Below are 279,113 nucleotides of genomic sequence, written 5' to 3' on the forward strand. Positions count from 1 at the left end.
AAGGGGGATCACACAGAGCTTTTTCATGGCAATAAACTTGTATTTTCTGAAAGCATAAGGAGAAATCTATCGGAGTATTAGGTGGGAGATGACATGATCTAATCTGAATTTTTCAAAGATGACCCTGGCTGTTCCATGGTGGGAGAAAATCCAGAGTAACAAGGAGGAAGATTTGTTTGGAGGCGATTGAAGTAATTCAAGTGAGAGATGGATTTTGGACAAGGGTCATAACAATGGAGATGAAGAATGAATATATTTAGGAAATATTCTGGAGGCAAAGCCAGCAGGACTTGCTGATGGGTTAGATGTGAAGAGCGAGGGAAGAGGACAAATCTGGGATGAGTCCTAGATTTTAGGTGTGAGCAACTGGGTGGATCGTGATGTTATTAACCGAGATGGGCAATCTGAGGGAGAAACAGGTTAGGAGTTAGGAATAGAGTTCTACTTTGATTTTCTGAGTTATTAATAGTTGTGTGATTACATACTATCCCAGGGCAAACTTCTCAAGTAAAAATTGGGTTAGAGTATGGCAGAGCTAAAGGCCTACATGGGTGTCCTCTCCTTGAACCTAGCACCAAAATTTACCAGGTACAACTCATCTCCCTCTGGCTAGGATAAGCTACATGGTAGGAGGAAATGCAATTCAAGAATGTAATGAGTGCCGAAACCGGTTTGGCTCAGTGGATAGAGCGTCGGCCTGCGGACTGAAGGGTCCCGGGTTCGATTCCGGTCAAGGGCACGTACCTTGGTTGCGGGCATATCCCCAGTAGGGGGTGTGCAGGAGGCAGCTGATCGATATTTCTCTCTCATCGATGTTTCTAGCTCTCTATCCCTCTCCCTTCCTCTCTGTAAAATATCAATAAAAATATATTTAAAAAAAAAAAAAAAAGAATGTAATGAGTGTCAGTGCACAACCTCTTCACAGTCATCCACTCACTACTGACTGTGGTACAACTGATGCCTTTGAACAAGAGACGAAACAGAGAGCAAAAGCCTCCACTTTCCTCAGAAGCCATTCCCTTTTCTTTCCTGTGGTCAACCAGAGGCATGGCTGTTCCTCCAGGAAAGAAGATTAGCAGAATATTGAAGAAGTCCTTTTGGATAAATGAACTCTACCCATGTTTACCATCACTACTATTTACCCTCCAGTGGGAGCAGGGAGTGATGAGGTACCTGTAAAACCATCTGAAAGTGGTACAGAACATTTTCTACAAATCCACACCATTCTCTGGACTGAAGTTCATTCTTGAATTATGCCAACCCAGTTATTAAACTGAGTCAATTAGAGGTTATTAGTATAGTCCAAATACAATGACTACTGCATAAACATGTCCCAGATTTGACAATTTCAGTCTGCTAGATAAATTAAAATCCCATTAAGAAATTCAAGTCCCAAACAATGAAAGGAAGTAGGAAGTGAGACACAGAACAAAGGGGAGAAATATGTGCGTCCTGTCCCAGTGGATGGGGGTAGATGGAGTAGAGGCAAGAGGAGTGGGACAAAATTAACATGACCGGGGACTTTGGGACAGGGCAGTAAAATGACATACTAGGACTAAAGAGGCTTTTGCTTTTTCCCTCCTGGGGCTTTAGAAGGGAACTGCTTTGCAGCCCAGACTTAGTGAGGCCCCAAGAGCATTACGAGGGCAGAGCAGCATGGTCTGGAAAAGGTCTTTATTCCTATATGGTGTGGATGCTGAGTAGAGATCCTTTAAGGCTCAATGGAGTATGAGGCAGAAAATCACTGTGATGGAACAGTATTGTTGCAAAGAGGCCAAAATAGCAGGGTGGGGGCGGGGCACAGGCCCTGACTGCTGAAAAAGACAAGACGATTCATCAGCTTTAGAAGCAAATGTTGGCAGAATGCCCAGGTATGATACTGGGCCAACTGTATCCAGAAGATTCCAGCTTGTGCACACCCAAGAACCAGTATTAGGCCAGGGAACCCCTTCCTTCTGATACCAAAATGCCCTTCCCTTTATACCCAGATGTCTCTTTGGAGAAAAGCAGAGGTAGAATGGAGGAATTTGTTTTTGAGCATTTATTTCAAAGAGGATAGATAAAACCGAGACTGGATTATTTCTAGCTTCTTCCACTCTTTGGTGGAGTGCAGGAAGGGAGTGAGACTTACGAAGAAAATCAGTAATTGAGAAAGGAGCTGAATTTTATTTGCATATCCAAATTGATAAGGAAATTTGTGCCTGGCTCTGTACACTATATGCACTAATGATTCAAAGACCAAAAATGCTATTGACTGAGGTGCTGTAGCTCACCTGAAACTAATTTATTTCTGCTGTAGCTTCCTCTTAACAGGGTCTTTCATAGAGCAAAGGTTTTTCATTTTGATGCAGTCCAATTTATTCATTTCCTTTTATAGATCACTAGAGGCCTGGTGCACAAATTCGTGCACAGGTGGGGTCTGATCAGGGCGATTGCGCAGGACTGGCCGGGGAGAGGGGATGCGGGAGGTTGGCCAGCTGGCCTGCCCCGGGGCCCCACTCCCTGGTCAAACTCCTGGTCAAGGGGACATATTAGGCTTTTATTATATAGAAGATAATGCTTTCAATGTCAAGTTTAAAGCTCGTTGCCTAACCATAGATACCAAAGATTTTCTCCTGTTTCTTTTTCTTTTTTTATTTCAGAGAGGAAGGGAGAGTGAGAGAGATAGAAACATCAATGATGAGAAAGAATCATTGATTGGCTGCCCCCTGCACACCACCTACTGGGGATCGAGCCCACAACCCAGGCATGTGCCCTGACAGGGAATGGAACCATGACCTTTGTCTCAGCTATGTCATAGGGAATAATGGAACATACTTACACCAGAGTATTAACAAGGTAGAAGGCTAAAAAGACTGAGGCAATCAGTGAGATTCCCAAGAGGTATATTAGTAAATAGTAAGCTGGGTGTCCCCACTTAATCAAGAACATAACATCTTGTGAATATGAGAATCAAAAGACCAAGAGAATGACAGAGGATGTAATTGCTAACATCCTCAAGTTCCAGAACCAATGCCCACAGCCACCAACCTTCAGGTTTCTACAGATATAGGAAGAAAATTCTAATATAAGACATTCTTTAGTGGCATTTTTTTCTTGTCACAAAATGTAACTGGTAAAATAAGCATCTCAACTTCCTGATGTGAACATCACCCCCTCCCCTAATTAAGATTAAAATTAATGGCACAGGTGGAAAGTACTGACTAGCATTTGCTAAGGTAATTAAATGTTTGAAGCACCCAAAGGAAACAAAAAAGGTTTTGTGATCAAGAGTAAGGGGATAGAATGATTAGAGAAGATCTATTAGCCAGGATATATAATGCTAACTGCCCTAAATCTCCCAAAATTCACTAATTTATTGCAGTAGAGGTTTACTCCTTGTTCAAAGTTCAATGTGGATGTTCTTAAGTCAAGCAGCTTTCCTCCCAAATAGTAACTCAGGTATCCAGACCTCTTCTATGCTGTTACTCAATCACCTTCAAACATGTGCTACAAGGTCACCCTGGAAGGTGGAGGAAGGGGTGGCACAATATGGAGAAGGCTCATCTGCTCTTTAACTGCCTTGGCCCAGTAGTGAAACATCTCTCCTACTTCCCTTCCATTGATGAGGACTCCTCTCATTGTCCCACCTTCATGCAAGGAGCTGGGAAATGGAGTTTAACTGTCCAGGGAAAGGACATTCTGGTGAGCACCTAGCCAGGTTCTTCCACGGAAGAAAAGGTGATGTTGGTGTGAAGATCTAGAAGATGAAAATGAGCTCATCAGGGAGAGCTCTCTAGAAAGATGGAGCAGCATGTACAAAGACCCAGAAGCAGAAAAGGCTTAGCATGTTGGAGGAATGAAAAGAAACCCTGTGTGGCTGGAGTTTCGTGAGGAAGGAGTGGGTTAAGATGCAGTTGGAGAGGAAGGCCTGGGCAAGATCACACAGGGCCTGGGAATGAAGTTGTCTTTTGTTTTCAGAGCAATGAGCATCCATTGAAGAATTTTAAGCAGAGAAGTGACAAATCTGATTTACATTAAAAAAAGATCACTTGGCTGTGTGCAAAATGAATTGCTTTGGAGGGGTGGGAGGGAGACCAGTAAGGTGGTTATTGAGTTTTGTCATATATCCTAGAACCAGGTGACCAGTCTGAGAAGTCACCTGGGAAAGAGGGCAACATGGGGATAAAAAGGTCTAATTACAAGTTTCTAAAAAGCCCTAAGGGCTTTGTGCGATTACAGAAATAGTTGAGTGTTTGGAGCTGAGTTGTGTCTCTGCCAAGATCATGTTTCTTTTGGAACTGTATTCTCTTAGGACTATGTTACAGGAACAAAAGCTGGAGCTCACCAATATCTGCAGAAGCAATAAGCCTCTAAAGGGGATGCTAACAAGCCTAGCATCCAAATCCAACTTTATTATTGTCTCTCACCACCCCTCCAAACTTCTTTCATTTGGGGGTACTCTTGCCCTGTGCTGGAAAAGAGCTGTAGCAAGCCTGTGACTTTTCAGCTCATTCTTAGTTAATAGTCTTGTGCTCATTTTAAGATACAAACACAAATCCAAGTGATTAGTATGTTTAATCCTATGCAACAATAAATAATCTACACCTGTTGTAGCTTTAACTATTTTCCCTTCCCAACTCTGTTCTACTTAAGTACAAGAGCTTGCTATGGGGAAGGGCAGAATAATCTCTGCTCTTTTCCACCTAATAGTTGCTGACTGCTTTGGGCCCAAGTGCAGAGAAGTCGGGGAATAAAACAGTTCTTGATTTGACTGGTGGTTCTGTGCCCTATAGACTACGCGGATATTTAAAGGGGGCACATCGCTGTCTCCTTGACCCTGGTGATACAGTTTTATTTTGGGTGGTCTCCTGCAACTTCCTCCTCAGTCACATGGCACACTCCTAGCTTCTTTGTGTTGAGGTCTCCTTGCCTCTTCCAATGGTCCTATTGGACAGGACCCAAGACCACCCATGCGTCCCTCTCTCCTGCAAGGCGTCTAGGATACACTCATACATCAGGTGCCCCGGCAAATTCTGGGAATGCAGGCCAATGCAAAAGCAGCAGCACTCCTCTGGCTCCACACTGAAGCAGTCAGTGAGCCTCTGCTAGCCTTCTACATTTCCAGGGCAGGAGTCAGACTCCAGGCTCATCATTCCTTGGCTATAGGATTAAATACCTCAGGCATCCCAAATGGTCCCAGTGGAATCCCCAATTAGATTGGGGTAAAAGGGCAGAAACCAGCCTGCCCCTCAGTAAATGGGTGGGTTCTGACAGTCCAGGTGTACTCTGTCTCACAGTAACAAGCTCTCCAGAAAGCAATCTTACACAGGTCTCCTCCCATCCTATCCTCTTTCTGACCTTGTACCTTATGTGTGCTATTAATACTACTAGCCATCATGTTGTATTTTCCTAATTCATTCATTCCCTCTCTTGGAAACAATATTCATGTTCTCCTCTCCTCAAAACTCCAACCCCCTTTCCCCTATTCTCATTCTCAACTCAAAGCCTACTTCCTGCTTCACTGAGAAAAATCAAAGCAACCAGAAAAAACTTCTCAAGCCCTATCCTGACCTCCTGAATCAGAAACTGGGGGAGGGCTTAGCGATCTGCATTATAACAAGCCTTCCAGATAATTCTACTGCACTCTAAAGTTTGAGAACTACTGCCTTTCACAACGGGGCAGCCCCTCCCATTCTCATTTGCCTCTTACTACTCTTGCCACTCCTTCCCTCTGTTCTCAAAGTATCCCTTAAACTGGTCTCATAGTTCTTTAAACAGCTGGCATGCTGCTATTTCTTAAAGAAACATATATTGTTGCCCTATCTGGTTTGGCTCAGTGGATAGAGCGTTGGCTTGCGGACTGAAGGGTCCCAGGTTCGATTCCGGTCAAGGGCATGTACCTTGGTTGCAGGCACATCCCCAGTAGGGGGTGTGCAGGAGGCAGCTGATCGATGTTTCTCTCTCATCGATGTTTCTAACTCTCTATCCCTCTCTCTTTCTCTCTGTAAAAAAATCAATAAATATATTAAAAAAAAAAAAAGAAACATATATTGTTCTCTCTTCATTCTAGAATCTCAACATTAGACACTGAAATCCAGGCACAGACTTGAACAAAAGCTTGTCCTGAAATTGATGATGGAGCAGGGGGGACCCAGGTCAGGCTCAGAGAGTGCTGCTTTCATAATCAGGGTGATTGATGGGCCACTACTGGGGTCTGGGCTGAGTTAGAGTGAACCTGGGGTCTGAGTCAGACCAAGAGAGATATTTACTCAGGTGGCCGGTGCCAGAATAGGCCAAGGGAGAAGTATAAGGGGGGAAAGCAAAAGAGGGAGGAGGGCAGACTCTAGCTGTTCTGTTGAGCATGCCAAGAAAACAGGGAAGATTAGTCAAGATCTAGGAATACAAATAACACTTGGGAAAGAACACTGATATGGAGCTATAAAAGGTGATGTGTCCTACAATGAGATGCCCTACTACCACAACACATCCCTTGGACATTGTGGCTTACCTCCCATTATTCCAGGAGGCTCCTGGCTGTGGAGCTGCCACAATACTCACTCCCCAGCAATCCCCAGTGAGTCCTGACAAACTGGAGATGACTGTCAGGGTATTTTATCTTAGCTGTCCGGCAGCCAGCTCCACTCCCAAATGAGTCTCTAATAGGCTGTGTGAACCCTCAGCACTTTTGAAATTTATGCCATTATTCTCTCCTTCCCTTTGTCTGCAGATCTCCTGGATTGGTTTCCTCCCTCAAGAGGTTGGCACCTGTTCCATGCCAACTTCTACCACCATCCTAGACAACTACAAAGTCCATATAGACAACAGCCCACCCCCCACAAAAATACCTGAGCCCTCAGTCCATTAACCAATCTTCAGGCAGCCTCCCTTGAATATCTCTCAGGCACTCAGCATTGTCGCTGCATTCTGGACTCTGCCATCACCTGGAGCTGATCTGCTTCCAAAAATTATAATTTAAGTATTCCAATTTCTGACCACAGCCTCCCATCCTCCCAGGTCACTTGTTCAGTTACTACCAGGGTAACAACCTACTCCTGTTTTCACTCTCCTACCTGTTCTACAAAATTCCATGGCCCAGTATAGCAATCACTTACTTTCAATTAGTATGAAACTCCTTTGCTCGCTTTCCCTTCATTTCTTTTGCATGGCAAGGTTCCAACTCTGGACGATCTTAGTGCCGTTTCTACAGCTACACCTAGATTCCTGAGTAGGCAGACAGCCACACCATTGGGCTGACTGGAATAACTATAAATTCATGAATAATACCTATATATGTTCAAAAAGGCCCTCAACATTACTCAGCAGTCCTCAACCCACCACAATCTGATTTCTCATCTTAATAGACCTCTCAACAGCAATTGACAACTGACAACCTTCCCATTCCTTCCATATTTAAAAAAAAAAAAAAAAAATCCACTCTCTTGCCCTGGCCAATGTAACTCGTTGGTTGAGTTTAGTTCCATGCACCAACAGGTCGCCAGGCACATGCCCGGGTTGGTTGTGGGCTTGATCCCTGGTAAAGGGTGTGCAGAAGGCAACTAATCAATGTTTCTATCTCCCTCTCCCTCTCTCTAAAATTAATTTTTAAAAGCATATTAAAAACAATCCACTCTCCTGGTTTTACTCCTCCATCTCTGGCCCAATCTTTTCATCTTGTCACTTTTACTGGTTCATTTTCATTTACCCATCCACTAAACGCTCCTCAGTTCTATTCTGAGCCATTTTCTCTTCTCATTATCTTACTCTGGATACCTTATCTATTCCTAAGACTTTAATTCTTTTTTTTTTTTTAATATATTTCTTTATTGATTTCAGAGAGTAGTAAGGGAGAAGGAGAGAAACATCAATGATGAGAGAGAATCATTGATTGGCTGCCTCCTGCACGCCCCCTACTGGGGATCGAGCTTGCAACCCAGGCATGTGCCCTTGGCCGGAATCGAACCCGGGACCCTTCAGTCCGCAGGCTGACGCTCTATCCACTGAGCCACACCGGCCAGGGCAAGACTTTAATTCTTACCTCTGGGCTGCCAATTCCCAAATCCCTAGCACAGATCTTCCCTGAGACTTTTGTTTGTTAATCCTCACCTGAGGATATTTTTTCCATTGGTCTTCAGAGAGAGTGGGAGGGAGGGAGGTAGAAACAGTGAGGAGAGAGAGACACATCAAGTGGTTGCCTCCTACAGCTGCAGCCCAGGTACATGGCCTTGACCAGGAATCAAACCCACGACCCTATGATGCACTCGGGCCAACACTCCAAACACTGAGCAACACCAGCTAGGGATCTCCTGAGATTTTTATGTCCCACTTCCAAATGAACATCAGAGGTACTTAAAACCCAACATTTTGAATGGCCCACAACAATCCATGAGACAGGAATTCTACCGTTTTCCAAATGAGGAATGTGACATTCAAAAATCAAATGACTCTCAGCCAGGCCCACCTGATTCTAAAATCTGTGCTCTCAGCCAGACACACACCAGGGCCCCACAGGACAACATCAGATGCTGGGCGTGTTTGGAGATGAGACTAGAGGGGAAAGAAGTATTTAGTGCAGAGACAATCCAACAGTCCTGACTCAGAAACTGTTTGTTGTACTGAGCCAGGATGTTGGTGGGCTACTAGTTGTCCAGAGCCAAGAAGCAGACCAAAGCTGAAGAGGCAGCAGTTATGAGTAAGCAGAGGAAGCTGGTCTGCAGACAGAAGATCAGAAGAGAGAATGGAGACACCAGGACAGAAAACCCATGTGGCTCCTAAGAGACAGAAAAAAAGAGTCAAATAATTCCAAATAATCTAGTTTCCATGACACCTAGGGGATCCATAATTCCCAGATATCCCTGTGTTCTCACAATAAATTCCGTATTCTTTAGCCAGCCGAGTGATTTTATGCTTCTTGCAACCAAGAATCCTTTAGTAGAGCAGGGCTGAACCAGGGGTTTCACCACACTTTGTTCTTGGGATAGAAGGTGGTACCCGGTCCTGGGTCACAGCCTGGCTGGTTATGGAGTTCAAGACTTGCATCCCCCTTCAAGGGGGGTCCAGAGGTCACCTGCGCTTATAGAGACATGGCTGAAGCTTCAGGCCTAGGAGTTGAGCCTTGGGCCCCACTCGAGGGGGCCCAGTCTTTTCAAAATCAAACAAGAAGAAGTGGCTGTTGGTCAGGTCCTAGGGGCAGAAAAGACCCAGTGAGTTCCAATTCCTCACCCCATTCTTTAAAAACACCTCCGTCTATGTCCCACCCTTGCTCAGAAAGCTTCCCAGGGCTCTCCCATGAGTCGTGCCTTCAAGAAGCAAATGTCTGTGCTTATGGCCTTCTTCCTGAACACCATTACCCTGAAAAGGGCCACACAGAGACAAAAATAGGGACAGACTTCTTGGGCCCTCACCTTGGAGGTGATCTTGAAGCCCAGTTTGGTCACAGCTCCCAAAAAGGCCCGAACATCTTCAAAGCGGCTGCTAACTTCAGCCACTTTCAGGAGACCCCTGAGAAGAATGGAAAGTTCTGTGTAAGTGCAGACACACACATGTGCACATATACATGCACCTGTGTCCTGGAGGCTCTTACCCGGGCTTCAGCACTCGATTTGCCTCCTCCAGGAAGTCCCTGATGTTGGTTCCCATCAGCGAAAGGCAGAACACAGCCACGTCTACAGACTCATCCTCCAGAGGCACCTGTGGGTAGTGGGGGTGGTGTATGAAGCACACAATTTGGGGAGGAGAAGGCCAGCAGCGAGTGGTAGGTTGGACACCAGGATGGGGGTGTGGGCAGGGAGGAAGAAGGGAGTGTTAGAGATTAGCACATGCAGGCTGGACTTGGAACACAGACCAGACACATAGAAGGATAAAGGGGTTTACCTGGGCCATGTCACATACAGTGACCCTGGGGTCCATGGAGGCCAAGTCAAAGCAGTGCACCGGGTTCCGGATACTTGAAGCCAGGCGGCAGTCCCCACAGCCAAAGTCAGCTACCACCAGGGACGCAGGCCTGGGAGTGGAGGGGAGGGATCACTCACTGGTCTAGTCTGAGCCCATGATTGACCAACATTGGTTTCACAGTGCCCAACCCCATTCACCGCTGGCGAAGATCCCTGGCGATGCGGTCCACTGGCTGTAGTGGCCACTTCTTGACTTGGCTCTGGAAGCCGCGGTGGTAAAGGAGAAAGGCCTCAGGGTCTTCCTGGAAGAGGCGTTGTGCAGCACTGCTGGGCCCCGAGTACAGCTGTTCATTGAGGTAGCGAAATCGAGCACCATCCAGCCGCTGTGCCATCCGGGCTCGCAGAGCTCCTGCCCGAGCCTCGTGGTTATCTTGAGTGGGTGCAGGAGGCACCTCTGTCTCCTCTGTGGGGGCTGTGGCTTTGGCTGGGTCTGGCGGCTGAAGTGGCCGAAACTTGTTCTTGTGTCTACGCTTGTTCTTCTGCCGGTTCCGCCACTGCTTGCGACTCAAGGCATGGGGAGTTTGGGGGGAAGTGGTCACAGAGCTTGACTTGGATGGGTCATCTGTAGCACGACTCTTCCAAGCTTTGGGACCTGTCAGGGGAAGACGGAAAGGCATATTTGGGGCAAGATCCACTGAACTCAGAGGCTTGGCAAATTCATCTTGGCCAAGACAGCGACTGTGGCCTGGATGAAAAGTACTTCTAACTGTCTAACCTCACACCTGATGATGGGAAGTAACCTCGGTCATATGTAAGATCAGATGATCCCCCTCCCTGTCCCACACACACATGCATCCACTAATACCTGTTTGGTCAACACTGTCCAGGTGCTGGGCAGGGTTTGAAGGGGCCTGTTTCTGGCATTTCCCCTTTCTTTTTTCTTCTGCAGCAGAATCACTTTCAAGAGCCCTTTTACGGCACTTCTTCTTTTTTACTTCCTTTTCCTCAGAGTCACTGCCAGGTAGGCCTTGTTTTTGATGCTGCTTCTTCCTTTTCTCCTCTACTTTAGTAGGAACACTGGCCAATGAGGCCTTTTTTGGGCGTTTCTTTTTCCTTTCCACCACTTCCTCCTCCTCAGAATCACTGCCAGGTAGGCTGGGGAGTTGTTGGGAAAAAGATGCTGCCTCCAGGACCCGTAGTGTGGCCAAGAGCTGTCGGCGCTTGGAGCCCTGGAGGGGAAAGAAGGGATGAAAGCTAGTTTGGCTTAGTAGGTAGAGCGTCAGAGGGTCCTGGGTTCTATTCCAGTCCAGGGCACATGCCCGGGTTGCAGGCTCAATCTCCAGTAGGGGGTGTGCAGGAGGCAGACAATCAATGATTCTCTCTAATCATTGATGTTTCTATTTCTCTCTCTCTCTCTCCATTCCTCTCTGAAATCAATAAAAATATACATATGTAAAAAAGAAGGGAGGAAAGGAGGGGCGAGGAGAATGGATGTGACCTGGGGAACGAGAAGAGAGAGATAGGGACCTGATTCAAACACTGGCCACAGTATCTGGATTATTCCGAGTTAACTAGCTTGTCACGAAGCATGTCAGACCCTGAAGAACTTTCAAGTTGCCACCCCAACCTTTGGGAGGCTGGAAGATAGAGAAACCACCCATCCCACTTTCTTCAATGTTCAGAAAAGGTACTGGGGTTCCCTGGAGAAATGTGTTAAAGCCACAAGCAACAGGACCAAGGCCAGAGACCAGGAGTCCCAACCCTCCATCTCAGGTGTTTGCCTCCAGCTGATAATAAGTAGGTTACTGAAAAGAGTGACACCTATTTAAAATGACTCCAACTGCAGTATAGAGTACTGAAGGAGACAAGCGGCATACAACGGGACCAATGGCCTGGATTATAGCAATGGGTTGAGGGAATGAAGAGGAGGCGTAAAGCAGACAGATTCTATGTTGGAAGCTCACGGAGAGTAGGAAGAGCCTGAAAAGGACTGCTGCCTTCACATCAGCAAGAGCTTAAAGGAGAAGGTCTATTGTCTGGGAGGCCTTCGGGACTGAAGTCCAACTGGGCAGTCTTAGCGCAGGCACTTAACTGGGAGGTTCTTAGTACCTCCTCCACACCACTTTTGAAATGGTGGTACAGACAACCCTTCACTATCATTCCCTCTCCCTCTCTCAAGTCCAAACTCCACACTGCAATTCTGAAGGAATCCTTGTCCTACTAAAACCGCTTCATGGACTTCTGTCTATCCTTAAAATATGCAAAACCACTAATTTACCTCTCCAACGTCAATGGCTTCCCCTCTCATTCTCTGTGCTCCAAGGACACGGATTATTTGTGTGTGTGTGACTCTCTTTGCTTCTCTAAGTTCTACTTAACAACTCTCAGTTCCAACGTCATTTTCTTGTGGAAGATCTCAGATCTTCGATCTCACACTTACTCGCGGAGTGCGCGCACGGCGTGGCCAGCGCTGTGATCCACGAGAATCCGCTTCAGGGCCTTAAACAGCTCCCAGGGACATTGGGGGCCACTCACCTTGATTTGACAGGCTGCCGCAGGCCGAGGCCGTGAGGCTACAGGCCGGAGGCCCTCGGCTAATGAGGCCTCCTCGGCCCACTCCGGCTCCTCAAACATCTGGGTGGTGCGGAGTGAGGTCGCGGGATGCCCGCACCTCTCCACGTGCAGAGAGCGTCTCCAGGAATCCAAGCGCACGGAGCCGGAAACCAAGCAGTGAAAGCTAGGGTGGCTAGAGCGGCCGGCGCGGTGCCGAAAACCATCGAGTTTAAACCCTGGTGGGCTAGAAAGGCAAGGAGGCGGGAGGAAGGGAGGTCCGCGCGGGCTGCAGAGGGCCAGGGGCGGGGCCGGGCAGCGGGCGCGGCCGGACGGGAGTTCCCTGAAGAAGGCTCCTCCAGCCCGAGTCCCGGTGAGTGCGGGAACACCCGTGCCCCCTCCCCAAGGCGCCCTCACCCCTCCCTTCGCCTAAGTTCGGAATCGGGAACGAGGGCCACCCCCAGGAAAGACCCCCGATCTCCTCCCCCAGGGAATAGGGAGTCCGAACTCCCCCCCCCCTCCAGCTGTTAGCGGATTGGGTCCCTGTGCGTGCTCTCTGACATCCCTTCTGGAGATATACTACCTCCCACTCTCCTATCTCGCCGGACTCGCCTCTCTCTCTCACGTCCGGGGACACACAGTTGGGGATCCTCCCGTTTCCCCGAACTCCTTCCCAAACCTTCACTAACTGGGGACGCAGCACCCAGACCCCCATCCCCAACACAAACACTTCTGCACTTCAGGGGATAAAGTTCGAGGCTCACCCCCGTTCCCTGGATCTCTCCACAGGCTTCCCCAACCCAGGGGACTCAGCGCCGGGACGCTGCTATGGACGACATTTTCACTCAGTGCCGGGAAGGCAACGCGGTAGCCGTTCGCCTGTGGCTGGACAACACGGAGAACGACCTCAACCAGGGGTGAGCTGAGGTGTCTGGTGGGTGAGAGGAAGGGCAGATGTTCTCCTCTCGGTGATGTGGGGTGCTCATCTGGAGCGGCTGACTTTCCTATCCAGTGTGATGAGTGCCAAGCACAGCCTGTATGGGGGGCGGGGAGGGCAGAGGGTCTCCACAGAGGAAGCTGTGTTTGAGCTGAACCTTGACTGCTAAGTAAGAGTTTTATTGGCAGAGGCTGCAGAGAGCTTTCCAGCCTCAGGGAACTTCTTGGGCGAGGAGGCAAGACAGAGTGGGGAGTGCCCAGAGATTGTCAAGTTTCATATGGCTGGAGGATAAGAAGCAATGGGTGCAAGTGGAGAACTACAGGAGACTGGAGAGGTCTGCAAGGGTCAGCCAGACCATGCAAGGGTATTTGGGCTATAATAAGATCTTTGTTCTAAGAACAAGGGTTTAAAGCTATGTAGTGACAGGAGATTGTCCATTTGTAAAGGATCATCTTGGATGCTTTGTGAAGGCGGTGGCAAAGTGAAGAGAAGCAATTGCCTAGTTCATCCCAGACGTGGTGGTGGCGGCTTAGACTAGAGTGGATAGGTGAAAAAGAAAGATCAGATTCCTGAAATCTTTATGATAAAGAATTGGTGAAAGCGTCAGGGGGAACACTTTGTAAAATATATGATTGTCTAACCACTATGCTGATACACCTGAAACTAATACAAAATAATATTGACTGTAATTGGAAAGACATTTAAAAAAATAGTAAACAAATAAATACATAAATAAAAAAGAATTGGTGAGACTTGGTGTGGGAAGTAAGGTCAAAGACAATGACAAGGGTTCTAGCTTGGGCACTTGGGTAGATGGTAGTTCCTTTAACTGAGATGGACAAGCTTGAAGGATGATAAGCTCCACTCTAGACGTGTTTAAGTGACAGTAAGGGAAGTAGAAATGTTGAGCAAGTTGTTGGTCATGCAGATCTGGATTTCAGAAGATGTGTCTGACTTGGAGACACAGACCTGAGAGATATTAGCATATAGATGATACATGAAGACATGGGTATGAAGGAGAGGGGATGAGAAGCCTGTAAGACTTAAAAGGAACAACCGGAGGTTGAAGGAGAAACAGGAAAATTTGGTTAAGCATAGAGAAGTGAATGTTTCAATGAAGGGGGTGTGGTCAACATTGTATAGGCTCCTGAGAGATCAAAGAATTTAAACACTTTACAGCACCCATTGAATTTACAATTAATGATATATCTGATGATCTCTGTGAGGGCTGTTGCAGAGGAAAACAGGTGAAGAATCCAGATTACACAGGGTTCCTTCATTTAAGGTACTGTACTAAATACAACCCCTCTGCTGGGCACTAGAGGTGGGGATTCAGACTCAATACCTCAAGGAGGGGCCTTGTGCCAGCTGGGTTGAATGAGAGATGTGGTTGGATAAGACTGGAAGATAAGAAAAGCAATAGTGATGTTGACTCAGGATGATGGATTTTACTTTCATTTTAAAATTTAATTTTTTAATGTTGGCAGAGTTTAGTTTTTATGTTTGAGAGGCAAGAATCACCTGTCATCTTCATCCAGGCTCCCACTAGGCTCATTGGTTCCCATTAGGCTCTATACTACTTCTCCATAATTCAAGTCACTTGTTCCGTCATTCATATAATTCCTTAAAGGGTGCTCTAATAAAGTCAGTGGGCACTGTTACTATTTTGTTGGTGGGATTACAAAGGCTTAGGCGAAGTTGTCCAGTGGGTGTGGCACCCAGCTAGACTCTGCTGCCCAAAAGTGAAGGGGTGGCAGTGAAACTGGAAGGCTTTGTTGGTTTGAGGGGATAGGTTTTGAGGGCCCAAGCTGGCCATATGATGGCTATGAGGTTGGGATGAATTCCCTGCAGACCCCTCTGGGATTCAAGTCTTGGCCCCGAGGTCACTGTCCCTCTTGACAGTGGGCAGAATCCTACCCATACTTTTGCTCTCAGGATCTGGCCTGTTTTGGGGCCATAATCTGGGGGTTGGGGGGATGATAAGCCAAGGCATAAATTAAAGTGCTGGGAAGTAAAACTGACGATAAGCAGGGCGTGGTAATGGCTTTGGGGAGGGGGAGGAACCCCACCTCCCAGGAAAACTTTTGGCTGAGAGCTGATGAAGGCAGCTGCGGAAGGAAATCATTACGTTTAAGGCCACGCCCCCTCCCTCCCGTGAGCTATTGGGGGCTTCTGGTTGGCCTGCGGTGGCCAGACCCCTGATCAGCTCCAGGCCGGGCCCAGAGCCCCCACACGGAAGTGACCACAGCACTAAGGCATCCGGAGGCAGTCGGCCCAAACCTCAGACCAACCCCAGCTCCGCCCCTTGGATCTGCCTCCTGGACTGGAGGGAATTTCCTTTTATGGCCCCAGGCTGTCAGGCAGGCCCTGCTCCCACCCAATTGTTTTGGTGTTTTTTTGTACAGTTCTTTTACTTTATAAAATATAGGTCCATGGGAAAAGAAAAAAAGTCAAGCAGTTTTCTTTCTACAAGAAGCCACTCTGATTTTCTTCTGTTTTCTGGGCCCACGATTGTTTGCGTAAAAGAATCCTGTTTTATGTGGTAGTTTGATAGCTGCTTCAATAGTAATGGCTTATCAAAAGCATTTCTCATTTTCATTATAAACCCTCCCAAAACTTTTTAAATTCCATTCCATTTTTAAATCTTAGTTTCAACCAGAGCCAATCAGTAAGTTTGCCCCCTCTCCCATGAATTGTGGCATTCTTTCTCCATGTCTCTGCACCCGCAACATGCACTGAACCCATTGTCAATCCATTCTCTCGAGAAGCTTACAATCTGACAAGACAGCCCATTCATGGATTTTTACAATCCAGTGTTATAAGTATTATAGTAGGGGGTGTACAAGATGCAGTGGGAAACAGAAAGGACCAACAGATCTTGCAAAAGGGATGCAGAGGACACCAGATAAAGAATGCTACCACTTAATGAGATAAGGCATGCCAGAGAAGAAGGGCTGGTGGGAGATGTTGATGAAAACAATGAATTTTAGGGACTTGTTGAGGGTTGGGTTTGAAGCTCGGGGACAAGTCTGAATTGGACAGCTTTGGGAGCTGCTGACATGAGAATTGGAGTCCTAGAGAGGTAAGGTTGCCCAGGGTGAGTACACAGAGGGACTATATAAGGCCATTGCCCCATTCCACCTCCAGATAAATGACCATTGCCCCTTCCTTCAAAGGGACGATCATGGCTTCTCCCCCTTGCACTGGGCCTGCCGAGAGGGCCGCTCTGCTGTGGTTGAGATGCTGATCATGCGGGGGGCACGAATCAATGTGATGAACCGTGGGGATGACACACCCTTGCACCTGGCAGCCAGCCACGGGCACCGTGATATTGTACAGAAGGTATGTATGATCCCTCCGTTCCCTACGTCAGTCACAGGCACTATAACATACTGGGGAAAGTATGTGTACTCTTCTCCCTCACCTGCCTCAACACCCCAGCCTCATTTGGGACTGACTGCGCTTTCTGCCTCTTCTTTCTGTTGTCTGGCCCTGGGAACCAGCTGCTGCAGTACAAAGCTGATATCAATGCAGTCAATGAGCATGGGAATGTGCCCCTGCACTATGCCTGCTTTTGGGGTCAAGATCAGGTGGCAGAGGTAAGTACTCAGGCCCTCAGCCCTGGGATGGGTGGGAAGTCTGAGTCCCAGTGGGAGATCTGGAGTCCTCATCCTATCCTGTGAGCACTGCAGAGTACAGGACGCTCATAGGATTTGTACTGCATCTGAGTTCGTGGTTGTTGTGACTGCCAGGGAGGTAGCAGGGGCCGTCATCACAGCCACCTTTTCATTTCCAGGACCTGGTGGCCAATGGGGCCCTTGTGAGCATCTGCAACAAATATGGAGAAATGCCTGTGGACAAAGCCAAGGCACCCCTGAGAGAGCTGCTTCGAGGTCCGTCCCTCAACCCCCAGCTGTGTCCTCTTGTCTTGTCCCTGCCTGTCTCCTCAGCTGAGGCCAAGACCGTTTGTCTTTCTTCCCCAGAGCGGGCAGAGAAGATGGGCCAGAATCTCAACCGTATTCCATACAAGGACACATTCTGGAAGGGGACCACCCGCACTCGGCCCAGTGAGTCAATTGTGAGGGAAGGGGTGGTAATAGGGAATAATCCTGGGTTTCTCCAGCTGGGTTGGGGGAAGTTGGGTACCTGACCTGCTCACACTCTCAGGAAATGGGACTCTGAACAAACACTCCGGCATTGACTTCAAACAACTCCACTTCATGACAAAGATCAACGAGAATCACTCTGGAGAGGTGACCCCTGCCTTTCTTGCCCCTCCCTCCCCAATTACATGATCTGCACCTCCTTTTAAGTTTCTTCTCGTTAGTGGCTTGAAAGTTAAAGCCTCCTAACCCTTACCTGTCCCTCAGCTGTGGAAGGGCCGCTGGCAGGGCAATGACATTGTCATGAAGGTGCTGAAGGTTCGAGACTGGAGTACAAGGAAGAGCAGGGACTTCAACGAGGAGTGTCCCCGGCTCAGGTGGGGCAAGGCCTAAACTGGAAGCTAGTGCTTCCAAGGAACCTGACTTAAGACCCAAGATGTTTTACTCTTGTTCTCAGCCAGGGACACTCTCTTCCTCTCCCAGGATTTTCTCGCATCCGAATGTGCTCCCAGTGCTAGGTTTCTGTCATGCTCCACCTGCTCCTCACCCGATTCTCATCACACACTGGATGCCATATGGATCCTTGTACAACGTACTACATGAAGGCACCAGTGAGTAGGGGATGCCAGATCTCACTGAAGTGGGGAGAGGTATGTGAGCCTCTCCAAGCTATTTGACTCTTGCCTCCTCTCCTAGATTTTGTTGTGGACCAGAGTCAGGCTGTGAAGTTTGCATTGGACATGGCAAGGGGCATGGCCTTCCTACACACACTAGAGCCCCTCATTCCACGACATGCACTCAATAGCCGAAGTGTAATGGTGAGGTTACAACTTCACTCCTGGCTCAGTCCCCCAGACCTTTCCCTATCTAGTAATCTTCTCTTCCTCAGATTGATGAGGACATGACTGCCCGCATCAGCATGGCTGACGTCAAGTTCTCTTTCCAATGCCCTGGGCGCATGTATGCACCTGCCTGGGTGGCCCCTGAAGGTGAGGTTATTTGGGAGGCAGAGAAGGGCAGCTCAGTAGCAGTGGAGGGGGGCAGACAGGACAGGATAGGCTGCCGGAACAGATAAGTGTTATCGCTCCAGCTCTGCAGAAGAAGCCTGAAGACACAAACAGACGCTCAGCAGACATGTGGAGTTTTGCAGTGCTTCTATGGGAACTGGTGACACGGGAAGTACCCTTTGCTGACCTCTCCAACATGGAGATTGGAATGAAGGTGAGAGCACGTGTTGGGGCAATGACGGTAGTAGTGACAATTGTAGAGGGCTGGGCTTTTCCCAGTTGTTCAAATATACAGTCATCCTGTCCCGATGGCTGGAGGCCTCTCGCTATGTAAGACTCATGTTCTGAGACCCACCTTGTTTTTCCCTTCATTTACAGGTGGCACTGGAAGGCCTTCGGCCTACCATCCCACCAGGCATTTCTCCCCATGTGTGTAAGCTCATGAAGATCTGCATGAATGAAGACCCTGCTAAGCGGCCCAAGTTTGACATGATTGTGCCTATTCTGGAGAAGATGCAGGACAAATAGGGCTGGAAAGTCCTTACCTAAACTTAAGAGGTGTGGGACACAGGGGAATGCACCTCCCAAAGCAGCAGGCCTCTGGTTGCCTCCCCTGCCTCCAGTCATGGTACTACCCCAGCCATGGGGCCCATCCCTGCCCCCATTCCTAGCACTGTGGCCCCAAAAGGGGCTGGGCTCAGAGCTTTGTCACTTGCCACACGGTGTCTCCCAGCATGGGAGGGATCAGCCCTACCTGTCACAATAAAGTTTATTATGAAAACAGGCTGGTGTGGGGATAAGGAGGCAGACAAGTACATATAGGTTGGGTGGCTCAGGTGAAATAGTGCGGCTTCTTCACATTGATGCCATACTCGCTGAGGGCAGGGGTCAAGTCCTCCATGGTTAGAGTGTACTTGCGGTCCTGGGGGGAAAGGGAAGAGTACCTGCTGAACACAGGAATTGTGATTTCAATCCCAGGTAGGTGACCCTGAGTAAGTTTTTCACTTCCCCTAAGGTTGAGTTTCCCCAAAAGGGGTTTCAGGATAAATTAAGCCTCCGCTGCTGTGGGAGGTAATTACTGATTCAATGAGTCTCCCCTCACACCTTGCTCTTGCTTCGGGAGCTGCCAGAGGCTGTGCCCTTCATTTTGCAGTGCTGTAGTGCATCGTTGGCAATATCTGAGATGAATTTCTGGGCAGCTAGGGAGATGAGCCGAATTCTAGAGAGAAAAAACTGGCATAAGAAGATGGACAGCAAACACCACACAAGCACCCAAAGCTCTAACCTGTCCAGAATTTACTCACATGCGAGGGTCTGAGGCCTCAAAGCCAGCACGGTTCAGATAGTAACCAGTCACTGCATCTGGGATCTGAGAAACCAATGAGACATCTGTCAGTGCTTGCCCTGTGCACTGCTGGGCTAAGGTGAGGGCAGGACAGGCCTGGCTATGGGAAGCTCACAGTTTGTGTGGGCAGAGGGGGTAAATCACAAGAGCTAGTAGAAGGGTAATACAAGAAGAGGACGTCGGGAATCCAGATGGTGTGGCAGAAAGCCCACCGTAGGCGTGTAATCCTCCAGCTGCATCAGGAAGTCCACCAGAGGCGTGCTGGACACCACCGGCTTCACGTCTCCGTTGGCCGCGCTCGGCAGCACATAAACCCCGTTAGACATGGCCCCATCCGGGGGCGCCGCGCCGCCCGCCGACACCGGAGCTGGAGGAGAAGCAGCGCTGTGACCAGTGGAGGGCCCAGGGCACGGCTGGGTCTGCCTTCCCCGCCGACGGGTCCAGCCCGGGGCGCTCCCGCCCCCTCACCCGCCCCGGCCCTCACCCGGCCCGCGCCGCTCGGCCGGCTCCCCGGCCCGCGCCGCCACGGGTCCCGCGCCCCCGGCCGCGGCTCCAGCCCCAGGCCCCCCTGCTGTCCCCGCGGGGCTGGCCTTGTTCTCCGCAGCGGTGCCGGCGGGCAGCGCGGCGGGGGCCGAGACCGCGGGGGCCGGGCCCGGGGCCGAGGCAGCGCAGGCCGGGGCCGCCTCGGGGTCCGCGCCGGAGCCGCTGCAGCTCATCGGGCCGGTGGGAGAGGCGGCGAACAGAGCCGCTTCCGCTTCCGCTCACGCTACGCACACACCAGGATGACGTCGGACGCCTCGCGTTCGCCCCGCCCACGCCGTGACCGCGGGGCTCCCGCCAACTGGTTGCCTAAATGCCCGCTAGCTGACACAGACCGGGGCGGAGCCCAAACCTCCCGCTGCCTGTACTAGGCGGTTCCACCGGTTTGGGAACCCTGGAATGTCGAGGTCTGTCTCCCACGAGGTGGGACCTTCATTCAGCCGGACTCCTAAAGACCTTGCTTTGGACTCAGAGGCCCGCCCGACACCCCTCGACCACCGGTTCCCTGCCAGTGGGCATCCTTTCTAGTTCCCTTATTCTGCCTTTTAGGGTTCGTAGTGGAGGAGGAAAGCCCCCTCCCCGCCAGCTGCCCGAAGAAATGAGGGCTGCAGGAGAGTGCACACAGGGCAGCTGTAGACAGGAAAGTATTCAGCCTGAGTAAACAACATATGCAAAAATCACAGTGAGTGCAAGAGTGAGGTTTTTGATGTAGCAAACATTTATTTAATTCCTATTTGCCAATCCTGAGCTAGGGGCCTGGGAATACAAAGTTAAGTAAAACAAGATTCTAGTCCTCTAGGCACTACTGGTCTTGGAAAGGGAGGCAAACAGGTCAACTGGCAATTTCAATACTATGTGGCAGTTACAACACTAGAGGTAGACACAGAGTGTGCAGTGCAAAACACGAAGGGAATTAACATCTGCTGCCGACTTTTGTACCAGGCACTCTATCACCTTTATTCCATTCAATTATTCACTGATAGTTATGAGAGACAGGTATAGATATCCCCACTTACCACGTGAGGACAAGGCTCGGGGAGATGAACTTAGTTGCCCAAGGCTCTGCACTAGTCTGTATTAGAAACAAGAATCAAACAGGTTTGGCTTCAAGTTCTAGGACTTTTGTACTATACCAAAATCAACCAGCTTCAGGGAGCCAACAGGTTCACAAGAGAAAGTGGCTTCTGAACTGAGTCTGGAAAGAATCCTTGACATCAATCAAGCAAAGGGGAGTCAGGGGTAGTGTTAAGGGCACAGAATATCTTGAGCAAAAGTGAAAGAATATATTTGAGGGAAGAGCAGGGGAGGATAAAAAATTTGTTACTCAGGAACAAATATCAAGGAAGGGGTCAGGTTTGTGAGTCATGATAAAAAGCCTAAACTTTATCCAATAATCTTTGAAGGGTCTTAATCAAGTAAATGGCTTGATGTGATTTTCATTTTATCTCTGGAAGATGGTTTAGGAAAGGGCAGGAAGAAAGGTCACTTTTTGCAAGAGCCTACAATTCAAAGGAGAGAGAATGTGGCTTTAAGCTAATGTAGTAGCCGTGGAGGTGGAGTGAAGTAGGTGAGTTCTAGATATACATAGGAAATATAACTGGCAGGACTTGTGGATTGATAAAGATAAAGTCAGAGGTAAAGTCAGCAGGACTTGTTAATTGAAGTGGGGGAGGTGATGGAAATAGGAGTCTAGAATGACATTTAGCTCTCTAGCTTGGTTAGAAAAAGCATAGTATATTTACCAAGAAGAAATAAAAGGATTGGGAAGGAGGAAGAGAGATGAAGTGTTGAGAACTGCACATCTTGCATTTGAGGTATCAATCACTGTTGAATAGAAAGTCTGATTTAGTAAGATGGTGATGGCTGTGGATGCCAGTCATTGATTTGTTCCAGGGGACAACAGATAGAGTGAGGAGAGCAAAAGACTAAATAAGGACGCAGTAGTGAAGTACATCATTAGAAGCAGAGAAAGAGAAGGAGGAAGAGGGAATGGTCAGAAAAGAAGTTAAGCCCTAGAAGCTAAGGAAAGAGAGGGAGTGGGCAACTGTGACAGAGGGCCATAAAGTAAAGATTGGGAGGAGTGCACTTGATGAAGCAGCCATTGTTTCTGTGTCAGCGGAGGAAAGAGTAAAAAAGTGAGAACAGAGGTCTCATTGAAATGAATTGAGATGCAAACACAAAGTAAAATCGTGTACACAGACAGTGTAGACAACCCTTGGGAAAAACCTGGTTGCCAAGAGAAAGAAGGAATGGGGGGAGGGGTGGGAAGGTGCTCCCAAACTGTACTGGTTATAGCATATGTAGAGGAACCTGAGGCAGGAGTAGGGAGACCTGAGATGATAGAGCAGGGTAGGGTTGGGAGTCAAGTCACGCTCACAGCACTTCAGGGTTAGGGATATAAGCTGTCTGCAGCAGTCAACAGGCGAGGGGTCAGCAGGGCTTCCAATAGTGCAGAATAAGGAAACAAGCTACCAGCTGTGGGGCAGGGGATAGGCCCTCTCTCCCATCAGGAAAGGGTCAAGGGTTGATTAATGTCTTCAGCAAAGCTGGGAAGTTGGGTGTTCCCCAGCCTGTCACAGGATCCCAGCCAGGGCCAGAGCAGAAACCCTGACCCTGCACCTCTTCATTCAGACACGACTCATGGCAGCCACGGGTTACCTAGGAATAAGGTGGGCATCAGATCTGGGCCTGCTGGTACCAACACTAACAGATTATACCCCCTCGTCCTGTATTCAGATCCCAGAGACTATCCTACCCCATCAGAACTGCTCTAAGGTTTATCTTAGCATTCCCCATACTCTTATGAAAAGGTTCACACACCTCCCGTCCACACTCACATCAAAGAGTCCTGCCCCATGCTGCTGGTAGAGCCTTGGGTTGAGAAAGCCAAGAGGGGGGCGGCCATTGAGGATTCTGTGTTCATTTATCAAGGATAGGATCCCTCCAAACACTGGAGTAGAAGCCTGCAAGGGTGAGGGTGCAAGTAATTGGATTTTGGGGAAGGGATGTTTGAAAGGATCAGAGGTCTCTGAGAAGTCAGGGGTTCTGGGCGCAAGGTCTTGGGGGTACAGGCTGAGGGTAGTTCCTGAAGGTTTGAGGCCAGGCTGATTCTCACCGAGGTGCCAGACACCCATGGAATAGGCACGCGGTTGCTGACCACCCAATAGCCATCGGAGAGTGCAGCCACATCGGGGTAGGCACGTCCACTGGCATTGAAGTAACTGGATGGTGGCAATTTGGGGCTGGAGCTCAGGAACTTGGCTACAGCTTCCTCCTGAAAAGCATCGTTGAGTATGTCTTCTGAACTGAGGATTCCTGACCTCCCCCACTCCATTCCCATCCACCCACATAAACATACACGTACCTGGTACGGAGGTCGTGGGAACACATTGCTGAAGCCGCCGCCACTGATATAGTCAACAACCTCACTTGTGACTCGGAAAGGATTCTGGAAGGATGTGCCTCCCACTGTGGTGACATAAGGGCTGAGGGCAGAAGACAGCACTCAGATTTTAGGGGTCCTAAGGGTACCTCCAAAATGGGTGGTGATGGCCTGGGTGTTGCTGGAGGGGCTGGACTCTGTGGGGAAGCATGTACATAGCGATGACTAAGGTTTTGAGCCCCGAAGGCTTGGCTGAGGTGACTGCATACTTTTCCTAACAGAACACCCAGCATATCTTCCACTAAATGCCTGGGACCTGAGAAAGAGAAACACTGGGAGCTGTGTTCTACTCAGGAGACTTGGGGCCTGCGACCTACCGCAAGAGGGGAGTGCAGCAACCAGGGCATGTAAAGCTGAGGTTGAGCCGTAGGAGCACCCGGTGGGGTCAAGGCAAAGGTTCCAGATCATAAGGTCACAGATGAAAGGTTGGTGGTCACAGATAAGTGGTGAGCTGGGCTGCTTACCTGGAGGCAGGAAAGCTGGGACGAAACTGGTGTCTTCCAGAGGTAGACCAACACCCAGCCCCACTGTCACCTGAGAGAGACCAAGTTTAGCACTCAGATTAATTGGTCAGAGCTTGGTATCTAGGTTTGGCTGTCGGAGAGGAATTTAAGAGTTAGTCATTAGTGCAAGAGGTCAGAGTTTAGAGGTCAGGTCAGTGGTCCCTGTTAAATTCAGAGTATGAGTCAGAGATCAGGATCAGGGGTCACTGTGGGGTCAGAGCTCTCAGTTTGGGTGGGTGGGTGGGTGGGTGGGTATCTAAGTTTTCAGTAGGAGGTCACCTGAGGCAAAGAGCAGGGTAAGACCCCGAGCAGCAGCCTTCATGAACTCAGTGTTGACCCTCTGGAGGTAGGCGCTGCTGAGGGAGTCCTCGTCATCTCCGTAGCTCGCGGTGTGCACATGTGGCAGGGCTGACTCATTACTGAGCAGCAGGAGCCACTGCAGGAAGGGTTCCTGTGACTCATGCCGGCCTGGATGTTTTGTGGGAAGGGGAGCACAAGGCAGTCATTTGGAAGGGGGGGTGGGTTCCAGGATCTCCCTCTAGTTCACGGGATTCTCTTGGAGGAGCAAAGATCAACACTCATTCCTATCCCTCTTCCCACCAACCAATCCCCTTGACAGTACCAGGGTTACTGTAGACCCAGGTGGAGATGTTGGCGCCAGCACTCATCAGGTACTCCACATCTAGACTGGCCTCGAGCCCAGCCCGGCCCCGGCCCTGTTGTCCAACCACCTGGGCTACTGATGCCTGGTGTGCAAAGTTCCCGCCAAAGAGATGCATGAATTCAGCCAGGTCTGAGTCATGGAAATACTGCTCCAGGAACTACGGAGGGAGCCAGAGCAGATACATGGGTCAGAGGACATAGCCCCACGGGACATGGCCCCAAGAGATGCCATCCTAGATCACACTAGCCCCCCAATGTGGTAAGATCAGATTTGAGGATATCTTTTAGACTCCAACCCCCACTTTACTGAGGATCTCCCCAACCTTCCCCTTGGATAGGGGATAAGAGCGGGCCCTTGGCTGGTCAGGCTCCGTGGGGAGGCTTCAAGGACCCTGAGGCTCCTGCCTGGCTCACCTGGGCACAGGCTTGGCTGTTGTTGGTTGTGCCAGAGCCCACGTCTTGTGCTGTCAAGTTGTATCGCTCACGGATCACGGATGGGGTCACCCCCAGGTGTAGGCCAACAGTCCCTGCCACCTGTGGCTCAGGGCGTTGCCTCAAGGATGATGTGGGGGGAAAGCGGTGCAGCCCCCCAACTGTAGAAAGGAGATTAGGTTTGAGGAGATCTTTTAGACTCCAACCTCCACTTTACTGCCCATCTCCCCAATCTCCCCCATGGCATCTAAACTTCTCCAGCCCCTGGCCCTGCCTGCCCCAACCCCACCAACCCCACTGGGTGTTACCAAAGTCCACATGAGAGGCCAAGGCCTTCGGGAGCTGGTAGGGATGTAGGGACCTTACAACATGGGTCTCTGCAGGTCCCCCCACATAGCGGTGAAACTCAGACCCAGAGAGCAGCAGCTCTGCCTGTCTGGAGGTCAGAGAGCAGAGAACAGAGGTCAGAAAGAATGGAACAGAGTGGATGGCTGTGTGAGCATCACCAGGCAGTTAGTTGTCTCCCCATGCGTTAGCTCTTACCCATAGGCCCCAGCAAGCTCTCAGCTCCCTCCCATTGGGGTGGCTAGTCTCCCTGGTGGCACAATTGGTACCCTCCGTGGGGCAATGATTCTCTCTCACCGAACACTCATCCAGCAGGTCAGAAAGTCCTGTGTGATCACTGATTGGCAGTTCCGGGCTCCAGCCGCCAAGAGCCATTTTTGGACCGTGTGGAGGGTCAGTGGTGATGGCCGGACCAGTTCAGCCACATCCTCCAGGGTCAGGTATTTTCCTGCAGGGATTCAGTAGAGGCTCTTGCCTTTATTCATTGCTTTTCCCAGTTTCCCTTTTTGGACCTCAACCAGGAGACATCGGAAGCCCAGAGAAGGGTCTTGAGGGACTTTATAGCAACATGGTAGTCTGTGCAGGTGCAGCTTATACTTGGGGGCCCAGGGGAAGAAAAGCTGGAGAGAATTGGAATGCCAGGGCCAGGAATATGGATTTATCCTAAAGGCTACTAGGTTGCAAATGCTGCACCACAGCCTGCACTGCCATGATCATGAAAAACAAGTGAGGTTCATAAATTAAAACTCCATTTTAAGCTTATTTCCAATAACAGTTTTTGAGACTTTCAGAGCCAATTATAAGATGATATCTAATTTAGCTCAAATTTTCATACATGTTGACTTTAAGCAGGCGTCCTCAAACTACAGCCCGCGGGCCACATGCGACTCGCCGAGGACATTTATCCGGCCCGCCGGGTGCCGCTGCCTGTCCTGCTTAGCAGCCGACTCGTCCCAGGCCCGCAGTGCGCATAGGAATTTGTTCATAGTTTTTTTTTAAACTATAGTCCGGCCCTCCCACGGTCTGAGGGACAGTGAACTGGCCCCGTTTAAAAAGTTTGAGGACCCCTGATTAAGTTTAACATGATGGCAAGTCACCGTTTTCCTGTATGGAGTCATGCACACTAGAACTCGCCTCCTGGGTGCATCTGAGACCGCCCCTCCCCCATTCCTCTACCCACCATGAAGGGCTGCAAGCAGGGGAGGGACACAATCCAGCCTGACCATTGGAGCAAAACATCGACTGTTTTAGAGCAGAGAGTGGAGGAGAGTGGGGAGGGGGGTGGAGGGGAAGAGTCACGGGGCTGGCAGCAGCCACGTGAGAGAATAAACTAAGTTGGTGGCAACAAGTGGAGGTGAGAAGTGGACTACACCAAAGGCTATTTTAGAGTTAGAAGTGGCAGCCTCAGCATCTGAGTGGAGGAGGAAAGGGAAGTGGATTTGGGGAACTTGAGTTGGTGAGCACCTAGATGTTCAACAGTCCCCAACTTACGATTTTCTGACTTTACGATGGTTGCAGACCAATGCACATTCTGTAGAAACCATACTTTGGATTTTTATCTTTTCTGGGGCTAGTAGTGTGGTACGATACTCTCTGCTGATGCTGGGCGGTGGCAGGAAGCCACAGTTCCCAGTCAGGCACATGATCATGAGGGCAAGCAACTGGTACTCTACCAATTCCTTGGATCTTGTGTTCTGAACATATTTAAGACAGGCTAGGCTAAGCTATGATGTATTAAAAGCATTTTTGACTTAATATTTTCAACTTGTGGTAGGTTTATTGGGATGTAACCCCCATTGTAAGTCAAGAAGCATCTGTACTAGATGCTACTTCTCCATTTGTGGTCATAATTTGAATCCAGATCTGAACATAAAGCCTGTGCCTTTTTTCTTTTTAAATTAAGCCCTTGCTAGTTTGCTCAGTGGTTAGAGCATCGGCCTGTGGACCAAAGAGTCACGGGTTCAAGTGAATGTACCTGGGCCCCGGCCTGTGTGGCTCAGTGGTTGAGCATCGACCCAGGAACCAGGAGGTCAGGGTTTGATTTCCAGTCAGGGCATATGCCTGAGTTGTAGGCTCGATCCCCAGTGAGGGGAGTGTGCAAGAGGCTGCAGATCAATGATTCTATCTCATAATTGATGTTTCTATCTCTCTCTCCCTTCCTCTCTGAAATCCATAAAAAATATATATTTTTAAAAAGTGGATGTACCTGGGTTGCAGGTTTGATCCCCGGCTCCAGTCAGTCGGTGTGTGTGTGTGTGTGTTTGTGTGCACGGGCCAATCAATATGTCTCTCTCACATCTATGTCTCTCTCTCTCTCTCTCTCTCCCTCCACTCTCTCTAAAAATCAATGGAAAAAAATATTCTGGGGTGAAGATTAAAAGAAATAAAATAATTTATTTTAGAGAGGAAGAAAGGGAGAGACAAAGGGAGAGGGAGAGAGAAAAAGAGAGCGAGAAAGAGAGAAGCGGTTGGCTCCCATACACACCTTGCACTTCCACCAGAGATTGAAAAGTAACCTGGGTAGGTGCCCTGACCAGGAATCAAACCTGTGACGGTTCTCAGTTGGTTGGGAGGATGCTCCAACTGAGCCACACCAGCCAGGGGAAAGCCTGTGCTCTTAACCACATCTGCTTTTAGGTTTCTAGCCTGACAAACACAGATGGAAAAGGTTTTGGAGAAAGAATGAGTTTTTGACAGTTTAGCTTCAGTTCACTTTTCATTCAGAAACTTTTCAATGAGAGCCACTGCCATTCATCTGCCCTATATCACCCCCTGACAGGCACCAAGAGCATGACCTTGACATGCTCTGCACTGTCCCAGGCTCAGCCCAGCCCTGCACTGCATCCCACATCCCATCCCTAGTCCCGACAGGCACCGTAGTGAGGAGAGCCGGGATCCGACACAGCCTGAACCAGCTTGGGCAGTCTTTCCAGGTTCTGCTGTCTTAGAGCAAAGGTGAGACTCAGCTCTTCCTCAGGGTCCACGCGGCCCAGGGACACCCAGCCTGGGGGCAGCCTGTGGGGTCAGGAACATGGCCTTTGTTAGGGTGGCGATGGGAAATAGTCTCAGAAGGTTCAGGATTAGGGGCTGAGAGCGTGGGAAGGACCCCAGCAGCGGATATGGCTCATGAAGGTGGATGATAGGTGACTGAGCCTGGGAACCTGGGGATGAGACTCTGGAGTGAATACCAGGAGCTGGTGAGGGGGTGAGCGAGGCTAGGAACAGGGCAGTGGGTGTAGGACAGGGCATACAGGGAAGGGGAGGTCGTGCTGAATCAACTCACGTCCGCTGCTGGTCGGGTTCCGGGGTGTAACTGCATTTGCCCACGACGAAGAGGGCTAAGAGCCCTAGGAGGCTGCAGGGATGGCAGGTGGGTTTCAACGGCAACTGGGTCATGATGGTCTCCCCACCCTCCAACATGTATTCCCTCCAACATGATCCCCTTCTCCCAGGCCCTCTTAATTTCTTACCAGGATCCGAGTCTCATTCCGTCTCTCAGCAGATCTGCTGTCATGTGACAGATCACATGAACCCTACAGTCTACCACTACCACCCTTCAGCCTAGAAACTAGTGACGTGCTGGTTCCTCCCCCAAGTGGGCGGTCCTGAATGCTGGGGGAATGGGAGGGGCTGCCACTTGGATTCTCCCGCTGTGGCCCATCCGGCCCTGGCTTTGGCCCAGAGTTTCCTCCTACTGCGAGTCCACCAGGACACACCAGAGGGTACAGGGGAGCTTAAGAAAGGAGCCCTAGGCCCACAGACCCAGAGACCCAAGTTCTTCCTAGCTGTGTATTAGGAAAGTCACCCACCTAACCTCTCAGAGATGAGCTTTCTTCATTTAGAATGTAAACTGTTATATTAAAAGTGGTCTGTCTCATAGGGTTGCTATAAAATTTACAGATAAAACAGGCACATCGCTCAGAAGTCTGATGGCAAAGGCTCAACACATTTGAGTCCTATTACAAGTGACTATATAGTGGCCCCAAGAAAAACACATAAACCACTTGGTTGCTCCTGTATCCACCCTACCTCCTTGAAGACCCTAAGGCCTAGAGCTGGTCATCCCTAAGATCTCTCCTCACCCATCCAGTCTCTCTCAGGGGCACCGTCTGCCTTCTTCCCGGCCTCCTGCCTGTTAGAGGGAAAGATAGACTGCAGAGAGATGGCTCCCAGTGCCACCCCCACCCCCAGGCTGTGGCCACCCCCACCCTGGATGCCCCTGTGTCTACCACCCCTCTGTGCCTCTGGAGGTGTCCGGTGTGCTAGGTGCCTTCCAATCCCTCTGGCCCCACAGAACTGAGTCGGACGCTGAGTACAAACTGCAGTTTATTAAGGCTCCAGAGTGAGAATTGGCACTTGGTTCTGGGCAGGGGAAGGGGTGTCAGTGGAACCCAAAGGAGCTGGGCCCAAACAGGTTGGAGGACCTCCCCCATCTCCCTACCCCCCAATAAATAAAGTCTCAGCTCCATCTCAGGGTGCTGGCACAGGCAGGAAGCCCTCACTGAGGAGAACCAGGGCTGCTGCCTCCTTCATGTGTCTCCCCACACTGGACCTGGCCACAGGTTAGTGCCCACAGGGCCTCTGTGGTGGTAGTACTCTGATGGGGCAGGGGCGAGACGTGCGACCTGCTCCCACTGGAAAGTTTGGGACAGGGAGCTGGTCTCCCCTGTGGCCAATCATGGTCCGAGGCTGCCCAGGGCAGGCTCAGATGGGGCCTGCATTGGGGACACTGTGCGTGTCCCAGGTCGGGGCCCAGCCTGGGCCACAGCTAGATGTGCAGCTCCGTGTCATCAGGTGGCTCCAGGCCGGACTCTGCGCTAAGTGCTGAGGCTGAGGGGCCCTGGGCCACCCCAAATGGCGAGACAACAGGTGAGCGAGCAGCCAGAGGAGACAGTGAAGGTGAGAAGCTGGGGGACATGGCAGCTGAGGACAGGGAGCCTTCGTGGCTGATGGGGGAGCGGTGAGAGGCCGGCGGGAAGATGGCCCGGGTTGCAGCTGTGCTGGCTGGCTTTGGAGGCACAGATTTGGCTCCTGGGTGGGCCACGGCAGTGATGAGGGGTGGTGGGTCAATACGGGGAGCTGGGGGACATGGCCGAGCTTCATCCTTGAGCCGGGCGATCTCTGTGAACACACTGGCCAATGGCTGGAACTGAGGGCACCAGCTCAGCAGGTAGTCCCAGTTATAGCTGCCACGGAGCTCTTCCTCGCCAGCCACAATGGCCGTCAGTGCACCTGCCACACATGGCTTGCCATCTGCTGGGAAGCCATAGTCCCCAGTGGGTGCAGGGCTCAGGCCACATCCCCCCAGGAAGGCCGTGGCAGTGGCTGGGGGGCCCTCTTCCCGGTACAGAGTGGCTCCTGCACCTGGCAGCAGCAGCCCTGCCTTTCGGCCCTTATACCAGGTGTCGGGGGCAGGTGGCTCACAGGATGTGTCACTCAGTCCATCTGCATCCTGCTGAATGCCCGAGTCGGGGCCACGGGCAGCGAGTGAGGAGGCCACACTGGCCACACGGGGGAACTCGTTGATCATGCGGATCTCGTCATCCTCCGCAGCCTCTGCTGAGCCTCGGCCGCTTGAATGGGAAGGGTCCAGGGAGCCACCCCGCGGGTAGGGACCTCCAGCTCCTGGCCCACCATAGCTGGGGAGAGTCTGGTGATACAGGTGCTCTGAGGGTGGTGGGCTGGGTGGCTCCCGGCCCAGCTTCTGCAGGGAGCCACTGGCTAGGGGTGCTGCCTGGGACATTGGGCCAGGCGCTGCCTCTGCCTTGCGGTTACGGGCCCGCACCAGCCCAAGGACCAGGGCTGCCAGTGCAAGCACCACCACCACTCCCAGGGAGGCTGCCACAGCCCCCACCAATAGCAGGTTGAGGTCAGGTGCCAGGCCCAGCGCCGTGTGGGTGATATCCACGGTCACCGGCACTGTGGCACTCCTCGAACCAGGCAGAGGCCCCCGTGCCACCACTTCCAGCCTCAGCTCTCGTGGTGCCTCACGCCGGGTTCGGCCCCCACCCCCAGAGGGGCCTGTTCCGCTGCCTGGTGCTCGGCTGTCCACCCGCAGGTACAGGGCACCTGTAGTCTGGTTGATACCAAAGTAGGGAGAAGAGGTGGCAAGGGAATAGAGCACTAGGCCATCGGCACCTCCATCCTCATCGGTGGCCTGCACGTGACCCAGGCTGTGGCCACGCCGGGCACCTTCTGGCACTTGGAAGTGGAAAGCTGGAGCCAGGAACACCGGGTCATACTCATCCTCGCCAGTCACCAGCACGGACACAGTGACCGAGGCGGAGAGATTCCCAGCGTCGGCAGCACCCACCAGCAGCTGGAAGCTTCCTGTGTGCTCGTAGTCAAAGGCCACTCGTGCCCGCAGCTCCCCTGTTGAGCTGTTCAGTGCAAATGCCTCACGTCCCTCAGGCCCTGGTCCAGCCTCCAACAGGGTGTAGCGGAGCCTCCCGAAAGCCCCGGCATCCCCATCAATCGCATGCAGAGTGGTCACAAGGGTGCCTGGAGGCTGGTTCTCCGCCAGGCTGGTGCTGAGCAAGCTCAGTGGGAAGGCTGGGCCATGGTCATTCACATCCTGGACCTCAATGGTCACTGGTGCCAGAGCAAAGTGTGCCCCCACAGGGTCTGCAGCCTGCACGACAAGCTGATGTCGAGCCTGGGTCTCACAGTCCAAGGGCCGGGCCAGTCGCAAGGCACCTGAGCTCTCATCCAGTTCAAAGAGCCCTGCAGGGTCACCCGAGCTGAGGGTGAAACGCACGAGGCCGTGAGGGCCAGGATCAGCGTCAGAGGCCTCCACATGCAGCAGTTCGGCTCCAACAGGGGTGTCCTCGGATACTGCCACGCGGTAGGATGCTCGGGTGAAGACGGGTGGGTTATCGTTGACGTCCAGCACGGTGACGGTGACCGGCACGGCTGAGCTGCGAGGTGGCTGACCCCGGTCAGCTGCAGCCACAGTTAGATTATACTGGGTTAAGCTTTCAAAGTCTAGAGGCTCAAGCAACACCAGGCATCCCAGTGCCTGGGGGCCTAGTCCACCACTCTCCCCAGCTTCAGCAAGACGGGGTTCCAGCTGGAAGACTCGGCCCCGGTTGCCACTGACAATGCTGTAGTCCACAGTGGCATGGGTGCGGCTTCCGTCAGCATCTGTGGCCTCCAGGGTGAGCAGGGTGGAGCCAGGGGGCAGATCCTCGGTCACAGCCACACGGTAGTGTGGCAATGTGAAGCTCGGGGCGTGGTCGTTCTGGTCCTGCAGCTGTACATGCACTGTGGCTCGGGCTGCCCGGCCTGGCATCCCATGATCTCGAGCTTCCAGCACCACATCCACCACTCCTAGCCCCTCATGGCCCAAAGCCACTGTTCCCGCTGTCGTGAACAAGGTCCCTGAGGTGAGAAGGGAATGGAGAGAAACATGAATTCAGCAGAGGCTATGGGTGAACAGAGCAAGTGACCCTTCAGGGCCTAGGATATGGCCTCAGAAGTCAGGCTCCAGGGACTAGCCCGTGTGCTGGGAGATTATGGGATGGCCTCCAGGATTCAGGGAACGGCTTCTAGACATGCAGCCAGGACAGGGCTTAAAATAGAGACAAAGGAGGGAAAATGTCCTCCTTGGGTAAGAGATCTAGGTGTTGAGTTCGGACAAGAAATTCTAGGAAGGAGGTCAGAATATGGCCCAACACAGTCAAAGATACAGGCTCAGACCGGGGCAGGACGCACCGTTGTTGGGGTCAACACTGAAGCCCTCAGCAGGGGAAGCCAGGTGGTAGGAGATGTGACCATTGGCACCTGAGTCCCGGTCAGTGGCAGAGACGGAGAGAATGGCACTGCCTGGGGGCGTGTGTTCCAGCAGCGTCACCTGAGGTATGAGGACAAACGTTTATGGCCATGCTGCCCTGCTGTCCATTCGGCCTGTGTTCTGGAGGTTGGTCCCAGGAGCCGTACTTGGTATCCATTCCAGCTTGGAGCCCATACTCCTTAGTATTTGAACTGTCCACCTTTCCCCATTTTGGGGCATGGGGCAAAGAACCTGGATACAGTTCCCAGGCCTTGCAAGGCTGGTTTGAGATGGGACCTTTCCCCCTCCCTCCTAGAGCTCCATCCCCAGGTCAATTCTAAGGTCCAGCCAACTCAGACACTTCTAGCCTCCTCACTTCTCTCCAACATGAACCAACCTGGGTCTGGGTGTGGGGACATCCAGGGACATTGGTACCTGGTAGAGGCTCTGTGAGAAGACAGGTGCATTGTCATTGACGTCCTCCACGAGCACCGTGAGGTTGGCACGGCCCTCGTGAGGCCCATCATGCGCCAGCAGCTGCAGGTGGTAGCGGTCACACTGCTCAAAGTCCAGGGGGCCTGTGAGGGAGACACGGCCTCCATAGCGGCCTACGCTGAAAGGATCCTGGGGTCCAGATGAGCTCAGCACATACCAGAGCACCGGGCCGGAGTCCACGTCATTCCCTGTGACCTGTGCAATCTCTGAGCCCAATAGTGCATCTGCAATACGTGGGACAAATGTGTTTGGCATGGTCCAAGATACCTCTGGAGCCCCAGAGTGGGGAACAGTGCCACCCTACCACCCTTTGTACCTCTTACTTTACCCAGCCCTCACCTTCAGATACTTGGAGCTCCCAGGGCTGGGGGATGGTGGGTCGATTGTCATTGGTGTCGATGACCATCACGGTCAGGGTAGCTGAGCCCACCAGGGCTGGGCTTCCTCTGTCTGTGGCCATCAGTACCAGCCTGGACATAGTCAGGTGGAGCACAATTGGGGGAGGGGTCTGGGGATAAGGGAGAACACTGGGCAGGGCTAGGGATACTCAGAATGTGGCCTAGGAATTGAAGGGGATTCAAGGAGGGACTTGAAGTTGGATGGACCCAGGGTGGGGTCATGGAGTCTATAGAGCCAGGGCTCACCGTGTTTCCGCCCAGATCTCACGGTCCAGGATGGCTGTGGTAGTGATAGCGCCTGAGGCTGGGTCTACATGAAACAGTCCCCGCGCTGGCTGGGATGCAGCCAGACTGTAGGAGATCTGTCCACTGGGGCCTTGATCCAGGTCATCTGCCTCCACCTGGTGGAAGTAGGAGGCTGCTGGCACTGGCCTGGGCACAGACAAGTCTGACCAGCCTTTCCCCCATTTTCCCATCATATCCCATACCTGCAGCAGGGGCCCCTCCAAGGGCCTGGATTCAGGCAGAAAGGCCACGTAGTGGGGCTGCAGGAAGCGGGGGGCATTGTCATTGGCATCTTGCAGGGTTAGGGTCAGCACAGAGAAGGCAAAGGCTCCTCCGCTCTCTGCCTGCAGCACTAGTCTCAGCCGTGGATTTGCCTCAAAGTCCAGCCCCTCTGCTGAGCGAACTGTGATGGCTCCTGGGAGAAGGCAGAATGCATCACTGAATGCCCCTTCCTTGCCCTGGAGCCTTCCTCTCTGAGGCCTCTTACTCAAGGGCAGTCCCTCCCCCACCAGAGTCTCCTTGGGCCCAAAGGGGAGCTCCTCCAGGAGCCTGTCCCTTCACAGAGCCCCCTGCTCCTGCCCCTTACCTGTGTTAGGCTGGATGGAGAATGTCCCTTTCTCATTCCCACTGAGAATGCTGTAGGTGATTGGTCCATTTGAGCCCCCTGTGTGGATAGCCTTAGGGGAGGCAATGGGAGTCCCTGCAGAGAGGATGGTATTGGCAGGACTGTAAGCACTAGACTGAGGGAGTGTGGGGGCCATTTTTAGTAACTCCAGCCCATGCAGAGATATATGGCTGGGAGACACGGTTGGGACCCACCTGGGGGTGCATTCTCACGGAGCACAGCTTCGCCACTAGCACGGGGAAAGCGGGGTCCACGTTCAGACTCCCCCTGTAGCCCCACAATGACCACACCGGTGGCAGAGCGAGCAGGACGGCCAAGGTCAGTGGCCACGATGAAGAGGACACGATCCCGGGGGCCCAAGCCTACAGGGGAGCGGGTCACACGGATTTCACCAGTGTAGGAGTCCACAGTGGTGCCAGGAGGTGGTGTGCCTGCCAGCCTATAGAGGATGGAGGCATTCGCACCAGCGTCACGGTCTTCAGCTCGCAGAGTGGCCAGAGCCAGGGTCGGGGTGCTGAGGCTGGGGCCTGGGCGGGGCAGGCGCAGCCTCAGGGGACTAGTGGGGAAGGTGGGTGCATGGTCATTGACATCACGCACTGTGATGGTGACAGGCACCGTGGTGCTCAGGGGCCCAGCAGCTGCACCATCCACCGCACTCACGGAGAAGGAATAGCTGGAACACTGCTCTCTATCTAGGGCTGTGGCTGTACGCAGTTCCCCGGAGCTGGGCTCCAGCAGGAAGGCTCCTGCTGCACCTGCACCCAGGTAGTAGGTCACATGGCCATTGGCCCCAGCATCAGGATCATGAGCCTGTAGCTGCAACAGGAGAGTTCCTGTAGGGGCATCCTCAGGCACCTCCACAGAGTAGGCAGGTACAGGAAAGGCTGGGGCATGGTCATTGGCATCCAGCACTGTCACTGTCACAAGCAGAGTGGCACTGAGAGCTGGCTGGCCTCCATCCCGGGCCTCTATCCGCAGCTGGAATGCTGGTTCCACCTCTCGGTCTAGTGGTCTCATGGTACCAAACTCCCCAGAGGTTAGATCTAGGACAAAGGCTCCTGATGGATCCCCATCTGCAGAGAAGGGCATACACACATAAACATACACGTATCAGCCCATGGGAGTGGGACTGATTTATAGGCAACAGCAAAGAATGAGATAGAGAGGATGGAAGGAAGAGGAAGGAGAGGGAGAGAGGAGGAGAAGGAGAAAGAGAAAGAGACAAAGAGAAAAAGAAAGAGAAAGAGAAAGAAATTGGGAGAAAGGCAGAGAAACAAAGATGAACACAGAAGGCGAAGAAATACCTTACTATAAAGCAGCTGATCTTAAGAGTGTGGTCTGGGAACCTCTAGGAGTCTCTTAAGACCCTTTCACGAGAGTACGTAAGATCAGAACTATTTTCATAGCAATACTAAGACACTAAATGCCTTTTTCATTCTCATTATCTCACACTGTACAGTGGAGTCCAGATGGTATATGTGATGACATCATCACTTGGATGGTTAATGGAATGTGTGCTGATATATTCTTGTGTTTTCTAGAATATTCTAGATAGACAGTTTAGGATATAAACATGTTCAAAGATTCATTCAGTTTTTGCTGGCTTACCTTCATTTATACCTGTTATAATCTTTGCAACCTCATTACTATCCAACAAACTGTTATTTGAAACATGTGCCTATGCAGAAATATGTTAAGTAGTATACTTCACTGGCTTGCTTTGCAATATTTTGTGTCTTCTTAGCTTTAATATCTAATATACTATTGATAAACGTATATATTTATATTACATATTTATTATAATGTTATATCACACTATTTTATTATATAAATAAAGCTTTTCAGGGATCTCAAAAATTAAGCAAGTTGCCCAGCCGGTGTGGCTCAGCAGTTAAGTGTTGACCCAGGAACCAAGAGGTCTTGGGTAGATTCTGGTCAGGGCACATGCCTGGGTTGCAGCTGGATCCCCAGTAGGGGGCGTACAGGAAGCAGCCAATTAATGATGTTTCTCTCTCCTCGATGTTTCTGTTTCTATCCATCTTTCTATCCCTCACCTTTCATCTCTCTCTAAAAAACAACAGCAAAAAATAAAAACATATTTTAAAAAAGCACCAATTTCGTTTTAAAAAATTAAGCATGTTAAGGGTTCCCAAGACCAAAACGTTTGAGAACAACTGTTGCTCTACAGGGACAGACAAGAAAGAAAAAGAAGCAAAGTTAAAAATAGAGTCATAGAGGGAGATAGAGCTGAAGCAGCACAGGAGACACCCAGAGACAAAGATATATGCATGGGAAAGAAAAAAGAGGAATACATAAGGAGAATAAAAAGGAGACCCTGACACATTGAGTGTGACATAGGCCAACATGGAGGATGTGGTTCTCACCCAGGATGCGGTACTGCAACTGCCCATTTGCTCCCACATCTGGGTCAGAAGCCCGCAGCGTGGTAAGGGTCTGGGGGTCCTGGCCCTCGGGTACTTCCAGGGAGAGATGGGCACTCCCAAAGGTTGGGGCATGGTCATTCTCATCCTCTACAGCCACTCGTACTGTGACATGGGTCAACAGCGGAGGTGACCCCCTGTCTCGGGCATACACTATGAGGAAGGAAAATCAATGAGCTCTAGTCTGCTCCCATCCCATGGAGAAATCCATACCACACAGTGTTCACACGCATTTACCAGGTGCACACACAAAACAGAAAATGTCCATCTCTCTACACCCCACAAGCACATAGGTGCCTACATGTGGACATGCACACATAAATATACAGGTTTCAGAGCTGTTACTTTCTTCTCACCTCCCATGCTTGGTGCATGCAAGATGTAGCGGTGGTGTGATATTAAATGAGGTATCAAAAGATTTGGGTTCAAGTTCCAGCTTTGCCCCTTTCAAGCCGTGTTAGCTTGAGCAAGTCAGTTCACCTCTTAGGTACTCAAATATGCTCCTCTGTCAAATGACTGCAGTATAATCTGAGAGAATCCTAGAGGGCATAGCTGTGACATGCATTTGAGAGTTTGTGTCACACTGGTGACGGCCTAAAAATCAGTTGACCTTGCACTCTGCCAAATTGCTGACTCCCCAAAAGGATAAAAAAATGTAACAGAAGATGTGCTGTAATGGGTGGAAGCTTCTAGAAGGTAATTGGGGGTTTTGCTTATGTAACACTGGGGATTACAACACCTCTCAGGTTTTCAGGGTCCTCTTAATGTGTACCTGTCAGGTTGATCTCCTCCTGTTCCTCCCGATCCAGGGCCCGAAGAGTTGTGAGAACTCCAGTGTCTGGGTCCAGGGAGAAGCTCTCGCCAGAGATGCCTCCATAGGTCACCTGCCCATTGGCCCCTGAGGAGGGGCAGCATGGAGGATGATTATATATATATATATCCTATCCTATCCTTCCTATCTAATAAAAGAGTAATATGCAAATTGACCATCACTCCAACACACAAGATGGCTGCCCCCATGTGGACACAAGATGGCCACCACAAGATGGCCAGCAGGGGAGGGCAATTGGGAGGGACCACACCTGCAAGGGAGGGCAGTTGTGGGCAATCAGGCCAGCAAAGGAGGGCAGTTGGGGGTGATCAAGCCTGAAGGGGAGGGCAGTTAGGGGGTGACCAGGCTGGCAGGGGAGGGAAGTTGGGGGCAAGCAGGCCTGCAGGGGGGAGCAGTTGGTGGGGGGGACCAGGCCTGCAGGGGAGGGCAGTTGGGGGGGAACTAAGCCTGCAGGGGAGGGCAGTTAGGGGTGACCAGGCCTGCAGGGGAGAGCAGTTAGGGGCAATTGGGCTGGCAGAGGAGTGGTTAGGGGGTGATCAGGCGGGCAGGCAGAAGCGGTTAGGGGCAATCAGGAAGGCAGGCAGGCAGGCAGGCAGGCAGGCGAGCAGTTGGGAGCCAGCAGTCCTGGATTGTGAGAGGGATGTCCGACTGCCCGTTTAGGCCCAATCCTACCGGGTTCGGGCCTAAACGAGCAGTCGGACATCCCTGGAGGGGTCCCAGATTGGAGAGGGTGCAGGCTGGGCTGAGGGACACACACCCCCCGTGCACGAATTTCGTGCACTGGGCCTTTAGTATATATATATTCCTTTCTTGCCCTAGTCCATCCCTCTCTCAAATCCCCCACCCTGCAAGGTCTTACCCAGGTCTGGGTCGGTTGCCCGCAGAGTGAGCAGAGATGTGCCAGGCGGGCTGTTCTCCCGCAAGAGTACGCTGTATTCCTGCTGCTGGAAAGCCGGTGCCTCGTCGTTGACATCAGCGACACTGACAGTTAGGAGCTGCGTGGCTGAGCGCGGTGGGGAGCCGTGGTCGGAGGCCACCACAGTCAGGAGGTGCTCAGCTCTATGTTCACGGTCCAAGGGCCGCACCAGGGACAGCGCTCCTAGGTGATCAGTAGAGCAGGTTGGAAGGAAACCTCCGCATTCCCTTCGCATCACACCCTCCTCGCACCTGGCCACCGGGCACAACTCACCAGTGCTTGAGTGTAGCCGGAAGTAGCCGTCCCCGCCAGCAGCCAGGCGATAGGTCACGCGTGCGGCTTCGCCCAGGTCCGGGTCCCGGGCCACCACGTGCAGCGCCACGGGCCCAGGCGGCTGATCTTCGGGGAGGCGCACACGTGAGGGCGAGGCGAAGACTGGAGCGTTGTCATTCTCGTCAGTGACAAAGACACGCGCGGAGACGCGCGCCGTGCGGCGGCGGCTGGCATTGGCGGGCCGGTCGGTGGCTTCCACCAGCAGTAGCATTGCGGGCGTGGTCTCGCGGTCCAGGCCCAGCGGCGCGCTCAGTGCCCCGGTGCGCGCGTCCAGGCGCAGCGCGGGCGCGGGAGGCTCTTGGCGCAGCAGGCGGTAGCGCACGTCGCTGTTGGGGCCCGGACCGTCGGCGTCCGAAGCACGAAAAGTGTACAGCGCAGCGCCGGGCTCTGGGTTCTCCGGCAGCGCCAGCGCCAGAGGGTCGCGGGCGAAGGCCGGCGCGTGCTCGTTCTCGTCTTGCACGCGCACCTGTACGCGCAACAGTCGCGCGCCCGCGCCGCCCGGGCCCTCGGCGCGCACCGTGAGCGCGCGCCACGCTGGGCCTGCCTCAAAGTCCAGCGGCCGCGCCAAGTACAGGCGCCCCGAAGCCGCCTCCAGCGCGAAAGTACCCTCTGGGTCCGCGCCGCCCACCAGGGTGTAGGTTAGTGCTCCCACACCCGCCGGCTCAGGCGGCGCCACGGAGCCCAACAGGGAGCCAGGCTGCAGCCCCTCGGCTGCTGTCACCGTCAGCACTACAGGCACGGGTGCCGCTGGGTCTGGCTCTGAAGGATCTGGTGGAGGCTCAGCCGAGTGAGCTGAAGGAAGCACCTGTTGTGGATGGAGGCAGGAGGAAGAAAGCAGGGGGACCAGTGTAAAAAGGGGTCTGGGTTTGCCCATGGGTAGCAGGAAGGGTGCTCAGAGTAGCCTTAGGAGAAGAGAAAAGGACCCAATGAAGGTGGGGCTATTGGAGGTGGGTCCACAGCAGGGGCCAAGTGGACAGATTGGAGGCGGGGCAGCCATACCTGCACCAGCAGCTGGAGGCTGGAACTCCGAGGAGGGCTGCCTTGGTCATGAGCACTCAGCGTCAGCACATAGTGGGGCCGCTCTGCTCGGACCAGGGGTGCTGCAGTGAGCAGCTCCCCTGAGTGAGGGTGCAGAGAGAAGAGCTCTGAGCCAGGACCTGGGGATAGGCAGTGGAAGTGTGAGGGCCTGGGTCCCAGAGCTGGGCAGGTCATGAGGGTGTGTCACACCCATCAACTCCCTTCTCTCCACCCCCATACCAGTCAGCGTGTACAGGATGGTCCCATTCTCCCCTTCATCTGGATCCTTGGCCTGCAGAGTCGTCACCAGTGTCCCTGGAGGCACTCGATCTGGTACCTGTGGGGATACACAACTTGCATACAGTTGTCTCTTTCCTGTTCTTGAGACAACCCAGGATGGAGTTCCCCTCACCTGTGTGCAGACAGAGCCCCTTTTTTGCTCTCACACCTGTTCCAAAAAACATCTCTCTTACCTACACCTACAGCTTTATGGGGAGACGCCCATTCCCTCTCACTTCTTCAGGATAGAGTCCTTCCCCGCTCACATACCTGTATAGGGAGGCCCCCGCCAGCAACCCCTGAGGCCTGCAGGAAGCTGGGACTGTTGTCGTTGAGGTCGAGCACTGCGATGTGCACGGTGCCTGTGGTACTGCGGGGTGGGCTCCCCCCATCCTGCACCCACACCAGGAGCTGGTAGCTGCTCTGCCGCTCTCGGTCCAGGGTTTGGAGGGTGGTCACTTCTCCTGGGAGTGCAGGAGAGGGGTCATGTATGGAATAGCTAGGGATGCAGAGCCAGAGGCCTGTTAACTGAGAAGCTGGGGTTTGGGGATGTGTGGGAGGGAAACCCAGGGTGAAACTCCAAGCTTAGTGCTGGTCTTCATGACCAGGCTCTGGGGATCCTGTCTGATGCTTTACCAATCTGATGAGGCTATGGGGTCTCAGAATTTGGGTGGCAGTACTCACCAGTCTGGGGGTGGATGCGGAAGGCCTTGCTGTCTTCTGACATCTGTCGTAGGCTGTAGGTCAGGCGTCCATTGGGTCCCGAGTCTCGGTCACTGGCATAGACCCGGCCCACACTGGTCCCTGGGGGCTGGTTCTCTGCCACAGCCAGGAAGGTGGGCTCCTCAGACAAGCGGGGACTGTGGTCATTCTGATTGAGGATGCTGACCCTTACAGTGGCCGTGCCTGTCTGCTGCCCCAACTCAGCTTTGGACCCAGACACTGCCATTACCTTTAGTGTGTACAACTCCTGGGACTCACGGTCCAGTGCTGCCCGCACCCATAGCCACCCACTCTGTGGCTCTAGACCAAAAGGGCTGCTTGGCCCATCTCCTGCAAGGTGGTAGGTGACAGAGCCCCCATCAGGTGCTCGAGCCTTCACTTGCAGAACCTGAGTTCCAGGGGTGGTGCCTGAGGGCAGGTCCACACGGTAGGTAGGGCTGTCGAAGTGGGGAGCCAGCCCACGGGTCACCAAGTCCTGTACCACCACCCGCAGGCGAAAGTGGCTGGTGCGGGGTGGGGAGCCTCCATCCCGGGCTTCCAGGTCTAGTTCATGCGCTGGCCCCCCTGGGGCCCCCAGAGGTCCTATAAGTCGTACGTGGCCTGTGGTGGGGTCCACAGTGAAGACCCCGCCACCTCCAGCAAGAAGGTTAAAGGTGACTCGACTGTTAACGCCTGAGTCTGGGTCCAGAGCACGCAGTGTATAGATGAGGGTCCCTGGGGCAGTGCTTGGTGGCAGCAATACTGTGTCTTCAGGTGCAGGGAAAGCAGGGGAATTGTCATTCACATCATCCAGCAGCACACGCACCCGAGCTACAGCGAAAGCTGGGGGCACTCCACTGCTTGCCCGCACCTCCAGCTCCAGCACTGGCCCCAGCAGCTCCCGATCCAGAGGGCGAAGTGTCTGTAACAGCCCCGAGGCCCCATCTAGGGAGAAGAGTCCTCGGGGATCCCCACCTGATAGGACGAGTGTCACTGGCCCCAAGCGACCTAGGGAAAAGAGAGTGGTCAGAAAAGAGATGGAGGGGCACCTATTGAGTTGGGACCAGACTCTGATCCCAAGAGGGGTTACACAATGCTCACTCCTGTGCCTTTCAAAGGAATAGGGGGGGGGGCAGGTGTTGGCAGAGAAACTGGATGGCACTAGGGTCATATTCACATGGCTGAGGATAAAGCAGAGTGCCTGCTCATGCCCAAGAAGGTGTTGGGAATTGGAACCAGAGTGTTTTGTATTGGGGCTATCTGGGGTACCCTGAGATGGAGACCGAGGGTTATAACGGGGTGTCTGGGTATGGCGCTAAGTGGGAATAATGATAAATGATACCTGGTGGGTTGTGTGCCTGGACTATGCCCACACTGGTGCCTGGTGCCACATCCTCTGGCACAGAAAAGACATACTGTAGTTGTTCAAATATGGGTGGTATGGGGGTTCCAGGCACAATGCTGATGTTGACTCGGGCACTGGGCTCTGCCTTCAGGCCACCTCCATCCTGAGCCCCAATCTCCAGCTGCACCACAGAGCTGACCTGCCTGGCCAAGGGCCAGGCTACTGTCAACAGCCCTGGGAAGAGAGATAGAGCAGAGATGTATAAGGAAACAACAGAGTTGAAAGGGGGGCAGTGCTTCATTTAGGCAGGTGGGAAAGGGGTGTGGGATAAACCCTGGGTATAGAAGGATCCTCACCTGAGTGCTCATCCAAGGCAAAGAGTGGGGGGCTATTGCCAGCCAGGATGTGGTAGGAGAGTCGCCCATGGGGCCCCTGGTCAGGGTCATGAGCATGCACCCTCAGCACGGCTGTGCCTGGTGGACTCTGGGCGCTCAGACTGGTAGCATACTCCCGTGGATAGAACTGAGGTGGGTTATCATTCTCGTCTGACACAAACACCTTCACATACACTATGGACTTGAGGCCTCCCTGGTGAGATATGTAGCCATAAGTCAGGTGGGCTTTATCTGGCCCTGGTGAATGCTCTATCCCAATGTCCCACCCTGCCCACGGTCTGCCCACTCACCCCATCCACAGCCGTCACCGTGAAGTCGAAGCTTGAGGGCCCCTGGTCACGGTCCAGGGTCTGAGTCGTGCACACATCACCACTGTGGGCATCAATGCGGAAAGGGGGAGACCCCAAGGCCCCAAGTCCAGCACCCAAGGAATAGGAGAGGAGGCCAAATGGGCCACTGTCTGCATCTGTGGCTGTCACCTGCGGGAGAGGCTGGGGTGAGTGTTGCCACATCTTTTTGGCCAGAAGAGCCAGAGATACATGGCAATTAGGAGGAGCAGGCCCTGAGCCACCTGGGGCTCAGAGTCTCTAGATCAGCCTTGGGCAAACTATGGCCCGTGGGCTGGATCCGGCTGTTCTATCTGGTTCTCTTGCTCTCCCCTCCGCTCCTTTACTTTGAATTTATATTAGTTCACACAAACACTCCATCCATGCTTTTGTTCCGGCCCTCCGGTCCAGTTTAAGAACCCATTGTGGCCCTCGAGTCAAAAAGTTTGCCCACCCCTGCTCTAGATGGTGGACACACAGAGGGAATTAGTAGGACATACACCAAAACACATTGCCTGTGTGAGGTTCCTGTGAGCCTCTTGTCACAATATTTTTGTCAACTTGTCAATAGATAACCTTGTTTTACGTGTGTTTCTGTTTAAAGACACCTAACTTAATATATATTACTAGAGGCCCAGTGCACAAATTCATGCACAGGTGGGGTCCGGCTGGCCTGCCCCAATGTGGCCTATCATGCTGGGCCAGCGGAGGGAGGGGAGAGGTTGGAGGAGGGTGGAAAGGGGATGCGGGAGGTTGGCCAGCCGGCCTCACCCCTGATCAATCGGGCTGCTTGGCCGGGCGCAGTAGGCATCATAGTGACTAGTCATTCAAGTCATTTGGTCGTTCAGGTGTTCTGGTCACTGGCTTTTTATATATATATAGATTGATTTGTTAACATTGAACACATGGCCAATGACACTATAACTCTTATCTGAACAAAGTTAATCTGAACACACATACTGTTTTCTCCATAAGGCACATCACAGCCTTCTTGTGCTTAGGAACACTAGACAGCACTTCAGCACCACACCTGGGGACCACTTTAAACAGCAAAATCACCAACAAAAAGCACAAAAATGCAAAAAACCTGGCACTAAACAGACTGCATGAAGGACTCTTGTTTACAGTATAAGAACTGAAACGTGAAGGCAGAGCCTGGCCATGTTCAGTCTCAGCTGAAACTGTGTGCGTTAGGTAATTTGAATTTTTCATCACTCTGCCCATGTCCGAGAATGACTGCAAAAGTTCCACAAGTATTGATTTTAGGGTCACACCTAAATTTTAGAGAGTCAGCAAACTGAGATATAAAATCTGCAGAGAATGAGGACCAATTTCACTTACGAAGAGGAGTGCTAAAGGGCTCTGACTGCAAATTCCTGGTGGATCACAGGGAGTGAATAACATCACCAAATCTCATCATCACTCCCAGCAGAGAACTGGCTGACTGGTAAAACTATAGAGGCTGATGTCATAGGGTTACTCTTTATTGAGTTTGGTCATTACAGAATGAGATCTGATTGATACTGGACTTTGATGACTGAAGTGATCAGGGTCTGCTCTATGGATTTATGGATGTGGCTCATGCAACTTTAGCTTCCCTTTCACCTCTCAAGCAAACTTCATTGGAAGTGGGAGCCGGAGAATTGCAGGTCTATATTGCAAGTCCAATATTGAAGTCATTCAGTTGTAGGGGCTCTCCAAAACTAAGAAATAGGGAAAGGCTTTCCTGGTTAATTCTTGATAATCTCCCAGACTGGGTCAGAAAAAGTTGAATGATTGGACACCAATATCAGGAGCCTCTGAACATTTCAGAGCTGGATCAGCAGGAGACACCATTCTGGGAGCTCCAAGGCCAGGATAGGGCCGGGCATACCCTAGGTCCTCTATGTGTATTTGTTCATTGAGTAAACGGACGTTCTGATTGCCTTGCCTTACAACAAAAACTTCTTTCAAACTGACTTTTATATCATGGGTGCACATTAGGGCCTCAATAGTGGGCTAGCTGGTGCCGACTGCGGTAGCCTGTGACAAAGTGCTCTTTGTGGATCCAAGGGCCTCAGGGTCATGATATGCTGTAAAAGGAAGTTGGAGAGTTCCCCTTTCTGAGCCAGAAAATGTTGCTCAGGGAGAAGGCTGGCCAAGGACTTCTAATGGTTGCCCGGGCCCTTGACAGAAATGATTTGTGCCATTGTTTACCCTCCTGAGAGACACTAAGACCCTGCCATGGCTGGACCCTGGAAACAGCTCCCGCTCCAACTCGTTACTGTGGCCGTGGGCCCGAAATCCCAGGAGACAAACTTCCCCTGCATCAAGCCTGCAGGCTGCAGGACAGCTGCGGCACCATCTCCAGAAGCTGTTAAAGACCTTTGCCCTCTGACTCGCTGCAGGAAGAAAGCAATAAATAGTGGTCAGGGGAAGTTGTCAGGAACTGACCCCAGAAGGCACAGCAGCCATTGACTGGAAATGACCAAGGCAGAAGTGAATTTCCCAGCCTCTGCAGCCCCTGCTCAGAGGTTCCACTGCAAATGCACAATCTCCATTTCAACAGGCTCTCCGCCCTGCTATCCAGCAATCTCTCCCCAAAGCTGTAACTCTTATCCCCACCCCACCCAAACCTCTCATCAAATGCACTATTTCAAGGACAATATAAAGACCCTTATCTGTGAACTCTCTAAAACTCCTCACAGACTACAAACTTACTGCGCCAGCCCATCCTGACCTCCTTCCCAGGTATTTCTCCCACTTTGACTTCTTGACACTACGCTCTCCAGTTTCCCCCCCAGTTTCCCCACCCCCCAGTCTTCCTTTGACCTCCCCTTACTCTGCCCATTGTTACAAGTTTTTGTTCCCTGGAATCTCGCCCTGGCCTTTTCTCACGCTACACACTTGCTTAGGGTCTTCTCTTCCACTTCTGTGGCTCTGACCATTGTCTATACTTTGACCCAGATCACTTCTCTGAGTTCCAAACTTGTAAGGTGCCTGCTCAACATCTCCACTTGGATGTCCTCACAGGCACCTTAAATCCAACCTGTCCAAAACTAAAGTCATGATCATTCCAAACCCCTCTCTAATGACTCTTCCATCCACACAGTCGCTCAAGCCAGAAATGTGTTCTTCCCTTTTCTTCTCCCGGTATATCAATCAACCAGGGACTAAGTAAATCCTCATTATCTCTCCTATTTGTCTATTTCTTTCCATCACCATTATCACTCTCCTGACCTAGGCTTGGGTTGTCTCTCCCCTGAACTGTTAAGTTCACAACTCATAGCTGTCTGATCCCCCATCCTTCCTCTACACCAGGGTTTCTCAACTCAGCAAGATTGACATTTTGGACCAGACAGCTCTTTGTCGTGGTGCATTATAGGATCCCTGGCCTATATCCACTAGGTACCAGTGGCACCCCACCTGTTGTGACAATAAAAAAATGTCTCTGGACATTGCCAAATGTCCCCTCCAGAGGTCAAAATCACCTCAAGCTGTGAACCACTGCTCTACACTGATCGTCAAAAGTACTTTTGAGAAAACAAATATCATCAGATTACTCAGAAAGCTTCAATGTTCCCAAAAAGCTCACACCTCGTGGCTTGGCTGGACTTTTCACTGTCTGGCCTCCCTGCAGTCTCATCTTCCACTCTCCCATCTCACACCCTCAAACAAGTCAGCCTCTCCCACTCTGTGCATGTCACCTCTGCTTGGTACCTTACTGTTCCATCCCCTCATAAACTCCTGCTTACCCTTTAAGTCCGAGCTCAAGGATCCTCACCTTCGGGAAGACATTTATATTGCCTTTCTGTACCTCACATGTATCCCCATCATGGATGTTTTCTTATTGCAGTAAAATTGTTTCTTTGCACATGAATCTCCCCTCTACATTATAAACTCCATGAAGTGTGTGTGTGGTGGTGTTGGGGGAGGGGAGTTGAATGATTCATTCATTACTGTATTCTGTGTCCCTAACACAACGACTGGAACCTGGTAGATACTCTAAATGTATGCTGAGTGAATCGAATATTAAGACTTCTTGTAACCATTATGAATACCCACTGGTTATTTTTATGCCTGCTTCCCTATGGTTACTAACAGTAAAAACTCCAGGAAACCACCTGGAGAGTTGCCCTCTTGCTTCAGGCACTAGTGAGGAGAAAGAAGTTTGGAAGCCATAGCCCATTGGTCCTGGGCCAGGAGGGACAGTAAACGCATGCGAGTGTGGGTGGGAGCTGGACAGCAGCAGGCAGGCAAATAACCTAAGTCTGGCCAGAAGGGAGAGGGTCAGCCAGGCCCAGGCACTGGCCTGGAAGTCTAGGCTGACAGGGAGCCCTTGAGATGTTCAGGGGTCTGGTGGACTTCTGAGACATAAAGACTTCAAGCATTGGTCTCCTAAGAGACCTCCCTACCTCCAGTCTCCCCTCTGGCATCCATGCTCCATGGTGCAGCCAAAGCAATCTTTCCAAAATACATGTCAGATTTGCCTAGAGCCCTTCATTGGCTCCCTATGGTTTTTAAAAATATATATTTTTAATTGATTTTTTTAGAAAGAGAGGAAGGGAGAGGGAAAGAGGAACATTGATGTAAGAGTACTAGTAAACATTGTTCAGCTGCCTCCTGCAAGCTCCCTACTGGGGAATGAGCCGCAACTCGGGTATGTGCCCTGATCAGGAATTGAACCCGCAACCTTTGGGTCCACAGGCTAACACCCATCCCACTGAGCCACACTGGCCAGGGCTCCCTATGGTTTTTAAGATAAAGTCAAAGCTTATAATCTGGTTTCTGTCTACAATTTTGTCTCATCTTTCTCCAACGCTTTCTCATCAGCACAACTTCATCTGAACAATGAAGTCCCCTGAACACATCATGGTGTTCTGCAGCTCTTTCTGTAGGCCTGGAGCCCCTATTCACACACCCTGTATTATCCATTTGACAAACTCTCATTGGTTCTTCAAAGGCTGTCCTCTGGGTTTCCACAGTAGCGCATATGCAGCCTGTTACAGCACTAGTTACTGGTGCGTCTCTCCACCAAGACAGTCACCTTTCTTTGTTCCCAGGGCTCAGCCGTGCTAGACTTATAGTGGGTAAGTTAATTCTTGACATCACAAGACACTTTTTCTCTAGACCCAATCTTAATTCCAACTACCAAGATTGCCTGACCCAGCTCTTGCACCCTGCTCTCTCATCTTTTCACTAACCCTTACCCTCTGCACAGACTTTGGAGCTCACAGGATAGAACCAGACCCTCTGGCATAAGTCACCATCAACAGATGCACCTGAAAGGCTTAGTTCTTGTTCTGAGCTCCCCTGTGGCCCTCTGATCCTCTCCTGCCCATAGCAGCACCCCACTGTGTACCTGTAGGAAGCAGGTTCCAGGCTGGGTGCCCTCGGGCAGTGAGGCATTGTAGAAAGTCTTCTGGAACTGAGGCTCGTTATCATTCACATCTTGCAGGGCCACACTAACTGTGGCGGAGGAGGCGAGAGGGGGCAAGCCCCCATCCGTGGCCACCACAATCAGCTGTGGCTGGGGTTCCAACTCATAGTCCAGTGAAGCAGCCGTGGTGATGATGCCTGAGGTGGGGTCGATGGAGAACCAGCGGGTGTGGCTGCCTGGGGCCAGGCTATAGGTGACCTGACCGTTGGTGCCCTGGTCAGGATCCCGGGCCATCACCCGCACCACGAAGCTGCCAGGCAGTGCAACCTCGGGCAGGGGCTCAGGTCGGTAGAGCTGGCGGTCAAAGGCAGGCACATTGTCATTGACATCAGTGACATGCAACACAAAGGCGGCCTCAGCCCGCAGTGGGGGTGAGCCTGAGTCGGTGGCGGTAACCCGCAAGTTATAGGCATCCCGCTCCTCCCGATCCAGCTGCCGAGCCACGCACACCAGGTAGATGACGCTGTCCTGGGTGCTTAAGGCAAAGTGGCCCTCTCCACCCTCCAGGGACACGTTGACGTGGGCAAAATCACCATCATCTGGGTCTGACACAGAGATGCGAGCAACAAGCTGGCCTGGTGGGGCGGCCTCGGACACTCGGGGGGAGCCATCTGCACTGAGGAAGATGACAGTCATGGAGGGCTGATTGTCATTGGCATCTCGCACGTGCACAGTCACAAAAGCCGAGCCCAGCTCAGGGTGAGCCCCACCATCCCGTGCCTGCACCACCAATTCATGGACCCGCCGTTGCTCGAAGTCCAATGGCCGCTCCAGCCGCAGCAGCCCCGTGTGTGCATCGATGGAGAAGGGTCCATCACCCTCGCTCTGTCTCCGGTTGATCTCATACGTCACAGCCCCATTGGCATCGGCATCGGCATCAGATGCATACACCTGCAAGACTGGACTGCCGGGGGCCAGGCTCTCAGACACCACAGCATGGTAGCGACTCTGATTGAAGGCTGGGGCATGGTCGTTGATGTCCAGCAGTGTCACATCCAGCAGGGCCTGGGCCCTCCGAGGGGGTGAACCACCATCGTAGGCTTCCAGTTGCAGCATATAGTGTGAGCGGTTCTCTCGGTCCAGGTCCCCAGTAATTACCAGCTCAGGCACGGGAGCCCCATCCGGACCAGGACGTGTCTCCAGCCGGAAGGTCTCTCCAGCCCCATCACCAGACAACGCATAGCCCTGGGTTCCTAGGCGGCCAGCGTCTGCATCACGAGCCGGCTCCAGCGGGTAGCGAGTGCCAAGAGCTGTGTGCTCAGGTATCTGCAGGGCAGCACGAGCCTGTGGGAAGGCTGGAGCATGGTCATTGATGTCAGCCACTCGTACAGTAACTTCCACAGTGGCACCGTCAGGAGTGACTGCAGTGAAGCGGTAGCGATCCCGCCGCTCACGGTCTAAGACACGGGCTGTACGGACGACCCCACTGTGCTCGTCGATGGCCAGGTCTGTGCCCACGCCGCTGCCCTCCTGCGCAGAGATGAAGTACATGGGAGGTGCTGCCGTGCCTGCCGGAAGCCCTGCACTGATGTCCCCGATCAGCGTGCCTGCTGGCTGCTCCTCATCAATCTGCAGGTCCAAGCTCCCAGCCTGACCCCAGGCTCCTGGCACCCTGGTCCCCAGCAGCAGTAGCAGCAGTGGGATCAGGGGGAGGGGCCTGGGGCCCTGCATGCCAGTGCAGGAAGGCACAGTGCCCAGCTCCTTCTGCATGACAGGCGCAAGACCAGATGTGACTTGGGCTCTGGCTCCAGGCCAGGCTCTGGGCCCAGCTTGATCTCAGGCTTTGGATCAGGTCCAATTCGAGCACTGGCTCCAGTGCAGGCTCTCTGACCTGGGAGAAAATCAGAAGGGAAAAGGCCATGAGGAGGAAGGAATCAGTTCAGGGAGACTGAGGTTTGGGCCTTGTGCTGCCTCACACCCAGGAAACCTCTGCTTCAGGATTCCTCAGGACCCACTCATCTTTCCCTGGCAGGTTCCCATCCCAACCTGACCCTGCTCTCAGCAGATTGTTTTGTTCCTATTGTTCAGGTCTGAATGCCCTCAGATTCCCAAATGGGGCAGGGACTCATAAGCCATATTGATGGTTTTGACTTTATCCTAGAAGCAAACGGAAGCCACAAAAGTATTTTGAGAAGGGATGTGCCAAGATCTGACTTACATGTTGTGAAGATGGTTATCTTAGGACAGCCCTTGTAACACAATTGTGGGAGTCCAGGAGCTGGCATTGCTTTGATGGTGACTTGGATGAGTGTTAGCAATGAAAATGACAGTAGGGGAAAGGTCTGCAGAAGTGGCTAGGTCTGCAGGAGGTAGAATAGACAGGGCTTGATGACTGTTTGAAGACAAAGGAGGAGGTAGTGGGAGAAGTCAAGTATGATGGGCAAATTGCTGGCCTGAACCATGAGCTGGACAAAGAAATCTTTAACTGGCCAGAGAGAAAGACAGACAGCAAACCAGAGAGGGGAGGTACTCTGAAGCTAAGGAGAGCCAGGGTTTCAAATGCTGTTGAAGTTCAAGAAGGAGGAGACCTAAAGCCTCAAGATGGCATTTAGTGACTAAGTGAGAGCAACCCTCTCTGAAAGGTTGATTCATTTATTCCAATTTCTCACTTCTCACACCCTCCACCCTCTATGAAGTGAGGTTTCCTCTCCTATGACATTGCTTTCACTAAGCTTCCACTCATGTCTATGTCCTGCGTCTAATGGGCACTTTTTTAATCCTCCTCTTACTGTATCCTTCTGGAACACTGGATTAGTGGTCATTGGCTTCTTGGAGCCTACTAGTCTTGGCTTCACATGGTGACCCCACCTCTTCCTTCCATTCTCTGTCCACTCCTCCATCTCCTGTGCAAGTTCTTCCTCTACCCATCCTTTAAAAACTGGTGCTCTTTAGTTGGGTGGGTGGCTCAGTTAATTGGAGTGTCGTCCCGTGCAAGGACACATACCTAGGTTGTGGATTCGATTCCCAGTTGGGACACATATGGGAGGCAAGTGATAGATGTTTCTCTTTCTCCTCTCTCTCTCTCTTTCTCAAATAAATGAAAAACATATCCTTGGGTGAAGATTAAAAAAATTGGTTCTCTTCAGGACTCAATCCTGGTCACATCATTCCCCCTCTCCACTCTCTGCCTGGGAGGTCTTATCCTTTCCCATGCCTTCAATTCAAATGTATCAATCATTTTTTTTAAATATTTTTTTTATTGCTTTCAGAGAGGAAGGGAGAGGGAGAGAGAGCTAGAAATATCAATGATGTGAAAGAATCCATTGATTAACTGCCTCCTGCATGCCCCCCACTGGGAATCGAGCCTGCAACTCAGGCATGTGCCCTCTACTGGAATCAAACCCGAGACCCTTCAGTCCGCAGGCCGACTCTTTATTCACTGAGCCAAACCAGCTAGGGCATATCAATCATTTTTTTATATACCACCTATTTGCTAATAACTTTCTGATCTCCATTTCTAGCTCTGGAGACACATGTCCAGCCATATTCTGGACTTCCTTCACAGCGGATCCCCAGCCTTCACCTCAAGCTGATTTTCTTCTTCCAGTCCCTTTCCTGGGAACAGCACCACCACTCATCCAGGTGTCCAAGCCAGAAATCTGGAAGCTCTCCTGGCTTCCTTACTTTTCTTTAGTCTTATTTCCAATTAGTTATCCAAACCTAACCATCTCCATTAGACATGTCTCAAGGGTGCCCTTTCCTCTCTTTCCCCCTGCTGCTGTCCCAGTGCCAGTTTTGTCATCTCTCCTTTCAATTCAGCTCCTTACTGGTCCCCCAACCTCCTGGCTTGGATCATCTGATCCATTTCCACCTGACCAGAGCTCTCAAAAAACCACTCCTGACAAAAGGCTTCCACTGGTTCCCCATTACTTAGAGCAGAAACTACTGCCTTTCCAGGGGAAAAAAATTCAGATACACATACTCACAAACTGTGTCTGTAGTTTCAAGGGTTCATGGACACTAGGTATAGAATTTCTGGCCAAAAATATAAAGTCCAACCTCCTTCATATATCTTCCTGATCTGAGTCCTGCCAACTTCTCCAGTGTGCCCGCCCTTTCCTTTTCCCACCATACCCTGCATTCCAACATTAAACCATTATCATGTTCCTTCCCAATTCCTTGCCTTGTATGAAGTATTCTCTCGGTCTGAGATTTCCCCTATAAATCCTCTCCAAGTGGCCATCTCCTACTCAAACTTCAAGATACAATTCAAATATCCTATCTTCTGTGGAATCTTCTACATCTCCATCACCCCCTACAGAGCCAGCTGGACCCTCTACTGGGCTCCCACTGCTTTTGGTGCACACTGACATTAGTTGCATAGCAGCCCTGATTTGTTTACATGTCTGCCTCCCTTCAGAATTGGAGGCTCCCTGAAGACAGCAACCTGATGGTCCTATTTAGTCTCTGATTCTTCAGCGTTTAGTAGAGGTATAGTGTCAGCAGGCAATCAGTGCTGAATGAATGGTTGGAGCCTCAGAATTGCACACCACCACACTCACCTACTGACACAGAGAGAAATAGTCATGGACATGCCAACTAAGATGACAAACACATGTAAGCCTGTGCCCTTGAGACATCATGGTCAGTCCTGTGGCTACAAAAGTGTGTCCTTGGGTCTATACAGATTTGCTCTGCTCTAGGACTTCCTATCTTGCTAAGGAAGGAGAGTTTCTGGCCCCTCTCTTACACTCCCAGCCCCCACACTCTCCCATCTGTGTGAGGCTATAAAAAGAGCAGGGTCTCCAGAGTTTGAGACCGGTCCCTGTTATTTTCCTAATCTCTAAAATGGCTCTGGTAAGACCTACTCTGTGGGGTCTTGTGAGAATTAGAGGCAATGGAAGCAAGGAGCACAGAGCTGGGCATTTGGTAGATGCTCTCTCATGGGTCTCCTCATCCCAGCTTCAGAGTTCTGGGGTTCTTATGTGTGCACTAAGACCCCTTTCCCCGGGGCTCAAGACTGAGGAGCCCATGGAGCTGCCCTAAGGAACAACAGGTCAGAGAAGTTCAGAACAAGGAGGTCAGAGTGAACATTGGCCTGATTCAAAGAGGGGAGAGACTGAAAGTACAAGGATGGCCCAAGCCTAGAGACTGGGTTCCATATAAGGGTTAAAAGTTGGTTCTATTCATTTAATCGGTCAGTAGAGAGAAAGCAGTTATGGTTGGTGGGGAGAGGAGAGAATGGACAGTAAGGTCAATGTACTTATTATACTGTGTTATAACTCTCTGCCTCCCCACCCAGAGACAGAATGTCAGCTATTTGAAGGCCAGGATTGTATCTTATTCACTTTTGTGTACAGCACAGAGAATGGCACATAGGACATGATCAATACATTTTTTGAATGAAAGGATGTATGAAAGGTATGCGATAAAAGCTCAGGTGAAAGATCGACTTTGAAAAGGAGGGATTCAGACTCAGGCAGATGCCCTTCTTCCAAACTGTGTAGACTCTGGGGCCCTCCTCATCACCCAGCATAGATCCCTTTCCAGTGCCAACTGTCCCAATACACTCTTACAGCGGACACACAAAGGTGCATACTCATGAAGCCACAGGTCCACACATGCACTAATTTACTTGCAGACAAGCACATTCAACACACATTCACTCACACGTGGACAGGCTACAACAGACACAACCAGGGCACATACACAGATACCCTCCTCACAAATACAGAGAAACATGTTTTCACACACACACAGATGTGCAAATTCATTCACATGGACTCCCCCACCCCCAAACACTCACATGCAGGCATACATATAGACACACACAAAAAGGTGCTTTCTCATAGGCCTCACATGGACAGGCACATTCACATGGGGAAGCAGATACCCCACCCCTCCCATGTATACGCACAGGCACACTCCCACGCACTACCTTCCCATACGCACAGACAGACCCACCTTCACACATGCACAGTCTCACACAGACAGGCACGCGCGCACACACTTGCAGACCCACCCACACGCAGGCATGCTCTCACACATGCTGCCGGGGCACTCGTGGTCAGCTCTGTGGCTGCAGCTGTGACCTCTAGGTCCCTGGGGCCTCTGTCTGGACTCTGCCTCACCACTTCCTGCTCCAGGGCTTCCAGTTCCAAACTCGAACTCCAGACTCTCTCCCGAGACTGTCTCATCCTCTCTCCAACTCTCTTCTCAGCACCATCTCCCCCATCTGTCCAGTGTTTCTCACTGCCTCTTCCCCAAGATTTGCTCCTCCTCCCTGTTCCTCTTTCCCTCTCCAGGTCTGTCCCATCCCTTCCTCCAGATCAACCATCCATCTTGTCTTTCCCCAATCTGTCTGTCCTGCCTCCTGCCCAGATCTACCTTTTCTTTCCCCAGATCTGTCACACCTCTTCTCCCACCCAGTTTTGCCTTGCTGCATGCCCTCACTCTGTCCCCGTCCTGTTACTCTGTCCTCTGGCTCCATCCTGCTCTCCTCCTCTACCCCCACATCTGGGCCTCTGGAATCACAGCTGGTTCTCATTAGGAGGGGGAGGGGCGAGACTGTTCATTGGGGCCTGCAATGTGATGTCAATCCTCCCCCCACCCCGCTGCCTGTGTGTCTATAGCGCCTGGGAGCAGGGGTACATGGGAGAGGAAGGAAAAGTGGGTTGGGGAAGGAATAGGGGGACCATGAGGGAAGGGGATACTCCAGGAGGAAGTAGAGGAGTGGCCCGAGGTACAGAAGGGGAAGCAGGCTGGGGGAGCTGGCACCACTCAGGCCTCCTCCCTCAACTTCCTGTCCCAGCGCCAGGGAGGGGCAGGGACCAGAAAGACAACAGGGTGAGGAGGAGAGCTACTAAAGCGAGAGTGGCACAGAAGTGGAGGAAGAAGAGGGTAGCTCAGGTGAGCAAAGGGAGGTGGAGGTAGAGGGCCAGGCCTAAGGGAGAGAGGAAAGAGTTCTGGTGGGTGGATGACAGGGAGCTAGACTGAGGGAGAGTGAGTGTACATGGCCAAGGAAAGCGAGTGGAGTTAAGGCAGAAAGGGGAGGAAGTCAGAGACAGGAACAGTGGGCCTGGAGAGATGGGATGGGGAGGTAGATAGAAGCAGAAGGCAGAGCTGGAAGGGTAGGGGGCAGAGGGGAGAATAAGGAAAAGAGAAGGAGGAAAAGGATGACAAACTGGCTTCCCAAGGGACAAGTGACCAGTGGCCAGGGCAGCACCTGGAGCCTGGCTCTCCTGAGGGCTGGCTCCCAGAAGGCACCTCAGGGAGAGGCTGGGACGGATGTGAGCAGAGGAAGCAGAAAGAAAGTCTATTTTCTGAGCTTTTATGGTGTGCTGGGCCCTATGCCAGGCAATTCACAGACAGTATCTTGTTTAATCATCATAACAACCCTGTGAGGAAGGTGTCCCGCCTTCCATTGAAGAAATTGAAGCACCGAGTGAAACAATTTCCCCGAGTTAACACAGCCTCAATTTGAAACCAGGACTATGCACTCCACACTGCTTGGGATTCAGGGAGCAGGGAAAGATGGAGAGAGGAAGAAATTACAAGCGAGTTGAGGGGAGAGAGTCCCTAGCAAGCTAAGGGAGACCTGAAGAAAAGAACTTACAGGAGGGAGACAGGTATGAGGTTTCTGTAACAGCCCAGGTCAGGTGCAGTGGGTTAGGGACACAGAGAAGTAAGATGCAAGGAACTGAAACTGACAAGACTTGGCCACTGACTCTTCAGGAAGGATGAGGGAATAGAAGGGCTCCAGACCGACGCTCAGGCTTCTGGCCTGGTTACTAAAGTGGTGCCATTAGGGTACCACAGAGGAGAAGCCATTTTGGGGTGCTTGTTGGGATCCCCATGTGGAATTGTTCCAGGCACAGGTGGATTGGAGCCTAGGAGAGAGGTCTGGACTTGGACAAATCAAGGAGTAATGGAAAGCCATGGGTGTGGGGACCATCAGGAAATTTGAGTGGGAAGAGAGTCTAGGACAGAATCCTGGGGAACAGTCACATTTAAAGTGCAGACTGAGAAGACTTTATTCTTCTTGAAGAAGGAGACAGTATCACAGAGGGAGGAAACATTTCAACAAGGAGAGAAAGATCAACAGCGCCCAATGCTGCTGAGAGTTAAGTAAGATGAGGGCTGAGAAGTGGCTGCTGACTTTAGCAATGAGGAGTTCACTAGCGACCTTGGGGAGAACAGTAAGGAGAGCCATAAGGGCGCAACCCTGCTGCAGTGGGAAATGAGAGAGAATGAATTGATTAATAAGTAGCCATAGAAAAGATGTCAGCAGCCCTAACTGGTTTGGCTTGGTGGATAGAGCGTTGGCCTGCGGACTCAAGGGTCCCAGGTTTGATTCCGGTCAGGGGCATGTACCTTGGTTGTGGGCACCTACCCAGTAGGGAATGTGCAGGAGGCAGCTGATCAGTGTTTCTCTCTCATCGATGTTTCTAGCTCTCTATCCCTTTCCCTTCCTCTCTGTAAAAAATCAATAAAATATATTTAAAAAAAAAGATGTCAGCATAGATTCATTCATCAATGCATACTTATTGAACTCCCAGAATAGGAAGGCAATATATCACAGTGAAGCAGGACAGGATAGTGGTGAAGATGTGGAATCTGGGACCAGACCAACTGGATTTTTGCTCAGCTTCACACTAACTAGCTGTGTGACTTGGGAAAGCCACTTAATTTCTCAGTGCTTCCATTTCCTTATTTATAAAATAAGGGCAATACTAATACTTACCGCACTAGGTTCGCAGTATGAACAGTGTCTGGCACTCAGTAAATGTCTTATAAGTGTGCAAGCATGAACTAGTATTACAGTGGTTAAGAAGATGGGCACCCTGGCCGGGTAGCTCAGTTGGTTAGACTGTCATCCTGTACACCAAAAAATGGTTGTGGGTTAGATCCCCAGTCAGGGTGTGTGTGGGAAGCAACCGATCGATGTTTCTCTCTCTCTTCCTCCGTTCTAAACCCAATAAACATATCCTTGGGTAAGGATTAAAAAGAAGAAGATGGGTTGTTGTCAGACAGACTTGAGTTCAAATTCTGACTCTATCACTTACAGCATAACCCTCGGAATGTTGTTTAACCTTTCTAACTCTTAGTTTCATCTTCTGTAAAATGGAGATTAAAGGCTACTTTATCATTGTACAGAGTTAAATGAACGAATGCTACAAAAATTTAGCACAATGTCTGGCATACAGAGAAGCCTCGATAAATATCAGCTGCTATTGTGTTCTAGACACACAAATAACCCTGGGATACTAGTAAGTGCTATCTCACAGATGAGGAAACTGAGGCTCAGAGCAAGTAGCAGAGAGACAGCTGGAACACAGCCCTGATAGACTCCAAAACTACTGCTTCTCTGCCGGAGGGCTTGGAAATACCTTAAAATAGGTCATGGCCAGGTGGCAGAACAGGGGAGAATGAGCAAAGTTCTGTTTTAGGAGAGAAAAATCAATGATGAGGTAGTTGCCAGTCCAGGTGGGCATGGAGTCAGGTGGTGATATAGGGGATGGGACTAGAGCAGTGATTCTCAACCTTTCTAATGCCGCGACCCTTTAATACAGTTCCTCATGTTGTGGTGACCCCCGACCATAATATTATTTTAATTGCTACTTCATAACTGTAATTTTGCTACTGTTCTAAATCGTAATGTAAATATCTGCGTTTTCCGATGGTCTTAGGCAACCGTGCTAGCGGTTCTCAACCGCTGCTGTAGAGCCTAAGACCATCGGAAAACGCAGATATTTACATTACGATTCATAACAGTAGAAAAATTACAGTTATGAAGTAGCAACGAAAATAATATTATGGTTGGGGGTCACCACAACATGAGGAACTGTATTAAAGGGTCACGGCATTAGAAAGGTTGAGAACCACTGGACTAGAGGATGCTTGGAGGACTGCAGAAAACAAAGAAAAAAAAAAGCGGGGAGAGGCAGGCCTAGGGCATGCTTGAGAAATGATTCATCAGTAGATTTATTCAACAAATATCTACTGAAGACCTACCATCTGCCAAACACCATATTAAGCAGTAGGGAAATAGAAGGGACTTGGAGAGATCGAGTCCCTGCTGCCTTTGTGGTGTCCACAGGTAGGGAGACCTGGAAATGGTGAGGGATCTAGGGGTGGGTGGTGATGGGCAGCAAGGGCCTGGTCCTAAGTTCTGACCCTGACCAGCAGATTCCGATCTGCAGAGGAGGCCAGTGAGGCTGGAGCTAGCAGAGAAGTTGAAGATGTAGCAACCCAGAGATGTTGAGAGGAAAGAACAAGTTTGGGGAAGTGAGAGGTAGGAAGTTGAGGGGCAGGTAAGCACAGTAGAGGGACTGAGATGTTGGAAATAAAATTAACTAAGTTAAATTTGAGCACTTATTAGCTGTTTTCTTTCTGAATCCTCAAAGCCACTCTCTTAATGTTACCTCTGTTTTCACCTGAGGAAAGGGGACTTCAGAGAAGCTAGGGTCAATCAGGTGGAAATGGTGTGGCTGGAAGGTCCGATGTGTACCTCTGCTCCCTCCTTCCCTCCCTCCCCTCCTCCTTCCTCACCAACCTTATGGGAATTCTAGGCCCTGAAAGACAACAGCTCCTTCCTTTGAGTAGCTTAGAGAGAGAAACATAAATAAAGAGATTCTAGTATGCTAAGCAGAACACAGTGGGGCATCCTGACTCAGGCCTGGGGGTTCCAGGCGGACTTCTTGGAGGAAGTACCCTCTCACCAGGGGACACAAGAACTAAGAAGTCCTTCCCATGTGGCATTGATTGAAAATGCCTGGACGTCAGAGGGTTTACCCAGGAAATACTGACACTGGAGATGAAGGAAGGGGCAGGCAGTGGGAAGTCAGGAAAAAGAAGGATACAACAGCACAAACCCCTGGGAGGGACTTTTGCTTTGCAGGTACCAGGGCACTAGAGAGTCCAGTCTTGCTCCCATCACTACTGATAGACAGGAGAGGGAAGAGGCAAGAGCACAAGTATCTGGGAACTTGATATGAGGAGGAGAAGGGGGCTAGGGTGCCAGGAGCTGGAGGGTGTGGAGTGGATGTATGTGAAGGGGGCATTAGAGGAAGGGGCTGCCTATGGCACCTCCAGGGAATGGGGCCTGGTGGAGTGGAGAGAATGGCAAGGCCTTGTGGCCTGATGGCAGGTCACAGCTTCCTCGTTGTTCACTCCCTCCAAGAACCCCAGCAGGCACCTGGCCCAACAGATTTGGATCTCTCAACAGGCTCCAATGACTTTCTGAGTTATGAGACATGTGGAGAAGGGAGTGGCTATAGTTAATTTCTGGGTTTGTAGCTTGATAACTGAGTGGGGATGGCTTGGGGAGGAAGGAATGATATGAGTTCAGTTTTGGACATTTTAAGGGGCTTATGAGCTATATAGATCAGGTAGGAAGCAGATATGAAGGTCTGGAAGTCAGAAGAGAGGTCTGAAAGAGGTAGATATTTGGGAGTCATCAGCTTAAATAAATAATTAAAGCCCTGGAAATGAATGAGATGGGTCACCCAGAGGAGTGTATATAGTAAAGTGATAAGAAGGTCCAAGCCAGAACCCTAAGGAACAGTAACATTTAGGGGCCACCCAACAGACCCCGTAAAGCAGACTGAGAAGGAACAGCCAGGAGAGGGATGCACATACTAGTATTCCCACCATACTATACTAGTAATCATTTGCTTATTTGCCTGTTTCTCCTATTGAGGTCTAAGCTTTTTGAGGGTAGGAATAGTATCTTCCATCATACTATTCCCATTACCTAGCAGTGTGGTTGGCACACGAGAGCTCATTAAGTGTTGACAGAATAAAATAATGACTCAGAAGCCATCAGACAAAAATGATTGAAATAGAAGAGAATGGTCATCAAGAGGCCAAGCAGTTAAGGACTTTTGAAAAGAATCCCTAGATTTGGCAGGTGAGAGGCCACTTTCTCATAGGGCAAGCAGTTACATGGGAAGGGCAGAAGTAAATGGGAATGAAGAAGTGGGAGCATCTCTGTGCAGAAGACACTCACAAAATGTGGTAGCGAAGCAACGCGGGTTTCTAGGATAATGAGATATCACAGGGTTAAGGAAGGTAGGAGAGACTGGAGGCTATTCACATGCTCAAAGGACAACTGGGTATATGGAGAGAAACTGGAGACCTGGGCAAGACACAGAATAATTACTTGAGTCATGTCCCTGTGGAGGTGGAGGAGATGGGATCCACAGCACAGGCGGAGGACAGGTCTTAAATAGAAGAGCCGCCTCCTCATTCTTACAGGAAAGCAGAAGAGGTTGAGGAGGATGCAGATAAAATTTGAGGGAGGAGGCAGAAATTTGAGGAATTTAAGCGGGATGGCCTCCGTCTTCTCAGTGTTCAAGTAGAACAGGTTAGGTGCTCCTACCTCCTCCCTCCTCAACCTTCACATCCATTCTATCCCTGAGCCTTGTTGCCCTCACTGCCTAAAGAGCTCCTGAAACCATCTACTTCCTCTCTCTGTACTGCCACTACCAGTTCAGGTCAGCGAGATCTCCTCCCGGGTTCCTGCAGCAGCCAACTATCCCCCTTTTCAGACTCTTCCCTCCAGTCTCCACACTGCTGACAGAGTGGTATTTCTAAAACAGATCTGGTCATATCGCACCACAACTTTAACTGATTTGGTGATGTTCCATTATTCTTGGGCTAGATACGTATTTTTCATATGAACTATAAGAACGCATGATAAAACTAACCCTCCATCGACCTCTCTCTCCCAGACTCTCACCTCTCCTGACACAGTGCTATTAGTGCCAGGCGCACTGGATTGCTTTATACCTCAACATATATCACTTTCTTCACGTGGGCTTTCTCATGCTGCTCCCTTGGCTTGGAATATTCTCCACCCATCCACCTCACCTCCATCTCTCCCACCTCGCCTTTGTTTGGATGACTCCCTATTTATCCATCAAACTGAAGCTTAAATGTCACTTCCTCCAGAAAGCCTTTTCTGACCTCACTACACTGGCTATGTGCTGCCATGTTATAGCACTCACTTCATAGCCTGTAAGCTTCATAAAGGTAAGGACCATGTCCATTTTGTTCATCCTTGTCATGCTAGCACCTATCACACTGCCTGGCACAGAGTAAATGCTTAACGTGTTTGCTAAATGAATGAGCCAGCAAGTGACTAATGAATCTGCTGAAAACAATGGGTGAGGGATATGAGGTTAAGGGGTGTGACAAAAACATAAAAAATCATCTATTTATTTATTTATGGAGGGCCTAGTTGAGGGTGGAATTTATAGAAGCATGTATTTATAGAAGCATCACTTGGTGTAGTTGAAAGTTCATTCCAGCTAGGGTTATTTTGTGGGATGGGTGGGCTCAAGGACAATGTAATCAAGAGTGACAAGGAGTGCTTGAAGACAGGATCCTACATGTACAGTATAAATTGGAAGAAGAGCACAAAACCAGCAAGGGACAGATTAGGAGAAAGCAAAGAGGTCAAGGGCAAAAGATGAGTTGAAGACTAAGTATAATGGAAGTGAGGGCATTTGAGAGCTGGAAAGACACAGGAGGTTTTGGGCAGAGAGTGGAATGCAGAAGTTTAGAATTTTAGAGATGGACCAGTTCTATAGAGTAGTTCTGGGAAGGGAGAAGAAGGTAACAGGAGCTAAGGAACTGTGAGGCTGAAGTTTTGGAGGGACACTTAGAACTTCGGCAGGATATAGGGCATGGGGAAGACTGATCCAGGCCGTCAAATTTTCAGGCCTGAAGAGGGTAAGCCTGGCAGTCTATAGATGAGGAGTCATGGTGTGAGCATCATAAGTTAATGGGAGTTTATTTAGCAGCTGGGACAGCTCACTCTGTGGTGTGTTGTGTGCATGTCTCCTATGGTTTGTACAAGTGGGTGTGTGGTAAGGGTGACTGATTGCAATACAGCTCCCTGTTAGTGTCAGGGCTCTGGGATACCTGTTTTGTATGCAGCTCTGATGAAGGGTAACCTAGATGATGGGTTGTCTGTGACAATGATTCCAGTAGATATGTATTGCTGTGACAGTGCCCCCCACAGTATGTGTTGGTCTTGACAGTGACCTTGTGGGAATGTATTGGCTGTATCATTCTTACTGTAGGTGTGTGTTGTCCTGAGAGCAGCTTCCGTAGGTGTGTGTTGGCTCTGACAGTGCTTTCTGGGTGTGTGTGATGGCTTTGAAGGCATTTCTTCTAAATATGCGTGTTGCCTGGGACTGGGTCCCCTGTGGGTTGAGTAGGGCTATGACTGTGTCCCCTGTGGGTATTTGAGGAGTTGACATAAGCAACAATATTTTTCTGGCCTATAACCCCATGGCTGCGGGCCCAGCCCACGCCACACTGAGTTCATTGTGCTTCTAGATCTCCCTCTCCCCACCCCCTCCACGTGGAACCAGGCCTGTGGTGACCTCCCTCTGTCCCCTGCACAGGACTCTGATCCAGGTGTCCTGGACACAAACTCAGAACATCCACCTGAGGTGACCAGCCTCCTCTTGAGGCTTTGCCTGTCTCTCCTCTGCTTCTCTTTACTTCTTCCCCCTCAGTTTCTTTGTCTCTGTCTCAGTTTGTCTCTGTCACACACACAATCCTCCACATTCTGACACATGGCTCCCACAGAGGCAGCAACACACACACACACACACACACACACACACACACACACACACACTCCCTCACAGGAACTCACTCACCATGACACACACTCATTCTAACCCACACACCCTCGGAGTGACACGCACATACACACGCAGCCAGCAGACACACAGGCACACAACCTCCTAGTGACACGCACTCACACAACCCATGCACTCACACTCGGAGTAGAACACACACACCCTGCCCGCACCCCCGGCACTCTCACTCCAACACACACCCTGACTCGAGGACACACGCACACAAAGACCCCCCAGGCCCTGCCCCCGCGCACACGTTCATGCTCCCCCTCGTCCCGCAGGCCCAGGCCCCCCCACCTCCCCCATTGTCTCCGGCTCAGAACAAAGCCCCCGGCTGCACCGCCGCTGCCGCCGCCCCGGAGAGGCCGGCCGGGCCTGGCGACTGCGGCCGAAAGGGCCAGACAGCAGCGGGCACTGACCTCCGCGCGGCGCGGGCTCTCTCGCCCGGTCCAGGGGTGCCGTCCGGCCGTGGTCAGCCCCCCGGGCAGCGCCCGCCCGCCCGGGGCCTGGGGCTGCGCATCGTCCGTCGCTGTTGTCTCCGGGCTCGCGATGAGCTCCGGGAAGACCGCCGTCGGTCCTCGCGCCCCTGGCCGTCGGTGTGTCCGTCCGCCGCCGTCACCACCACCGCAGGGGCGCCGCCTCCTCCACAGCCGCCCCGCGGAGGATGCGAGCTTCGCCGCCGCGGCCCCGCGCCCCCTCCCCTCCCCTCCCCCGCCCTCCGCGCGGTAACCCGAGCCCCCGCCCCTCTGCCCGCGGAGCCCCCGCCCCCGCTCCCACCCGCGCCCCGCGAGGCGGCCCCCCCAGCACCCGCCCGGCCTCCTCCGCCCCTCGACTTCCCGGCCCCTGTCCCGGGCGCCGGATCCGGCCCCTGCTCTGCGCCCTCCCAGTTCCCTTCCCTTCTCCAGGTCACTGCGCCCCGTCCCCTCCTCCCATCCCGTTCTTTACGTCCTCTCTCCTCGCCCCCTTCTCCTCGTCCTCCCCTTCCATCTTCTCTCCCGCCCCCCACTCCCCCTTCGTCCCCTCTTCTCCCTCACTGTCCTATTCTCTCTCTCGCCCAACCCTTCTCCCTCTCAATTCTTTTTTTCTCTATTCTCCCTTCGTTCTCCTCCATCCGCTTCTTCTCCCCATCCCTTCTCTTCGGTCTTCTCTCCCCAACTCTTCTCCTATGCCCCTCTCCCTTCCCTAGCTCCCCACCTCATTTCCCCCATCTCTTCGCTTCATCTTTCTCCCCGTCTCTTCCTCATCACCCGCTTCTCCTCCTGCCTTCTCCCCATTCCCTTCTGTCATTCCTCCTGTCCTTGTTCTCCTCTTTCCCACCTTTTTCCTCCTTAATCTCTCATTTCCCTCTCCTAGTCACTTCTATTTATCTTTATCTTCTTTCCCTCTTCATTGCTCAGCTCTCTTTCCCTAACTTCTTTCTTACTAAATTTGAGGCTAGAGATTGGAGGGTATTGCAACAAAGAGATTTGGGGATGGTGGTCTACCTCACATATGCCCCAGAAAAAGGAAAGTGAGATGGAAACTGGGCAGGGAGGTGGGAAGGAGCTTGAGGTGCCAACTTGGTGGAGAAAATGGGGAGAAGTGAGATAAAACAGAGGCAGAGAGTATTAAAGTACTCGAAGAGTTTTGACTCCTCCCCTTCTGTCCTTATGGCTGTGAGTAGGTGTGAGTCGAAAGGTATTCTGGACTTGAGACTTATTCAAAGAGAGCAGGAACTTCTGGGGAGAGAGCACAAAGTTTCAGTTAAAGGAGAAGGGAATGCGATTTTGAACGAGAGGCTGGAGTCCTTGGTTTCTGGCTTGGGCAACTGGGTGGATGGTGGTGACAGTGACTGTGCTAGACAAAGGGAGGAGGAGTAGCTTGTAGGGAGATGATACAGAAGGATGGTGACTTTCCATTTGGACTGCTGACTTTGAAGTGCCTGTTGGGTAGGTAGGTCTGCAGCTTAGAAGAGCGGTCTGAGATGGACATAAATATTTGGAAGTCATCTGCAAATACCGTATAAACTTGAATATAGGGTGAGGTTTTTCCTTTTTTGTTTTTCCAAAATCAACCCTCAGGAAAGAGGGAGTAACCTTATATTTGAGTTCTTACAAAGTCTCTTATATTACAGGGTTTGCTCTCATTTACTTTTTATTTTGAACAACAAACCACTGGATAGGGTAGTATGGTATGGTGACTAAGCTTGTGGACTCTGGAACCAGACTGTCTGGCTTGGGTCCAGACTCTGCCATTTTCGAGCTGTGTGGCTTTTGAAAAGTTACTTAACCTGTCTCTGCTTCAGTTTTCTCATCTATAAAGTGGGGCTAAGGATTAAATGATTTAATATATGTAAACTATGAACCTGGCACATTGTAAGTGCACAATAAATGCTATTTTTACTGTTTGGGCAAGACCCATTAACCTGAAATATCCTGAACAATACTATTTCAGATGCTTGTATAGGTCATGTGCCACAGAATCCATAGTCAAAGTAATTTAGCACAGCTTTGGTAACTATTCCTGGTAGTATGACCTCACTACTGCATGTGTTGTATGTTTCTATATACACTTTTAAAAGATTGCTTTAAAAAGCCATACAGTAGTATCTAGGAGGGGCTTCTGGGATGCTAGAAATATTCTATTTCTTGACCTGAGTGATGTTATATGGGTGACAATTCATTGAGCCGAACACTGGTGACTTATGCCCTTTTCTGTATGAGTAAAAATATTGATAATTAATTATTTTAAAAAAGGCAATACATTAAGTAGTTTTTAGAGGTCATGAGTATAATCTTGCAGGACTCATGCCAAAAACCACTGCCCTAGTGTGATGCAGATGGGACTTGTGACTTGGGATAAAGTTTCCAGTGACTGCATCATGTGTGGGTTCAAATTGTGCTGTGCTCTCTCCCACATTCTTCAGTTAACTGAAGGGAAGGTCATCCATTCTGGAAAATGTGTAAGGTGGCTGAAATAGTCCACCAAGTAATAGAAGTAAACTTTTGATCCTCATTCTTAAAGGTATACATTTTCAGATTGGAAAAATGAGGAATCACCTTAGGTTGGGGTAGCCTTATATGGTAAATGTGGCAAATGGTAAGTGAAGCTAAGAGAGTGAATAAGGTTGCCCAGGGACAGAAAGTACATTGGAGAGAGAAGGACGTCTAAAACCTGAGGAGCTCCAACATTTAAAGGTTGAGGAGAGGAGGAGCAGCCTTCCAAGGAAAGTGAGAAGGAATGGCCAGAAAGGGAGAAGAAAGGAAGGGAGCTGCATGGTGCCGCTGAAGCCAAGGGAAAGGCCAAAAAAGAAGCCATGGACGCCCGGCTGGCATGGCTCAGGGGTTGAGCATTGACCTATGAACCAGGGAGGTCCTGGTTTGATTCCCGGTTGGGGCACAAGCCCGGATTGTGGACTCGATCCCCAGTGTGGGATGTACAGGAGGCAGACGATCAATGATTCTCTCTCATCATTGATGTTTCTATCTCTCTTTCCCTCTCCATTCCTCTCTGAAATTAATAAAAATATATTTTAAAAAATAAGCCATGAAGGTATGGCTCAGTGGTTGAGCATCGACCCATGAACCAAGAGGTCATGAGTTCGATTCCTGGTCAGAGCACATGCCCAGGTTGTGGGCTCAATCCCCAGTAGGGAGTGTGCAGGAGGCAACAGATTGATGTTTCTATCTAACCCTCTCCCTTCCTCTCTCTCTCTAAAATAAATAAAAACATGTTTTTAAAAAATTAAAAAAGAAGCCATGAAGCTATCTATCTATCCCTCTCCCTTCCTCACTCTCTAAAATAAATAAAAACATATTTTTAAAAATTTTTAATAGAGGCTATAAAGCAGGGAGTGGTTATCAGGACCAAATGACACAGAGGAGGCCAACGAGATAAGGGCTGGAAGATATCCATTGGGTTTGGTGAGAGGGCAGCCACTGGTGACCTTGTGGACAATGGGGGTAGGTGGAGTGGTAGGGGTGGAACTAGTGAGGTGAAGGGAACTGAAGACTTAGAGTAGAGACCATTCTTTAAAGAGGCTTGACTACAGGGTAGGAGAGAGATCTGTGTCGGGAAAGGGATCAGGTATTTAGGGGGCCAGAGAGTTTTTAAAATAGAAGAAACTAAATGTTTTTCTTTTTTCTTTTATTGAGATACTAGAGGCCTGATGCACAAAATTCATGCAAGAGTAGGCCTTTGCAGCCCTGGCTACCTCGGCCCTCGCAGCCCCGGCTTCATCTGGAAGGTCGTCCAGAAGGTTGTTCGAGTGGTCGTTCCGCTGTTCAGCCGTTCAGTCGATTTCCATATTATGTTTTTATTATTATAGATAATTGACCTAAAGGTATTTTATTGCTTTATTCATTTATTGAACACACATGTAAGTGTCTACTGTGTGCCAGCTTTATACTTAAAATACATAGTTAAGATATGACTGAGGAATTCAGTAAACTGTGAAGACAGATTTGCAAATTAGCACTGGGAAGTGTATGATAGAGGAAAGACTGGGATTGTGGGCATAGAGGGGATTCCTAACTAGTCCAGGGGTGGGACATCAGCAAATGGTGTCACAAAGATGACACTGGAACTTGATCTTGAAGGATGAGTAGAAGCATAGCAGAGGGAGGAGTTGGATAAAGGACATTCAGGCAGGATAAACAGCACCATGTTCAAAACCTAAGGCATGAAAGAAAGTAGCTTCTGGCCATGGAGGTTGGTGTGTAGGTGATAGTGGTGGTAGTCTTGCGTAGGTTGACTTGCCTGGAGTGTAGGGCATATGGGCTAGTGTGAAAGGAGGAAGCAGAAATGTTAAATAGGGTCAAATAATGGAGGATATTGTATGTCATGCAAAGGGCCCAGGCTCTGAGGAACCATTGAAAATTTTATTTAACAAGGGAAGCACAATGATCAGGTTATGTGATATTGATGTCATTTTGGCTGCAATATTGAAAATCAAAGGGATTCAGGTAGGAGTCAGTTTTAATTACCCAACTTATAATGAGGATCTAAACTAAATTAGTGATAGTAGGATTAGAAGAGAGAGTAATAGATAAAATGACAATACTTGGTGGCTGACTAAAGTGAAGAGTGGTGGCATAGGAGGACTCTAAGATGTCCTCTTTCTTCCTGGGTCATACCTTAGCGATGTTACTCGTGAGGTTGGGGAAACAAAGAAGGAGCAAGTTTGCAAGGAGATAGAGAAGATAATGAATTTGTTTTTAGACTTGATGAGTTTAAGATGTACATGACATATCCAAATTAAGATGTCTGGTAGGTGTTTGAGTATAAAATTTGGAAATGAGAAGACAGAGTTGAGCTGAGGATAGCTATTCTAGAGCCATCAGTCTATAGGTGGTTAAGTGGAGCTCTGAGAATGGATGTGGTCATCTATGGAGAACATGTAGTGAGAAGATGAGCAGCCTTTAAGGGGTGGTATCAAAAGAAGAGTCTTGAAGAAGATTGGGAAGAAACAGCCAACAAGGTAAAAATTGAAGAAAATAGTAGAGTCCAAAATGTTACCATAGAAGCCACCAAAAGAAATATCTACTAGAATGAGAGTTGCTAACAGAGTAAAAAAATACCACAGTAAGATGAGGTCAGACAGATCTCCATTAGATTTTGGAATTAAGATATAGCTGATGATCTTAGGGACCAACAGAAAGGAGGAGGAGAAGAGCAAAGCTGGAGTTATCACAGTTCCTGGTTTCAGACTATATTATAAAGTTACTAGAGGCCCAGCGCATGAAATAGTGCATGAGTAGCTTGCCTCCGCTTGCTGCCCTGCCAGTTGCCACTTGTGGGTTGGCGGGGGAGAGGGACCGAGAGGTGGTCAATGCACCTCATGGTGACTGGTCAAGCAGTCGTTCCGGTCATTACGCTTATGGTCCCTGGCCTTTTATTATATAGGATAGTAATAAAAAAAAGTATGGTTATGGCATAAAAACAGATACATAGATCAATAAAACAGAACATAGAGTCCAGAAATAAACCCATGCATATGAATTAACTTTTAGCAAAGGAGCTAAGAGTACACAAAGAGGAAATGATAGTTTCTTCAATAAATGGGGTTGGGAAAACTGGATATTCACATGCAAAAGATTGAAACTGTACCACTATCTTACACCATACACAAAAATCAGCTCAAAATAGACGAAAGACTTGAACGGAAGTTCTGAAAGTAAAATGGGAAGAACTTCAGTGTAGGGGTAAGCTCCTGGACATTGGTCTTGGCAATGACTTTGTATTTGACACCAAAAGCAAAGGAAACAAAAGCAAAATTAAACAAAAGCGAGTATATCAAAGAAAGAGTTTCTGTACAACTAAGGAAACAATAAAAAAAAGAAAAGAGAACCTATAGAATGGGAATAAATGTTTGTAAATCACAAATATGATAAGGGTTTAATATTCAAAATATACAAGGAACTCATACAATTCAATAGCAAACACACACACACACACACACACACACACACACACACACACACACAAAACAAAAAAGCAACCTAGTAACCCAATGAAAAAAATGGGAACAGGACTTGAATACATATTTTTCCAAAGAAGATACACAAATGACCAACAGGTACATGAAAAGTTATTCAAAATCACTATCAGGAAAATAAAAATCAAAACCACAATGAGCTATCACCTCACACTTATTAGGATATATATTATTTTTAAAAAGCACAAGATGTTGGCAAGGATGTAGAGAAACAGTGAACCCTTGTACATTGTTGTTGGAAATGTAAACTGGTATAGCCACTATGGAAAACAGTATGGAGATTCCTGAAGAAATTAAAAATAAAACTACCATATGATCCAGCAATCCCACTTTGGGTATATATAAGAAAGAAATGAAATCACTATCTCGAAGAGATAATCTGCACCCTCATTGTAGCATTATTCACAAAAGCCAAGACATGGTAACAACCTGTAATTGTCAAAAGATGAATAGATACAGAAAATATGATATATATGAATATTATTCACCCTTCAAAAATAAGAAAACCTCCCATTTGTGACAGCATGGATGAATCTGGAGTGCATTGTGCTAAGTGAAATAGCCAGATAGAGAAAGACAAATACTGCCCTAACCGGTTTGGCTCAGTGGATAGAGCGTTGGCCTGGGGACTGAAGGGTCCCGGGTTCGATTCCAGTCAAGGGCATGTACCTTGGTTGTGGGCACATCCCCAGTAGGGGGCGTGCAGGAGGCAGCTGATCGATGTTTCTCTCTCATCGATGTTTCTAACTCTCTCTCCCTCTCCCTTCCTCTCTGCAAAAAATCAATAATATATATGTATAGAAAGACAAATACTGCATGGTATCACTTATATGTGAAAACTTAAAAAAAAAAGTCAAACTCATAGAAACAGAAAATAGAATGGCAGTTGCCAAGGGCAGGGGTTGGAGGAAAAGAGATTGGTAAAAAAAAAAAAAAAAAAAAAAAAAAAAAAAAGTCCAACTTTCAAGGTGAATAAGGTTTGAGGATCGAATGTATAACCTGGTAACTATAGTTGACAATACTGTATTGTATAAGCGAAATTTGCTAAGAAAACAAAAAAAGAAAGAGAAGAGGGGAAAGAAACCAGGCCACAGTGAGATAAGGAGAAAAGTGATAGTAAAACAGTAGTGACAGTGTGTAAGAGTGCTAACTTATTGCATGTGAAAGAAACCTAGTTGAATTCATTTGAGAAAGAAGGGTACATTTGTTGGTCTAGATAATCAAACCTGGGAGATGACTGTCAAATGGAACCAGAAATTCAAATACTGTCAAGACTTTCTAAGTGTCTCTGGTTTCTGTTTTTATTGTAATTTATTTTGCTTCATTTTCTCCTGCTGATGTTTTAAATTTTTACTTTGGAGTAATTTTAGATTTATAGACAATTTGCAAAGATGATATGAGGGTTCCCATATATCATTCACCTAGTTTCCTCTAATGATAACATCTTAAATAATTATAATGTATCTTTCAAAAATAAGAGGTTAACTTTGGTACATTACTATTAGGTAAACTTTATTCTGATTTCTCCGTTTTTTCACCAATGTCCTTTTTCTATCCCAGGATTCAATCTAGGATACCACATTGCATTTAGTCATCACGTTTAATCAGTCTCCTCTGGTCTGTGACAGTTTCTCTGCCTTTCCTTATTTTTTTTTTCATGACCTTGATAGTTTTGAAGAGCACTGGCCAGGCATTTGTAGAATGTTCCTTAGACTGGGAGGAAAGAGAGCCACAGAGGTGAAGTGCCCTTCTCATCACATCATATCAGGAGGTATATTATATCAACATGGATTATCACTGGTAATGTTAACTTTGATCACTTGTTTAAGGTTGTGTCTGACAGGTAAGTCCACTGTAAAGCTACATATTTTATTTTTCTCTTTTCATATTCTGTTCTTTGGAAGTAAGTCACCAAGTTTGGTGTAGGGCTAAGCTCCAGCTCCTGGAAGGGGAACGTATGATGTATATCATAGCATAATATGTGTTATATTACTTGGAATACTTCTATTTGGAAGACTTGTCTCTTTTCCCTCCTGATGGTTCTTAAAAATATTTTTATTGATTTCAGGGAGGAAGGGAGACGGAGGGAGGGAGGGAGGGAGAGAGAGAGAGAGAGAGAGAGAGAGAGAGAGGGAGGATGATGAGAGAGACTCATTGATCGGCTGCCTCCTGCTTGCCCCCTAATGGGGATCGAGCTCACAATCTGGGCATGTGTCCTGAGCCAGAATCTAACTGTGACCTCTTAGTTCATAGGTCAATGCTCAACCATTGAGCCACACCAACCAAGCCCTCCTGATGTTTTTAACTAATTTTAAAATTAATATTATATATGTACTTAGTTTTAAAAATAGTTAACTAAGCCTTATAACAATACCAACACATCCAGAAATCCTGAGGAAAGCTTTCAGATGGCCTGGGCTGACTCCTGTGCCCTTCCAGATCAATCTTGGGAGCAGAGGGCACGACCATTTAAGAAGATGGCAGCTTCCATTCACACTGATTCTTAAAAATGCTATCACATAAACTTGTCCTCTTCCCCAGGGCATGCTTTGGTTCTTTCCTCTTTTAAGTGGCCTCTCGTTTACCCTTCAGGTCTCAGCTGAAGCACCACTCCACCAAAGACATCTTCCCTGACCTCTCTGACTAGGTCAATCCCCACGTGATGGGTTGTCATGGTGCCTAGTACTTCTCCTTTGTGGCACTTATCACAGTTGCAAGTTTCTGGTGTGTGAGTATTTGATTAAATGTCTTTGTACTTCTCTAAACAGTAAGCTTGTTTTGTTCACCAATGTAGCACATACAAGCAGTGCCTGCTCATAGGTAACGTTCAATCAATATTTGTTAAGTGAATGACTGACATGAAGGGGCTATTCCAGAATTAAGAAAGAATGCTAGTGTGACAACCGAAGGATCACTACCAAGTGAGTGTAGTAAGAAAAGATAGAGAAGATAGGTAGCGGCTTGGATGGAGGAGTGGGGAGTGGAAGGATTAGGGGAGAGTTGCTTGGAAGAAAGCAGCAGGACCAGGTTTAACACCGTAGATAAGAAAGTAATGGACAAGCAATGGCTAGTGGAGCAAGGTCCCAGAGGAGAGAGGAGGGACTGAAGACTTTACCATGACTATAAGGAATTGGCCTTTAACAGGAGAGAGGCACTACCTCCTTTAAGACTGATAGGGAAGATGGGTGAGAGTGCAGGTATGTGTGAGGAGGGTATGAGGGCAATGCGGGGGGAAGGTGGACAGGGCAGGAATTTGATGCCTCCATACCTGGTGATTTATTCTCTCTGGGGAGGAGTTGAAACTTTGTGAAAAAATGGGGCAGATGGAGGAGATATGTTAGGGATCTTGGGGAAAGTGTTAAATAATAGGAGACACTGTTGAGAGAAATAATGGTTGGTGGGCTCATTGGCCTAAGAGACCATGGAGTTGAGGATGCTGGTGAGAGAACAAAGGATGTAGGCACAGCTACACTGAATTAATTAATGAAAAAGAGGGGAGGTCATTTTATGACAGCAGAGTGGGAAATGAAGGCTTGGAGGCATATAAAAAAGCTGAGAGTTTTAGGCAGGGGTGGGCAAACTTTTTGACTCGAGGGCCACAATGGGTTCTTAAACTGGACTGGAGGGCCGGAACAAAAGCATGGATGAAGTGTTTGTGTGAACTAATATAAATTCAAAGTAAAGGAGCGGAGGGGAGAGCAAGAGAACCCTCCGCTCTTTCGGCTCCGCGGGCCGGATAGAACAGCCGAACCGGCCGGATCCAGCCCGCGGGCCGTAGTTTGCCCACGGCTGGTTTAGGGTTTTTTCACCATGAAAAACAGGTTTCAGAACAGAAAAGACTGGGAGGTGGGTCCACAATGGGAAGAGCTGAAACAGGGAAGCAGTGGAAGAGTGAATTAACTAGGTGTAAGGAAGGACAGAGCAGTGTGACGATGGACCAAATGGGAAAGGAATGGTGACCCAAACGGCTGCCTTGTGACAATGATCTGAATGACAGGATGGGAGGCTGATAATTCTCTCTGGCTCTGTGTTTTATTTGTTCCTTCTTACTGCAGGAAGCAGCACTGGAAGCAGCAGAGCCTGGTTTCAGACTGCTCCAAGCCTTAGTCCCCCTTTCAAATGCTCATGAGAAGCCACAAGTCATTAGAGCTCTGCAGTACAGCCCAGCCCCGGAGAAAGTGAGCAGGACTATTAAGAAATGGCCAGAGTCCAGCACTATTTGAGTTGGGATCTTCCAAGAGCTAGTATGTTTTCCAGGCTCTGAAGGACTTCCGTTCCCTGTGGAGAATCTAGGAAAGTAAAAAGGACACTCCAGATTGTCTCCAACAGGGCAAGAGCCAGAGTAAGCAGAAGGGGATGGAACCTAGAACAGATGGAGGGGCTACATTTGAAGATGAAGGACTCCCATCATCTGGGATGGGAAGTAAGGAAAGCCAATTCTCTGAATTTCAGTTCACAGTGATCAATTTGCTGAAATTTACCAATTCTCTCAATTTACCAAAATTTTGTTTCTTTTAATTATGTGTAAAGTTTACAACAATTTGCATGGTTGGGTGGATTTTAGCTACTTGTGAAGATTTCTACAAAGTATCAGTTGACTAAGTTTAGTTTAGCTTAGTTTTAATTTATTTGCAGCTGTTTCAGTGAAGTTATTTTGCCATGGTTGGCCAAAGTTCAGTGTATTCTAAGTTTTTCCTTGCTTTGAATCTATGACTTTTGGGAATGAGAATTTCTTGTGTATTTTGCTCCACAGTGTTGTGCAATGACTCAAATGTCAAAAATTTTATAAACAACCATTGGAAAGGGGAATTTTTCTTTCCCAAAACATTTTCAATCCAATAATTTGCCTTTATAATTTCTTTTGCACTTGTAATTGTGATAGATGTATAGATAGAGACTGAAATATGGCCATACTCTATTTCCATGCTGGTTGGCATATGCTATTAACAGATACTACAATAAATGATAGAATTAATTATATAAATTCTATTATAAATTCATTAATTCAAGATAATTGTTCTTAGATGTCATGAAGACTGATAAATAGGCCCCCGCCATAGTGACATCTCCGCCATAGTGACATCTAAGAAACATTTGTAGAATTTCTACTGGTGCTATTCATATCACAATTGGAAGAATACTTATTCTGTTTACTTATTCTTAAATAAGCTCTGTTAACTTATTCTTATCCTTGATTATATAGTTGTTACTACTTCTATAGATACTTTGATTTTATTTTTATTTCTTTAAATAACAGTTTTATTGAGATACAATTTATCTACCATAAAGTCCATTCTTTTTTTTTTTTCTTAAAAAAATATTTTTTTAAATCTTTATGGTTGGACAAGAACCAAGATGGCGGCATAGGTAATCACCTATTCTTTTTCTTTTTCTTTCTTTCTTTTTTTTTTTTTTTGACATTTGCTCTTTTTTATTTGTTAGTTACAAAATCTCATTTTTGACTGGACTCAGACTTAGAGGTAGAAGCTCTCAGAGAGGACAGTCTACGTCTCTTCGCAATGTGCTCCTGGCGTTTTTCTTTGGCCTCTTTCATTCTCTTAGCCAAAAGTTTAGCATATTCTGTGGCCTCTTCATTGTTCTTCTTAGTATGTTGCTTTTTCAGAGCAATACGCCTGCGTTTGTACTGCAGGACACGCGGAGTAACAAGACGCTGAATCTTGGGTGGTTTAGTGCTAGGTTTCTTCTTTGTTTAGAGGCTTTCTCACAACATATTTTCGGACATCATCTTCTTTAGAGAGATTGAAAAGTTTGCGGATTCTGCTGGCTCTTTTGGGCCCCAGGTGACGAGGCACAGTGGTATCAGTGAGACCAGGAATATCTTTCTCCCCTTTTTTTACAATGACCAAGTTGAGAACACTGAGATTAGCATCCACAATGCAACCCCGAACAGATTTGCGTTTTCTCTCTCCAGTCCTCCTCGTCTGTAACAGGAGTGCCCCTTACTCAGCAGCAGGTGGACTCGGCCATGGGTCAAGACACCCTGCTTCATGGGGAAACCTTGTTTGTCGTTCCCACCACTGATCTGAACCACATAACCCTTCCATTCTTCACCCAGAGCGTCGGCAGCAACTTCTGTGGCCATACACTTCTCATAAAAGGAACGAAGTTTGTGTTCATTGTCCACTTCAATGAGTTTCTGGCAGCCAGTGGCTGGGAAAGAGATGTTGAGCTTTATCCTGAAGCTGCCAACAGCCTCCGAGGTGCCACGAAAAAGAGCAGGTAATCACCTATTCTTGCTGCCTCTCACAACCACATCAAAACCACAACTAAACAGCAGAACGACTACCACCCAGATCCACGGGAAAGCTGGCTGAGTGGAAGTTCCACAACTAGAGAGGTGAAGAAAACGCATTGAGTCTGGTAAGAGGTGTGGAGGCACGGAAAGTGTTGGCACCTGGATGTTCTGCTCTTTTAACCGGGACAGAGATACAAGCTCCTGCTTGCTCTGAACTCCAGTTCCGGGTGAGACTCTGGGGGACCCAGACACATACGGGGAGAAACTGGACTGTCTGGCATTGGGACAGGAATGTGAGGGAGGCTTTCTCTCAGAGGTGCTCGCAGCGATCATTGTTCCTGCACGGGGGCATGGGACGGAGAACCAGGGACTTCTCCGGTTCAGGGCTGACTGGCAGCCATTGCTGTTTGCTCCACCCTGGTGATTCCCAAAGACCCCACCCCACCCAAGCTGTGCACATCAGCTTTTGCATATGAATGTCCTGTCCTTTAGCCTAAAACCTATAAATCTGTAGCTGGGTCAGAGAGCCCCAGAGCTTCCAAAAGAAGGCCCAAGGCAGTAGCAGCCTTGCTTCACAGCTGGGCCTTGTCTGGGCACTTCCAAACCCCATACAAAGAGGAGGAATCTGCATATGTCTCTATAGCTCCTGCTGGGCGGCCCCAGACAGTGGCTGACCTTGCACCTCCTTGGAGATCCAAGAGCCAGTGTACCCAGTGGTCAGAGTGAGACCATACCATATTACAACTCTTCACATCCATACGAGACACACTCAAGGGGCAGACTCAGTGAGCACCAAAGCCCCACTGAAGCAAGTCCTGCCCCATAAGGGTGTCTCTTGTGCAGCAGTTTTTCCAGTGTAGATACAGCTGGTCATCACAGCCAATTGGCCTGGAGGTCAATTCCTCCCAGTGATACCAACAGCAATCAAGGGTTAACTACAACAAGACTGTGCAAACAGCCCACAAAAGGTTGTACCAAGAACGTCCACCTCAGGTGACTGGGGAGGCTGAGCCACCGGGCCCTATAGGACACTAACCACACAAGGCCACTCTATCAACTCAAGGAGACTTAGCAGCTACCCGGTACATAGAAACAAACACAGGGAAGCAACCAAAATGCGGAGACAAAGAAACAAGTCACAAATGAAAGAAATGGATGAAAGCAAAATACTGGATATAGAGTTCAAAACCACGCTTATAAGGTTACTCAAGAATCTTCTAGAAACCTCCGAGAAATTTAGTAAGACCCTCAAGGACATGAAAAAGGACCAATCAGAAATTAAGCATACACTGGCTGAAATAAAAAATAATATACAGAGATTCAACAGCAGACTAGAGGATCCCAAGAATCAAGTCAAAGATTTGAAATATGAAGAAGCAAAAAACATCCAACTGGAAAAGCAAAATGAAAAAGAACCCAAAAGTATGAAGATAGTGTAAGGAGCCTCTAGGACAACTTCAAGTGTACCAACATTCGAATTATGGGGGTGCCAGAAGAAGAGCGAGAGCAAGATATTGAAAACCTATTTGAAGAAATAATGACAGAAAACTTGCTCTCTTGCTCTTGAAAGAAATAGAAAAAGCCCAGGAAGCACAGAGAACCCCAAACAAGAGGAATCTAAAAAGGACCACACCAAGACACATCATAATTAAAATGCTAAGGGCAAAAGACAAAGAATATTAAAAGCAGCAAGAGAAAGACAGTTAGTTACCTACAAGGGAGTACCCATACAACTGTCAGCTGATTTCTCAACAGAAACTATGCAGGCCAGAAGGGAGTGGCAAGAAATATTCAAAGTGATGAAAAGCAAGAACCTACAACCAAGATTACTCTACCTAGCAAAGCTATCATTTAGAATTGAAGGTCAGATAAAGAGCTTCACAGATAAGAAAAAGCTAAAGGAGTTCATCACCACCAAACCAGTATTATATGAAATGCTGAAGGGTATTCTCTAAGAAGAGGAAGACAAAGGTAAAGATAAAAATTATGAACAACAAAGTGACAACAAATACATATCTATGAACAAGTGAATCTAAAAATCAAGTGAATAAAAAATCTGATGAACAGAATAAACTGGTGAATTTAATAGAATCAGGGGCATATAAAGGGAGTGGACTGACAATTCTTGGGGGGAAGGGTGTGTGGGGGGTGCGGGAAGAGATTGGACAAAAATCTTACACCTATGGATGAGGACAGTGCGGGGGCGGGTAAGGGCATGGGATGGGGTGGGAACTAGGTGGAGGGGAGCTATGGGGGGAAAAAAGAGGAACAACTATAACAATCTGAACAATAAAGATTTATTTAAAAATATATCCCCCCTTTTCCCCCATCACCCCCCTCCAGCCTGCCCCTACCTCGCCGCCCCCCCATCCCAGGCCCTCACCACCCCACTGTCTGCATCCATGGGTTATGCATATATGTATACAAGGTCTTTGGTTGATTACCTCCCACCCACCCCCCTCCCCGACCTTCCCTCCGAGATTCCACACTCTGTTCCATGCTTCCATGTCTCTGGATTCACTCCGTTTATCAGTTTATTTTGTTCATTAGATTCCACATATGAGTGAGATCATGTGATACTTGTCTTCCTCTGACTGACTTATTTCACTTAGGATGATACTCTCCGGGTCCCTCCAGGCTGTCTCAAAGGGTAACAGATTATATTTTTTTTGCTGCTGCATAGTATTCCATGGTATAAATGTACTACAGATTTTTTATCCACTCATCTACTGATGGACACTTGGGCTGTTTCCAGATCTTAGCTATTGTAAATTTTGCTGCTATGAACATAGGAGTGCATACATTTTTTCTTATTGGTGTTTTGGGTTTCTTAGGACATAGTCCTAGAAGTGGGATCACTGGGTCAAATGGCAGATCCATACATAAAGTCCATCCTTTAAAATAGAGAATTTAGAGTGGTTTTTAGTACATTCACAAAGTTATATATCCATTAGCACAATCAAATTTCAGAATATCTTCATTGCCCATAAAGAAACTCCACACCTAGTAGCAGTTACTCCCCATTCCCTCCTTTTCTCAGTCCCTGGCAACCAATAACCTACTTTCTGTCTTCATGGATTTTCCTATTCTGAACATTTTATATGTGATCTTTTATGTCTGGCTTTTTTCACTTAGCATGCTTTTGAGATTCATCTATGTTGTAGCATATATCAGTACTTTATTTCTTTTTAATGATGGATAATATTCCATTATATGGCTATATCATGTTTTGTTTACTCATTCATCAGTTAATGGGACACTTGAATTTTTTCCATTTTTTGGCTATTATGAATAATGCTGCTGTGAATATTTGTATATAAGTTTCTGTGTGGGCATATTTTTTCCATTCTCTTGAGTACTAGTATATGCTTAGGAGTGGAATTGCTAGTATGGTATATAGTGTAGCTATATGTTTAACTTTTTGAGAAAATATTTTGGGAGATGTTGCCAAACTTTTCTACAGCAGCTGCACCAATTTACATTGCCACCACGAGTGTATGAAGGCTCCAATTTCTTCACATCCTTACTAACATTAGTGTTTGTTTATTTATGTTTAAGTTAACAGTTTATGTACAATATTAAATTAGTTTCAGGCATTAAACCCCCATGATTAGACATTTATATAACTTATAACATGATCACCTGGATAAATCTAGTATCCATTTGATACCATATCGAGTTATTACCATCTTATTGACTATATTCCCTATGCTGTAGTTTTATTTCTGTGATTATTGTGTAACTACCAATTTGTAGTTCTAAATCCCTTTACCTTTTTTTTAAAAAAAACTCATTCCCCCTAATCTCTCTTCCCTCTGGCAACCAGCAAAATGTTCTCTGTATGTGTGGGTCTGTGTCTGTTCTACTTGTTCCAGGGGTGGGCAAACTTTTTGACTCGAGGGCCACAATAGGTTCTTAAACTGGACCGGAGGGCCGGAACAAAAGCATGGATGGAGTGTTTGTGTGAACTAATATAAATTCAAAGTAAACATCATTACATAAAAGGGTACGGTCTTTTTTTTTTAAATTTCGATAGTTTTATTCATTTCAAACTGTGCTCTGATACTGTGCTCTCCAGGGGCGTGTCTCCCTACATCACCACGATAAGGTGTCTACGCATTCCCAGGGTGATGTCGGGAGACTCGTCCGCGGGCATTACAAGGAGCCTCTGGAAGATTGAGAGGTTGTTCCTTCTACTGAATGGGCGGATATAAATCCGCCCACTCAGTAGAAGGAGCTTCGGCCGTGTTTCCCGACATTGCCATGTTAACACTGCTGCTGGTGAAGGAGCGGAGGGGAGAGCAAGAGAACCCTCTGCTCTTTCGGCTCCTCAGGCCGGACAGAACAGCCGAACGGGCCGGATCCGACCCGCGGGCCGTAGTTTGCCCACGGCTGGCTTGTTCATTTATCTGGTTTTTGAGATTCCACACAATTGAAATAAATTGGAATTTGTATTTTTCTGAGTTATTTCACTCAGCATAATGCCCTCTAAGTCCATTCATGTTGTTGCAGATGGCAAGATTTCATTCTTTTTCATGGCAGAGTCATATTCTATTGTGTATATGCACCTGTTCTTTATCCATTTATCTATTGATGGACACTTAGGTTGATTCCATATCTTGGCTATTATAAATAACTAGAGGCCCGGTGCATGAAATTCGTGCAGGGGAGGGGGGTGTCCCTCAGCCCAGCCTGCACCCTCTCCAATCTGGGATCCCTCTCACAATCCAGGACTGCTGGCTCCCAACTGCTTGCCTGCCTGCCTTCCTGATTGCCCCTAACAGCTCCTGCCTGCCAGCCTGATCACCCCCTAACCACTCCCCTGCCAGCCTGATTCATGCCTAACTGCTCCCCTGCCAGCCAGTTTGCCCCTAACTGCCCTCCCCTGCAGGCCTGGTCACCCCTAACTGCCCTTCCCTGCAGGCCTGGTCCCCCCCAACTGCTCTCCCCTGCAGGCCTGGGTCCCTCCCAACTGCCTTTCCCTGTAGGCCTGGTCGCCCCCAACTTCCCTCCTCTGCCAGCTTGGTCACCCCTAACTGCCCTCCCCTGCAGGCTTGATCGCCCCCAACTGCCCTCCCTTGCAGGCCTGGTCCCTCCCAACTGCCCTCCCTTGCTGGCCATCTTGTGATGGCCATCTTGTGTTCACATGGGGGCAGGATCTTTGACCAATGGGGGCAGCCATCTGGTGTGTTGGAGTGATGGTCAATCTGCATATTACTCTTTTATTAGATAGGATAGAGGCCTGGTGCACAGGTGGGGGACAGCTTGTTTGCCCTGAAGGATGTTCCGGATCAGGGTGGGGGTTCCCTTGGGGAGTGAGGTGGCCTGGGTGAGGGGTCTGTGGTGGTTTGCAGGCCAGCCACGCCCCCTGGTGACCCAAGCGGAGGCCCTGGTATCTGGGGTTTATTTATCTTCTACAATTGAAACTTTGTAGCCTGGAGTGGAGCCAAGCCTTCTGCTTGCTCCGTGGTGGCAGCCTTTTTTGGGGGGATTTATGTATCTTCTATAATTGAAACTTTGTAGCCTTAAGAGGAGGCCTGGGCCAGCCAGGGTGTGTGGAAAGCTTGGCTTCCTCCATCACTGGGGGCAACCCTAGCCTCCTGCTCTTTCCAGCTCCGTGGCTGTCTCCATTTCTGTTTGGGTTTATGTATCTTCTATCATTGAAACTTTGTAGCCTTGAGTGGAGGCCTAGGCCAGCCAGGGCAGGTGGAAAGCTTGGCTTCCTCCATCGCCAGGGAAACCCAAGCCTCCCTCCTGCTCTCTGTGGCCGTAGCCATCTTGGTTGGGTTTATTTGCATATTTGCTCCTGATTGGCTGGTGGGCGTGGCTTGTGGGTGTAGCAGAGTGATGGTTAATTTGCATATTACTCTTTTATTATATAGGATGCTGCAATAAACATATGGATGTATATGCCTTTTTTATTTAGTGTTTTCGGTTTCTTCTGATAAATACTCAGACCTGGAGTCACTGGGTCCTTCTTTGTCTCTTGTTATAGCCTTTGTTTTAAACTCTATTTCGTCTGATATAGGTATTGCTTTTTGTTTGTTTCCATTTTCATGAATACATTTTTCATCTATTTACTTTCAGTCTGTGTGTGTCTTTCAATCTGAAGTGGTTGTCTTTAGACCATATATTTTTTTTTAGTTGATTTCAGAGAGGAAGGGAGAGGGAGAGATAGAAACACCAATGAAGAGAAAGAATCATTGATCAGCTGCCTCCTGCACCCCCCTTCTGGGAATTGAACCCACAACCTGGCATGTACCCTGACTGGGAATAGAACTATGATCTCCTGATTTATAGGTCAATGCTCAGCCACTGAGCCACATCGGCTGGGTGTAGACAGCATATAATGGTCTAGTTTTGTTATCTGTTCAGTTAATGTATGTCTTTTGATTAGATCATTTAATCCATTTGCATTCAATGTAATTGTTGGTAGATATGTATTTATTGCCATTTTACTATTCATATTTTTGACCTTTTAAAAATTCTTATTAAGAAGACCCTTTAGCATTTTTTGTAATACTGGTTTAGTGGTGATGAACTTCTTTACCTTTTTTATGTCTAGAAAGTGCGTTATCTGTCCTTTGATTATTTCATTTTTAATTTTTTGTTAATCCTCACCTGAGGATATTTTCCCACTGATTTTTAGAGAGAGTAGAAGGGAGGAGGAGAGACAGAGAAAAACATCAATGTGAGAGAGACACATTGATTGGTTGCCTCCCGCATGCGCCCCATCCAGGTCTGGGGATCAAGCCTGCAACTGAGGTATGGTGCCCTTGACCAGAATTAAACCTGGGACCCTCAGTCCTCAGGCCAACTCTCTATCCACTGATCCAAACTGGCCAGGGCTGTCCTTTGATTTTATGATAGCTTTGCTGGGTAGAGCAGTCTTGGTTGTAGCTCCTTGCTTTTCTTGCCAGTTCGTTCGGGCTTTCAAAGTTTTTGTTGAGAAATCAGCTGACAGCCTTATGGGAGCTTTTTCTTGTAGGTAAATAACTGCTTTTCTCCCATTCTATGGATTGTCTTTTTAATTTTCTTGATGATGCGCTTGAATCATGAAAGTTTTTCATTTTGATGAAGTCTAACTATCTAGTATTTCTTTCGTTGCTTGTGCTTTTAGCATCATCTTTAAGAAACCATTTTCTAATTCAAGGTCAAGATTTACTGCTATGTTTTCTTTAGAGAGTTTCATAATTTTAGTTCTTACATTTAGAACTATGATACATTTTACTTAATTTTTGTATGTGATATGAGGTAGAGGTCCAATCCTATTCTTTTACATGTGGATATCTAGTCCTCATATCATTTGTTGAAAAGACTGGTATTTCTCCATTTAACTTTTTTGCATATTGTAAAAAAAATCAATTGACCATAAACATTACGGTTTAGTTCTGAACTCTCAATAATATTCTATTGTTCTATATGTCTATCCTTATTTATGACAATACCACACAATCTTGATTACTTTGTAGAAGATTTAAATTTGGGAAGTATGAGTTTTCCAACTTTGTTCTCATTTTTTAAAGATTATTTTGGCAATTCTGGATCCCTGTAATTTCCATATGAATTTTAGTTTTTGGTTTGGTAATTTTTGAAGAAAAAAAAAAGGCAGCCATTATTTTAATACATAATGTTTAATTTGTAAGACACTTTGGGGAACACTTCCATCTTAACAATACTAAGTTTTCCAATCCTTGAACATGTGATATTTTTACATTTAGGCATCTAAATATTTCTCTCAATAATGTTGAGTAGTTTTCAGCATATAAAATCGGCAGTTTTTGTTCAATTTATTCCTATGCATTTTATGCTTTTTGCTATTGTAAATGGAATTTTGTTCATTTCCTTTTTGAATTTTCTTTGCTAGTGTGTATAAATGCGATTGGTTTTTGTATAAAATTAATTTTGGATATTGATCTTGTGTCCTATAACCTTGCTGAAATCCTTTTTAGTTTTAATAGTTTTTTGGTGGATTCTTTTAGATTTTCAATACACAAAATCATGTCATCTATGAATAGAGACAGTTTTACTTTCTCCTGTCCAATACAACTGTCTTTTCTTTCTTTTTCTTGTCTAATTGCCCTGATGGAACCTCAAATACAATGTTGAACGAAGTAGCAAGAATGGACATCCTGTTCCTGTTCCTGATTTTAGAGAGAAAGAACACAGTCTTTTAATATTAAGTATCATCCTAGCTGTGGGCTTTATAATACATGCCTTTTATTATGTTCAGAAATTCTCATTATTCCTAGTTTATTAAGTGTTTTTATGATGAAAAGGTGTCAGATTTTGTCAAATTACTTTTGTGTGTCTACTGAGATAATTATACTCTTGTTTTTTACTCTATTGATATGGTATGATGTATTATGATGTAAATCTACTGTTTTTTAGGAGAAACCAAGATGGCGGCACAGGTAAACACCTAAACTGCTGCCTTGTACAACAACTTCAAAACTACAACTAAAAGACAAAATGTCTATCACCCAGAACCACGGGAAAGCTGGCTGAGTGGAAGTTCTATAACTAGAAGGAAAGAGAAAAGAGCAATGAGACGTGCACAAGCGCTGAAAAGCTGAGGTACGGAGACGCGCGAATCAGGCTGGCGGCAGGCGACTGGGTGCACTGCTTTTTCAACCCGAAGGGAGACAAGCTCCTGATTACTCTGAACTCCAGTTTCTGGGGAGATGCTGGGGACCCAAACTCCTATGGGGAGAAGCTGGACTGTCTGCCATCAGGTCGGAAAGTGAGGGTGGCTTTCTTGTAGAGGTGTGTGCAGCAATCATTGTTTACTGTGCGGGGGCACGGGATGTGGGGACTTGGAAAAGTGGAAATGCAGAGACGGCTGACTGGCAGCCATCGCTGTTTGCCACGCCCTAGCCTAGTGACTCCCTGAGACCCCACCCCGCACAATCTACAAACCCACCCAAGCTCCACACAGCGGCTTTTGCATATAAATGGCCTGCCCTATTGCAGCTTAACCTAACAAACTGCAGCTCTGGTCAGACAGCTCCAAAACCTCCAAACCCCAAGCAAAGAGGAGAAAACTGTAGTTCTCACTGTAGCTCCTGCTGGGTGGCCTCAGACAGTAGCTGACCTGCACCCCATTGGAGATCCAGAAGCTAGTGTATCTAGTTGTCAGTGTGAGACGACACCAGATTTCAACTCCTCACATGCATAAGTGACACATTCAAGAGGCAGACTCAGTGAGCACCAAAGCCCCACTGAAGCAAGTCCTGCCCCATAAGCATGTCTCCAGCACAGCAGTTCTTCCATTATAGATACAGCAGGTCCTCACAGCCAATTGGCCTGGAGGTCAATTCCTCCCAGTGACACCAACAACAATCAAGACTTAACTACAACAAGGCTGTACACACAGTCCACAAAGTGGTGCACCAAAAGTGTCCACCTCAGGTAACTGGGGAGGCTGACCCACTGGGCCATATAGGACACCTAGCACACAAAGCCACCCTACCAACTCAGGGAAGCAGCAAAAATGCGGAGACAAAGAAACAGATCACAAATGAAAGAAATGGAGGAAAACAAATGACTGGATATAGAGTTCAAAACCACGGTTATAAGGTTTTTCAAGAATTTCCTAGAAAAGGCCAATAAATTTAACGAGACCCTTGAGGATATGAAAAAGGACCAACTAGAAATTAAACATACACTGACTGAAATAAAAAATATTATACAGAGACCCAACAACAGACGAGAGGAACGCAAGAATCAAGTCAAAGATTTGAAATACAAAGAAGCAAAAAACACTCAACTGGGAAAGCAAAAAGAAAAAAGAATCCAAAAAGTTGAAGATAGTATAAGAAGCCTCTGGGACAACTTCAAGTGTACCAACATCAGAATTATGGGGGTGCCAGAAGAAGAGAGAGAGCAAGATACTGAAAACCTATTTGAAGAAATAATGACCGAAAACTTCACCCATCTGGTTAAAGAAATAGACTTACAAGTCCACGAAGCGCACAGAAGCCCAAACAAAAGGAATCCAAAGAGGACCACACCAAGACACATCATAATTAAAATGCCAAGAGCAAAAGACAAAGAGAGAATATTAAAAGCAGCAAGAGAAAAACAGTTAATTACCTACAAGGGAGCACCCATACGATTGTCAGCTGCTTTCTCAACAGAAACTATGCAGGCCAGACGGGAATGGCAAGAAATATTCAAAGTGATGAATAGCAAGAACCTACAACCAAGATTACTCTACCCAGCAAAGCTATCATTTAGAATTGAAGGTCAGATAAAGAGCTTCACAGATAAGAAAAAGCTAAAGGAGTTCATCACCACCAAACCAGTATTATATGAAATGCTGAAAGGTATTCTTTAAGAAGAGGAAGAAGAAGAAAAAAGTAAAGATAAAAATTGTGAACAACAAATAAATACCTATCAACAAGTGAATCTAAAAATCAAGTGAATTAAAAATCTGATGAAAAGAATAAACTGGTGAATATAATAGAATCAGGGGAATAGAATGGGAGTGGATTGATAATTCTCAGGGGGAAAGGGGTGTGGGGGTATGGGAAGAGACTGGACAAAAATCGTACACCTATGGATAAGGACAATGGGAGAGAGGTAAGGGCAGAGGATGGGGTGGGAACTGGGTGGAGGGGAGCTGTGGGGGGAAAAAGGAGAAACAATTGTAATAATCTGAACAATAAAGATTTATTAAATTAAAAAAATCTACTGGTTTTTAGAATGATAAACCAAGCTGGGATAAATTCATTTGGTCACAGTATAATAATTCTTCTGTTGTTGGATACAGTTTGCTTGTATTTTGTTGAGGAATTTTGCATAGAGTACATTGATCTCTATTTTCTTTGCCTGTGATATTTATTTATTTATTTGTTTGTTTGTTTATTTGGTTTTTACTAGTAGTATCAGAGTAAGATTGGCCTCATAGAATGAGTTAGAAAGTGTTGTTTTTAATTCATAGATTTATCAGCTAGACCAAATGGGTATTATCTGTTTGTTGTAGGCACCTGAATTCTTGTCTGAAATGAATATTCCACACAAACGTGACATTTAACAGAGTTTTATTGAAATCTGGTACACAACAGATATCCTAAAAAGACATTGGTAGAACTAATTAAGTCAAGCTGAAAGTAATTGAAAACTGAAAAAAGAAGAGCTATGAAAAAAAGTTTCACAAAGCTATGAAACTTTTCATGCAACACAATTTCTATAAATATTGATAGAAACACATTTTTGGTAAATTGGTAATTTCACCAAATTGGATTTTGATGTTCAAAAGCAAATGTTTTAAAAGTTGATAAATTTGGAAATTTTGCTGAATTGACCTTTAGTAGCTTGATCATTGGTGTCATGTCTTCATTAAGTAGATGTCCAACTAATTGCCTAGTTTCTGGATGCAGATAAAGGTCAGAAGGGTATAAAATTAAGAAGAATATGTCACAGCCACTTTTCCCTCCCTTTTTTGAGAAGTAGGAAGTGAGGTTAAGTGCTGATAGTAAGAGATAAAAATCCAAAGACTTTAAGTGGAAAAGTTTGTAGGGGTCAAAGAGATGACAGGATTGAGCAAGTCAGGCTTACAGAGTTGTGCTCAGTGTCCAGCTCTGTTGATTCCAATTCCAATGTTTTGTGATATTTTTTGTTTCTCAGAGCTCTCATTGATGAGGGCACAGGAGTAGAGAAATCAGATAATTAGTAAGTGGGTGGGAGAGAAAGGCATGGGGTTGAATAGGGGCTGCCCTGAGAATGGATGAAATGTTGGATCATAACGTTCAGGCTGGGTTGAAAGGAAGAAAGGCCTGGTACACACAGGGAGACAAGAGGGAATTAAAAGGCCTGGAGTTGCAAGAGGTTGAAAGTGTAATATGTACACAGGGGCATGAGAGAGCCAGAGGCAAGAAGGTGGGTTTATAGAATGAGATTCTGGAAGGTAAAAATTCAGGGGTAAAGTAGAGTTGGTCATGAAAGGGTCAATGGCCTGTTAAAGAGAGTGAGCTGCATGGATGGTTTCCAGGAGGAGAGAACAATAAAGAACTATGGAGCCAGAGTCTTGAAGGGGGCATGCACTTGGATAGGGTAAGTGAGCAAATGGGATGGTAGCAGGTCTTAGGATGATGAATAAGACTCTGGGCCTAAGACTTCACTAAATGAGTAACCAGAAGCTGTTTCTTCCCACATCCACCTCCAATCAGACCAGCATGAATTACCCAGTGTGTTATAAAAAAGGGGGTAGCTGGTTCTCAGTATTTGTAAGATTCCTCCAGAGAGGCCTTTGATCTTTCAGTACTTGTTTCTATCTTTGCTAGCTCCACATTGACTTCTCAGTTGTATTTTGAAGTAATGATATTCTGCTTGTTGCGATTGAATTTAATGGTTCATTATGTGACTAGCTCTAGGCTGTTTTCTCCCCAAAGGCAGACAGGTTAGAACTGCAATCTTGCCAACTTACTTCTGAGTTGTGCCAGCAGGTGGTCTAGGCCTTAGTAGTTAAGGCCAACACCATCAGAAAGAGGTGGTACAACCAATGTCAAGTCTCAAAAGAGAAGGGCTTCACATAAAGATGGAGAAGCCATGGATGCCAAAATGGGGAATAAGAAAGCTCTCTTCCCTCCACCTTTTGCCCTTGATGTATGATTTTGAATTTTTCCTTTAACCTATAATGTCTAAGGACTGGCAGAAGTACTCATTATAAAATGGCCATAGTCTGCTCACACTACTCTAATAAAATACCATAGACAGCTTAGAAACAACAAAATTTTATTTTTAATTGCTCTGAAGGCTGGGATGTCCAAGACCAAGATGCCAGGATGGTTGAGTTCTGGTAAGGGCCATCTTTCTGGTTCATAGCTGTGTCTTCTTGTAGTGTCCCTAAGTGGTAGATGGAGTAAGGGATCTCTGAGGGGTTTCTCTTATAAGGACACTAATAATTGTTCATGAGGACTCCACCCAAAGGCCCCACCTCTTAACACCCTCATGTCAAGCATTAGAATTTTTTAAAAAATGTATCTTTATTGTTGAAAGTATTATAGATGTCTCCTCCCAACCCCATTAACCGCCCCCCCCAACCCCGCACCTGCCCCTCCCAAGCATTAGGATTTCAACATATGAATTTGCGGGGCGGGGAAGACACAAACATTCAGACCATGACAAAAACAAATACATTAGTTTTCAAAATTCATGTTTTAAGTGTCTTCCTCTCAAGGTGCTCTCTGCCCTGTCTCTTCTCTTTTCATTGTCACCTAACTTCTTCAATTGTCTTTATGGTTGTTTATTTCCCCTCTCAAGAGACTGCTCTATCAGAGGTCAACAGTGAACACCCTAATTCCCAAGTCCAGTGGCCACAGATACTCATTAAAGCACCACTCCAGAGGCTGGCCAACATTAGGGTCTGACAATACAAAAATTATCTAGTGTCTGCCCTCAAGAATTCACAATCTACACAAATAGATGTTTTGACATCCTCTTCCTCTGGACTTTGAGACACCAGTGTTCTAGTTGTCCTTTTACCATCCTCAGAGGGCTTCTCTTTCTCTCTCTGGTCTTTGCATGTTTGCTGGATCATAAGCCTTTTTAAAAATTTTTTACTCTGTATTTTTTGTTGGAAATCTCATCTAGTCCAATTGCTTCCATTCTCATGTATGTGTATGTGTGACATTCACATCTATATTGCTAGTTTACATATAGCCTCTGAGCTCACACAACTGTTATATATATCCTTTGTCCACATGATAGCTCCTTAAGGGGATTAGTATGTTTTCAACAGAGTTCATCATGGCAATCTCAGATCTGCTTTTCCTTTGTTATTCTGTTAGTAGAAAGATTCTCTGTGAATGGAACTCAACTTCTTCCTCTACCTCATGTAATCCCACACAAGGTCTGATCTAATGTCTCTGTCAGCTTCTACCTCCCTTGCCTGTGGCTTAGTCTAGTCTTCAGTCTACTCCCCTTGAATTCCTAAAATAGGCTCCTATTTGGTTTCTTTGCGTTTAGTCTGTCTATCCCATCTTCCAGTCTGATGCAAGAATGATCTTTCTGAAATGTAAATCTGATGCCTTTTCTCTCCACTTAAAAATCCTTCAGTGGCTTCCCCTGAAGCACTTTATCATGTCTTACGTGGCCCTTTGTAACCTGATCTTCCTTGGCTTTCCTGCTTCATTTCCTCCACTTCTTCCTCAAATACTAAATCCCAGATGTACCAAATTACTTCCTTGGAATTTTTCAATCACTACATACTGCTTCATAATTCAGTGCACTTATACCTGCAGCTCTTGCTGCCTAGAATGCCCTCACAGCTGACTTCTCTCCCCCATGCCCTATGAATACCTATTTTCTTCAAGATTCAGCCGTTTCCTCCGAAGTTCTTCATTGACCTCTTCCTTTATTGATACTCCAGTAAGCCTTGTGTGCATCACTTTCTTACTACCTGTCTACTGTGCTGTATTTCTTTGTTTATTATCTGTCCCTCCAATTGGCCTTTGGGCCCTTGAAAAGTCATCCCTGTATTTTCTATACTAGCACAGTGCTTTGAATGGAGGAATATACTTGCTGAATGTATGTGATTATTTTTGAGTGCCTTCTATGCACAAGGAAGACACAGCACTAGGTACTGTGATGAATTTTGCAGGTTCTCTTTCCTCTTAAAAGGCAATTTCTCAGACTTCTTCATAGATTCTGTATCCTGTCTGATGTCAGCCTCCTTCCCCTCCACATATACACTCTGAGTCACTCCATTAATTTCCTTAGCTTTAATTGCTGACAACTCCCAAATCTGTTCTCGCAGTAAAGAACTCTTTTGCAAACTCCAGATGCTCCCAAGCATCTTAAACTCAGCACATACAAAAGTGAACTATTTTATTTCTTTTATCCTCTGCATAAAAAGATGACTGTGGTAACGTTTCTGTGACAATTAAAAAAAAAAGCAATTAGAAATTATGTCAGGATAATAACATTAAGTTTTCTGTGACATCCCTAGAAATAGCTTTTGTATTTTTTTTTTTTTTTTTTTGCCTTGAAGTGAACAGCAGAAAAGCTTTAATACTGTGCTTCCTATGCTGGACTACATGGTGGTCTGCCAAGGTATCTGTGAAGTCACAGTGTAAGCGAGGCTCACCTCCTAGAGCATCAATTTTAACAGAAGTTTGTGTGTGTGTGTGCAATGTAAACTATTTGAGTTTTAAGAATGGAAAATACTATTTTCATATTGTGAACATAATGCAAAATACCAGAAGAGTTTAAACTCCTTTCCTCAAAATATAGGCACACAGACCACTTCTATTATTAGAGAATCCCAAGTGTAACTACCAAATTCATGTCCCAGAGACAGAGATATGAATTAGAAAATGCCCATGTATTTTAGGGCACAGAGAGGAAAGCCTTCGGGGTACAGACGTTATCCAGTAGTGAACAATGGGAAATCAGCACTGCAGGAAGTTCCTTTTCAGATGAAGTAAGAGGAAACTGGGGAAGGGAGGAGTTAGTGAGCTTTAAATACCAAGCTAGGCTGAGAACTTTGTTCAATGCATTGATTCAGTCAATAGGTATTTTCAGAAGCCTATTTTGTCCCATGTTCTCTACTGGGTGCCACAAGAGTGAACTGGATATGTCGTCTCACCTCAAGAAGTTCACTATCTAGTGAAGGTTGCTAAACAATGTAATTGTGCCTTTGCCAAAATAAAGGACAGTGTGAAATTGGGCCACTGGAGAAATGCCTAGCTTTGCTTGGGGAATTCAGTGATTGTTTCACATAAGATACATCATTTTAGCTTTTGGCTAAATCTTGGAAAATGTATAGGTATTTTCTGCCTGTGGGTTTGTGAGAAAGTTTTCAGAAAACAGGAATATGAAATGTGTGGGATATTAATTAGATACTTGCTTACATCCTTGACAGTCATTACCAGCACTTAAGTCCCTGGAGAGGAAGCCCATTTCTTCAGCCTTGGACTACTCAGCAGTGTAGCTTAACACTGTCCCTGCACACAGCACCGTGTTTATTGTTTTGTAAAAGCTCAGCCTGAGAGCTCAGTATGTCAAAGACAAACATGTGGCTTTCTCTTCATCATTTAATAAGCTCCTATTGAGCAGCTATTTTGAATTGGGTCCTTTGGTAGAAATAGGCATCCAGAAGAATGAGTCCCAGTTTCTGGCTTCAGGAGCTCAGTTGAGTGAAGGATATTAGTCAAGTAGACAGACATTGGTGATCTAGTATGATGAAAACTTTGGTAGGTGTATGCCCTGAGGACCATAACTGCACACAGGGGCCTCGCCACATTTGGAGGGTGAAGTGGAAGTTGGAAGCCTCAAAAAGGCGACTTCTGAGTAGAGGTTTGAACAAGGTCTTCTATGGTTGGGTCTCAGCCTCATCTCCTACCATTATCTGCTTCCACTCTTCATAGGAAACTACTTGATATTTTCTGACTATCAGACCTTTGTGTCCTAACAGTCTTGATTTTATCCGCAAAGGCAACAATGAGTCACTATAATTAGTGCTGGTTGAGATCAGTATTTTTCAGGAAAGGCTGTAATTCATTAGTGAGATGTAAAAATCAATTTAGTGAACTGGGACCAATATTTTTAAGAACTGAACTAGGAAAGAGTAGAAATATTACTATCCAGTAGTTAATTACTATGCTATTTGTAAAGGCAAATATTTTGTGATGCCTTTGCTTCAATTATACAGTATATATATGTGACCACTGTGTTGAGGTAAAATGCTCTTTGATCTGTGGATCACAGTAAAGAAAAAAAACCTTAGGAAACACTAAAGGTTCAGCAGAAATAAAGATGCATCACTGAACCATCAATAGCAAGGGATGGAAATACTATGACTGCTTTAGAGTGTTCTGGGATGGATGTTTGGGAATCAACCCAGGGAAGTGTAATACAGTTAGGTAAATTCAGTGGATTATAGAAACACTAGAGGCCTGGTGCATGAATTAGTGCACCAGTGGGGTCCCTCAGCCTGGCCTGCGGGATGGGGCCGAAACGGGCTCTCCAACATCCAGAGGTGGTCTCGAATTGCAAGAGGGAGTAGGTCTGGCCGAGGGACCTCACCAGTGCACGACCTGGGCTGGGGAAGGATGCGGGAGGTTGGCCAGCCAGGAAGGAACTGTGGGGAGGGCTCCAGGGCATGTCGGGTCCATCTTCCTCAGTCCCAGTCCTGATCGGCTGGACCCCAGCAGCAAGCTAACCTTCCAGAGTGTCTGCCCCCTGGTGGTCAGTGCACATCATAGCAACTGGTTGACCAGTCAACTGTCCGGTCCTCCCCCCCATCCAGTGCACATCATAGTGAACAGTTGAGTGGGCTTAGCATATCATTAGCATATTACACTTTGATTGGTTGAATGGATGACCAGATACTTAGCATATTAGGCTTTTATTATATAGGATAGTAATGCACCTTGGTTCACTAAGTAATGAACTTGTGTGTGTCCATGGTCAGAGGAGCCACCCAGGAGATGCCAAGTTGTGTACAGTTAGGTATGTAAAAGGGGGCAGAGGGCTTTCTGGTTGGTAGAGACTACATCAACTAAAGGTAGTAAGGGGAGCTGTGCAAAAAAAAGTCAAAATAAGGACTTCCATGCTTTTGGAACATAAGATTAGCGGCAGTAGGAAGTAGCTGAAATAGTGAATGGATGCCTAATCACTGAGGGGAGTCATGGTAAGGAATCTGGATTCTTTTCCTATATGAATGGAGGAGCCACTGAATACTATCAAGCAGAGAATTAAGATATTAGAATCTTATCACTCTGGCTGCAGTGTGGAGGGAAGCAAGTCAGGAGACTGTTGTAGTAATCCAGGAAAGATGTCTTAAATTTCAGACTAGGGAGAGTGACTGCAGATTTCAGAAACATTATGGAAATGAACTCAACATGACTAGTTAATTTGACTATAGATGAGTGCAAGGAAGCAGTCCCTAGCTTTTATAGCCGTCTCCTCTGGATATTGGGGTGATACCGTGTCACTGATCTGTTGAGGCTAGAGTTCATTATTATGATTTTTTAAAATATATTTTTATTGATTTCAGAGAGTAAGGGAGAGGGAGAGATAGAAACATCAATGATGAGAATCATTGATTGGCTGCCTCCTGCATGCCCTCTACTGGGCATGTGTCCTGACTGGGAATCAAACTATGAATTCCAGGTTCATAGGTTGATGCTCAACTACTGAGACATGCCAGCTGGGCTAGAGTCCATTATTTTTTGAAGGGAGTGGGCATAGCTGATGACCTTGCAGTAAAAAACTGGAGCCTGAGAACCTCTGAAAAGTAGAGACATTTGCAATACATCGGGTCCACTCTCTTGGGGGTCTGAAATTTTTTAAAGAGGTGTCTAGATGGCATAGTCCAACAACTGGAATGAAAAGTTATCATTTTCAGACCAGATTAGGAAAACAGTGTTATTTCCCTTATATTGTCCCTGAGCCTTCAGTAAATGTTCTAGAATTCATGCACTCTTATTTGGCCAAAATATGTAAGTGTCCCTTGAGGCCACTGTGGTGGTCCATTAGATTGTGAGCTTCTTGAAGGGGGAGGTTGTTTCTTCTCATCTCTGCATCCCTAGTATCGATCCCAGGGCCCAACACATGGCAAACACTTGATAAAGACTGTATCCCTATTTCCTAAATTGATGATGGGTACTAGCAGATGTTTAATAAGCATTTATGGCACTGCTGAAAATTCCAAAGGGGCATATATTTCTGGGGCTAAGAGGAAAAACTATGAGAGTCAGCCACAATCTACCTATTACCAATAAGATGTAAAGATGTGGTTTTAATAGTAAGTGCTTTCTCTAGGAATCAGGGATGACTCCAACTTATCTGAGGTGAATGTTCATGCCAAGAAGACAGGAAGGGGACGAATTTTTGGGCAGAAGCACTCAGAGTTGTAGGTTTATTTAATAAATGCTTTGAGTGTCTAGTATGTCACTCAAAATATAATGTCAGAAAGAGCTTTCTGGTAATAATGTGAAAGGCAGATTGGAGCAGAGGGAGGCGTGGAGAACCCTGCTAGGAGTAGATGTGACTAGGGAAGCTGCAGTGAAACAGCACAAGAATAGCAGTCACTGAAGCTACTATCTATTTGCTAGACCAGTGACCTCTTCACCTTCACCCTTATCATCTGAGACAATGGGTGGGTTTGGTGGGCCCAATACACTCTGAAAGTCCAGCCCAAGATAAAAATCTCTTCTTTCCACCATATTGGGGATATGGAAATTGTCAGGCCCTGTTCTGATGCATTTAGCATGGGATGACAAAATTGAGTCTTCCCATGACTATCACCCTAGTCAAGCCTCTGAGCTTTGAGAGATGGGCAGCCTGGCCGGGCCATGTTTGGTTTCACACTAATTAGTACTAGTATATATAAAGGAGCTTCCTACTTCTCATATGCCCAGACCATTGTGAAGCCGGATTTCCCCTTTCTCAGTTCCAAGAGAGGCCCAGATTTGACAATAAAAAATTTCCAGGAAATTCCCAGCAGGTTTAACTTCCTGATCCTCCTCCCATTTCAACCCTGTCCTTCACTTCACTCTCCCCTCCTGCCCTCCCTTCCACTCCAGGAGGAGAGTTTATGCTCGAGTCCAGTATCCTCTCTCAATGCTTGCACTCCCTTGGCCAGGATAGTAGTACATCAGAGTCCTGAGGTCCTCTCCTTTGAGGCCCATTCAAGGCTTGAGAGGAGCACATGAGGGTATTATGTGATCCTGCCTAGAAACAGAGGATGGTTATAGTGCTCCTTGAAGGTTCTTAGGGTACCAGATTCTTATGGAAGGTTCACTTCTAGATGCGCACTCTCCAACCCTTGTTAGGAAGTAATTTTTCTCTAAGAAGTCCCAGGGGCTCAGTCTTTATGCTAGATGTCATAACTCAATCCCTTTTGGGGCCAGTTTGGAATTATAGGTACACCAGAGGCCCAATGCACGAAATTCATTCAAGAGTAGGCCTTCCTTCCCCTGGCTGCTGGCACCCGCTCCCCTCTGGCACCTGGGACCCAGGCTTCCCTCGTAGCCCCAGCTTCGTCTGTAAGGACGTCCAGTCTAATTAGCATATTACACTTTTATTATTATAGATGCCCCATATAAACCAGCATTAAGAACAAAACTGTTGTAACCCAATAAAACATGGATTTAAGAGCCAGAAACATATGCTGTGAATTTACTATCCCATGAAGACAGAGCATTTGGATAGTTCTCATTCTCAGAAATCCCAAGGTGAGAGAAAAAAAATCAGTTTACATATATTCATACAAAGAATTTTACCTATTGTGCAAAGAGAAGGTTATATGGCTACCCAACAGGTCTGGGCTCCATTAAGACTGTCCACTTCACAACTCTCGCTCCAGTTCTTAGAGATGAAGAGATCCAAAGGCCTATGATCATGGGCACTGATCAGGCTACACACGCTTTGGCTCCAGTTAAATCCCTGGTGTTTGAGGTGTGTGGGAGCTGTGGATGCTTGCTTCCCGGTCCTGCCGCAGCCCACGAAGCAGCTGGTTTAGAAGTGTAAGGTTGCTATCTCTGCGAGGCACGGGCAGGGGTGGGAGGCAGTTCCCTTTATACTCGATCACTGCCATCTTAGCCCGATCCTGCTTATTCCGATTTGGGATCTGCAGCATTCTCGTGTAGCCCCCATTCTGACCTTGGTACCGAGGGGCCAGCACTTGAAACAGCTTTGGGATCAAGTCCTTCTCCTAGAGGGGGAGAGTTACCCATAAGAGAGCAGTCAGGCACCATTACAGAGCATTTAGCTTTCAGCACTCCCAAAGGTAGGATCTCCAAACGCACACACCCAGATTCCAACCCACTAAACGCTCACCCCAATGTGGTTGAGTCAAAGTTACACAGAGGGGTTAGTTACAGGCAGATGAGCAGATTAAGATTCTCACCGAATTGTATCTACTTAAGTCACGAGTTTCCAATTTAGTTGACAGCATTTGTCCCTAAGGGAGTGTTTTTGCTTAATTCTGCCCAGCCCCCCCTTTCTCTAACAACCCCCTCCCAACTCAGGAAACAAAAGAATGCGATGTAGGTGAAAGAATGGATGCACTTACTGTGAGCCAGAAGTCAGCCATGCGCATGGCTCTTTCGTTGGTGTCTCCCAGCTTTCCATAATCGATGAGCTGTGAGGGCATAACATCACTGATCCCACCCGAGCAAGAAACGAGGCGACAATCTTACTTCTCTAATGTTGGACTGCAGCCCATTCATTCCACTAGCCAAGCTTCTCTCTAAATCAGGGCACTCCTAACCCCACAGCCCTAACCGTCTTCCATTTGAGGGGCCAGAGGAGTGGGCTCCGCTAATGTTACTGAAGGATTCAGACTTCGGGGGCAGGGCTTACCATGGAGGTCCCACTCCTTCCCCAAGGCCAGCACGACCCCGCCCCCTCAGGCCAGATCCGCGCTGTGGACCAGAGCGTCCTGCCTCTGACCTTCTCAGCGTAACCCCTCATCTCGTCCACGCGCGCCCAGGACGCCTCGATGCGTTCGTGTCGCACTAGTCCCGTAAGCAAATTCCGCAACAGGTGGATGCGGGACTCGGGACCAAGGCCCAGGCGGCGATAAACGCGGCCATGGGAGATGGCGGCGGCGACCGACAACCGCATGTTAGCCGCAACTCCCCAAACCCCAGGAGCCGGAACTGGAAACACTTGGAAAACTGCGTGGAGGGGCGGGTTTGAGAGGACGCATGCGCCGTAGCTAAGTGCGTGGTGGACGTGTTTGCGCATGCGCACCAGAGCCTGCCGGGTTGGCAACCTCGGGGAGGGCGAGAAGGGGTGTTGACCTCTTCCAGGGCTGCCGAGCAGGGCGGGAATCAGGCACCGCGTGCGCTCCCTGTCGGTGGGTGAACCAGGCGCCCCCTAGTGAGGGAGGAGCTGGCTGTCGGGTTCTTTTGCGCTGCCGGAGGCTTTTTGAGGCTCTTAGAGCGACGGAAGCTCCACCGCGGAGCCTGCTGGGAAAGTGAGTATCTGAGGCACCCTGTACTGGCGGCCCAGCCCCGCCCTGGACTGTGCGAGCAGGCGTGTCTGACACAGGGAGGGCATCATTTTTTGTTTGTTTTGTTAATCCTCACCCTAGGATATTTTTCCATTGATTTTTAGAGAGTGGAAGGGAGAGGGAGAGACAGAAACATCTATGTGAGAGAGACACATCCATTGGTTACCTCCTGTACACACCCCAACCAGGGGGAAGGGGTGGGAGTGGGAGGGTGAGGTGGGGGACCTGCAAGCAGGGTACATGCTCTAGACCGGGATGGAACCCAGGACCCTTAAGTCTGTGGGCTGATGCTCTATCCATTGAGCCAAACTGGCCAGGGCGGGAGGGCGTCATTTTTGACACAATTATTTTCAGCAGTCATGGTGAAATGAAAGGAGTAGCAATGATGTTCAGTTAAGAAACACAGTGAAAACTTTGCTTTTCGGTACATATAATTATCCGAAAGCACTCAAAGGAAAAATAATGGATTTATACTTATAAATTACATCAGTGCATTTTTTTTAAAGGGGGAAAAATACACCTTTACGTGTTAAAGTAACATACAATAACATTATAGTTTCTGCTTTGGAGCCTTAATGACTACAAGTTTACAACGAATATGAAAAAATTGTTCTTTGTTATGAATTGAATTGTGGTTCCCCCCACATAGGGCAAAGGATATGTTAAGTCCTTACGTCCCCTAACCTCCTCCACCTCCCCTCCAGTCCCTAAGAATATGGCTTCACTTGGAAGGAGGGTCATTGCAGATGCAATTAGTTAAGATGAGGTCATATTGGAGTAGGGTGGGCATCTAATCCAAGTGACTGGTGTCCTTATAAAAAGAACTGAGGTGAAGAGACGGAGAGGGACACACTGAGTAAAGATAACCTCATGAAGACAGACACACACTGGGAGAACCCATGTGACCAAGAAGGCAGAGATCTGCATTAGGCAGTTGCAAGCCAAAGATCCTAAAGGATTTCTGGCAAACACTGGAACCTAAGACAAAGGCATGGAACAGATTCTTCTCTAGATCCCTCAAAGAATGTATGACCCAGCTGACACATTGGAGCCAATCCATTTCATTTGTCTTAAGGTGCCCAGTTGTGGCACTTTGTTACAGAAGCACTAGGAAAGTGATATACTTGTCTCCACATATTCATGTTCACTAGACAGCATACTTAGAATGTGTCACTTGTCTTTGCTCATAGATGACCAGAGAACACTTCTTGTTAATTTCAATTCTGAAAGGTTTATTTAGTTTGAAGCAACAGGTAACAAATGATTAGGAAACATGGACATTTTGGGAGAAATTTATACAAATCACACTTCACAATAAATTCCAGAAACTATAATACCGTCTTGTTTCTTTCGGATGAAATCCTATAGCTTTCTACACAATTGAATACTCACCATAAATATCTATTGGTAAACATTTCTGAAGCTCTTTTGCAAAAGTTGCAGAAAATAAACACTGCCACTGACATTATTTGATCTATTGCTTCATAAGGAATGTCCTCTTGGTGAAAATGTACAGGATTATAGATTATCCTTATTTATTTATTCATCTTTGGTAATATAAGACCATCATCTCTTGTCTCTTCTGATAGTCTTCAAAATTTGATTCTTTTTTTCTATGTCAATTTTTTTACATTTAGCATAGTTAATATATTTCTCCAGAATTTTTTTTTTGTGTGTTCAAGGAACAATTTTAAACCTTTTTTTTTTTTTACTTTATGTTGTTCAAGGTTTATTTTAGCTGATTGCCAATATTTTTGAATCAGATTGACCTCATCTGAAACTTCACCTTAGTGAAAAAAGATATCAGAAAAGTCTCATACAGCTAAGATTGTTTATTTTAAATTTACTACTATAATAGCCAGGCTATATTCTTTCATAGGGGTTGTAGCCAGAAAATGCACCTGAAGTGAGTTTGAAAGATCATAAATTTTTATGAGTTTACTGTGAAAGTTATGTCTGTGGCTCAATTTAACTGTGTAAATGATAATCCTGCAAATTAATTTCCATGTAGAATGAAGTATTTTTAGTGGATTAGTTTTAAAAAGTGATCATTTGAGCCTACATTTGTAGGTTACTCAACACTAACCATAGTAATTGTTTAGAACTTAGACCAACAGAAGATTTTTGTGTAAAGGTTATTGTATCTCTAACACTGTTAGTATTATCGTGCAAGGAGATAAGAATCATTCTTGATATATATTTTTTTTACTCTCTGGTCAAGGTCTTGAAACCTTTATGGACAGAATGTTCTGGGAAGGACTAGACAGAGAGAAAGCTGTCTCTGGTATCAGATGGAATTGTGATCATATTACATTCAGTGAAAATGAATTTCCCACAATTAGAATCATCACTAGGACATTGAAGATAACAATAAATCAAACATATCCCAAATGGAGACAAGAAACCTTGTAAGCAGTTGAATTTAGTAAAAGAAGTTACTGATCTATATGCAAATAAAGTTGAGGTGGTCCAGAGATCTTGAGGGACATGGAGTTTGGATAGATGTCAGCATAACCCATTATGGTGATGTTTCCCTCTAGAAATGATGACTAGCTATTTCCATCTTGGCTTGCATTCTTCATGTGGTGTTCTCCGCCCCCCCCCCCCCCCCCCCGCCATTTTCATTTCCTAGTATTATTAGTGAGGTGAGCTGCCTGCTACTGAGATTATAAGGTCTTTCAAGGTCAGAGAAGGACCGACTCAAGTATCCCATCTCTTCTTCCTCTCCTTCACCTCTAACCTAGTGCTGTGTTCTGTTTTGTTTTGTTTTTTAAACATTTCACTATAGGTTAGTAACAAGATAAGTTTGATTTATTTTTTGTTTGTGTGTCCCTTGATGATTTCACTTTTACTTACAACAATTGTTTATTCTCCCCTTTGGGAGGAAAAGGCAAAGAAACAAATTTCCTTTCTCCTAGAGCCTCCAGAAGGAATATAGCCCTGAGAATAATTTGTGTTTCGCCCCGTAAGACCTAGTATTGGACTTTACACTTCCAGAAATGTAAGGTCATAATCTGTTGTTTTAAACCACCAAGTCTGTGATAAATTATCCCAGCAGCAATAGGACTCTAACAGTGGGTTTCACATTGTACCTGTCAGGGTATATTGCACATAATAGGTGCTCTTTGAATGTGTATTAAATGAATGGTCAAGCTTACAAAATGTCTGATTCTTAATTATGATGAAGGGATTTTAGAAATAAATAAGGATGTTTCTGTGAGGATTCCAGACCAGTATGATATACTTGTGACCAGGAAATTTTCTTCCAGTTACTCTCTCTCTAGTATTCAAACCTGCTAACTTTCAGGCTAAAGGACTGGAGTTAAGTGGAAAGAGCACAGTCTTTGTAGTCATCAGACTGCACCAAAGTTGAGTCTGAAGATGTGGATGAAGATGACATGGTTAGGGCTTTTCCTTAGTCCATGAGATGCATTTATTTGTCAACAGAAGACTAAAATTCTTTATAAAGGAAATGTATACTGTTGAACCTCAGAGGTATGACAGGGGAGAGTGGGTGGGAAGAGATCAACCAATGAACTTGAGTGCATATAAGCATAACCTGTGGACACGGACAATGGGGTGGTGAGAGCCTGAGGCAGGGAGCAGGCTGGAAGAGGAAAAAAGGAGGAACTATGTAATACTTTCAATAATAAAGATTTTTTAAAAATAAAGGAAATGTCTAAAGAAATAAGGCTGGCCCGGCTGATGTGGCTCATTGGTTGAGCTTTGACCCAAGAACTAGGAAGTCACGGTTAGATTCCCAGTCAGGGCACATGCCCAGGTTATGGGCTCGATCCTCAGTTGGGGGTGTGCAGGAGGCAGCCGATCAATGATTCTCTCTCATCATTGATGTTTCTATCTCTCTCTCCCTTTCCCTTCCTTTCTGTGAAATCAGTAAAAACATATTAAAAAAATAAGGTTGAGGTAATGTTAGTCTTTGATATTCAAAATGGATTTGGCTATGTTTCAAGTTGGGGGACTCAGTCACAGAAATGTAGCACATCTAGGTCAGGTTGAGGGAGGCTCTGGGGTTTAAAGATGCCCTGAGTGTTGGTGGGTGCACAATTGAAACACATTGGGCCCTGGCTGGTGTTGCAAGTTGTTTAGAGCATCAACTCCTGCACTAAAGGGTTGTGAGTTAGATTTTCAGTCAAGGGTGAATGCAGAAGGCAACCAATCGATGTGGCTCTCTCACATCTCTCTCTCTCTCTCTCTCTCTCTCTCTCTCTCTCTCTCTCTCTCTCTCTCTCTCCTGACTCCCTTCCATTCTGTAAACAAATCAGTGGGAAAAATAACCTGGTGTGAGGATTAACAACAACAATAAAAGAAACCCCTTGGGTTTCCATAGGCCTACCATAGCAGAGTGAGTTGACTCAGGCTTCAAGTAGTGTGGACTGCTGGGCCAACTTTCAGAATGGTGGAGGTGGCAGTAAACTCAGGGGTTCTGCAGCCAGCAAAATCCTTGGTATAGCATCAGCAGCTCAGAAACATTGTCCCTGCCAAAAGTCTAGATCTCAAGTTAACTAGTTAATTCAGCAGTGATGTCCTGCAGAATGTTTAGCAATTAGGTGTATGAAGGAGAATGCTCAGGAGACCAGCAGGTGGCAGCCACCACAACAGGAAAAGCCTTTCTCAAGGGGAGGCTCTCTGAGTGATTAAGCATTATTTTTTCCAATAGAGACTACACACTTTCTAAAAGGATGTTTAAATTGTCAGATTGAATAAAGTTTAAACTGAATTGAGACTAATTTTTTTCTCCTGGTGACCATGAATGGAAGTGGGGGGAGGGAATATTACATTCTAGACTAAAATAAGGAGAGTAAAACATTTCTCTATATTACCTGATTTTTACTGTGCCCTTCTGCAAGGTCATTCAGATTTCATCTTGGGTGAGCTTTTCAGGAGAGGAAAGAGAGGACCAGAAAGTATATACTAACTTACCTTTTTTCTCTTCCTCTCTCTCTTTCCCATCCCTGTTTCCTTGTCTGTCTTTGAGTGTAGAAAGTTGAGAGGGAATTTAAATTTGTATCCATAGCCTATTTGTTTCTATATGATTCTCCTTTCTCTCCTTTCAGGAGAATGCTCCCCTGACAAAGAGGTGTATAATAAATACCCCCATTCAGCAACCCTTTACTGAAGATTCTGAAGGGGGATATAAGACATTTTTTTTGGGGGGGGTGGGAGGGCTAGCATTCTGAATCTAACCTGCCTTCTAATGCACAATTAACTCCAGTGATGCCTGTCCTGCCTTGTAGAACCTGTGTCCCAGAATACTCCCATTTTACAAAGGCTATAAACCATGAACCATACACAACCCCCCGGAAGGGGTTAGCACTGGCACCAGGCCAGGCCTTTGGGTGTAATCTCACATCCCCCATCCCAACACACAGGGCTTTTTCGCAAAGCCCGCAAAAGGTCCGGAAGCCTGCCATATTTGGGGGACAAAGAAACCAAAGGTATAAAGGGAAAGCTTCGTCCATATTCATTACTCAGGCTTTGGAGAAACAGACTCTCCCGAGTCACTGTACTAGTACATCTGAAAATGAAGGGTTCTTCCTGAATCACTGAGAACTCCCTGTCTTTTTTTCCGGTCACCTGGTAAATTCTGTAACAATTCAGTTCATATGAGGCCCTATGATAAATACAGGGCATATGAAGAAGGAAAGGCTGGCCTTCACCTACACACAGAGTGCAGGAGAAATAGGCACTTAAATAAATGGTCGTTATAAAATGACCATTAAAAAAAAAAGGGAGCAGGGACTAACTTTTATACTTCCAAGGCCTATGTCTGTGAAGCCATCCTGACCCCCAATCAGTTATATTCTCTTTATCTTTGGCTAACAGTCTACTTTGTATTTCTATGCCACTCACCATACTTTTATTTTGGTCCTGTGTTCATTTTTCCTACCAGCCTGTGTACATCTTGGGAACAGGATCTATCTCTAATTCACTTCATAAAGCTCTGGGTCCTGGCAAAATTCTAGATACACAGAAATGTTGAGTGTGAAACGGTGTCAATCTCAGCCTGTGCAAAGATATATGTCCAAAGATGTTAATTGCAATGCAGTTTATAATAGTGGACATTTAGGAACCTGGTTGCCACCTGGCGGAGATCTGTTTAGGTACAAATAAGTGTACATTATTCAGGCATTACAATTATTCAATAGACCAATATTGTTGATATCAAAAGATGTCCTTAGGAAATTTTGAGTGGAAAGGAGATTATAGGATAGTAGATTATTACATATGCATAATTATACATATTTAACTATGTGTCCATATGCCTAGGATTGTCATTAAACTACTCACAGAAGTTTATCTGAGGAGTGGGATTTTGTGTGTTTTTAATTTCTTTTTGTATGTTTTTCCACATTAAAATTTTTTTAATGAATAAATGTTATTAAGAGCAATGGGCACACCATGCAGTGTGCAGATGATATTTTACTGAGTTGTACACTTGAAACCTGTACCCCAATAAATTCAATAAAAAATAAAACAACAACAAAGATTTTTAAAAATTCCATCAACATCTGATTGCACAGACATTCCTGTAGATGGCCAGGCCTTAGTTTTGGCAGCGCTCATTGATAGGCAGGTCTGCAGAAGGGGACAGCCACGCCCCATGTTGGAACCACGTTTTGCAACCAGTGTGACAATGATGTCAATGTTTGGAGCCCTCAGGGCAGGATTCATCAAATTGAATATGCATTGGAAGCTGTCAATCAAGGTTTAGCCACAGTTGGTCTGAAATAAGAAACCCCATGCAGTGTTGGTTACACTGAAGAAAGCACACTCAGAACTTGCAGCTCACCAGAAAAAAATTCTCCATGTTGACATATAGGTATCTCAATTGTGAGACTTACTGCTAGTGCTAGACTGTTATGTAATTTTATGCACCAGGAGTGTTTGGATTCCAGATTTGTATTTGACAGACCTCTTCCTGTGTCTCCTCTTGTATCTATAATTGGAAGCAAGACCCAGATACCAACACAAAGATATGGCTAAAGACCGTATGCTGTTGGGCTGCTTATTCCTGGTTATGATGATATGGGCCCTCTTGTATTCCACATCTGTCTATCTGCTAACTATTTTGACAGCAGATTTGTGTCCATTGGAGCTCATTTTCAACCAGCTCATACTTATTTGGACAGACATATGTCTGAGTTTATGGAATGCAATTTGAATGAACTGGTTAAGCATGGTCTGCGTGCTTTAAGAGAGACACTTCCTACAGAACAGGACCTAACTATGAAGAATGTTTCCATTGGAATTGTTGGTAAAGACTTGGAGTTTATGATTTATAATGATGATGATAATGTGTCTCCATTCCTGGAAGGCCTTGAAGAAAGGCCACAGAGAAAGGCACAGCCTGCTCAACCTGCTGATGAACCTGCAGAAAAGGCTGATGAACCAATAGAGCATTAAGTGATAATCCTCCATTCTGTATGTGTATTATCAATGTGTAAGAACACAGGAACATGTACTGATGATAATAATCTTTACTTTGAACCAAAAGATGCAGTGGTGAAATGATACGTTTTAGAAATCAGACCAGATGTGAATTCTTTCCAAACACCTTCACTGAAACCATATTAATGGTATCATTTTTTTCTGAGAGAGTCTATATAACAATTTTCTAGAAAATATAGTTATATGTACTTATGTTTTCATATGAAGAACATAGTGTCTTTGTGGTTTTAAAGACAACGGTGAAATAAAATTGTTTCATCTGCTGGGAAATTATATGGATGGCCTTTTCTTATTATGCATTGGACAGTCTCCCACAAAAAAGAATGATCTGGCTTCAAGTGTCAACAGTGAATGAAAACATCTATCAGAATTAACCTCATATGGTTCTTTACTACCATCTGGTGGTTAGAGAAGGGCCTGCAAGTTCCATGTAGCTCCAGAGGAATTTCAGATGATTGAAGTAGGGCCTCAGAAATAAGATGGAAGGCCATAAGATGGATAGCTGTAGTTCGAATGGGAGGCAGGGGAAGAGCAAGGGAAATTTGTGGTTGACAGTGTCTGTGGTGATATTACGAAGACCAGTATTTATTAGTTGTGAGGCTCGCATTCTGTATTTGTAAACCCTACAGTATGATTTCCAGTTTCATTGTGACTCTAGAGACCAGAATAACTACGTGCTGAGGCAAGAAGGGCATCATTTGCAGGGCCTAGGCATTCTTTTTGACCCCACCCTTCTTACTCTCACCCTGAAGGCCATGCAGAAACAAGTTTATTTTTGTTCTGCTCATCAGTTTTACCTATCTTTTTTACCATCCAGTTTTCTTTTTCTAATTATCTCTTACTACTGAGTTACCCATCTGGCAGCCATGTCTCATGCTCCTCTTCACTGCTCTCAACTGAGTGTGGGCCACTGCTTACTTTCTTACCTGCTGGTCACCTCTAGAAGGCCTATGTTCTCTCACCTCTCAAAAAAAAAAATGCATCTCTTTTCCAATAAGTGGAGGAATCTTATGCAACCCTTATTTAGTTTTTGCACTTTCTTTTTTAAAAAGATGTTTTTATTGATTTTAGAGAGAGATGAAGGGATAGGGAGAGAGAAACATTGATTGGTTGCCTCCTGCACCCACTTTGACCTGCGATCAAACCTGAAACCTGAGTATGTGCCCTGACCTGAAATGAAATTGGTGACTTTTCAGTGCATGGGGCAATGTTCAACCAACTGAACCAAACTGGCCAGAGCATGATGCCGTTTATTCTCTTAGATCCCATTGTTCAAATCCATTTAGATGATAGGAATCTTTACCAAGGCCATGAACTACTGACCATCTTCACAACCCCTATAGGCAGTGAACTTTTGTTTGTCTATCTGTTTCTCTTGTTAGGGTAATTGCATCCTCCTGGTTTCTAGTAGTTAAGTGCTTGCACATTATTTTAATTACTTCTGAGCTCCATCATCACCATAGGTGTTAATGAGTGAGAGCTGCCACTGAACATTCCTAATGCCTTGGTGAATATTGTTTCCTTTGGGCTTTCCCATGAAAGGTAACGGTCCTGTGCATCTTCTGACTTTACCTCATTTAACCATTCCAGCATGCCCATCACACTGTTATCTTTTTTTATATTTTTTTATTCCACAAACTCAACTATTTCTGTTGTTCCCAGTGTAGGCTTTTGATCTAAGTTTCTAAGAGCCTCCCTACTTTTAGTGAGTTTCTTTAGACAGGGAACTTTTCCAATGCTCTGAGGTCCTAGACGATACATTAAATTTTATAATCCAAGAATGTGTCCCCAAATCAATGAATTCGTGCATATCCAGTCTTATGTTCTAGCTTCCTTTCCCCTCAGCCCCCGGACAAGGGATAAGGTGTCTTTCTGGGAGGGTCAGGCAGCCAAAATCACTCATCCCTACCAGCTCTGCGATGCACAGGCTAAGTTGCAGGAGAGTGTTGCAGAGAGGTTGGGGCTCATTCTTTCCTCCCATTCCTACTTCTTGGGGTGGAAATCCTAGCACAGCAATGGCAGGATGAAAACACTGGGACCTCAATTGTCCTTGCCTTGGCTCCCTTGTAGGGCAGAGGTTCCATGCTCCGAAAGGCAAGCCAAGAAGGCTAGAGGCCACTGCTCTCCCCCTTGGCTATAGCACTGGCTCAGAGACTTTTTTTCTGGGAGAAAAGGAGGTTCACAATAACAGAGAGCCCTGAATATCTACCCTAAAGGAACTGACTTTATTTGAAACAATGTGGGGAAGTTCAAGCCTAAGTATGTAATTGAAAATAATGGAGATTTTGGTGGTAAGCATTTAAGTCTTATAGGGGTGAGGAACCTTTTTCTGCCAAGGTCCATTTGATATTTGTAACATCATTGGCGGACCATACAAAATTCTCCGGCCTTGTAAGGCCCGCAGGTCAGACAGGTCCTACATTCCCCTCCCCTGATTTAAGAGGAGACCAATAACTCCATAAGAGCCACACAATGAATTGAAACAATGATTTAGTTTTACCTTAGATGAGGAAGGCTGTCAGTAGAGCAGGCTTTGTGTAATGGTATGTTTGGGATCCAGTTTTGAGCATGTCAAGCTTGATGTTTTTAAGACCTCCAAATAATGGAGGTGTTAAGTAGGCATGTGTTTGATAGTTGGACAGAAGTGTGGGTGAGACATATGTATTAGGAGTCATCAGTATGGAGGTGGTGTTTAATGCCATGGGGACTGATGACACATTAAGAGAGAGAATCTAGATATAGAAGGAAGATGGAAGATTGAGCCCTTGAAGTATGCTTGCGTTATGAAAGAGTTCTAACAGAGAGCAAGAACCAGTAAAGCAGAGTGATATAGGAAGTAAAACAAGAGTATAATATTCTCAGGTCCAAGTGACGAAAGTGTTTCAAGGAGGAGAGAGTGATAAAATGATGCTGGTAAGGCAAGGAAGATGATTGAGAAGAAAAAATTGGATTTAGTAGAGGCCATTGGTAAATTCTATTTAGTTAACATCAGCTGCATTATCTATTTGAAATATCAGAACCAGCTTTGATTTATTTCTTTCCCACCTCCAATATCTAGTAAACCTGTCCTGTCAATTGTATTCTATAACCATTACTCATCACCTAGACTGGGGTAAATACCATTTTAGATGGTTGCATATGGAAATGAACAAGACTCAGACCCTCTTCTTCAAGAGCTTACAGTTGAGAATGTGGTGCAGGCATAACTACCTTTCATATAGTAGCAATGATAATGTTAATAATTATTAGAATTTCTTCTATTAAGACTTTTTCTGTTCTTGCTGCTGCTGCTGCTACTACTCCTAGCACTCTCTAAGATATTAGGACACATACTTTATGCCCAGGAGATAGATATATATATAGATATATATATATATCTATATATATATATATATCTATATCTATATCTATCTCCTGGGCATATATATATAATCAAGTAATGCCCACATTTTTATGAGGTAACATCATTTTATAGAGAAAAAAATGAAGGAGAGATTGAGTAACCCATCCCAGGTCATACAGCAGGTAAATGGTGGAAGCTCTATACTTGCCCTAAATTACAAAACTTGACTTATATCTACTAATTTATTCTCTCACTTTAAATTACTTTTCCCTTCTTGCTTCCCCTTTTTAATGTTTACTGGAATAACTTTTCTAATAAATCCCTTGTGAATCTATGACTTAGACCTGCTTCTGAGGAACCTAAGACATATTATCTTCCATATTGCTAAAGAATTATAATAGTGCCCTAGCTGGTTTGGCTCAGTGGGTAGAGTGTAGGCCTGTGGATTGGAGGGTACCGGGTTTGATTCTGGTCAAGGGCACATGCCAGGGTTTTGGGCTTGATCCCCAATAGGGGGTGTGCAGGAGGCAGCTAATCAGTGATTCTCTATTCCTCATTGGGGTTTTCATCTCTCTATCCCTCCCCCTTCCTTTCTGAAATCAATAAAAATATATATTTTTTAAAAAAAGAATGTGGTAGTGACATCTCTACGTCTTTGATTGATTAATTAGTGTTTGAAATAGTTGTAACTACAGATGAAGTGCCAAGGGCCTGAATATCTTGAGATGCATTTTGAGCTATAAGTTAAAATCACATTTATTTTGTTCTTAACTGTGATTTGCCAAAAGGTCCTTGTTGAATATTTCTGCCAGTGAAGCCCAGATGAGAGTATCTCAGCCTATCAATGTGGTTATAATGAAATGTTACTAAAAAACAAAGGAATAAGCAAGTTGGGAAAGGCACTATCTATCTATCCATATATATAAAAAGCCAGGGGCCATCACAACCGAAACAACCAGACAGATGAACAAACAGGCTGCTTGGGGCGACTAGGTCTACAAGGGGGTTAGTGAGGGACAACCAAACGACCAATCAGCAGGCTACATGGGACGACCAGGTCGGCAGGGGCAGGCAGTGAGGGGCAACCAGGCTGGCGGGGGTGGGGTAATTGGGGGTGACCAGGCTGGCGAGGGTGGGGTAGTTGGGGGTGACCAGGCCAGCAGGGTGGGCAGTGAGGGCTGACCAAACTACCAAACAGCAGGCTGTGTGGGGTGACCAGGCTGCAGGGGTGGTAGTGAGGGGCAACCAGGCCAGTGGGTGGGGCCAGTTGGGGGCAACCAAACTGGCAAGGGGTTGCAGTTGGGAGTGACCAGGCCGGCAGGCAGAGGCAGTTAGGGGTGTTTAGGCTGGCAGGGGGGGCAGTTAGGCAGGCAGGTGAGCAATTAGGAGCCAGCTGTCCAGGATTGCGAGAGGGATGTCCAACTGCCAGTTTAGGCCCACAGGGATTGGGCCCAAACTGGCAGTAGGATATCTCCCAAGGGGCCCCCAATTGGAGTGGGTGCAGGCTGGGCTAAGGGACTCCCCCCATGCACGAACTTTGTGCTCGGGCCACTAATTATATATATATATATATATATATATATATATATATATATATATATATATATATAAAGAGCCAGGGTCCGTAACATCAAAAACGACTGAAGGGACGACCGAACGCCAGGCTGCACGCTCAGCAGGCTCGGGTGGGCGGGGACTGGTGAGTGGGCTGAACTGCTGACCTCTCGGTCCCACCGCCCTGGCTCCCGCAGGTGCTGCAGCGACCCAGCACTGACTGCCGCTGCTGTGGGTGCTGCAGTGACCCATCACTGACTGCTCTACCACGGGCACCGCAGCAACCCAGCACTGACTGCTGAGGGGGCTGTGGGCCTCGGGATGCCATTGTGCCATGGTGGGAGGGGGCTGTGGGCCCTGGGACACCGAGGTGCTGTGGCAGGAGGGGGCTGTGGTCCCCGACTGGCCAGGGTACAGTGAAACTCTGGGTCTCGTGCAATTGAGGACATGGCAGTCCTTCAAACCAGACCCTGACAGGAGGGAGGAGGGAGCCCCATTCCATGCAGAATTGACCATTAGTTAACTTGCTGTCAGCCGTCTGCCAGCCAGGAATCCGATTCACTTGCACCCAGGACCCCAGTGATCAGGCAGGCAGAAGCAGTTAAGACAAGATCAAGCCGGCAGGGGTGGGCAGTTAGGGACGATCAGCAGGCAGGCAGAGGCAGTTAAGGGCGATCAGGCAGGCAGGCAGGCAGGCAGGTGAGCGATTAGAAGCCAGCCGTCCCAGGTTGCGAGAGGGATGTCCCACAGGGATCGGCCTAAACCGGCAGTCAGATGTCCCCCAAGGGATCCCCAATTGGAAAGGGTGCAGGCTGGGATAAGAGACCCCTCACCCCCCGTGCACGAATGTCATGCACTAGGCCACTAGTAACATTATAATAACTTAGAGTATACTTACTCAGTATGTGGCACTAAATGCTTCTATATAGCAATTAATTTATTTTCCCGAACTATTTGAGAGATAGGGCACTTGAGTAGAGAGAGATTAAATTGTATGCCCAAGGTTTCACAGGCACTACTACTCCTGCAAAGACAGCAGATTAGTAATTATCATGACAGTGTCAGTGATAGTATGAAAGCTTTTCTTCGCTCCTTGTCCAATTATGTAGCATAGCACTACTCTAAATGGCTGAATGGCTTTCTGAGACCTTAGTGAAGGGCTAACATGATTAAGGAGAATTACAATTTTGAGGCAATAGGAAAAATGGTATGTTCATTATGGCTTTCCACATAGTCCAATTGAAGAGCATGCCAAAGCTTAAGGGGGTCATCTTTAAACACACCTTGTTGTAGTCAGCTCAGGCTACTATAACATAATACCATAGACTGGGTGTCTTAGACAATAGGCTCTTATTTCTCATAATTTTAGAGCATCTAAGCTCAAGATGCTGGCTGATTCAGTTCCTGGTGCGGGCTTTCTTCTTGGCTTGCAGATGGCTAGCTTCTTGCTGTGTGTTTGCATGTTCTTTCCTTGGCTTATGCATGTTTATGTAGGGTGGGGGGAGAGGGAGAGAGAGGGGAGGAGGGGGAGAAAGAGAGAGAGATCTGGTGTCTCTTCTTATAAGGGTACTGATCACTGATCCCACTGGGGACACAAAGATTTAATCCATAGCACACCCATTCCCTGGACTTTCTCATATTTTTATCCTCTGGGAAAGAGAGAGAAACATCTACTTCAAAACTTCTCAGTGCAAGCAGACCACTTCCAGTGTTGCCATGGTGGCTAAGGCTACCTCTTACCCAATGCAGCTGCTGCCTCTAATGAAATCGCACCAGAAGGAAGAAGGATTACTAAATTAGACCAGATTGTGCTGAATGGAAATAATATAACAATGCTGGTTCCTGGAGGAGAAGAATCTGAATCTGAATGGATTCCCTTAATTTATGCTAGTTTCTGTTTTGTCTTATAATGACAACAAAGTATAAATTTATTTTTTTAAACATTTCAAGCCCAGCCAGGGTGGCTCAGTGATTACGCATTGACCCATGAGCCAAGAGGTTGCCTGTTGGATTATCGGTCAGGGCACATGCCAGGGTTGTGGGCTGAATCACCAGTAGTGGATGTGCAGGAGGCAGCTGATAGATGATGTTTATCTCTCATCCATGTTCTATTCCTCTATCCCTCTCCCTTCCTCTCTCTAGAAAAAAACACACAACAATAACACACCTTTCCATGTCTGGATTATATGAAACTAAATTTCTCTTTAAAGGGGAATGCTTTGAATAGGCAATAAATAGGCCATCTTTGTAAATTAATCATGTTTATCATGGAAAAAAAGAACAGTTCTTTGAAGATGGAAATAAAGGTGTTTTTTGTTAAAATAAATACATTGCAGTGCAAGTTTTCATCTTCATTTAAGAATCTTACATCTTATTCGTGAGGTTTGATTTTGTCTTAAAATCCATCACCCTTCTTGCCCCATATCTAAAGGCCTTCTGACTCCTTCTTTCCCTCTGCACTTGGGATCTTTTGCTTAACGTACTCTGGAAATCCCCAAAATCTATGGATGTGGTAACCCCAATTCCTGTTTTTATGTCCCCCACTTTCAATGATTTTTTAGAGTCCTAATCCATTGACCTTGTCTCTACTGACCTGCAAGTCTGAGCGCCTCTAATCCTGTGAGCTACGCCTGGACCCAGTGCCTCCTACTCATGGTGATCCTGTGATTCTCCTTCCTACTAACCCCTACCCCTACTCCTACTCCACTGGTTTTGAGGGCTTCTCCCTCAGTGACCCCAACCCAATGATATTGTAATCTCCTTAATTTTGATCCCTCCTTGATGGCAGAAAACCCAGTTCCTACCTAGTCTTTCCTCTGTTTCCATTTATTTCGTGTCAGTTAAAAAAAAAAAAATCTCTTCAGCACAGCAGCACAGCCTCTGAATCTCGTGTGTGTGTGTGTGTGTGTGTGTGTGTGTGTGTGTGTGTGTAAAAGACATTTAACTATAAATTCGAGGTGGCAGGAAGAGTTGGGTGGGAGCCAAGTGGTCACATTTTGGGGCCTCTTCTCCATCTCTTTGTCCTCCTGGGCCTAACCTCCTCTTGGAGGTGCACCTTTGCTGGGACCTCTTTCAATTACAGGTAAAGGAGCTGCCCACAGATTTAGTGTTCACCTTGGATAGGTGCTTCTAGTTATTTTGGATCTCCTCAGGGTTCAGCTTGAGGACATTGACAATCTGCTGTGCATCCTGGAGGCTGTCTGGAGAGGTTAGAGGGGCTGCAGACTGGGGTCAGGCATGTCCCGGGGCATCAGCTGCTGCCCAGCTGGCTGCTCACTTTGGCTTCAGGATTCTACAAAGGCCCTGCTTACCACCTGTGCCCCCATCACAGTGGTCTGGGTCAAGTATGTGGCTGATCCTTACAGGGAAATCCTCGATGGCAGCACCACCCAGCATTTTTCCCCCTGAAGACCACATAGTTCATGCACAACAGAGGCAAGGTGGGCATCTCCTTAAGTGTGTGTGACCAGAGGTTTTGAGAGGTGATGGAGAGAAACCCAGGAATGAGTTGGAGACATATGGTGACCACTCTGTCTCAGAGGCACAGGCTCTGGTCTAAATCTGATTTAATAATCACACTGCTTAAATGTCTGAGGAATTTATCTAAGGTGATTTTTATTTATAGACAACAACTGTAGATTGAAAATCAAAGTTAATATATGGCACATGATCCCTCTTAACGGCCATTCTAGATTCATTAAACAAATAACAAAAGAATTCATCAGATGTTAATTGAACATTGCAGCTTGTAGAGGTGCCGTCATGTGAGAGCCATGCACCATACTACGCAAGAGGTTCTGTTTTTGTCACCATTTGAATATGATCATATGAGGAGGTCCTTCCAACTCTTACTGAGACTATTTTCCAGAGAACGAAAGGGAAACTATACTGCTCCAGAACACCTGTTTCCTTTATAATTTTTCTGTTCAAGGATTTCTTTTGGAGACTGGGTCATTTGACCTCGAACTGAGAGTATGCTTGAAGTTCTTTGGGGATTCAAAGCAGAATCAGAACTATCCCCCAGCTCTGAAGATGCAAGTTTTTGACTGCTGTTCACAGTCTGTTTACACTGGCTATGGAGGGATAGAGAGTGTCTGTAAAGGGAAGACATGGAAGCTCTTATGTCCAACATGAAGACATTTTCTTTGTATCAAGATTACTTTAAGTCATTAGCTTTGAGAACATAGCATAAGTCATTGTTTCAGAAGGTGTGGGTTTGCAGATTGGTGATTTCTTTCCCCTCTCAGATTCTTGGTTACCATCAGAGTTTTTCATTTGTATTCTGATCATGATCCTGTGACTCATACAGTGTGAAAAGACACAAAGGTGCCTATTTTGGAGGTCAGCATTTCCTTACATTTTAGTATATAAAAGAGTATCTTATTGAAATAATCAGAATCTAAAAACTATATATTCTTTGCTATTTTATTCTTAAAGGAATAGTTTTTAAAATTATGAATGGCATAATGAAATCTGACCCTTGTTGACAGCCATGATTAAAGTGGCCCTTCTTGCCTGCTCATAAGCCTTGTTCCAAAAGCCAGGTCTTCTTAAGCTTTTACAAATACCAGGCTTTGAATACCTAAACTCTTATGAACCTTTTTTTTTTTTTTAATTTAAGCGTGGTATGGGGAACTGCCAAGATGCCAGAGAAGATGAGGGTGATACTTACATGAGAAAAACAATAATTCAATTTCTATTTTCTATATTTGCTTCATAGTGTTTCCTGAATTGATACAGGCCCTGGTCAAGTCAAGTGTGTGTTATTATTTCCTGGAACAGAATATGTTTAAATACCAGTATGCTTGGAAATCATCTTTCCATTAATATTTTTCCACTCAAGGGTTAGTAACTTTTTCTGAAGATTTCAGAGGCAATTTTAGCATCCAGCCAAGAACTGTATATGCATTTGAAATGTTCATATAGTTAATCTATAGAAATTTGTAACTATGTATAAAGTTTTTGATTTCCCTCTATGAGGACAACTTTGTCTGGAACTTGATAAAACATTATACATTTTAAAATAAAAAGCATTCTGAATAATAGCGTAAATATGAAGTAGGAATTTTTTTATCTATTTTTTTTAAAATATATTTTATTGATTTTTTTACAGAGAGGAAGGGAGAGGGAGAGAGAGTCAGAAACATTGATGAGAGAGAAACATCGATCAGCTGCACCTGCACACCTCCCACTGGGGATGTGCCCGCAACCAAGTTACGTGCCCTTGACCGGAATCGAACCTGGGACCTTTCAGTCCGCAGGCTGACGCTCTATCCACTGAGCCAAACCAGTTTTGGCTGAAGTAGGAATTTTAGATAGATATTAGATTTTCATTATATGTTCATATATTTTAGCAATTTGTTTTTCAACCAGAAGGAACTGAGATAAAGAAAAAGGAAGTCCTTTTAACAGCAAATCTTAAATTCTTTTTTTAATTCTTTATTGTTTAAAATATTACATATAGTATTACATATGTCTCCTTTTTCCCCTCATTGACCAATCCCTGACCTCCCGCATCCCCAAGCACATTCCCTCATCCCTCTCCCCTAGTGTCTGTGTCCATTGGTTATGCTTATGCATGCATACAAGTCCTTTGGTTGATCTCTTATCCGACCTCCACCTCCCCCCTGCCTCCGCCTGCCTTTCCTCTGAAGTTTGACGGTCTGTTCTATGCTTCTGTGTCTTTTTTTTTAATTTAACAAATCTTTATTGTTCAGATTATTACAATTGTTTCTCTTTTCCCCCACATAGCTCCCCTCCACCCAGTTCCCACCCCACCCTCTGCCCTTACCTTTCCCCCACTGTCCTCATCCATAGGTGTACGATTTTTGTCCAAACTCTTCCTGCATCCCCCATACTTTTCCCCCTGAGAATTGTCAGTCCACTCCGTTTCTAAGCCCCTAATTCTATTATATTCACCAGTTTATTTTGTTCCTCAGATTTGTAATTCACTTGATTTTTAGGTTCACTTGTTGATAGATATGTATTTGTTGTTCATAATTTTTATCTTTACTTTTTTCTTCTTTCTCCTCTTCTTAAAGAATACCTTTCAGCATTTCATATAATACTGGTTTGGTGGTGATGAACTCCTTTAGCTTTTTCTTATCTGTGAAGCTCTTTATCTGATCTTCCATTCTGAATGATAACTTTGCTGGGTAGAGTAATCTTGGTTGTAGGTTCTTGCTATTCATCACTTTGAATATTTCTTGCCACTCCTATCTGGCCTGCATAGTTTCTGTTGAGAAATCAGCTGACAGTAATATGGGTGCTCCCTTGTAGGTAATTAACTGTTTTTCTCTTGCTGCTTTTAATATTCTCTCTTTGTCTTTTGCCCTTGGCATTTTATTTTTTATTTTTATTTATTTATTTATTTATTTATTTATTTATTTATTTATTTATTTATTTATTTTTAAATTTTATTGATTTTTTACAGAGAGGAAGGGAGAGCGATAGAGAGCTAGAAACATCGATGAGAGAGAAACATCGATCAGCTGCCTCCTGCACACCCGTCACTGGGGATGTGCCCGCAACCAAGGTACATGCCCTTGACCGGAATCGAACCCGGGACCCTTCAGTCCGCAGGCCGACACTCTATCCACTGAGCCAAACAGGTTAGGGCTGCCCTTGGCATTTTAATTATGATGTGTCTTGGTGTGGTCCTCTTTGGATTCCTTGTTTGGGGTTCTGTGCACTTCGTGGACTTGTAAGTCTATTTCTTTCACCAGGTAGGGGAAGTTTTCAGTCATTATTTCCTCAAATAGGTTTTCAGTATCTTGCTCTCTCTCTTCTTCTGGCACCCCCATTCTGATGTTGGTACGCTTGAAGTTGTCCCAGAGGCTTCTTACACTATCTTCAAATTTTTGGATTCTTTTTTCTTTTTGCTTTTCTGGTAGGGTGTTTTTTGCTTCTTTGTTTTTCAAATCTTTGACTTGATTCTTGCGTTCCTCTAGTCTGATGTTGGGTCTCTGTATAATATTTTTTATTTCAGTCAGTGTATGTTTAATTTCTAGTTGGTCCTTTTTCATATCCTCGAGGGTCTCGCTAAATTTATCGGACTTTTCTAGGATATTCTTGAAAAGCCTTATAACCGTGGTTTTGAATTCTATATCCAGTCATTTGTTTTCCTCCATTTCTTTCATTTTTGATCTTTTTCTTTGCCTCCACATTTTTGCTGCTTCCCTGAGTTGGTAGGGTAGCTTTGTGTGCTAGGTTTCCTTTATGGCCCAGTGGGTCAGCCTCCCCAGTTACCTGAGGTGGACACTCCTGGTGCACCCCTTTGTGGACTGTGTGTACAGCCTTGTTGTAGTTAAGTCTTTTTTTTTTTCAGTTTTTAAATAAATATTTATTCAGATTATTACAATTATTTCTCCTTTTTCCCCCCATAGCTCCCCTCCACCCATTTCCCACCCCACCTTCTGCCCTTACCTCCCCCCCACTGTCCTCATCCATAGGTGTATGATTTTTGTCCAGTCTCTTCATGAACCCCCCATACCCCTTTCCCCCTGAGAATTATCAGTCCACTCCCTTTCTATGCCCCTGATTCTATTATATTCACCAGATTATTCTGTCCCTCAGGTTTTTAATTCACTTGATTTTTAGGTTCACTTGTTGATAGATATGTATTTGTTGTTCATAATTTTTATCTTTACTTTTTTCTTCTTCCTCTTCTTTAACAATACCTTTCAGCATTTCATATAATACTGGTTTGGTGGTGATGAACTCCTTTAGCTTTTTCTTGTCTGTAAAACTCTTTATCTGCCCTTCAATTCTGAATGATAGCTTTGCTGGGTAGAGTAATCTTGGTTGTAGGTTCTTGCTATTCATCACATTGAAAATTTCTTGCCACTCCCGTCTGGCCTGCATAGTTTCTGTTGAGAAGTCAGCTGACAGTTGTATGGGTGCTCCCTTGTAGGTAACTAACTGTTTTTCTCTTGCTGCTTTTAATATTCTCTCTTTGTCTTTTGCTCTTGGCATTTAAATTATGATGTGTCTTGGTGTAGTCCTCTTTGGATTCCTTTTGTTTGGGGTTCTGTGGGCTTCCTGGACTTGTAAGTCTATTTCTTTCACCAGGTGGGGGAAGTTTTCGGTCATTATTTCTTCAAATAGGTTTTCAGTATCTTGCTCTCTCTCTTCTTCTGGCACCCCCATAATTCTGATGTTGGTACGCTTGAAGTTGTCCCAGAGTCTTCTTACATTATCTTCAACTTTTTGGATTTTTTTTTTGCTTTTTGCTTTTTCGGTTGAGTGTTTTTTGCTTCTTTGTTTTTCAAATCTTTGACTTGATTTTTGTGTTCCTCTTGTCTGTTTTTGGGTCTCTGTATAATATTTTTTATTTCAGTCAGTGTATGTTTAATTTCTAGTTGGTCCTTTTTCATATCTTCGAGGGTCTCGTTATATTTATCAGCCTTTTCTAGGATATTCTTAAAAAGCCTTATAACCGTGGTTTTGAATTCTATGTCCAGTCGTTTGTTTTCTTCCATTTCTTTCGTTTGTGATCTGATTCTTTGACGACGCATTTTCACTGCTTCCCTGAGTTGGTAAGGTAGATTTGTGTGCTAGGTTTCCAATATGGCCCAGTGGGTCGGCCTCCCCAGTTAACCTGAGGTGGACACTCTTGGTGCACCCCTTTGTGGACTGTGTGTACAGCCTTGTTGTAATTAAGTCTTTATTGTTGTTGGTATCACTGGGAAGAATTGACCTCCAGGCCAGTTGGCTGTAAGGATCAGCTGTGTCTATGCTGGGAGAAGTTCGGTGCTGGAGACAGCCTTATAGGATTAGACTTGCCAAATTGCAATAGCCTCTGTGCTCAGCTTGGATGGGGTGGAGTCTCAGTCTTGGCTTCCCGTCAGCCTTGCCCTTGCACGCACGTGCGTACCTTCAGACCTCTGCCTTCCCGGGCTCCCGAGTCTCCGCCCGAGAGTCCAGACTCCCCCCACAAGAGCGTGGGTCCCCAAGGGCTCGCCTGGAACTGGGGTTCACTGCAGTCAGAACTGGGGCTCAGTGCAGGCAGGAGCCTCTGACTCCCTTTCACTAGTGAAAGCCTGTGGCAACCTCCGCAGCCTTTGTGCGCACTGGCGCGCGTGCGCTTTCAGTCCTCCGCCTTCCCCGGCTCCCGAGTCTCCGCCCGAGAGTCCAGACTCCCCCCCGTAAGAGCGTGGGTCCCCAGGGGCTCACCCGGAACTGGGGTTCAGTGCAGTCAGAACTGGGGTTCAGTGCGGTCGGGGGCTTCCTTCCCCCTTCTGCCAGAGAAAGTCAGCCAGGCTCTCAGCCGCCCTTCCTCTCTGCGCGCACAAAGACCCTTTGCCATACCTCCAATTCTCTGTGAGCTTTTCTCTTTCCTTCTAGTTGTAGAATTTTCACTCAGCCAGCTTTCCTGTGGTTCTGGATGGTGTCCGTTCTGTCTTTTAGTTGTAGTTTTGAAATTGTTGTGCGAGGCAGCAGTTTAGGTGTTTACCTATGCCGCCATCTTGGTTTCTTGTAGTTAAGTCTTGATTGTTGTTGGTATCACTGGGAGGAATAGACCTCCAGGACAGTTGGCTGTGAGGATCAGCTGTGTCTACGCTGGGAGAAGTTCGGTGCTGGAGACAGCCTTATAGGATTGGACTTGCAAAATTGCAAAAGCCTCTGTGCTCAGCTTGGATGGGGCAGAGTCTCAGGGCAGAGCAGACAGTCTTGGCTTCCCGTCAGCTCTGCCCTTGTGTGTGTGTGCGCCTCCAGACCTCTGCCTTTCACGACTCCTGAGTTTTTTGCATGACAGTCCAGATTTCCCCTCTGGGTCCCCACGGGCTCGCCCAGAACTGGGTTTCAGTGCAGTCGGAACTGGGGTTCAGTGCAGTCGGGGGCTTCCTTCCCCCTCCCGCCAGAGAAAGTCAGCCAGGCACTCAGTCGCCCTTCCTCTCTGCATGCGTCTCCGTACCTCAGCCTTCCTTTGCCGCTCCTCTGATTGTCTGTGAGCTTTCCTCTTTCCTTCTAGTTGTAGAATTTTCACTCAGCCAGCTTTCTTGTGGTTCTGGATGATGTCCGTTCTGTCTTTTAGTTGTAGTTTTCAAATTGTTGTGCGAGGCAGCAGTTTAGGTGCTTACCTATGCCGCCATCTTGGTTTCTCTCTGCTTCTGTGTCTTAAATTATTGAAATGTTAATTGATTTATTCTTAGCCGTATCATTTGAAAAAATGGAAATAAAGTTTCTCATTGTGAGGAGGAGGTATTTTAAGTTTGTTCAGGTACTGTGACTCTTGTGTAGATTCTGGTATTGTTTTGTGGGCATTGAGTATTATTGCTTTTTCAAGTCATCAAGCACATTTTGCTTTGTGATTTTGGTCCATGCCTGAGGGATTTCAGCTTTACCTGTAAATTTTTTCTGGTATTTTTCTTCTAGGTTTGATCTGAAGTGACAGACAAACCATTGCCAATATGTCTGGGTGGATGTGTCTGGGGTAATGCTCCATGTGGCATATTCCCCTCCTGCCTCTCGATAGTTCTTATATGGGATTTCAAGACCATCCTTCAAAATAAATAAACGATCACTTGCAACCAAACTAGTACAGGAGTCAATAACAAAGTGGTCTGTGTTAACCCATTGGCCTCCACGGACAGCCGAAGGACGGTGGAAAGGAACACTATGGTCTCCGTCATGCTTAGGGATTGTGTTTGTACAAATTGCTCCACAGAAGGGACACTGTTTCCAGCAGCCACAGAGATGTTCAAAGAGTATTTTCTGGATTTCAGGAACCTTGTCTTCTACGGGCTTAGCCAAATATATCATTTCTACTGTGATCATTAATTCATCCAAAGGTTCACTCATGGCTTCTTTGAGAAACTCAATATCTTCTAATTCCTGGTGTTCAATGCTTACCAAGTCTTTTCGTGGAAAGTTCAAGTTACTCCCCAGGTGATCACAGAACAAATCCAACCACCCAGACACAGTGCTGCTTTTATCTTTGGCTATTGCTGTGGATTCATGAATAGCTGAGAGGATGGCATTCTTGATATCACCTATACTTATTTTTAAAATAGTCTTTATTTGGTTACTTTGTTCTGAATAATATCTTTTAATATGGGTTTGAATGTAATTCCTAAAAAACGATTCTGGGTTATGAAGGTACATCCAATAATCATCAAAATTTTCTTTTTCTGCCAGGGAGATAAGAATGTGTTTCTCCAGGTTAGCCCTGTTTCCATTGAATGCTGGGCATGTAGCTCGCATGTTCCCAGCAATATTAAGGGTCATTTTTTCCAAAATCGTGTCAGAGACAGCAGGAGTGAGTTTTTCCCACAGAAAATCAACAAATGCTGTAACGGAGGTTGCGCCTTGACAAGAGATCTTAAAACTCCTGAGGAAATCATCTTTCTTGCTTTCCAAGTAACTTACAGGATCATTTGCTCTTTTGAATGCCATATGCATCTCCTTAAAATTCTCAGATGCTCTTTGGAATAAACACAAAGATAAGTCAATTTTGTACTTACTTGTAAATGTGTATCTGTCTTCAGTGGGTGCAGATTTCACCTCCTCTTCTATTATGTTCAGGATTTCATGGAAATAACTTCTATCGTAATCACATTGTTGCCTCTGAAGGGTTTTAATAGTTTCAGTATATATTGAAACAATGTGGTCCGTAGTCCTATTTATGGACTCTTCATCATGTACTTCTAAGTTCCTTGTTAATACGTACAACCTTTTGCTCATTTTGACATGTTCTTCATAATTGACTTCAAACACCTTTCTAGACTTTTCCTTCACTCTATTCACCACATCTTTCTCCTTCTTAAAATATTCCAAAAGGATGTCTTCAGAATCCACATCAATGTTTGGCTCTGTGACTGGAGGGACGGTTAAGGACACACCATAGACCCATTTTTCCCAAACTTCATTGAATTTGACATGCAGCTCTTCCTCACTTAGTTCTTTGTCCTTTAGAGTTAAAGCCAATTCTCGGCTTCTTTCCAGTAATTCCTTTTCATAACTTGACTTTTTGTTATCCAGTATTTCTTGATTCTTTTTATAATTGATAAGTCCATAGGCTTTATTTTTGCTCTCAAAAATAAGTGCCTCTTTAAGATTTATTAGTTTATTTTCAAAACTTGCTTTCCACTGAATCATTATTTCCCTATCTGGGTCTTCATTAAAATATTTTTCCAGTTCTTGCTTGATGTCTTTATATTTTTCAGTAACTGGTGCCTCAAGTGTGCTTATTGTCAGTTCCTGGATTTTGCCATTCTTAATCTGGTTGATGAGCTGGTTCTGCAAGGCTAGCATATGACTCCTTAGCTCCCAGGTCCAGTGGTTATACATGGTTTCCAATTTGCTCATGGCCATGACCTCTCTAGTGTTCCGAAAACTGAAAATAAAGTTCTCACTCACTAGGGCTCTCCACAAATCTTGAACTCCCAATTTCACATCTGATATCTTCATGATGCTTCCCCTAGACTCCTGTTTGGCAGCCATAAGAATTCTACTTTTTAGATCCTGGACATTGTGGCTGTAGCGAGGATTAGGAGGGGCCATTGGGGGATTGCCATCCCAGAGGTGAGCAAAGTAGTAGACATGAGTGTTGACATCAAATTTAATGACATCACCAAAGCGGGTTACATCTGAGCACTGTTCTTGCTCAGCTGCTATTGCCGCCATTTCATCTAGCCTCTGTTCTAACTCCCTTCTTCCTTCCATAGTTTGATCTTTAGCTGTGACTTCCCCCACATTCTGATGGACAAAAAGGCAACTTGGGGAGATCTTTACTTGTTTCATCCTCAAAAATGCTTGAACCACTATTTCTAGAATATCTTGCATTTCTGATGGATTTTCTCCAAAAATATTGATCAGAGTCAAGTTTCCAAGTCCAATGACAAAGGTTGCCAACTCATTGTCACGATTTTTGGATTTATTGCTGAGTTGTGGGGCCCGAAGGCCTTCTGTGTCCACAACAAGCACAAAGTCAAAGCCCAGTTCCTCTCTGAATGTATCCTCGACCTTCAGGAGCTGCATGTAGGCCCCCCGGGTACACCTCCCAGCACTAACTGTGAACTGCAGCCCAAAAAGTGCATTCAGCAGAGTGGACTTCCCTGAGCTCTGCAGGCCAAGGATAGAGAGAACAAACAGCCGTTTGTTTCCAAGTTTCTCAGAGACCTTGTCAAAAAGAGCTGCCACCCACTTTACAGGCACATATGAAGCATCCCCATCCATCAGCTCAATGGGAACACCAGATATCATCAGATCTGCAGCAATCTGGGGAAGGGAGAGATAAAGGATATTTTTAGTGGGGGAAACTTCTTCTAGAGCTTCATAGATCTGGCCAACTTCTCTGAGAAGTTGCTCAATTCCCAATGTGCAGTCACTAATCTCTTTGGAGATAGCTTCTATCTCTTTCTTCCATTGTTGGAGGTCAGTGCTCTTTGGTGCCTTTTGCTTTTCTGTTTGTATCCATGACCACAAAGTGTTTTTCTTTTCATTCAGTTTTTCCAAGTGTCCTGCAGTCAGGTTGTCCAAAAACACACTCAGCCATTGCAAAAAGTAGTGTGTGGTTTGAGTTTCAGAATGATTTTGGAGAATTTCAAGGACAGACTGCATTAATTCATTGAGAGGAAAGGCTCTGGTCAACTGTTGACTCCGTATTCTTTGCTTTTCTGTCTCAATCTCACTCTTGTGTTGTTCAATGCTTCGATTCCCTTTTTCTCTTAGATGATAGAGTTCTTTGTCCATTTTACACCACAGATGCCATAGGTGTCCCTGAAGGGGTAATAAGTTTTCCTTTACTTGAGATATATTAAATTCTCTCAGTAGAGCTATTAAGACCTCTGCCTTTTCTTTGGCTTCCTTGCAGTTTCTCTGGTCTTCATCGATAAGGAATCCTTGCTTACGAGCTATTGGGGTACAGTCCTCTAAGCTGAGAACAGTGTCTGAGAGCTCCAGCAAGTGTCTGATTGTAGTAACAAGCTTCTCTGTTAATTCTGCTTCATTTCTGTTCCTGATTCCAATTACGACTTTTTGGCTAGAATTATTGTCCATGTTTTTCTCTTTGTTATCAACTAAACAGATCAAAGGTCTTGGAGACTGACACAGATCACAAATAATTTTTTGGTTTTCTTTATTGTCAGAAGTTGACATCAGGACGACAATGAGAGAAGAGACCTCCTGCAAAAAGGTGAGTTGCTTCTTATGTTCCTTTGCATCCCCATGAAGATTGGTGAAGGTCACACAGTTGTAAAATCTGTCCTCGTCTTCCCCCCCAGGGCAGAACCAGCAGATTTCCACCACTCCCCCCATCAAGAGACAGTCTTTGGTGCTCCCTCTGCAATGGCGGTGGAAAAAGACATCGTGTTTACGTTTACTGAGAAGACAGTTCATGATCTGAGATTTGGAAGCAGAGAAGCCATTTCCAACTCTTATAAAGGACACAATGGGGGTAGAGACATGACAGATCCGCTTATTCTTGTGATTGATCTTCTCCTCTCTTGGGGATTTCCTTGCTTCCTGCCAACTCCTTCTAATTTGACTGAGAGACCAGAGAGAGAATTCAATTTGAGAATTGCAGGGATTAGGTATGAGAAGAGGGAGTGCAAACTGGCAAATGGAAAGTTTGGACAAAATATACTGTCTGGCAAAATCATCTGCACAGTGAAGAATTGCCATCTGAATATCCATAGGGTGAATATGGGGCCTAGGATTAGAGGGTGAAGGGTTCATTGGAGTATCCCTGTCTTCAAACAAGTATTTATATGGGTTAAAAGCCTCATTGTCCTTATTTGAGGCACTTGGATTGACTTGATTCTGTGTGTTTCCATCATCTCTGAAGACCAGGTATCTCAGCCCATAATCCAGAACTTGTAGCTTCTGAAGGAAATAGAGGGGAAGCTCCCTTTCAGATCTGGGCTGGCTGTTGTACACAGAAGTCTTGTTGATCAGATGGAAGTTAGTTCTGCTCATCTTTTTTGGGTAGAAATGTTCTAAGCCTAGATTATGGAGTAAATCTAGGAAGGCTGTATCTTTAATGACTTCCCCTTTGATATTATCATTATCATGTGGTTCATGAGGTTCTTTCCTTTCATGGAAAATACTTTGCAAGTTTTTACTTATACCATCCATTTGTAATGAAGAGATGGTGGCATCATAGTTACCATCAATGAGCAATCTTAAGTCTTTCTCTAGGTTTTCCCAATCATAGTCTGCTCCAGGTTTGGAGAGGACGTGGACAACTTCTTTTGACAAAGATTGGCCCAGGAGACACCTTATTAATGCCAAGCGTTGTGTTTTCTCCTCTGGAGAAACAGCCATGACTCCAATGGTAGCTGTCAGACCTGTGAGCACCAGGAATGCCTGAGCTCTGTACGTGCAAATATTTTTGAGCTCCTGGTATTTATCTTGGGCAGTTTGCATTTCATGCAGTAGGAAGTCTAATTCCTCACACCCCAGGAGATGCTGAAACTTATTGTTTACCACATGATATCCTGCACCAGCTGCAATGGAAAGTAGCAATAGCTGTGTGTCTGGCTGCTCTATTTTTTGTAGGTAATTCAAGAAGTAGCCGAGAGATAAACTGACCTCACAAGTGGCCTTTCTCTGAGCTTCCTCCATTTTTTCGGCAGGCCCAGATTTCACCTTCACTTCCATGAGGTCATTCTTGGTTTCCTTTAAGATTTTAATTAGTTCAGAAAATTGGGAGATGTTGATATGCTCTTGCACTGACTTTGACTGGAAGACCCACTCCATGATAGAATGAACCTGAGGAAAGTTATTCACTCTGTAGATGTGAGGATCCAAAAGGCTGCGCAACTGAGATTTAACAAACTTAGTTTCATAGATGGAAGAATTTTTGTAAAAGTTAACAGTGTTTACCAGAAAATTCTGCAGACCCCAATCTGTGAGGCATATGTTAATCCAAGTGTCATAACTGTTTGTTTTTTTACTCAATATTTGCATGAAATTTATCAGTTTTTTAAGCTGCTCTTCGGGGTCAGATACCTCCCAGGATTTCACATCCTCTAGGGAAACCCCAGCCTCCTTCCCAGAACTCAGTATTTCTTCTGCATACTGGATCTGGGCAGGGATGCATGTCAGAGCTTTGTAGCTATCATTCAGTAAGCTAGCTATCTGACATGGATCCTTAAAATCACGTCTGTGGTTGGAGAGGATGATGTCCCAAATGGGCACCAGCTGAAGTCCCCAGTCGATGACACTCCAGGTTTGATTACTAGCAACTAGGCCAGCTTTCCATTGGAGAAAGCCATTTGCTTCTGGTGGGCCACCTGTCTGGGCCACAGATAATTGAACTTGGGTTTGGAGATTTTGGAAGGTTGTTCTTTGGATGGAAGTTTCTGAACTAGAGTCTGACACATCCATACCTGCAGCAACCTTCACTCCAAAGCCGCTGTAGCTGCCCCTTATGTAACCATTTAGGGCCTTTGCTGACTGCTGTTTTACTTCTTCCAGCTGCTCACTCCGGAAACCCTCTGATATGGCTTTCCACCTGTAGATTCCTCCAAGGTGCAGAGGGCCTTGGTTGGCATGAGAGCCAAACCTGTGGAAGAAAGCTTCAGTCCTGTGCCTCAGCAAGGGGAGTCTGTCTGTGCCTGCAGGCTGACCCAGAAGGTCTTCAATGCATTTCAGTTCCTGGAGAGCAGCCTTGGAGAACTGGAGCTGATCCATGGGAAAGAGGCAGGAGGCAAGTGGGACATAGCTGAACTTGGTAGAGCAGAAATAGGAGTGCTCAGAACGTGATTGTTGGATTTCCTTGGATTCTGAATGTTTGCTGTGGTCCATACCAGCTTCCACACTAAATCCCCAACCTCTGCCCTTGGCTGAGGAAATTGCACTGAAGCCCAGCTTCTCTGTCATCCGGGTGAACTTGGATTCTTCTTGAGAAGATGTAAATTCCCTGGTTTCCATCCGAATGCTGTGCTCAGGGCCAAAGAGTAAGAACTCCTGGGGGACACTGAGTAGCTCTTCTCTCGTCTCTAGAAGGCTCCTGTGAGAGCTGGTTTTGTAAATTCCCTGCAGGGCCAGCCCTCCAGATGCCCTTCTCACGAGATCTCTATCTGGGAGGTTTTGCCTGTCATACAGTGCGCCCTCCATGAGGCTGAGTTGTTCCTGCATGTGTTCCATGACCTCTCTTAAGGATTTTTCGGGGGGTGGCCAGTACTCTTTGGGAATCTCCATTTCCTGTATCAGCTCTGCCTCTTTTTTCCTCACTGCATCTTCTTGTCGTTGCCTCCCTTCTGATTGCAAGACTCTTAGCTCTTGCAGTGCCTGTTCTGCCTTCTTGTGTCGTTCCTTTATTATCTTCACCTGAGACTCCTGTATCTTTGAAAGGCTATTTGAGCTAACTAGCTTCTCCAGGGCCCTTTTCTCCCAGGGATGTTGTGCCTGGGATTTCAGCTTCTGGAGGTCTTCTTCTTCTATGTGTTGTAAGGCCTGTGCACTGGTCACACCCAGCTGTTCTTGCAGCTTTGGCAACCAGTACTCAACTGCCAGTCCTACTTCTCTCAGCATCTCTTGGAGATCTTGCCCGGTGTTTCCTCTGACAAGGAGCTCATGAGAGGTGGAGTCTGCTGTGTCCATCACTGCGGAAAGAAAAGTCACTCAGCCTCTGTCATGACCTTTAGAATGTCAGCCACCTCAAAAAAAATGTAAGAGTACTAAAAATGTAAGTCTCTTCCCTGGCAGGTGTGTTTAATGGTTAGAGCATTAGCCTGCACACCAAAGGGTCATAGGTTTGATTCATAAGCAAGGGCTATACCATGGTTGTGGGTTTGATCAATGCTCCCATTAGGGGTGGGAAAGGTGGGAGGCAACCGGTGGATGTGTCTATCTCACAGTGATGTTTCTCTCATTCTCTCTTTCTCGCTCTCTCTCCCTTCTTTCCTCCCTCTCCCTCTGTCCTCTTCCTCCCTCTTTCCCTCCTTCCCTCCTTCCCTCCCTCCCTTTCACACTCTCAGAAAAACAATGGAAATAATATCCTCAGTTGAAATTTAACAACAACAAAAATATGCAAATATTTAAGGCTTTCTCATCCTTTTATTTCATTGTTTTATAAAATATACTAGAAGCCCGAGGAGAAACCAAGATGGCGGCATAGGTAAACACATGAACTTGCTGCCTCACACAACCACTTCAAAACTATAACTGAAAGACAAAACGGACATCATCCAGAACCACAGGAAGGCTGGCTGAGTGGAAATTCTACAACTAGAAGGAAAGAGAAAAGCACACAGAGACTCAGAGGAGGTGCGGAAGTAAATTGCAGAGGTAGAGGCGCAATGTGCGGAAAGGGCTGGCAACTGAGGACGAGGTTGTCTTTTTCAATTGGGAGGGATACACAAGCTCCCGAGTGCTCTGATCTCCAGTTCTGGGCGAGACTCTGGGGACCCAGACTCATACAGGGGGAAACTGGACTGTCTGGCATCGGGCCAGAACATGAGGGCAGCTTTCTCTCAGAGGTGCTTGCAGCGATTACCGCGAGAAACTGAAAGGGGGAGCCTCTTAGGGCAGAACCGATGGGCAGCCATTGCTGTTTGCTTCACCCTCCTGATTCCCTGAGACCCCTCCCCACCCAATTTACAACCCCACCCAAGCTGTGCGCAGAGGCTTTTGCATATGAATGGCCTGGCCTTTTGCAATCTATACCTAACAAGCTGCAGCTGGGTCAGAGAACCTCAGAGCTGCCAAAAGGCTCCACAGCAGCTTCCATTACTTCACAGCTGGGCCTCATCTGGGCACATCCAAACCCCAAACAAAGAAAAGGAATCTGCGGATCTCTCCGTACCTACTGCTGGGTGGACTCAGGCAAAAGGAGGTGCAAATTTAGCCTCTAAATTTGCACCTTCTTGGAGATCCAAGAGCCAGTGTAACCAGTGGTCACAGTGAGACCATACAGATTAAAACTCCTCAGATCCATAAGGGACACACTCAGGGGGCATACTCAGTGAACACCAAAGCCCCACTGAAGCCAGTCTTGCCCCATAAGGGTGTCTCCAGCACAGAAGTTCGCCCATCGTAGACACAACTGATCCTCACAGCAAATTGTCCTGGAGGTCAATTCCTCCAAGTGATATCAACAACAATCAAGTCTTAACTACAACAAGACTGTGCACACAGCCCACAAAGGGGTGCACAAATAGGGTACACCTCAGGTAATTGGGGAGGCTGAGCCACTGGGCCCTATAGGACACCTAGCACACAGAGCCACTCTATCAACTTAGGGAAGCAGCCAAAATGCAGAGAGAAAGAAACAGGTAACAAATGACAGAAATGGAGGAAAGCAAAATACTGGATATAGAGTTCAAAACCACGGTTTTAAGGTTACTCAAGAATCTTCTAGAAACTGCCGATAAATTTACTGAGATCCTCAAGGATATAAAAAAGGACCAATAAGAAATTAAGCATACACTGACTGAAATAAAGAATAATATACAGAGATCCAACAGCAGACTAGAGGATCACAAGAATCAAGTCAAAGATTTGAAATACCAACTAGCAAAAAACACCCAACCGGCAAAGCAAAAAGAAAAAAGAATCCAAAAATATGAAGATAGTGTAAGGAGCCTCTGGGACAACTTCAAGTTTACCAACATCCGGATTATGGGAGTGCCAGAAGAAGAGAGAGAGCAAGATATTGAAAACCTATTTGAAGAAATAATGACAGAAAACTTCCCCCACCTGGTGAAAGAAATAGACTTACAAGTCCAGGAAGCACAGAGAACCCTGAACCAAAGGAATCCAAAGAGACCACACCAAGACACATCATAATTCAAATGTCAAGAACAAAAGACAAAGAATATTAAAAGCAGCAAGAGAAAAACAGTTAGTTACCTACAAGGGAGTACCCATAGGACTGTGAGCTGATTTCTCCACAGAAAGTATGCAGGCCAGAAGGGAGTGGCAAGAAACATTCAAAGTGATGAATAGCAAGAACCTACAACCAAGATTACTCTACCCAGCAAAGCTATCATGCAGAATTGAAGGTCAGATAAAGAGCTTCACAGATAAGAAAAAGCTAAAGGAGTTCATCACCAGTATTATATGAAATGCTGAAAGGTATTCTTTAAGAAGAGGAAGAAGAAGATAAAGGTAAAGATAAAAATTATGAACAACAAATACATATCTATCAACAAGTGAATCTAAAAATCAAGTGAATAAAAAATCTGATGAACAGAATAAACTGGTGAATATAATAGAATCAGGGGCATAGAAAGGGAGTGGACTGACAATTCTCAGGGGGAAGGGGTTGTGGGGGGTGTGGGAAGAGACTGGACAAAAATCGTACACCTATGGATTAGGACAGTGGGGGAGGTAAGGGCAGAGTGTGGAGGGGAGCTATGGGGGGAAAAAAGAGGAACAACTGTAATAACCTGAACAATAAAGATTTATTTTAAAAAAAATATATATATACTAGAAGCCCAGTATGTGAAATCATGCGGCCCTACCCACCCACCTCACCCCGCCCACCCGCAGGCCACCAGACTTGCTTCGATTGGAGCCAGTGGGCTGTGCTGCGTGAGCGGCAAGCCTTGCCCTGCCACCACAAGCAGCTTGCAGGCCGGAGGGTGGAGTGAGGGGGGGTGGGACCGAGAGGTGCTCCATGAACTTCCTGGTGACAGGTCATTTGGTCGTTACGGCGTTACAGTGTTATGGCTGCTTGCTTTTTATAATATAGATTAGCGTTTTAAAAAATGTGGTGTGTGTGTGTGTGTATGCTTCCACTTGTGCACATACAAAACATCTTTGTGGGTGTTCTCAACATGGACTGCTTTTGTCGTTTTCAGGATAAGTGGCAACTTAATAGCCTGGCTTTTGTCAGTTCTTTATAAACAGAATCAATTGATTGGAGAATATTAAGTGGACACCAATTACTATTCCTCAATTAGTTTCTATCAAACCTGTGTTGAATGGTTCCTGTATTCTCTTCGCCACTTCTTGTGCCATTTTATAACATGTATTTACTCTCCTGTCTTTTAAAATACAGTTCTTGACATCAGCGTTATGGTGCATAAAATGTTTCTCTTTTTTTGTCTTCCATTTTATAACAATTAATTAGACAACTATCCACAAACAAATGTGCCCCTCTGTGGGAATTTTGGGATCACGCCAAGGGTTGTCAAAGGAGTCTCGCCCACCTGTTCATCTAGTAATAGGCAGAACACTTCAGTATGGGCTATGGAACGAGCAAAGCCAGCAATTCTGCCCGAACCATCTTAGAATGGTTGGAAAAATACTTTTTTAATGATCACCTGGGAAGATGCCCAAAGATGACAGAGAATTTGTGGAAGTCCAGTCTTCTCAAGGGTAGATTGCAGCGTGAGTTTGGTGACATTGCATGCGTTGCACTATCCGATGGTGGCAATTTCTCTAGTTTGGAAAAGGAGAGTGGTTAGTGAGTGCCTGGCTACTCACATTGTGTGGGACATGACTTGAGATACACATTGCTTTCCAGAAGCACTCAAGTACTGTGCCAGGACCTTCATGACCAGGGGGAAGGAAAAAATGGGAAAGAAGCAGAGAAGAATATCAAACGGCATTAAAGGGATAAGGTTCCTGCTGATTTTGCTCGGACTTCAGCAGGAAGGCTTTCCATGTCCCACAAAGAGAACCTCATCTGAGGATCTCCCTACTGGGTCAGCAGGTACTAACAATGCCCCAAGTGCTAAGCCTGAAACCCCCTTTACTGCAGCCACCCACTTGTGTGCACTCCTGTGTTGAGCAGTGAGAGCTAATCTGGAAAATGTAGTGGAATCAGAAAAGCACACTAGGATCTGTGTGCAAGGGAGAAACCAAACACTTGGGCTATAGCACCACCTTCTGGAAAACAAAAGAGAAGTTTCCAGTAGCCAGCCTGGTGTGTTGTAAGAATTAGAGATGACTTAAAAACTTTAGAATTCTGCCACAGCGAGAGCAAGAAGAGTGGAGTAGGTGTACCTATAGAAAAGCAGAGAAAACCCAGATATAACAGCACCAATAAACAGGATATCCCAGTGGTCGGCAAACTCATTAGTCAACAGAGCCAAATATCAACAGTACAACGATTGAAATTTCTTTTGAGAGCCAAATTTTTTAAACTTAAACTATATAGGTAAGTACATTGTTATTAACTTAATTAGGGTACTCCTAAGCTGGCCTTTGCTAAAAACGCCCGCACGTGGTATTTTGTGGAAGAGCCACACTCAAGGGGCCAAAGGGCCGCATGTGGCTAGTGAGTTGCAGTTTGCCGACCACTGGGATAGCCCATCTGAAGGCACTAGTAAAGATTTAAGAATGTGGTTGCTACTTCAAATGAAAAGCAGGCGTTCAAATCAAGGACATGATTAATCAAGGAAACACATCATCACCAAAAAACAATAATTTTCTAATAACCTAGCTTAAAGTCATGAAATTTTGTGACCTGGCTGACAAGAAATCAAAATAACTTTTTGAAAAAACTTAAGAAGCAACAAGACAACTCAGAAAGAAAATTTAACAAAATCAGGGGAAAATATGTGAACAAAATGGGACATTTACCAAAGAAATAGAAATCATTCTGGAATTGTGTAATTTAAATTTAATGAAAAAATAGTAAAGGCAATAGAGAATCTTTGTTTCAGAGTAGAGCAAATAGGAGTAGAATAAGTGAGTTAGAGGGCAGGAACTTTGAAATAATCCAATTTGCAAAAAATAAAGCAAAAAGAAATGGATCAAAGATATTAGCAGAGTACCTAGAAATTACATTCATCTCTTCTCACGTTCAAACCAGAATTACCACTAAATTATAAAATAATCAACATGAATAACCAACTGAAGATTATCTGAACAGAAGACTTATAACTAAGGCTATACAGAAGAAGCCACATTGATAGGAAGGGTAGAGACACAAAAAGGGCTGGCTCCCCTCCCAAGTGTGGTGGTTGAGAATCTGGAGGGATGTATCAGTTGTACAGGTAATCCATAAGGAGAAAGATGTGTCAACCTGGCCAACCTGGACCTATTGTGTAGACTTCCTTGGAAGGCTCTTGAAGAGGTTTGAGCAGACTCTGGATCGTGGAGGTGAATGGGGACAGGCTACTGGTAAGTTATGTGGCTTTGGAATGAGGCAAATTTTTCCCTTGCACATCCAACTGGCCCCACCATTTTTGTGCAGAGCCCTCCCTCCACATGGCCAAATCTTGGTCTGTTTTAGTCTGATGATCTATACTAGCCTCACCCTGAGGACTTCCTGAGACCCTGTTCCACCACAAAGGTCCACTGACCCCTGGCAGGTGCCTCAGGCTTTGGTGTACCCTGAAACTTGCTGAGTGGCACCAGCATAGGCACTGAGTTTGAATCTGTATCAACCTGTTGAACATCACTCGCCCCTACCTGGTGACATACTGAGAACCTATCTCACTCAACTTACATATTGCCAGAAGCTCTGTTGGTCACTGAGCCTGACAGTATACTGGAGGGTAGAGGAGGATCTCGGGGTGCCTTTGACCTTTTGTTGACCTGATCCTATGTCCAATGCTGGTGGAAGCCAGCTTTAGGACACAGCTTGGCCACTCGCACATGCACCCAGGCTTAAGGGACAAGTTGTGGGTCCCTTTATATCTTGAAACAGGTAGCATAGGCTTGTTCACAAGCAGTGCCTGACATTGATCTACATTAGAGTCACTCTCAAGAGGTCCCAGAACCAAGACACATCATACTTAAAATGCCAACGGTTAAATACAAATAGAGAATCTTAAAGGCTGCAAGAGAAAGACAATTAGTTACCTACCAGGGAGCTCCCATAACACTGTCAGCTGATTTCTCAACAGAACCATTTCAGGCCAGAAGGGATTGGCTCAAAATATTCAAAGTGATGAGAAGCAATGATCTACAACCAGACTACTCTGCCCAGCTAGGTCATTGTTTAAAATGAAAGGAGAAATAGTTTCCCAGACATCAAAATGCTAAAAGAATTTATCAGCACCAAACCAGTATTACAGGAAACGTTAAAGGGTCTTCTTTGGGAAGAAAAGATAAAAAAATAAAAAGCAAGTAAGAAAATATGGGAAGAAAATAAAATGCTCACTGACAAGGGCAAACAGTAAAAACACTAGACCAACCAACTATAAAGCTAGTACAAAGGTTTAAAGAAAAAAGTAGGAAGATCATGTGTAATTACAACAATAAATTACGTGTAATACATACACAAAAAAGTGAAAAGTAATGACAGGAACTTAAAAGTAGAGGGGTGAGTAAAAATAGTAATGATTTTAGAATATGTTTGAACTTAAGTAACCATCAATTAAAACTAGACTTCTATAAACATATACACAAAGCACATGGTAATCACAAACCAAAAATCCATGAGATATACAAAATAATAAAGAAATCTAAACATAACATTATAAAAAGTCACTGACATACAAGAGAAGACAGCACAAGAATAAGGAGGGAATATGTTTGAACTTAAGCAACCAACAAACATATAAAAAGCACAGAAACAAACAGAAAACAATTAATAAAATGATGATAACATACCTATCAATAATCTATACATAGAAAAGCCTAAGCAACCTTCACAACCAAACAGATGACCGAACAGGTTGCGTGGGGTGACTAGGCCGGCAAGGGGGTTAGTGAGGGGTGACCAATGACTGAACAGCAGGCTGCATGGGGCGACCAGGCTCGCAGGGGGGTTAGTGAGGGGTGACCTAACGACCGAACAGCAGGCTGAGTGGGACAACCAGGCCCGTGGGGGGGGCAGTTGGGGGTGACCAGGCCAGCAGGGGGGGCAGTTGGGGGCAATCAGGCAGGCAAGATTGGACCTAAACCAGCAGTTGGACATCCCCTGAGGGGTCCTGGATTGGAGAGGGTGCAGGCTGGGCTGAGGGGAGCCCCCCGCCCCCTTGCACGAATTTCATGAACTGGGCCTCTAGTTATTTTATAAATAAATAGACTAAATACTCCAATCAAAAGACAAAGGGTGACTTGAAAGGATAAAAATACAGGACCCATATATATGCTTCTTATAAGAGACACACTTCAGATTGAGAGACACACAAACTGAAAGTAAAGATATGGAAGAAGTTATGTCATGCAAATGGAAATGAAAAAAAAAAATCTAAGGTAGCAATGCCTATGTATGACAACATAGATTTCAAAATAAATGTGTTAACAAGAAACAAGGACATTTTATAATGATAAATAAATCAATACAATAACAGTATATAAGTCTTGTAAATATCTACACACCCAACATAGGAACACCTAAATACATAAAGCAAATATTGATGGACATAAAGGGAGAGATTGACAGTAAGACATTAATAGTAGGAGACTTTGACATTCCTCTGACATCAATAAATAGACCATCCCATACAGAAAATCAACAAGGAAACAGTGCCCTTAACTGACACATTACACTAGATGGACTTAATTGATATTTTTAGGAAATTTCACCCCAAAGCAGCACAATACATGTTCTTTTTAAGTGCACATGGAATATTTTCCAGGATAGAGCTCATGTTTGGCCATGAAACAAATTTCAATACATTTAATAATATTGAAATCATATCAAGCATCTTCTCTAACCATACTGATATGAAACCAGAATTCATTACAAGAAGAAAACTGAAAAACACACTAACACGTGGAGGCTAGGGAACATGCTATTAAACAATGAATGAGTTAGCAATGAGATCAAAGAAGAAATAAAAAGATACCTTGAGACAAATGAAAATTAAAACACATCAAAACAAAATCTGTGGGACAAGAAACAAGAAAAATATCAAAAGAAATAATCTAACCTTACAGATTAAAAAACTATAGCCCTAGCCAGTTTGTCTCAGTGGATAAAGCGCTGGCTGGTTTCGATTCTGGTCAAGGGCATGTACCCTTGTTGCAGGCTCCTCCCTGACCTGGGCCCTGGTGGGGTGCATGCAGGAGGCAACCAATTGATGTGTTTCTCTCACATGGATGTTTCTCTTTGTCTTTCATTCTGGCTTGCACTCTCTCTAAAAGATCAATGGAAAAATATTCTCGGTTGAGGATTAATAAACAAACAAACAAACAAACAAAAAAAGAGACTAGGAAAAGAACACAAAGCCTAAAGTGAGCATAAGGAAGGAAATAATAAAGATCAGAGCAGAAATAAATGAAATAGTCTAAAAAAGTAGAAAAAAGTAACGAAACCAAAGCTGGTTCTCTGAAAAGATAAGCAAAATAGATAAAACGTTAGCCAGACTCATTAAAAAAAGAGAGAGAGAGGGTGGGGCCCAAATACATAAAATCAGTAATGTAAGTGGAGAGGTGACAATTGACACCAGAGAAATACAAAGGATCATATGAAAATAAAAGTTATATGTCCACAAATGAGACAACCTGGAAGAAACATACATTCCTAGAAACATACAATCTTTTAAGACTCAATTAGGAAGAAATGTAAAATTTGAATGAACTGATCACTATAAGGAAATAAAAATGGTAATCAAAAAATTTCCAACAAAGGAAAGTTCTATAGCAGATGGCTTCATAAATTTGTATGAGGAATAAATACCCATTCTTCTAAAAGTTTTTGTAAAATTGCAGAGGAGGGAAGGCTCCCAAACTTGTTTTACAAGGCCAGCATAACCTGGATACTAAAATCAGACACTAGAAAAAAATAAATTATAGGCTGGTATCCATGATGAAAATAGATGCAAAAATCCTCAACATATCAGGAAACTGAATTCACTAATACATTAAAAGATCAGATACCACGGTCAAATGGCATTTGTTCCTGGAATGCAGTGTTGGTTCAATATTTGCAAAGCAATTAACATGATGTACCACATAAACAAAATAAAGAATAAAAAATTACCTGAGCACATAAATAGACTTTAAAAAAGCATTTGACAAAATCCAACATCACTTTATGGTAAATACTCTGAAGAAAGTGGGGCTACAGGGAACATACCTCCACATAATAAAGGCCATGTCTGACAAACCCACAGCTAATATCATACTCAACAGTGAAAAGCTAAACGTTTTTCTTTAAAATCACAAACAAGACAAGGATGTCCACTTCCACCATTTTTATTCAACACTAAAGGCCTGTTGCATAAGATGTATGCACGGGTGGGGTCCCCAGACCTGGCCGGTGATCAGGGCCAATCAGGGCCAGGCCAACTGGGGCTGGGCTGATTGGGGCCTGCCGACCAGGGGGAGATAGTGGGGGAAAGGACCACAGGAGGTTGGCCACTGGCCCCAGGAGGAGCCAGCCCTCAGGCCCTCTGGGAAAGGGGCCGCATCTGCTGCCACCCACCCCCGGTTCCCTGTCCCATCCTGGAGCCAGAAGGCCTGTTTGGGGTCGGAGAGGAGGTGACAGGTTGCCAGGACGGGAACAGAAGGGATGGACACCAGATGCCAACGCCACCAAGGCAGTTTTCCACCTCTCACCATCCTCCTTCCCTCGCCACCACGCTGCCACTGGGGCTTACCTGATGGGGGGAGGGACTGCGGGAGGTAGGCCACTGCCCTGAGGAGGGAGCTGGCCCTCGGTCCCCCTGGGAAAGGGGCCGTGTCCGCTACCACCAACCCCTGGGTCCCTGTCCAGCCTGAGGCCCGGCCCCTATTGGGTGATCAGGGTCTGCTGGCCATGGGGGAGGGACCGTGGGAGGTTGTCCAGCTGGAGGAGGTTGGTTGTGGGAGCGCACTGACCACCAGGGGCAGCTCCTGTGTTGAGTGTATGTCCCCTGGTGGTCAGTGCGCGTCATAGCAATCGGTTGTTCTGGGTGTTCTGGTCGTTCGGCCATTAGGGTCAATTTGGATATTACCTTTTTATTATATAGGATACTATTTTGATATGTAATATTTTGCTATAATGTAATTACCACACGAATCTTTCTTCTAATTAATTTCCTTTCAATGTGCACGAATCCGCGCACCAGGCCTATAGAACTAAAATAAGTAAGAAAATACAGAAAAGTAAATTAGAAAGGAATCAAAATGATATTTCATTTAAAAAACTAAGAAGGCTGTAATAGAAGAACTGACGAAGAAAAAAGATATGAAAAAAGCAAAATAGCAGAAATAAGTACTTCTTTTATAGTATTTGCTTTCATGTACATAAATGGATTAAACTCTCCTATTAAAAGGTAAAGATTCTCATAGTGGATTAAAATGAGTACCTTTTGATCTTTCTGAGGTTTTAGCAAAAGATTGTATAGTCATACCCTGGAGAGATTTATCATAGTGAATCTCTTAATTCTGTTGTATTTTTCTTTTGGAGAGGCTGATAAAGTTCACAATTATGAGGCTTTGGTTTCTTTTCTTCAAGAATTCTTTCTTCAAATTATCTCTCTCTTCTCAAATTTTATCATAAGTGGCAAGAAGAAACCAGGAGGCATTTTTAACATTTTCCTTGGAAATATGTATATGTATGTGTATATATATATATATATATCTCACGAATTTGTAAGATTTGCTTTGCACATAACTCCAGGACATAATTTTGGTAAGCTTTCTGCCACTACATAATAAGAATCTTTTTCTTTCTCCATTTTATAACCCTCATTGTAGCATTCTTAAAGACAAGATTTCTTCTAACAGTCTATTCAAGGCAATTTAGGCTTTCTCAGTCATGCTCTAAAATTCTTCTAGCCTCTGCAGACTTGCCTGATTCCAAAGCAGTTCCCATGTTTTTAGATATTCATTAGAGCAGCACCCTACTTCTAAGTACCAAATCTGTGTTATTCTCAAATTATTGTAAAACAAAATGCCAGGAAGTTAGTATTTTAACACACATACCACAGTTTCTGTCAGGAATCTGGCATGGCTTTGCCTGGGGACTTGCACATACACAGACTTATTTGGAAAGGTCAAGGCAGGGGTGGGAGCCTTCAGCCAACTCCCCCAGGAGGCTCTGACCTGACCTCTCAGAGTTTCCTCCTTACAGACTTCCCAACCAAGTCCTGTGCTTCTCCACAATCACCCAGGATAATCTTCCTTTTGGGTAATTCAAAATCAACCGAATTGGGAACATTATTGCATATGAAAAAAATCCCTTTACCTTTTGGCTAGAAGCAAGGGGAGGGCTTTATATTGGCTTGAACCTGGAAATACCATCATCTACGTGCCAAGTTATAAAACACATAAAGTACTTTTCCCAGTGTTTTACCTTTAGTAAGGGCTCATTAAATGTTAACTCCGTCTATTTCCTAATCTTTTTAAAGTCCCTGATGGAACCACAATCTCAATTCTCAGTGTGATGTGGGACTTGGTGAGGTAAATCCCATTGAAGGGAAGGAGGACCTAAAGGAAGTTGCCACACGAAGCCATGGGAGAGTCTCATTCTCCTAGGGATCACAGAATGTCTCACAATTTAGGAAAATCTGGAGAAAGGAGCTGTTATGCTAAACAAAGAATTTATAAGTCATGAGTGTTCAGATTGGGTTTCAGGGAGTTTTTCAGTGTGAAAGGGTAGAGTACAGAAAGCAATTAAGATAACTATAGCTCTAAGAAGTATATCCCATTGATCAAATAGGTATGGCTATTATCTGGGAATACAAATAACCTTCAATCTACTATATTTTATCACCTCCATTTCAATGTTGAATTGGTATAATGGACTTGAGGTTTAGGTGGCTAAGAAATAGTAGCTTGGCTATTCAAGACATGAAATTAATTTGGTGCCTCCATCTCTTTTCAGTGAGTGGAGGTAAATTTGTTGAGATTATTTCTGTTTAAGATTGGCCTTGAAACCAAACTAACCAGGGGAATAGCAAGTATTTCTGAGAAAACATCAGAAAAAGAGTCAAAGGGTGCTTGAATGGGATGAGTAAGGCCTGAGGACCAGAGGATTCTATAGGACTGGGCATGGAAATACAGGAAAAACAGAAACTCCCAAGAAAGAGAGGCTCTCTCCAAACTCCAGGAGACCATGAATATTGAAAGTGAAATGGCCGACCTGCCTCTTGGAGCATAAATGCTAGATTTTGGATTACCAAATGTCAAATTATGATAAAGATTGGGAATAAAAGGAATGATCAAGACAGAATGATCTGAATTAAGGCTATGCCTGCTTCCTTTGAACTTTAACTTGAAACCACATGCCACAGCTGCAGCAAGAGACCCCGATTCTGCAGGTTAACTTTCTGAGCTAGTTTTCTATCTCCTGGTACTTCCCCAATGAGTTAATAAGAAATATCAGCCATGGAGATTGCTGCAATCTGGAGAATGACTTTCATCATGTTGGTATAGACTAAAAGTTAAGGGAGATGCTGTTTCTGTTTTCTGCTAATGTTTTAGCAAGACCTACATTTTTTCTTATCATCTACAAATGGGGAGACTCTTTTCTCTAGGACATGTGAGAAGTTGTGACCCGAGGAAGGCCTCTCCAGCCTTCAAATTCCACAGCCATTGACTATCAACTAGGTTAAGCAGGAACCAAAAAGATAGGACAGCCGGCTGGTATTCCTCAGTGGTTGAACTTCGACCTATGAACTAGGAGGTCATAGTTTTATTCCAGGTCATTGCACATGCCCAGGTTGTGGGCTCAATCCCCAGTAGGGGACGTGCAGGAGGCAGCCAATCAATGATTCTCTCTCATCACTGATGTTTCTATCTTTCCCTCTTCCTTCTTCTCTGTAATCAATAAACATAAATGTAAAAAAGTAGGACAGAAGTTGCAGTTGCTTTTATCTTCTAAAACTTAAGACTAAGCCTTTTAAGCTAGAATTCTCAGAGCTGTCACTTTTAGGGCATATACAAAAACGTGTTGGGAGGAAGGTAGACTTCATGATAATGATCTCCACTGGACAGCCTGGCATGGGAAGCTGGGGAGTCAGTGTGGGTTCCATTACACTATCAGGCTCTTCTCACTCTGCACTGTGCATGAATAAGCTCTCTGAGCACTGTGTAAGAGTTGGATGGGTCCAAAGATATCCTTCAAGATCTTCTTGGGAGGCAGATGGTAGACCTTTGATACGACCCCAAGGAAAAACATGATTCACTAGTGATTTGAGAGCTCCTATTTTTATCCTAATGGACACCACTTTAGATCACTGAGCACACTGGAAAAAAATTAGATTTTATGTTGCCTAGAGAAAGTGTAATGTGGAAATCAATTCATATATGTAGTCCTTCCAAAGGACTGAGCCCCTGGTAGTTACGGAGACTACACAGATGATCTCTGCTTAAGAATAATGCAAAGGCCTTTGCTAGGTATAGGTAGTTCCAAAAGACACTGATATTTTCATCAGGAGGAAGTTACTTTTACACTTAAGGAATATATTAGTATACTTCCTCCCCACCCTCAGGTACAGTGGGAAGAAATCCTTTGCGGTCACATAAAAAGTCAACTTTATCAGTTTCAGTAAGGATCTAATATCAATCACAGAATTCCATCCTTGTTTAAGACCATGTTTTCTCTTTTTATTGACTTATTCTCTAAGATAAATACATGCAATAGAGTGTTTATCTAAGATCTGTGTAACAGGCACTTGTTCTGATAGTTTCCAAAGGCAATAAGCCATTCTTTGCAGTCCTGTACACCTCAGAGCAGGTGCTCGGGTTGTGTAAATGAAGATGTAGATAAATGGGTGGTAGGAAGAAGGAAGAGGCAATGCAAAAAAGAGCCCTTAATTCTTATGAACTTTACTGTTACCTATAGAGAATGACTTGTGTGCTGGAGGTAGATTATTTGCCCATAGTTTAGAGTGTTTGCAAGACTTATACAATGTTTCTTCCTCCTAGTTTATCATACAGTTTTATTCTATTCGACTGCCAAATTATGGAAATATATTCACAGCAGGCAGCAATTTATTCAAAGAAGGCAAAATTGCAGCAAATTAATGGAGGTGTTAAATATTGTAACGTCTTCACTCTTTTGCCTGATATATGACTGATAGATTTGGATTTAAGCCAATTTAAAGTTAAAAGTATTGTTAGGGTCAGAAATAGAATATATTGGGGACCAACTACAATTATAAGAAATATTAACCATGCTCTGCTAACCATGAGAATGCACATTCTAACCTCGCTGAGAGTTGTACGCCCTGGGACATGGGAGCTAACATCCGAATGCAGTCTGTCCTCCTTCTGAGAACTGCCTATCATTATGGAAAGATTTACAACTTCATGGGACCTAGTCCTGGAGGCCCCTACTCTTTATAACCCCCAGTCCCTATTACCTGTAATCTGGTCCCAGGGTGCCCAGGGCTCCCAGAGGCACCCATTCTCTGTGACTCTTCCTCTCCCCGCCACCTCCCCTCCCCGCCCCCCAGCCTGCATGACTTGTAGTAACCTGTAATGATTTATCCCATGCCTACTTTCCCATATCTGTAATTCCTTCTTTCCCATGTACTAGTAATCCTGTCCTTCTACCCAATATAAGCAGCTGGCTTATGGTGGGGTGCAGAGCAGATTTCTGTGGCTGACCTGCTGCTCTCCCATACTGCCGGCAGTATTGGAATAAACGCTCATATATGATTCAACCCTGTCTCTGCTTAATTGGCTTAAGTAGTGACAGGCAGCCCGGATCTCTAGGTTGTCCAGTTACAGTATGAGTTAATATTTCAAAGTGGTTGTTTTCAGTCTTTATTTTGCATAATTATCACCTGAAGACATCTTACAAATGTGGATTTTCAGCCCCACTCACAGAGATTCTCAGTTGGGAAATCTAGCTTATTGCTAAGGAATTGTCATTTTTGTAAATACACCAAATTTCATTTTATATATGGAGTCAAGTGGTCAATTACATTAAAAAAACAACAACACTATTCTAAGAAGACATAATTAGTGGGGAAAATGTGGGAGTGAAAAAAGTAAGTTTGGCTGCCACAACATTACTGTATTTCTTTATTGTTTCCAATAGTCTTTTGGTGGAATCTTTAGGGTTTTCTATATACAGAATCATGTCATCTACAAATAGTGAGAGGTTTGCTTCTTTATTCCCAACTTGGATGCCTTTTATTTCTTTTTCTTGCCCGATTGCTCTGGCTAGGACTTCTATTACTATCTTGAATACTGTTTGTGAGAGTGGGCATGCTTGTCTTGTTCCTGATATTAGAGAAAGAGATTTCAGTTTTTCACCATTGAGTATGATATCAGCTAAGAGTTTGTCATATATGAACTTTATTATGTTAAGGCACTTTTCTTCTATAACATTTTATTGAGTGTTTTAATTATAAATGGATGTTGTATTTTGTTAAATGCTATTTCTGCATCTCTTGATGTTATCATATGATATGATTTATCTGTTGTTTTGTTAATGTGGTATATCATATTGATTGATTTGGGCAATCCATTTTTGACAAAGAAGCCAAAAACATACAATCGAAGTCTCTTCAATAAATGCCTTTGGGAAAACTGGAAAGCCACATGTAAAAGAATTAAATGAGACCACTAAATGTAAGACATGAAATCAAAAAATCCTACAAGAAATCGTTGGCAGCAAAATCTCAGACATCTCAGGTAGCAATATGTTTATGGATACACCACCTACGACAATGGAATCTAAGGAGGAAATAAACAAATGGGACTACATAAAAATAAAGAGCTTCTGCACAGCAAAAGGAATCATCAATAAAATCACAAGAGAGCCCACTCCATGGGAGAACATATTTGTCAATGATACATCCAATAAGGGGTTAACCTACAATATCTACAGGATACTCATACAATTTAACAAAAGACAAACAATCCAATTTAAAAATGGGCAAAGAACCTAAATAGACACTTCTCCAACGTGGCCATACAGAAAGCCAAGAGACATATGAAAAAAAAGCTCAGTCACTAATCATCGGAGAGATGCAAATGAAAATGACAATGGGGTACCATCTCACACCTGTCAGAATGGCTATCATCAACAAATCAACAAATGACAAGTGCTGGTGAGGATGTAGAGAAAAGGGAACCCTTTTACACTGATAGTGGGAATGCAGACTGGTGCATCCACTGTGGAAAACAGTATGGAGTTTCCTCAAAAATTAAAAATGGAACTCCCATTAGACCCAGTAATCCCACTTCTAGAAACATATCCCAAGAAATCAGAAATAGCAATCAGAAAAAAATATATGCACCCTTATGTTCATAGCAGCACAATTTACAATAGCTAAGATTTGGAATCAGCTTAAGTGCCCATCAGCAGATGAGTGGATTAGAAAACTGTAGTACATCTACACAATGGAATACTATGCTGCTGTAAAAAAAGAGAGAACACCTTCATTTGCAACAGCATGGATGGACCTGGAGAACATTATGTTGATTGAAATAAGGCAGTCAGAGAAAAATAAATATCACATGATCTCACTCATATGTGGAATCTAATGAACACCATAAACTGTCAAACAAAAATAGGCCCACAGACATATAAACATGGAACAGACCATCAAACCTCTGAGGGAAACCAGGGGAGGAGGGGTGGAGAATTCAACCAGTGAACTCATATATGCATATGCATTACCCATAGACACAGATAGTAGGGTGGTGAAGATTTGATGGGGGACAACAAGAGAGGGCAATGGGGGCAAAAAAGGGACATATGTAATACTTTCAATAATAAAGATTTATTTAAAAAAAGAAAAAGGAAATAGGATGTCTCAAATTGTACTGGTCATTCGCTTTCCAAACCTCTTCCTTTTTTTGCTTTCCAATCACACTCACCGTATTCCACTTTGTCCAGTGTCTCAGGCTTCAAATAGTCATCTTTGACATCAGTCTCTCTTTAACTCTCTGTAATCAGACACCATATTTTCAATTTTTTTCATTCAATTTAAACACATGTATTTATCATACACTATGTGCTAGGTGCTCTGCTAGAATATGGGGTTACAGAAATGAGTAAGACATGGTCAGAGAGGTACCTGCATCAGTCTAAGAGGCAGGAAAAACATAAGAGAAGGCTAGGAGGAGGAAGAAACAAAACTATAATTGGATATCCCTTTATTCCCACTAGATGACTTCATTTCTTCATTCTCTAGGAAATGCAAAAGCTCCATCATCCTTCCTTGAATCTTTTTCTGACTCATCCTTTAATTCATATCTTGCATTCCCTGGTTGTTTTATACCAGCTTCCAAACATGCTCAGATATTCCCCTTCTAAATAAAGGCAGGCTAAAGTTTGTCTCCTCCTTACGCTTCCATTCTTATTTCTTTCACTCTAAGTTTCTAAAAATTGAAGTATTTGGCTCAATAAATATGAATAAATGTTGGCTAAATAAACTAGTGTGTGGTCACTGTCCCCATTTCTTCATAAGTTTTTGTTATTATGTATTATGAATTCTGCTTTCATCTTCTCAAAAATGGCTTTTCACAATTCTGTCTTTCAGTTTCTAGTCACCAATTGTCTTTTTTGTTTTGTTTTGTTTGTTTGTTTGTTGTGTTTTTTTGGTATTCTGTCTTCATCTTACTTCCTATTAAGACCACTGAAACTCTTCATTTTCTTGTGTTTATCATTATCTAAATTAGTCTGATTCAATTAAGTATCATAAACCAGAGTTAGCAAAAATAAGCCAAGTATGTTCCAACATGTACTCCACAGCATTTACCAATACTTCTTTCCTTGTGCCAGGTAGTGTTATAAGTGCTATGGTTTGCCTGTTGAATAAGACAGAGATAGCCCTTTATCATTCAGGGCAGGAGTGACAATGAACATATAAATACACAAAATAATTTTCTTGTGATTCATACTATGAAGGAGGTGAAAAGAACGATGTGATGGAGAGCAACTTGAGAAGGATTGTGGCCATTTAGATTAAGTGGTTAGGGAATGCCTTTTTGGGAAGCTGACATTAGAGTCATGATGTCTAGTACTTGTGCTGATCCTGGGGATCTTTGGAGACCTTTCTTGTTTGTTCCTAATATTTCTAGTTTCTATTAAGAGTTTTGTTTGTTTATTTGGTGTCCAATTTCCATATGTGATTTTGTTCTTTCACTTTGGACTTGGTGTTGGTATTTGTTCTTTTTGTATTGACTGCCTCAAGTAGGATAATGGTGTCCTCTAGTTAGAGACTTATTCTCAGTTCTGGTTCTAGACTCCAGTCCAGATTCTGTTTTAGGACTTCATGTATCCCTAATTGTAAGAAGGTGATGGTGATGTGGACACATGTGTTTTCTGGGCACTTTTTCCCTTAGTTCTCCATTTATAACTTTTCATTTGCTGTTGGGTTTCTAATACATTTCTGGTGGAAGCTATATATTCAACTGTATTAATTTGCTCTTAAATATGTTACCTGTTCCATATTCACACTGCCATTTGGTTCTCCTATTGTCTGCTCTGGTGGATTAAATCATTTTGTTTGTCTCTGGTAAATTATTTTCTGCACTAGAGGCTCGATGCATGAAATTTGTGCAAGAGTAGGCCTTCGCAGCCCTGGCTGCCTCGGCCCTCGCAGCCCTGGCTTCGTCTGGAAGGTTGTCTGGAAGTTTGTCCAGAAGGTCATTCTGCTGTTCGGTCATTTGGTTGATTTGCATATTACACTTTTATTATTATAGACTAGAGGCCCGGTGCATGAAATTCGTGCATGCATGGCGGGGGGGTGTTCCTCAGTCTGACCTGCACCCTCTCCAATCCTGGAGCCCTCAGGGGATGTCCTACTGATGGCTTAGAGCCGCTCCCCAGGGTTCTCTGCTCTCTGCAGGGCCTGACTGCTCCACACCATGGTGACTGCCAAGCAGGCCATGCTGGGTGCTGCCTGCAGGCTGCGCATCACTGCTCCCGGGTCACTGAGGCTGTGCTGTGTGCTGCCTGCGGCCACACTTGCCTGCTCCCTGGTCGCCGTGGCAACTGGCAAGCAGGCCGTGCTGGGAGCTGCCTCCTCCCTGATGTCAGACGCAATGAGGTTAATTTGCATGCTCACTTCTGATTGGCTGGTGGGTGTCGTGAAGGTATGGTCAATTTGCATGTTTCTCTTTTATTAGTGTAGATTGCTCCCAAAGTTATCCTTCTGACATCCAAATTTAAATAATTTATTTATTTGTTTATAAAACTTTGAAAACTCTATATTTCCTTGTGATACAATTAAAACTAGTTAGCCTGGCATTCAAACTCTTATAATTTAAAAACAGTCAATCTTGTCTGGCTGGTGGGTCAGTGGTTGAGTTTTGACCTATGAACCAGGAAGTCACAGTTTTATTCCTCGTCAGAGCACTTGCTCGGCTATATTCCCCAGTAGGGGGTGTGCAGGAGGCAGCCCATCAATAATTCTCCCTCATCATTGATGTTTTTAATCTCTCTCTCCCTCTCTGTTCCTCTCTGAAATCAATAAAATATATATAACAATCTCTACAATTCCTTGTACAACCACTCATTTCCCTTTCCTATGTACCTCACTCTCTTCCCTTAGAAACCACACTCTGCCATCTTCCTTCATTCTCATGTATTTCTTGACTGTAAATATTACCTTGTATGAACCTTTCCCTACCTTCTCTGCCATTGGCTCTGTATACCTTTTTATATGTTTCAAGTTTCTCCATATTTGTGAATTCTTCCATTAATTTTCTAGTTTGAGTTAGTTAATCTCTTTTCTCTGCTTTCAATAATACCTTGTGCTTAAATGTATTATATAGACTTTCAAAATGTTTCATTATGTGTCTAGATCATGTATTCCCTTTCTTCCCATGCTCATAGTTATTATTGGTGAGTGACCATGTCAAATTCATAATTTGTCCTTAAAAAGTCTTGTAGTCTATCTTGTGTCTCCATTTTAGTCTCTGCTCCTTTTGACTTTTTTTTTTTAAATCACTGGTTCTTTTTTTTTGTCTCTGTGTCAGTTCTTATACCTCTTTCTCTTCAATTTCTATTCTTTCTAACCTATTTGTCTTCTTCAGGCCAAGCTCCTATATTCAGGTTGCTCCAGGAATATGTGGATATAGAGCGGGTTCCTTGCCTGATTCTTATAGTGTTTTATGGATCACAGCTTAATCCCTCTTCTGGCTTCCTGTGTAAGAGAGGTCCTGGATTTATAATAAGGTCAGGAAATTACCAGGTTTTCTCATTTGTTATTATCTTGTTAAGGACCAAGTGTCCTGAATTATGTGTTTAATAATGACTGAAATTTAAAAATCATTATAAGATGAGCCACATCCAGCACGGCCAGGGGTGAACCTGAGGGGGGTGGGTAGTGAAGGATTAAAGAAAACAGACAAGAGAATAAAGTTGGGGCCAGGTGGAATACTGTTCTTGAATAGAAAGACTGCCATAGCCTGAAATCTGAGTCTTTATTTTATAGTCAGAGCCCAGGAGGCAAAGTAAGGGCGTGGTCAAGATGTTTACAATATTCTCCTGAGTTTCAAATCTACTTAATTACATACACCTGAGAAATCTATCAAGCCTACATTACTCAGGCTCCTGGGACCACAGGTTCAGACCATAAGGTCAAGCTTTACAACCATAGTCTTTGGCTATAATTGTGCTGGAAGGGCTTTGCCCTCTAAGCTGGGACCTGCACGTGGCTTTGCCACAAGAGGACCCTGCCCTCTCATTAGTCTGAGGCTTGAGCCTGTTCAAATGCTGTAGCTGCTCTCCACAATAAAAAGAGGACTATTGATTATAAAGTGGGGTGTCTTCTCTCTTCCCATAGCCCCTCTCATTTTTTCAGAAACAATAGTTGTTTTTTCCTTCAAATCAGCTGTGCCTTGGCAAGTATAGAAAACTTTTCCTCATAAGGAAATGTATCAATGGATTATAGATCCTGCTGGGTCTTCATTCTGAAACACAATTTCAATTTTATCTATCTTAGTTTGATTTTTTTCCCTAGAAATAAACATTTCTGCCTGAACAGTACTGTTTTTACATAATATGATTCTAATCATATAATTATGGATGTCTAACATTATAATAGAGTCAATGAAATTTTAGTGCTTGCATATCAATCCATCTTATTAACCAATGTCCTCTCAGCAAATTTAACTTTAAAAAATAAATATAGACTTTAGGATACTGTTTGATATTTATCATATGCAACACTAAAATCTTTTTTTTCTTTGCCTGCTAGATGTGGCTAACAACTTTGGGAACTCTGAAAATGGAGTTAGAGATAGTGTGGGTCCACCTCTGTGGGAAGCTATCATGGAGGTAAGAAATAGGTTAGAGGTAGAAGAGGAGAATAGTTAATAAGAGGGTTAGAAAAGAATCCAAGAGAATTTTTAGGGAGGAATAAAATCTCAATTATGGGTCATCTTTTCTTGGCTGGGATGGGGGAACTTTCCTATCGATACCCTCTCAATGCTTTCTCAGAGCTCTGTATGCTCTCAGTGACCATATATTTTAACAGTATGCTGGAACCAGCCTGTACTGTACAGGCTCATAAAAACCATTTAATATATTTTCAAGAATTTTGTAAGGCAAAATGAAAAATAAAATATAAAGAAGTCATATCAGCAAATATGAAGCTTTGAGGGTGATAGATCCTCCCTTCCCCCAACTGATGAATGGATATGACATAACCTGCACTGCGGCCTGGGCATTCTGAGCACCTAACCAGGCACCTTATATGGACTATACATTGAACCACCAATCAGCACCTGCCAAATACCCTAAGCTCTTGATTCCTAAGTACCTAAGTGCCTAATCATGTGCCTTATATGAAACCACCAATCAGCTTGTGCCGAGTACCCTAAGCCCCATCCCTTCCCATTCCTCCCCTCAAAAGGCGTGTTCACCTCTGCATGTGTGCCTGTTCTCACTTGCAAGACGGCCCGGCAGGGCCCTTCTCCTCTAATAAAGCCAGTAGTCCTGGTATTTCTACCCTCTCTCCCAATCTTTCAGAGGGCTCATGATTCCACAATGAACAATGAACAAGCAAGAGATAACCCATAAAAATCAACGTTCTCATAACTCTGAAAAATAGTCTAAGATTTATAGCAACCAAATGTATGCTGAGTCAGGAAAAAGACACAAATGGCAGGGGAGTGTTGTAGCATTTTTAGTTGCCAGTGGGTGGGGGACTGCAAGCCTGAAAAAATTTGGGAATACATAATCCCCCAGACAAAGGAGAAGCCTCTCTTGGCCCTCTTATTTATCTGATTTTACTCCTGCCCATGTTCTTTCCATAGCACTGTGTCCCTGTGACCCCACAAGCAATGGACTGATGGACTATAGCTGGGAACACAAGCTAATCTAGCCTGAAGCTGAACTGGACTTTGCAGACATGGAATGTGTAGACAAAAGGGGCCACATGCTGACCTGACAAGCTCCGGGGAGGCCTGCATGGCAGTCTTGCAAACTCAGAGACCTAAAGGAACCACAAAGGATGGTCTGAAATTAAACTTTAAAAGCAGTTATGGTGGGCAGTTTCATCCTAGGCCGGTATCTTCACTGACAAAGTCAATGTTTACCTTAACTGAGCCTATCTGTCTTTTTGCATCTATGATAACATACCCTTGAAATGTCTGGGTAACTTGTAACTTCCCTTTTTTCTGGAGCCCCTGGGGCACAACCAAATATGCTGGGTGCCAGGACAGACACCACAAATTCCTTCATTATCATGTTAATTGTTCCTGCACCCACCTAAGTATGTGTCCATCATTTTACATCAAACCCAGGGGTTCCTCAGGCACTCCCCCTTCCCCGCCCCGCTTTGCTTTATCCCACCTTCTTAATCTATCACCAATGAATTTCAGGTAACCCACCTATGTCCTTCCTTTGATTGCAATGTATAAATACAAATGTAACCTGCCATTCTCCAGAGCATTATCTCAATTCGTTGAGGTTCTGCTTTCCGGCATATGTCCACAGTTTGGCTCAAATAAACTCACAAAAAAAAAGGTTTTTTTTTAGTTAACAAATGGAAACTCTGGGCAACTGCTTTAATCCTAGCTCTGCTGAAAGCAAAATGGGACTTTTCCCCTGTGAGACAGAGGGAAATGGGACCTTGGAAACTCAGGCTCTTGATTCCACAGAAATAACACTTTCTGCAATATCTCATTCTCGCATGTGAGTCTTAGAAATTCATTTTCTTGTGACATCAGATGAGCCCCACTTCCTCAGGCAACAGGTGGGGACAAGGAGAGCTCCCTACCAATAATATCTTCTCTGTGCTAAAAATAGCACCTGTGACATGAATCATAACAATATTAACCTTTTCTGAACTCTTTACTCCTGGAAAATGGTTAAATCTCTCTACCCTTTTGTGCTCTAAACATGGTGTAGGGGAATTCAATTTAGAGATTTAATATATTTCCAGCAGTAAAGGTGTCTGAAAATGTTGAACTGTCTGTTTAACCTCCTGTCACTGTCTAACTCTCTGCAGCTGGAGGTTGGCTGACTACCCAGAAAGTTGGAATGCCACCCAAAGATAAAAGTCATGCCCCCAGGAAGGAAGTTAATGAACGTACAGAGTGTGGATAACAGCCTGATGTTATCTGTTAATTTAGAAATGCATTGCTATTTATGATGACCTATGTGACTACCTATCATATGCTTTCACTATTAACCCCTTATAAAAAAGTGACCCTTCTTTGAGGTCGTGGATTTTATTCCTGGCCAGGCACTACTGGGAGCAAGCAGCTGCTTTGCGCCTGTATGTAAGTTTCTCCTATTAAAGTTCTTATGAATTTGAATAAGCCTGCAGATAAATTCTTCAGAATCAATCCTAATTGTAGACTTTTGGGGCTTTCCCTCAATGTGTCTTACTACAAAGAAGCACCCTGCCCCATATGACTTAGAGATAAAATTCACCAATGCTCCACCCCCCTTTTCACTTATAATGAGGATAGACCTAGAACTTTTAAATTATTATTATTTTTTGCCTCTAAAAGAATAAACTGAACTATTTGCCTTTACTGATCATCAAAATAAACTGCTTGTAAGTAAACCTTAATTCAGCTTCTCTCCTTTCTCCTGTCCTCTGAGCTTTGACCCACCCTCCTTGTGACCCAGCAAACAACCCTTCCTTATAGTTCCTGCCTAACAGTCAGCAAACCTCAGGGGAAAACGTTCCCAGATTAGCCCACTCCCTCCACGCCTGTTCTCCCAACAGAACCTTGTTGATCCATTCCTAAAAGAGACAATTCCTTTCTGCCTTGCGGGTGAGATGCTTGCAGCTCTATGGCGGGGTTGTTTTCCACATCGCAATAGTCTCTTTCCCTTTACTGAAATAATCCTGTCAAATAAAGTCTCTTTCTACTTAAGTCCAGATTTATATTATTTTTTAACTTGAGGCCCAATGCACGAAATTCATGCAAGGGGCTTGGCCCTCGCAGACCTAGCTACCTTGGCCGGCCCTAGCTGGCCCTCGCAGCCCCAGCTTTGTCCGGAAGGTCATCTGGAAGGTCATTTGGCTGTCCAGTCAAATTAGCATATTACATTTTTATTATTATAGATGCAGATTGCCAAGTGGTTTAATTGTCTCTTTAATAGTTTACTCCCTATTTAATAGTTTACTCCCTGTTTAGTAGTTTATTGCCCAGACTTGGAGCTGTGTGTTTTTTTTTTTATTAACAATGTGCCTGATTCATGTGGTGTTCCTTGCATGTCTTAATCTGCCTGTTCCCGATGACTATTTCCATCAATTTCTGTTTCTATTTTAGCGTTTGAGTCTGTCTTTCCATCTACCTCATTTCCCTCCCTCTTCTTCACCTACCTGTCTCCTGAGCCCCAGCTCCTGTCATCTGTGGCTCTAGAGAGGCCTGCATGTAGAGAGGTTCCTTCCCAGAGTCTGGTAAGCTGCTGACTCATATCGCAGAGAGACACAGGCTCTGACTGTGTCACCGGAGCCTAAATTTATCCAGGGAGCAGGATGTGAAAAATGGTTTCACTTTTGGTTTCCTGGTTGCTTTCTTCTTTTAAAAAGTTCATCCATTGAAAAGGAATTCCGTTTATTTTATGCCTCGGTTTTAAAATTAGTGCAATTAGAAGACTAACTTGGTGTGTGTATATAATGCGTGGTTGGGGTGAGCACAAGACAAAGAATATAACAGAAACAGGACAGGGAAAGAATTTGGGAGGAGACATGGCACATTTTGCTGAGCGTGTCTTCCCCAGGGAAAGTGCTTTAACTGTTAGAGGCACGTCTCATGGTGTGGGTACCATGTCAGGTCCCTGGATAGTCAAGGTGGGTGGGAGCACAGAGGCCTTGTTATCAATACACCAGAATGGCCAAAGGCCACTCTGGGCATGTGCCTAATCAGAATGTCCAAGGACTCTGAGCCTGGGAGTCCTAATCAGGCCAAGATACCATGAGTGGGTGCAAGGACACACGGTACACTGTGCCCTTCAGTAACCAATATGATTGATGTAACTATTGGCATGAAGCCTTATTTGTCTAAATAGTGTAAAAGTAGGTTACTGGAGTAGGCTGGAGTCAGAAGAATTCTGCTGGAGTATGGAGAGAGAGCAGCTAGGATGAAGTGTGTGAAGAAGTCTGCTAGAGAGAGCAGCTGGGCAGGAGAGAGAGGAGAAGACGCTGAGCCAGAGAGCTCAGGTACCTCTACACTGTGAGGCAGTGAGTCTCTAGGAGGCAATGTGTGGCTGCTCAGATAATAGCTGTGGGTGCAGAGAAAAAGATACATGTTCACCAGCCAGGGTCGGCTGCCTGCCTGTATGGACTTTGCTGTGAGGACTTCTTGTCTGATGGCTATGTGACCACTTCTGCAATAAAGACGTATTCTTATACACCCACAACCTCTCATGGCTTCTCCGTCTAAGACCCGGCATCCTAGGAGGTCCAGCCCTAGGCAGAGGGGCTCGGACCCAACACCTGGGAAACTGAGACATGAGGATCCAGAAGATGTGTGGGAGGACTCAGGAGAAGTGCTCCCAACGCTTGGCATCAAGACAGGTGGTAGTCCTCCCACTAGAGGTGGGCTTCCGCCTGGCCCCCAATATTCCCAAATTAATACTTTTCTAGTCTTTTTTCATTTGTATGCGGCCTTCTCCAGAACCCGAACCCTGAACCGGAACCCTGAACCACGCGGGATGTGAAAGGGGTTCCCACATCAAGGCCCCTTGAACTTCTCTGGTGGAAGGGGGAAGGAAGCCCCCGACCGCACTGAACCTCAGTTCTGACTGCACTGAACCCCAGTTCCAGGAGAGCCTCTGGGGACCCACGCTCTTACAGGGGGAGTCTGGACTCTCGGGCGGAGACTCGGGAGCTGGGGAAGGCAGAGGTCTGTAGGAGCACGCGTGCCAGTGCGCACAAAGGCTGCGGAGGTTGCCACAGGCTTTCCCTAGTGGAAGGGAGTCGGAGGCTCCTGACTGCACTGGGTCCCAGTTCTGACTGCACTGAACCCCGGTTCCAGGCAAGCCCCTGGGGACCCACACTCTTGTGGGGGGAGTATGGACTCTCGGGCGGAGACTCAGGAGCTGGGGAAGGCAGAGTGCACGCAAGGGCAAGGCTGACGGGAAGCCAAGACTGTCTGCTCCGCCCTGAGACTCCACCCCATCCAAGCTGAGCACAGAGGCTATTGCAATTTGGCAAGTCTAATCCTATAAGGCTGTCTCCAGCACTGAACTTCTCCCAGCATAGACACAGCTGATCCTTACAGCCAACTGGCCTGAAGGTCAATTCCTCCCAGTGATACCAACAATAATCAAGACTTAACTTCAACAAGGCTGTACACACAGTCCACAAAGGGGTGAACCAAGAGTGTCCACCTCAGCTTAACTGGGGAGGCCGACCCACTGGGCCATATAGGAAACCTAGCACACAAATCTACCCTACCAACTCAGGGAAGCAGTGAAAATGCGGCGTCAAGGAAACAGATCACAAACGAAAGAAATGGAGGAAAACAAACGATTGGATAAAGAATTCAAAACCACGGTTATAAGGCTTTTCAAGAATATCCTAGAAAAGGCCGATAAATATAATGAGACCCTCGAAGATATGAAAAAGGACCAACTAGAAATTAAACATACACTGACTGAAATAAAAAATATTATACAGAGACCCAACAACAGACTAGAGGAACACAAGAATCAAGTCAAAGAATTGAAATACAAAGAAGCAAAAAACACTCAACCGAAAAAGCAAAAAGAAAAAAAAAAAATCCAAAAAGTTGAAGATAGTGTAAGAAGACTCTGGGACAACTTCAAGCGTACCAACATCAGAATTATGGGGGTGCCAGAAGAAGAGAGAGAGCAAGATACTGAAAACCTATTTGAAGAAATAATGACTGAAAACTTCTCCTACCTGGTGAAAGAAATAGACTTACAAGTCCAGGAAGCGCACAGAACCCCAAACAAAAGGAATCCAAAGAGGACTACACCAAGACACATCATAATTAAAATACCAAGAGCAAAAGACAAAGAGAGAATATTAAAAGTAGCAAGAGAAAAACAGTTAATTACCTACAAGGGAGCACCCATACGACTGACAGCTGATTTCTCAACAGAAACTATGCAGGCCAGACGGGAGTGGCAAGAAATTTTCAAAGTGATGAATAACAAGAACCTACAACCAAGATTACTCTACCCAGCAAAGCTATCATTCAGAATTGAAGGGCAGATAAAGAGCTTCACAGATAAGAAAAAGCTAAAGGAGTTCATCACCACCAAACCAGTATTATATGAAATGCTGAAAGGTATTCTTAAAGAAGAGGAAGAAGAAAAAAGTAAAGAGAAAAATTATGAACAACAAATACATATCTATCAACAAGTGAACCTAAAAATCAAGTGAATTAAAAACCTGAGGAACAGAATAATCTGGTGAATATAATAGAATCAGGGGCATAGAAAGGGAGTGGACTGATAATTCTCAGGGGGAAAGGGGTATGGGGGGGTTCAGGAAGAGACTGGACAAAAATCATACACCTATGGATGAGGACGGGGCGGGGGGGTAAGGGCAGAAGGTGGAGTGGGAACTGGGTGGAGGGGAGCTATGGGGGGAAAAAGGAGAAACAATTGTAATAATCTGAATAAAGATTTATTTAAAAAAACAAAAAACAAAACAAAACAAAAACAAAGTAAAGGAGCGGAGGGGAGAGCAAGAAAACCGGATAGAACAGCCGGATCCGGCCCGTGGGCTGTAGTTTGCCCAAGGCTGTAGGTTTGTCACATAAGGATTTTATTATGTTGAGGTATGATCCCTCTATTTCCATTTTGCTGAGGGTTTTTATCAAGAAAGGGTGTTGGGCCCTGACCGGTATGGCTCGGTGGATAGAGCGTCAGCCTGCGGACTGAAGGGCCCAGGTTCGATTCTGGTCAAGGGCATGTACCTTGGTTGCAGGCACATTCCCAGTAGGAGATGTGCGGGAGGCAACTGATCGATGTTTCTCTCTCATCGATGTTTCTAACTCTCTATCCTTCTCCCTTCCTCTCTGTGAAAAATCAATAAAATATATTTTAAAAAAAGGGTGTTGAATTTTGTCAAATGCTTTTTCTGCATCAATTGATAAGACTATGTGATTTTTATCTCTCAGTTTGTTTATGTGATGTATCACATTTATTGATTTGCAGATATTGTATCATCCTTGCACCCCTGGATAAATCCTACTTGGTCATGGTGTAAGATCTTTCTAATGTAATGCTGTGTCTGATTTGCTAGAATTTTGTTGAGGATTTTGGCATCTATGTTCATGAGGGATATTGGCTTGTAATTCTCTTTCATTGTGTTGTCTTTATCTGGTTTTGGTATTAGGGTGATGCTGGCTTCATAGAGTGAACTTGGAAGTGTTCCTTCCTCTTGAATTTTTTGAAATAGTCTGAGGAGGATATGTTTTAGATCTTCTTTGAATGTTTGGGTTACCAAAGATATCAAAGAAGAAATTAAAAATGTCCTGGAAATGAATGACAATGAAAACACAACAATCCAAAACATATGCGACACAGTGAAAGCAGTCCTGAGAGGGAAGTTTATAGCTCTACGGGCCTACGTCAAAAAAACAAACAAACAAACAAATAAAAAAAACCCCACAAAAAACAAGAAAAAATGATAATAAATCAACTAACTCTACACCTTAAAGAATTAGAAAGAGAGCAACAAGAAAAGCTCAGAGTGAGCATAAGGAAGGAGATAATAAAGATTAGAGCAGAAATAAATGACATAGAGTCCAAAAAAAAAAAAAAACCACCACCACCAACAACAAAAAAACAATACAAAAGATCAATGAGACCAAGAGCTGGCTCTTTGAAAGAATAAACAAGATTGATGAACCTCTTGCCAGACTCACCAAGAAGCAAAGACAGAGGACCCAAATAAACAAAATCAGAAATGAAAGAGGAGAAATAACAACAGACCCCACAGAAATACAAAAGATTGTGAAAAAAAATACTATGAACAACTCTATTCCAACAAACTAGACAACCTAGAGGAAATGGACATATTCCTAGAAAAACACAACCTTCCAAAACTCAATCATGAAGAATCTAAAAATCACCAGCTTTTAAATGACAAAAAAGCAAGACTTTAAACAATATGTACAAAACAATTCAATAAAATAAATATATGGACAGCCCCCCCCCCCCCCCCCCCCGCCCGCCACAAATAGGAAACTTTACAGGCTATTTTTGCTTCTTTCAAAATTACTGAATTTTCTTAGTTTTGATAATGAACTTGGTTTATTTTTATAGAATAGCTTTAGCTTTTATAGAATGGTTTAGCTTTATAGATTAAGCACTTAAGATGACTTCTATAAAGAAAAAAAATAGGCCCTGGCTGGTTTGGCTCAGTGGATAGAGGGTCGTTTGCAGACTGAAGGGTCCCGGGTTCAGTTTCTGTCAGAGGCACATGGCCGGGTTGTGGACTCAATCCTTAGTAGGGGACATGCAGAAGGCAGCCAATCAATGATTCTCCCTAATCATTGATGTTTCTATCTCACTCTTCCTCTCTTTTCCTCTCTGAAATCAATAAAAAAGTATTTTAAAAAAGGAAAAGAAAACAATAATTCCTGATTTAACAAATATGGATCCTAATAACAATTCCTACTATGTTAGCCAAGATATTTTGGAGCTTCTTAACAGATTTAAGAATCTTTTCTTCTAAATTTTCCCATACCCTTTGTAAACTGATCTTGCTTGGCTTTCCTACTTTCATTTCTTCCACTTCTTCCTCAAATACTAAATCCCAGCTGCACCAAATTACTTACTTGGAATTTCTCAACCACTGCATACTGCTTCATAATTCAGTGCACTTATACCTGCAGCTCTTACTGCCTGGAATGCCCTCACAGCTGACTTCTCTCCTCCATGCTTGATGACTACTTACTTTCTTCAAGATTCGTCCATTTCCTCTGAAGTTCTTCATTGACCTCCTCCTCTCTTGGTACTCCAGTAAGCCTTGTGTGCACTACTGCATACTACCTGTCTACTATGCTGTGTTTATTTGTTTATGACCTATCCTTCCAATTGGCCTTTTGGGTCCTTGAAAAGTCATCCCTGTATTTTCTGTATTAGCACAGTGGTTTGAATGGAGAAGGCATATACTCAATGCTGAATGTATTTGATTATTTTTGAGTGCCTTCTATGCACAAGGAAGACACAGCACTAGGTACTGTGATGAATTTTGCAGGTTCTCTTTCCTCTTAAAAGTCAATTTTTCAGTCTCCATCATAGATTCTGAATCCTGTCTGATGTCAGCCTCCTTCCCCTCCACATATACACCTTAGTCACTCCATTCATTTCCTTAGCTTTAATTGCTGACAACTCCCAAATCTGTTCTCCCAGTGAAGAACTCTCTTGCAATCTCCAGCATATCAAACTCAGCACTTACAAAATTGAACTATTTTACATTTCTTTTAAATCATGTGGCTTAAAAAATAACTGTAGGAAAGTTTCTGAGACAATTTTTAAAAAAGCAATTAGAAATTATATCAGGAAAATGATATTAAGTTTTCCGTGACAACCCTAGAATAACAGCTTTTGTGTTTACTTTGTTTTGGAGTGAACAGCTGTAAAGCTTTAATCCGGTGCTTCTCCTGCTGGGCACATGGTGATCTGCCAAGGTATCTGCAAAGCCACCTGAGTGTAAGCAAGACTCACTCCCAGAGCATCAAATGTGACAGAAGTTTGTGTGTGTGTGTGTGTGTGCACAATGTACAATATTTAAGTTTTAAGGACTGAAAACACTATTTTTATATTGTGAAACATAACGCAAAATTTCAGAAGAGTTTAAACTCCTTTCCTCAAAATGTAGGCACACAGAACATTTCTATTATTAGAGAATCCCAAGTAAAACTACCAAATTCATGCCCCAGAGTCAGAGACATGAATTACCATATACCCAATTATTTAAGGGCACAGAGAGATAAGCCTTCAGGGTACAGACACTACCCTGTAGTGAACAATGGAAGTTCTTTTTCAGATGAAGTAAAAGGAATCTGGGGAAGGGAGGAGTTAGTGAGCTTTAAATACCAAGCTAGCTGAATAATTTTATACAATGTGTTGACTCAGTCAATAGACATTTTTAGAAGTCTATTTTGTCCCATGTTCTCTACTGGGTGCCATGGGAGTGAACTGGATATGTAGCCTAACTTCAAGGAGTTCACTATCTAGTGAAGGGAACCAAACAATGTAATTGTGCCTTTTCCAAAATAAAGGATGTAGAGTGTGAAACTGGGCCACTGGAGAAGTGGCTAGCTTTGCTTGGGGGAATTCAGTGATTATTTCACAAAAGATACATCATTTCAGTTTTTGGCTACATCTTGGAAAATGTATAGGTACTGAAGCATGGTGGTCCCTCCTTTGGAAAACTGCTGTTTAAAACTGCGGTTTGAACTACTGTATTATTTTTAGATAGTCCCTTATTCTATAAAATATAACTATGTTTTTAGCTTGAATAATAGAAAAGATAAACTTAACTGTCTGATCTTGCAAGCTAGCCATCTAAAGGGGCTGGTACACTGATACTGATATTAATTCACATATTCTGCCAAGTGTTTGTTCATCCAAGGTTACAGGTGTCTATATAGATATGATATGTACTCCAAGTTACAAGTTGTCTGTACAGATATGATAGGTGTTTGTTAGATACGATATGTATTCAAGGTTACAAGCTGTGTTACACAAAGAACTAGAAGGATATAAAAAGGAAATACTTCCTCCTATATTTGTTCAGAATTTGACAGAGGTAATCTGCTCTGAACCTGCACGCTATAAAGATGACTCCTAACTAATTGGCTGATTGAGGTGTCTGGTTCAGCTCGCTGATTTGTGATACAACAGTGCTTTCTGCCAGTAGGTTGATGAGTAAGATTTCAGAAAACAGGAATATGAAATGTGTGGGAAATGAATTAGATACTTGCTTACATCCTTGACAGTCATTAACCAGCACTTCAATCCCTGGAGAGATAGAGCCCATTTCTTCAGCCTTGGACTACTCAGCAGTGTAGCTTAGCTCTGTCCCTGCACGCAGCACCGTGTTCATTGTTTTGTAAAGCTCGCCTGAGAGCTCAGTATGTCAAGAACAACATGTAGCTTTCTCTTCATCATTTAATAAGCTCCTATTGAGCAGGTATTTTGAATCAGGTCCTTTGGTAGGAATAGGTATCCAGAAGAATGAGTCTCAGTTTCTGGCTTCTGGAGCTCAGTTGAGTGAAGGATATCAGTCAAGCAGACAGGCATTTGTGATGCAGCATGATGAAAGCTTTGGTAGGTGCATGCCCTGAGGACTATAACTGCACACAGGAAGGGACCTCACTACATTAGGTCAGTGAAATGGAGTGTTGAGAATGCCTCAAAAAAGCAACTTTTGAGCAGAGGTTTGAACAATAGGAGGTAAATTAAAACAGACCAAGCATTATAGTAGAGGCAAAATCATGCACAAAGGTCTAATATAGTCAGAAAATAACACATAGTTTTCCATGAAGGTGGAAGCAGATAATGGTAGGAGATGACGCTGAGAGGTACCTGAGACCCATCCATAGGAGCTCTTTGTGTCATGATAAAGGCTGCATTTTATCCCAAAAAGGCAATGATGAATTCCTATAATTAATGCTGGTTGAGATCAGTATTTTTCAGAAAAGGTTGTTGTAATCCATTAGTGAGCAGTAACATCAATTTACTGAATTGGGAGCAGTATTTTTAAAAAGCAAACTAGAGAAGAGTGGAAATATCAGTGTGCATATCTGTAAATGGTTTGTTGTGCTTCTGTTTCGGTTATATATGTATGTAACTGGTATTGTGAGGTAAAATGTTTTCTGGATCTGTAAGTCACAGCAAAAATAAATTGAGAAAAACTAGTCTAAAGGTTAACATTAATTAATTTAGGTCTGTCCATCACTGAACCATCAATAGCAAGGGGATGGAAATACTATGACTGCTTTACAGTACTCTGGGATGGATGTTTGGGAACCCACCCCCTGCAGGGAAGTGTAATACAATGAGGTAAATTCAGTAGATTATGGAAACATAGTAGTGCACCTGGTTCACAAAGTAATGAACTTGTGTGTGTGTCCATGTTCAGAGGAGCCACCCAGGAGATGCTATGTTTGTGTATAGTTAGGTAGGTAAAGGGGGAGGAGGGTTTTCTGGGTGATAGAGACTGCATCAACCAAAGGTAGTCAGTAGTGGTCCATTAGATTATGAGCTCCTTGGAGGGCAAGGTTGTTTCTTCTCATCTCTGTACCCCTAGTATTGAGCTAAGGGTCTAACACATGACAAACACTTGATAAAGACTATCCCTAGTGCAGAGGTGGGAAACTTTTTACTGCCATGTGCCATTTGGATATTTATAAAATCTTTTGCAGCCCATATAAAATAATCAACTTAAAAATTGGCCAGCCATATTTGGTCAAACATTTAATTAATTGACCCCTAATACTTTGGCAGGGCCAGACCAAATGATTTTGTGGGCCTTATATGGCCCACGGGCTGCAAGTACTCCACCCTTACTTAGTGCCTAAATTGATGATGGGTACTAGCAGATGCTTAATAAGCACTTAGGGAACTGCTGAAAACTCCAAAGGGGCACAACGGGGGTAAAAGGAAAAGCTATGAGAGTCAGCCACAATCCACCTATTGCCAATAATACTTAAAGATATGGTTTTAATATTAAGAAAAGTGTTTTCTCTAGGAGTCAGGGATGACTCCAAGTTATCTAGCTGAGGTGAATTTTCATGCCAAGAAGACAGGAAAGGAATAAGTTTGGGGTAGAAGCTTTCAGAGTTGTAGGTTTATTTAATAAATGCCTTGAGTGTCTAGTGTCACTCAAAATATAATGTCAGAATGAGCTTTCTGGAATAACATGAAAGACAGTTTGGAGCAGAAGGAGACATGGAGAACCCTGCTGGGAGTAGTTGAGTGTCTGACTAGGAAAGCTGCAGTGAAACAGCCCAAGAATAGCTGTCACTGAAACTGTTATCTATCTGCTAGACCAGTGACCTCTTCACCTTCATTCAGCTTTATCATCTGAGATAATGGGTGGGTAAGGTGGGCCCAATACACTTCATAGATCTGGGCTAAAATAAAAATCTCCCCTTTCCACCATATTGGGGATATGGGAACTGCTGGGCCCTGCTATGAAGTATATAGGCTGGGATGAAGCACTGAGTTTTCCCATGACTATCATCCTAGTCAAGACTCAGACTTGAGGGATGGGCAGGCTGGCTTGGCCAAATTTGGCTTCACATTAATTGGTGTATATAAAGTAGCTTCCTACTGGTCATATGTCCTGGCCATGTGGAAGCTGGATTTCCCTTTTCTGAGTTCCCAGAGGCCCAGATTTTCCAATAAAAAAATTTCCAGAAAATTCTTAGCAGGTTTAATGACCTATTCCTCCTCCCACTTCAACCCTCTCCTTCACTTCACCTTCCCTTCCCTCACAAACCCCTATCCTATTCCAAAAGGAAGTAGCTGATCCTGGAGTCCAATATCCTCTGCTCAATGCTTGCACTCCCTTGGCCAGGATAGTAGTACATCTCAGTTCTGTTCTTCTTTTGAGGCCCATTCAGAGCTTGAGAGGAACACATGAGGGTATTATGTGATTCTGAATAGGAACAGAGGAATAGTTGTAGTGTTCCTTCAAGGTTCTTACAGTACCAGATTATTATAGATGGTTTTCTTTTCTCTTCTTCTTCTTTTTTTTTTTTTTTTTAAATGTGAGAGATGTAGAATTTATATATTTATTTATTTATTTGGGAGAGTGTGAATGACCCACGACCTGTGTGGTTCAGGGTTTGGGCTCTGGATGAGGGGCTGAACACAAATGAAAGAGATGAGACAAGAAATAATTTGGAAATATTGGGGGACCAGGTGGGAGCCCAGCTCAAGAGGAAGGACTCTGCCTGGGCTCTGGCCTCGCCATCCTTTTATTCAATTTGGGATACACCTATAGCCCTTAGGCAGGCAATTTCCAGTAACAGGCAGACTATCTTACCAGTAAGGATTTACATGACTGTCTGATGGGGAAGTTGCTTCAGCTACCATTGTCTCGACTAAACAGTAGGTGTACAGCTCTGACCTTTGCCAGAGATTAAGGGTCACCAGCCTTCCGGGATCCCTGTCCACACTTCTCTGATAGTGAAGACAATGGTTGGCTTCCCACAGGAGAGAAAAAGAGGGAGAGAAAAATATTGACTTGTTGTTCCACCCATTTGTGCATTAATTGGTTGATTCTTGTGTGTGCCCTGACTGAGGATCTGCCGTGTAACCTTGGTATATTGGGACAACATTCTAACCAACCAAGCTACTCAATTAGACTGGATATCGAACCCATAAGCTTGGTGTATTGGGACAACATTCTAACCAACTGAACTACTCAGGGCACAGATGGTTCTCCAACCCCTACCAGGACGTAGTCTTTCTCTAAGAAATTCTAGGGGTCAGTCTCTATGCTTGATGTTATAACTCAATCATCTTGTGGGCCAGTTTGGCATTATAGGGTACATGCCCCGCATAAACCAACATTAAGAAAAACAAAAGTGTGCTAACCAAATAAAACCCAAATCTAAGAGCCAGAAACATATGCTGTGCACTTACTATCCCATGAAGCCTGAGCATTTGGATAGTTCCCATTCTCAGAAATCCCAAGGGGAGGGAAAACTCAGTTTGTATATATTCATACAAGGGATTTTATCTATTGTGCAAAGAGAGGGTTATCTGGCTCCCCCGATGCTTCTGGGCTCCATTAAGACTGCCCATGTCACAACTCTAGCTCCAGTTCTTAGAGGCGAAGAGATTCAAAGATATGATCATGGGCAAGGATGAAGCTGCATACCCTTTGACTCCAGTTAAATCCCTGATGTTTGAGGTGTGTTTGGGCTGTGGATGCTTGCTTCCTGGTGCTGTCACAGCCCCTATAGTAGCTGGTTTAGGAGCATAAGGCTGCTGTCTCTGTGAGGCAGTTACAGGGGTGGGAGACAGTTCCCTTTATACTCAACCACTGCCTACTTGGCCAGGTCCTGATTATTTCCATTTGGGATCAGCAGCATTCTCAGAGCCCCTACTCTGACCTTGGTACGAAGGAGCCAGCACTTGAAACAGCTTTGGTATCAAGTCCTTCTCATAGAGGGGGAGAGTTATCCAGAAGAGAGCAGAGTTAGGCACCACTGCAGAGACATTTAGCTTTCAGCACTCCCAAAGGTAGGGTCTCCAAACACACACACACACACACACGCACGCACGCACGCACGCACGCGCACACACACACACACACACACACACACGCACACACCAATGCTCCAACCAACAGAGCCACACTGGCCAGGGCTGTTTGCCTGTATTTTTGTGTTTGACCTGAACTGAAACTTCACCTCAGTAAAAAAAGATGTCATAAAAGACAAGTCTCATACAACTAAGATCATTTATTTTACAGTTACTCCTTTAAAAGGGGCTATATTCTACCACAAGGGCTAAAATCACAAAATGTACCAGAAGTGAGCTAGAAAGATCTTAAATTCTTATTAATTTATTATGAAACGTAAGATATGTGGCTGAGTTTGACTGTGTAACTGATAATTCTGCAAATTAACTTCCATGTAGAATAAACTATGTTTTAGTGGATTAGTTTCAAAAAGTGATCATTTGAAGCCTTTCATATGTAAGTTACTCAACATTAACTAGAGCAATTGTTTAGAACTTAGACCAACAGAGGATTTTTACTTGAGGGTTATTGTATCACCAACACTGTTAGCATTGTTGTGCAAGGTGATAAGAGTCAGCTTGATTTTTAGTTAGTTTTATTACAGTTTTTAATTTTTTACAGATGATTACTCCTCTAATGCTGGACTGCAGCCAAGCTTCTCTCTCATTCAGGTCACCCCTCACCTGCAGCCCTAACCAGTCTTTCAATTGGGGACAAGAAAAGTGGGCTTTGCTCAGGATACTGGAGGGTTCAGACTTAGGGGCCAGGGCTTACCAGGAGGGTCTCACTCCTTCCCCATGTCCAGTCCGCCCCCGCCCCCTCAGGACAGACCAGCACTGTGGACCAGAGAGCATCCCGCCCTGATCTTCTCAGGGTAACCCTTCATCTGGTCCACACACGCCCTTGACGCCTCCATGCCTTCCTGTGGCACTAGTCCTGCAAGCAAGTTCCACAATAGGTGGATGCAGGACTGGTGAACAAGGCCCAGAAGGCGGAATATGGCCTAGGGCTATAGGAGGTCCTTGTTGCTCCCTTTCACTGCTCCTGTGGGGCTGCAACTGGAAACATAAAGGAAAACTACAGGGAGGGGTGGTTTGAAAAGACACTTTGTTGTTAAAGGCTTGGTGGAGGTGTTTGCGCATGAGCTTCAGAGCCTGCCTGGTGGGCAACCTGGGGAAGGGCGAGAAGGGGTGTGGACCCCTTCCAGGGCAGGCGAGCTGGGCGGGCTTCAGGCAATGCCTGTGCTCCTGGTCTGTGTGGGAACAGGCGCCCCTTCATGAGGGAGGAGCCAGCCTTCAGGGTTCTATTGTGCTGCCTCAGGTTTCCTGTGGCTTGTAGAGCAATGGAAGCTCCACCTTGGAGCCTGATGGAAAAGTGAGTGTCTGAGGCGAGAAACGCCTGGAGGGGTCGCGCTCCTGTGCTGGGGGCTCACCCTGCCATGGATGGTCCCAGGTCTGTCTGACACAGGGAGGGCGTCATTTTTGACACAATTGTTTTCAGCAGTCATGGTGAAATGAAAGCGGTAGCAATGATGTTCAGTTAAGAAACATAGTGAAAACCTGCTTTTGTTGAGGTAGGTACATATAATCATCGTAAAGAAAAAACACAAATTACTCAAAGAAAAGTAATGGATTAATACTTTTAAATTACACCAGTGTATTTTTAAGGGAGGAAACATACTAGGCATTTATGTGTTAAGGTAACATACAATAACATTATAGTTTCTGTTTTGGAGCCTGAGTGCTTGTAAGTTTGCAAAAACATTGCTCTTTGTTATGAGTTGAATTGTGATTCTCCCACATCCAGCAAAGTATATATTATGTCCTAACATCCCCCAACCTCCTCTACATCCCCTCCAGTCCCTAAGAATATGGCTTCACTTGGAAGGAGGGTCATTGCACATGCAATTCGTTAAGATGAGGTCATACTGGAGTAGGGTGGGCATCTAATCCAAGTGACTGGTGTCCTTATAAAAAGAACTGAGGTGAAGAGACGGAGAGGGACACACTGAGTAAAGATAACCTCCTGAAGACAGACACACACTGGGAGAACCCATGTGACCAAGAAGGCAGAGATCTGCATTAGGCAGTTGCAAGCCAAGGATTTCTGGCAAACACTGGAACCTAAGATAAGGACATGGAACAGATTCTTCTCTAGATCCTTCAAAGAATGTATGACCCAGCTGACACATTGGAGCTATGAGACAATCCAGTTCATTTGTGTTATGGTGCCCAGATGGGGCACTTTGTTACAGAAGCACTAGGAAAGTGATATACTTGTCTCCACATATTCATGTTCACTAGACAGCATACTTAGAATGTGTCACTTGTCTTTGCTCATAGATGACCAGAGAACACTTCTTGTTAATTTCAGTTCTGAAAGGTTTATTTAGTTTGAAGCAACAGGTAACAAATGATTAGGAAACGTGGACATTTTGGGAGAAATTTATACAAATCACATTCACAATAAATTCCAGAAACTACAATACCCTGTCTTGTTTCTTTGGGATCAAATTTTGCAGCTTTCAATGAACTCCATAATTGGAAAGTCACCATAAATATCTATTGATAAACATGTCTGAAGATCTTTTGCCAAATTTGGAGAAAATGAACATTGCCACTGACATTATTTGATCCAGTGCTTCAGAAGAAATGTTCTTTTGGTGCAAATGTACAGGGTAACATTGTATTTATTTATTCAGTTTTGGTCATGCAAGACTATCATCTCTTCTCTCTTCTGATAGTCTTCAGAATATCATTATCTTTTCTATGTCAATTTCTTTACATTTTTTCATAGTTAATAGATTACTACAGAATGTTTTTTGTGTGTGTTCAAGGAACAATTGTAAAACTTGTTTTACTGCATGTTGTTCAAGGATTGTTTTGGCTGATTGCTAATATTTTTGTGTCTGATTGACCTCATCTGAAACTTCACCTATCAAAAAAAAAAAAAAAAGATGTCAGAAAAGAAAAGTCTCATACATTTAAGATTGTTTATTTTAATTTTACTACTACAATAGCAGGGCCATCTTCTTTCATAGGGGTTGGAGCCAGAAAATGCACCTGAAGTGAGTTTGAAAGATGGTTAAATTCTTATGAATTTACTGTGAAAGTTATGTCTGTGGCTGAATTTAACTGTGTAACTGATAATTATGCAAAATTACTTTCCATGAAGAATGAAATATTTCTAGTGGATTAATTTAAAAAAGTGATCATTTAAGCCTGCATATGTAGGTTACTCAACACTAATCATAGTAATTGTTTAGAATTTAGACCAACAGAAGATTTTTTCGAGAAGGTTATTATATCATTAACATTGTTATTATTGTTGTGCAAGGAGATAAGAATCAGATTGATTTTTAGTTAGTTTTATTGCCACTTTAAAATTCTTTACAGATCATTCACCTCATTATGCTTACATCTGGGCAGACTGCATCTACCTCCCTGACCCTTGGTGGCTCTGAGTGTCCAGCTGAGCCCCCAGGAAAGGCATTCTGATGGATCTGACTATTCTGGGTGAGTCGACACCTGGAGTAACCCTGATGAGAGTTTAGGTTGTGCCTCTGAGGAGGTGTTGGTATTGACTGTAGTTCTGGCCGAGGTGAGGAAAGTGGTTTCAAGCAATGTCTGGGAGGCATCTGAAGAAGAAAGATCCCAGCCAGTAGGAAAATGTTGTACATAGAATTTCATAGCTTCTGCTGGGAGAAAGGTGTTGGACCTGTCCACAGTACTGCAGAGAACCATGTGTGATGGTGTGATATAATAAACAATATTTATTCGTCTTAAACCCTGGTCCCTGGCATAGAACTCCTAAATCCCTTGGAATTTCCTCAGTAATAGGGATAAAGGAGCATTTTTGTTACTCATAAAAAGTCCACTTCAAATATACCTGAGGTTATGTTAATGAGGTGACTCTTGGAGGATGAGGGATGGTTACCAGAGGAACTAGCCATGTGATTAGAGGGTTGGAGCTGTCAGCACTCCCCTACACCTACTTTCAGTGGAGAGGTTGGAAACTCAATCACAAAAGACCAATAATTTAATCAATCGTGCTTCCACAAAAACCCTAAATAGCAGGTTTTGGAGAGTTTCTGGGTTGATGAATATATTGGGGTGCTGGGTAGTTCAACCTGCTCTGAGTGGGCACGAAAGCTCTGAAGCCCTTCCTACATACCTTGCCCTGTACAGCTTTTCCATTTGGCTGTTCTTGAGTTGTATCCTTTATCTAAACTAGTAAGAGTAAGCAAAGCACTTCCCTGCTGTTTTAGCAAATTATCAAACTTGAGGAAAGGATCATGAGAACCTCAAATATATAACTGGTTGGTTAGAAGGGCAGGTGACAACTTGGGATGGGCAATTTGCTTTTGAAGCAGAGGATTAAGCCCCTGACCTGTAGAGTAGGGCTAACTCCAGGTAGTTAGTGTTAGAATTGAATTGTAGGACATTCAGTTGGTATCGCAGAGAATTGAGAATTGCTTGGAGTGGAAAACACACGTGTTTGCTATCAGAAGTGCTGTAAGTAGAGAAAGAAACTTCTTTCTTTACCCTGAATGACTGCATCCTATTCTGCTGAAGCCTCCATGAAGGATTGTCCTGGGAGCCAGTACAAGCAGCTCAGCGAGTGTTTAGTCAGGGAAGCAGTTGTCAGTTGGACCCAAAGCCAACTTTTGGTTCTATCCTTAGAATCGTGAAGGTCTAGAAGTAGAGGGTTTGGCTCATTCCTGATACTTGTTTTACTCTCTGGTCAAAGTCTTGAAACCTTTATGGGTAGGATGTTCTGGGAAGGACTAGACAGAGAGAGAGAACTGTCTCTGGTATCAGATGGAATTGTGATCATATTACATTCAGTTAAAATGAATTTCCCACAATTAGAATAATCACTAGGACATTGAAGATAACAATAAATCAAACATATCCCAAATGGAAACAAGAAACCTTGTAAGCAGTTGAATTTAGGAAAAGAAGTTACTGATCTATATGCGAATAAAGTTGAGGTGGTCCAGGGCTATAGAAGGACATGGAGTTTGGATAAATGTCAGCATAACCCTCTATGGTGATATTTCCCTTTAGAAATGATGACTAGCTCTTTCCAACTTGGCTTGCATTCTTCATGTGGTGTACTTTCCCCTCCCTGCTTCAATTCCCAGTATTGTTAGTGAGGTGAGCTGCCTGCTGCTGAGATTATAAGGTCTTTCAAGGTCAGAGAAGGACTCTGACTCATGTATCCCATCTCTTCTCTCTTTCTCCTTCTCCTCCAACTTAGTTCTGTGCTATTTTTTTTCCTAAATCTTTCTCAACAGGTTAGTAAAAAAGATAAATTGGATTTATCTTTTTGTTTGTGTGTCCCTTGAAGATTTCACTTTTTCTTACAATTACTTATTCTCCCCTTTGAGAGGAAAAGGCAAAGAAACAGACTTCCTTTCCCTTAGAGCCTCCAGAAGGAACGCAGCCCTGAGGATAATTTGTGTTTAGCCGCATAAGAACCAATTTTGGACTTTACACTTCCAGAAATGTAAAATCATTAATCTGTTGTTTTAAACCACGAAGTCTGGTAAATTGTTAAAGCAGCACTAGTAAACAGTGGGTTTCACATTGTGCCTGTCCGAGTATATTGCACATAATAGGTGCTCTTTGAATGTGTATTATGTGAATGGTCAAGTTTCTAAAATGTCTCTTTCTTAATTATGATGAAAGGGTTTTAGAAGTAAATAAGGATGTTTCTGTGAGGATTCCAGACCAGTATGATATGCTATGGCCAGGAAGTTTTCTTTCAGTTTTTCTCCCTCTAATACTCAAACCTGATAATTTTTATGCTAAAGGAATGGAGGGAAGGGGAAGGAGCACAGTCTTTATGGTCATCAGACTGCACTAAAGTTGGGGACGAGGATGAAGATGAAGATGACATGGTTAGGGCTTTTCCTTAGTCCATGAGACGCATTTATTTGTCAAGAGGAGATGAAAATTCTTTATAAAGGAAATGTATACTGTTGAACCTCAGAGGTAAGGCAGGGGAGAGTGGGTGGGAAGAGATCTACCAATGAACTTGAGTGCATATATGCATAACCTGTTGACACAGACAATGGGGTGGTGAGAGCCTGGGGCACAGGAGCGGGCTGGAAGAGGGAAAAAAGGAGGAATTATGTAATACTTTCAACAATAAAGATTTTTAAAAAATAAAGGAAATGTCTAAAGAAATAAGGCTGGCGCGGCTGATGTGGCTCAGTGGTTGAGCTTTGACCCAAGAACCAGGAAGTCACGGTTAGATTCCCAGTCAGGGCACATGCCCAGGTTATGGGCTCGATCCTCAGTTGGGGGTATGCAGGAGGCAGCCGATCAATGATTCTCTCTCATCATTGATGTGTCTATCTCTCTCTCCCTTTCCCTTCCTTTCTGTGAAATCAATAAGAACATATTGAAAAAAAATAAGGTTGAAGCATGATCCAAGATGGTGGCATAGGTAAACACCTAAACTGCTGCCTCGCACAACAATTTCAAAACTACAACTAAGAGACAAAACGTCTATCACCCAGAACCACGGGAAAGCTGGCTGAGTGGAAGTTCTACAACTAGAAGGAAAGAGCAAACAGCATTGAGAGGTGCACAAGCGCTGAAAAGCTTGAGGTACGGTGGCGCAAATCGGGCTGGCGATGGGCGACTGGGAGCGCTGCTGTTTTCAACCTGAAGGGAGACAAGCTCCCAATTACTCCGAACTCCAGTTTCTGGGGAGACGCGGGGGACCCAAACTCCTACGGGGAGAAGCTGGACTGTCTGCTGTGGGGTCGGAAAGTGAGGGAGGCTTGCTTGAAGGGCTGCGTGCAGGAATAATTGTTTACTGTGCTGGGGAGCAGGACACGGGGACACGGTCAGAGACACAGAGCCGGCTTACTGGCATCCATCGCTGTTTGCCACGCCCTAGCCTAGTGAAGCCCTGAGACCCTGCCCCGCACCATCTACAAACCCACCCAAGCTCCAAGCAGCGGCTTTAGCATATGAATGACCTGCCCTATTGCAGCTTAACCTAGCAAACTTGCAGCCCGGGTCAGACAGCTCCAAAACCTCCAAACCCCAAGCAAAGAGGAGAAAACTGTAGTTCTCGCTGTAGCGCCTGCTGGGTGGCCTCAGACAGTAGCTGACCTGCACCCCATTGGAGATCCAGAAGCCAGTGTACCTAGTGGTCAGTGTGAGACACCAGATTTCAACTCCTCACATCCATAAGTGACACATTCAAGAGGCAGACTCAGTGAGCACCAAAGCACCACTAAAACAAGTCCTGCACCATAAGCATGTCTCCAGCGCAGCAGTTCTTCCATTATAGACACAGCGGGTCCTCACAGCCAATTGGCCTGGAGGTCAATTCCTCCCAGTGTACCAACAGCAATCAAGGCTTAACTACACCAAGACTTTGCACACAGCCCACAAAGGGGTGTACCAAAGGCGTCCACCGCAGGTGATTGGGGAGGCTGAGCTACTGGCCCCTATAGGTCACCTACCACACAAAGCCACTCCATCAACACAAGGAAGCAGCAAAATGCAGAGACAAAGAAACATGTCACGAATGAAAGAAATGGAGGAAAGCAAACTACTGGACGACATAGAGTTCAGAACCACATTTATAAGGTTACTCAAGAATCTTCTAAAAACCACTGAGGAACTTAGTGAGACCTTTAAGGATCTTTTTTAAAAATATATATATATTTTATTAATTTTTTACAGAGAGGAAGAGAGGGGAGAGGGATAGAGAGCTAGAAACATCGATGAGAGAGAAACATCGATCAGCTGCCTCCTGCACACCTCCTACTGGGGATGTGCCCGCAACCAAGGTAAGTGCCCCTGACCAGAATCGAACCTGAGACCCTTCAGTCCGCAGGCCGACGCTCTATCCACTGAGCCAAACCAGTTTCGGCAAGGATCTTAATGAGAGTGCCAAAAAAATGGAAAAGGACCAGTCAGAAATTAAGCATACACTGTCTGAAATAAAGAATATACAGAAACTCAACTGTAGATCAACATACCACAAGAATCAAACCAAAGATCTGAAATTTGAGGAAACAAAAAACACCCAACCAGAAAAACAAAAAGAAAAAAGAATCCAAAAATATGAAGATAGTGTAAGGAGCCTCTGGGACAACTTTAAGCGTACCAACATTCAAATTTTTGGGGTGCCAGAAGAAGAGAGAGAGCAAAATATTGAAAACCTATTAGAAGAAATAATGACAGAAAACTTCCTCTACCTGGTGAAAGAAATAGACTTACAAGTTCAGGAAGCACACAGAACCCCATACAAGAGGAATCCAAAGAGGACCACACCAAGACACATCATAATTAAAATGCCAAAGGCAAAAGACAAAGAGAGAATCTTGAAAGCAGCAAGAGAAAAACGGTTAGTTACCTACAAGGGAGCATCCATAAGACTGTCAGCTGATTTCTCGGCAGAATCTATGCAGGCCAGAAGGGAGTGGCAAGAAATATTCAAAGTGATGAACAGCAAGAACCAACAACCAAGATTACTCTACCCAGCAAAGCTATCATTCAGAGTTGAAGGTCAGATAAAAAGCTTCACAGACAAGAAAAAGCTAAAGGAGTTCATCACCACCAAACCAGGATTCCATGAAATGCTGAAGGGTATTCTTTAAGAAGAGGAAGAAGAAGAAAAACGTAAAGATAAAAATTATGAACAACAAAATGACATCAAATACATACCTACCAACAAGTGAATCTAAAAATAAAGTGAATAAAAAATGTGAAGAACAGAATGGACTGGTGAATATAATAGAATCAGGGACATAGAAAGGGAGTGGACTGACAATTCTCAGGGGGAAGGGGGTGTGAGCATTGCGGGAAGAGATTGGACAAAAATCTTACACCTATGGATGAAGACAGTGGCGGGGGGTAAGGGCATGGGGTGGGGTGGGGAATCAGGTGGAGGGGAGCTATGGGGGGAAAAAAAGAGGAACACCTGTAATAATCTGAACAATAAAGATTTATTAAAAAAATAGTAAAATAAAATAAATCAAGCTTTGGGAGCAACCCAAGTGCCCAACAATAGATGAATGGATAAAATAGCTGTGGTACATACCGTGTTTCCCCGAAAATAAGACAGTGTCTTATATTAATTTTTGCCCCCAAAGACACGCTAGGTCTTATTTTCAGGGGATGTCTTATTTTTCCATGAAGAAGAATACGGTACAGATTTATTGTTAAATGAAAATAAAGGAAATTTATTACCTGTATACGGTACGGTAGTACGGTAGTTGTCAACACAAACCAGACAAACTGTGAATCCTACAGTATCAAGAATTTACTCATTTATTCAATGACAATCATGTCATCATCTTCTGGAACATCATCATAACAATCCAATTCCTGAATTTCCTGGTGAATTTCTTGTGACTCCATTTCTTTCAGAATCAGTGGACCAAATCGCTCATGTTTAGCAATAGCACTGTCTTTAAATGAGTCCTTCTTGTCAAGGTAGCCTGCTCGCAGTGCATTTGCAATGCAACTGTCAGTGATTTTCTCCCGTGAATTCTTCACCCAAGTCACAACTTCTTGCAGTTTAGGTTTCACAAAGTTTCCATGCTGATTTCTCTCCATTCTATTTTCAATGTAGTCATTAATTTCCATGCGCAAATTGTCTTTGAATGGCTTGTTTATTGCAATATCAAGAGTCTGGAGATAGGCCATCATTCCTGCCGGAATCATTATCTGATCTATTTTTCTTTCGTGAAGAAATGTCTTCATGTCTTTAGCGCGGTGAGTGCTGGCTGCATCCCAGACTAGCAGACCTCTTTGGCTCCCTCGCATAACAAGCGGCAGCATTAGATCGACCCACTTCCTTATAACTGCTTGTGTGGCCCAGGCTTTTTCAGTTTCAGGAATGAAAACGCCCAAAATACGTTCAATCTTTTCCTTCTTGCCCTTAGAAATGATTAAAGGTGGGATTTTAGTGCCATCCAGATGAATTGCCAAAATACAGGAAACACGTGCACTTTCGTAAGCAGTGGAGGGAATGTACGCTAAGGAGGCACCCCGCTGTTCAATTGTTGTTTGAGATGATTGGCCCATAAACACTGCAGTTTCATCCATAGCAATTATGTTGGAAAGATTGTATTTAGAGAAGTCAGCATCATCAATAAAGGACTTGAATGCAAGTGCTCGCTTAATAACTTGAGTATCTTCCAACCTAAACAATGTTGTAGATCTTCTTAAAGACAGTTCACTTCGCTGAAGGAAATTATCCAGCCAGTGTTGTGATGCTTTGAAGTCTTTGGGGGCTATGTCAAACTGTGGTGCCATTGCAAGGGCAAATTCTTGAATCTGAGCCCTATTCACAACCAAAGCCTTTGCTCTCCTGTCAACAACCCATTCACAGACCAGGTCTTCCAGCTCGGAAAATAATGGTTGCCGACCTGATCCACACTTGCGCTTTTTAGCATTTCCCTTGTCCACTTGTTCAATGAGGTTACCATACTCTGCTCGCCATTTTCGGACCAATCGGATACTCAACATCTTCTCTTTGCAGAAAGCAGTAAGATTTTGGCCCCAAGAGTCTTCCACGATTCCTTTCTTGTACTCCACGGAGTAGCTTTTTCTTTTTGCGCTCATTTCTACCATAGGGGTAAAAAAAAGGAATTGGGGTATCAAGGTGGGGGTAGGGGGATCACTCAAAATGACCCAGGGGGGATCAGAGGGGGGAATCAAAATGACATAGGAGAATCAGAGGGGGGATTACCATTTTAGTAACCCCTTTTGATCCTCCTGTGTCATTTTGATTGCCCCCTCTGATCCTCCTGTGTCATTTTAAGTGATCCCCCTCCCCCCACCCCTGTGCCACTGAACACCTTCACCAGACATCCCCCCTACCCCTTTATCAGACATTTACCCCCTGGGGCCTGCCTGGGGACTGTCACTGGGCTTGCTGGGGCCTGGATCTGGGCAGAGCGGGTCTGCCACTGACTGAGAACCTTCAGTCATCATGAAGGTGGCCGTGAGCATCAGGTAGTGTCACCAGAGACAGACCAGCACTCACCACCTTCGCCGCATCCCTTCCGCTCTAATCCTCCTGTTCTTCTACACGCATCTGTGAAAGTCTCCTCTTCTCTCCTGCCCTGTGCTCACCGCTCACTCCGACCTCCGCTCCGCCTCCACACAGCAGTGACGTCAGTACTCCACGTAACGTCACTGGTTGCTAGACACCAGTTGGGGCGGCCCTAGCGACCAGTTTACAGTAAATTAATTTTCATTCTGAGACAGAGCCTGGGGGCCTTATTTTCGGGGGATGCCTTATATTTCACTCAGAAGGAAACCTGTAAGTAGGTCTTATTTTCGGAGAAACACGGTATATACAGTGGAATATTATTTGACCATTAAAAAGCATGAAATCTAAAAAAAAAAGAAAAGAAAAAAAATAAGGTTGAGGTAATGTTAGTCTTTAATATTCAAAATGGATTTGGCTATGTTTCAAGTTGGGGGACTCAGTCACAGAAATGTAGCACATCTAGGTCAGGTTGAGGGAGGCTCTGGGGTTTAAAGATGCCCTGAGTGTTGGTGGGTGCACAATTGAAACACATTGGGCCCTGGCCGGTGTTGCAAATTGGTTAGAGCACCAGCCCCTGCACTGAGGGGTTGTGGGTTCGATTTTCAGTCAAGGGTGTGTACTTGGGTTGTAGATTTGATCCTAGGCCCTGGTTGGGGGTGAATGCAAAAGGGAACCAATCAATGTGTCTCTCTCACATTGATGTTTCTCTCTCTCTCTCTGTCTCTCTTTCTTTTTCTCTCTCTCTCTTCCCCCCACCCCCCTCTCTCTTTCCTGACTCCCTTCCATTCTCTAAACAAATCAATGGGAAAAATAACCTGGTGTGAGAATTAACAACAACAATAAAAGAAACCCCTTGGGTTTCCATAGGCCTACCATAGCAGAGTGAGTTGACTCAGGCTTCAAGTAGTGTGGACTGCTGGGCCAACTTTCAGAATGGTGGAGATGGCAGTAAACTCAGGGGTTCTGCAGCAAGTAAATTCCTTGGTATAGCATCAGCAGCTCAGAAACATTGTCCCTGCCAAAAGTCTAGATCTCAAGTTAACTGGTTAATTCAGCAGTGATGTCCTGCAGAATGTTTAGCAATTAGGTGTATGAAGGAGAATGCTCAGGAGACCAGCAGGTGGCAGCCACCACAACAGGAAAAGCCTTTCTCAAGGGGAGGCTCTCTGAGTGATTAAGCATTATTTTTTCCAATAGAGACTACACACTTTCTAAAAGGATGTTTAAATTGTCAGATTGAATAAAGTTTAAACTGGGTTGAGACTAATTTTTTTCTCCTGGTGACCATGAATGGAAGTGGGGGGAGGGAATATTACATTCTAGACTAAAATAAGGAGAGTAAAACATTTCTCTATTATCTGATTTTTACTGTGCCCTTCTGCAAGGTCATTCAGATTTCTTCTTGGGTGAGCTTTTCAGAAGAGGAAAGAGAGGACCAGAAAGTATATACTAACTTACCTTTTTTCTCTTCCTCTCTCTCTTTCCCATCCCTGTTTCCTTGTCTGTCTTTGAGTGTAGAAAGTTGAGAGGGAATTTAAATTTGTATCCATAGCCTATTTGTTTCTATATGATTCTCCTTTCTCTCCTTTCAGGAGAATGCTCCCCTGACAAAGAGGTGTATAATAAATATCCCCATTCAGCAACCCTTTACTGAAGATTCTGAAGGGGGATATAAGACATTTTTTTTTGGGGGGGGGGGGAGGGCTAGCATTCTGAATCTGTGCCAGTAACCTGCCTTCTAATGCACAATTAACTCCAGTGATGCCTGTCCTGCCTTGTAGAACCTGTGTCCCAGAATACTCCCATTTTACAGAGGCTATAAACCATGAACCATGCACAACCCCCCGGAAGGGGTTATCAGCACTGGCACCAGGCCAGGCCTTTGGGTGTAATCTCACATCCCCCATCCCAACACACAGGGCTTTTTCACAAAGCCCGCAAAATGTCCGGAAGCCTGCCATATTTGGGGGACAAAGAAACCAAAGGTATAAAGGGAAAGCTTCGTCCATATTCACTCACTCAGGCTTTGGAGAAACAGACTCTCCCGAGTCACTGTACTAGTACATCTGAAAATGAAGGGTTCTTCCTGAATCTCTGAGTACTCCCTGTTTTTTTTTCCGGTCACCTGGGAAATTCTGTAACAATTCAGTTCATATGAGGCCCTAGGATAAATACAGGGCATATGAAGAAGGAAAGGCTGGCCTTCACCTACACACAGAGTGCAGGAGAAATAGGCACTTAAATAAATGGTCGTTATAAAATGACCATTAAAAAAAAAAGGGAGCAGGGACTAACTTTTATACTTCCAAGGCCTATGTCTGTGAAGCCATCCTGACCCCCAATCAGTTATATTCTCTTTATCTTTGGCTAACAGTCTACTTTGTATTTCTATGCCACTCACCATACTTTTATTTTGGTCCTGTATTCATTTTTCCTACCAGCCTGTGTACATCTTGGGAACAAGATCTATCTCTAATTCACTTCATAAAGCTCTGGGTCCTGGCAAAATTCTAGATACACAGAAATGTTGAGTGTGAAATGGTGTCAATCTCAGCCTGTGCAAAGATATATGTCCAAAGATGTTAATTGCAATGCAGTTTATAATAGTGGACATTTAGGAACCTGGTTGCCACCTGGCGGAGATCTGTTTAGGTACAAATAAGTGTACATTATTCAGGCATTACAATTATTCAATAGACCAATATTGTTGATATCAAAAGATGTCCTTAGGAAATTTTGAGTGGAAAGGAGATTATAGGATAGTAGATTATTACATATGCATAATTATACATATTTAACTATGTGTCCATATGCCTAGGATTGTCATTAAACTACTCACAGAAGTTTATCTGAGGAGTGGGATTTTGTGTGTTTTTAATTTCTTTTTGTATGTTTTTCCACATTAAAATTTTTTTAATGAATAAATGTTATTAAGAGCAATGGGCACACCATGCAGTGTGCAGATGATATTTTACTGAGTTGTACACTTGAAACCTGTACCCCAATAAATTCAATAAAAAATAAAACAACAACAAAGATTTTTAAAAATTCCATCAACATCTGATTGCACAGACATTCCTGTAGATGGCCAGGCCTTAGTTTTGGCAGCGCTCATTGATAGGCAGGTCTGCAGAAGGGGACAGCCACGCCCCATGTTGGAACCACGTTTTGCAACCAGTGTGACAATGATGTCAATGTTTGGAGCCCTCAGGGCAGGATTCATCAAATTGAATATGCATTGGAAGCTGTCAATCAAGGTTTAGCCACAGTTGGTCTGAAATAAGAAACCCCATGCAGTGTTGGTTACACTGAAGAAAGCACACTCAGAACTTGCAGCTCACCAGAAAAAAATTCTCCATGTTGACATATAGGTATCTCAATTGTGAGACTTACTGCTAGTGCTAGACTGTTATGTAATTTTATGCACCAGGAGTGTTTGGATTCCAGATTTGTATTTGACAGACCTCTTCCTGTGTCTCCTCTTGTATCTATAATTGGAAGCAAGACCCAGATACCAACACAAAGATATGGCTAAAGACCGTATGCTGTTGGGCTGCTTATTCCTGGTTATGATGATATGGGCCCTCTTGTATTCCACATCTGTCTATCTGCTAACTATTTTGACAGCAGATTTGTGTCCATTGGAGCTCATTTTCAACCAGCTCATACTTATTTGGACAGACATATGTCTGAGTTTATGGAATGCAATTTGAATGAACTGGTTAAGCATGGTCTGCGTGCTTTAAGAGAGACACTTCCTACAGAACAGGACCTAACTATGAAGAATGTTTCCATTGGAATTGTTGGTAAAGACTTGGAGTTTATGATTTATAATGATGATGATAATGTGTCTCCATTCCTGGAAGGCCTTGAAGAAAGGCCACAGAGAAAGGCACAGCCTGTTCAACCTGCTGATGAACCTGCAGAAAAGGCTGATGAATCAATAGAGCATTAAGTGATAATCCTCCATTCTATATGTGTATTATCAATGTGTAAGAACACAGGAACATGTACTGATGATAAAAATCTATACTTTGAACCAAAAGATGCAGTGGTGAAATGGTATGTTTTAGGAATCAGACCAGATGTGAATTCTTTCCAAGCACCTTCACTGAAACCATATTAATGGGATGCATTTTTTTCTGAGAGGGTCTATATAATAATTTTCTAGAAAATATAGTTATATGTACTTATGTTTTCATATGAAGAACATAGTGTCTTTGTGGTTTTAAAGACAATGGTGAAATAAAATTGTTTTATCTGCTGGGAAAATATATGGATGGCCCTTTCTTATTATGCATAGGACAGTCTCCCACAAAAAAAGAATGATCTGGCCTCAAGTGTCAACAGTGAATGAAAACACCTATCAGAATTAACCTCATATGGTTCTTTACTGCCATCTGGTGGTTAGAGAAGGGCCTACAAGTTCCATGTAGCTCCAGAGGAATTTCAGATGTTTGAAGTAGGGCCTCAGAAATAAGATGGAAGGCCATAAGATGGATAGCTGTAGTTCGAATGGGAGGCAGGGGAAGAGCAAGGGAAATTTGTGGTTGACAGTGTCTGTGGTGATATTACGAAGACCAGTATTTATTAGTTGTGAGGCTCGCATTCTGTATTTGTAAACCCTACAGTAAGATTTCCAGTTTCATTGTGACTCTAGAGATCAGAATAACTACGTGCTGAGGCAAGAAGGGCATCATTTGCAGGTCCTAGGCTTTCTTTTTGACCCCACCCTTCTTACCCTCTCCCTGAAGGCCATGCAGAAACAAGTTTATTTTTGTTCTGCTCATCAGTTTTACCTATCTTTTTTACCATCCAGTTTTCTTTTTCTAATTATCTCTTACTACTGAGTTACCCATCTGGCAGTCATATCTCATGCTCCTCTTCACTGCTCTCAACTGAGTGTGGGCCACTGCTTACTTTCTTACCTGCTGGTCACCTCTAGAAGGCCTATGTTCTCTCACCTCTCAAAAAAAATACATCTCTTTTCCAACAAGTGTAGAAATCTTATGCAACCCTTATTTAGTTTTTGCACTTTCTTTTTTAAAAAGATGTTTTTATTGATTTTAGAGAGAGATGAAGGGAGAGGGAGAGAGAAACATTGATTGGTTGCCTCCTGCACACATTTTGACCTGGGATCAAACCTGAAACCTGAGTATGTGCCCTGACCTGAAATGAAATTGGTGAACTTTCAGTGCATGGGGCAATGTTCAACCAACTGAACCAAACTGGCCAGAGCCATGATGCCTCTTTATTCTCTTCAATCCCATTGTTCAAATCCATTTACATGATAGCAATCTTTACCAAGGCCATGTACTACTGACCATCTTCACAACCCCTGTGGGTAGTGAACTTTTGGTTGTCTATCTGTTTCTCTTGTTAGGGTAATTGCATCCTCCTGGTTTTTATCAGGGGGTCCTCACACTACTGCCTGCGGGCCACATGCGGCCCGCCGAGGACATTTATCCGGCCCGCCGGGTGCCGCTGCCTGTCCTGCTTAGCAGCCGACTCGTCCCGGTCCCACAGTGCGCATAGGAATTTGTTCATAGTTTTTTTTTTAAACTATAGTCCGGCCCTCCAACGGTCTGAGGGACAGCGAACTGGCCCCCTGTTTAAAAAGTTTGAGGACCCCTGAGTTAAGTGCTTGCACATTATTTTAATTACTTCTGAGCTCCATCATCAGCACAGGTGTTAATGAGTGAGAGCTGCCACTGAACATTCCTAATGCCTGGTGAATATTGTTTCCTTTGGGCTTTCCCATGAAAGGTAACGGTCCTGTGCATCTTCTGACTTTACCTCATTTAACCATTCTAGCATGCCCATCACACTGTTATCTTTTTTAAATTTTTTTTACTCCACAAACTCAAGTATTTCTATTGTTCTCAGTGTGGGCTTTTGATCTAAGTTTCTAAGAGCCTCCCTACTTTTAGTGAGTTTCTTTAGACAGGGAACTTTTCCAATGCTCTGAGGTCCTAGACCAGTCGTGGGCAAACTACGGCCCGCGGGCGGGATCCGGCCCGTTCGGCTGTTCTATCCGGCCCGCGGAGCCGAAAGAGCGGAGGGTTCTCTTGCTCTCCCCTCTGCTCCTTCACCAGCAGCAGTGTTAACATGGCAACCGGGAAACAAGGCCGCAGCTCCTTCTTCTGAGTGGGCGGATTTATATCTGCCCATTCAGTAGAAGGAACAACCTCTCAATCTTCCAGAGGCTCCTTGTAATGCCCGCGGACGCGTCCCCCAACATCACCCTGGGAATGCGTAGACACGTTATCGTGGTGATGTAGGGAGACACGCCCCTGGAGAGCACAGTATCAGAGCCTTTCTGAGCTAAGATTAAGAGCTCTACTCAAACACAATTTTTTCCTGTTCCCACATTCTGTACATCACAATGACTTGTTAATAAAACAACAAAGACTTTCAGCTTTTAGGGCTTGTATCCACTGCAGTTTTTTTTTCCCACTGCGGACGCGCGCAGCAGGGAAAAAGACACACAGAGGACATGTCACACTAGCCATGCTGCGGCTGCATTTTTTTGCTGATATGGATGCATATCAGTAACGCTACCATGGCCACTAACCGCATGTGTTAGCGGCAAAACAAATGCATTTTGAGCTGCGTTTGCTTCTCCCCCTTGCGCCTGTAAAAATGCGTGCTACAGGGCATTTGTGTTAACATGCACCACTGCACATTAGCATCAACGCAAACATGATGGAAACCTGTGTACCCTGCATTAACCCTAGCTGCGCTGCATTGCAGTACTGCACCACACTGCAACGGCAGCACGGCTAGTGTGAACGAACCCTAATTCAGTGGGTTGAACAAAAAGATTGTATAGAAATGTGATGAACTAAAGATTTTATTACAAAATCGCTTAATTTCAGGGTTTCAGAAGTAATTGGACAAATGAAAAACTGAAAATCAAATGTTCATATCTAATACTTGGATGAAACCCTTTCCTGGTAATGACAGCCTGAAGTATTGAACTTATGGACATCACCAGTTGCTGGGTTTTCTCCTTTGTAATGCTCTGCCAGGCTGTCACAGTGGGGGTATATATATAAATATCCTGCCATTTCCAGCTTTTAATAAGAAAAACTGTGCAATGGGCATTTAAAAGTGGCACTTGGTTGTTTTTATAGAGTCCAGTGGCTGCAATCTGACATTGATAATGGGCTCTTTCACACTATGTGCAATGCGGCTGTTTTTTGCCAGTAACTGAAGTGCTAGTGGTAACTACTGGTTACCCATGTTTTGCACTGCCCTAGCACCTCCCATACAAGTGTGTCTGAAAGACACAGAAATGTGCAGCTATGTGTGTTACCATAAACAAAAGGCCTGTGTGAAAGATACACAAGTTTCCTATGGAGGAAAGGGGTTGTTCTCTATGGTCAGGGTGTGCCTCTGTCCCATGTCTGAACTTTTTCAGATGATTTTGTTATATATATATTTTTTAGAAGACCAAAAATGTTATAGTAGAGCAAATTTAAACACTTGTTTTTATACTTTACTGTCTTATTTTAGTAAAGAATTTAATAAGAGAACGGTACTGTTGGTTTTAGCCCAATATTAAACATGAGTGGACCAAAGAAAAGGAAAGTGGACAGTGAATGCCGAGTGTTTAAGAGGGAGTGGACAACAAAATATTTTTTCACTGAAGTCCGATCAATGCTGGTATGTCTGATATGCCAGGAAACACTTGCAGTCTTCAAAGAGTACAATCTCAGCCGTCACTTTGCCACAAAGCATGGCAACTATGCTAGCAAGCAGTCACCTCAAGAACGGGAGGCTACTGCACAGAGGTTGATGGCTAAATTACCATCAGCAAAATGTCTTTCACAGACAAACTGCAATTCAAGAGACAACTACCAAAGCAAGTTTTATGCTATCATTCAAATTAGCAAAAGCTAGCAAACCTTTCTCTGAAGGCGAGTTTTTGAAAGAATGTATGATAGAGACAGCAGGTCTCTTGTGTCCAGAGAGCAAAGGCAAGTTTGAAAAACTCAGCTTATCGCGCAGGACAGTGACTCATCTAGTGGAACTGATTGATGAAGACTTGGCCAGCAAGTTAAATAGTAAGGCAGAGTTCTTTAAGTTTTATTCACTAGTATTGGATGAAAGTAATGACATAAAGGACACTGCTCAGCTCTTAATTTTTATCTGAGGGATTAGTGACAATTTTGAAATTACGAAGGAGTTTTTAGCCATGGAGCCACTGAAAGGAAAAACTCGGGGAGAGGACTTGTATGACCAGGTGTCTACTGTCATCGAGAAAATGAAGCTACCATGGAGTAAATTTGCTAATGTCACGACAGATGGATCTCCAAATTTAACTGGAAAAAATGTTGGACTGCTAAAAAGAATTCAGGATAAAGTGAAAGAGCAGAACCCTAACCAAGATGTTATTTTTCTTCACTGTATTATTCACCAGGAATCATTGTGCAAGTCTATATTACAACTTAATCATGTTGTTAATCCAGTCGTAAAGCTTGTTAATTTCATTTGAGCAAAGGGACTTCAGCACCGTCAGTTTATTAAGTTTCTGGAGAAAACTGATGCGGATCACCACGACTTACTTTACCACTCTCGTGTCCGCTGGTTGAGTTTGGGCAAAGTTTTCCAACGAGTGTGGGAGCTCAAAGAAGAGATTGGTGCATTTTTGAAATTAAAGGGGAAGTCTGACGAATTTACTGAGCTGAGTGACAAGAATTGGCTGTGTGACTTTGCATTTGCTGTAGATATATTTTCACATTTGAATGAGCTAAACGTGAAGCTACAGGGAAAAGATCAGTATGTACATGACATGTACACTAATGTGAAAGCCTTTAAAGCTGATTTTCTTTTCCAGACAAATTTCAAAGTCTTCACTTATTTTGCCACACTAGCCACACAGAAGGAGACCATCCAAAACATGAAGAAATACAGCAAATCACTGGATGACCTGCATGCAGAATTCTGTCGTCGGTTTTCTGATGTTGAAAAAATTGACCAGTCACTTCAACTGGTGGCCTGTCCTTTGTCACAAAACCCTGAAACAGCACCAGAAGAGGTGCAACTGGAACTCATCAATCTTCAGTCTGACTTTGTCCTAAAGGAGAAATTCAGCTCTCTTGAACTAAGAGACTTTTATGCTTCACTTAATTAAGCCACTTTTCCAAACATCCGGAGGATGGCACAGAAGATACTCGTGCTGTTTGGGTCAACCTATGTTTGTGAGCAGACATTTAGCGTCATGAACATCAACAAAGCCCCTCACAGATCCAGCTTAACTGACGAACACCTCAGATCTATCCTGAGAATAGCCACAACAAAACTAACTCCAGACTTTGATGCATTAGCTAAAAAAGGAGACCAACAACACTGTTCCCACTGAAGTTGATGTTTTAAAGACCAAAAACCTTTCAACCCAGTCTACATTGCCATCTACATCTACGTCCCAGGCATAATTTGGAAGTTGCACTAAAGAAAATGTTTAATTTACTGTTTATACATTTTGTTCTTTTCTATTTGTTTTAGTTTTAAATTATTTTATTATATTTAAGTTTAATTTGAAAGGCATTTGTACCTTTCCTTTGTTAGGCAATTTTATTTTGCCTTTGCCATCTTCAATATAAGGTATGTTATTGTGCTATGATTCCTCCATTTTTTGAAGTTTCAAATTATAATAATTAGTGTTTACATTCTTCTTGTTAAAATGTTTGAAATGAATAAAACTATTGAAATAATAAAAAAAAGACCGTACCCTTTTATGTAATGATGTTTACTTTGAATTTATATTAGTTCACACAAACACTCCATCCATGCTTTTGTTCCGGCCCTCCGGTCCAGTTTAAGAACCCATAGTGGCCCTCAAGTCAAAAAGTTTGCCCACCCCTGTCCTAGACGATACATTAAATTGTATAATCCAAGAATGTGTCCCCAAATCAATGAATTCGTGCATATCCAATCTTATGTTCTAGCTTCCTTTCCCCTCAGCCCCCGGACAAGGGATAAGGTGTCTTTCTGGGAAGGTCAGGCAGCCAAAATCACTCATCCCTACCAGCTCTGCGATGCACAGGCTAAGTTGCAGGAGAGTGTTGCAGAGAGGTTGGGGCTCATTCTTTCCTCCCATTCCTACTTCTTGGGGTGGAAATCCTAGCACAGCAATGGCAGGATGAAAATGCTGGGACCTCAATTGTCCTTGCCTTGGCTCCCTTGTAGGGCAGAGGTTCCATGCTCCGAAAGGCAAGCCAAGAAGGCTAGAGGCCACTGCTCTCCCCCTTGGCTATAGCACTGGCTCAGAGATTTTTTTTCTGGGAGAAAAGGAAGTTCACAGTAACAGAGAGCCCTGAATATCTACCCTAAAGGAACTGACTTTATTTGAAACAGTGTGGGGAAGTTCAAGCCTAAGTATGTAATTGAAAATAATGGAGATTTTGGTGGTAAGCATTTAAGTCTTATAGGGGTGAGGAACCATTTTCTGCCAAGGTCCATTTGATATTTGTAACATCATTGGCGGGCCATACAAAATTCTCCGGCCTTGTAAGGCCCGCAGGTCAGACAGGTCCTACATTCCCCTCCCCTGATTTAAGAGGAGACCAATAACTCCATAAGAGCCACACAATGAATTGAAACAATGATTTAGTTTTACCTTAGATGAGGAAGGCTGTCAGTAGAGCAGGCTTTGTGTAATGGTATGTTTGGGATCCAGTTTTGAGCATGTCAAGCTTGATGTTTTTAAGACCTCCAAATGGAGGTGTTAAGTAGGCATGTGTTTGATAGTTGGACAGAAGTGTGGGTGAGACATATGTATTAGGAGTCATCAGTATGGAGGTGGTGTTTAATGCCATGGGGACTGATGACACATTAAGAGAGAGAATCTAGATATAGAAGGAAGATGGAAGATTGAGCCCTTGAAGTATGTTTACATTATGAAACAGTTCTAACAGAGAGGAAGAACCAGTAAAGCAGAGTGATATAGGAAGTAAAGCAAGAGTATAATATTCTCAGGTCCAAGTGAAGAAAGTGTTTCAAGGAGGAGAGAATGATAAAATGATGCTGGTAAGGCAAGGAAGATGATTGAGAAGAAAAAAATGAATTTAGTAGAGGCTATTGGTAAATTCTATTTAGTTAACATCAGCTGCATTATCTATTTGAAATATCAGAACCAGCTTTGTTTTATTTCTTTTCCACCTCCAATATCTAGTAAACCTGTCCTGTCAATTGTATTCCATAACCATTACTCATCACCTAGACTGGGGTAAATACCATTTTAGATGGTTGCATATGGAAATGAACAAGACTCAGACCCTCTTCTTCAAGAGCTTACAGTTGAGAATGTGGTGCAGGCATAACTACCTTTCATATAGTAGCAATGATAATGTTAATAATTATTAGAATTTCTTCTATTAAGACTTTTTCTGTTCTTGCTGCTGCTGCTGCTACTACTCCTAGCACTCTCTAAGATATTAGGACACATACTTTATGCCAAGGATATATTTGTGTGTGTGTATATATATATATTATATTATCTCAAGTAATGCCCACATTTTTATGAGGTAACATCATTTTATAGAGAAAAAAAATGAAGGAGAGATTGAGTAACCCATCCCAGGTCATACAGCAGGTAAATGGTGGAAGCTCTATACTTGCCCTAAATTACAAAACTTGACTTATATCTACTAATTTATTCCCTCACTTTAAATTACTTTTCCCTTCTTGCTTCCCTTTTTTAATGTTTACTGGAATAACTTTTCTAATAAATCCCTTGTGAATCTATGACTTAGACCTGCTTCTGAGGAACCTAAGACATATTATCTTCCATATTGCTAAAGAATTATAACAGTGCCCTAGCTGGTTTGGCTCAGTGGGTAGAGTGTAGGCCTGTGGATTGGAGGGTACCAGGTTTGATTCTGGTCAAGGGCACATGCCAGGGTTTTGGGCTTGATCCCCAATAGGGGGTGTGCAGGAGGCAGCTAATCAGTGATTCTCTATTCCTCATTGGGGTTTCCATCTCTCTATCCGCCCCCCTTCCTTTCTGAAATCAATAAAAATATATTTTTTAAAAAAAGAATTGTGATAGTGACATCTCTACAGCTTTGATTGATTAATTAGTGTTTGAAATAGTTGTAACTACGGATGAAATACCAAGGGCCTGAATATCTTGAGATGCATTTTGAGCTATAAGTTAAAATCACATTTATTTTGTTCTTAACTGTGATTTGCCAAAAGGTCCTTGTTGAATATTTCTGCCAGTGAAGCCCAGATGAGAGTATCTCAGCCTATCAATGTGGTTATAATGAAATGTTACTCAAAAACAAAGGACTAAGCAAGTTGGGAAAGGCACTATCTATCTATCCACATATATAAAAAGCCAGGGGCGTCACAACCCAAACAACCAGACAGATGACCAAACAGGCTGCTTGGGGCGACTAGGTCTACAAGGGGGTAAGTGAGGGACAACCAAACAACCAAACAGCAGGCTGCATGGGGCGACCAAGCTGGTGGGGGCGGGCAGTGAGGGGTGACCAGGCTGGCGAGGGTGGGGTAGTTGGGGGTGACCAGGCCAGCAGGGGGGGCAGTGAGGGCTGACCAAACTACCGAACAGCAGGCTGTGTGGGGTGACCAGGCTGCAGGGGTGGTAGTGAGGGGTAACCAGGCCAGTGGGTGGGGGCAGTTGGGGGCAGCTAGGCCAGCAGGGGGGGCAGTTGGGAGTGACCAGGCCGGCAGGCAGAGGCAGTTAGGGGTGTTTAGGCTGGTGGTGGTGGTGGGGGGGGGGGGGAGTTAGGCAGGCAGGCAGGTGAGCAATTAGGAGCCAGCTGTCCAGGATTGCAAGAGGGATGTCCAACTGCCAGTTTAGGCCCACAGGGATTGGGCCCAAACTGGCAGTCGGACATCCCCCAAGGGGTCCTCGATTGGAGTGGGTGCAGGCTGGGCTAAGGGACTCCCACGCCATGCACGAACTTTGTGCTTGGGCCACTAGCATGCATATATATATATATATATATATATATATATATATATATATATATATATATATAATGTAAAGAGCCAGAGTCCATAACATCAAAAATGACTGAAGGGATGACCAGGGATGACCAAACGCCAGGCTGCATGCGCAGCAGGCTCGGGTGGGCAGGGACTGGCGAGTGGGCTGAACTGCTGACCTCTTGGACCCACCGCCCTGGTTCCCGAGGGTGCCGCGGCGACCCAGCACTGACTGCTGAGGGGGCTGTGGGCCTCGGGATGCCATTGTGCCATGGTGGGAGGGGGCTGTGGGCCCTGGGACACCGAGGTGCTGTGGCAGGAGGGGGCTGTGGTCCCCGACTGGCCAGGGAACAGTGGAACTCTGGGTCTCGTGCAATTGAGGACATGGCAGTCCTTCAAACCAGACCCTGACAGGAGGGAGGAGGGAGCCCCATTCCATGCAGAATTGACCATTAGTTAACTTGCTGTCAGCCGTCTGCCAGCCAGGAATCCAATTCACTTGCACCCAGGACCCCAGTGATCAGGCAGGCAGAAGCAGTTAAGACAAGATCAAGCCAGCAGGGGTGGCGATTAGAAGCCAGCAGTCCCAGGTTGCGAGAGGGATGTCCCACAGGGATTGGGCCTAAACTGGCAGTCAGATGTCCCCCAAGGGGTCCCCAATTGGAAAGGGTGCAGGCTGGGTAAGAGAACCCCCACCCCCCGTGCACGAATGTCATGCACTAGGCCACTAGTAACATTATAATAACTTAGAGTATACTTACTCAGTATGTGGCACTAAATGCTTCTATATAGCAATTAATTTATTTTCCCCAACTATTTGAGAGATAGGGCACTTGAGTAGAGAGAGATTAAATTGTATGCCCAAGGTCTCACAGGCACTACTACTCCTGCAAAGACAGCAGATTAGTAATTATCATGACAGTGTCAGTGATAGTATGAAAGCTTTTCTTCGCTCCTTGTCCACTTATGTAGCATAGCACTACTCTAAATGGCTGAATGGCTTTCTGAGACCTTAGTGAAGAGCTAACATGATTAAGGAGAATTACAATTTTGAGGCAATAGGAAAAATGGTATGTTCATTATGGCTTTCCACATAGTCCAATGGAAGAGCATGCCAAAGCTTAAGGGGGTCATCTTTAAACACACCTTGTTGTAGTCAGCTCAGGCTACCATAACATAATACCATAGACTGGGTGTCTTAGACAATAGGCTCTTATTTCTCATAGTTTTAGAGCATCTAAGCTCAAGATGCTGGCTGATTCAGTTCCTGGTGAGGGCTTTCTTCTTGGCTTGCAGATGGCTAACTTCTTGCTGTGCGCTTGCATGTTCTTTCCTTGGCTTATGCATGTTTATGTGGGGTGGGGGAAGAGGGAGAGAGAGGGGAAGAAGGGGAGAGAGAGAGAGTGAGAGAGAGAGAGAAAGAGAGAGAGAGAGAGAGAGAGAGAGAGAGAGAGAGAGAGGGAGAGAGGGATCTTGTGTCTCTTCTTATAAAGGTACTGATCACTGATCCCACTGGGGACACAAATATTTAAGCCATAGCACACCCATTCCCTGGACTTTCTCATATTTTTATCCTCTGGGAAAGAGAGAGAAAAATCTACTTCAAAACTTCTCAGTGCAAGCAGACCACTTCCAGTGTTGCCATGGTGGCTAAGGCTACCACTTACCCAATGAGCTGCTGCCTCTAATGAAATCGCACCAGAAGGAAGAAGGATTACTAAATTAGACCAGATTGTGCTGAATGGAAATAATATAACAATGCTGGTTCTTGGAGGAGAAGAATCTGAATCTGAATGGATTCCCTTAATTTATGCTAGTTTCTGTTTTGTCTTATAATGACAACAAAGTATAAATTTATTTTTTTAAACCTTTCAACCCCAGCCAGGGTGACCCATGAGCCAAGAGGTTGCCTGTTGGATTATCGGTCAGGGCACATGCCAGGGTTGTGGGCTGAATCACCAGTAGTGGATGTGCAGGAGGCAGCTGATTGATGATGTTTCTCTCTCATCCATGTTCTAGTCCTCTATCCCTCTCCCTTCCTCTCTCTAGAAAAAAAAAACCACAACAATAACACACCTTTCCATGTCTGGATTATATGAAACTAAATTTCTCTTTAAAGGGGAATGCTTTGAAGAGGCAATATATAGGCCATCTTTGTAGATTAATCATGTTTATCATGGAAAAAAAATAACAGTTCTTTGAAGATGGAAATAAAGGTGTTTTTTGTTAAAATAAAAACATTGCAGTGCAAGTTTTCATCTTCATTTAAGAACCTTACATCTTATTCGTGAGGTTTGATTTTGTCTTAAAATCCATCACCCTTCTTGCCCCATATCTAAAGGCCTTCTGACTCCTTCTTTCCCTCTGCACTTGGGATCTTTTGCTTAACGTACTCTGGAAATCCCCAAAATCTATGGATGTGGTAACCCCAATTCCTGTTTTTATGTCCCCCACTTTCAATGATTTTTTAGAGTCCCAATCCATTGACCTTGTCTCTACTGACCTGCAAGTCTGAGCGCCTCTAATCCTGTGAGCTACACCTGGACCCAGTGCCTCCTACTCATGGTGATCCTGTGATTCTCCTTCCTACTAACCCCTACCCCTACTCCTACTCCACTGGTTTTGAGGGCTTCTCCCTCAGTGACCCCAACCCAATGATATTGCAATCTCCTTAATTTTGATCCCTCCTTGATGGCAGAAAACCCATTTCCTACCTAGTCTTTCCTCTGTTTCCATTTATTTCGTGTCAGTTAAAAAAAAAAAAATCTCTTCAGCACAGCAGCACAGCCTCTGAATCTCGTGTGTGTGTGTGTGTGTGTGTGTGTGTGTGTGTGTGTGTGTAAAAGACATTTAACTATAAATTCGAGGTGGCAGGAAGAGTTGGGTGGGAGCCAAGTGGTCACATTTTGGGGCCTCTTCTCTATCTCTTTGCTCTCCTGGGCCTAGATGTAACCTCCTCTTGGAGGTGCACCTTTGCTGGGACCTCTTTCAATTACAGGTGAAGGAGCTGCCCACAGATTTAGTGTTCACCTTGGATAGGTGCTTCTAGTTATTTTGGATCTCCTCAGGGTTCAGCTTGAGGACATTGACAATCTGCTGTGCATCCTGGAGGCTGTCTGGAGAGGTTAGAGGGGCTGCAGACTGGGGTCAGGCATGTCCCGGGGCATCAGCTGCTGCCCAGCTGGCTGCTCACTTTGGCTTCAGGATTCTACAAAGGCCCTGCTCACCACCTGTGCCCCCATCACAGTGGTCTGGGTCAAGTATGTGGCTGATCCTTACAGGGAAATCCTCGATGGCAGCACCACCCAGCATTTTTTCCCCTGAAGACCACATAGTTCCATGCACAACAGAGGCAAGGTGGGCATCTCCTTAAGTGTGTGTGACCAGAGGTTTTGAGAGGTGATGGAGAGAAACCCAGGAATGAGTTGGAGACATATGGTGACCACTCTGTCTCAGAGGCACAGGCTCTGGTCTAAATCTGATTTAATAATCACACTGCTTAAATGTCTGAGGAATTTATCTAAGGTGATTTTTATTTTTAGACAACAACTGTAGATTGAAATCAAAGTTAATATATGGCACATGATCCCTCTTAAAGGCCATTCTAGATTCATTAAACAAATAACAAAAGAATTCATCAGATGTTAATTGAACATTGCAGCTTGTAGAGGTGCCGTCATGTGAGAGCCATGCACCATACTACGCAAGAGGTTCTGTTTTTGTCACCATTTGAATATGATCATATGAGGAGGTCCTTCCAACTCTTACTGAGACTATTTTCCAGAGAACGAAAGGGAAAATATACTGCTCCAGAACACCTGTTTCCTTTATAATTTTTCTGTTCAAGGATTTCTTTTGGAGACTGGGTCATTTGACCTCGAACTGAGAGTATGCTTGAAGTTCTTTGGGGATTCAAAGCAGAATCAGAACTATCCCCCAGCTCTGAAGATGCAAGTTTTTGACTGCTGTTCACTGTCTGTTTACACTGGCTATGGAGGGATAGAGAGTGTCTGTAAAGGGAAGACATGGAAGCTCTTATGTCCAACATGAAGACATTTTCTTTGTATCAAGATTACTTTAAGTCATTAGCTTTGAGAACATAGCATAAGTCATTGTTTCAGAAGGTGTGGGTTTGCAGATTGGTGATTTCTTTCCCCTCTCAGATTCTTGGTTACCATCAGAGTTTTTCATTTCTATTCTGATCATGATCCTATGACTCATACAGTGTGAAAAGACACAAAAGTGCCTATTTTGGAGGTCAGCATTTCCTTACATTTTAGTATATAAAAGAGTATCTTATTGAAATAATCAGAATCTAAAAACTATATATTCTTTGCTATTTTATTCTTAAAGGAATAGTTTTTAAAATTATGAATGGCATAATGAAATCTGACCCTTGTTGACAGCCATGATTAAAGTGGCCCTTCTTGCCTGCTCATAAGCCTTGTTCCAAAAGCCAGGTCTTCTTAAGCTTTTACAAATACCAGGCTTTGAATACCTAAACTCTTATGAACCTTTTTTTAAATTTTTTTAATTTAAGCGTGGTATGGGGAACTGCCAAGATGCCAGAGAAGATGAGGGTGATACTTACATGAGAAAAACAATAATTCAATTTCTATTTTCTATATTTGCTTCATAGTGTTTCCTGAATTGATACAGGCCCTGGTCAAGTCAAGTGTGTGTTATTATTTCCTAGAACAGAATATGTTTAAATATCAGTATGCTTGGGAATCATCTTTCCATTAATATTTTTCCATTCAAGGGTTAGTAACTTTTTCTGAAGATTTCAGAGGCAATTTTAGCATCCAGCCAAGAACTGTATATGCAATTGAAATGTTCATATAGTTAATCTATAGTAATTTGTAACTATGTATAAAGTTTTTGATTTCCCTCTATGAAGACAACTTTGTCTGGAACTTGATAAAACATTATACATTTTAAAATAAAAAGCATTCTGAATAATAGCGTAAATATGAAGTAGGAATTTTAAATAGATATTATTATATTTTTATTATATGTTCATATATTTTAGCAATTTGTTTTTCAACCAGAAGGAACTGAGATAAAGAAAAAGGAAGTCCTTTTAACAGCAAATCTTAAATTCTTTTTTAAATTCTTTATTGTTTAAAATATTACATATAGTATTACATATGTCTCCTTTTCCCCCTCATTGACCAATCCCTGACCTCCCACATCCTCAAGCACATGCCCTCATCCCTCTCCCCTAGTGTCTGTGTCCATTGGTTATGCTTATGCATGAATACAAGTCCTTTGGTTGATCCCTTATCCAACTTCTACCTCCCCGCTGCCTTCCCCTGCCTTTCCTCTGAAGTTTGACGGTCTGTTCAATGCTTCTGTGTCTTAAATTATTGAAATGTTAATTGATTTATTCTTAGCCATCTCATTTGAAAAAATGGAAATAAAGTTTCTCATTGTGAGGAGGAGGTATTTTAAGTTTGTTCAGGTACTGTGACTCTTGTTTAGATTCTGGTATTGTTTTGTGGGCATTGAGTGTTATTGCTTTTTCAAGTCATTAAGCACATTTTGCTTTGTGATTTTGGTCCATGCCTGAGGGATTTCAGCTTTACCTGTAAATTTTTTCTGGTATTTTTCTTCTAGGTTTGATCTGAAGTGACAGACAAACCATTGCCAATATGTCTGGGTGGATGTGTCTGGGGTAATGCTCCATGTGGCATATTCCCCTCCTGCCTCTCGATAGTTCTTATATGGGATTTCAAGACCATCCTTCAAAATAAATAAACGATCACTTGCAACCAAACTAGTACAGGAGTCAATAACAAAGTGGTCTGTGTTAACCCATTGGCCTCCACGGACAGCCGAAGGACGGTGGAAAGGAACACTGTGGTCTCCGTCATGCTTAGGGATTGTGTTTGTACAAATTGCTCCACAGAAGGGACACTGTTTCCAGCAGCCACAGAGATGTTCAAAGAGTATTTTCTGGATTTCAGGAACCTTGTCTTCTACAGGCTTAGCCAAATATATCATTTCTACTGTCATCATTAATTCATCCAAAGGTTCACTCATGGCTTCTTTGAGAAACTCAATATCTTCTAATTCCTGGTGTTCAATGCTTACCAAGTCTTTTCGTGGAAAGTTCAAGTTACTCCCCAGGTGATCACAGAACAAATCCAACCACCCAGACACACTGCTGCTTTTATCTTTGGCTATTGCTGTGGATTCATGAATAGCTGAGAGGATGGCATTCTTGATATCACCTATACTTATTTTTAAAATAGTCTTTATTTGGTTATTTTGTTCTGAATAATATCTTTTAATATGGGTTTGAATGTAATTCCTAAAAAACGATTCTGGGTTATGAAGGTACATCCAATAATCATTAAAATTTTCTTTTTCTGCCAGGGAGATAAGAATGTGTTTCTCCAGGTTAGCCCTGTTTCCATTGAATGCTGGGCATGTAGCTCGCATGTTCCCAGCAATATTAAGGGTCATTTTTTCCAAAATCGTGTCAGAGACAGCAGGAGTGAGTTTTTCCCACAGAAAATCAACAAATGCTGTGACGGAGGTTGCGCCTTGACAAGAGATCTTAAAACTCCTGAGGAAATCATCTTTCTTGCTTTCCAAGTAACTTACAGGATCATTTGCTCTTTTGAATGCCATATGCATCTCCTTAAAATTCTCAGATGCTCTTTGGAATAAACACAAAGATAAGTCAATTTTGTACTTACTTGTAAATGTGTATCTGTCTTCAGTGGGTGCAGATTTCACCTCCTCTTCTATTATGTTCAGGATTTCATGGAAATAACTTCTATCGTAATCACATTGTTGCCTCTGAAGGGTTTTAATAGTTTCAGTATATATTGAAACAATGTGGTCTGTAGTCCTATTTATGGACTCTTCATCATGTACTTCTAAGTTCCTTGTTAATACGTACAACCTTTTGCTCATTTTGACATGTTCTTCATAATTGACTTCAAACACCTTTCTAGACTTTTCCTTCACTCTATTCACCACATCTTTCTCCTTCTTAAAATATTCCAAAAGGATGTCTTCAGAATCCACATCAATGTTTGGCTCTGTGACTGGAGGGACGGTTAAGGACACACCATAGACCCATTTTTCCCAAACTTCATTGAATTTGACATGCAGCTCTTCCTCACTTAGTTCTTTGTCCTTTAGAGTTAAAGCCAATTCTCGGCTTCTTTCCAGTAATTCCTTTTCATAACTTGACTTTTTGTTATCCAGTATTTCTTGATTCTTTTTATAACTGATAAGTCCATCCGCTTTATTTTTGCTCTCAAAAATAAGTGCCTCTTTAAGGTTTATTAGTTTATTTTCAAAACTTGCTTTCCACTGAATCATTATTTCACTGTCTGGGTCTTCATTAAAATATTTTTCCAGTTCTTGCTTGATGGCTTTATATTTTTCAGTAACTGGTGCCTCAAGTGTGCTTATTGTCAGTTCCTGGATTTTGCCATTCTTAATCTGGTTGATGAGCTGGTTCTGCAAGGCTAGCATATGACTCCTTAGCTCCCAGGTCCAGTGGTTATACATGGTTTCCAATTTGCTCATGGCCATGACCTCTCTAGTGTTCCGAAAACTGAAAATAAAGTTCTCACTCACTAGGGCTCTCCACAAATCTTGAACTCCCAATTTCACATCTGATATCTTCATGATGCTTCCCCTAGACTCCTGTTTGGCAGCCATAAGAATTCTACTTTTCAGATCCTGGACATTGTGGCTGTAGCGAGGATTAGGAGGGGCCATTGGGGGATTGCCATCCCAGAGGTGAGCAAAGTAGTAGACATGAGTGTTGACATCAAATTTAATGACATCACCAAAGCGGGTTACATCTGAGCACTGTTCTTGCTCAGCTGCTGTTGCCGCCATTTCATCTAGCCTCTGTTCTAACTCCCTTCTTCCTTCCATAGTTTGATCTTTAGCTGTGACTTCCCCCACATTCTGATGGACAAAAAGGCAACTTGGGGAGATCTTTACTTGTTTCATCCTCAAAAATGCTTGAACCACTATTTCTAGAATATCTTGCATTTCTGACGGATTTTCTCCAAAAATATTGATCAGAGTCAAATTTCCAAGTCCAATGACAAAGGTTGCCAACTCATTGTCACGATTTTTGGATTTATTGCTGAGTTGTGGGGCCCGAAGGCCTTCTGTGTCCACAACAAGCACAAAGTCAAAGCCCAGTTCCTCTCTGAACGTCTCCTCGACCTTCAGGAGCTGCATGTAGGCCCCCCGGGTACACCTCCCAGCACTAACTGTGAACTGCAACCCAAAAAGTGCATTTAGCAGAGTGGACTTCCCTGAGCTCTGCAGGCCAAGGATAGAGAGAACAAACAGCCGTTTGTTTCCAAGTTTCTCAGAGACCTTGTCAAAAAGAGCTGCCACCCACTTTACAGGCACATATGAAGCATCCCCATCCATCAGCTCAATGGGGACACCAGATATCAGCAGATCTGCAGCAATCTGGGGAAGGGAGAGATAAAGGATATTTTTAGTGGGGGAAGCTTCTTCTAGAGCCTCATAGATCTGGCCAACTTCTCTGAGAAGTTGCTCAATTCCCAATGTGCAGTCACTAATCTCTTTGGAGATAGCTTCTATCTCTTTCTTCCATTGTTGGAGGTCAGTGCTCTTCGGTGCCTTTTGCTTTTCTGTTTGTATCCATGACCACAAAGTGTTTTTCTTTTCATTCAGTTTTTCCAAGTGTCCTGCAGTCAGGTTGTCCAAAAACACACTCAGCCATTGCAAAAAGTAGTGTGTGGTTTGAGTTTCAGAATGATTTTGGAGAATTTCAAGGACAGACTGCATTAATTTATTGAGAGGAAAGGCTCTGGTCAACTGTTGACTCCATATTCTTTGCTTTTCTGTCTCAATCTCACTCTTGTGTTGTTCAATGCTTCGATTCCCTTTTTCTCTTAGATGATAGAGTTCTTTGTCCATTTTACACCACAGATGCCATAGGTGTCCCTGAAGGGGTAATAAGTTTTCCTTTACTTGAGATATATTAAATTCTCTCAGTAGAGCTATTAAGACCTCTGCCTTTTCTTTGGCTTCCTTGCAGTTTCTCTGGTCTTCATCGATAAGGAATCCTTGCTTACGAGCTATTGGGGTACAGTCCTCTAAGCTGAGAACAGTGTCTGAGAGCTCCAGCAAGTGTCTGATTGTAATAACAAGCTTCTCTGTTAATTCTGCTTCATTTCTGTTCCTGATTCCAATTACGACTTTTTGGCTAGAATTATTGTCCATGTTTTTCTCTTTGTTATCAACTAAACAGATCAAAGGTCTTGGAGACTGACACAGATCACAAATAATTTTTTGGTTTTCTTTATTGTCAGAAGTTGACATCAGGACGACAATGAGAGAAGAGACCTCCTGCAAAAAGGTGAGTTGCTTCTTATGTTCCTTTGCATCCCCATGAAGATTGGTGAAGGTCACACAGTTGTAAAATCTGTCCTCGTCTTCCCCCCCAGGGCAGAACCAGCAGATTTCCACCACTCCCCCCATCAAGAGACAGTCTTTGGTGCTCCCTCTGCAATGGCGGTGGAAAAAGACATCGTGTTTACGTTTACTGAGAAGACAGTTCATGATCTGAGATTTGGAAGCAGAGAAGCCATTTCCAACTCTTATAAAGGACACAATGGGGGTAGAGACATGACAGATCCGCTTATTCTTGTGATTGATCTTCTCCTCTCTTGGGGATTTCCTTGCTTCCTGCCAACTCCTTCTAATTTGACTGAGAGACCAGAGAGAGAATTCAATTTGAGAATTGCAGGGATTAGGTATGAGAAGAGGGAGTGCAAACTGGCAAATGGAAAGTTTGGACAAAATATACTGTCTGGCAAAATCATCTGCACAGTGAAGAATTGCCATCTGAATATCCATAGGGTGAATATGGGGCCTAGGATTAGAGGGTGAAGGGTTCATTGGAGTATCCCTGTCTTCAAACAAGTATTTATATGGGTTAAAAGCCTCATTGTCCTTATTTGAGGCACTTGGATTGACTTGATTCTGTGTGTTTCCATCATCTCTGAAGACCAGGTATCTCAGCCCATAATCCAGAACTTGTAGCTTCTGAAGGAAATAGAGGGGAAGCTCCCTTTCAGATCTGGGCTGGCTGTTGTACACAGAAGTCTTGTTGATCAGATGGAAGTTAGTTCTGCTCATCTTTTTTGGGTAGAAATGTTCTAAGCCTAGATTATGGAGTAAATCTAGGAAGGCTGTATCTTTAATGACTTCCCCTTTGATATTATCATTATCATGTGGTTCATGAGGTTCTTTCCTTTCATGGAAAATACTTTGCAAGTTTTTACTTATACCATCCATTTGTAATGAAGAGATGGTGGCATCATAGTTACCATCAATGAGCAATCTTAAGTCTTTCTCTAGGTTTTCCCAATCATAGTCTGCTCCAGGTTTGGAGAGGACGTGGACAACTTCTTTTGACAAAGATTGGCCCAGGAGACACCTTATTAATGCCAAGCGTTGTGTTTTCTCCTCTGGAGAAACAGCCATGACTCCAATGGTAGCTGTCAGACCTGTGAGCACCAGGAATGCCTGAGCTCTGTACATGCAAATATTTTTGAGCTCCTGGTATTTATCTTGGGCAGTTTGCATTTCATGCAGTAGGAAGTCTAATTCCTCACACCCCAGGAGATGCTGAAACTTATTGTTTACCACATGATATCCTGCACCAGCTGCAATGGAAAGTAGCAATAGCTGTGTGTCTGGCTGCTCTATTTTTTGTAGGTAATTCAAGAAGTAGCCGAGAGATAAACTGACCTCACAAGTGGCCTTTCTCTGAGCTTCCTCCATTTTTTTGGCAGGCCCAGATTTCACCTTCACTTCCATGAGGTCATTTTTGGTTTCCTTTAAGATTTTAATTAGTTCAGAAAACTGGGAGATGTTGATGTGTTCTTGCACTGACTTTGACTGGAAGACCCACTCCATGATAGAATGAACCTGAGGAAAGTTATTCACTCTGTAGATGTGAGGATCCAAAAGGCTGCGCAACTGAGATTTAATAAACTTAGTTTCATAGATGGAAGAATTTTTGTAAAAGTTAACAGTGTTTACCAGAAAATTCTGCAGACCCCAATCTGTGAGGCATATGTTAATCCAAGTGTCATAACTGTTTGTTTTTTTACTCAATATTTGCATGAAATTTATCAGTTTTTTAAGCTGCTCTTCGGGGTCAGATACCTCCCAGGATTTCACATCCTCTAGGGAAACCCCAGCCTCCTTCCCAGAACTCAGTATTTCTTCTGCATACTGGATCTGGGCAGGGATGCATGTCAGAGCTTTGTAGCTATCATTCAGTAAGCTAGCTATCTGACATGGATCCTTAAAATCACGTCTGTGGTTGGAGAGGATGATGTCCCAAATGGGCACCAGCTGAAGTCCCCGGTCGATGACACTCCAGGTTTGATTACTAGCAACTAGGCCAGCTTTCCATTGGAGAAAGCCATTTGCTTCTGGTGGGCCACCTGTCTGGGCCACAGATAATTGAACTTGGGTTTGGAGATTTTGGGAGGTTGTTCTTTGGGTGGAAGTTTCTGAACTAGAGTCTGACACATCCATACCTGCAGCAACCTTCACTCCAAAGCCGCTGTAGCTGCCCCGTATGTAACCATTTAGGGCCTTTGCTGACTGCTGTTTTACTTCTTCCAGCTGCTCACTCCGGAAACCCTCTGATATGGCTTTCCACCTGTAGATTCCTCCAAGGTGCAGAGGGCCTTGGTTGGCATGAGAGCCAAACCTGTGGAAGAAAGCTTCAGTCCTGTGCCTCAGCAAGGGGAGTCTGTCTGCGCCTGCAGGCTGACCCAGAAGGTCTTCAATGCATTTCAGTTCCTGTAGAGCAGCCTTGGAGAACTGGAGCTGATCCATGGGAAAGAGGCAGGAGGCAAGTGGGACATAGCTGAACTTGGTAGAGCAGAAATAGGAGTGCTCAGAACGTGATTGTTGGATTTCCTTGGATTCTGAATGTTTGCTGTGGTCCATACCAGCTTCCATGCTAAATCCCCAACCTCTGCCCTTCGCTGAGGAAATTGCACTGAAGCCCAGCTTCTCTGTCATCTGGGTGAACTTGGATTCTTCTTGAAAAGATGTAAATTCCCTGGTTTCCATCCGAATGCTGTGCTCAGGGCCAAAGAGTAAGAACTCCTGGGGGACACTGAGTAGCTCTTCTCTTGTCTCTAGAAGGCTCTTGTGGGAGCTGGTTTTGTAAATTCCCTGCAGGGCCAGCCCTCCAGATGCCCTTCTCACGAGATCTCTATCTGGGAGGTTTTGCCTTTCATACAGTGCGCCCTCCATGAGGCTGAGTTGTTCCTGCATGTGTTCCATCACCTGTCTTAAGGATTTCTCAGGGGGTGGCCAGTACTCTTTGGGAATCTCCATTTCCTGTATCAGCTCTGCCTCTTTTTTCCTCACTGCATCTTCTTGTCGTTGCCTCCCTTCTGATTGCAAGACTCTTAGCTCTTGCAGTGCCTGTTCTGCCTTCTTGTGTCGTTCCTATCTTCACCTGAGACTCCTGTAACTTGGAAAGGGTATTTGAGTTAAGTAGCTTCTCCAGGGCCCTTTTCTCCCAGGAATGTTGTGCCTGGGATTTCAGCTTCTGGAGGTCTTCTTCTTCTATGTGTTGTAAGGCCTGTGCATTGGTCACACCCAGCTGTTCCTGCAGCTTTGGCAACCAGTACTCAACTGCCAGTCCTACTTCTCTCAGCATCTCTTGGAGATCTTGCCCGCTGTTTCCTCTGACAAGGAGCTCATGAGAGGTGGAGTCTGCTGTGTCCATCACTGCGGAAAGAAAAGTCACTCAGTTAGCCTCTGTCATGTTCTTTAGAAGTGTCAGCCACCTCAAAAAAATGTAAGAGTACTAAAAATGTAAGTCTCTTCCCTGACAGGTGAGTTTAATGCAGGGGTCCTCAAGCTTTTTAAACAGGTAGCCAGTTCACTGTCCCTCAGACCATTGGAGGGCCGGACTATAGTTTAAAAAAAAACTATGAACAAATTCCTATGCGCACTACTGGCCTGGGACGAGTCGGCTGCTAAGCAGGACAGGCAGCGGCACCCAGTGGGCCGGATAAAACAGCCGAAGGGGCAGCAGCACCTCGGCGGGCCGCATGTGGCCCACGGGCCGTAGTTTGAGGATGCCTGGTTTAATGGTTAGACAGAGCATTAGCCTGCACACCCAAGGGTCATAGGTTTGATTCATAAGCAAGGGCTATACCAGGGTTGTGGGTTTGATCAATGCTCCCATTTGGGGTGGGAGGGGTGGGAGGCAACCGGTGGATGTGTCTATCTCACAGTGATGTTTCTCTCATTCTCTCTTTCTCTCTCTCTCTCCCTTCTTCCTCCCTCTCCCTCTGGCCTTTCCTCTTCCTCCCTCCTTCCCTCCTTCCCTCCCTCTCTTTCACACTCTCAGAAAAGCAATGGAAATAATATCCTCAGTTGAGATTCAACAACAACAAAAATATGCAAATGTTTAAGTCTTTCTCATCCTTTTATTTCATTGTTTTATAAAATATACTAGAAACCCGAGGAGAAACCAAGATGGTGGCATAGGTAAACACATGAACTTGCTGCCTCACACAACCACTTCAAAACTATAACTGAAAGACAAAACGGACATCATCCAGAACCACAGGAAGGCTGGCTGAGTGGAAATTCTACAACTAAAAGGAAAGAGAAAAGCAAACTCAGAGGAGGTGCGGAAGTAAAGTGCAGAGGTACTGAGGTGCAACGTGCAGAAAGGGCTGGCAACTGAGGACAAGATTGTCTTTTTCAATCGGGAGGGAAACACAAGCTCCCGACTGCTCTGAACTCCAGTTCCAGGCGAGACACTAGGAACCCAGACTCATACAGGGGGAAACTGGACTGTCTGGCATCAGGCCAGAACACGAGGGCAGCTTTCTATCAGAGGTGACTGCAGTGATTATCGCGAGACACTGAGACCCGGGAGCCTCTTAGGGCAGAACTGATGGGCAGCCATTGCTATTTGCTTCACCCTGCTGATTCCCTGAGACCCCTTCCCACCCAATTTACAGCCCCACCCAAGCTGTGAATGGTCTGGCCTTTTGCAATCTATACCTAACAAGCTGCAGCTGGGTCAGAGAACCTCAGAGCCGCCAAAAGAAGGACCAAGGCTCCACAGCAGCTTCCATTGCTTCACAGCTGGGCCTCATCTGGGCACATCCAAACCCCAAACAAAGAAGAGGAATCTGCAGATCTCTCCGTACCTACTGCTGGGTGGACTCAGGCGGAGGCTAAATTTGCACCTCCTTGGAGATCCAAGAGCCAGTGTAACCAGTGGTCACAGTGAGACCATCCAGATTACAACTCTTCAGATCCATAAGGGACACACTCAGGGGGCAGACTCAGTGAACACCAAAGCCCCACTGAAGCCAGTCTTGCCCCATAAGGGTGTCTCCAGACAGAAGTACTCCCATCGTAGACACAACTCATCCTCACAGCCAACTGGCCTGGAGGTCAATTCCTCCAAGTGATATCAACAACAATCAAGTCTTAACTATAACAAGACTGTGCACACAGCCCACGAAGGGGTGCACAAATAGTGCACACCTCAGGTAATTGGGGAGGCTGAGCCACTGGGCCCTATATGACACCTAGCACACAAAACCACTCTATCAACTCAGGGAAGCAGCCAAAATGCAGAGGCAAAGAACAAGGTCACAAATGACAGAAATGGAGGAAAGCAAAATACTGGATATAGAGTTCAAAACCACGGTTATAAGGTTACTCAAGAATCTTCTAGAAACTGCCGATAAATTTACTGAGACCCTCAAGGATATGAAAAAGGACCAATAAGAAGTTAAACATACACTGACTGAAATAAAGAATAATATACAGAGATCCAACAGCAGACTAGATGATCGCAAGAATCAAGTCAAAGATTTGAAATACCAAGAAGCAAAAAACACCCAACCAGAAAAGCAAAAAGCAAAAGGAATCCAAAAATATGAAGATAGTGTAAGGAGCCTCTGGGACAACTTCAAGCGTACCAACATCAGAATTATGGGGTGCCAGAAGAAGTGAGAGAGCAAGATATTGAAAACCTATTTGAAGAAATAATGACAGAAAACTTCCCCCACCTGGTGAAAGAAATAGACTTACAAGTCCAGAAAGCACAGGGAACCCCGAACAAAAGGAATCCAAAGAGAGCACACCAAGACACATCATAATTAAAATGCCAAGAGCAAAAGACAAAGAGAGAATATTAAAAGCAGCAAGAGAAAAACAGTTAGTTACCTACAAGGGAGTACCCATAGGACTGTGAGCTGATTTCTCAACAGAAACTATTCAGGCCAGACGGGAGTGGCAAGAAATTTTCAAAGTGATGAATAGCAAGAACCTACAACCAAGATTACTCTACCCAGCAAAGCTATCATTTAGAATTGAAGGTCAGATAAAGAGCTTCACAGATAAGAAAAAGCTAAAGGAGTTCATCACCACCAAACCAGTATTATATGAAATGCTGAAAGGTATTCTTTAAGAAGAGAAAGAAGAAGAAAAAGGTAAAGATAAAAATTATGAACAACAAATACATATCTATCAACAAGTGAATCTAAAAATCAAGTGAATAAAAAATCTGATGAACAGAATAAACTGGTGAATATAATAGAATCAGGGGCATAGAAAGGGAGTGGACTGACAATTCTCAGGGGGAAGGGGTTGTGGGGGGTGTGGGAAGAGACTGGACAAAAATCGTACACCTATGGATTAGGACAGTGGGGGATGTAAGGGCAGAGGGTGGAGGGGAGCTATGGGGGGGGGAAAGAGGAACAACTGTAATAATCTGAACAATAAAGATTCATTTTAATATATATATATATACATTAGAAGCCCAGCATGTGAAATCATGTGACCCCACCCACCCACCTCACCCTGCCCACCCGCAGGCCACCAGACTTGCTGCGATTGGAGCCAGTGGGCTGCGCTGCATGAGCGGCACGCCCTGCCCCGCCACCACAAGCAGCTTGCAGTCTGGGGGGTGGAGAGTAGGGGGGGTGGGACCGAGAGGTGCTCCATGCACCTCCTGGTGACAGGTCATTTGGTCGTTACGGCGTTATGGTGTTATGGCTGCTTACTTTTTATAAAATAGATTAGTGTTTTAAAAAATTTGGTGTGTGTGTGTGTGTGTGTGTTTGTGTGTGTGTGTGCCTCCACATGTGCACATACAAGACATCTTTGTGGGTGTTCTCAACATGGACTGCTTTTGTCGTTTTCAGGATAAGTGGCAACTTAATAGCCTGGCTTTTGTCAGTTCTTTATAAACAGAATCAATTGATTGGAGAATATTAAGCGGACACCAATTACTATTCCTCAATTAGTTCCTATCAAACCTGTGTTGAATGGTTCCCTTATTCTTTTTGCCACTTCTTGTGCCATTTTATAACATGTATTTACTCTCCTGTCCTTTAAAATACAGTTCTTGACATCAGCGTTATGGTGCATAAAATGTTTCTCTTTTTTTGTCTCCCATTTTATAACAATTAATTAGACAACTATCCACAAACAAATGTGCCCCTCTGTGGGAATTTTGGGATCACGCCAAGGGATGTCAAAGGAGTCTCGCCCACCTGTTCCTCTAGTAATAGGCAGAACACTTCAGTATGGGCTATGGAACGAGCAAAGCCAGCAATTCTGAACAACATCTTAGAATGGTTGGAAAAATACTTTTTTAATGATCACCTGGGAAGATGCCCAAAGGTGACAGAGAATTTGTGGAAGTCCAGTCTTCTCAAGGGTAGATTGCAGCGTGAGTTTGGTGACATTGCATGCGTTGCACTATCCGATGGTGGCAATTTCTCCAGTTTGGAAAAGGAGAGTGGTTAGTGAGTGCCTGGCTACTCACATTGTGTGGGACATGACTTGAGATACACATTGCTTTCCAGAAGCACTCAGAGTACTGTGGCAGGACCTTCATGACCAGGGGGAAGGAAAAGATGGCAAAGAAGCAGAGAAGAATATCAAATGGCATTAAAGGGATAAGGTTCCTGCTGATTTTGCTCGGACTTCAGCAGGAAGGCTTTCCATGTCCCACAAAGAGAACCTCACCTGAGGATCTCCCTACTGGGTCAGCAGGTACTAACAATGCCCCAAGTGCTAAGTCTGAAACCCCCTTTACTGCAGCCACCCACTTGTGTGCACTCCTGTGTTGAGCAGTGAGAGCTAATCTGGAAAATGTAGTGGAATCAGAAAAGCACACTAGGATCTGTGTGCAAGGGAGAAACCAAACACTTGGGCTATAGCACCACCTTCTGGAAAACAAAAGAGACGTTTCCAGTAGCAAGCCTGGTGTGTTGTAAGAACTAGAGATGACTTTAAAACTTTAGAATTCTGCCACAGCGAGAGCAAGAAGAGTGGAGTAGGTGTACCTATAGAAAAGCAGAGAAAACCCAGATATAACAGCACCAATAAACAGGATATCCCAGTGGTCGGCAAACTCATTAGTCAACAGAGCCAAATATCAACAGTACAACGATTGAAATTTCTTTTGAGAGCCAAATTTTTTAAACTTAAACTATATAGGTAAGTACATTGTTATTAACTTAATTAGGGTACTCCTAAGCTGGCCTTTGCTAAAAACGCCCGCACGTGGTATTTTGTGGAAGAGCCACACTCAAGGGGCCAAAGGGCCGCACATGGCTCACGAGCCACAGTTTGCCGGCCACTGGGACAGCCCATCTGAAGGCACTAGTAAAGATTTAAGAATGTGGTTGCTACTTCAAATGAAAAGCAGGAGTTCAAATCAAGGACATGATTAATCAAGGAAACACATCATCACCAAAAAACAATAATTTTCTAATAACCTAGCTTAAAGTCATGGAATTTTGTGACCTGGTTGACAAGAAATCAAAATAACTTTTTGAAAAAACTTAAGAAGCAACAAGACAACTCAGAAAAAAAACTTATCAAAATCAGGGGAAAATATGTGAACAAAATGGAACATTTACCAAAGAAATATAAATCATTCTGGAATTGTGTAATTTAAATTTAATGAAAAAATAGTAAAGGCAATAGAGAATCTTTGTTTCAGAGTAGACCAAATAGGAGTAGAATAAGTGAGTTAGAGGGCAGGAACTTTGAAATAATCCAATTTGCAAATAATAAAGCAAAAAGAAATGGATCAAAGATATTAGCAGAGTACCTAGAAGTTACACTCATCTCTTCTCACGTTCAAACCAGAATCACCACTAAATCCTATATAATAAAGAGGTAATATGCAAATTGACCACCACACCCTTACACAAGATGGCCACACCCATGTGGTCACAAGATGGCTGCCACAAGATGGCAGGCATGGGAGGGCAGTTGTGGATGATCAGGACAGCAGGGGAGGGCAGTTGGGGGCGACTAGGCCTGCAGGAGAGGGAGGGAAGTTGAGGGGGGATCAGGCCTGCAGGGGAGGGCAGTTAGGGGTGACTGGGCCAGCAGGGGAAGGCAGTTGGCGGTGACCAAGCTGGCAGGGGAGGGCAGTTAGGGGTGATTAGGCTGGCAGAGGAGGGCAGTTGGGGGCAACCGGGCCGGCAGGGAAGGGAGGGCAGTTGTGAGGGACCAGGCAGACAGGGGAGGACCAGGCCTGCAGGGGAGGGCAGTTGGGGGCAACCAGGCCGGCAAAGGAGGGCAGTTGGGGGCGACCAGGCTGGCAGGGGTGGGCAGTTGGGGCGACCAGGCCAGCAGAGGAAGGCAGTTGGGGGTGACTGGGCTGGCAGGGGAGGGCAGTTGGGGGTGACTGGGCCAGCAGGTAAGGGCAGTTGGGGGCGACCGGGCCTGCAGGGGAGAGCAGTTGGGGGCAATCAGGCTGGCAGGAGAGCAGTTAGGCGTCGATCAGGCTGACAGGGGAGTGGCTAGGGGGTGATCAGGTTGGCAGGCAGAAGTGGTTAGGGGCAATCAGGCAGGCAGGCAGGCGAGCCGTTAGGACACAGCAGTCCCGGATTGTGAGAGGGATATCTGACTGCCGGTGGGATCGGTCCTAAACCGGCAATTGGACATCCCCCAAGCATTCCAGATTGGAGAGGGTTCAGGCTGGGCTGAGGGACACCCCCCCCCCCCCGTGCACAAATTTTGTGCACCGGGCCTCTAGTTATAATCAACATGAATAACCAACTGAAGATTATCTGAACAGAAGACTTATAACTAAGGCTATACAGAAGAAGCCACATTGATAGGAAGGGTAGAGACACAAAAAGGGCTGACCCCCCCCCCCCCAACCAAGTGTGGTGGTTGAGAATCTGGAGGGATATATCAGTTGTACAGGTAATCCATAAGGAGAAAGATGTCTCAACCTGGCCAACCTGGACCTATTGTGTAGACTTTCTTGGAAGGCTCTTTTTTTTTTTTTTTTTTTAAACATATTTTATTGATATTTTACAGAGAGGAAGGGAGAGGGACAGAGAGCTAGAAACATCGATGAGAGAGAAACATCGATCAGCTGCCTCCTGCACACCCCCCACTGGGGATGTGCCTGCAACCCAGGTACATGCCCTTGACCGGAATCAAACCCGGGACCCCTCAGTCCACAGGCCGACGCTCTATCCTCTGAGCCAAACCGGCTTTGGCTTGGAAGGCTCTTAAAGAGGTTTGAGCAGACTCTGGATCATGAAGATGAATGGGGACAGGCTACTGGTAAGTTATGTGGCTTTGGAATGAGGCAAATTTTTCCCTTGCACATCCAACTGGCCCCACCGTTTTTGTGCAGAACTCTCCCTCCACATGGCCAAATCTTGGTATGTTTTAGTCTGATGATCTATACTAGCCTCACCCTGAGGACTTCCTGAGACCCTGTTCTACCACAAAGGTCCACTGACCCCTGGCAGGTACCTCAGGCTTTGATGTACCCTGAAACTTGCTGAGTGGCACCAGCATAGGCACTGAGTTTGAATCTGTATCAACCTGTTGAACATCACTCGTCCCTACCTGGTGACTTACTGAGAACCTACCTCACTCAACTTACGTATTGCCAGAAGCTCTTTTGGTCACTGAGCCTGACAGCATACTGGAGGGTAGAGGAGGATCTCGGGGTGCCTTGGACCTTTTGTTGACCTGATCCTATGTCTAATGCTGGTGGAAGCCAGCTTTAGGACACAGCTTGGCCACTTGCACATGCACCCAGGCTTAAGGGACAAGTTGTGGGTCCCTATATATCTTGAAACAGGTAGCATAGGCTTGTTCACAAGCAGTGCCTGACATTGATCTAATTAGAGTCACTCTCAAGAGGGCCCAGAAGCAAGACACATCATAATTAAAATGCCAAAGGTTAAATACAAATAGAGAAACTTAAAGGCTGCAAGAGAAAGACAATTAGTTACGTACCAGGGAGCTCCCATAACACTGTCAGCTGATTTCTCAACAGAACCATTTCAGGCCAGAAGGGATTGGCTCAAAATATTCAAAGTGATGAGAAGCAATGATCTACAACCAGACTACTCTGCCCAGCTAGGTCATTGTTTAAAATGAAAGGAGAAATAGTTTCCCAGACATAAAAATGCTAAAAGAATTTATCAGCACCAAACCAGTATTACAAGAAACATTAAAGGGTCTTCTTTGGGAAGAAAAGATAAAAAAATAAAAAGCAAATAAGAAAATATGGGAAAGAAAATAAAATGCTCACTGACAAGGGCAAACAGTAAAAACACTAGACCAACCAACATAAAGCTAGTACAAAGGTTTAAAGAAAAAAGTAGGAAGATCATGTGTAATTACAACAATAAATTACGTGTAATACATACACAAAAAAGTGAAAAGTAATGACAGGAACTTAAAAGTAGAGGGGTGAGTAAAAATAGTAATGATTTTAGAATATGTTTGAACTTAAGTAACCATCAATTAAAATTAGACTTCTATAAACATATACACAAAGCACATGGTAATCATAAACCAAAATCCATAAGAGATATACAAAATAATAAAGAAATCTAAACATAATATTATAAAAAGTCACTGACATACAAGAGAAGACAGCACAAGAATAAGGAGGGGATATGTTTGAACTTAAGCAACCAACAAACATATAAAAAGTACAGAAACAATCAGAAAACAATTAATAAAATGATGATAACATACCTATCAATAATCTATACATGTAAAAGCCTAAGCAACCTTCACAACCAAACAGATGACCGAACAGGTTGTGTAGGGTGACTAGGCCGGCAAGGGGGTTAGTGAGGGGTGACCAAATGACTGAACAGCAGGCTGCATGGGGTGACCAGGCTGGCAGGGGGGTAAGTGAGGGGCGACCTAACGACCGAACAGCAGGCTGCGTGGGACAATTGGGGGTGACCAGGCCAGCAGGGGGGGCAGTTGGAGGCAATCAGGCAGGCAAGATCGGGCTTAAACCAGCAGTTGGACATCCCCTGAGGGGTCCTGGATTGCAGAGGGTTCAGCCTGGGCTGAGGGGAGCCCCCCGCCCCCATGCACAAATTTCATGAACTGGGCTTCTAGTTATTTTATAAATAAATAGACTAAATACTCCAATCAAAAGACAAAGGGTGACTTGAAAGGATAAAAATACAGGACCCATATATATGCTTCTTATAAGAGACACACTTCAGATTGAGAGACACACAAACTGAAAGTAAATATATGGAAGAAGTTATGTCATGCAAATGGAAATAAAAAAAAAATGCTAGGGAAGCAATGCCTATGTATGACAACATAGATTTCAAAATAAATGTGTTAACAAGAAACAAGGACATTTTATAATGATAAATAAATCAATACAATAACAGTATATAAGTCTTGTAAATATCTACACACCCAACATAGGAACACCTAAATACATAAAGCAAATATTGATGGACATAAAGGGAGAGATTGACAGTAAGACATTAATAGTAGGAGACTTTGACACTCCTCTGACATCAATAAATAGACCATCCCATACAGAAAATCAACAAGGAAACAGTGCCCTTAACTGACACATTACACTAGATGGACTTAATTGATATTTTTAGGAAATTTCACCCCAAAGCAGCACAATATACGTTCTTTTTAAGTGCACATGGAATATTTTCCAGGATAGAGCTCATGTTTGGCCATGAAACAAATTTCAATACATTTAATAATATTGAAATCATATCAAGTATCTTCTCTAACCATACTGATATGAAACCAGAATTCATTACAAGAAGAAAACTGAAAAACACACTAACACGTGGAGGCTAGGGAACATGCTATTAAACAATGAATGAGATCAAAGAAGAAATAAAAAGATACCTTGAGACAAATGAAAATTAAAACACATCAAAACAAAATCTGTGGGACAAGAAACAAGAAAAATATCAAAAGAAATAATCTAACCTTACAGATTAAAAAACTATAGCCCTAGCCAGTTTGTCTCAGTGGATAAAGCGCTGGCTGGTTTCGATTCTGGTCAAGGGCATGTACCCTTGTTGCAGGCTCCTCCCTGACCTGGGCCCTGGTGGGGTGCATGCAGGAGGCAACCAATTGATGTGTTTCTCTCACATGGATGTTTCTCTTTGTCTTTCATTCTGGCTTGCACTCTCTCTAAAAGATCAATGGAAAAATATTCTAGGTTGAGGATTAACAAACAAACAAACAAAAAAAGAGACTAGGAAAAGAACACAAAGCCTAAAATGAGCATAAGGAAGGAAATAATAAAGATCAGAGCAGAAATAAATGAAATAGTCTAAAAAAGTAGAAAAGAGTAACGAAACCAAAGCTGGTTCTCTGAAAAGATAAGCAAAATAGATAAAACGTTAGCCAGACTCATTAAAAAAAAGAGAGAGAGAGGGTGGGGGCCCAAATACATAAAATCAGTAATGAAAGTGGAGAGGTGACAATTGACACCAGAGAAATACAAAGGATCATATGAAAATAAAACAAACAGTTATATGTCAACAAGTAAGACAACCTGGAAGAAACATACATTCCTAGAAACATACAATCTTTCAAGACTCAGTTAGGAAGAAATGTAAAATTTGAATGAACTGATCACTATAAGGAAATAAAAATGGTAATCAAAAAATTTCCAACAAAGGAAAGTTCTATAGCAGATGGCTTCATAAATTTGTATGAGGAATAAATACCCATTCTTCTAAAAGTTTTTGTAAAATTGCAGAGGAGGGAAGGCTCCCAAACTTGTTTTACAAGGCCAGCATAACCTGGATACTAAAATCAGACACTAGAAAAAAATAAATTATAGGCTGGTATCCATGATGAAAATAGATGCAAAAATCCTCAACATATCAGGAAACTGAATTCACTAATACATTAAAAGATCAGATACCACGGTCAAATGGCATTTGTTCCTGGAATGCAGTGTTGGTTCAATATTTGCAAAGCAATTAACATGATGTACCACATAAACAAAATAAAGAATAAAAAATTACCTGAGCACATAAATAGACTTTAAAAAAGCATTTGACAAAATCCATCATCACTTTATGGTAAATACTCTGAAGAAAGTGGGGCTACAGGGAACATACCTCCACATAATAAAGGCCATGTCTGACAAACCCACAGCTAATATCATACTCAACAGTGAAAAGCTAAACATTTTTCTTTAAAATCACAAACAAGACAAGGATGTCCACTTCCACCATTTTTATTCAACACTAGAGGCCTGTTGCATAAAATGTATGCACGGGTGGGGTCCCCAGACCTGGCCGGTGATCAGGGCCAATCAGGGCCAGGCCAATTGGGGCTGGGCTGATCGGGGCCTGCCGACCAGGGGGAGAGAGTGGGGGAAAGGACCACAGGAGGTTGGCCACTGGCCCCAGGAGGAGCCAGCCCTCAGCCCCTCTGGGAAAGGGGCTGCATCTGCTGCCACCCACCCCCGGTTCCCTGTCCCATCCTGGAGCCAGAAGGCCCGTGTGGGGTCGGGAGAGGAGGTGACGGGTTGCCAGGACGGGAACAGAAGGGATGGACACCAGATGCCAATGCCGCCATTGCAGTTTTTTACCTCTCACCCTCCTCCTTCCCTCGCCACCACGCTGCCACTGGGGCCTGCCTGATTTGGGGAGGGACTGGGGGAGGTAGGCCACTGCCCTGAGGAGGGAGCTGGCCCTCGGCCCCCCTGGGAAAGGGGCCGTGTCCGCCACCACCAACCCCCGGGTCCCTGCCCAGCCTGAGGCCCGGCCCCTATTGGGTGATCGGTGTCTGCTGGCCATGGGGGAGGGACCGTGGAAGGTTGGCCAGCTGGAGGAGGCTGGTTGTGGGAGCGCACTGACCACCAGGGACAGCTCCTGTGTTGAGTGTATGTCCCCTGGTGGTCAGTGCGCATCATAGCAACCGGTCGTTCTGGTCGTTCTGGTCATTCAGTCGTAACAGTCGCTTAGGCTTTTATACATATAGATAGTACTGGAAATCCTAGCGATAATAATCAGATAAGAAAAAGAAATAAATGCATCTGAATTGGAAAGGAAAAGTCAAATTGTCATTATTTGTAGATGATGATACTGTACAGGTATGGCAAAAGTAGGTTCACAGTTGGGAGTATGTGAAACACATTGTGACATTTTTTGAGTTAATAAAGCTATCCCATATAATAAAGAGGTAATATGCAAATTTACCATCACTCCAACACACAAAGATGACTGCCCCCATGTGGTCAAAGATGGCCGCACCCATGTGGACACAAGATGGCTACCACAAGATGGCCAACAGGGGAGGGCAGTTGTGGGCTATCAGGCCTGCAAGGGAGAGCAGTTGGGAGGGGCCAGGCCTTCAGAGGATTGTTAGGGGTGACCAGGCCAGCAGGGGAGGGCAGTTGGGGGGGACAAGGCCTGCAGGGGAAGGCAGTTAGGAGTGACTGGGCCTGCAGGGGAGGGCAATTAGGGGCAATCGGGCCAGCAGGGGAGGGCAGTTGGGGGTGACCAGGCCTGCACGGGAGGGCAGTTGGGGGTGACCAGGCCAGCAGGGGAGGGTAGTTGGAGGTGACCAGGCCAGCAGGGGAGGGCAGTTAGGGGTGATCAGGCCAGCAGGGGAGGGAAGGTAGGGGCAATCAGGCCAGCAGGGGAACAGTTAGGCATCGATCAGGCTGGCAGGGGAGTGGTTAGGGGGCAATCAGGCAGGCAGGCGAGCGGTTGGGAGCCAGCAGTCCTGGATTGTGAGAGGGATGTCCCAGATTGGAGAGGGTGCAGGCTGGGCTGAGGGACACCCTGTCCCTGTGCACGAATTTCGTGCACCAGGCCTCTAGTTGTAATTATAACTTGTATACCTCTTTACCTACTTTTGCCCACCTATGTACATAGAGAACCCTAAAAACCACCAAAAAATTATTAGAACTAATAAATGAATTCAGTAAGGTAGCATAATACACAATGAATTCTCAGAAATTGGTTACACCAATAACTTACCATCAGAAAGAGAAATTAAGAAAACAATCCATTTACAATTACATCAAAAGAAATAAAATGCATAGGAATAAATTTAACCGAGAAGATAAAAGACCCATACTCAAAAATCTATAACACACTGAAGAAATCAAAAAAGATATAAATAAGGCAATAATGTGTCCATGGATAGAAAAATTTAACATCATTAAAATGTCTCTTCTACCCAAAGCAATATTGAGATTTAGTGCAATCATATCAAAATGCCAATGTCATCCTTTGTAGAACTAGAACAAATAACCCTAAAACTTATATGGAAACACCAAAGACCCTGAATAGCCACAGCAATCTTGAGAAAGAAGAACACAGTTTGAGGTATCATGCTACTTGATATCGAACTATTTTAAGGCCATAGTAATAAAAACAGCATGGTACTGGCATAAACATAGACACCTAGGTCAGTGGAACAAAGAAGAGCCCAGAAATAAATCCACCCTTTTGTTTAACTAACCTATTACAAAGAAAGGAAGAATACAGTGTAAATACCGTCTCTTCATTAAATGGTGTTGGAAAAACTGGACAGATACATGTAAAAAAGTGAAACTAGACCACTTTCTTAGACCATATAAAAAACTAGAGGCCAGGTGTATGAAATTCACGCACTCGGGGCAGGGGGGGAGGTCCCTCAGCCCAGCCTGCACCCTCTCGCAGTCCAAGAGCCCTCAGGGGATGTCCGACTGACGGCTAAGCTGGCAGTCAGACATCCTTAGCACTACTGCAGAGGCAGGAGAGGCTCCCGCCACTGCCGCTGCACTCGCCAGCTGTAAACCCGGTTTCTGACTGAGTGTCACTCCCTCTGTGGGAGCGCACTGACCATCGGAGGCAGCTCCTACATTGAGCATATCCCCCCCCGCCGCCCCCGGTGGTCAGTGTGCGTTACAGTGACTGGTCGTTCTGCTGTTCGGTCAATTTGCATATTACTCTCTATTAGATAGGAAAAACTTAAGCCAGTTTAAATACTTGGATACAAAACCTAAAAACAAAATGCCTAGAAGAAAACATAGGCAGTATGCTGTTTGAACACTTTAAAATGTATATAAGTGTCTTATCAGTGTGTTATTACAATTGCAGCTAGTATAATATTGTATGTTAACTGTACATGAAAACTGAATTTTTAAAAATTTATACTGCATAGCCTTAATAGAATGAAAGAGAAAAAACACATGATCATAACAATAGATGCAAATAAAGCATTTCACATACAACAATATTCTTTCATGTCAAAAATTCTTAACAAATCGTGTATAGAAGGAACACACTTTACCATAATAAACGTGATATATGACAATATCAGAGCTAACATAGTCAGTGGTGGAAAATTGAAAGCTTTTAAAATAAAAAATCAGGAATAAGACTAAGGTGCCCTCTCACCACTCTTATTTAACACAGTACTGGAAGTTTGAGTTAGAGCAATTAAGCAAGATAAAGAAATAAAAGCCATCCATATTGGAAATGAAGAAGTAAAATTGTTATTATTACAGATAATATGATTTTATACTTAAAAATTCCTAAAGACTAACCAAAAAAACCATTGGAACTAATTAATGAATTCAGTAAAGTTGCAGGATGTAAAATCAGCATACAGAAATCAGTTGTGTTTTCACATATTAACAGTGAAACATCTGAAAAATAAATAAAGAAAACTATTTCATTCACAATAGCATCAAAAACAATACTTAGGAACAGATGTAACCTGGGGAGTAAAAGATCTATGAAATGGAAATTACACGGCTTTGCTGAAAGAAACTGAAAAAGATACAAACAAGGGGAAGATATCTCATACTTGTGGATTAGAAGAATTAATACTGTTAAAATGTCCAGACCACTCAAAACCATCTATAGATTAAACACAATCTTTATCCTAAATCCAATGTCATTTTTTCACAGAAATATAAAATACAACTTTAAAATTTGTGTGGCCTCATAAAAAACCCCAAGTGGTTAAACCATCCTGAGAAAGATGAGCAAAGCCTGCTTTACAATTCCTGCTTTCAAACTATACTACAAAACTATAGTAATTAAAACAGTATGGTATTGGTATAAAAATAGACACCTAGACCAATGAAACAGCACAGAGAGCCAAGAATTAAAGTTGTGCATAAGTGGTCAACTAATATTATACATAGGAGTCAAGAACACTCAATAGAGAAAGGATTGTCTCTTCAATAAATGGTGTTGGAAAACTGGATAACAACATGTAGAAAAGTGAATTGGGCCCCTATTTTACACCACTCACAAAAATGAACTCTAAATGGTATAAGTTTTTAACATAAGACCTGATACTGTAAAACTTACAGAAGTAAACGTGGAAAAGAAGCTCCTTGACATTGTTTGTCATAAATTTTTTTTGGATATAACTCCAAAACACAAGTGACAAAAGCAAAAATCAAGTGGAAGCACAGCAAACTAAAAAGTTTCTGCACAGCGAGAGAAACAAACAAACAAAAAGATAGGGTAACATGCAGAATGGAAAAACATTTGCAAACTTATATTGCATAAGGGGTTAATATACAAAATACAAAAATATAAAACTCCAAAATACAAAAATATGAAACTCCAAAAAATTAATTAAAAAATGGGCAGAGAAACTAAATAGACATTTTTCCAAAGAAGACATCCAAATGGCCGAAGGTACATGAAAAGATGCTGAACATCACTATTCATCAGGAAAATGCCAGTGTAACCACAGTGAGGTATCACCTTATTCCTGTCAGAATGGCTATTATTAAGAAGATGAGAGAACAAGTGCTGGCAAAGATGTTGAGAAAAGGGAACCCTTGTGTAATGCTGGTGGCAATATAATTCATTGGGCTCCTATGGAAAAGAGTGTGGAGGTCTCTCCAAAGAATTAAAAATGGAACCACCATACGATCCAGCAACTTTACTTCTGGGTATATAACCTAGGAAGTGAAAACAGGATATTGAAGAGATGTATGCACTCCCATGTTCATTGCAGCATTATTCACAATAGCCAAGATTTTACACACATGCACACGTGCGTGCACGCATGCATGCGTGTGCACACACAGGAATTTTCTTAGTCTGTTGTGATATATTGCATTGCTTTTTAAATGTTGAACCATCTTTACACAACTGAGATAAATCCCACTTGGTTGTGGAGAATAATTCTCTTATAAGCATGATTAATTTCAATTTTCTAATATTTTCTTCATCATAGAAGAAAACCTCACCATTTGGAGAGCCAATCTAAGCTCAGTGATCTTGGCAAACTCTGTTATGTCCTCAGTTACCATATATTCAGTGGTATGCTGGAACCAGTCTGTACTGGCTCATGAGAACCATTTGCTAAATTTTCATGAATTTTGTAAGGTAATTACTAAGCACAGCCATTATGAAAAATAAACTATCTAAGAGTCACATCAGCAAATATAAACAGTAAATAGCTCTGAGGGCCCATCCTTCCACTGCAACTACAAACAAGCAAGAAAAAAAACATCAGATTCAACTTCGTTGAAACTCTACAAAATTGTCAAAGGTATATAGCAGCCAAATGACTATCAAGTGAAGAAAAAGGCAACTTAAAAGTGGTAGGGGAATGTTATGGCATTTTTACTTGCCCTTGGTGCCCCCGCCCTTTCCTTCTAGAGTTCTTGAAGATATCAGCCCACATTTCCATTATGAAACCCTGGTTCCTGCTTCAAAAGGGGGAAGAGTAGATCTTGTCCTCAAAGAATTATGTTTGTCTATTTGGATATGATTGAGGCTGTCTGAGGACTGATAGAAGGCACTTTTGGCTTTGTTCTGCCCAACACAAAGCTTTCTTAGGGGAAAGCAGCCAAGTGAGGGCATCTCTTGAAAAGAATGAAAGGGAAATGAACAACCCTTACCGCCTTGGGGAAAAGATTAAGGTTGAAACAAAGAATAGACTTGCTGGAAACCTGGGAGGAAAAACTGGGGAGAGAGATTTTGTGTGGAAGTAGGACATTAAAACGCTCCCTGTGTATAGTAATTTAGACAGTATTGTGCAAACTCAGGGCAGGATATGTACTTAGAACCATAAACTCTTCTCTCTAATAATCCTGAGGCGCAAGCGACGGCTAAGGCAGAGTTGTAAAAGGCTCCACTAAATATTGAAGGAATGCTGAACACTGAGCAGACAATCAAAGAGTGTGTGTGTGTGTGTGTGTGTGTGTGTGTGTGTGTGTGTGTGTGTGTGTATGTGTGGCAGGAGGGGAGGTGGGTGGGGGCGAAGGGAGCGATGGGGGTGGGGGGGTTGGTCCAGGCATTAAAAAAAAAAAATCTCTATCAACATGTAAACTTAGCATAAGTTAAAGAAAACACTTCAGAGACCACAAATAGTCTTTATAGAAAAAAGTAGAAAAGTCCCTAAACAAATAATCACACACACAGCAACCAAGAAAAACAAACCTTGAGCATGAAGAAGAATATAACTTCCAGAGTTACCATATTATAGTTATTGAAAATCTTTATTTTTCCATAAGAAAATGAAAAGCATGTAAAAAAAAAAACCCACTAAAAATATGGCCCATTCCTGGAAAAAAATAATAGAAACTGTCCATGAGGTAGCAATTTACAGGAATTGTTTGGCAAGGACTTTAGATGAACTGGCCTAAATAGAGCTCAAGGAAACCACTGACAGAGAGTTGGAGGACACCAGGGGAATGATGTCTCCAAATTAGTGACCATCAATAAAGAGATACAGTTTATAATAGCCAAGACCTGGAAACAGCCCAAGTGCCCATCAGTAAATGAGTGGATAAAAAAAAAAGTAGTGGTACATTTAAGCAATGGAGTACTAGGTGCCTGTAAGAAAGGAGGAATTCGTATCCTTTGTGACAGCATGGATCCACCGAGAAATGATCATGCTAAGCAAAATAAGCCAGTCAGAGAAAGACAAATATCACGTGATCTCACTTATGAACAAAATAAACTGATAAACAAAATAGGACCAGAAGCATAAGTACATGGAACAGTCTGACAGATCTCAAAGGGGAGAGGGGTGGCAGGTGGGGGAATGACTAGAAGAAATTCACTAAAGAACATATATGCATATACGCATAGCCCATGGACACAGACAATAAAGTGAGGAAGACCTGTGGAGAGGGGCAGGGGATGGGTGGAGGTGGGCAAAGTGGGGGGAAGGGGGGGTATATCTATAATAGTGTCAATAACAAAAAATAGATTAATTAAGAAATTATAGTAGAAGAATATTATTTAGAAATATGTTAATCTTCAGAAAAAATAGCTGAAAGAGGAATGGTTACTTCTGAGAAATAGTAAAGTAGTAGGTCAAAGGGACTCTGGCTTATTAAAATCATGTATCACTCAGGAAGAAAAAAGAGGACCAAACAAATTCTGAATTTAAAAATTACAATAACTGAAATGAAGAATTTCAACATGTCAATGTAGAAACGTCCAAACTTGTAGAAAAATTTTATAAGAGCTTATTTGAGCCAAACTGATGACATGCAGGAAAGGAATATCTCAGTGCTCCCTTGAGAGTGGTTATGCTTCCAAGGGACTGAAAAAAAGAGGATTACTCTCACATTTATTTTTTAAATATATATTTTATTGATTTTCAGAGAGGAAGAGAGAGGGAGAAACATCAATGATGAGAGAGGTCACTGATTGGCTGCCTCCTGCACACCCCCTACTGGGGATCTAGCCCACAACCCAGGCATGTGCCCTTGACTGGAATTGAACAGGGGGCCCTTTAGTCTGCAGGCTGATGCTCTATCCACTGAGCCAAACTGGCTAGGGCTGCTCTGGCATTTTAAAGGTACGTTAGATGCACAAGAACAATGGAGAGGGCTTGCCTTTTACTAAAGAAGTTATAGGTCTGGGGCATGATTTCCCACCATGACCTGCCCAGGTAGGAATTTATGATCAGATCACCTTGTGAGGATACTTTCAGTCTCTGGTTTATTACAGAACCTCTTTTTCACTGAAAAATATCAGAGTAGGCAGAATTGAAAACCATAAACGCTGATGATCGGTGAATTGAAATTGTTTAGTCTGAGGAACAGAAAGACAAAAAAATGAAGAAAAATGAAGAGAGCCCATGAGAGCTGTGGGACACTGTCACTCTTACAACATACATAATGGGAGGACCGGAAGGAGAGGAGAGGGATAAAGGGATGTGGAAGAATTTTCAAGAAGCAATGGCCAAAATGTCATAATTTGATAAAATACATGAATCTACACATTCAAGAAGGTCAGTGAACTCTAGCAAGAACAAACACAATAAATCCACACTGTCTCACATTATAATAAAACTTCTGAAACAAGGGTAGACAAGAGAGAATTTTGAAAGCAGCAGAATAGATGTGACTTGTCATGTACAAGGGAAAAGCCTCAAAAGAAAAATAATGTAGATTTGTAAGCAGAAACCATAGATACCAAAAGATAGTGAAATGACATATTTACAGTACTGAAAGAAAAGACTGTTAGCCAATAATCCTATATCTGGCAAAGCTATCATGCAAAAATGAAGGAGAAATGAAGACTTTCCCAGGTAAGCAAATGTTGATGGACTCCATCACTAATAGATATATCCTACAGAAAATGCTAGAGTCCTTCTGGTTGAAATAAATGGACACTAGATAGTAACTAGAAGCCATAAGAAGAAATAACGCAAGTAAAGGTAACTATTTAGGAAAATATAAGCCAATATTACTGTATTTTTGGTTTGTGACCCCCCTTTTCTTTCCAATTTTATTGAAAAGACAAATGCATAAAGCAATAATTATAAATCTATATTAAATGGGCACATAACTTATAAAGATGTAATTTTTGGCACAACACAAAAGGGAAAGGATGGAGCAGTGTAGCATCAGAATTTTTGTATACCTATGAGAGCTAATGTGGTGTTAATTCAAAAGTAGATTATTATAAGGTTAAGAGGTTAATATGTAAACGCCAGGGCAACTGATACTAAAATAAGTAAAAAATATACAGAAAAGGAAATTAAAAAGGAATCAAAATGATATTTCATTTAAAAAACTAAGAAGGCTGTAATAGAAGAATTGAGGAAGAAAAAAGATGTGATGTAAAAAAGCCAAACAAAATGGCAGAAATAAGTCCTTCTTTTATAGTATTTGCTTTCATGTAAATGGATTAAACTCTCCTATTAAAAGGTAAAGATTCTCGTAATGGATTAATATGATTACCTTTTATAATGAACAACATAAACTGATGAACAAAAACAGATCCAGAGACAGAGAATCATTGATCAGACCATCAAAGCTCAGAGTGAAGGTAGGGGAGGGGAGGGTAATGGGGAGAGCTCAAACAAAGGACTTATATGCATGCATATAAGCCTAACCAATAGATATAGACACCAGGGGGGTGAGGGCATGAGAGGGAGAGAAATTGGGGGGATAAGGTCACATATGTAATACCGTAATCAATAAAGAAAAACACACCAACGATTACCTTTTGATCTGAGGTTTTAGCAAAAGACTTTATAGTTATACCCAGAAGAGATTTATTATAGTGAATCTCTTAATTCTGTTGTATTTTTCTTTTAGAGGGAGCCTGAGAAAGTTCATAATTATGAGGCTTTGGTTTCTTTTCTTCAATAATTCTTTCTTCAAATTATCTTCCTCCTCTCAAATGTTATCAAATGTGGCAAGAAACCAGGAGGCACTTTTAACACTTCCCTTGGAAGTTTACTCATATATACCACCAATTTGTAAGTTTTGCTTTGTCTGTAAGTCCAGGGCATAATTTTGGTAAGCTTTCTGCCACTACATAACAAGAATCATTTTCTTTCTCTTTCCTATAACTCTCACTGTAGGATTCTTAAAGTCAAGGTTTCTTCTAACCGTCTATTCAAGGCAATTTGGGCTTTCTCTGTCATGCTCTTTAAAGTTCTTCTAGCCTCTGCTTACTTGCCTGATTCCAAAGCGGTTCTCATGTTTTTAGGTATTCCTTACAGCACCCTACTTCTAAGTACCAAATCTGTGTTATTCTCATATTGTTGTATAACAGAATGGCAGGAAGTTAGCATTTTAACACACATATCACAGTTTCTGTCAGGAATCTGGCATGGCTTAGCTGCATCCTCTGCTTAAGGTAGCAGAAGGCTGCAATGCAGGTGTTGACTTCTCATCCAGTCTCAACTGGAGAAAGGCTGCTTCCAAGCTTATACATGTTGGCAGAATTCATTTCCTTGTGGTTATGGAACTAAGGACCCGTTTTCTTCTGGCTGTCATCTGGGGCTGCTCTCAGAGCCTAGAATCTGCCTACAGTTCCTTGCTCCATATGCCTTCTCCCAACAGGGCAGCTTACATCTTCAAGCCAGCAGGAGAGAAAATTATTGGACCTAGGAAGGGCCCAGTCTATCTTTAAGATCTCTAACTTATAAGTCAAAGCCCACCAATGGATTAATTGGTTAATTCAAAATCAACTGACTTGGGAAAATTATTGCATATGAAAAAAAAAATCCCTTTACCTATTGGCTAGAAGCAAGGGGAGGGTATTATATTGGCTTGAATCCTGGAGCTACCATCATCTGCGTGCCAAGTTATTAAACACATAAAGTATTTTTCCCAGTGTTTTACCTTTTGTAAGGGCTCAATAAATGTTAACTCCTTCTACCTATTAACCTTTCTAAAGTCAGATGGAACCACAATCTCAGTTCTCAGTGTGATGTGGGACTTGGTGAGGTAAATCCCATTGAAGGGAAAGAGGACCTAAAGGAAGTTGCCACACGAAGCCATGGGAGAGTCTCATTCTTCTAGGGATCACAGAATGTCTCACAATTTAGGAAAATCGGGATAAAGGAGCTGTTATTGGGGACCTAGAAGAGCTAAACAAAGAATTTATAGGTCATGAGTGTTCAGATTGCGTTTCAGGGAGTTTTTCAGTGTAAAAGGGTAGAATACAGAAAGTAATTAACAGATAACTACAGCTCTAAGAAGTATATCCCACTAAACCAAGTAGGGATGGCTATTATCTGGGAATAAAATTAACTTCATTATATGTTTTGTCACCCCCATTTCAATGTTGAACTAGTATAAGGGACTTGAGGTTTAGGTGGCTAAGAAATAGTAGCTTGGCTATTCAAGACATGAAATTAATTTGGTGCCTCCATCTCTTTTCAGTGTGTGGAGGTAAATTTGCTGAGATGATTTCTGTTTAAGATTGGCCTTGAAACCAAACTAACCAGGAAAATGGCAAGTGTTTCTTGGAAAACGTCAGAAAAAGGGACAAAGGGTGCTTGAATGGGATGAGTAAGGCCTGAGGAGCAGAGGGTTCTATAAGACTGGGAATGGAAATGTAGGAAAAACAGGAACTCCCAAGATAGAGTGGCCCTTTCCAATCTCCAGGAGACCATGAATATTGGAAGTGAAACAGCAGACCAGCTTCTGCAGGGAGCATAAATACTAGATTTTGGATTCTCAAATGTCAAATTATGGTAAGGATTGGAAAGCTTGTATTGGGAATAAAAGAAATAATCAAGACAGAATGGCCTGAATTAAGGCCTTGCCTGCTTCCTTTGAATTTTAACTTAAAACAACATCCACAGTTGCAGTCAAGGACCCCGATTCTGCAGGTTAACTTTCTGAGCTAGTTTTCCATCTCCTGGTAATTGTGCCATGAGTTAATAATAAATATCAGCCATGGAGATTGCTACAATCTGGAAAATGACTTTTATCATGTTGTTATAGACTGAAAGTTAAGGGAGATGCTATTTCTGTTTTCTGCTAATGTTTTAGCAAGCCCTGCTTTTTTTTCTTTTTTTTTTCTTTTTTTTTTTCAAATTTTTATTAAGGTATTATATGTGTACATATCCTGCTTTTTTTTCTTATTGTCTAAAAATGGGGAGACTCTTTTCTCTAAGACATGTGAGAAGTAGAGACCCAAGGAAGGCCTCCCCAGCCTTTAAATTCCCACAGCCATTGACTACCAACTAGGTTAAGAAGGAACCAAAAAGATAGGATAGCTGGTATTGTTCAGTGGTTGAGCTTTGACCTATGAACCAGGAGGTCACAGTTTGACTCCAGGTCACAATATATGGCCAGGTTATGGGCTCAATCCTCAGTAGGGGGCATGCAGGAGGCAGCCAATCAATCATTCTCTCTCATCATTGATGTTTCTCTTTCCCTCTCCCTTCCTCTCTGTAATCAATAAAAATATTTGTAAAAAAAAATAGGACAGAAGTTGCAGCTGCTTTTTTCTTCTAAGACTTAGGACTAAACCTTTTGAGCTAGAATTCTCAGAGCTATCACTTTAAGGGCATAGACAAAGACATATAGGGAGGAAGGTAGACTTCATAATGATTTCCACTGGACAGCCTACCATGGGAAGCTGGGGAATCAGTGTGTGTTCCATTATACTATCAGGCTCTTCTCACTCTACACTGTGCATGAATAAGCTCTCTGGGCACTGTGTAAGAGTTGGATGGATCCAAAGACATCCTTCAAGATCTTCTCTGGAGGTAGCTGGTAGACTTTTGATATATACCCAAGGAAAAAGATGATCCAGTAGTGATTTGGGAGCTCCAATTTTTATCCTAATGGACACCCCTTTAGATCACCAAGCACAATGGAACAAGTTAGATTTTATGTTGACTAGAGAAAGTGTAATGTGGAAATCAATTCATATATGTAGTCCTTCCTAAGGACTGAGCCCCTGGTAGTTATGGAGAGTACACAGATGATCTCTGCTGAAGAATAATGAAAAGGCTTTGCTGGGTGTAGGTAGTTCCAGAAGACACTAATATTTTCCTCAGGAGGAAGTTACTTTTACACTTAAGGAATATATTAGTATACTTCCTCCCCACCCTCAGCGAGAGTGGGAAGAAATCCTTTGCAGTCACATAAAAAGTCAACTTCGTCAGTTCCGGTAAGGATCTAATATCAGTCACAGAATTCCATCCTTGTTTAAGACTATGTTTTCTCTTTTTATTGACTTACTAGAGGACCGGTAAATGAAAATCCATGCATTCGCAGGGCAGGGAGGTCCCTTAGCCTGGCCTGTGCCCTCTTGCAGTCTGGGACCCATCGGGGGATGTCCATCTGCTGGCTTAGGCCTGCTCCCTGGGGGATCAGGCCTAAGCTGGCAGTCAGACATCCCTCTGGCAGCCAGGGAGCCCTCAGGGGATGCCCAACTAAAAACTTAGGCCCACAGGGAGTCGACCTAAGCCTTTAGTTGGACATCCTTAGTGCTGCAGAGGAGGTGGGAGAAGCTCCCACCACCGTGGCTGCACTCGCAGCCCTCAGCCCAGCTTGTGGCTGAGCAGAGCTCCCCCTGTGGAAGCACACTAACCAGTGTGCTTCATATTGACTGGTCATTCACAGTCGTTCCGCTGTTAGGGTCAATATGCATATTACCCTTTCATTATATAGGATTCTCTAAGATAAATACATATAATATTGTGTTTATCTAAGCTCTATGTAACAGGCACTTGTTCTGATAGTTTCCAAAGGCAATATGCCATTCTTTGTAGTCTTGTGCACCTCATAGCAAGTGCAGGGGTTGTGTAAATGAAGAAGTAGATAAATGGGTGGTAGGAAGAAGGAAGAGGCAATGCAAAAAAGGGCCCTTAATTCTCATGAACTTTACTGTTGCCTGTAGAGAATGACTTATGTCCTGGAGGTAGATTATTTGCCCATACTTTAAAATGTTTGCAAGACTTATACAATGTTTTTTTTTTTTCCTCCTAGCTTATCATACAGTTTTATTCTATTTGACTGCCAAATTGTGGAGATAGATTTACAGCAGGCAGTGATCTATTCAAAGAAGGCAAAATTGCACCAAATTAATGGAGGTGTTAAATATTGTAATGTCTTCACTCTTCTGCCTGATATAACTAGATTTGGATTTAAGCCAATTTAAATTAAAAGTATTGGTAGGGTCAGAAATAGAATATATTGAGGACCTGCTACAATTATAAGAAATATTAGTGACTAAGGCCCGGTGCACAAAATTTGTGCATGGGGGGAGGTGTGTCCCTCAGCCCAGCCTGCACCCTCTCTAATCTGGGATCCCTCGAGGGCAGTCAGACATCCCTCTCACAATCCAGGATTGTTGGCTTCCAACCACTCACCTGCCTGCCTTCCTGATTGCCCCTAACCACTTCTGCCTGCCAGCCTGATCATCCCCTAACCACTCCCCTGCCAGCCTGACCAATGCCTAACTGCTCCCCTGCCAGCCTGATTGCCCCTAACTGCCCTGCCCTGCCAGCCTGGTCACCCCTAACTGCCCTCCCCTGCTGGCCTGGTCCCCCCCACTGTCCTCCCCTGAAGGCCTGGGTCCTCCCCAACTGTCCTCCCCTGCAGGTCTGGTCCCTTCCAACTGCTCTCCCCTGCTGGCCTGATCGCACACAACTGCCCTCCCCTGCCAGCCATCTGTGTCCACATGGGAGCGGCCATCTTTGACCACATGGGCATGGCCATCTTATGTGTTGGAATGATGATTAATTTGCATATCACCTCTTTATTAGATAGGATTATTAGATAGGATGTTCTGCTAACAATGATGGTTCTGTTCTGATTAAAGAAAGCACATTCTAACTTCCCTGAGAGTTGTACGACCTGGGACATGGAAGCTAACATCAGAATGCAGTCTGTCCTCCTTCTGAGAACTGCCTATCATTATGGAAAGATTTACAAACTCATGACACCTAGTCTTGGAGGAACCTGCACTCTACAATCCCCAGCCTGTAATCTGGTCCCAGGGTGCCCAGAGACACCTGCTCTCTGTGACTTAATTTCCCCCCTGCCCTCCCCACCCCCTGCTGCCTCATGATTTGTAGCCTGTAATGATTATCCATGCCCACTTTTCCATACATGTAATTCCTACTTTCCCATGGAATCTTGTCCTTCTACACAATATAAGCAGCTGGTTTATGGTAGGATGAAGACCAGATTTTTGTGGATGACCTGCTGCTCTCCCATAATTCTGGCATTATTGAAATAAATGCTTATATATGATTCAACCCCATCACTGCTTAATTGGCTGAAGTAGTGACAGGCAACCTGGACCCCTTGGTTGTCCAGTTATAGTATGAGTTAATATTTCAAAGTGGTTGTTCTTAGTCTTTATTTTGCATAATTATCTCCTGAGGACATCTTACAAATGTGGATTTCTACTCCCACTCACAGAGATTCTGAGATGGGAAATCTAGCTCATTGCTAAGGAATTGACATTTTTGTAAATACACCAAATTTCATTTTATAAATTAAGTCAAGTGGTCTATTACACTAAAGGAAACCCCACTGTTCTAAGAAGACATATTTAATGGAGAAAATTTGGGAGTGAAAAAAATAAGTTTGGCTGCCATAACATTACTGTGTTTCTTTATTGTTTCCAATAGTCTTTTGGTGGAGTCTTTAGGGTTCTATATATAGAATCATGTCATCTGCAAATAGTGACAGGTTTACTTCTTTATTCCCAACTTGGATGCATTTTATCTCTTTTTCTTGCCTGACTTCTATTACTATGTTGAATACTATTCGTGAGAGTGGGCATGCTTGTCTTGCTCCTGATATTAGAGAAAGAGATTTCAGTTTTTCACCATTGAGTATGGTATTAGCTGAGGGTTTGTCATATATGAACTTTATTATGTTAAGGCACTTTTCTCCTATAACATTTTATTGAGTGTTTTAATCATAAATGGATGCTGTATTTGTCAAATGCTATTTCTGCATCTATTGATGTGATCCTATGATTTTTGTCTTTTGTTTTGTTAATGTGGCATATCATATTGATTGATTTGGGCAATCTATTTTTGACAAAGAAGCCAAAAACATACAATTGAAGTTTCTTCAATAAATGCTGTTGGGAAAACTGGAAAGCCACATTTAAAAGAATAAAATGAGACCACTATCTGATACCATACACAAAAATTAACTCAAAAGAGACTTGAATGTAAGACCTGAAACAATAAAATACATAGAAAAAAACGTAGGCATATAGATCAATGGAACAGAAAAAAAACACACAGAAATTGACCCACATCATTATGGTAATTAATATTTGACAAAGGAGGCAAGAACATAAATAGAGTAAAAACAGTCTCTTAAAATAATGGTATTGGGAAAATATGACAGGTACATGCAAAATGTGAAATTGAATCAACATCTTATACCATACACAAGAATAAACTCAAAATGAATAAAATAATGTAAGTTGTAAAACCATAAAAATCTAAAAATAGGCAGCAAAATCTTAGACATCCCACACAGCAGAATTTTCAGAAACATCTAGGGCAAGAGAAACAAAGCAAAAAATAAACAAGTGGGACTACATCAAATTAAAAGTTTCTGCATGGCAAAAGAAACCATCTTCAAAATATAAAAGGGACCCACTGTATGGGAGAACATATTTGCCAATGATACATTGGATAAGGGGTTAATTTCCAAAATATTTATAGAATTCATACAACTCAACAAAAGGAAGATAAATAATACAATTAAACAGTAGGCAAAGGACCTAAATAGATACTTCTCCAAAGAGACATGAAAAAGTGCTTATTGTCACTAATCATCAGAGAGATGCAAATTAAAATGACAATGAGGTATCACTTCACATTTGCCAGAATGGCTACCATCAACATATCAACAAACAACAAGTGTGGCAAGAATGTGAGAAAAACGGAACCTTAGTACACTGCTGGTGGGAATGCAGATGGGTGCAGCCACTATGGAAAACAGTATGGAGGTGTCTGAAAAAATTAAAAAAATTGAACTGCTATTTGACCCAGAGATCCCATTTTTAGGAATATATCCAAAAAATCATGAAACATCAGTCAGAACAAATACATATGCACCCCTATGTTCATAGCTGCATTATTTACAATACCTAAGATTTGGAAACAGCCCAAGTGCCCATCAGCAGATTTGTGGATAAAAAAAACTGTGGTACATTTACACCATGGAACACTATACAGCAGTAAAAAAGAAGGTTTTCTTATCCTCTCAGATAACATGGATGGACCTGGAATTATTATGCTAAGGGAAATAAGCCAGTCAGAGGAAGACAAATACCACAAGATCTCACTAATATGTAAAATCTAATGAATAAAATAAACAGACATGCAAAAAAGAACCAACAGAGGTCAGAGGGGATGGGAGTGAGGGTGGGAACTGCATAAAAGATAGGGAAGATAGTAGCCACAGTATATATATTCATAGCCCATGGACACAGATAACAGAGTGGTGAAGGCCAGGGTATGAGTGGCTGGGCCTGGGTGGAGGTGGCCAAAGGGGGAGAAAATGGAGGACATCTGTAATAGTGTCAACAATTAAAAAAAATGACAACTGATAATTAAAAGCCAAACTAAGGAATAAAATAAAATATCTGTGATACTTTTATCGGGAAAAAGACTCAGATTCTGATTATATAAACACTGTTGTGGCTCTAAAATGTAAGAGAATGCAATAAAAAATGAGAAAAAAGTTTGAACTGACAATTCATAAAAGCTGATATTAAATGGTTGACAAGCACATGAAAAGATGGTCAACTTAATTAGTCATCATGGAACAAAATCTAAAAATGCAATGAGATAACTCTTTAGGATGGCTTTCATTGAAAAGACTGACAATATCAAATGTCATGGAGGATGTAGAACCACTAAGGCTCTCATACACTCTTGCTGGTAACCACTTTAAAGGGTATTTGACAATTTATTAAAAAGTTAAATATGCACCTGCCATACAACTCAGATATATCACTTCCAGGTATCTACCCATGAAAAAGAAAAATATACGTATGTCCAACAAAGATTGTGAGTAGATGTTAATAGCAGCTTTTCCCCATAATAGTCCAAGCTGGAAATTCCCTAAATGCCCATCAATAAGTAAACAAATAAGAAAAATATGCTATACATTAAAATACTACTCAACAGGACAACCAAGATGGCGGCATAGGTAAACACCTGAACTTGCTGCTGAGCACAACCATATCAAAACTACAACTAAAAGACAAAACAAATATCATCCAGAACCATGGGAAGGCTGGCTGTGTGGAAATTCTACAAATAGAAGGAAAGAGAAAAGCGCATTGAGTCCGGTAGAAGGCACAGAAGTGAAGTGCAGAGGTACGGAGGCATGTGCAAAAGGGGCTGGCAACTGAGTACACTGTTGTCTTTTTCAATGGGAAGAGAGATACAAGCTCCCAACTGCTGTGAACTCCAGTTTCAGGTGAGACTCTGGGGACCCAGACTCATATGGGGAGAAACTGGACTGTCTGGCATCGGGCCGGAACACGAGGGTGGCTTTCTCTCAGAGGTGCTAGCAGCAATCATTGTTCCTGCACGGTGCTGTGGGACATAGAGACCCGGGGGCCCCTTCGGGGCAGGGCTGACGGTCAGCCATTGCTGTTTGCTCCACCCTGGTGATTCCCTGAGACCTCACCCCACCCAATTTAAAACCCCACTCAAGCTGTGCGCAGAGGCTTTTGCAAATGAATGGCCTGGCCTTTTGTAATCTAAAACCTAACAAGCTGCAGCTGGGTCAGAGAACCCCAGAGCTGCCAAAGAAGGACCAAGGCTCCACAGCAGCTTGCATTGCTTCACAGCTGGGCCTCATCTGGGCACCTCCAAACCTCAAACAAAGATGAGGAATCTGCAGATCTCTCTGTAGATCCTGCTTGGTGGCTTCAGGCAGTGGCTGACTTTGCACCTCCTTGGAGATCCAAGAGCCAGTGTACCCAGTGGTCAGAGTCAGACCATCCAGATTACAATTCTTCACATCCATAAGAGACACACTCAGGGGGCAGATTCAGTGAGCGCCAAAGCCCCACTGAAGCAAGTCTTGCCCCATAAGGCTGTCTCCAGCACAGAAGTTCTCCCATCATAGATACAACTGATCCTCACAGCCAACTGGCCTGGAGGTCAATTCCTCCCAGGGATACCAACAACAATCAAGACTTAACTACAACAAGACTGTGCATACAGACCACAAAGGGGTGCACCAAGAGTGTCTACCTCAGGTAACTGGGGAGGCTGAGCCACTGGGCCCTATAGGACACCTAGAACACAAAGCCATCTATCAACACAGTGAAGCAACCAAAATGTGGAGACAAAGAAACAGCTCACAAATGACAGAAATGGAGGAAAGCAAAATACTGGATATAGAGTTCAAAACCACAGTTATAAGGTTTTTCAAGAATCTTCTAGAAACCTCTGAGAAATATGGTTAGACCCTCGAGGATGTGAAAAAGGACCAATAAGAAATTAAGCATACACTGACTGAAATAAAAAATAATATACAGAGATACAACAGCAGACTAGAGGATCGCAAGAATCAAGTCAAAGATTTGAAATACCAAGAAGCAAAAAACACCCAACCAGGAAGGCAAAAAGAAAAAAGAATCCAAAAATATGAAGATAGTGTAAGGAGCCTCTGGGACAACTTTAAGCGTACCAACATCCAAATTTTTGGGGTGCCAGAAGAAGAGAGAGAGCAAAATATTGAAAACCTATTAGAAGAAATAATGACAGAAAACTTCCCCTACCTGGTGAAAGAAATAGACTTACAAGTCCAGGAAGCACAGAGGACCCCAAACAAAAGGAATCCAAAGAGGACCACACCAAGACACATCATAATTAAAATGCCAAGAGCAAAAGACAAAGAGAGAATCTTGAAAGCAGCAAGAGAAAAACAGTTAGTTACCTACAAGGGAGCACCCATACGATTGTCAGCTGATTTCTCAACAGAAACTATGCAGGCCAGACGGGAGTGGCAAGAAATATTCAAAGTGATGAATAGCAAGAACCTACAACCAAGATTACTCTACCCAGCAAAGTTATCATTCAGAATTGTAGGTCAGATAAAGAGCTTCACAGATAAGAAAAAGCTAAAGGAGTTCATCACCACCAAATCAGTATTATATGAAATGCTAAAGGGTATTCTTTTTTTTAAAAATATATTTTATTGATTTTTTACAGAGAGGAAGGGAGAGGGACAGAGAGTTAGAAACATCGATGAGAGAGAAACATTGATCAGCTGCCTCCTGCACACTCCCTACTGGGGATGTGCCCACAACCAAGGTACATGCCCTTGACCGGAATCGAACCTGGGACCCTTTAGTCCGAAGGCTGACGCTCTGTCCACTGAGCCAAACAGGTTAGGCTAAGAAGAGGAAGAAGGAGAAAAAGGTAAAGATAAAAATTATGAACAACAAATACATATCTGTCAAAAAGTGAATCTAAAAATCAAGTGAATAAAAAATCTGATGAACAGAATAAATTGGTGAATATAATAGAATCAGGGTCATAGAAAGGGAGTGGACTGACAATTCTCAGGGGGAAGGGAGTGTGGGGGGTGCAGGAAGAGACTGGACAAAAATCGTACACCTGTGGATGAGGACAGTGGGGGGCGGGTAAAGGCAGAGGGTGGGGTGGGAACCAAGTGGAGGGGAGCTATGGGGGGAAAAAGGAGGAACAACTGTAATAATCTGAACAATAGAGATTTATTTAAAAAATACTACTCAACAATAAAAGTGGGTAACTGTGTATATATGCAACAATGCCGTTGAATTTAAAAATTATTCTGCTGAGTGAAAGAAGGCATCAGTAAAAAATACATTAGTGTATTATTTCATTTTTATGAAATCAAACTAATTTATAGTAACAAAAAGCATAGCAGTGATTGCCTGGGGATAGGCAGAGGGAGGCATATATAGCAAAAGGGCACTAGGCATGTTTCGGCATGATGAAAGCGTTTTATATCTTAACTATGGGAATGGTTTCAAGGTTTTGATGGTTTTAAGTAGGCAAAATTCATCAAAATGTGTAACTTAAATGGATGCATTTGACTGTGTGTAAGTTATTTCTCAATGAGATTAACATAAAATAATAAAAACTTATATTTTAAGCCAGGTTAGAGGAACTCACATGATACCATCTTCTATGAGACCTTTTGGTGGGGGTTCATAGAGCCCATTTATGTGGGGTATGTGCTCACATTAGACATGACATTCCCAACACCAGTGTAACCCCATGTTCTAATTTGCTTTCAGACTAGTGAGACTCTGGGACTTTACTTGAAGTATTCTGAAGTCAGATAGCAGGAGGTTAAATTTTCCCTTCCCACAGTTTTGTCCATTTTTGTCCTTGTGTTTCTAGTGATTAGTAGTAAATTCCCAAGCTGCAGTTGAAGCATGAGGCATTGTTTTGGGGACAGAAAGGAACTGAACTGTACCTTGGACCAGGAGCATCCAAGTGCTTGGAGAGTGTGTGTGGCTCATTGAGGTGAGTGAAGAAGAAGGTTCAATCCCTGGAGGCCCAAGGGAATGAATCCCCTTCGGGGCCAGCCTCAGACAGAGAGATGTGGCTCTCAGCAAGCAGCAAGAGCCATGTGGTGGGATATAAACAAGGGCATCCCAAATTTCACGCACCTTCTTTCCAAACCTCTTCTTTTTGTTCTCTAACACACTCGTTCAATCTCATCTAACTAGTGTCTCAGACCCCAAACAGAGTGATGTTTGACTCTTCTCTCTCCTCTGTCCTTACAATCGGATATGATATCATCATAATTTTCAATCTAACTGACTCACACTCATTGATCTTCTAAATGCAGGCACTTTGCTTGACAATGGGGATAGGGAAATAATTAAAAATTTTTCTGAAAGGATCCTATGAATCTATAATCCTGAAGCATAGCGAGGGGCTAGGCCAGTAGGAAAGATGATATGAAACAGTATTGTTGAGGCTCCTCTCACCTTTGGTGACCTCACTTCTAATTCTAGAGAATGGAGAAGTCATATGGTCAGACCTTCCTCACATATTTTCCCCTTCAAATTAAGACTGTAATTCCATTCTTGTGTTCTTTTTCTGGTCCCTAAGGAAGAAGTGTCCCTAATGTCTTTGCAATGCTGACTGTCCTCTAACTCCTGCTCCTGCTCACCTCCCCTTGCGTCTTGTGTTCTATGTATCAAGCCAAATATCTTGAGTACCTTGCTTTCGTGGTTTTGCTTTGGACGAGAAAACATGCTCAAGCCTTCCCATTCCATTTAAATACAGATTGGATCCTGACTCCTCCATAAGTTTTTATCTTCTTTATATATCCTTAATTGCCAGATTTCTCAAAAAAATGGCCCTTCTGGATCAATGTTTGTTGATAAAATGAACCATGAACCAATGAATGCATCCTGTCCACTTATTCTCTTTTCTCATTTCTGCTCTCATCTTTTAAAGAAAAATTCTCCGTATGCCTGATACTCATACTCTAGTTTCCCAGTCCAGAAGACCACTCCAATATTTTTATCCTAATAAATCTATGGACCTTCTCTATGTTGACTATCTCTGCTCTCTTGTACCGTCATGATAATATGCCTCTAAACAAAATAGATCATATTAGTACCATGGATCTGAGGGTCAGCAAAGATATGTTTAAAATTCCAGCCTTTATTCCACACATATTTTTTGAGGGATGTCAGCAAGGTGGGGATGCTCTAGGTGCTGTAGGATAATTGAATAAGATAGGTTAGATCCCTGCCCTTTGAGAGGGGGAGTAAGCAAACCATAAACTTGTAAATACTCGAATAAACAAAATAACTTCAGATTGTATTAAGTGCTAAGAAAGAAATAAGCAATAGTAAGACAGAGAATAACTTGAGGCTACTTTCCATCATGTGGTTAGAGAATATGTGTTTGAGGAGTTGTGACTCTGGTGCTAATCATGAGCTGCTTTAAACTCTTGCCATGTCCAGTCTTTTCCAGTGTCTATCGAATTGAATTATCCAGCAATCCCACTTCTGGGTTAATAACTGAAGGAAATGAAAATGCCTACTTAGTACCCAGCCAGGTGTAGCTCAGCGGTTGAGCGTTGAACCAGGAACCAAGAGGTCACCGGTTGGATTCCTGGTCAGGGCATATGCCCAGGTTGTGGGCTCGATCCCCAGTGCGGGGCATGCAGGAGGCAGCCAATCAATGATTCTCTCTCATCATTGATGTTTCTAGATCTCTCTTCCTCTCCCTTCCTCTCTGAAATGTGTGTGCGCGCGCACACACACACACACACAGAAAATGCTAACATAGAAAGATCGGTACCCCATGTTCATTACAGCATTCTTTACAATAGCCAATACAAGGGAAACAACCTGAGTGTCCTTTGGTGGATAAACAGATACAGAAAATGGAATATTATTCAACCATAAAAAGAAGGAAATCTTGCTGCTTAAAACAACATGGATGGACCTCAAAGGCATAAGCCTAAGTGAGGTAAGTCACTGAGAGAAGAACAGATATAATCTCACTCCTATGTGAAAATCTAAACAAACAGAAACAAAAACAACAGAACTCACAGAGAACAGATTGGTAGTTTCCAGGGGTGGGAGTTGTGGGGACCAAATAGGTAAAGGAGGTCAAAAGATACTAACTTACAGTTCTAAAATGAATGAGTCCTGAAGATGTATTGTACACATGATGACTCTAGTTGATAATACTGTATTATATATTTCAAAGTTGCTAAGAGAGTAAAGCCTTAAAAGTTCTTTTCACAAGAAAAAAAGTTGTAACTATGTATGGTGATGGATATTAAGTAGACATTGTGGTGATCATTTTGTTACATACATATGCCAAATCATTGTGTTGTACAATAGAAACTAACAATGTTATATGTCAATTATCTATAATTATAAAAACATAATATGCTAATTAGACTGGACAGCCAGACATCCTTCCTACAAAGCCGCAGCTGTGAGGGCCGAGGGCAGCTGCGCAGCAGCAGGGTGATGGCGCCTTCCCCTGATCGGCCTGGTCGCCTCCTGCAGAGGGAGGCCAGATTGCAGCTTAGCAGGGACTGGGCCTAAGCCATCAGTAGGACATCCCCGGAGGGCTCCCGGACTGTAAGAGGGCGCAGTCCGGGCTGAGGGACGCCCCCCCCCCTTCCTAGTGCACAAAGTTTTGTGCACTGGGCCTCTAGTATCACAATAAAAAAGTTTCAAAATTTTTCACTTGCCTCTGCATCTCTGCCTTCTATCCCAGATCTTATTGTGGAAGGATAGTAAGAAGCTAAGAAAGATCCTGGACAAGTGGATAGGGAAACTGAGACAAGAAAATTAAACAAAGACAAACAGTTTGAACAACTTACAACTAGCTTATGAATTGCAAGAGCTTATCTTCCCCAGTCACCTACACTTGAAAGCAAATGGTTTATAACTTCCTTCCCTAACCAGGGAATACATAGCTTAAATCACCCTCATCTGGGAAATAGAGAACAGAGACCCAATTAATGCTATTTGTGCCTACTAAATCCAAGGACACATGAAATTAGGGAAACAAACAAACAAACAGACACACACACAAAAACACACAAACAAAACAAAACTAAAAAAACATTAAAGCCGGACAGACCCAAGATAAAAGTAAAACAGTGAAGCAGACCAAAGAATTACCCAAACTCCCCTATGCCTTCATTTCGATGCATCAGCACATTAAGAATGCACCTGGAAGCTGATGAATAATCTGCTGAAACCCTCCCCTAAGATTCTTGCCCTTGGATGAAAAAAAAAAAAAAAAAAAAAAAAGAGAGAGAGAAAATGTCCTCAGGACAAAGACTCACTGTGGGTTTTCTCTAGAGCATGCCCATGCCCCTTCCCCCTAAACTCTAAGGGTCCCCACGAGACTTGAAAGCAGGAGAGCATAGGGCAGTGGCACCTTGTCCTGGGCTTACCCCCTGATCCTATCTCCAAGGCCCCCTTTTCTCTGACTTCCCAGTGAGCTAAGAGCAGCCCGCCTTGGCTCACTTCTTTCCTATGTTTCTAGAGAGCGAAAGGAGAGCACTGCCTAGGCTCTCTCCTGTTGCTTCTTCTACTCGAAGAAGGTAGTTCTTCCTGTGTTTCACAGTCCCAAGCTTTAATAAACATACTCTGAAAATCACCTGGACTCGTGTTGTGAAATCTTTTCTACACGAAGTCAAGAACCCACACACTACAGGCTGGCCTGAGGCAGACCTGGTCCAGGCCATCCAAGCCCATCCCTGTCAAGGAACATTATTATTCCCTTTGTATTTGGAGATGCTCTTTGTACATTTTGGATTAATGATGTAGAATGGCTTATTGAATTAGAAACTCATCCAAACTTCCTGGCTCTAGCCATTTTGGAGGATCCATCCACTTCTGATGGGGAAATGGTGATGTAGGCACCTTTTATATCATGGAATCCGGTTTTTATTTCTTTCCCTAAGTAAGTTCGGGTAGGATACTTATTGAAAATTGGGGATTAGTTTGCCCTATTTATTGGACTTATTTTTATGAAAAGCTGTTGAATCTGTTATTTTTCTCCCTATTGTGGTCCATCTTGGACATTGCATTGAAACTCATATTTAAATCATTTGTTTACAAAATTTTGAAAACTCTTCATTGGTTTAGGATATCATCACATTACTTGGCCATGGCCTTCAAGACCTCTCATAATCTGGCCACAACCCAGTTCCTTCCACAACCACTCTTTTTCCTCTTCCTACTTTCTAGCTCAGTTTCTTCTCTTAGAATCTACACTCTGCTATCTTTCCTCAACCTCAGAGTTGTATTAATCCTGTATACTGAGGGAATAGAGAATACATGTGCCAATTTGTCAAGTGAATTGTTTTGAGCTGAAGGAAATTAAGACCCAGCAGACTCACAAAAAGCTTTTAACTTCTCTCTTAAAAACTTTTTTTTTCCTTTTACACAGGGGGCCCATACCAGGAAGAGAGCTGTCACCAGAGATAACTTTATATGTAAAAAAAAGACTTTATCTGCCTGGTACAGAAAACATTTTTTTAACCAAATATTTGCTCTTCTCATCATTTTGTGAAAAAATTTTTTTAAAATCAGAAAGACTCATCTGCATGGCACAGCAAACATTTTTTCACCAAACAATCGCTCTTCACATCGTCCTGCTTGAAGCTCCAGACTCCTACACCCTTCTCCTTAGCTCAGGAAGGTGTATAAGCCTCAATCGCCTGACTGTCTTTGAGTATTCATGTGTTTTGAGGGCTTCTGTATATATGTAAGTATACTTGGGTTTCTCCTGTTAATCTGTTTTATGTCAGTTTGATTATTAGACCAGTCAACAAAACTGGAAGGGAAGAAGGGGGTGTCATATGTCTCCAGCAGTAAAGGGTCTGGAACATGTTGGACTCTCTGTTTAACCTTCTGTCCCTGTTTAACTTTCTGTAGCCTCAAGGTTTGCTGACCACCCAGAAAGCTGGAATGCCACCCAAAGGTAAAGGTCATGTCCCCAGGAAGGAGGTTAATGAAGGTGCAGAGTGTGACTGTTATCTGTTAATGTGGAAATGCATTGTTCTTTCTGGTGATCTATGTGACTACCCACCATATGCTTTTACTGTTAACCCTTAGAGAGAAGAGACCCTGCCCTTGGAGGGTGTGGATTTATTCCCTGCCAGCGACCACTGGGAGCAAGCAGCTGCTTTGCCCGTGTATGTAAGTTTCTCCTATTAAAGCTCTAATGAATTCGAATAAGGCTACAGGTCAGTTCTTCAGAATCAAACTTGAATTTAGACTTTGGGGATTTCCCCTAACACATGGCTTACTGCACAGAAGCCCCCTGACCCATATGACAGAGATAAGACTCACCCATGTCCCTTTTCACTTATAATGAGGCCAGACACAGACCATTTAATTATTATTTTTGTCTCAATAAAGATGAACTGAACTGTTTGCCTCCACTGATCAATCAAAATAAACTGCTTGTAAGTAAACCTTAACTCAGTTTCCCTCCTTTCTCCAGTCCCCTGAACTATGACCCAACCTCCTGCTGATCCAGTCAACAACCCTTCCTTATAGATCCTGCCTGAGAGTCAGCAAACCTCAAGGGAAAACGTTCCCTTTTTACCCCATTCCCTCCACACCTGATCTTCCCAGCAGAACCTTGTTGATCCTTCCCTTCGTGGCCTGTGAGATGCCTGCAGCTCTATGGCTGTGTTGTTTTCCACATCACAATAGTCTCTTCCCTTCACTGCAATAATCCTGTTGATGGGGAGCATAAGACATTTCTGGGGTTAGCAATCTGAATTTGTTCCAGTAACCTGCTTTCTACTGCATTCTCTTGCTAGCCGGTAATTAACTCCATTTGTGAAAGAATGTAGGAAACTAGCAGCTGGACTCTGGACCTAAGTTAATCAATGTCCCTAATGCACATTCCTGAAGTCACTGTCTCTTCCTTAATTATCTGATCTTGCAAGAGCTATTTACCTAAATACTTCCAATTTACAAGGGGCCATAAACCAAGGATGTAACAGCTTAACTAGAGGGATGTCACTGGAGCCATTCAGGATGGACGTTTAGATACAATCTAAATTAACCATTCTAACTGATTCTCAAGGGGGTACAGGGGTGTGAGAGTCCACTACAGAAGCTTGGGAGTAAGGAAACACAGAATCTCAGAAATATATAAAGAGAAAATCTCATTGTCTAAGTTGTTCAGGATCTGGATCTTAGAGTCCCCTGAACCAGCAGTGCTGCTTTGAATAAAGGCTTTTCCTGAAACCTCAGAGTATCCGTCTCTTCGCGCCAATTCCATAAATTCCATATTCCATAACACTGTCAAAAAATCTTCTTTGGCTTGTCTAGATTATTTTTATTTGATAATACAGATTGCCAAATTGTTTCATTGTCTGTTTAATAGTTTACTCTCTTTTACCCAGATTTGGAGCTGTTTTTTTTGTGTGTGTTTTGGAACAATGACTATGCCAGATTCATGTAGTGTTCCTAGCATGTCTTAATCTGCTGTTTCTCTGACTGTTCTTTATGGCTATTTCCATAAATTTTTGTTTCTATTTTAGTCCTGCCTGTCTTTGTCTCTCCATTTTCCTCCTTCTTCACTTACCCGTCTCCTTGAGGTCAGCTCCCGTCTTCAGATCACTCCAGAGAGCCCTGCATGGAGAGGAGGTTCCTTCACAGAGCCTGGTAAGCTGCTGACTCTGACCTCCAGCTGAGAGTTAGGCTCTTCTGTGGTCAAGGTGCCTGAACTTATACATCGAGAAGGATGTAAAAAAGTGGTTTCACTTTTGGATTTTCTAAAAAATCAGCTGAATAAAAGAAATTCTGTCTATTTTTATTGCAATTTTTTAATTACTGTAATTAATTGTGTGTGTGTGTGTGTGTGTGTGTGTGTGTGTGTGTGTTTGTGAATCAATGAGGTTTAGGGTGAACACAAGATAAAACACACACATTACAAACAGGATAGAGATAGAATTTGGAAGGAGACATGGGCGTAATTTGCAGATCAGCGATTTTCTCAGAAAAGTGCTTTAACTGCTTTGCTGTTCTAATTCTCATGTAAGGACAAAGAGAGAAGCATGCTCCCAATGCTAATGAAATCTGTTAGTTTTTATTTACAGGAAATATCAACAAAAACATTGGATTTGAAACATACATGATATAAAATGGACCAAAGAGACAGTTATAGAACATTGCATGCAGCTGCATGCATATTCCTAATAAGTGCACTTAAAATATTCTCCAGGATTGATCATAGGACAGAACACAAACCTAAACAACATATTCCTGAACAACCAATTGGTCAAAGAAAAATCAAAAGGAGATAAGAAAATATTTTGAAACAAACAAAAATGAAAACTCAACATAACCAAAATCTCTGGGATGCTTCAAAAGCAGTTCTGAGAGGAAAGCTTGTAGTGATAAGTACATACATTAGGAAAATAGAAAAATCTTAAACAACCTAATGTAACACCTCCTTCTAGAAAAAAAAGAAGAAACTAAGTTCAAACTTAGCAGAAGGAAGAAAACAAAGATCAGAGTTTAAATAATTAAAATAGGAAACAAAATGAAATGAATATCTGGCTTTTTGAAAAAATAAACAAAATGGACAAATCTTTAGCTAGGGTCACTAAGGAAAAGAAAGATTCAAATAAATAAAAGCAGAATTAAAAGAGGAGACATTTAAACTACTATCACAGAAATACAAAGAATCAAAAAAATAAGTAGGGAAATTATAATTCAATTTTTTAACTGTACTATTATAAATTCAAGTTGTATAGTCAAGAGACAGCAAGTATATTAGTGTGTTTTTTAATTAAAAAAAGAAATACAAAGAATCATGAGATACTACTATGAATATTGGGTAACCTAGAAAAAATGGATATATTCTTAGAAACATCTAACCTCTCATGAATGTTAACAAAGAAATATAAAATTTGAACAGACCTATAATAAGTAAGGAGATTGAGTTGATAAGCGAAATTCCTAAACACAGAAAACCGTAGGACCAGATGTCTTCAAATGTGAATTCTGCCAAACATTTAAAGAATTAACACCAACTCTTTCTAAACTCTTCTTAAGAAATGAGGAGCGGAGAAACCAAGATGGCGGCATAGGTAAGCACCTAAACTGCTGCCTCGCACAACAATTTCAAAACTACAACTAAAAGACAGAACGGACACCATCCAGAACCACAGGAAAGCTGGCTGAGTGAAAATTCTACAACTAGAAGGAAAGAGAAAAGCTCACAGAGAATTGGAGGTACGGCAAAGGGTCTTTGTGCGCGCAGAGAGGAAGGGCGGCTGACTTTTTCTGGTGGGAGGGGGAAGGAAGCCCCCGACTGCACTGAACCCCAGTTCCGGGTGAAACCCCGTGGACCCAGGCTCATACAGGGGGAGTCTGGACTGTCAGGTAGAGAGAAAGGCACCCGGAGACTCAGAGACCCGGGGTAGCCCTGGCGGGCAGGGGTCTGGAGGTGCGCGTGCCAGTGTGCACAAAGGCTGCGGAGGTTGCCACAGGCTTTCCCTAGCAGAAGGGAGTCGGAAGCTCCTGACTGCACTGAACCTCAGTTCTGAATGCACTGAACCCCAGTTCCAGGTGAGCCCCTGGGGACCCGCGCTCTTACGGGGGGGAATCTGGACTCTCGGGCAGAGACTTGGGAGCCAGGAAAGGCAGAGGTCTGGAGGCGCGCACCTGCCAGTGCGCACAAAGGCTGCGGAGGTTGCCACAGGCTTTCCCTAGTGGAAGGGAGTCAGAAGCTCCTGACTGCACTGAGCCCCAGTTCTGACTGCACTGAACCACAGTTCCAGGCGAGCCTATGGGGGGGAATCTGGACTCTCGGGCGGAGACTTGGGAGCCGGGGAAGGCAGAGGTTTGGAGGCGCGCGCGCGCAAGGGCAAGGCTGACTGGAAGCCAAGACTGTCTGCTCCGCTCTGAGACTCCACCCCATCCAAGTTGAGCACAGAGGCTATTGCAATTTGGCAAGTCTAATCCTATAAGGCTGTCTCCAACACCAAACTTCTCCTAGCGTAGACACAGCTGATCCTTACAGCCAACTGGCCTGGAGGTCAATTCCTCCCAGTGATACCAACAACAATCAAGACTTAATTACAACAAGGCTGTACACACAGTCCACAAAGGGGTGCACCAAGAGTGTCCACCTCAGGTTAACTGGGGAGGCCGACCCACTGGGCCATATAGGAAACCTAGCACACAAAGCCACCCTACCAACTCAGGGAAGCAGTGAAAATGCGGCGTCAAAGAAACAGATCACAAACGAAAGAAATGGAGGAAAACAAACGACTAGATATAGAATTCAAAACCACGGTTATAAGGCTTTTCAAGAATATCCTAGAAAAGGCCAATAAATATAACAAGACCCTTGAAGATATGAAAAAGGACCAACTAGAAATTAAACATACACTGACTGAAATAAAAAATATTATACAGAGACCCAACAATAGACTAGAGGAACACAAGAATCAAGTCAAAGAATTAAAATACAAAGTAGCAAAAAACACTCAACCAAAAAAGCAAAAAGAAAAAAAAATCCAAAAAGTTGAAGATAGTGTAAGAAGCCTCTGGGACAACTTCAAGAGTACCAACATCAGAATTATGGGGGTGCCAGAAGAAGAGAGAGAGCAAGATACTGAAAACCTATTGGAAGAAATAATGACCGAAAACTTCCCCCACCTGGTGAAAAAAATAGACTTACAAGTCCAGGAAGCGCACAGAACCCCAAACAAAAGGAACCCAAAGAGGACCACACCAAGACACATCATAATTAAAATGCCAAGAGCAAAAGACAAAGAGAGAATCTTGAAAGCAGCAAGAGAAAAACAGTTAGTTACCTACAAGGGAGCACCCATACGATTGTCAGCTGATTTCTCAACAGAAACTATGCAGGCCAGAAGGGAGTGGCAAGAAATATTCAAAGTGATGAATAGCAAGAACCTACAACCAAGATTACTCTACCCAGAAAAGCTATCATTCAGAATTGAAGGGCAGATAAAGAGCTTCACAGATAAGAAAAAGCTAAAGGAGTTCATCACCACCAAACCAGTATTATATGAAATGCTGAAAGGTATTCTTAAAGAAGAGGAAGAAGAAAAAAGTAAAGATAAAAATTATGAACAACAAATACATATCTATCATCAAGTGAACCTAAAAATCAAGTGAATTTAAAACCTGAGGAACAGAATAATCTGGTGAATATAATAGAATCAGGGGCATAGAAAGGGAGTAGACTGATAATTCTCAGGGGGAAAGGGGTATGGGGAGGTTCAGGAAGAGACTGGACAAAAATCATACACCTATGGATGAGGACAGTGTGGGGGAGGTAAGGGCAGAAGGTGGGATGGGAACCGGGTGGAGGGGAGCTATGGGGGGAAAAAGGAGAAACAATTGTAATAATCTGAATAAAGATTTATTTAAAAAAAAAAGAAATGAGGAGGAGGGAACACTTACAAACTCATTTATTTAGGCCAAAATTACCCTAAAAAAAGGCAAATAAGTACATTACAAGGGAAGAAAACTATCACAAAAGAACAAGGCAACCAACCTAATGGGAGAACATATTTACAAACAACAGCTCAAACAAGGGCTTAATATCTAAAATATATAAAGAACATATACAAATCAAGACCTAACAAAAAACAATTGAATTAGAAAATGGGGAGAATAGACATTTCTCACAAGAAAACACACAAATGGCCAACAGATGTGTCCTATATGGTAGTCTGCAGCTTCTTTTTTGCATTCTGAATTAACGAGGGAATGTAAGGAAGATTACATGAAGGTCTGAGAAAGCAAGGTGGGGATTGACTTACACCATAGTTAAGATTATGTGCTCTCTTTAAGGTGGTTCCTCGGTAGTTTTGCTTCTGAGGGGTCTGAAAAAAAGCCATTTCAAAAAGGTGTGTTAACTTAGATGCACAAAAACCATGGACAAGGCTTGCCTAAGGCAAAGCTACTTTTTTTATTAAATAAGCTATATGCCTGGGCTGTGACTACCCACCATGAGCTGCCCAGTTAGGAATTCATGGTCAGATCACCCTTTTGTATCCATACTTGCACAACCACTCCTTCTTTTTCCTACCCCTTACCTCACTTTCTTCCCTTAGAAACCACATTGTGCCATCTTTCCTCATGGTTTTTCCTTAATATTGTACACTGAGGGGGAGCAGAATATGCCACCCCTGTATGTTCTGTATTGGCATGTGGGTTGGTGAGTTGAAGGCAATGAAGACCCATGTGACTCAGGAAAAGCTTTTTACTGCTCCCTTACCTGCCTATGAGAATTTCGATATTCCAATACCTGGAAAAGAGCTATTACCAGAAATACCTTTTTATGTTAGTCTTATCTACCTGGCCTGGAAAACTTTGTTTAGCAAACATTTGCTCTTTTCATCTCATGTGAATCGTCTTTCTTTCCTTTGAAGCCCCAGACCCCACCCTCTTCTCCTTAGCTCAGGATGGTACATGCGCCTCCATTGCCCCACTGCCTTTGAATCTTCATGTCTTTCTGGGGCTCCTATATGTATGTAATTATATGTGGTTTTCTCCTGTTGATCTCTCTTAGGTCAATTGAATTATTAGACCAGCCGATGAACCCAGAAGAGCAGTAGGGAAACTTTCCTCCCCTCCAATATTGTGTTACCTGAGCCCTTCCCCATCTTCCTTGCTCAGGTTTCAATACTCCTGACCACTCAGTTCAAGCTTCTCATTTGTGAAGCCTTCCATTTACTTCCAGATTTAGTTCGTGCCTCTCTTTTCTGTGCTTACAATAGCTCTGTTACCTACATGAGCCATAATAACAATGTTACACTTCTCCTGGAGCCCTTTACCCCAGGAGAACAGCAATGGTAAAAGAAATATATCCTCCCTGTTGTGTTCTAATAAACAGCGGACTGCAAAGAACCACTCTTTCCCTTATGACTTAATAAGACTTACCAATATCTCACCTTTTCACTTATAATGAGGGCAGACACAGACCCTTTAAATTCTCATGGCTTGCCTCTTAAATAAGGTTAGCTGAGCTGTTTGTCCTCACTGATCAATTGAAACAAGGTTTCTTATGGAACTAAAATTTCATAATGCAACTTAAACACGAGTTAAGCTTCTCATCTTACTTCAGGCTCCTGAACTCTGAATTAAGCACCTCCTGACCCAGCATACAGCCCATCCTTAATGATACCTCCTAAGAATCAGCAGACTCTCTTACTATCCCGCTCCCTTAATACCCTGTTCTTTCTAGAAGAACCTTCTTGTCCCTTTCCCTATAAAATAAAATTCTTTTCTGCAGAGAAAAGCTTAACTCATGTTTAAGTTGCATTCTTTCAGACACCTGCAGCTCTATGTTTCTCTCCCCACCCCCACTGCAATAGCCTCCTTCCCCTTATTGTAATCATTCTTTCAAATAAAGTATTTTTACAAAGTTTAGATTTTATTTTTACTTGATAATCCAAATTACTAAATTGTTTCATTGTCTGTTTAGATATTGTAGTCCCTTTCCTTCAGATTTGGAGCTGCTTGTTTTTTTTGTTTTTTAACAATGACAATGCCAGTTTCATGCCGTGTTCTTAGCATGTCTTAACCTGCCTGTGTCTCTGACTGTTCCCTATGACTAGTTCCATCAATTTCTATTTCTGTTTTAGTCTCAGAGTCTGTTGTTGTATCTTTCTGTCTCCCTCATATTCCTCCTTCTTCACCTACTTGTCTCCTTGAAGTCAAGCTCCTGTTTTCAGATTATTCCAGAGAGACCTGGGTGTAGAGAGGTTCCTTCCCAGAGTCTGGTAAGCTGCTGACTTTTGTCTCGAGCCCAGACTTAGCTTCCTGCTATGGTGGTGGAGGTGTCTGAATTCTCCCCCCAAGTTAGAAGGGAAAAACTGCTTTCACACTTCTTGTTGGTTGTTTTTACCTTTTTAAAAATTCAGCTGATTAAAAGGAATTCCTTGTTTGCTTGTTCATTTTTTTTTATTGTAACTCCTGGGTTTTCAAATTACTTCAAATAGAAGACTAATGTTGATGTGTGTGTGTGTGTGTGTGTACCACAGTTGGAGGTGGGTGAGCACAGGGGAGAAGCATGCTTTCAGTACTAATTAAAATTGTTAGTTTTTATTTCCCATAAAAAAACTTTTTGCTAAAAGTAGCTGTTTATTTTACTGTAGTTGAGTTAAAAATTAGCAAAAATTTTAATGTCATATTAGCTGATTTGTATGATTCAATTCAACACTAAAGTGAGCTAAACTCTAAAAGCATATTGTGTGCTTGTGGTGAGGAGAGAATTTACTGTTCTCTTTTACATTAGAGCTTTTTAGTGATGTTATTTCTGATTGCCTTCTCCTGTGAACAGAAACATCTGAAATAGAGTCACTAATGTGGAGGGGCCCCTGGGTAGTTGGTTTTATTCACGTTTACCACCAGATAGAACATGAACTTTTAAACTACCAACCACAAGTGGCTACATCCTGTTGCAGTTTTCAGAATGAGGCTCATTTCTGCGAAATACAACCTAGCAACTAGCTTATAACCTAGCCTCTATAGACTAACATTATTTTTGCCTACACCAATCATACTTCTTTCAAAACAAGGTATGTAAGCCTGTGGTTTTGCCTTTTAAAGTCTTTCTCCTTTCTCTCACATCCCGCCCCACTTAGAGCAGTTTCCAGGTACCTCCTGAATCTATGTCTCCAGGTTAAAACCCCTAAGATCCCAAATAAACTTTTGATTTGATTCGTAGCCTCAGTTCTTTCTTGTTTGATACCCTCAAACCTAAATCCCATGTAAAGCATTTTGTTTTGTTGAGTATTATCTTTGTCCAGGATCTAATTCATGGTAGTATTGCTTGTAGATAAGTACCTCCTGCCCCACTGTTATTCTTCTATTTCAAACTTTATATTTCTGACACACACATATTCTTTACGATGGACCTCATACTCATTTTCTCCATTTTTTCCAGAAATCCTACCCACATAGTCTCATATTACCTCTACCCACTTCCAGTATACCTGCACCATACCACCTTCATGGACTATATTGAGCTCTTCTGTGCTGTTCAAATAGCATTTAGTATACACTTGTAATTCTCTTATCACATGGTGCTGCACTGTATCTGTTTGCTTGTTTATATGATGTCTCCCAAACTTCAAACATCCCACCTCTCTGTGCTCCTCTTGGTTTGGGGGCGGGGATCTGTCTTTTTCATTTTTATATCCTAGTTCCAACAAAGTGCATGACATACATAGATAATCAAGAAATGTGTGATGATTGAATAAGAAAAGTAGCATATCTCTCTGAGCTTGTTTTTTTTTCATGTATGTGTGAAGATATTAATAGCTATTTCAGTGAGTTAACATGAGGAACAAAAAGGATATGAGGGCTGGCATATTATCTTACCAATAAGACTTATCTTTTCCTACTCTTTTTGCTTAATGTAGGAGCACAGGTGTTTTCTAATAGGCAAGGTTTTTTTCCACTTTCCCCCGTTTTATTGAGAAACAATTGACATATATCACTGTATACGTTTAAGGTATATTACATGATCATTGGATTTACATACAGATATATTATGAAATAATTATTGGGGGACCAGGAAATATTGGGGGACCAGGTGGGAGCCCAGCTCAAGAGGAAGGACTCTGCCTGGGCTCTGGCCTCGCCATCCTTTTATTCAATTTGGGATACACCTATAGCCCTTAGGCAGGCAATTTCCAGTAACAGGCAGACTATCTTACCAGTAAGGATTTACATGACTGTCTGATGGGGAAGTTGCTTCAGCTACCATTGTCTCGACTAAACAGTAGGTGTACAGCTCTGACCTTTGCCAGAGATTAAGGGTCACCAGCCTTCCGGGATCCCTGTCCACACTTCTCTGATAGTGAAGACAATGGGTGGCTTCCCACAGGAGAGAAAAAGAGGGAGAGAAAAATATTGACTTGTTGTTCCACCCATTTGTGCATTAATTGGTTGATTCTTGTGTGTGCCCTGACTGAGGATCTGCCGTGTAACCTTGGTATATTGGGACAACATTCTAACCAACCAAGCTACTCAATTAGACTGGATATCGAACCCATAAGCTTGGTGTATTGGGACAACATTCTAACCAACTGAACTACTCAGGGCACAGATGGTTCTCCAACCCCTACCAGGACGTAGTCTTTCTCTAAGAAATTCTAGGGGTCAGTCTCTATGCTTGATGTTATAACTCAATCATCTTGTGGGCCAGTTTGGCATTATAGGGTACATGCCCCGCATAAACCAACATTAAGAAAAACAAAAGTGTGCTAACCAAATAAAACCCAAATCTAAGAGCCAGAAACATATGCTGTGCACTTACTATCCCATGAAGCCTGAGCATTTGGATAGTTCTCATTCTCAGAAATCCCAAGGGGAGGGAAAACTCAGTTTGTATATATTCATACAAGGGATTTTATCTATTGTGCAAAGAGAGGGTTATCTGGCTCCCCCGATGCTTCTGGGCTCCATTAAGACTGCCCATGTCACAACTCTAGCTCCAGTTCTTAGAGGCGAAGAGATTCAAAGATATGATCATGGGCAAGGATGAAGCTGCATACCCTTTGACTCCAGTTAAATCCCTGATGTTTGAGGTGTGTTTGGGCTGTGGATGCTTGCTTCCTGGTGCTGTCACAGCCCCTATAGTAGCTGGTTTAGGAGCATAAGGCTGCTGTCTCTGTGAGGCAGTTACAGGGGTGGGAGACAGTTCCCTTTATACTCAACCACTGCCTACTTGGCCAGGTCCTGATTATTTCCATTTGGGATCAGCAGCATTCTCAGAGCCCCTACTCTGACCTTGGTACGAAGGAGCCAGCACTTGAAACAGCTTTGGTATCAAGTCCTTCTCATAGAGGGGGAGAGTTATCCAGAAGAGAGCAGAGTTAGGCACCACTGCAGAGACATTTAGCTTTCAGCACTCCCAAAGGTAGGGTCTCCAAACACACACACACACACACACACACACGCACGCACGCACGCACGCACGCACACACACACACACACACACACGCACACACCAGTGCTCCAACCAACAGAGCCACACTGGCCAGGGCTGTTTGCCTGTATTTTTGTGTTTGACCTGAACTGAAACTTCACCTCAGTAAAAAAAGATGTCATAAAAGACAAGTCTCATACAACTAAGATCATTTATTTTACAGTTACTCCTTTAAAAGGGGCTATATTCTACCACAAGGGCTAAAATCACAAAATGTACCAGAAGTGAGCTAGAAAGATCTTAAATTCTTATTAATTTATTATGAAACGTAAGATATGTGGCTGAGTTTGACTGTGTAACTGATAATTCTGCAAATTAACTTCCATGTAGAATAAACTATGTTTTAGTGGATTAGTTTCAAAAAGTGATCATTTGAAGCCTTTCATATGTAAGTTACTCAACATTAACTAGAGCAATTGTTTAGAACTTAGACCAACAGAGGATTTTTACTTGAGGGTTATTGTATCACCAACACTGTTAGCATTGTTGTGCAAGGTGATAAGAGTCAGCTTGATTTTTAGTTAGTTTTATTACAGTTTTTAATTTTTTACAGATGATTACTCCTCTAATGCTGGACTGCAGCCAAGCTTCTCTCTCATTCAGGTCACCCCTCACCTGCAGCCCTAACCAGTCTTTCAATTGGGGACAAGAAAAGTGGGCTTTGCTCAGGATACTGGAGGGTTCAGACTTAGGGGCCAGGGCTTACCAGGAGGGTCTCACTCCTTCCCCATGTCCAGTCCGCCCCCGCCCCCTCAGGACAGACCAGCACTGTGGACCAGAGAGCATCCCGCCCTGATCTTCTCAGGGTAACCCTTCATCTGGTCCACACACGCCCTTGACGCCTCCATGCCTTCCTGTGGCACTAGTCCTGCAAGCAAGTTCCACAATAGGTGGATGCAGGACTGGGGAACAAGGCCCAGAAGGCGGAATATGGCCTAGGGCTATAGGAGGTCCTTGTTGCTCCCTTTCACTGCTCCTGTGGGGCTGCAACTGGAAACATAAAGGAAAACTACAGGGAAGGGTGGTTTGAAAAGACACTTTGTTGTTAAAGGCTTGGTGGAGGTTTTTGCGCATGAGCTTCAGAGCCTGCCTGGTGGGCAACCTGGGGAAGGGCGAGAAGGGGTGTGGACCCCTTCCAGGGCAGGCGAGCTGGGCGGGCTTCAGGCAATGCCTGTGCTCCTGGTCTGTGTGGGAACAGGCGCCCCTTCATGAGGGAGGAGCCAGCCTTCAGGGTTCTATTGTGCTGCCTCAGGTTTCCTGTGGCTTGTAGAGCAATGGAAGCTCCACCTTGGAGCCTGATGGAAAAGTGAGTGTCTGAGGCGAGAAACGCCTGGAGGGGTCGCGCTCCTGTGCTGGGGGCTCACCCTGCCATGGATGGTCCCAGGTCTGTCTGACACAGGGAGGGCGTCATTTTTGACACAATTGTTTTCAGCAGTCATGGTGAAATGAAAGCGGTAGCAATGATGTTCAGTTAAGAAACATAGTGAAAACCTGCTTTTGTTGAGGTAGGTACATATAATCATCGTAAAGAAAAAACACAAATTACTCAAAGAAAAGTAATGGATTAATACTTTTAAATTACACCAGTGTATTTTTAAGGGAGGAAACATACTAGGCATTTATGTGTTAAGGTAACATACAATAACATTATAGTTTCTGTTTTGGAGCCTGAGTGCTTGTAAGTTTGCAAAAACATTGCTCTTTGTTATGAGTTGAATTGTGATTCTCCCACATCCAGCAAAGTATATATTATGTCCTAACATCCCCCAACCTCCTCTACATCCCCTCCAGTCCCTAAGAATATGGCTTCACTTGGAAGGAGGGTCATTGCACATGCAATTCGTTAAGATGAGGTCATACTGGAGTAGGGTGGGCATCTAATCCAAGTGACTGGTGTCCTTATAAAAAGAACTGAGGTGAAGAGACGGAGAGGGACACACTGAGTAAAGATAACCTCCTGAAGACAGACACACACTGGGAGAACCCATGTGACCAAGAAGGCAGAGATCTGCATTAGGCAGTTGCAAGCCAAGGATTTCTGGCAAACACTGGAACCTAAGATAAGGACATGGAACAGATTCTTCTCTAGATCCTTCAAAGAATGTATGACCCAGCTGACACATTGGAGCTATGAGACAATCCAGTTCATTTGTGTTATGGTGCCCAGATGGGGCACTTTGTTACAGAAGCACTAGGAAAGTGATATACTTGTCTCCACATATTCATGTTCACTAGACAGCATACTTAGAATGTGTCACTTGTCTTTGCTCATAGATGACCAGAGAACACTTCTTGTTAATTTCAATTCTGAAAGGTTTATTTAGTTTGAAGCAACAGGTAACAAATGATTAGGAAACGTGGACATTTTGGGAGAAATTTATACAAATCACATTCACAATAAATTCCAGAAACTACAATACCCTGTCTTGTTTCTTTGGGATCAAATTTTGCAGCTTTCAATGAACTCCATAATTGGAAAGTCACCATAAATATCTATTGATAAACATGTCTGAAGATCTTTTGCCAAATTTGGAGAAAATGAACATTGCCACTGACATTATTTGATCCAGTGCTTCAGAAGAAATGTTCTTTTGGTGCAAATGTACAGGGTAACATTGTATTTATTTATTCAGTTTTGGTCATGCAAGACTATCATCTCTTCTCTCTTCTGATAGTCTTCAGAATATCATTATCTTTTCTATGTCAATTTCTTTACATTTTTTCATAGTTAATAGATTACTACAGAATGTTTTTTGTGTGTGTTCAAGGAACAATTGTAAAACTTGTTTTACTGCATGTTGTTCAAGGATTGTTTTGGCTGATTGCTAATATTTTTGTGTCTGATTGACCTCATCTGAAACTTCACCTATCAAAAAAAAAAAAAAAAAGATGTCAGAAAAGAAAAGTCTCATACATTTAAGATTGTTTATTTTAATTTTACTACTACAATAGCAGGGCCATCTTCTTTCATAGGGGTTGGAGCCAGAAAATGCACCTGAAGTGAGTTTGAAAGATGGTTAAATTCTTATGAATTTACTGTGAAAGTTATGTGTGTGGCTGAATTTAACTGTGTAACTGATAATTATGCAAAATTACTTTCCATGAAGAATGAAATATTTCTAGTGGATTAATTTAAAAAAGTGATCATTTAAGCCTGCATATGTAGGTTACTCAACACTAATCATAGTAATTGTTTAGAATTTAGACCAACAGAAGATTTTTTCGAGAAGGTTATTATATCATTAACATTGTTATTATTGTTGTGCAAGGAGATAAGAATCAGATTGATTTTTAGTTAGTTTTATTGCCACTTTAAAATTCTTTACAGATCATTCACCTCATTATGCTTACATCTGGGCAGACTGCATCTACCTCCCTGACCCTTGGTGGCTCTGAGTGTCCAGCTGAGCCCCCAGGAAAGGCATTCTGATGGATCTGACTATTCTGGGTGAGTCGACACCTGGAGTAACCCTGATGAGAGTTTAGGTTGTGCCTCTGAGGAGGTGTTGGTATTGACTGTAGTTCTGGCCGAGGTGAGGAAAGTGGTTTCAAGCAATGTCTGGGAGGCATCTGAAGAAGAAAGATCCCAGCCAGTAGGAAAATGTTGTACATAGAATTTCATAGCTTCTGCTGGGAGAAAGGTGTTGGACCTGTCCACAGTACTGCAGAGAACCATGTGTGATGGTGTGATATAATAAACAATATTTATTCGTCTTAAACCCTGGTCCCTGGCATAGAACTCCTAAATCCCTTGGAATTTCCTCAGTAATAGGGATAAAGGAGCATTTTTGTTACTCATAAAAAGTCCACTTCAAATATACCTGAGGTTATGTTAATGAGGTGACTCTTGGAGGATGAGGGATGGTTACCAGAGGAACTAGCCATGTGATTAGAGGGTTGGAGCTGTCAGCACTCCCCTACACCTACTTTCAATGGAGAGGTTGGAAACTCAATCACAAAAGACCAATAATTTAATCAATCATGCTTCCACAAAAACCTAAATAGCAGGTTTTGGAGAGTTTCTGGGTTGATGAATATATTGGGGTGCTGGGTAGTTCAACCTGCTCTGAGTGGGCACGAAAGCTCTGAAGCCCTTCCTACATACCTTGCCCTGTACAGCTTTTCCATTTGGCTGTTCTTGAGTTGTATCCTTTATCTAAACTAGTAAGAGTAAGCAAAGCACTTCCCTGCTGTTTTAGCAAATTATCAAACTTGAGGAAAGGATCATGAGAACCTCAAATATATAACTGGTTGGTTAGAAGGGCAGGTGACAACTTGGGATGGGCAATTTGCTTTTGAAGCAGAGGATTAAGCCCCTGACCTGTAGAGTAGGGCTAACTCCAGGTAGTTAGTGTTAGAATTGAATTGTAGGACATTCAGTTGGTATCGCAGAGAATTGAGAATTGCTTGGAGTGGAAAACACACGTGTTTGCTATCAGAAGTGCTGTAAGTAGAGAAAGAAACTTCTTTCTTTACCCTGAATGACTGCATCCTATTCTGCTGAAGCCTCCATGAAGGATTGTCCTGGGAGCCAGTACAAGCAGCTCAGCGAGTGTTTAGTAAGGGAAGCAGTTGTCAGTTGGACCAAAAGCCAACTTTTGGTTCTATCCTTAGAATCGTGAAGGTCTAGAAGTAGAGGGTTTGGCTCATTCCTGATACTTGTTTTACTCTCTGGTCAAAGTCTTGAAACCTTTATGGGTAGGATGTTCTGGGAAGGACTAGACAGAGAGAGAGAACTGTCTCTGGTATCAGATGGAATTGTGACCATATTACATTCAGTTAAAATGAATTTCCCACAATTAGAATAATCACTAGGACATTGAAGATAACAATAAATCAAACATATCCCAAATGGAAACAAGAAACCTTGTAAGCAGTTGAATTTAGGAAAAGAAGTTACTGATCTATATGCGAATAAAGTTGAGGTGGTCCAGGGCTATAGAAGGACATGGAGTTTGGATAAATGTCAGCATAACCCTCTATGGTGATATTTCCCTTTAGAAATGATGACTAGCTCTTTCCAACTTGGCTTGCATTCTTCATGTGGTGTACTTTCCCCTCCCTGCTTCAATTCCCAGTATTGTTAGTGAGGTGAGCTGCCTGCTGCTGAGATTATAAAGTCTTTCAAGGTCAGAGAAGGACTCTGACTCATGTATCCCATCTCTTCTCTCTTTCTCCTTCTCCTCCAACTTAGTTCTGTGCTATTTTTTTTCCTAAATCTTTCTCAACAGGTTAGTAAAAAAGATAAATTGGATTTATCTTTTTGTTTGTGTGTCCCTTGAAGATTTCACTTTTTCTTACAATTACTTATTCTCCCCTTTGAGAGGAAAAGGCAAAGAAACAGACTTCCTTTCCCTTAGAGCCTCCAGAAGGAACGCAGCCCTGAGGATAATTTGTGTTTAGCCGCATAAGAACCAATTTTGGACTTTACACTTCCAGAAATGTAAAATCATTAATCTGTTGTTTTAAACCACGAAGTCTGGTAAATTGTTAAAGCAGCACTAGTAAACAGTGTGTTTCACATTGTGCCTGTCCGAGTATATTGCACATAATAGGTGCTCTTTGAATGTGTATTATGTGAATGGTCAAGTTTCTAAAATGTCTCTTTCTTAATTATGATGAAAGGGTTTTAGAAGTAAATAAGGATGTTTCTGTGAGGATTCCAGACCAGTATGATATGCTATGGCCAGGAAGTTTTCTTTCAGTTTTTCTCCCTCTAATACTCAAACCTGATAATTTTTAGGCTAAAGGAATGGAGGGAAGGGGAAGGAGCACAGTCTTTATGGTCATCAGACTGCACTAAAGTTGGGGACGAGGATGAAGATGAAGATGACATGGTTAGGGCTTTTCCTTAGTCCATGAGACGCATTTATTTGTCAAGAGGAGATGAAAATTCTTTATAAAGGAAATGTATACTGTTGAACCTCAGAGGTAAGGCAGGGGAGAGTGGGTGGGAAGAGATCTACCAATGAACTTGAGTGCATATATGCATAACCTGTTGACACAGACAATGGGGTGGTGAGAGCCTGGGGCACAGGAGCGGGCTGGAAGAGGGAAAAAAGGAGGAATTATGTAATACTTTCAACAATAAAGATTTTTAAAAAATAAAGGAAATGTCTAAAGAAATAAGGCTGGCACGGCTGATGTGGCTCAGTGGTTGAGCTTTGACCCAAGAACCAGGAAGTCACGGTTAGATTCCCAGTCAGGGCACATGCCCAGGTTATGGGCTCGATCCTCAGTTGGGGGTATGCAGGAGGCAGCCGATCAATGATTCTCTCTCATCATTGATGTGTCTATCTCTCTCTCCCTTTCCCTTCCTTTCTGTGAAATCAATAAGAACATATTGAAAAAAAATAAGGTTGAAGCATGATCCAAGATGGTGGCATAGGTAAACACCTAAACTGCTGCCTCGCACAACAATTTCAAAACTACAACTAAAAGACAAAACGTCTATCACCCAGAACCACGGGAAAGCTGGCTGAGTGGAAGTTCTACAACTAGAAGGAAAGAGCAAACAGCATTGAGAGGTGCACAAGCGCTGAAAAGCTGAGGTACGGAGACGCGCGAATCGGGCTGGCGATGGGCGACTGGGAGCGCTGCTGTTTTCAACCTGAAGGGAGACAAGCTCCCAATTACTCCGAACTCCAGTTTCTGGGGAGACGCGGGGGACCCAAACTCCTACGGGGAGAAGCTGGACTGTCTGCTGTGGGGTCGGAAAGTGAGGGAGGCTTGCTTGAAGGGCTGCGTGCAGGAATAATTGTTTACTGTGCTGGGGAGCAGGACACGGGGACACGGTCAGAGACACAGAGCCGGCTTACTGGCATCCATCGCTGTTTGCCACGCCCTAGCCTAGTGAAGCCCTGAGACCCTGCCCCGCACCATCTACAAACCCACCCAAGCTCCAAGCAGCGGCTTTAGCATATGAATGACCTGCCCTATTGCAGCTTAACCTAGCAAACTTGCAGCCCGGGTCAGACAGCTCCAAAACCTCCAAACCCCAAGCAAAGAGGAGAAAACTGTAGTTCTCGCTGTAGCGCCTGCTGGGTGGCCTCAGACAGTAGCTGACCTGCACCCCATTGGAGATCCAGAAGCCAGTGTACCTAGTGGTCAGTGTGAGACACCAGATTTCAACTCCTCACATCCATAAGTGACACATTCAAGAGGCAGACTCAGTGAGCACCAAAGCACCACTAAAACAAGTCCTGCACCATAAGCATGTCTCCAGCGCAGCAGTTCTTCCATTATAGACACAGCGGGTCCTCACAGCCAATTGGCCTGGAGGTCAATTCCTCCCAGTGTACCAACAGCAATCAAGGCTTAACTACACCAAGACTTTGCACTCAGCCCACAAAGGGGTGTACCAAAGGCGTCCACCGCAGGTGATTGGGGAGGCTGAGCTACTGGCCCCTATAGGTCACCTACCACACAAAGCCACTCCATCAACACAAGGAAGCAGCAAAATGCAGAGACAAAGAAACATGTCACGAATGAAAGAAATGGAGGAAAGCAAACTACTGGACGACATAGAGTTCAGAACCACATTTATAAGGTTACTCAAGAATCTTCTAAAAACCACTGAGGAACTTAGTGAGACCTTTAAGGATCTTTTTTTAAAATATATATATATTTTATTAATTTTTTACAGAGAGGAAGAGAGGGGAGAGGGATAGAGAGCTAGAAACATCGATGAGAGAGAAACATCGATCAGCTGCCTCCTGCACACCTCCTACTGGGGATGTGCCCGCAACCAAGGTAAGTGCCCCTGACCAGAATCGAACCTGAGACCCTTCAGTCCGCAGGCCGACGCTCTATCCACTGAGCCAAACCAGTTTCGGCAAGGATCTTAATGAGAGTGCCAAAAAAATGGAAAAGGACCAGTCAGAAATTAAGCATACACTGTCTGAAATAAAGAATATACAGAAACTCAACTGTAGATCAACATACCACAAGAATCAAACCAAAGATCTGAAATTTGAGGAAACAAAAAACACCCAACCAGAAAAACAAAAAGAAAAAAGAATCCAAAAATATGAAGATAGTGTAAGGAGCCTCTGGGACAACTTTAAGCGTACCAACATCCAAATTTTTGGGGTGCCAGAAGAAGAGAGAGAGCAAAATATTGAAAACCTATTAGAAGAAATAATGACAGAAAACTTCCCCTACCTGGTGAAAGAAATAGACTTACAAGTTCAGGAAGCACACAGAACCCCATACAAGAGGAATCCAAAGAGGACCACACCAAGACACATCATAATTAAAATGCCAAAGGCAAAAGACAAAGAGAGAATCTTGAAAGCAGCAAGAGAAAAACGGTTAGTTACCTACAAGGGAGCATCCATACGACTGTCAGCTGATTTCTCGGCAGAATCTATGCAGGCCAGAAGGGAGTGGCAAGAAATATTCAAAGTGATGAACAGCAAGAACCAACAACCAAGATTACTCTACCCAGCAAAGCTATCATTCAGAGTTGAAGGTCAGATAAAAAGCTTCACAGACAAGAAAAAGCTAAAGGAGTTCATCACCACCAAACCAGGATTCCATGAAATGCTGAAGGGTATTCTTTAAGAAGAGGAAGAAGAAGCAAAACGTAAAGATAAAAATTATGAACAACAAAATGACATCAAATACATACCTACCAACAAGTGAATCTAAAAATAAAGTGAATAAAAAATGTGAAGAACAGAATGGACTGGTGAATATAATAGAATCAGGGACATAGAAAGGGAGTGGACTGACAATTCTCAGGGGGAAGGGGGTGTGAGCATTGCGGGAAGAGATTGGACAAAAATCTTACACCTATGGATGAAGACAGTGGCGGGGGGTAAGGGCATGGGGTGGGGTGGGGAATCAGGTGGAGGGGAGCTATGGGGGGAAAAAAAGAGGAACACCTGTAATAATCTGAACAATAAAGATTTATTAAAAAAATAATAAAATAAAATAAATCAAGCTTTGGGAGCAACCCAAGTGCCCAACAATAGATGAATGGATAAAATAGCTGTGGTACATACCGTGTTTCCCCGAAAATAAGACAGTGTCTTATATTAATTTTTGCCCCCAAAGACACGCTAGGTCTTATTTTCAGGGGATGTCTTATTTTTCCATGAAGAAGAATACGGTACAGATTTATTGTTAAATGAAAATAAAGGAAATTTATTACCTGTATACGGTACGGTAGTACGGTAGTTGTCAACACAAACCAGACAAACTGTGAATCCTACAGTATCAAGAATTTACTCATTTATTCAATGACAATCATGTCATCATCTTCTGGAACATCATCATAACAATCCAATTCCTGAATTTCCTGGTGAATTTCTTGTGACTCCATTTCTTTCAGAATCAGTGGACCAAATCGCTCATGTTTAGCAATAGCACTGTCTTTAAATGAGTCCTTCTTGTCAAGGTAGCCTGCTCGCAGTGCATTTGCAATGCAACTGTCAGTGATTTTCTCCCGTGAATTCTTCACCCAAGTCACAACTTCTTGCAGTTTAGGTTTCACAAAGTTTCCATGCTGATTTCTCTCCATTCTATTTTCAATGTAGTCATTAATTTCCATGCGCAAATTGTCTTTGAATGGCTTGTTTATTGCAATATCAAGAGTCTGGAGATAGGCCATCATTCCTGCCGGAATCATTATCTGATCTATTTTTCTTTCGTGAAGAAATGTCTTCATGTCTTTAGCGCGGTGAGTGCTGGCTGCATCCCAGACTAGCAGACCTCTTTGGCTCCCTCGCATAAAAAGCGGCAGCATTACATCAACCCACTTCCTTATAACTGCTTGTGTGGCCCAGGCTTTTTCAGTTTCAAGAATAAAAACGCCCAAAACACGTTCAATCTTTTCCTTCTTGCCCTTAGAAATGATTAAAGGTGGGATTTTAGTGCCATCCAGATGAATTGCCAAAATACAGGAAACACGTGCACTTTCGTAAGCAGTGGAGGGAATGTACGCTAAGGAGGTACCCCGCTGTTCAATTGTTGTTTGAGATGATTGGCCCATAAACACTGCAGTTTCATCCATAGCAATTATGTTGGAAAGATTGTATTTAGAGAAGTCAGCATCATCAATAAAGGACTTGAATGCAAGTGCTCGCTTAATAACTTGAGTATCTTCCAACCTAAACAATGTTGTAGATCTTCTTAAAGACAGTTCACTTCGCTGAAGGAAATTATCCAGCCAGTGTTGTGATGCTTTGAAGTCTTTGGGGGCTATGTCAAACTGTGGTGCCATTGCAAGGGCAAATTCTTGAATCTGAGCCCTATTCACAACCAAAGCCTTTGCTCTCCTGTCAACAACCCATTCACAGACCAGGTCTTCCAGCTCGGAAAATAATGGTTGCCGACCTGATCCACACTTGCGCTTTTTAGCATTTCCCTTGTCCACTTGTTCAATGAGGTTACCATACTCTGCTCGCCATTTTCGGACCAATCGGATACTCAACATCTTCTCTTTGCAGAAAGCAGTAAGATTTTGGCCCCAAGAGTCTTCCACGATTCCTTTCTTGTACTCCACGGAGTAGCTTTTTCTTTTTGCGCTCATTTCTACCATAGGGGTAAAAAAAAGGAATTGGGGTATCAAGGTGGGGGTAGGGGGATCACTCAAAATGACCCAGGGGGGATCAGAGGGGGGAATCAAAATGACATAGGAGAATCAGAGGGGGGATTACCATTTTAGTAACCCCTTTTGATCCTCCTGTGTCATTTTGATTGCCCCCTCTGATCCTCCTGTGTCATTTTAAGTGATCCCCCTCCCCCCACCCCTGTGCCACTGAACACCTTCACCAGACATCCCCCTACCCCTTTATCAGACATTTACCCCCTGGGGCCTGCCTGGGGACTGTCACTGGGCTTGCTGGGGCCTGGATCTGGGCAGAGCGGGTCTGCCACTGACTGAGAACCTTCAGTCATCATGAAGGTGGCCGTGAGCATCAGGTAGTGTCACCAGAGACAGACCAGCACTCACCACCTTCGCCGCATCCCTTCCGCTCTAATCCTCCTGTTCTTCTACACGCATCTGTGAAAGTCTCCTCTTCTCTCCTGCCCTGTGCTCACCGCTCACTCCGACCTCCGCTCCGCCTCCACACAGCAGTGACGTCAGTACTCCACGTAACGTCACTGGTTGCTAGACACCAGTCGGGGCGGCCCTAGCGACCAGTTTACAGTAAATTAATTTTCATTCTGAGACAGAGCCTGGGGGCCTTATTTTCGGGGGATGCCTTATATTTCACTCAGAAGGAAACCTGTAAGTAGGTCTTATTTTCGGAGGATATCTTATTTTCGGGGAAACACGGTATATACAGTGGAATATTATTTGACCATTAAAAAGCATGAAATCTAAAAAAAAAAAGAAAAGAAAAAAAATAAGGTTGAGGTAATGTTAGTCTTTGATATTCAAAATGGATTTGGCTATGTTTCAAGTTGGGGGACTCAGTCACAGAAATGTAGCACATCTAGGTCAGGTTGAGGGAGGCTCTGGGGTTTAAAGATGCCCTGAGTGTTGGTGGGTGCACAATTGAAACACATTGGGCCCTGGCCGGTGTTGCAAATTGGTTAGAGCACCAGCCCCTGCACTGAAGGGTTGTGGGTTCGATTTTCAGTCAAGGGTGTGTACTTGGGTTGTAGATTTGATCCTAGGCCCTGGTTGGGGGTGAATGCAAAAGGGAACCAATCAATGTGTCTCTCTCACATTGATGTTTCTCTCTCTCTCTCTGTCTCTCTTTCTTTTTCTCTCTCTCTCTTCCCCCCACCCCCCTCTCTCTTTCCTGACTCCCTTCCATTCTCTAAACAAATCAATGGGAAAAATAACCTGGTGTGAGAATTAACAACAACAATAAAAGAAACCCCTTGGGTTTCCATAGGCCTACCATAGCAGAGTGAGTTGACTCAGGCTTCAAGTAGTGTGGACTGCTGGGCCAACTTTCAGAATGGTGGAGATGGCAGTAAACTCAGGGGTTCTGCAGCAAGTAAATTCCTTGGTATAGCATCAGCAGCTCAGAAACATTGTCCCTGCCAAAAGTCTAGATCTCAAGTTAACTGGTTAATTCAGCAGTGATGTCCTGCAGAATGTTTAGCAATTAGGTGTATGAAGGAGAATGCTCAGGAGACCAGCAGGTGGCAGCCACCACAACAGGAAAAGCCTTTCTCAAGGGGAGGCTCTCTGAGTGATTAAGCATTATTTTTTCCAATAGAGACTACACACTTTCTAAAAGGATGTTTAAATTGTCAGATTGAATAAAGTTTAAACTGGGTTGAGACTAATTTTTTTCTCCTGGTGACCATGAATGGAAGTGGGGGGAGGGAATATTACATTCTAGACTAAAATAAGGAGAGTAAAACATTTCTCTATTATCTGATTTTTACTGTGCCCTTCTGCAAGGTCATTCAGATTTCTTCTTGGGTGAGCTTTTCAGGAGAGGAAAGAGAGGACCAGAAAGTATATACTAACTTACCTTTTTTCTCTTCCTCTCTCTCTTTCCCATCCCTGTTTCCTTGTCTGTCTTTGAGTGTAGAAAGTTGAGAGGGAATTTAAATTTGTATCCATAGCCTATTTGTTTCTATATGATTCTCCTTTCTCTCCTTTCAGGAGAATGCTCCCCTGACAAAGAGGTGTATAATAAATACCCCCATTCAGCAACCCTTTACTGAAGATTCTGAAGGGGGATATAAGACATTTTTTTTTTTGGGGGGGGGGAGGGCTAGCATTCTGAATCTGTGCCAGTAACCTGCCTTCTAATGCACAATTAACTCCAGTGATGCCTGTCCTGCCTTGTAGAACCTGTGTCCCAGAATACTCCCATTTTACAGAGGCTATAAACCATGAACCATGCACAACCCCCCGGAAGGGGTTATCAGCACTGGCACCAGGCCAGGCCTTTGGGTGTAATCTCACATCCCCCATCCCAACACACAGGGCTTTTTCACAAAGCCCGCAAAAGGTCCGGAAGCCTGCCATATTTGGGGGACAAAGAAACCAAAGGTATAAAGGGAAAGCTTCGTCCATATTCACTCACTCAGGCTTTGGAGAAACAGACTCTCCTGAGTCACTGTACTAGTACATCTGAAAATGAAGGGTTCTTCCTGAATCTCTGAGTACTCCCTGTTTTTTTTTCCGGTCACCTGGGAAATTCTGTAACAATTCAGTTCATATGAGGCCCTAGGATAAATACAGGGCATATGAAGAAGGAAAGGCTGGCCTTCACCTACACACAGAGTGCAGGAGAAATAGGCACTTAAATAAATGGTCGTTATAAAATGACCATTAAAAAAAAAAGGGAGCAGGGACTAACTTTTATACTTCCAAGGCCTATGTCTGTGAAGCCATCCTGACCCCCAATCAGTTATATTCTCTTTATCTTTGGCTAACAGTCTACTTTGTATTTCTATGCCACTCACCATACTTTTATTTTGGTCCTGTGTTCATTTTTCCTACCAGCCTGTGTACATCTTGGGAACAAGATCTATCTCTAATTCACTTCATAAAGCTCTGGGTCCTGGCAAAATTCTAGATACACAGAAATGTTGAGTGTGAAACGGTGTCAATCTCAGCCTGTGCAAAGATATATGTCCAAAGATGTTAATTGCAATGCAGTTTATAATAGTGGACATTTAGGAACCTGGTTGCCACCTGGCGGAGATCTGTTTAGGTACAAATAAGTGTACATTATTCAGGCATTACAATTATTCAATAGACCAATATTGTTGATATCAAAAGATGTCCTTAGGAAATTTTGAGTGGAAAGGAGATTATAGGATAGTAGATTATTACATATGCATAATTATACATATTTAACTATGTGTCCATATGCCTAGGATTGTCATTAAACTACTCACAGAAGTTTATCTGAGGAGTGGGATTTTGTGTGTTTTTAATTTCTTTTTGTATGTTTTTCCACATTAAAATTTTTTTAATGAATAAATGTTATTAAGAGCAATGGGCACACCATGCAGTGTGCAGATGATATTTTACTGAGTTGTACACTTGAAACCTGTACCCCAATAAATTCAATAAAAAATAAAACAACAACAAAGATTTTTAAAAATTCCATCAACATCTGATTGCACAGACATTCCTGTAGATGGCCAGGCCTTAGTTTTGGCAGCGCTCATTGATAGGCAGGTCTGCAGAAGGGGACAGCCACGCCCCATGTTGGAACCACGTTTTGCAACCAGTGTGACAATGATGTCAATGTTTGGAGCCCTCAGGGCAGGATTAGTCAAACTGAATATGCAATAGAAGCTATCAATCAATGTTTAGCCACAGTTGGTCTGAAATAAGAAACCCCATGCAGTGTTGGTTACACTGAAGAAAGCACACTCAGAACTTGCAGCTCACCAGAAAATAATTCTCCATGTTGACATATAGGTATCTCAATTGTGAGACTTACTGCTAGTGCTAGACTGTTATGTAATTTTATGCACCAGGAGTGTTTGGATTCCAGATTTGTATTTGACAGACCTCTTCCTGTGTCTCCTCTTGTATCTATAATTGGAAGCAAGACCCAGATACCAACACAAAGATATGGCTAAAGACCGTATGCTGTTGGGCTGCTTATTCCTGGTTATGATGATATGGGCCCTCTTGTATTCCACATCTGTCTATCTGCTAACTATTTTGACAGCAGATTTGTGTCCATTGGAGCTCATTTTCAACCAGCTCATACTTATTTGGACAGACATATGTCTGAGTTTATGGAATGCAATTTGAATGAACTGGTTAAGCATGGTCTGCGTGCTTTAAGAGAGACACTTCCTACAGAACAGGACCTAACTATGAAGAATGTTTCCATTGGAATTGTTGGTAAAGACTTGGAGTTTATGATTTATAATGATGATGATAATGTGTCTCCATTCCTGGAAGGCCTTGAAGAAAGGCCACAGAGAAAGGCACAGCCTGTTCAACCTGCTGATGAACCTGCAGAAAAGGCTGATGAATCAATAGAGCATTAAGTGATAATCCTCCATTCTATATGTGTATTATCAATGTGTAAGAACACAGGAACATGTACTGATGATAAAAATCTATACTTTGAACCAAAAGATGCAGTGGTGAAATGGTATGTTTTAGGAATCAGACCAGATGTGAATTCTTTCCAAGCACCTTCACTGAAACCATATTAATGGGATGCATTTTTTTCTGAGAGGGTCTATATAATAATTTTCTAGAAAATATAGTTATATGTACTTATGTTTTCATATGAAGAACATAGTGTCTTTGTGGTTTTAAAGACAATGGTGAAATAAAATTGTTTTATCTGCTGGGAAAATATATGGATGGCCCTTTCTTATTATGCATAGGACAGTCTCCCACAAAAAAAGAATGATCTGGCCTCAAGTGTCAACAGTGAATGAAAACACCTATCAGAATTAACCTCTTAAGGTTCTTTACTGCCATCTGGTGGTTAGAGAAGGGCCTACAAGTTCCATGTAGCTCCAGAGGAATTTCAGATGTTTGAAGTAGGGCCTCAGAAATAAGATGGAAGGCCATAAGATGGATAGCTGTAGTTCGAATGGGAGGCAGGGGAAGAGCAAGGGAAATTTGTGGTTGACAGTGTCTGTGGTGATATTACGAAGACCAGTATTTATTAGTTGTGAGGCTCGCATTCTGTATTTGTAAACCCTACAGTAAGATTTCCAGTTTCATTGTGACTCTAGAGATCAGAATAACTACGTGCTGAGGCAAGAAGGGCATCATTTGCAGGTCCTAGGCTTTCTTTTTGACCCCACCCTTCTCACCCTCTCCCTGAAGGCCATGCAGAAACAAGTTTATTTTTGTTCTGCTCATCAGTTTTACCTATCTTTTTTACCATCCAGTTTTCTTTTTCTAATTATCTCTTACTACTGAGTTACCCATCTGGCAGTCATATCTCATGCTCCTCTTCACTGCTCTCAACTGAGTGTGGGCCACTGCTTACTTTCTTACCTGCTGGTCACCTCTAGAAGGCCTATGTTCTCTCACCTCTCAAAAAAAATACATCTCTTTTCCAACAAGTGTAGAAATCTTATGCAACCCTTATTTAGTTTTTGCACTTTCTTTTTTAAAAAGATGTTTTTATTGATTTTAGAGAGAGATGAAGGGAGAGGGAGAGAGAAACATTGATTGGTTGCCTCCTGCACACATTTTGACCTGGGATCAAACCTGAAACCTGAGTATGTGCCCTGACCTGAAATGAAATTGGTGAACTTTCAGTGCATGGGGCAATGTTCAACCAACTGAACCAAACTGGCCAGAGCCATGATGCCTCTTTATTCTCTTCAATCCCATTGTTCAAATCCATTTACATGATAGCAATCTTTACCAAGGCCATGTACTACTGACCATCTTCACAACCCCTGTGGGTAGTGAACTTTTGGTTGTCTATCTGTTTCTCTTGTTAGGGTAATTGCATCCTCCTGGTTTTTATCAGGGGGTCCTCACACTACTGCCTGCGGGCCACATGCGGCCCGCCGAGGACATTTATCCGGCCCGCCGGGTGCCGCTGCCTGTCCTGCTTAGCAGCCGACTCGTCCCGGTCCCACAGTGCGCATAGGAATTTGTTCATAGTTTTTTTTTTAAACTATAGTCCGGCCCTCCAACGGTCTGAGGGACAGCGAACTGGCCCCCTGTTTAAAAAGTTTGAGGACCCCTGAGTTAAGTGCTTGCACATTATTTTAATTACTTCTGAGCTCCATCATCACCATAGGTGTTAATGAGTGAGAGCTGCCACTGAACATTCCTAATGCCTGGTGAATATTGTTTCCTTTGGGCTTTCCCATGAAAGGTAACGGTCCTGTGCATCTTCTGACTTTACCTCATTTAACCATTCTAGCATGCCCATCACACTGTTATCTTTTTTAAATTTTTTTTACTCCACAAACTCAAGTATTTCTATTGTTCTCAGTGTGGGCTTTTGATCTAAGTTTCTAAGAGCCTCCCTACTTTTAGTGAGTTTCTTTAGACAGGGAACTTTTCCAATGCTCTGAGGTCCTAGACCAGTTGTGGGCAAACTACGGCCCGCGGGCGGGATCCGGCCCGTTCGGCTGTTCTATCCGGCCCGCGGAGCCGAAAGAGCGGAGGGTTCTCTTGCTCTCCCCTCCGCTCCTTCACCAGTAGCAGTGTTAACATGGCAACCGGGAAACAAGGCCGCAGCTCCTTCTTCTGAGTGGGCGGATTTATATCCGCCCATTCAGTAGAAGGAACAACCTCTCAATCTTCCAGAGGCTCCTTGTAATGCCCGCGGACGCGTCCCCCAACATCACCCTGGGAATGCGTAGACACGTTATCGTGGTGATGTAGGGAGACACGCCCCTGGAGAGCACAGTATCAGAGCCTTTCTGAGCTAAGATTAAGAGCTCTACTCAAACACAATTTTTTCCTGTTCCCACATTCTGTACATCACAATGACTTGTTAATAAAACAACAAAGACTTTCAGCTTTTAGGGCTTGTATCCACTGCAGTTTTTTTTTCCCACTGCGGACGCGCGCAGCAGGGAAAAAGACACACAGAGGACATGTCACACTAGCCATGCTGCGGCTGCATTTTTTTGCTGATATGGATGCATATCAGTAACGCTACCATGGCCACTAACCGCATGTGTTAGCGGCAAAACAAATGCATTTTGAGCTGCGTTTGCTTCTCCCCCTTGCGCCTGTAAAAATGCGTGCTACAGGGCATTTGTGTTAACATGCACCACTGCACATTAGCATCAACGCAAACATGATGGAAACCTGTGTACCCTGCATTAACCCTAGCTGCGCTGCATTGCAGTACTGCACCACACTGCAACGGCAGCACGGCTAGTGTGAACGAACCCTAATTCAGTGGGTTGAACAAAAAGATTGTATAGAAATGTGATGAACTAAAGATTTTATTACAAAATCGCTTAATTTCAGGGTTTCAGAAGTAATTGGACAAATGAAAAACTGAAAATCAAATGTTCATATCTAATACTTGGATGAAACCCTTTCCTGGTAATGACAGCCTGAAGTATTGAACTTATGGACATCACCAGTTGCTGGGTTTTCTCCTTTGTAATGCTCTGCCAGGCTGTCACAGTGGGGGTATATATATAAATATCCTGCCATTTCCAGCTTTTAATAAGAAAAACTGTGCAATGGGCATTTAAAAGTGGCACTTGGTTGTTTTTATAGAGTCCAGTGGCTGCAATCTGACATTGATAATGGGCTCTTTCACACTATGTGCAATGCGGCTGTTTTTTGCCAGTAACTGAAGTGCTAGTGGTAACTACTGGTTACCCATGTTTTGCACTGCCCTAGCACCTCCCATACAAGTGTGTCTGAAAGACACAGAAATGTGCAGCTATGTGTGTTACCATAAACAAAAGGCCTGTGTGAAAGATACACAAGTTTCCTATGGAGGAAAGGGGTTGTTCTCTATGGTCAGGGTGTGCCTCTGTCCCATGTCTGAACTTTTTCAGATGATTTTGTTATATATATATTTTTTAGAAGACCAAAAATGTTATAGTAGAGCAAATTTAAACACTTGTTTTTATACTTTACTGTCTTATTTTAGTAAAGAATTTAATAAGAGAACGGTACTGTTGGTTTTAGCCCAATATTAAACATGAGTGGACCAAAGAAAAGGAAAGTGGACAGTGAATGCCGAGTGTTTAAGAGGGAGTGGACAACAAAATATTTTTTCACTGAAGTCCGATCAATGCTGGTATGTCTGATATGCCAGGAAACACTTGCAGTCTTCAAAGAGTACAATCTCAGCCGTCACTTTGCCACAAAGCATGGCAACTATGCTAGCAAGCAGTCACCTCAAGAACGGGAGGCTACTGCACAGAGGTTGATGGCTAAATTACCATCAGCAAAATGTCTTTCACAGACAAACTGCAATTCAAGAGACAACTACCAAAGCAAGTTTTATGCTATCATTCAAATTAGCAAAAGCTAGCAAACCTTTCTCTGAAGGCGAGTTTTTGAAAGAATGTATGATAGAGACAGCAGGTCTCTTGTGTCCAGAGAGCAAAGGCAAGTTTGAAAAACTCAGCTTATCGCGCAGGACAGTGACTCATCTAGTGGAACTGATTGATGAAGACTTGGCCAGCAAGTTAAATAGCAAGGCAGAGTTCTTTAAGTTTTATTCACTAGTATTGGATGAAAGTAATGACATAAAGGACACTGCTCAGCTCTTAATTTTTATCTGAGGGATTAGTGACAATTTTGAAATTACGAAGGAGTTTTTAGCCATGGAGCCACTGAAAGGAAAAACTCGGGGAGAGGACTTGTATGACCAGGTGTCTACTGTCATCAAGAAAATGAAGCTACCATGGAGTAAATTTGCTAATGTCACGACAGATGGATCTCCAAATTTAACTAGAAAAAATGTTGGACTGCTTCCTAACCAAGATGTTATTTTTCTTCACTGTATTATTCACCAGGAATCATTGTGCAAGTCTATATTACAACTTAATCATGTTGTTAATCCAGTCGTAAAGCTTGTTAATTTCATTTGAGCAAAGGGACTTCAGCACCGTCAGTTTATTAAGTTTCTGGAGAAAACTGATGCGGATCACCACGACTTACTTTACCACTCTCGTGTCCGCTGGTTGAGTTTGGGCAGTTTTCCAACGAGTGTGGGAGCTCAAAGAAGAGATTGGTGCATTTTTGAAATTAAAGGGGAAGTCTGACGAATTTACTGAGCTGAGTGACAAGAATTGGCTGTGTGACTTTGCATTTGCTGTAGATATATTTTCACATTTGAATGAGCTAAACGTGAAGCTACAGGGAAAAGATCAGTATGTACATGACATGTACACTAATGTGAAAGCCTTTAAAGCTGATTTTCTTTTCCAGACAAATTTCAAAGTCTTCACTTATTTTGCCACACTAGCCACACAGAAGGAGACCATCCAAAACATGAAGAAATACAGCAAATCACTGGATGACCTGCATGCAGAATTCTGTCGTCGGTTTTCTGATGTTGAAAAAATTGACCAGTCACTTCAACTGGTGGCCTGTCCTTTGTCACAAAACCCTGAAACAGCACCAGAAGAGGTGCAACTGGAACTCATCAATCTTCAGTCTGACTTTGTCCTAAAGGAGAAATTCAGCTCTCTTGAACTAAGAGACTTTTATGCTTCACTTAATTAAGCCACTTTTCCAAACATCCGGAGGATGGCACAGAAGATACTCGTGCTGTTTGGGTCAACCTATGTTTGTGAGCAGACATTTAGCGTCATGAACATCAACAAAGCCCCTCACAGATCCAGCTTAACTGACGAACACCTCAGATCTATCCTGAGAATAGCCACAACAAAACTAACTCCAGACTTTGATGCATTAGCTAAAAAAGGAGACCAACAACACTGTTCCCACTGAAGTTGATGTTTTAAAGACCAAAAACCTTTCAACCCAGTCTACATTGCCATCTACATCTACGTCCCAGGCATAATTTGGAAGTTGCACTAAAGAAAATGTTTAATTTACTGTTTATACATTTTGTTCTTTTCTATTTGTTTTAGTTTTAAATTATTTTATTATATTTAAGTTTAATTTGAAAGGCATTTGTAACTTTCCTTTGTTAGGCAATTTTATTTTGCCTTTGCCATCTTCAATATAAGGTATGTTATTGTGCTATGATTCCTCCATTTTTTGAAGTTTCAAATTATAATAATTAGTGTTTACATTCTTCTTGTTAAAATGTTTGAAATGAATAAAACTATTGAAATAATAAAAAAAAAGACCGTACCCTTTTATGTAATGATGTTTACTTTGAATTTATATTAGTTCACACAAACACTCCATCCATGCTTTTGTTCCGGCCCTCCGGTCCAGTTTAAGAACCCATAGTGGCCCTCAAGTCAAAAAGTTTGCCCACCCCTGTCCTAGACGATACATTAAATTGTATAATCCAAGAATGTGTCCCCAAATCAATGAATTCGTGCATATCCAATCTTATGTTCTAGCTTCCTTTCCCCTCAGCCCCCGGACAAGGGATAAGGTGTCTTTCTGGGAAGGTCAGGCAGCCAAAATCACTCATCCCTACCAGCTCTGCGATGCACAGGCTAAGTTGCAGGAGAGTGTTGCAGAGAGGTTGGGGCTCATTCTTTCCTCCCATTCCTACTTCTTGGGGTGGAAATCCTAGCACAGCAATGGCAGGATGAAAATGCTGGGACCTCAATTGTCCTTGCCTTGGCTCCCTTGTAGGGCAGAGGTTCCATGCTCCGAAAGGCAAGCCAAGAAGGCTAGAGGCCACTGCTCTCCCCCTTGGCTATAGCACTGGCTCAGAGATTTTTTTTCTGGGAGAAAAGGAAGTTCACAGTAACAGAGAGCCCTGAATATCTACCCTAAAGGAACTGACTTTATTTGAAACAGTGTGGGGAAGTTCAAGCCTAAGTATGTAATTGAAAATAATGGAGATTTTGGTGGTAAGCATTTAAGTCTTATAGGGGTGAGGAACCATTTTCTGCCAAGGTCCATTTGATATTTGTAACATCATTGGCGGACCATACAAAATTCTCCGGCCTTGTAAGGCCCGCAGGTCAGACAGGTCCTACATTCCCCTCCCCTGATTTAAGAGGAGACCAATAACTCCATAAGAGCCACACAATGAATTGAAACAATGATTTAGTTTTACCTTAGATGAGGAAGGCTGTCAGTAGAGCAGGCTTTGTGTAATGGTACGTTTGGGATCCAGTTTTGAGCATGTCAAGCTTGATGTTTTTAAGACCTCCAAATGGAGGTGTTAAGTAGGCATGTGTTTGATAGTTGGACAGAAGTGTGGGTGAGACATATGTATTAGGAGTCATCAGTATGCAGGTGGTGTTTAATGCCATGGGGACTGATGACACATTAAGAGAGAGAATCTAGATATAGAAGGAAGATGGAAGATTGAGTCCTTGAAGTATGTTTACATTATGAAACAGTTCTAACAGAGAGGAAGAACCAGTAAAGCAGAGTGATATAGGAAGTAAAGCAAGAGTATAATATTCTCAGGTCCAAGTGAAGAAAGTGTTTCAAGGAGGAGAGAATGATAAAATGATGCTGGTAAGGCAAGGAAGATGATTGAGAAGAAAAAATTGAATTTAGTAGAGGCTATTGGTAAATTCTATTTAGTTAACATCAGCTGCATTATCTATTTGAAATATCAGAACCAGCTTTGATTTATTTCTTTCCCACCTCCAATATCTAGTAAACCTGTCCTGTCAATTGTATTCCATAACCATTACTCATCACCTAGACTGGGGTAAATACCATTTTAGATGGTTGCATGTGGAAATGAACAAGACTCAGACCCTCTTCTTCAAGAGCTTACAGTTGAGAATGTGGTGCAGGCATAACTACCTTTCATATAGTAGCAATGATAATGTTAATAATTATTAGAATTTCTTCTATTAAGACTTTTTCTGTTCTTGCTGCTGCTGCTGCTACTACTCCTAGCACTCTCTAAGATATTAGGACACATACTTTATGCCAAGGATATATGTGTGTGTGTGTATATATATATTATATTATCTCAAGTAATGCCCACATTTTTATGAGGTAACATCATTTTATAGAGAAAAAAAATGAAGGAGAGATTGAGTAACCCATCCCAGGTCATACAGCAGGTAAATGGTGGAAGCTCTATACTTGCCCTAAATTACAAAACTTGACTTATATCTACTAATTTATTCCCTCACTTTAAATTACTTTTCCCTTCTTGCTTCCCTTTTTTAATGTTTACTGGAATAACTTTTCTAATAAATCCCTTGTGAATCTATGACTTAGACCTGCTTCTGTGGAACCTAAGACATATTATCTTCCATATTGCTAAAGAATTATAACAGTGCCCTAGCTGGTTTGGCTCAGTGGGTAGAGTGTAGGCCTGTGGATTGGAGGGTACCGGGTTTGATTCTGGTCAAGGGCACATGCCAGGGTTTTGGGCTTGATCCCCAATAGGGGGTGTGCAGGAGGCAGCTAATCAGTGATTCTCTATTCCTCATTGGGGTTTCCATCTCTCTATCCGCCCCCCTTCCTTTCTGAAATCAATAAAAATATATTTTTTTAAAAAAGAATTGTGATAGTGACATCTCTACAGCTTTGATTGATTAATTAGTGTTTGAAATAGTTGTAACTACAGATGAAGTACCAAGGGCCTGAATATCTTGAGATGCATTTTGAGCTATAAGTTAAAATCACATTTATTTTGTTCTTAACTGTGATTTGCCAAAAGGTCCTTGTTGAATATTTCTGCCAGTGAAGCCCAGATGAGAGTATCTCAGCCTATCAATGTGGTTATAATGAAATGTTACTCAAAAACAAAGGACTAAGCAAGTTGGGAAAGGCACTATCTATCTATCCACATATATAAAAAGCCAGGGGCGTCACAACCCAAACAACCAGACAGATGACCAAACAGGCTGCTTGGGGCGACTAGGTCTACAAGGGGGTAAGTGAGGGACAACCAAACAACCAAACAGCAGGCTGCATGGGGCGACCAAGCTGGTGGGGGCGGGCAGTGAGGGGTGACCAGGCTGGCGAGGGTGGGGTAGTTGGGGGTGACCAGGCCAGCAGGGTGGGCAGTGAGGGCTGACCAAACTACCGAACAGCAGGCTGTGTGGGGTGACCAGGCTGCAGGGGTGGTAGTGAGGGGTAACCAGGCCAGTGGGTGGGGGCAGTTGGGGGCAGCTAGGCCAGCAGGGGGGGCAGTTGGGAGTGACCAGGCCGGCAGGCAGAGGCAGTTAGGGGTGTTTAGGCTGGTGGTGGTGGTGGTGCGGGGGGGGGGGAAGTTAGGCAGGCAGGCAGGTGAGCAATTAGGAGCCAGCTGTCCAGGATTGCAAGAGGGATGTCCAACTGCCAGTTTAGGCCCACAGGGATTGGGCCCAAACTGGCAGTCGGACATCCCCCAAGGGGTCCTCGATTGGAGTGGGTGCAGGCTGGGCTAAGGGACTCCCACGCCATGCACGAACTTTGTGCTCGGGCCACTAGCATATATATATATATATATATATATATATATATATATATATATATATATGTATATGTATATGTATATGTGTGTGTATGTATATATATATATATATATATATATATATATATATATACATATATATATATATATATATATATATATATATATATATATATATAAAGAGCCAGAGTCCATAACATCAAAAATGACTGAAGGGATGACCAGGGATGACCAAACGCCAGGCTGCATGCGCAGCAGGCTCGGGTGGGCAGGGACTGGCGAGTGGGCTGAACTGCTGACCTCTTGGACCCACCGCCCTGGTTCCCGAGGGTGCCGCGGCGACCCAGCACTGACTGCTGAGGGGGCTGTGGGCCTCGGGATGCCATTGTGCCATGGTGGGAGGGGGCTGTGGGCCCTGGGACACCGAGGTGCTGTGGCAGGAGGGGGCTGTGGTCCCCGACTGGCCAGGGTACAGTGAAACTCTGGGTCTCGTGCAATTGAGGACATGGCAGTCCTTCAAACCAGACCCTGACAGGAGGGAGGAGGGAGCCCCATTCCATGCAGAATTAACCATTAGTTAACTTGCTGTCAGCCGTCTGCCAGCCAGGAATCCAATTCACTTGCACCCAGGACCCCAGTGATCAGGCAGGCAGAAGCAGTTAAGACAAGATCAAGCCGGCAGGGGTGGGCAGTTAGGGGCGATCAGCAGGCAGGCAGAGGCAGTTAAGGGCGATCAGGCAGGCAGGCAGGCGAGCGATTAGAAGCCAGCAGTCCCAGGTTGCGAGAGGGATGTCCCACAGGGATTGGGCCTAAACTGGCAGTCAGATGTCCCCCAAGGGGTCCCCAATTGGAAAGGGTGCAGGCTGGGTAAGAGAACCCCCACCCCCCGTGCACGAATGTCATGCACTAGGCCACTAGTAACATTATAATAACTTAGAGTATACTTACTCAGTATGTGGCACTAAATGCTTCTATATAGCAATTAATTTATTTTCCCCAACTATTTGAGAGATAGGGCACTTGAGTAGAGAGAGATTAAATTGCATGCCCAAGGTTTCACAGGCACTGCTACTACTGCAAAGACAGCAGATTAGTAATTATCATGACAGTGTCAGTGATAGTATGAAAGCTTTTCTTCGCTCCTTGTCCACTTATGTAGCATAGTACTACTCTAAATGGCTGAATGGCTTTCTGAGACCTTAGTGAAGAGCTAACATGATTAAGGAGAATTACAATTTTGAGGCAATAGGAAAAATGGTATGTTCATTATGGCTTTCCACATAGTCCAATGGAAGAGCATGCCAAAGCTTAAGGGGGTCATCTTTAAACACACCTTGTTGTAGTCAGCTCAGGCTACCATAACATAATACCATAGACTGGGTGTCTTAGACAATAGGCTCTTATTTCTCATAGTTTTAGAGCATCTAAGCTCAAGATGCTGGCTGATTCAGTTCCTGGTGCGGGCTTTCTTCTTGGCTTGCAGATGGCTAACTTCTTGCTGTGCGCTTGCATGTTCTTTCCTTGGCTTATGCATGTTTATGTGGGGTGGGGGAAGAGGGAGAGAGAGGGGAGGAGGGGGAGAGAGAGAGAGTGAGAGAGAGAGAAAGAGAGAGAGAGAGAGAGAGAGAGAGAGAGAGAGAGAGAGAGAGAGAGATCTTGTGTCTCTTCTTATAAAGGTACTGATCACTGATCCCACTGGGGACACAAATATTTAAGCCATAGCACACCCATTCCCTGGACTTTCTCATATTTTTATCCTCTGGGAAAGAGAGAGAAACATCTACTTCAAAACTTCTCAGTGCAAGCAGACCACTTCCAGTGTTGCCATGGTGGCTAAGGCTACCACTTACCCAATGAGCTGCTGCCTCTAATGAAATCGCACCAGAAGGAAGAAGGATTACTAAATTAGACCAGATTGTGCTGAATGGAAATAATATAACAATGCTGGTTCCTGGAGGAGAAGAATCTGAATCTGAATGGATTCCCTTAATTTATGCTAGTTTCTGTTTTGTCTTATAATGACAACAAAGTATAAATTTATTTTTTTAAACCTTTCAAGCCCAGCCAGGGTGGCTCAGTGATTACGCATTGACCTATGAGCCAAGAGGTTGCCTGTTGGATTATCAGTCAGGGCACATGCCAGGGTTGTGGGTTGAATCACCAGTAGTGGATGTGCAGGAGGCAGCTGATTGATGATGTTTCTCTCTCATCCATGTTCTATTCCTCTATCCCTCTCCCTTCCTCTCTCTAGAAAAAAACACACAACAATAACACAACTTTCCATGTCTGGATTATATGAAACTAAATTTCTCTTTAAAGGGGAATGCTTTGAATAGGCAATAAATAGGCCATCTTTGTAAATTAATCATGTTTATCATGGAAAAAAAGAACAGTTCCTTGAAGATGGAAATAAAGGTGTTTTTTGTTAAAATAAAAACATTTCAGTACAAGTTTTCATCTTCATTTAAGAATCTTACATCTTATTCGTGAGGTTTGATTTTGTCTTAAAATCCATCACCCTTCTTGCCCCATATCTAAAGGCCTTCTGACTCCTTCTTTCCCTCTGCACTTGGGATCTTTTGCTTAACGTACTCTGGAAATCCCCAAAATCTATGGATGTGGTAACCCCAATTCCTGTTTTTATGTCCCCCACTTTCAATGATTTTTTAGAGTCCTAATCCATTGACCTTGTCTCTACTGACCTGCAAGTCTGAGCGCCTCTAATCCTGTGAGCTACGCCTGGACCCAGTGCCTCCTACTCATGGTGATCCTGTGATTCTCCTTCCTACTAACCCCTACCCCTACTCCTACTCCACTGGTTTTGAGGGCTTCTCCCTCAGTGACCCCAACCCAATGATATTGTAATCTCCTTAATTTTGATCCCTCCTTGATGGCAGAAAACCCAGTTCCTACCTAGTCTTTCCTCTGTTTCCATTTATTTCGTGTCAGTTAAAAAAAAAAAAATCTCTTCAGCACAGCAGCACAGCCTCTGAATCTCGTGTGTGTGTGTGTGTGTGTGTGTGTGTGTGTGTGTGTGTGTAAAAGACATTTAACTATAAATTCGAGGTGGCAGGAAGAGTTGGGTGGGAGCCAAGTGGCCACATTTTGGGGCCTCTTCTCTATCTCTTTGCCCTCCTGGGCCTAGATGTAACCTCCTCTTGGAGGTGCACCTTTGCTGGGACCTCTTTCAATTACAGGTGAAGGAGCTGCCCACAGATTTAGTGTTCACCTTGGATAGGTGCTTCTAGTTATTTTGGATCTCCTCAGGGTTCAGCTTGAGGACATTGACAATCTGCTGTGCATCCTGGAGGCTGTCTGGAGAGGTTAGAGGGGCTGCAGACTGGGGTCAGGCATGTCCCGGGGCATCAGCTGCTGCCCAGCTGGCTGCTCACTTTGGCTTCAGGATTCTACAAAGGCCCTGCTCACCACCTGTGCCCCCATCACAGTGGTCTGGGTCAAGTATGTGGCTGATCCTTACAGGGAAATCCTCGATGGCAGCACCACCCAGCATTTTTTCCCCTGAAGACCACATAGTTCCATGCACAACAGAGGCAAGGTGGGCATCTCCTTAAGTGTGTGTGACCAGAGGTTTTGAGAGGTGATGGAGAGAAACCCAGGAATGAGTTGGAGACATATGGTGACCACTCTGTCTCAGAGGCACAGGCTCTGGTCTAAATCTGATTTAATAATCACACTGCTTAAATGTCTGAGGAATTTATCTAAGGTGATTTTTATTTATAGTCAACAACTGTAGATTGAAAATCAAAGTTAATATATGGCACATGATCCCTCTTAAAGGCCATTCTAGATTCATTAAACAATAACAAAAGAATTCATCAGATGTTAATTGAACATTGCAGCTTGTAGAGGTGCCGTCATGTGAGAGCCATGCACCATACTACGCAAAAGGTTCTGTTTTTGTCACCATTTGAATATGATCATATGAGGAGGTCCTTCCAACTCTTACTGAGACTATTTTCCAGAGAACGAAAGGGAAAATATACTGCTCCAGAACACCTGTTTCCTTTATAATTTTTCTGTTCAAGGATTTCTTTTGGAGACTGGGTCATTTGACCTCGAACTGAGAGTATGCTTGAAGTTCTTTGGGGATTCAAAGCAGAATCAGAACTATCCCCCAGCTCTGAAGATGCAAGTTTTTGACTGCTGTTCACTGTCTGTTTACACTGGCTATGGAGGGATAGAGAGTGTCTGTAAAGGGAAGACATGGAAGCTCTTATGTCCAACATGAAGACATTTTCTTTGTATCAAGATTACTTTAAGCCGAAACCGGTTTGGCTCAGTGGATAGAGCGTCGGCCTGCGAACTGAAGGGTCCCAGGTTCGATTCCGGTCAAGGGCATGTACCTTGGTTGCGGGCACATCCCCAGTGGGGGGTGTGCAGGAGGCAGCTGATCGATGTTTCTCTCTCATCGATGTTTCTGACTATCTATCACTCTTCCTTCCTCTCTGTAAAAAATCAATAAAAATATATTTAAAAAAAAAAAGATTACTTTAAGTCATTAGCTTTGAGAACATAGCATAAGTCATTGTTTCAGAAGGTGTGGGTTTGCAGATTGGTGATTTCTTTCCCCTCTCAGATTCTTGGTTACCATCAGAGTTTTTCATTTCTATTCTGATCATGATCCTATGACTCATACAGTGTGAAAAGACACAAAAGTGCCTATTTTGGAGATCAGCATTTCCTTACATTTTAGTATATAAAAGAGTATCTTATTGAAATAATCAGAATCTAAAAACTATATATTCTTTGCTATTTTATTCTTAAAGGAATAGTTTTTAAAATTATGAATGGCATAATGAAATCTGACCCTTGTTGACAGCCATGATTAAAGTGGCCCTTCTTGCCTGCTCATAAGCCTTGTTCCAAAAGCCAGGTCTTCTTAAGCTTTTACAAATACCAGGCTTTGAATACCTAAACTCTTATGAACCTTTTTTTAAATTTTTTTAATTTAAGCGTGGTATGGGGAACTGCCAAGATGCCAGAGAAGATGAGGGTGATACTTACATGAGAAAAACAATAATTCAATTTCTATTTTCTATATTTGCTTCATAGTGTTTCCTGAATTGATACAGGCCCTGGTCAAGTCAAGTGTGTGTTATTATTTCCTAGAACAGAATATGTTTAAATATCAGTATGCTTGGGAATCATCTTTCCATTAATATTTTTCCATTCAAGGGTTAGTAACTTTTTCTGAAGATTTCAGAGGCAATTTTAGCATCCAGCCAAGAACTGTATATGCAATTGAAATTTCATATAGTTAATCTATAGTAATTTGTAACTATGTATAAAGTTTTTGATTTCCCTCTATGAAGACAACTT

At 44.1% G+C, this 279,113-nt stretch overlaps 7 protein-coding genes and 5 pseudogenes across 14 annotated transcripts; 4 read left to right on the plus strand and 8 right to left on the minus strand.

Moving 5' to 3' along the window:
- Positions 1–7,791: 7,791 nt before the first annotated feature.
- RRP8 (ribosomal RNA processing 8) lies at positions 7,792–12,650 on the minus strand. 3 transcript variants are annotated; one of them, XM_080688152.1, is made up of 7 exons: positions 12,408–12,650; positions 10,738–11,101; positions 10,071–10,524; positions 9,853–9,982; positions 9,563–9,669; positions 9,384–9,480; positions 7,792–9,162 (listed from the first exon to the last, which is right to left on the minus strand). In XM_080688152.1, exons 1-7 carry the CDS (start codon positions 12,504–12,506, stop codon positions 9,043–9,045), a joined length of 1,371 nt encoding a protein of 456 aa, XP_080544278.1. In that variant the 5' UTR covers positions 12,507–12,650; the 3' UTR covers positions 7,792–9,042. The 3 variants fall into 3 exon arrangements, with proteins under 3 accessions (XP_080544278.1, XP_080544277.1, XP_080544276.1); XM_080688151.1 differs by having other exon boundaries at positions 7,792–8,750; positions 12,408–12,584; XM_080688150.1 differs by having other exon boundaries at positions 9,128–9,480; positions 12,408–12,584.
- A 26-nt stretch (positions 12,651–12,676) lies between these two features.
- ILK (integrin linked kinase) lies at positions 12,677–19,246 on the plus strand. Its single transcript, XM_080688153.1, has 13 exons — positions 12,677–12,795; positions 13,212–13,339; positions 16,536–16,701; positions 16,863–16,958; positions 17,156–17,252; positions 17,343–17,426; positions 17,527–17,612; positions 17,730–17,839; positions 17,946–18,073; positions 18,159–18,280; positions 18,352–18,451; positions 18,553–18,683; positions 18,848–19,246. Exons 2-13 carry the CDS (start codon positions 13,251–13,253, stop codon positions 18,995–18,997), a joined length of 1,359 nt encoding a protein of 452 aa, XP_080544279.1. The 5' UTR covers positions 12,677–12,795; positions 13,212–13,250; the 3' UTR covers positions 18,998–19,246.
- TAF10 (TATA-box binding protein associated factor 10) lies at positions 19,225–20,530 on the minus strand (the record flags this gene model as incomplete). Its single annotated transcript, XM_080688154.1, has 5 exons — positions 19,225–19,391; positions 19,574–19,688; positions 19,774–19,838; positions 20,027–20,181; positions 20,299–20,530. The coding sequence occupies 5 exons, from the start codon at positions 20,528–20,530 to the stop codon at positions 19,302–19,304; spliced, it is 657 nt and encodes a 218-aa protein (XP_080544280.1). The 3' UTR covers positions 19,225–19,301.
- A 520-nt stretch (positions 20,531–21,050) lies between these two features.
- TPP1 (tripeptidyl peptidase 1) lies at positions 21,051–29,281 on the minus strand. The gene is made up of 13 exons (XM_080643219.1): positions 29,210–29,281; positions 29,023–29,094; positions 28,615–28,754; positions 26,037–26,187; positions 25,703–25,830; positions 25,377–25,555; positions 24,922–25,120; positions 24,579–24,767; positions 24,261–24,330; positions 23,719–23,839; positions 23,470–23,628; positions 23,192–23,317; positions 21,051–23,012 (listed from the first exon to the last, which is right to left on the minus strand). Exons 1-13 carry the CDS (start codon positions 29,251–29,253, stop codon positions 22,872–22,874), a joined length of 1,719 nt encoding a protein of 572 aa, XP_080499345.1. The 5' UTR covers positions 29,254–29,281; the 3' UTR covers positions 21,051–22,871.
- A 768-nt stretch (positions 29,282–30,049) lies between these two features.
- DCHS1 (dachsous cadherin-related 1) lies at positions 30,050–64,549 on the minus strand. The gene is made up of 21 exons (XM_080642399.1): positions 64,338–64,549; positions 49,241–51,149; positions 43,864–44,052; positions 43,535–43,766; positions 43,176–43,412; positions 41,816–42,841; positions 41,402–41,595; positions 41,093–41,189; positions 40,835–40,992; positions 39,776–40,640; positions 39,446–39,685; positions 38,527–38,652; positions 37,698–37,907; positions 35,508–36,386; positions 35,275–35,388; positions 34,892–35,103; positions 34,650–34,804; positions 34,345–34,475; positions 33,946–34,229; positions 33,453–33,591; positions 30,050–33,119 (listed from the first exon to the last, which is right to left on the minus strand). Exons 2-21 carry the CDS (start codon positions 51,026–51,028, stop codon positions 30,508–30,510), a joined length of 9,888 nt encoding a protein of 3,295 aa, XP_080498525.1. The 5' UTR covers positions 51,029–51,149; positions 64,338–64,549; the 3' UTR covers positions 30,050–30,507.
- Positions 64,550–75,867: 11,318 nt separating this feature from the next.
- LOC308233687 (small ribosomal subunit protein eS6-like) lies at positions 75,868–92,521 on the minus strand (annotated as a pseudogene). Its single transcript has 2 exons — positions 92,507–92,521; positions 75,868–76,607 (listed from the first exon to the last, which is right to left on the minus strand). The product of its transcript is annotated as a small ribosomal subunit protein eS6-like (transcript).
- Positions 92,522–96,665: 4,144 nt separating this feature from the next.
- Positions 96,666–98,307, minus strand: MRPL17 (mitochondrial ribosomal protein L17). Its single transcript, XM_080688171.1, has 3 exons — positions 98,055–98,307; positions 97,675–97,743; positions 96,666–97,314 (listed from the first exon to the last, which is right to left on the minus strand). The coding sequence occupies exons 1-3, from the start codon at positions 98,226–98,228 to the stop codon at positions 97,039–97,041; spliced, it is 519 nt and encodes a 172-aa protein (XP_080544297.1). The 5' UTR covers positions 98,229–98,307; the 3' UTR covers positions 96,666–97,038.
- A 4,726-nt stretch (positions 98,308–103,033) lies between these two features.
- Positions 103,034–106,044, plus strand: LOC308233688 (proteasome subunit alpha type-1-like; annotated as a pseudogene). The gene is made up of 2 exons: positions 103,034–103,084; positions 105,211–106,044. The product of its transcript is annotated as a proteasome subunit alpha type-1-like (transcript).
- A 15,214-nt stretch (positions 106,045–121,258) lies between these two features.
- Positions 121,259–153,564, minus strand: LOC308257963 (interferon-induced very large GTPase 1-like; the record flags this gene model as incomplete). Its single annotated transcript, XM_080688172.1, has 3 exons — positions 153,472–153,564; positions 145,553–145,621; positions 121,259–128,538 (listed from the first exon to the last, which is right to left on the minus strand). Exon 3 carries the CDS (start codon positions 128,534–128,536, stop codon positions 121,259–121,261), a length of 7,278 nt encoding a protein of 2,425 aa, XP_080544298.1. The 5' UTR covers positions 128,537–128,538; positions 145,553–145,621; positions 153,472–153,564.
- LOC308233689 (proteasome subunit alpha type-1-like) lies at positions 147,548–180,334 on the plus strand (annotated as a pseudogene). The gene is made up of 3 exons: positions 147,548–147,677; positions 149,884–149,963; positions 179,501–180,334. The product of its transcript is annotated as a proteasome subunit alpha type-1-like (transcript).
- Positions 180,335–194,853: 14,519 nt separating this feature from the next.
- LOC308257826 (interferon-induced very large GTPase 1-like) lies at positions 194,854–202,126 on the minus strand (annotated as a pseudogene). The gene has a single exon. The product of its transcript is annotated as an interferon-induced very large GTPase 1-like (transcript).
- Positions 202,127–254,360: 52,234 nt separating this feature from the next.
- On the plus strand, positions 254,361–264,822 carry LOC308233690 (proteasome subunit alpha type-1-like; annotated as a pseudogene). The gene is made up of 2 exons: positions 254,361–254,438; positions 263,989–264,822. The product of its transcript is annotated as a proteasome subunit alpha type-1-like (transcript).
- Positions 264,823–279,113: the final 14,291 nt, after the last annotated feature.

The sequence above is a fragment of the Plecotus auritus genome, assembly GCF_963455305.1.
Source record: "Plecotus auritus genome assembly, chromosome: 9".
In the NCBI taxonomy this organism is placed as follows: domain Eukaryota; kingdom Metazoa; phylum Chordata; class Mammalia; order Chiroptera; family Vespertilionidae; genus Plecotus; species Plecotus auritus.

Coding starts and splice junctions, on each gene's coding strand:
- MRPL17 (XM_080688171.1), bottom strand. CDS start 98,228: ATGCGGTTGTCGGTCGCCGCCGCCATCTCCCATGGCCGCGTTTATCGC. Junction 97,744..98,054: donor TGAGGGGTTACGCTGAGAAG/GTCAGAGGCAGG, acceptor ATGCCCTCACAG/CTCATCGATTATGGAAAGCT. Junction 97,315..97,674: donor TGGCTGACTTCTGGCTCACA/GTAAGTGCATCC, acceptor CTCCCCCTCTAG/GAGAAGGACTTGATCCCAAA.
- ILK (XM_080688153.1), top strand. CDS start 13,251: ATGGACGACATTTTCACTCAGTGCCGGGAAGGCAACGCGGTAGCCGTT. Junction 16,702..16,862: donor ACCGTGATATTGTACAGAAG/GTATGTATGATC, acceptor CCTGGGAACCAG/CTGCTGCAGTACAAAGCTGA. Junction 17,613..17,729: donor ACGAGAATCACTCTGGAGAG/GTGACCCCTGCC, acceptor CCTGTCCCTCAG/CTGTGGAAGGGCCGCTGGCA.
- RRP8 (XM_080688150.1), bottom strand. CDS start 12,506: ATGTTTGAGGAGCCGGAGTGGGCCGAGGAGGCCTCATTAGCCGAGGGC. Junction 10,525..10,737: donor GGACAGTGTTGACCAAACAG/GTATTAGTGGAT, acceptor TTCCCCTGACAG/GTCCCAAAGCTTGGAAGAGT. Junction 9,481..9,562: donor AATCGAGTGCTGAAGCCCGG/GTAAGAGCCTCC, acceptor CATTCTTCTCAG/GGGTCTCCTGAAAGTGGCTG.
- TPP1 (XM_080643219.1), bottom strand. CDS start 29,253: ATGACAGCAGATCTGCTGAGAGACGGAATGAGACTCGGATCCTG. Junction 25,556..25,702: donor GGCCTCTCATGTGGACTTTG/GTAACACCCAGT, acceptor TCCTTTCTACAG/TTGGGGGGCTGCACCGCTTT. Junction 23,318..23,469: donor CATGGGTGTCTGGCACCTCG/GTGAGAATCAGC, acceptor TCACCCTTGCAG/GCTTCTACTCCAGTGTTTGG.
- DCHS1 (XM_080642399.1), bottom strand. CDS start 51,028: ATGCAGAAGGAGCTGGGCACTGTGCCTTCCTGCACTGGCATGCAGGGC. Junction 35,389..35,507: donor CCGTGAGAATGCACCCCCAG/GTGGGTCCCAAC, acceptor TCCTCTCTGCAG/GGACTCCCATTGCCTCCCCT. Junction 34,476..34,649: donor GAGATCTGGGCGGAAACACG/GTGAGCCCTGGC, acceptor GACTATGTCCAG/GCTGGTACTGATGGCCACAG.